The 273,965-nt window shown below is 38.7% G+C and overlaps 7 protein-coding genes and 2 pseudogenes across 10 annotated transcripts in view; 1 reads left to right on the top strand and 8 right to left on the bottom strand.

The window, feature by feature from the left end:
* Window positions 1-12,953: 12,953 nt before the first annotated feature.
* Window positions 12,954-13,796, bottom strand: LOC129763584 (uncharacterized). Its single transcript, XM_055762806.1, has 2 exons — window positions 13,298-13,796; window positions 12,954-13,233 (listed from the first exon to the last, which is right to left on the bottom strand). Exons 1-2 carry the CDS (start codon window positions 13,746-13,748, stop codon window positions 12,962-12,964), a joined length of 723 nt encoding a protein of 240 aa, XP_055618781.1. The 5' UTR covers window positions 13,749-13,796; the 3' UTR covers window positions 12,954-12,961.
* A 26,176-nt stretch (window positions 13,797-39,972) lies between these two features.
* On the bottom strand, window positions 39,973-67,097 carry LOC129782019 (uncharacterized). Its single transcript, XM_055789507.1, has 3 exons — window positions 66,794-67,097; window positions 40,227-40,379; window positions 39,973-40,151 (listed from the first exon to the last, which is right to left on the bottom strand). The coding sequence occupies exons 1-3, from the start codon at window positions 67,095-67,097 to the stop codon at window positions 39,973-39,975; spliced, it is 636 nt and encodes a 211-aa protein (XP_055645482.1).
* LOC129763752 (U4 spliceosomal RNA) lies at window positions 63,350-63,544 on the bottom strand (annotated as a pseudogene).
* A 7,407-nt stretch (window positions 67,098-74,504) lies between the features above and the next one.
* LOC129762080 (uncharacterized) lies at window positions 74,505-78,523 on the bottom strand. The gene is made up of 3 exons (XM_055760066.1): window positions 78,056-78,523; window positions 76,159-76,382; window positions 74,505-76,044 (listed from the first exon to the last, which is right to left on the bottom strand). Exons 1-3 carry the CDS (start codon window positions 78,286-78,288, stop codon window positions 75,629-75,631), a joined length of 873 nt encoding a protein of 290 aa, XP_055616041.1. The 5' UTR covers window positions 78,289-78,523; the 3' UTR covers window positions 74,505-75,628.
* Window positions 78,524-93,863: 15,340 nt separating this feature from the next.
* On the top strand, window positions 93,864-94,974 carry LOC129782005 (DNA damage-binding protein 1-like; annotated as a pseudogene).
* A 2,062-nt stretch (window positions 94,975-97,036) lies between these two features.
* Window positions 97,037-146,309, bottom strand: LOC129781994 (putative nuclease HARBI1). Its single transcript, XM_055789493.1, has 5 exons — window positions 146,197-146,309; window positions 145,694-146,129; window positions 145,490-145,634; window positions 145,313-145,434; window positions 97,037-97,300 (listed from the first exon to the last, which is right to left on the bottom strand). The coding sequence occupies exons 1-5, from the start codon at window positions 146,307-146,309 to the stop codon at window positions 97,037-97,039; spliced, it is 1,080 nt and encodes a 359-aa protein (XP_055645468.1).
* A 14,306-nt stretch (window positions 146,310-160,615) lies between these two features.
* LOC129762785 (uncharacterized) lies at window positions 160,616-174,416 on the bottom strand. 4 transcript variants are annotated; one of them, XM_055761324.1, is made up of 3 exons: window positions 173,972-174,416; window positions 161,554-161,918; window positions 160,616-161,502 (listed from the first exon to the last, which is right to left on the bottom strand). In XM_055761324.1, the coding sequence occupies exons 1-3, from the start codon at window positions 174,261-174,263 to the stop codon at window positions 161,002-161,004; spliced, it is 1,158 nt and encodes a 385-aa protein (XP_055617299.1). In that variant the 5' UTR covers window positions 174,264-174,416; the 3' UTR covers window positions 160,616-161,001. The 4 variants fall into 4 exon arrangements, with proteins under 4 accessions (XP_055617299.1, XP_055617300.1, XP_055617301.1 ...); XM_055761325.1 differs by having other exon boundaries at window positions 160,616-161,487; XM_055761326.1 differs by having other exon boundaries at window positions 160,616-161,472.
* A 37,802-nt stretch (window positions 174,417-212,218) lies between these two features.
* Window positions 212,219-223,403, bottom strand: LOC129762348 (uncharacterized). The gene is made up of 3 exons (XM_055760554.1): window positions 222,265-223,403; window positions 212,614-212,926; window positions 212,219-212,467 (listed from the first exon to the last, which is right to left on the bottom strand). The coding sequence occupies exons 1-2, from the start codon at window positions 222,821-222,823 to the stop codon at window positions 212,655-212,657; spliced, it is 831 nt and encodes a 276-aa protein (XP_055616529.1). The 5' UTR covers window positions 222,824-223,403; the 3' UTR covers window positions 212,219-212,467; window positions 212,614-212,654.
* A 40,909-nt stretch (window positions 223,404-264,312) lies between these two features.
* Window positions 264,313-273,965, bottom strand: part of LOC129762274 (uncharacterized) — a 17,952-nt gene continuing 8,299 nt past the window's right edge. The window contains exon 2 of the mRNA XM_055760388.1: window positions 264,313-266,025. Coding sequence (XP_055616363.1) covers window positions 265,703-266,025 — 323 coding nt within the window. The 3' untranslated portion in view covers window positions 264,313-265,702. The remainder of the gene's footprint in view (window positions 266,026-273,965) is intronic.

Genomic DNA, 273,965 nt, shown 5'->3' with positions numbered 1-273,965 from the left:
TTCAATCATATCCTCTTCTTCAAATAAATACCAATACAGGGATACTTCGATATAACGTACCTTCGTTATATCGTACCCGCGATATAACGTACACCTTTTTTAAAGTGTAAAGGAATATTTTTTTGAATATTTTTTCTGAAAGAACAATAAATTATCTGTATTTTGATACTAGAACATGTTTTGTACCTTTAACCAATCCCGAAACACAACTGATTTTGTGATTCAGAATTCTAAATGAATCAAGTTTTAATCAACCGTACGAACGAAAACATCATGAAAAAGGCTAGCTTCGTCTTCTAGTTAAATTTATTCATCAACTTTACCCAAACAGCAACACAATAAAGTAAAATTAGCTACGTTTCTGAGCTCTTTATTATGCTTCGATATAACGTACAATTCGATACAACGTACAGTTTTGAAAGTGAAATGTACGTTATATCGAAGTCACCCTGTAAATCCTAAAAAGTACACAACAGCAATATTACAGAGAAGTTTAACATTCGGTCTGTGCCATACAAATGCAAACGCAAATTTCTGCATAAATCGAAAACTAATCAAGCAAATAGAGCCTAACTTGGTATGTGAAGGTTTTAGAGGACAAGAAACGTTTCTATGGTGAGTAGACACTCCTCCCCCTCTCTAAGGGGAGGCTGCCATACAAATTAAACACACATTTCTGCGTAACTCGAGAACTAATCAAGCAAACGAAACCAAATTTGGCATGTGGAGGTTTTGGGGTGCAATAAATGTTTCTATGGTAGTTAGACACTCCTCCCCCCTCTCTAACGGGGGCTGCCATACAAATGAAACACAAGTTTCTGCATAACTCGAAAACTAATCAAGCAAATGGAGCCAAATTTGGCATGTGAAGGGGGCAAGAAACGATTCTATGGTTAGTAGACACTCCTCCCCCTCTCTAAGGGGAGGCTGCCATACATATTAAACACAAATTTCTGCATAACCCGAGAACTAATCAAGCAAATGGAACCAACTTCGGTATGTGGTGGTTGTACGAGACAATAAATGTTTCTATGGTGGTTTGACACACCTATCTCCTCTCTACTGCCACACAAATGAAACTCAAACTTCTGTGTAACTCGAGAAATGGAACCAAATTTGGGATGTGATGGTTTTTGAGTACGAGAAATATTTCTATGATGGTATGACACCCTCCCTCATGTGGAATGGAGGGAGGGTTCCATAAAATTAATACACATATTTCAATCAAACATATTCCAACATATTCCATATTCCATATTCCAATGACAATTGAAAATTTTCGGAAAACTCTGAAGAAAATGAGAAAAGTTGCGAAAATTCAATTCCCATATGTTCTACAATGTCTTAGTGACAAGCGTTGTTAGTCCGTTCGATGTTTGCGCTAACGAAATTGATCTGTGTTCGAAAGTGGAAATGGATTTTAATGTGATAAAACTCTTTCCTATAGTTTCTTCTAAATCTATATATATAAAATGGATTTCTGTCTGTCTGTCTGATTCTTATGGACTCGAAAACTACTGAACCGATCAACACGAAAATTGGTATGTAAGGGTTTTTGGGGCCGGGAAAGGTTTTCGTGATAGTTTGAGATCCCTCTCCCCTCACTAAGGGGGGGCTGCCATACAAATTCCTACATTAATCGGAGATTAATCAAGCAAATGAACCCAAAATAGGCATATTGAGGTTTTAGGGTGCAATAAATGATTCTATGATGATTAGATACTCCGCCCCCCTCTCTAAGGGGGGGGCTGCCATACAAACGAAACACAAACTTCTGATAACTCGAGAACTAATCAAGCACAATTTGGGATGTGAGGGTTTTTGGGTATGAGAAATGTTTTTATAATGGTATGAAACCCCTCCCTCCTCAGGAATGGATAGGGGGTCGCATAAAAATATTACACATATTTCAACCAAAAATATTCCAACCAAACATGACAATTGAAAATTTTCGGAAAACTCTGAAGAAAAAAGGGAAAATTCGGAAAACTAAATTCTCATATGTTCTACACTTACATAGTGACAAGTGTTGTTAGTCCATTTGATGTTTGCGCTAGCGAAATTGATCTTTGTTCGAAACTGGAATTGGATTTTAATGTGATGAAACGCACTCCTATATCTTCTTCTATCTATACCAAAAAAAAAGTATCGCCGAATGTGTTGATAAGAGCAGAACTCGAGAAAGGTATTGTCAAATTTAGGGCTGTCTTTATTCTATTATATTTTCTGTATAAAAAATTTATTCCATGTAACGAAGAAACATGTTATTTGCAAGTGGTTGAAAAATCTTGAACGAGAATTGTGTCTGAAAATAATCTGATATTATAATGATGAGTTTTGTTAGAAATACTAGGAATTTCACAGTAAAAGGTAAATTTAACGGGGTCGAATAGAAAATCAATAAATCCCAACGGAGCGCCGATGAGGCAGTGCCCTCCAACATAACGCGCTCTCCGTCACAACGACTCTCGTGGGGTACTACACTTTGCAACAGCCCTCGCATTTGTTCCTCTTCTATGGTCAGGGGTTATTACTACGCTGGTCGGCCCTCCACTTCCGCTGTAGCTCGGACATGATGTGTATGATTACACTGTTCACAGCGTTCCAGGTGCCCTCGTCGCGACACATTTTCTCCACTATGTTCCCGGCATGAAGGGCAGGCAGCCCCTCGCGTCTTGCGGTGAACCTGGGACACACAAATATCACGTGTTCTGATGTTTCCTCCACATCTTCACACTCCGGACAGAGTGGCGACGTTGCGTGCCCGAACCGGTGCAAATATAGCAGCCATGTCCAGACAGGAACTGTGTCAGATGAAAATTCACCTCCCCGTGCTTCCTGTTCAGCCAGGTCGATAGTACCGGTATGAGCCCATACGTCCACCTGCCTTTCTCCTCCGTGTCCCATTCCTGCTGCCACTTCAAGAGTGATTCTACTCTCGCTGTTTTCCGGATACCCCTGATTTCCTTTCGTCTGTAGCACTCTCTGTCTTCCGCCAGAGTGATGCCAATAGGGATCATGCCGGCGATAACGCAGACTGCCTCCAACGAGATCGTCCTATACGCGCTCGCAACTCGCATCGCCATGAGCCGAAACGTACGGTCCAGTTTTCTACGATTCCGGTGGGTTTCGAGAGCCGCAGACCAGGCTGGTGCTCCGTACCGCAGTATGGACGAGGATACAGCAGCCAGGAGACGCCTTTTGCTACTGCAAGGTCCTGCGTTATTCGGCATTATTCTCGCTATCGCGCTAATGGACTTCTCTGCTTTCTCGCAGACGTAGTCGACGTGGTTGTTGAAATTCAGCCGGTCGTCGATCATAACTCCCAAATATTTCAACCTTCGCTTAGAAGTTATCACGTGTTCCCCGACTGTGATTTCCGCTCGCTGCACGGCTTTGCAGTTACTCACTAACAATACTTCCGTTTTATTATGAGCAATCTGCAGTTTCGCTGCTTGCATCCAGTTCCCTACTGAGACGATGGACTCGGTTGCAAGCATCTTCACCTCTTCGAGTGTCTCGCCTGCCACTGTGAGAGCGATATCATCCGCGAAGCCCACGATCTCCATGCCTTTGGGAAGCTTCAGATTCAGTACTCCGTTATACATTACGTTCCAGAGCGTTGGGCCCAGGATAGAGCCTTGTGGTACTCCGGCCGTTATATTCAACGTTGTCTGCCTCGTGCTCGTCTCGTAGACTAGGACGCGGTTCTGGAAGTAGCTTCCTAGAATTCTGCACAGGTACCCAGGAACCTTCATACGATGTAGGGACTCGGCAATGGCTTCCCAGCTAGCGCTGTTGAAAGAATTCCTCACGTCGATCGTTACTATAGCACAATGTCGGTCGCCCCTCCGCTTTTGCTGTGACGCCTTCTCTGCCTTTTCAACCACTGTCCGGATAGCATCAACGGTGGACCTACCTTTCCGGAATCCAAACTGCATCTTTGACAGACCATGGTCACTCTCCGTACATTTCGTCAGTCTGTTGAGGATAATCCTTTCCAAGAGTTTCCCAAGAGTATCCAGCAGGCATATAGGCCTATAGGATGTTGGTACCCCCGGGGGCTTTCCTGATTTTGGCAGCAACACTAACTTTTGGATCTTCCATTTCTTAGGAAAGTGACCATCATCCAGGCATTTCTGTAGCACTATCCTGAAAATGTCCGGGAACGCCTGAATCACCGTTTTCAAGGCCGCGTTGGGGATTCCGTCGGGGCCGGGCGCTTTGTTTACCTGCAGTCTCTTCGCCACTGCTACCAGTTCTTCACTGAAAACTTGAGAACGTTCGGTAGCTATTTCGACGTACGGTGTCAGTGGCCATATCGTAGGATCATGCATCGGAAATAAACCCTCCACAATGACCTTCAGCTTCTCGGGACACGATTCAACGGGCGTCACATGTCCTCTGATCTTCGCCATCACGACTCGATACGCGTTGCTCCATGGGTTGGCATCTTCATCTCGGCACAGCTCCTTGAAACAGTTCGCTTTGCTCAGTGTAATTCCCCGTTTCAAGGCGGCTCTAGCTACTTGGTACACCGTATTACGTTCCTCTCTATCAGCGCTATTTCGTGCTCTCTGAACGCGTCTTCTGGCTTGAAGACAGCTAGCGCGAAGGTTGCGAAGAGAGTCGTTCCACCAGCAAGCTGGGCGTCTTCCATTTTTTGGTACAACTTTCCTCGGCATGGTAGTGTCGCATGCTCTCACCAGTAGATCTGTAAACTTTTCTGCGTTCCAATCTGAAGCTCCGCTAGCTAGACGAAGTGCTTCGACGAAAAGGTCATTGTCGAAAGCATTCGTCTTCCGCTTCCGCTCACCGCTTGTTGTCCTCCGAACTTGCACGTGGTTTCGTTGACCGATTCTGTACCGGATCGCCTGGTGATCACTGTGCGTATACGACTCGCACACTTTCCACTCCGTACTCGCCAACAGCGACGGACTGCAAAAAGTAACGTCGATGCGCCCATCTTTCCAGAAAGTGCTGGTGGTACCTTCGTTCAGTAACGTTACTTCCAGCTTTGCTAGAGCTTCCAGTAGACTGTACCCTCTGATGTTGGTGCATCTACTTCCCCACTCCACCGCCCAGGCGTTGAAGTCGCCTCCAATGACGATCGGTGTTCTACCGATTAGTTCCTCGGTCATTGCGTCTAGCATCTGGTGGAATTGCTCAGTTGTCCATCTCGGGGGTGCGTAGCAACTACACATGAAGATTCCATTAATTTTGGCGATTACGAAACCTTCATGTGAACCTCCAACCACTTCCTGGATAGGATATCTGCCTTTTTTCAGGCATTTCGGTTGCTTCGTGCAGTCTCTCGCAACATGCCCTTTCTCACCGCATCTCCTGCACAGTTCAGACCTGTCGGGGCCTGTGCAGCTTCTTGCCTGATGTCCAAAGCCCATGCACTGGAAGCATCTCTCCATCCGCATGGCCACCCGGGTCACCATCTTCAGCGAGCAAACCGACCAGCCAACTTTTATTTTGGTCGTTTCTACCATCTTATTGGCTGCGACTGTTGAGAGCCGTATCGACGCCGTCTGCGTGCCACCATACGCCTTCCTCATACGGATCGTCATTGGTGTATTGTCCAGCTTACACTGTTCTATTAACTCGCGCCTTAACTCCTCGTCTGTCGTGATTTCGACGAGATTTCTGCATTCGACCACTGATTCCTGGGATAGAGCCCTCACCTTCGCCTCCTCACCGAGCGACTTCGCAACCAGTTCCTTGAAGGCTGAACTTTTGACCGCCGGATCCCTCTTGAGCTCGAAGAGCATCTCTCCTTTCTGGGTGCGCCTGGTTTTCACCACATTCTCTCCCAGTTCTTACAACTCCGGATCGTCTCTCACTTTCCGCAGGAGTGATGCGTAAGTCAATCCTTCCTTCACCTCGACGATCAGAGCATCTCCCTTACTTCGCTCGCGTCTGGGCCTGATTTTTTTTGTCTCCTGCACACCTTTCTTCTTTTCTTCTTTCTTCTTCCGTTTCTCCGTCTGTTTTTCGACAGTTCGCCATCCACTGCCTTCACCTTCCTTTTTGTTTCCCAGGTTGTCATTTTTAACCTTCTTCAGGTCTTCTTCATCCCCTGGGGTATCCCTCTTCATTTTGTCCGATCGTGGGTTTCGTGGCGTCTTAGGCGTCTCCTGTATCTCGACGGACATCTTCTCCCTTGCTTCAGCGAGTGCTTTTTCAACAACCTCTGCTCGCGTGATCATCTCCTTCTGTTCGCGGTCAGCAGCCGTAACGGCGGATTTGATGCTTGTGACTAAATGTTTGATCTTAGTATGGACATTGTTTTTGTCCTTAATGAACTCGTAGAGCTCGTTCACTTTTTTCTTGACCTCCATCAAGCTTGACCTCCCGACCTGCAGCCCTTCTAAAGAAGTGGTGGTGTTGGCTTTATGCGTTAGCACTTGTATCAGGCTAGTCTCTCCTTGTTGTGGATGCTGTTGGTGTCCTATAGGATTCGCTATGGCTGCCTGGTTGCGAATTGGTGATCTCTGGAGCTTACCGCTCCTTGCGAACACGCTCGCCTCTCCCGTTGGTGTGTCTTCATTACCGTCGTTTCGTCTGTTAATTTGTTCGATGGTATTCATGTCTGTTGGGTCCCAACTTCGGGCCGCTATCTCCGCTCGTTGTACATAGTCGCTATCAGTGATCCCATGGTTGTCTATGCAAGCAGTGAGGCCATGCAGGGGTTGACACGGTCCTTCATAGGGACCGTGTTCAGAGCCAGATCAGCGCAAGTCAGGAATGTGACATCTGACGCCTAGTACCTAGTGCCTGAGCCTAGACGAGCATCGAACGTACCCGAAGACTTGCCAAGTTATTACCGGGACGGGGGCAATCGCACTATTAGCCTACACGCCGTTTCAGGAAGGTGTCACCCTTCCTTACTCAGGGAACAGGATAGTACGACTGTCAGCCTTTAGCGTCGTGCTGAAATCGTTTCCGTATCGTGTCCGTTTTCTATGTCGTAACCAGTATGTCGTAATCAGGATCTTACTGGCGTCAATTCTGATGTGCTTGGCACTCCTTTCGTGGCTCCTGTACACGGTATTTCCCCCGTGCAATCTCCAATAGACTTTACCGCGCCCTTACTCGCGTTGTCACCCGATTAGTCGCCTCATACGACAGGGACAGGGACCAAAACCCGAAGTGCTATTCTAGGCCGGCAACTCCACGGCCAATCTGTCTGTCTGTCTGTCTGTCTGTTTGTCTGTCTGATTCTTATGGACTCGGAAACTACTGAACCGATCAACATGAAAATTCGTTTGTTGGGGTTTTTGGGGCCGGGGAAGGTTTTAGTGATAGTTTGAGACCCCACTCCCCTCACTAAGGGCGGGTTGCCATACAAATTTCTTCATTAATCGGGGATTAATCAAGCAAATGAACCAAATTAGGCATATTGAGGTTTTAGGGTGCAATAAATGATTCTATGATGATTAGATACTCCACCCCCCTCTCTAAGGGGGGACTGCCATACAAATGAAACCAAAAATTCTGCATTACTCGAGAATTAATCAAGCAATAAAAAACAAATTAGGCATATTGAGGTTTTAGGGTGCAATAAATGTTTCTATGGGGGTTAGACTCTTCACCCCCTATGTGAGGGGGGCTGCCACACAAATGAAAGATAAATTTCTGCATAATTTGAGTACTAATCAATCAAATGGAGCCAAATTTGTCATGCGAATGTTTTAGGGGACACGAAACGTTTCCATGGTGAATAGACACTCCTCTCTCTTAGGGGGGTGTACTGCCATATAAATGAAGCATACATTGCTGCATAATTCAAGAACTAATCAAGCAAACGGAACCAAATTTGGCATGACTCTGAAGGAAAAAGGGAATTTTGTAAAATTAAATTCCCATATGTTCTACAATTACATAGTGACAAGTGTTGTTAGTCCATTTGATGTTTGCGCTAGCGAAATTGTTCTTGGTTCGAAACTGGAAATGGATTTTAATGTGATGAAACGCACTCCTATATCTTCTTCTATCTATACCAACAGAAAAGTATCGCCGAATGTGTTGATAAGAGCAGAACACGAGGAGGGAATTGTCCGATTTAGGGCTGTCTTTATTCTATCATATTTTCTGTATAAAACATATGATACTATAATGAAGAGTTTTGTTAGAAATACTAGGAATTATATAGTAGGAGAAAAATTCAATGGGGTCGATTAGAATATCAATCAATGAACAGTTCTGCGATTGGACCCATGAACTTGCTAAAAGAAAACGTAAATGTTTGAAGGTATTGATAACAAAAACACAAATTAAGGGCGGGACGAAGTTTGCCGGGTCAGATAGTATATAAATTAAAATGGATCAGCGAATGTGTTGATGAGAGCAAAACTCGAGAAAGGATTTGTCCGATTTAGGGCTGTCTTTATTCTGTCATATTTTCTGTATCAAACCAATGAGGTACATATAGAGGTGGAGCAGTAGGCCATGTATACATGTATTGGTGAACGGAAAACACGGTGTCGTCATTATTTGCATTCAATCGATAGTTCACATAGAAAATACAAATAAATGATAAAAAATACTTGAGATTATTTACCATTTTGTCCTAAATTATTCAAGAAAACAGTGGACTGTTTCGAAAGTTTAATGTTTGTTGAATAATTATTATACTGTAATATAATTACCCTACCTACGAAGTAAAGTGTATTATTGAATAATTATATATTAATATATTGAGTGTTTGTCTCGCACTCGTTCTAATTCTAAAAAACAAACTTCAGTCAAATAAATTCTTAGGGCTTTCCTCAAAAGCTGTAAAAGTCCCACTAATAAAATTAGTTAGTGATTTTAAAGAGTTATTCATTTAGCACGTTATTGTAATTGGCATTATAATTATACTGAGTAGTATATTTTTAAGTTAGAACGTTTCTAAGTCAACCATAGCCCAAAACTAAAAAAGAGGGACAACTCTATAATGGTTGATATTAAGTCTTAGGCGTAGAAGCTATGCTTTATACGTAGCTTCAATGAGCTACCGAACACCCGACCTTACTTGTGAAACTAGAAAATATTAATGATTATTTTTTGGTCAATATTGCTAATGAGGCTTTATAGAAAATCTGTCGCTATTAGAATTGTTCATATGATTTTGGTACCCTTAACCATACATACAAAGCTCACCTTAACGAAAAAGCTCGAGCAATCTCATCAGTCGACCATACAACTCTCTTCTTCTCCCCGAGAATTAATGCAACATTATTGTTCGTGAAAACCTCATTGAAGTGTTTTCTTGCTTCTTTTTTAACGAGCTGATCTGAACATGGCTGTACTTCTTCCTGAATCTTACTGCAATCATTTCGAAGTGCTTCTATATCCTGGTTGCGTTCTTCCAGTTTCTTGTTTCTCTGTTTAATAATGTTGGACAACATTTGGAGATGTCTTTCCTTCTCTCTGATCAACAGCCCATGTTGATTATATTGATTGAAGTCTTTAGCATTAAATAGAAATGGCATTACCTGTACGCGTAGCTGTTGTAGACTTTTGCTTCACGGAAACTTGCGCCAGACGGTTAATTTTCTTCGTAAATTTTTCCCGCAGCGTTTTTATTACAGATTTGTCAAACAGCTCCACGTCCTGGGTATTACCGTCAGGACAGTCGGGATGCTGTAAATCCTCCCATCCAGAATCGTCCGTACAGCCCATTCCGCAGCTCTCCCTTGTCACTGGTAATGGCACGGCTAGTTCGATAGCCTCTAGCAGGACTTTCATGTTCGAGTCAACGTTTTCCTCTGAAATATGAATTTGACCTGCGTTAGTAGGTTTAGATTGCATCATATCTTGAATACATATTACCTTGAGGCTCATCAGAATTCCGGTAACCGCCGTAATGCGGATAGTTGGAATCGCTAAAATCATTATAATTATGTTTATCTTTGTTACTACGAAGATGAGGAATTAAATACGGATTACCGTCTTTGACCAACTTATTTCGTCCATAATTTATGAGTTGTCCCTGAGCGCTAGCATTATGCTCAAACGCTTCAGGTGCAAAATGTTTAGAGCAGGATGTTCCTGGATCTGTTAAAATACCGGTAAATTTTAACCATTTCGCTCGCTTTTCACTATCTTTTGGGTACGCATGGAAACACACTAAAATTACGTCTTTTTCGCTTTTCTCGACGTAATTCCACAAACATTCACAGCACACTTTGGCATTATGCTAATATTTGATTCACTAATGTTAAAAATTGAATATTTTTCCAATTAAAATAGCGATAGAAACTAATTGAGAAAGCGTTTTCACTTGGAAGCAGAAATATTTCAAATGTAAACACGAATAGTGACGTGACAATTTGTAACGAGGAAAAATGAAGATTGAAAAATCGCAGCAATCCAACTCATACACGCCATCATCTGCATAACCCTTATATGGATAACACTGGTATCAAACATTCAATCCATGTAACGGAGAAATATATTATTTGAGGGGCTTAGAATGAAAGGGGTGTAAGTGATTTGATCGATTTCTCTACATCGACTCTCTCTTTTGGTCATAACTTAGCTCCAAACTCATTCCCAGCTGTATTTAAAAATGTGGAAGATGGGTCAAAACCTCATCTATCGGATTCTATAGTAAACTCAAATTGGAACGTTTTTATAGTTGAGTTATTAACTAAAAGAAAAGTTGATGAAGAGAAATCGATCAAGTCACTTACACCCCTTGCATTCTAAGCCCCTCATTTGTAAGAGGTTGAAAAATTTTGAACAAGAATTGGATCTGAAAATAATCTGATTTTATAATGACGAGTTTTGGTAGAAGTACTAGGAATTATATAGTAAAAGGTAATTTTAAAAGGTAGATTAAAAGATCAATCAATGAACAGTTTTGTGATTGGACCCAGGAACTTGCGCTTAGTAAGAAAACGTGAATGTGATAACGAAAAATAAGTTTTGGGCGGGAGGAAGTTTGCCGGGTCAGCTAGTAATCAATGGAACTGTTGACTAACAATGCCGGGGCTTTTTACGAATTTGAGAAGCCGTGGTGGCGGATTTTATAAAAAAAAAGAGAGAGAGAGAGAGAGAGAGAGAGAGAGAGAGAGAGAGAGAGAGAGAGGGAGAGAGAGAGCGAGAGAGAAAGAGAAAAAGTATCCTCGCTCGACGGTATTTATATCTAAAGATGAAGATAAAAAGATCTTTATCTTTTGACGTAAGATTACGTCTTTCGGGAACATATTGTCCAAATTCAAACGCTTATTGCTCAGTCATTCGATGATGGATTGATGAAATTTTTGCTTCAATCGATTTCGGCACTCCATAACAATTTTTCATATTGAAGAAAATAATATATGTCATGAAACTAACTATCGAACAATTGAAAAATCTCAACCCCTACCCTAAAGGAAATACCAACTTCTGATTGGTCGAAATTGAGGACACATGCGGCGGGTCCCTAACAGAGACATCAAAACCAAGCTGCCTAGGGGAAATCGGCATTGCAAATACATAAAAGTAGGGGGAGCTTTTGCTCCCACCGAAATGTGTTCCCTAACAGAGACATCAAAACCAAGCTGCCTGGGGGAAATCGGCATTGCAAATATATGCAAGTCGGGGGCACTTTTGTATTGCAAGTAGGGTGAGTGATACGATTAATTCTAGCAAATAAAATTTAAATTTGGAACTTTAATGTTGGTTGCTTCGTTAAATTTCATATCAATGACCGATCGTGTATTGTGAAAAATTTAGCACAAATGTAAGTGTAGAGCAAGGGGAAGAATTACCCGTAAAGGAAGGAAAGGAGGGATATAGGGACAATCACACACGAGAACTTGATACATGAAACGATTTATTTTAATTTTCATAAATAAAAACCATGGTGTGTTCCCGCTCGAGAACGGGTCGTTTGGTCTAAGCTGTCTTTTTTGTTGTATTCATTCTCACCCAAAGAATGTTTATACAATGAGAAAAATTGGAAAAGTGAAGAAATATTAGAAAATATTAGAAAGTGATTTTCCATATGTTCTACATATAAGATTAGGTGTTGTTAGTCCAATTTAAATTCGCATCAACAGATAGCCTAACGTAATCCTACGTCAACTATGCGGTCATGTCTCGGACACAACCCTCCTGTGACTTTTTCATACAAAATACTTACCAATTCAAAAACTTTGCGGTTAGTTGAGTGAGTAAACTTGATGTCATTTTTTCATAAATAAATAGACACAAAATTCAGTAAATTTCAATTGTAATTGATAGTTATTAATACAAATTACTACAATAATACTTTCTACTATAATATTAGCCATCCTTTTTTGCAAGTAGGTTCACGTAACACTACTTATACAGTATCTTGAAAGTTTCAGAATAAGTGTTTACTAATAGGGGTCGATTTCTATGTCTCGTCGACCCCGAAAACAGTTTTCGTTCATGTCGACTCCTGGGAAACCGACATCGACCCTTGCAAGAGTCAGTGGCTGGATCATAATTATTTTTTATTGAAGCTGGCACATTCGCCAAAGAATGAAAGAAATTCTTGTTTCCAACAGCACTGAGCTGATGCTTTCGGATGAAATGAAACTGTTGCCAAAGCATGACTAAATTATATTGGATCTCTTTCTTACGCAGAGTTTATACATTTTAAAATTTGTTTATTCATTCTTACAACTAAAACATTGCATTCCGACTTCTATTGAGTTTGCTACAGTCCTATCACAATAAATAATTCTATTCTACATCAGTACACTTCAAGAGAGGAAAATGTGAACGAAATTTAAGAATCTCCAATTTGAACATTGAATCTTCTTTTGAAAGGCTTTCACATTGGTTACAGGACTATGAAGGAAGACTAGATTTCAGGCGATTTCATCACAAAACTTTTGCGGTGAAACGGAAGAGAGAGAAGAGAGTTATAAAGTGCCGTTTAAGTCGAGCTAAGATAAGCAGAAGAGAAACCAGACGAAAGCTTTCTCGGGGAGCCATCTGCCGGTGGGTTTCAGTGCGAGTTTTCGGTGTGACTGTATGTCTCCGGTGTTTGTGATCGTCCCCAGCCCGCGCTGTATCCGGTGGGTATACGGCTGAGATCTTCCTGCTCGGGGTATGCATGGACGGGTTTCGCCACAATTTCGTACGTTGCTGATTTCTTTCCTGCATCGTGCATCGATTTGATTCCGACTACCGATGCGATTGTCATCGCCAGCAGGCCCACCATGAGTGCTTTCCCGGCGATTAGTGCTATCGATCCGATGGCAATCGTGGTTAGTGTTCCTGAGGATAAACACGCATGATTTTTTCTTCATCACAAATCTTTCGTCAAAAACTAATTACATACCTTTCATCATCATGGCAGCGGCCATCATCGAGTGGAAATGTCCTTTCTTGTTGTGTTTCTTGCGACTTTCGAAAAGGGCACGTGCGTTCGCAACGGTTTCTTTATCCATCAACTTGAGTCTCAACGAGTGGCTTCTGAGGTAATCGTTCAATCTCATTATCAAGAATTCATCCAGTCTTTTGTTGGGGTCCGTGGGGAATATTCTGGACACTTCCGCGATAATCTCCGAAGTTTTGGTTATATTTTTATCCGCGTCCTTCACCACACTCACACCCGACACTATGTTGTATTCGTTCTGATCTGATATCCGTTCCAGAAACGAAACAATGTCCAGCTTCAAACATGTCACACTGTACCTGTTCTCACACGCTTTTTTCGAATGTTCACTGAACGAACCGGAAACGGTCACCAGGATAGCACACATCACCACACCGTACGCTAGTAAAGCCATTTCACAAATTGCACTGCGTCGATAAGCGAAATAAATAATCGATCGGTATTCCACAGCCCACAAAGTTGTACTGTCAGCGCTCGCCGATAGATTTTCAACTTTTATACAGCAGCTTGCGATATATAGCTGTTCTCCCGAAAAAAAACTAGACTTTGCAGTTCCCGGGACCGTGACCGGGCGCAACGGCTCGGAGGGAAGTGAAAAGACCAATTTCGCTAAGTATGCGTCGATTCCACGGTATTTCTCTCCCTCCCCCGGCCAAGTGGTTACGGCCGCTGTGATGCCTGATTGGATACATGGTCGATTCATTCAGCTGATCGAGCTCTATCCGAACTACTGCCACTGGTCTACGCCTGGCGCCACGAGACCGGCTGGCGCTGAACTGAACTTGGCCTTGGAGGGGTATGGTTGCCGTTAGATGGACGAGGAGTGCCTGATTCGTTGCGCACGTGAACGTATTTAGCGGGGGCTGCGCTTGCAAACAACCTCAGTTCGGTATGCCAGAATGAAGGTTTGGTCCAACTCATGCGAATATGAAGCAATGGTACGCAGAAAATTATTTTTCAAGTAAATCCCAACACACGGTCCACGTCTTCCAGCCGACGAATACCTAGTAGCCCAATCTTTGGTTTCCTCCGTTCTTCTCCGAAATCATTCCAAAACGAGAGAAGAAAGCAAATGCACAAATAATCGGTTTTATCGAACTGCAATTATAAACAGCAGCAGGAAAGCAAGAATAGTGGAACCAAACAATGCACAAATAATGTTCGAACTTCGCGAACGTCGCGTACCGATGGTTTTGGCGGGTCTCTGGCCCCGGTAGCAGCAGAAGTAAATCCGTTGCATTGAAAGGTGTTGAAAGGGCATTTGAAATAAATAAAATTAGCGCCGGTGTGGTGGCAAGATGAAAAGATACGAAAACATTGAATTTGTTTACTGGAGCGTAGAGCTCAAGCAGATTTTACTTTCTTTCAAAATGGTTTCACTTGCGCGTTGGCCTTGGTTGGTGGGGATATTCGACCGTCTTGAAAAAAAATAAAATTTTTCACAATTTTCACAGTTATAGCTATAATGTTGTACAATAAGTTTTGTCGTTCGATAAGAGGCAGTGATATATGGGGCCTGATTCTCGAATACACTTCACGGTGGAAACGAAACAAACGGCACGCCATTGAACTACGTTTTACGAGTTAGTGAAGTGTCGAAGATAATGATGAGTTTTCAGGCAGAATGAGCACTTTTCAAATGAAAAATCATTAATCAAAATTAACTTCTTCGTATCAAACTGGTATTCAATGTGAGTGGAAAACTTTGTTTTCTTCATGTGATATAATAATCTCACACAAAAATTTCATCTGAACATAATTTGATATTATAATGATAAATTTAGTGGGAAACTAATCTCGTTTCTATTTGGTGGTTAGACACTCCACCCCTCTCTCTAAGGGGAAGCTGCCATACAGATGAAACACAAATTTCTACATTACTCGAGAATTAATCAAGGAAATGAAACCAAATCAGGCATATAGAGGTTTTAGGGTGCAAAAAATGTTTCTATGGTGGTTAGATACTCCTCCCCCTTCTTATAGGGGGAAGGACTGCCATACAAATGAAACACACATTTCTGCATTAATCGGGAAATGATCAAACAAACGAAACCAAATTTAGCATGTTGAGGTTTTAGAGTACAATAAACGTTTCTATGGTGGATAGACACTCCTTCCCCCTCTTTAAGGGGGACTGCCATACAAATGAAACTCAAATTTCTGCATGACTCGGCAATCAATCAAACAAACGAAACCAGATTTGGCTGCCATACAAATAAAACACAAACTTCTGCATAACTCGAGAAATAATCAAGTAAATTGAGCCGAATTTGGGATGTGAGGGTTTTTGGGAAATGTTTCTACGATGGTATGCCACCCCTCCCTCCTCTGGAATGGAGAGAGAGTCCCATACAAATAATACACATATTTCAACCAAGGGCTTGACTAGTACAATGCAATTATTTATGAAAAATATAAATCCAAGATGGCGGCCGCTACAACATGGCGGATTACATATTTTCTCAGAACCCCATCAATATGGGTATCAAATGAAAGGGCTTGACTAGTACACCCAAAGTTAATTTTTAGCACATTTTATGGCATCCCGATTTATTACATCAAATGAGCTGGAAGATAACATAAAATATTCTACTCCCCAATACATGTATATCATCTGTATAATATATATGCTAGAGCCAATATGAGGGAGCGAAACAGGAGACATATTTAAATGAAAGCTTTTCGTATAGTTTGCCAAATATACGGCCCAGACAGAGAAAGATATATTCTCTTTCATGTTCTTCTTTATCGGCTCCTTTATAATAGCGCTGGCAGTTATAGGGATAGCGTGGTCGTGTAAAGTAACTTTGCATTCTAGCCGGCCTTGGTTCGATCCCCATTGACGTCGTATGGACTTTTTATTTTGCACAATACCAAATGAAAAGAGAAAAGAAAACAAAAAGAGATGTCTGCTCGCATACATACAAACCATTTTAAAGCTTCAAAATATCTCATTATTTGCGCATTTGACTCTGATGACCAGGAAATGGTATCTTTTCTGCCAAAGATGGCATGTTTTCTGCCAACGCTAATTTGGGTGTTGAACACAGTTATTTCTGGAAAGTGTAAACCCAAAATGGCCGCCACCATCAGATAGCGTCATATGTATATTTTTCACAGCCCCATCAATATCAGTATTAAATGAAAGGGCTTGACTGGTAGAATACAGTAGATCATGAAAAATCCAAATCCAAGATAACCGCAGTTCCCAAATAAACAATTACTTTTTTAATGGTTCCATTCAGCTTACCCTGTTTGTACGTATGTTTGAGTGTTTTGTAGGGTTGTCCCATATTGATAGAATATTGACCCCGTTCCTGTTGAATGATTGATCTGAAATTTGGAACATACATTAAATTCTACTGTCATTATAAAACTGCGTATTCCATGATCTAGAAAAATTCAATTTGACCGCCGCTAAAAAATAGCTGAATGCTTTGATTTGGAGAATGATTTTTTGGACCGTCGGGTAACTTTGGAAAAGCATAATCCAAAAAGGAAATAAACGCTTGTAAATGTAAATGTAAATGTAAATGTAAATGTAAATGTAAATGTAAATGTAAATGTAAATGTAAATGTAAATGTAAATGTAAATGTAAATGTAAATGTAAATGTAAATGTAAATGTAAATGTAAATGTAAATGTAAATGTAAATGTAAATGTAAATGTAAATGTAAATGTAAATGTAAATGTAAATGTAAATGTAAATGTAAATGTAAATGTAAATGTAAATGTAAATGTAAATGTAAATGTAAATGTAAATGTAAATGTAAATGTAAATGTAAATGTAAATGTAAATGTAAATGTAAATGTAAATGTAAATGTAAATGTAAATGTAAATGTAAATGTAAATGTAAATGTAAATGTAAATGTAAATGTAAATGTAAATGTAAATGTAAATGTAAATGTAAATGTAAATGTAAATGTAAATGTAAATGTAAATGTAAATGTAAATGTAAATGTAAATGTAAATGTAAATGTAAATGTAAATGTAAATGTAAATGTAAATGTAAATGTAAATGTAAATGTAAATGTAAATGTAAATGTAAATGTAAATGTAAATGTAAATGTAAATGTAAATGTAAATGTAAATGTAAATGTAAATGTAAATGTAAATGTAAATGTAAATGTAAATGTAAATGTAAATGTAAATGTAAATGTAAATGTAAATGTAAATGTAAATGTAAATGTAAATGTAAATGTAAATGTAAATGTAAATGTAAATGTAAATGTAAATGTAAATGTAAATGTAAATGTAAATGTAAATGTAAATGTAAATGTAAATGTAAATGTAAATGTAAATGTAAATGTAAATGTAAATGTAAATGTAAATGTAAATGTAAATGTAAATGTAAATGTAAATGTAAATGTAAATGTAAATGTAAATGTAAATGTAAATGTAAATGTAAATGTAAATGTAAATGTAAATGTAAATGTAAATGTAAATGTAAATGTAAATGTAAATGTAAATGTAAATGTAAATGTAAATGTAAATGTAAATGTAAATGTAAATGTAAATGTAAATGTAAATGTAAATGTAAATGTAAATGTAAATGTAAATGTAAATGTAAATGTAAATGTAAATGTAAATGTAAATGTAAATGTAAATGTAAATGTAAATGTAAATGTAAATGTAAATGTAAATGTAAATGTAAATGTAAATGTAAATGTAAATGTAAATGTAAATGTAAATGTAAATGTAAATGTAAATGTAAATGTAAATGTAAATGTAAATGTAAATGTAAATGTAAATGTAAATGTAAATGTAAATGTAAATGTAAATGTAAATGTAAATGTAAATGTAAATGTAAATGTAAATGTAAATGTAAATGTAAATGTAAATGTAAATGTAAATGTAAATGTAAATGTAAATGTAAATGTAAATGTAAATGTAAATGTAAATGTAAATGTAAATGTAAATGTAAATGTAAATGTAAATGTAAATGTAAATGTAAATGTAAATGTAAATGTAAATGTAAATGTAAATGTAAATGTAAATGTAAATGTAAATGTAAATGTAAATGTAAATGTAAATGTAAATGTAAATGTAAATGTAAATGTAAATGTAAATGTAAATGTAAATGTAAATGTAAATGTAAATGTAAATGTAAATGTAAATGTAAATGTAAATGTAAATGTAAATGTAAATGTAAATGTAAATGTAAATGTAAATGTAAATGTAAATGTAAATGTAAATGTAAATGTAAATGTAAATGTAAATGTAAATGTAAATGTAAATGTAAATGTAAATGTAAATGTAAATGTAAATGTAAATGTAAATGTAAATGTAAATGTAAATGTAAATGTAAATGTAAATGTAAATGTAAATGTAAATGTAAATGTAAATGTAAATGTAAATGTAAATGTAAATGTAAATGTAAATGTAAATGTAAATGTAAATGTAAATGTAAATGTAAATGTAAATGTAAATGTAAATGTAAATGTAAATGTAAATGTAAATGTAAATGTAAATGTAAATGTAAATGTAAATGTAAATGTAAATGTAAATGTAAATGTAAATGTAAATGTAAATGTAAATGTAAATGTAAATGTAAATGTAAATGTAAATGTAAATGTAAATGTAAATGTAAATGTAAATGTAAATGTAAATGTAAATGTAAATGTAAATGTAAATGTAAATGTAAATGTAAATGTAAATGTAAATGTAAATGTAAATGTAAATGTAAATGTAAATGTAAATGTAAATGTAAATGTAAATGTAAATGTAAATGTAAATGTAAATGTAAATGTAAATGTAAATGTAAATGTAAATGTAAATGTAAATGTAAATGTAAATGTAAATGTAAATGTAAATGTAAATGTAAATGTAAATGTAAATGTAAATGTAAATGTAAATGTAAATGTAAATGTAAATGTAAATGTAAATGTAAATGTAAATGTAAATGTAAATGTAAATGTAAATGTAAATGTAAATGTAAATGTAAATGTAAATGTAAATGTAAATGTAAATGTAAATGTAAATGTAAATGTAAATGTAAATGTAAATGTAAATGTAAATGTAAATGTAAATGTAAATGTAAATGTAAATTTAAATTTGCGCGCCAACCGAGCAAGTCTGGCAAGTCTGATACTTTTTTTTATTCTGCAGCTTCAGAAACACCATGAACCTACGTTTTTTGTATGCTTGGAGTCATATATCTTGCCGCAGGAGTAATCGGAGGGATTCTCGATTGAAATTGGGGTTCTTAGCCAACTTCTGAGCAGATTGAGCAGGATTCCGGCGAAGTCGTTCCCGTACAAACTCTTTTAACTTTGGTTTTCTCACAGTCCTTTTACTTCCTGATCATGGTCTATCCTCGTTACTTCCGGTCTGTACATAGCTATCTTCTTCTTCTTAAATGACACTAACGTTCCTAGAGGAACTTCGCCGTCTCAACGTAGTATTACTTGCGTTATTTTTATTAGTCTTTATTGTCTTTATTATTTATTTATCATTTGACATAAAGGTCTTTATGAAACTTACTTACATAAATTAGTTGTACTTAGTTGAGATTTCTATGCCAAAGAACATCGCCTTGAATGCATTTTGAGTGGCAAGCTCTATAATACGCGTGACCTCATTGCAAGTCGGAGGAATTTTTTCTGACCAAAAATACACACTGTCAGAACGGGAATCGAACCCAAACACCCGGCATGTTAGGTGTGACGCTAGCCACTCGGACACGGGAGCACTAATAGCTATCTATGGTATGGTAAACATATCTTCTGTTGATTCCGAGGTGTTTGAGGCGTCTAAAGATATCTCCTGGTTTAAAACCTTTATAATATTCAGCGATTACAATTTCTTTGTACCCGTTCATTTTCGCAAACAAAATGCACATGGATTCCATTTGACATACAGATTTAACATACAGTATGAAACGAATGCTTATTAAGAGGTTATTGGCACTCCAACGAAATTGTGACCGAACTTTTTCATCACGGTGTAGTGAGTCAAAACGTTGTGACGTCACGCTGAAAAAAGTTTTTGTTGCCTCGAAAAGAGTTTTCTTCGGAAGGAAGTGACTGTCACATAATATGAAAATGTGCAATATTTGTCGACAAAAGTCGGATGCCAAAAGAAATAACGGTTGACTCGTTTTTAATATTTATACTCTCTCCTCGGCAACCTTATAGCGATTATTTCATGATTCTAACCACAACAAAATTAAGCACCGAAATCAAGTCAGCAGCGACACGAACGAAAAACTTGAGAAAAAATTAAATGAAATGTAAATATGTTACCGAAGGTTTGGGAAATGAAAAAAAAACTTAAAATCAGTTTAATAGCAGATCCGGCGAGATAGCACGCGTTTCCGACGAATTGAAAAATCAGTACACAAACGAGTGCACTAACTCCTTACCTCTCACTCAAATTCCGAAACCTGCAGCTCGTTTTGATGTGCGCACGTAAACCTGAGAAATCTGTGTAACTAAGTCAGTAAGTACACAGCATAATGATCGAGGCCAAATCTAAGAGACAACAGCGATAATCGCCAGTCATGGCATGTAGTCCTCGCTCCAGCCCTACAGCTCCCTGTATGACCCAGACTGCTGGTGCAGAATGGTTCGATTAACTGTTTACAATGTGCAATTATTGAATGCTGCTTCGCATCAGCGTCCGCCGTGTTTTGAGCTGGTTATGAATTCATATGCAAACCTACCTATTTCGGTGAATTTGGATGTGTTTTTTTTATTTCATTCCAATCGCTCTTTTTGCTTCCAGCAATTTGTCGGTGGTGTTGGCCAGATGAAGCGTTATTTCAGCGAAATTATGGGGTTTGCGGAAACGAAGATAATCTGCTAGAGGTTAAAGTAATCGAATTAGATTAACCGTGCTTTTTTTTTTTTTTTTTTTTTTTTTTTTTTTTTTTTTATCTTCGCTTATTTTTCGTCGGCCTATTTCCGCCACTTTAGTGCCAATCACCGACATCAGGGAGGCGACTCCACCTGTTCCTACCTATCAGACTCAACAACTCATGAGCCGGGCCAACTTCTTTTACTTCCGCTCCGAAGGAAGACGTAACCAGAGATTTTTCGCCTCAGAAAATCCCAACGACGCCAGCTGGGATTGAACCCAGGCCGATCGGATTGTGAGGCTGTTACGCTAACCATACAACCACTGGCGCCGTCTAACCGTGCTTGTTTCCGATCGTTTTTCTGTTCACTGGGTTAAATTTAAAGAGAAATTGAATATACCGCAGGTTGGTTTTCATTCTTCCTATCGTTTGACGTAGATACAGTGAAGAATGATGAATAGTTTTAGTACATACTTACACATTTCACAAACACGTCGATGAAAAATGTTTATTTTTGTTTAAATTAATAATGCGATTTTGACATTTTTTATGATTTCCTCTGGTAACTATTGAAAAAAAAATCATTTTGCAATCAAAATATCAATATGTCACCTGCGACGAACCCGGAAGGAATGTTTCGTTTTGTTGATCGAATAATTTTTATACACATCTACATTCTGTATGTGTTACGTGTTGCGTTTGCCTTCCATTTTTCGTTATTTCCTGTTCCCACATACTTATGTGTCTAAATCGCGCTAATTCTCATCGTCGACTTATTGAGGGGATTTCAATGGTTAGTTCCAACGGGAAGGTTTCCGGGAAATTATACTATGTAATGTCTTCTGTTCTTCATACTTCTGGAAATACGGCGTCAACAGCAACAGGAAATGCGTCTATACAGGAACCGGAGGGGTACCAAAAATTCGAAATTGAAGAAATTGATTCGGAATGATAATAATTATAAGTGAAGATTTGTCTGCAAGAATGATTTGTGACGAGAAAAAAGATTGAAGTGCTTCATGCTAGACAGATGTTTGTTATACAATTCTAAACATGCATTTGAATATTCTAGTGTGAGAGCACATTTCGAACGTTTTTCAAGGTCTGAACAAAATTTTACGATAAATTATTTCCTTACTTGTTTATTCAACTTTTACAATACAACAAGAACTAAACGGAAACAATATTCAAAATTAGAATAGTTACAAGCTGGTGAAGTGAGGGAGTAAAAAAAAAATGCCATGGCGTACAAAATCGAACAGATTCTTAATCAGTAAAGATGCCGGCATCGTATGAACCTCGGAAAAGCCAAAAACATGTTTTTTGACAAAATAGCGATCGTTTGATAAAAAAATGCTGCTTAAAACGTTACGTATTAAACGGTTACTACTGTCACCGCGATCACCCTTCGAACCTTGGGAATCAGTGCTTTTGATTGAGAGATTGGAGCAACACAACTTTATTCTCTTTCGAGTATAATACAGGGTTTTCCATTTCGGGCTTCCGAAAGTACAGGGTAACTTCGATATAACGTACATTTTACTTTCAAAATTGTAGGTTGTATCGAATTGTACGTTGTATCGAAGCATAATAAAGAACTCTGAAACGCAGCTTATATTACTTCATTGTGTTGCTGTTTGAGTGAGGTCGATGAATAAAATCAATAAGAAGACGAAGCCAACTTTTCTCATGATGTTTCCCTTCGTTCTGTTGATTGAAGTTTGATTCATTTAGAATCCGGAATCACAAAACAGTTGTATTTCGGGGTTGGTTAAAGTTACAATACAATCTCTAGTATCAAAATACAGATAATTTATTGTTCTTTCAGAAAAAGATATTCAAAAAATTATTTTATTTGGACATTGATAATGTGCACGTTATATCGAGGTAAAATGTACGTTATAACGAGTGACGTTATATCGAGGGTACGTTATACCGAGGGTACGTTATATCGAAGTTTCCCTGTATACAGCCCTGCGCTGACAACCGTTTGACATAGCTGTCAACCAAAGCGTCATATCGTTAGTTGAATGTCTGCCATTTTACAATATGGATCGTTTTAGCATCGCACAACGTGTTAATTTTGTTAAATTATACTATAAAAATGATGGAAAACCGGCAAATGTTTTTCGAACATTACGGACGGATTTTGGTCGTCATGGACGGCCTACAGAGCACACAATCGCTAATGTAGTGCGTAATTTCGAAAAAACTGCTGCTTTCTTCAGCGATGAGGTACATTTCGAGCTCGGTGGCTATGTGAACATCCAAAATTTCCGTATATGGGGCTCAAAAAATCCACACGTGATTGTTGAGAGGCCATTGCATCCGCCAAAAGTCACTGTTTGGTGCGCATTATGGTCTGGTGGAGTCATCGGGCCGTATTCCTTTGAAAATGAGGACGGCGAGACGGTAACTGTGAATGGCCGCATGTTAACCGATTTTTTTTTGCCACAAATTGAAGATATGGATACGGATGACATGTGGTTTCAGCAGGACGGCGCCACGTGCCACACAACACGACCGAACATGGCCATATTGCGAACGAATTTGAGGGACGCATAATTTCGCGTTTTGGTGATGCCAATTGGCCGTCCAGATCATGCGATTTGAACCCGCTAGACTTTTTTTTGTGGTGTTATGCGAAAGACCGTGTCTATGCCAACTCTCCGCAAACTCTTGAATATTTGAAAGACAACATTCGTGAAGTTATGACCGAGATACCGCCCCATATGTGCCGAAAAGTCATCGAAAATTACCTGCTCCGGATCAAGGTGTGCGAGGAAGCCCTAGGTGGACATTTGAATGATGTTGTATTTCACACATAATGGCATAAACCAAATTTTAATTTGAAATAAAAGTTTCATCGAAATTCGAATTCTAGGTGTGTTTTATTTCAATTTACTTTCGGAATTTAAAGTTGGAAAACCCTGAATAACGATATTCGGAGTGATGGATAGTTGTTGTATTTTCAACGTTCTGATGTAGACTAAGACCGATTAGCCAATGGGATTTTCGTAGCCACATTGGTTGTGCGTCCGCTAAGCGATCGATCGTGAGTTCAAAACTCAAGACCCTCAATTGACAATCTTTGTGTTGTTATAGAATAACTACGTCCACGCAACAATGGAGCGATGAAGATCGATCCACGGTCGAATGGGGATCGATTCATCCATACAACTGCTCTGCTCTGCAAGAAACATCGGGCTGTTGTGCTATAAATAACACAACACTGATCATATCAACTGTCTTCGCTGTCTGGTGGTCTAACAATGGAAGAATAGAAGGAGTACTCATACACCTAAATGATTACTATGTAACCACAATATAGTAACATTGTGGTGAATGCAATGATACAGAAGGAATACTCTTACGCCAGAAAATGGCTACTGTGTAATGTATAATTTATAGATACGACAAAACATGTAACATGTACACGATTAAAAGCCGGCTCTGTTACAGCTAAACGCTGATGAGCCTAAATAAATAAACAAATGAGATAAAAAAGACCAATTTGCTTATTAATATCGGCTTTATACCGTGAAACGGGAAGATAGTTGAGTGGGTAAAAAAATAGAAACTATTCGTGGGTTAGAAAAATTGTGCTATCTAGACCTATTCGAGCGGTTTGGCCCGTCCAGAAACTACGCGTTGCGTAAACAACCCCTGTTAAACGCAAAACCGCAGGGCAGTGATAATGCCCCTCACTAGAATCGATGTCCTAGTCTCGATTCGATCATCGATGGTCGGTGAAACAGAGGATTTTGATCCGCTAATAGAATAAAGAACAAAGGTGAAATCATGAGCTATAGATGTTAGAAAGCGAAATTATATGGTGAAAGTTGAGAAAAACACAGAAATTATAGAAGCAAAAATAAGAGAAATTATAGAAAAAAGTAAGATCTATTTTTTAGTAAAATGTTCATAACTCTCAATTTTCAATTTAATCAGGATTCATTAATTTTCCGGCAAATCAGTCAAGCAATTTATCTGCGTAGGAATTCTTAAAGGGAAACTACAATTTGTAAGAATTGATAAAATTATAAAATTACTGGATAACTCAAAAATAAAATATACTTACAGCTTTAAGTTGCCACTAAAAAAGGACTGCTCAAGAAGTTTCCGTCATTCCGTTATTCCGAACAACCCCCTTAAGGAAGAAAAGTTTTTCTAACAATCGTTTATGCTGAACATCCGTACCAAATGGATGAGAATGGGTCAAAGAAGGTAGTTTTCTAATTTTTTGTTGAATAACTATCGTGTATTAGAGTAAAACGCAATTTCGATTACGTAGATATGTTCTCTAATGATAAACTTACGAGTGTTGAGGGAATTGTTGAATAATATTAATTTTTCACTGAACTGCGATTAAATGAAAGTTGACCCAATCTCACCCCTTAGAAGGGGTGACAATGTGTCAAAGCTGTGAATATTAATTTATATTGAGAATTATGTTTAGAAATCAAATTCTCAATAATTTGACAACATGTCAGTGTCTTGAATGATTATTTGAGTTACGAAAATAGTGTCAATCCACCTAGAAGTTCGAGGGAAATGTTTATGTTTATAGTACTTTACAAAATCTACTGTAATTCTGAAAATATCGCATTAAGTTCTAATGTTTGCAGGCTAATTTTTATCCTAATGTATTCCCTAAACATCTGTGAATGTTCCATATTGATACGTTCAGCCGTTTTTCTAGCCGATTTTCCAAAGTTTGGAGTAAATTAGAGAAGCATTTAATCAAAAATCACTAAAAATTTCCGACTTCGCACTCTGTTCCTCTAAATTTTTTGTCGAGTCTAAAAAATATAATAACTATTTGTACTACAATTAAGTATTATTAACACATTGCGGACCGCTCACGAGATTTCTCGTGTTTCGCGTTCCGTCTGTTACGGATGGATCACGAAAAAAACCGTGTATTCTACACTTGAAGGTTAAATCCTTGGTTTGCCAAGAATCTAACGAGGATTACCGATGGCTCGCCTTCGTCTCATCCACATCGAAGGAAACTATCTCATTAGTGGAATCCGAACAAATGAAGCGTTCAAGTTTGCCCCAAAAGGTTCGGTCCTTAATGTGTTAATAGGAAGTAGTGAAAATATGTCCCCTATTACCCTTTACGGTCGAAATTAATTTCCCTTCGAAGAGGTCGCCTTATCTTTCCACGCTAATATTTGTTTGTTTATACCGAATACCGTTATCCACTCCCCCCCTTCCTACGAGAAAGGAAGGAGTATCAAACCACCATAGAATCATTTATAGCACACTAAAACCTCGTTTTATTTGAATGACAGCCCCCCTTTATAGGGGGGATGGAGTGTTTAACCACCATGGAAACATTTATTGCACCATAAAACCTCCACATGCCACATTTCGTTTCATTTGTTTGATTAATTCTCGAGTAATGAAGAAATTTGTGTTTCATTTGTATGGTAGCTCCCCCTTAGAGAAGGGGGTGGAGTGTCTAACAACCGTAAAAACATTCATTGCACCCTGAAACCTCCACATGCCAAATTTCGTTTCATTTGCTTGAATAATTCTCGAGTGATGTAGAAGTTTGTGTTTCAATTGTATGGTAGCCCCCCTTAGAAAGGTGGGAGGAGTGTTGAACCACCTTAGAAATTTTCCTTGCCCCCTGAAACCTCCACATGCCAAATTTGGTTCCTGGGAGGCGATCTGGCGTAGTGGTAACATCCATACCTCTCACGCAGAGATCACGAGTTCAATTCTCACTCCCGACATTCTTCCAAAAATGGAAGTAAAAGTGACGAACCAGCCGAAATGTGTTGAAAGTCACTATAATAAAAAAAAAAGTTTTCGAGTTATGCAGAAATTTGTCTTTCATTTGTATGGCAGCCTCCCCTTAGAGAGGGGGGTCTAACCACCATAGACAGGAGGAGTGTCTTTTCACCATAGAAACGTTTCGTGTCCATTAAAACCTTCGCATGTCAAATTTGGCTCCATTTGCTTGATTAGCTTTCGAGTTATGCAGAAATTTGTCTTTTATTTGTATGACAGCCCAACCTTAGAGAGTGGTGTGGAGTGTCACCACCGTAGAAACATTTATCGCACCCTGAAACCTCCATATGCCAAATTTGGTTTCATTTGGTTGATTAATTCTCGAGTAATGCAGAGATTTGCGTGTCATTTGTATGGCAGTCGGCCCATAAGGAGGGTGGAGGAATATCTAACCACCATATAGGGTAACACGGGGTGATTTGGACCACCCCGTTATCTCAAAAAGTACGGCTCAACTGGGATTTTTTATAATGTCATCTTCTTTTATTGTTGAACCGTATGTAACTAACGTAGAAAAAACTTTAGTAAAATTCGACAGGTGAAAGGAAACGGTAACATGAATACAGCAAGCACTTTGATTGTCAAAAAATGTGAGTGTTAAATTATTATTAAATTTCTCAAACAACAGTGAAAAAATCCATGCATTCGGGATGGTCTCAATCCAATTCTTCTGGTATGGAATCTGGCCAAGACACCTGGTTTCGATCCCAGAACACTGTTACTGATTGTAACATCATTCCAAAATACTGTACATAAACATAAGTATGTTTTTTTTCGATGAAACCCACACTGGTCCAAATCACCTCGCATCAAATTTAATTGTCCAAAAATCATCTCTTTTATTTTATGATATATCTGGTAGTTTAAAGCTTAATATAAAGATTAAACATAATTTATTGAGAGAAAACAAGTATAGCTTAGTATACAATGTGATATTTTTTATTGCTTAGGTGGTCCAAATTCCCCCCTTTTCCCCAAATCATTTATTGCACTCTAAAACCTTCACATGCCAAATTTCATTCCATTTGCTTGATTAATTCTCGAGTAATGTAGAAACTTTTGTTTCATTTATATGGCAGCACTAAGCAAATACTCCCCCCCCCCACTTAGAGAGGGGGAAGGGTCTCGAACTATCATAAGAATCTTCCCCCCAAAACCCCTACACGCCAAATTTCAGGTCGATCGTTTCAGTAGTTGATCCCCATGTTAGGGGCGGCTGATCACTGTCTTCGTGCCAGGGGACTCTAAAAAGTACTGTGCACGACGGTCCTCCGGCGAGACAGGGGGTTGGTGCAGGCCCTGCAAGCCATCCGTAAAAATAAAACGCACAGGAAAATTCACAAAGAAATTCGAGCTGGATACAGCTTTCATCGTGATGGGGGAGATGCAAAAACGGGTGATTGGTTGGTGGCCGATCAATGAAAGAATGTGCAGATTGAGAATGAGAGGCCACTTCTTCAATATCAGCATTATCAACGTCCACAGCCCCCATCTAGCTAGCACCGATGACGATAAAGAAGAATTCTACGCGCAGCTAGAGCGTGAATACGATCGCTGCCCAAAACACGACATCAAAATCGTCATTGGTGATTTGAACGCTCAGTTCGGCCAAGAGGAGGAATTCAGCCCGGTAATTGATAGGTTCAGCGGCCATCAGCGAACCAACGAAAACGGCCTAAGACTTATCGACTTCGCTGCCTCCAAGAACATGGCCATACGTAGCACCTTCTTCCAGCACAGCCTCCAATACCGTTACACTTGGAGATCACCACAGCAAACAGAAACACAATTTGACCACGTTTTGATCGACGGTCGGCACTTCTCAGATATCATCGACGTCAGAACCTATCGTGGCGCTAACATCGATTCAGACCACTACCTGGTGATGGTCAAACTGCGTTCTAAACTGTCAGTCGTCAATAACATAAGACACCAGCGCTCACCACGGTATCACCTACGACGACTACAGGAGCCAAACATTGCAGCAACATACTCGCAGCGTCTTGAAGCTGCGTTACCGGGGGTAGACGAGCTGGATGCTGTTCCCCTCGATGAATGCTGGAACACCTTAAAAGCAGCAATTAGCAGCACAGCAGAGACCCTCATCGGGCATGAACAACGAGGACAACGGAGCGAATGGTTTGACGACGAGTGCCGAACGCTCCTGAACGAGAAGGATGCAGCACGCGCAACCATGATGCAACGAGCGACTCGACAAAACGTGGAACGATACAAACTGAAGCGAAGGCAGCAAACACATCTCTTTCGGGAAAAAAGCGCCGCCTGGAAGAGAAAGAGTGTGAGGAGATGGAGCTGCTTTATCGTTCTCGAGAATCGCGGAAGTTTTGACGTAGAACTACGTCTTTCATTAAGGGTGCCAAATCAGAATATTTCATAAAAACGTGACCTGTTGGTCACGTTTTTATGAAATAAAGTTAACGTTAATAACTATTTTTGTCGCGAACGGATTTTGGAGATTTACATACTAAATGAATCGGAAATTCCGTAAGATTTGTTTAATATGCTATACATTAGATTCCTCAGGTTTGTAGATGGTTGAAATTAATGAAAACTTTAAGCGTTTCCATTTTCCCATACATTAGTTCTGTCCATTTGTGTGCTTTCCCGAACAGAGCTGTCAATAACGAGCAACTTATCGACGACCAACGGAGGGGAAATCGTAGGATTGAAAGTCTCCGTGAACAAAGGAAAAGATAGAAGGATGGAGGGGAATACTTGCCTACAATATAAACAGTGGATTTCGCTGAGGCAAACTTTCATTCGGCATCGGACTGTTGAGCAATCCAGTTCACTTTGCTTTCGCTGCGCTTCGATCTAAGATTGGACCCCACCAGTGGTAATCCAACTTGGATATCGTCGTTTGGTTTTTCTGTTCGTTTTTCGCGTTATTCGTATCGTGTGTTTTGTTTTCCGCGTCATAAATTGGGCGCTTCGCGTAGTGTGTGATGAGCAAGAAGAAGAGGAAGGCAGGCTCGAGTCCTGCAAAAAAAAAACGAACGCATTGCCAGGGGCAATAAAATTTCGAGGCAAGCGTCATCTACTGCTGCACGCGATGTTGGTGCAGTGAAAAGCGCTCGCACTGAACCGAGCCTTTGCGAGTGTGACACCGCATCGAACAACAGCGAAGTAGGCGATTTCGGCGCGTCGATCGAAAATGTAAACGCCGTTACCCAAGCAGTAACCAAAATTAAGTTCCCCCCGCTGGTGATGAAGGCGGTCGCTCTTGACAAAGTCATCAGCGAATTCGCATCGATGGGTGTTACAGCAAAGAACAAGCTGTGTGGCATAATTCAATCTTTTTCCAAGCTGTTAACATTGTTTGTTTTCCGTCATCATAAGGGCTTCGTTGGTGCCTTTGAGAATGCATCAATGCATTAAACTGACGTTATGGCGAAGCAGGCGGTAAGGTTGAGCGCCAAAAAATTATTTGGGGCATACCATGCATCTTGAATGTCTTACTGGAATGTTATAAGTTAGTTGGGTTCGCGTGCCAATCGCAAAACTGCCTTCAACTAGGATTGCATTTGCGCTAATATTGATCATAATGAATCATTGCTACTGTTTTCGAGGTTGTTATTAACAAAAAGAGTTTATTTCGCTTGTTTAGTCACCAAGAAAGTAAATGTCGTTCTGGAATTTTGTATGTGATTAGGTTTCGCTTGCCAGTAGCAAAACCTTCTCCACTAAAGTTGATAGCTGCGCTTCCCTCGAGCATGAGAAAGTTATGCAACTTTTTTCGAGGCCAGTAATATTAACATAAGCGTTCTTTTGAGAATAGCGCAAAATGATGAGAAGTGTTTATATTCCTAGTAGTTTCAAGCCACCAATGTATGGCGACTTATATAAAATAACAGTGTAGTTCTACGTCAACAATGCGGTCGTATCTTGGACACAACCTCCTATAATTTTTTCAAGAAACTAAACACCTCGCACAAAGGCTTTGTGCCGCGGGCCGACATGTGCAGAAACAAGGAAGGAGGCATCTTGACGAACGAACGCGAGGTGATCGAAAGGTGGAGGCAGCACTACGATGAACACCTGAACACCTCAAAAACCACAAAGCAGCTGGTAAGGATGGCCTCGTAGCGGAGCTCTTCAAGGGAGGTCGGAGAAAACTTGTAGAGTGTACGCACCGGTTGATAGTCAGGATCTGGGACACAGAACAGGTACCGGAGGAGTGGAAGGACGGGGTAATCTGCCCCAAAAAGGCGACAAGTTGGATTGTGGGAACTATCGTGCCATCACAATCCTGAATGGTGCCTACAAAATTTTGTCTCAGATCCTCTTCCGCCGTCTATCGACAAAAGTAAGTACATTTGTGGGAAGTTATCAGGCCGGATTCATGCCCGGTTGCTCGACGACGGACCAGATTTTTACATTGCGGCAGATCCTCCAAAAGTGCCGCGAGTATCAGGTCCCTACACACCACATCTTCGTCGACTTCAAGGCCGCATATGATACAATCGACCGACGACAGCTATGGAGGATCATGGACGAACACGGCTTTCCCCGAAAGCTGACAAGACTGATTCAGGCAACGATGAACGGTGTGCGGTGCAGTGTGCGGATCTCAGGTGAGCTGTCGGAATCATTTGAGACTCACAGGGGACTTCGACAAGACGATGGACTCTCCTGTCTGCTCTTCAACGTGGCGCTGGAAAGTGTTATGTGGAGAGCGGGCTTCAACATGCGGGGCACGATTTTCAACAAGTCTAGTCAGTTTATCTGCTCCGCCGACGACGTGGACATAATCGGAAGAACACATGCGGCGGTAGCCGACTTGTATACCCGACTGAAACACGAAGTAGGGCTGATTGGGCTTGGGATCAATGCGTCTAAGACTAAATACATGCTAGCTGGAGGGACTGATCGCAACCGAGTTCTTCTTGGTAGTAGTGTTGTGATCGACGGCGACGAGCTCGAGGTGGTGGAGGAATTTGTCTACCTTGTCTCGTTGATAACAACTGACAACAACAATAGCCGTGAAATTCGAAGACGCATTGTAAATGGAAGTCGTGCCTACTATGGGCTCCGCAAATCCTTGAGGTCCAACAAGCTCCGACCCCGTACGAAGTGTACCATGTACAAATCCCTAATTCGACCGGTTGTACTCTATGGGCACGAAGCATAAACGATGCTTGAAGAGGACTCACAAGCGCTCGGAGTTTTCGAACGCCGAGTGCTCAGAACAATATACGGTGGTATACAGGAAAACGGAGTATGGAGAAGGAGAATGAACCACGAACTGGCGCAACTCTACGGCGAACCCAGAATCCAGAAAGTCGCCAAGGCTGGACGAGTGCGATGGGCAGGGCATGTTGCAAGATTGCCGGACAGCAGCCCTGTAAAGATGGTGTTCGCATCTAATCCGGTAGGAACAAGAAGGAGAGGAGCCCAGCGAGCAAGGTGGTTGGACCAGGTGGAGCAGGACTTGGCAAGAATCGGTGCAGCCGGGAGTTGGAGAACTGCAGCCATGGACCGGGTTTATTGGAGAAGAGTAGTGAATCAGATCTAATCTCAATTGGATGTAGAGTCATAGTAAATAAATAAAATGTGATTTTTCAAATATATCCCAAATCAGTATGATACAAATAACCTAACGTAGTTCTACGTCGCTATGTGGTTGTGTCTCGGACACAACCATCCCGTTTATTTTTGTCTAAGCAACAAATTAGCCTCGTACAGTGGACAAGTGGGCAAAATCTTCGAATAAACACCAAAAATGGAAGTAAAAGTGACGAACCAGCCGAAATGTGTTTGAAAGTCACCATAATAGAGAGAAAAATAAATTCTGTCGAGTGTAGGAAATAGTCCTATTTATATCATATTTATCATTATATAAATAGTCATAAAACATGATAGCTAATGACAAAATAAGAAAAGAGAAAATCTCCCAATCGTACCATCCTAATAAGTTCAGTCCCAGCTGGGAAACATCAGTTGATACCACCTTTTTTTCTTTGAAATTTTTTCACAAATGTTTGCCGGAATAAAACATTATTGAAATTTTTTTTTTTATTAATTCGTTTATTTTTACAGGCTCAGTTACTTAAGTTTAAAGGAGCCGAATTCTTAAATATATTTTTAAAACTATATATATAAATATATATATATATATATATATATATATATATATATATATATATATATATATATATATATATATATATATATATATATATATATATATATAAACCATTTTCTTACATCTATGGTTAGTAAGGTGGAAAACCGATTACTTGCGGTGTACTCGAGTTTAGAAGGGTGACATATTTTTAGGAGAAGGATGGGATATAAGGAAATTGTAACAATGTTGATGAGCACTCAATTCTTAAATCTATTCGTATATCTATAGTTTATTTACATTTCAACTTATTCTACTATTTATAGCAAGGGGACGAATTACCCGCAAAGGAAGGAAAGGAGGGTATAAGGATGTAGGGACAATCACACACGAAGATCTATAGCTTTAAGGAAAACATATATATGGGACATGTAATCAAGGTCTAACCGAGCCAACACATCTCTCACCGGCACATTGGGCTGTCTTCCTCGGGCCCGAAGGGAGTTTTCTAAATTCGATCTGGCGACCAGATACACCTCGCACGACCAAACAACGTGCTCGATGTCGTGATAACCTTGGCCACAAACGCAGAGATTGCTGCTGGCAAGATTGAAACGGAAGAGTGGTGCATCTAACGAACAGTGATTGGACATGAGTCGGGAGAAGGTGCGAATAAAGTCCCGACTCAAATCCAGACTTTTGAACCACGGTTTGAGGCTAACCTTTGGGATAATCGAGTGAAACCACCGGCCCAATTCATCTTCATTCCACTTGCGTTGCCAGTTAGCGATGGTATTTTTGCGAACTAAAGAATAAAATTCATTGAAGGCGATTTGACGCTGATATATATCGCCTTCAATTGCACCTACCTTTGCCAATGAGTCAGCCCTCTCATTACCCGGAATTGAGCAATGTGAAGGGACCCAGACAAAGGTAATGACATAACAGCGTCTGGATAAAGCACTCGAAATTTCTCGTATTCTCTCAAGGAAGTACGGCGAGTGCTTTTCCGGCCTCACTGAACGGATAGCTTCGACAGAGCTAAGACTATCCGTTACAATGTAATAGTGTTCAACAGGTCGTGAGGCGACGCTGTCCAGCGCCCAGTATATCGCTGCCAATTCAGCAATATATACCGAGCAAGGATTCTGAAGACTGTGTGAGGTGCTAAAAAATACGTTGAACACTCCAAATCCTGTGGACTCATTCATAGAGGACCCATCAGTAAAGTATATATTATCACAATTGATACGCCCATACTTTGCATTGAAGATTGTAGGAACGAACCCCAATCTAAGATAATCTGGATTTTCATGGATTTTCTCCTTCATGAACAGATCGAAATGTACAGAGGAATTGATGTAGTCAGGAAAACAAACACGGTTGGGAATATACGAAGAAGGAACAACCTGCATAGAGGTGAATTCATGATATGAACTCATGAATCTAGAATGAAAATTTAGCTCGATCAATTGATCAAAATTTCCGATCACCAATGGATTCATAACCTTACACCGGATGAGGAACCGAAGAGATAATAAATTGAAGCGATCTTTTAGTGGGAGTACGCCTGCCAAAACCTCGAGACTCATGGTATGCGTTGAGGGCATACATCCCAACGCAATACGGAGACAAAGATACTGAATTCGCTCGAGTTTAATGAGGTGTGTTTTGGCAGCTGATTGAAAACAGAAACTGCCATACTCCATCACTGAGAGAATAGTTGTTCGATACAACATAATAAGATCTTCGGGATGGGCTCCCCACCAGGTGCCGGTAATTGTACGGAGAAAGTTTATTCTTTGTTGACATTTTTTACTCAGATACCTAATATGGGCCCCCCAAGTACATTTGGAGTCGAACCAGACCCCAAGATACTTGAATGACATAGCATGAGTGATCGGTTTACCCAAAAGTTGAAGCTTTGGTTTTGCTGGTCTATGCTTCCTAGAAAAAACCACCATCTCTGTTTTCTCCGTGGAGAATTCGATCCCTAGCCCAATGGCCCAGGTTGAAAAATTGTTCAAAGTATCTTGTAAGGGTCCTTGCAGGTCGGATTCGTTTGATCCTACGACAGACACCACTCCATCATTTGCAAGTTGTCTTAGGCTGCAATTTTGTGTAAGGCAATTGTCGATGTCGCTTACATAGAAGTTGTACAAAAGGGGGCTTAAACATGAGCCCTGGGGGAGGCCCATGTAAGAGACCCGACTTACTGCCGAATCTCCGTGAGAAAAGTTCAAATGTTTCTCACAAAGCAAGTTATATAACATATTATTCAATAGAGGCGGCAGACCCCGAGAGTGTAATTTGTCCGACAAAACCTCTATTGAAACAGAATCGAAGGCCCCCTTTATGTCCAAGAATACTGAAGCCATTTGTTTTGTTTCGGCGTAAGCCATTTGAATTTCTGAAGAAAGCAACGCAAGACAATCATTCGTCCCCTTGCCCCTGCGGAACCCATATTGTGTATCTGAGAGTAGGCCATTCGTTTCAGCCCATCGATCAAGGCGAAACAAGATCATTTTCTCCAACAATTTACGTATACAAGACAGCATTGCTATTGGGCGGTACGAATTGAAGTCGGACGCGGGTTTTCCGGGTTTTTGAATAGCTATAACTCGTACTTGTCTCCAATCATCTGGAACAATATTATTCTCCAGAAACCGATTGAATAAATTCAACAAGCGATGTTTCGCCACATCAGGGAGGTTTTTCAGCAAGTTGAACTTAATTCTATCCGATCCCGGAGCAGAATTGTTACATGAGAGCAGAGCAAGAGAGAATTCTACCATCGAAAACTCGGAATCAAGATCGCACCTATCTTGTGGTATATCTCGAACAATTTTTTGCACAGGAGCGGAATCAGGACAAACCTTCCGTGCAAAATTAAAAATCCATCGATGTGAATATTCTTCGCTTTCATTCGTTGAAGAGCGATTTCTCATGTTTCGAGCCACTTTCCATAATTTTTTCATTGACGTTTCTCGTGACAAACCTCCCACGAAATTTCGCCAATAAGCACGTTTTTTCCCTTTGATCAAGTTTTTAAATTGATTTTCAAGGTCCAAATACGTCTGAAAATTTTCAGGGATTCCACGTTTCCGAAAAGCTTTAAATGCATTCGATTTTTCTACATAAAGCTTGGAACATATGCTATCCCACCATAGATTGGGAGGCCTTCGACGAATAGTGGAACCTGGGATGGGTTTCGTTTGAGCGCGAACCGCGCTGTCATAGATCAAACGAGAAAGGAAGTTATACTCCTCCAATGGAGGTAAACCATCTCTGGAATTGATGGCTAGAGCAATCGCGTCCGCATATTTTTTCCAGTCAATGTGTCTTGTGAGGTCATATGCCATGTTTATAGATTCAGAAGAATTCGACCCAATGGTGATGGAAATTTTGATTGGCAAGTGATCACTACCGTTGGGGTCCTGGATTACATTCCACTTGCAATCTAACGATAGTGAATTCGAGCAAAGCGAGAGGTCAAGAGCACTTGGGTTAGCAGGAGGTTTAGGCACACGTGTTGTTTCACCAGTGTTCAAAACGGTCATATTGAAGTTGTTACAAAGGTCATATATCAACAATGAACGATTGTCGTCGTACTGTTCCCCCCAGGCAGTTCCGTGAGAGTTGAAGTCTCCCAAGATCAATCGTGGCTCAGGAAGGAGTGAGCACATGTCATCAAGTTGTTTGCGGCTAACCGCAGCTCTCGGAGGCCAATACAAGCTGACAATACAGAGGTCTTTGCCTCTGATGTTTGCATGACAAGCAACAGCTTCGATCCCTCCAATAGGTGGAAGGTCAATTCGAAAAAATGAGTGGCACTTATTGTTCCCCAATAGTACCCCTCCGTATCTGTCATCGCGGTCCAAGCGTATAATATTAAAATCGTTGAAAGAGATATCATCTCGCGAAGAAAGTCAAGTTTCGGACAGAGCAAAAACATCACAATTGAAGTTATGAATTAAAAATTTGAATGTATCCAATTTAGGGATAAGACTACGACAACTCCACTGTAGAACAGTGATATCTCCGACCTCTCTATCTAAATTAGACATCAAGAGAGATAATCATTGCAAGGAGGGGCCATGTTTGCATCAATTGCTGTAAAATTGTCTTTAATACTGGAAGCATTGAGATGACAAGGGTTCTGATGGAGTCGGAAACATTAAAACACTTGAAGATTTGATCCAAAAGGTCAGACAACTTTATAAATCCCGATTGGGAAGTTGAGCTGGACGGAAAAACAGGGACAGTTGGGGTTTTTGATGTCCCCTCGAGTGCTGGGTCGTTCGAAGGTGAACTATTCCCACGGAAGCCAGGAGGAACCTGATTTTGCTTGTCCTCTGCACTCGATTTTTTAGGCAAGCTAACTGGGGGTATCACCGGGGGGACTTGTTCTTGAACTTTGGGAGTGGTCACATTTTTGCGCCGGGGATTCCCTTTGAAAATAAACGGTGTGCCCCCGCTAGCTGTGTCCGCTTCCATTTCATCAACTGGCAACGTGGAAAAGCTATTGTGTGTTGAGATTGGTTGTTGTTGTTGTTGGGCCAGTGGAGAAGCGCCCTTTAAAATTTCCGCAAAATTGCGCTTCGAGCGTTCCTTTAAAGAGCGCTTCTGTTTCTCCCAGCGACTCTTGTAAGTTTCACAAGCTGAGAGCGCGTGTGTGGATCCTCCGCAATATGGACACTTATGCTCAGTCGCACTGCAGGATTTCCCCTCATGTTGCTCTCCGCAAGTGGCACAGCGCTCCTTGTTGGCACAATAATCTGAAGTGTGACCAACTGACTTGCATTTGTTGCAAGTCATGGGCTTTGGCACGAAGAGTCGCACAGGTAGTCTCAATTTGTCCACCATAACGTAGTCAGGGAGGGCGGCACCAGCAAAGGTGACTCGAAACGAGTCTGACGGCGTAAATTTAGTTTGGTCCCCATCATGGGAGAGTTTCCCAAGTTGGCGACAGTCCAAGATCTTTACTTCCATTGAGGGAAGCTTCTTAAACTTGCCTTTTCCTTCTTTTTTTATTTGTTCGCTCGTCAGACCCGTTTCAGTTATCACCCCCTCAATTTCTACGTTATGGGAGGGTATAAATGTTCTATATTCGAGAGTGAAGTGTTGGTCAGCAACAATCTCGTTTGCGTGTTTCCGTTCATTCACGACAACCCGCAATTTGTTCGGTCTAACCCTGCGAATTTCAGATACAGAAGTGTATCTGGCCAGATCTTTCATGATCTGAATCACGTTAAGGCTTTTTCCTTTTGGTTTTGGCCGAAGGAAAACAACCCACGGGCCAGTTCCAGGTGCATCTTCTGGATAAACTCTGACACGTGGAGCGGAAACAACAGAGGGAGAAGACGAGGACGAGGACGAGGACGAGGATTGGGTTGGATCGGAAACATCAGAAGGGGGAAGCGAAATCGATGATGGGAGAGGGGGAGTGGAAGTAACAGTCGGTTCAGAAGGGAGGCTTGCTATTTTCTTAGAGGGGGGCTTGGAAGGATGAGCAGATTCGTCCCCAGAAGAATTATCTTCTTTTTGAGGGACTCGTTTATGTTTTTTCCCAGATCTTAAATGGGATTAATTATCGGAGATCTCCATCTCTGGAGATCCTCCACTATCCTCCATTTTACAAAAATTTCTGTCTTATTTCTAATATATTATTGATTTTAACAATAATCTCGAAAAAAAAAATAACAAAACAAAAATAAATTATGATAATAATATTAAACAATGAACAAATGAGTTGAATAATAATATTGATATTAAATATGTGTACCTTAATATAAAAGTTGTTCCAATACTGCGCTCTACTGCCCTAACCAGGGAGAGACAGAGGCTACGCGCTATGGATCAACACAATAGCGCAAGAATAGCTCACACGGTCACGTGATGATAATTCCCGTTAACGACAGCCACACAATGGCGATCCCGTTATGCCGATGTTCAACAGCCGCCAAGGGCTGCAAGCTGCAAGAGCGCTGCTTCCTTTGTTCCACTTCACAAAAGGTCAATTCGAAAGCGGACAGCAATGACCTTCACTCGTACACTATACCAATCGCATAATAGTAAAAGTGGCAACGCACAATAACGACACTGAACTTTACTCGTCAAGAGTTGGATAGCGAATGATGGTTATTAAAAATGTTATTAAAACATGTGATTCATTTATCATAATTCCATCACATCGAATAACATTCGAAAGAACATTAAAACGTTCTATTTTTTGTCTGAGAGAAAATTATCCTCACTTTACAGCTCCTATTTTTTACATGACTTCAAATCTCATCTAGTGACAAACTAAAGTCACGCCATTTGCCTTTGGGAACATCGTGACTTGAGCCGCCATCGCACGTCTTTCGCCGCGCGGAATAAAGGGGATTGTTCACAGCCATAGCAACGAAAGTTTTCGTCAAAAGTTTCCTTCGTAAAAGAAAGTTTGATGAAAGCTTCTCCACAAATTCGATCGAGGAGGTAAGGTGTCGTGCACAAATTACGTAACGTGAAACGGGAAGGGGAGAGGGGTCGAGGTTGTGTTACTTACTGTATATTAGAGATAGGAAATTGCGTTACGTGGGGGGTCCAAAATCCGGATTTTTGCGTTACGTAATTTGTTCACGACGCCTAAGCATGTTTTGTTTCGAATATGTATTTATGAGGGTCAATCAATGATATAATAATGATACACATCTCGTTTTTAAATTCAATTTATTTTAACGATGCTTATGTACATACTCAACAGATTTTAGAATATAGAAGAAAAATTAAACAAAATAGTAAATTGAATGCAATAAATAAATAAATTATCGGTGCGGGATTTCGTTGCGTGTTTTTGGTTTCACTTCTAAAACGAATGGAACATATCGTTCGCGGTAAGTCTTGATTCAATTTCGACGATCGTCGCGATCGGGCCGACCACATTTTCACTGAAGGGTGGCGTAAGGATTGTACCCGCCGTAGGCCAGTTCCTGGGGCGAAGCCTGCCCGTTGCGATGCCAGTCCTGGTGGACGATTTCGGCGTTCACCGGCTGGGCACTGGTGATGTAGGCGGTGGTCACACGTTCCTGCTTCTTGTTGAACAGATCCTTCAGGACGGTGAAGACTGCGGAAGTGGGGAATAAAATATAATCATGGATGAGAAGAAACATTTCGCTTTCATTTCAGCTGAGATAATTACCGGAGAATTTGATGGCGAGCAGACCAGCGAGCAGCCCCTTGATCGAGATAAGCTTGATGATGGTCAATAGGATGGGCAAGATGATAGACATTTTCAGCTTCAGGGCGAGCAGCAGTGGCAGGAAAACTTTCTTCAGACGGCTGCTGCGAGCTTCTGTTCAAAGCGAGGAGAGAAAAGCAAACGAGACAAGAGAAAATTAGTTTAAGTTTCCCAAAGCGGTGAAGGGAACGAACTCATCGCGACGCAGAGTGTGAATATGAAAGCTTTAATTCGAAGATACATACGAAGGAAGCGATGATGCTTTAGTCAAGTTCAAGGTGATCGTTTTCGATAGGCGCGTCAAGATGCCGCTGTACAAGCGCTGTGTTTGGAAAGCTCTCCGATGCCGAAAATGCGGCTTCGCTTCACTCCCAGCATCAACGCGCCGTTTGGAGAAACGCAAGGGGTAATGAACTTCCCGCGATCGTAAAAACAGGTAGATGCATAATACTGGAGTTGATTCTCGCGATCGCGCCTGAAGCGAGGCGGTCTTGATTTGTTTATAGTCCTACTTCTCGCACTATGTTAATGGGTAACCAAGCGAGCGGTTTATGTGTTGACGAGGGATCTGTGAATGGATCACCACTTTCAATGAACTATAGTCTCGGTGTGTAACTGCTGGTGACGAAATCAGTTTCTGTTTGCATTATAGGATGCAACTCTTCAATGACTGGTTTCAGATTATCTTTTTTTTTCAAAAAATATTTGAAAAATCGAAAGAATTTATCAGTGTGCATTAGGGTGGCAGCGAAAATGGTCATGTCAAATTTCAAAAACCTACAGTGTCGGTAAATTTTGTTTATTGACCCAAAAAATGACCTGTGCAAAGTTTCAGCTTAGTCGGACGATGCAGGGGTGCCTCAAATCGCTCAAAGTTTTTATTTTTTGATCCTCGAAAATCTTCAAAGAAGGGAGGGGATGGGGTGGCTTAACATGAAATTTGGAAAATCCAAAAAAAAATATGCCAAATGACTTAAAAATACATAAAACGTCGAGATCAGATGTCATCTCCAAAAAATTTTTTGGTCGAAAATCGACCTTCTGGGACATAGCGAGAGTGGCCAAAAATCATAACTTTGGCTGCTTGGATGCACCCCTGAATCATGTCCGATTGAGCTGAAATTTTGCATAGATCATTTTCTTGGGCAAATAAACAAATGTACATGGTCGGATATGAAATTCGATGATGATTTTTTGTCCATGAATCCATTGCCACCCTAGGGTACATATTCTTGAATATTATTTGAACTAGATCCGAAAATATGGAAGTTCACGAAAATATGACTCGATTATCCGTCGTGATTATTCATCCTTAATTAAATAATTCCTTATTAAATCTCGTTTGATGCTTACGTATATTCTATCAAAAAAGTACCGGGAATGAATATGAGCATTGAATATTTTATCCAACTCAAAGGTTTAATAAAAACAAGGAACCATTAGTGCTATCTACTGAGAAGAACATTTTGGAACGCTAAACAATGTTTGCGTTTACTAGCGCTACACCAAAACTAGCGTTGGCAGAAAACAATTCATCTTTGGCAGAATGGATGCCATTTCGTGCGCTGGAGAGTGAAATGCGCAAATAATGAGCTGTTTTAAAAGCTTAAAAATTATTTGTATGTATGCGAGCAGCATCTCTTTCTGTTTTCTTTTCTCATTTGAATTGGTATTGTGCCAAAAAAAAAGTCCATACGACATCAATGGGGATCGAACCAAGGCCGGCTGGAATGCAAAGATATTTCACACGACCACGCTATCCATATAGCTGTCAGCGTGGTTATATTGAAGCGTGATAATATTACACCTCATCATAAAATGAAGTTGGAAAGTGTTTTCTAAGAGGATAAAGAAGAAAACGAACGAGAATATATCTTTCTCTGTCTGGGCCGTGTATTTGGCGAACTATACGAAAAGCTTTCATATGCTTTCATTTAAATGTGTCTCCTGTTTCGCTCGCTCATATTTGCTCTAGCATATATATTAAACTAATGATATACATGTATTGGGGAGTAGAACATTTTCTGTTTTTTTCCAGCTCATTCAATGTAATAAATCGGGATGCCATAACTGGTACTAAAAATTAACTTTGAATGTAGGTATTTTAACCAGGCTCTTTGAGAAAATTCTTCCCAAACCATCAAAATGCCGCCTGCAAAGTTACGAGTTGAAAAATTAAATGACACGTTCCGTAAGTCCCTCCAGTATGAAGAAATTCCATTCAAGTTGTATTTCTTTTTATGAGAGAAGCTCTCCTGAAATAGTGAAACCCATGGGATTAGCTTCCACATTGATTTTTGGATTCGCAGCTTTGAAAATGGGATGCTTATGGTTTGGAGAGAATTTTCTCAAAAATTCCTGGTTTAGATAGCACGAATGAACTGTCAGAAGTGCTGCGGAGTACTTCAGAATCATTTACTGCTGTTTTTACATCAAAAAAAAATTTGATAATTGAGTAATTTGGCATCAATTCATTAAATCTGGAAGGTGGTTTAATGAATGCGGGCTTCAGATTTTGGAATGGTTAGCTTGTTTACCAAATCAAAAACCAGTGAGGAACTTATGAGGAGTGATCGGACGATCGGATGAAACACTGAAATTTTTGTTTTTTGAGTGTTTCGCGACTGAACACAACAATAAAGTTGAAATGGTCAGTCTTATAAATAAGGATTTTATTGTATTCTACACTATGTACTTCAATTCAACCGACTTCTTACATATCTCTGGAAACACAGAAAAATGAGTGGTTCTAGAGTTGTGAAACGCAGTGTAGTTGCCCCATGTTCCAAAATCAGCAACTGAGAAAAACGCAATCAAATTTTGCTAGCATGTTTGTCTACAAGAAGCTTTAAGCGTTTCAGTTTACCAATACACAGGGTGTTTTGTAAGCAGTAAACTGTTTTTTTAATGAAATGTGAAAAGATCCCCTCACTTTAATCGATCAATCTTGGTTACGGGCTCAAAAATTCATAGTGGGACAGTTATGCTTAGAATATCAACATAGGACAATTGAACATGATGTTATTTTTTTTTCCAATACTGGGAACAAATAACAAGTTTTTTGGCTAACGAGGTGTACACGTGTTCTGTTAAACTTTTTCGTATTTGTGTGAGAATTAGTTCGCTTTTCTAAACCAGAGATGAGTACATTAGCCCTGCTGAAAGCGTGACATTAAATTCTTGTTCTCGAGCCGATTATTTACAGCTCAAATCGGACTATACTTTTCTGAAGTTTTGAGCTTACCAAAACATTCTTTATTCTTTATTCTTTATTCTTTATTATTATTGATTCATCTGACAGAAATAGTCTTAATGAATAATCTATCACGTTTTAAAATACATGCAGTCTTCTAATACTATTAACAAATTGTGACGTAGACATTCCAAATTCAAACACTGATTCAACGGACGAAAACATGCGGATCATTGCACAAACAGGTTGGTTGTATCCATACAAAGTACGATGAAATCCCGGCTGCATTAGGGATCGGTATCTCAGCATCCTACCCGAGGCTCGAAAGTCCAAAAGCGATAGGAGATACGAGCAGTCGACATCGCCATTGAGTAGTTTAACTACAAACGTCGCTTGTTGAATCTTTCGTCTCCGATCAAGTGTTTCAAGTCCAAGCAAGCGACACCTGTCAGCATATGCTGGTAGGTTCAATGGGTCACGCCACGGTAAATTTCTGAGCGCAAGCCGTACAAACCTCTTTTGCACTCGTTCAATCCTTAGGTTCCACGTGACATCATTAGGAGCCCAAACAGCAGATGCATTCTCCAGGATCGGGCGAACAAGAGAGCAATACAATGCTTTTAGGCAATGCGGGTCCTTGAAATCTTTGGCAATCTTGAATAGAAAACCAAGTTGTCGGTTTGCCCTAGATATGGTCCAGGTATAATGAGAATGGAAGGAAAGTTTAGGATCCAGCACTACGCCAAGATCTACCACTTCATCTACTCTCTCAAGAACATTTCCAACGATGTGATAGTCAAAAATGATTGGGTCCTTGGATCGATGAAAGGTCATTACATGGCATTTACCGATGCTAATAACAAGTTTGTTCTTGCGGCACCAGTGAACAAACTCATCGAGTAGCCTTTGAAGACGTAGACAATCCCCGATGCAACGTACCACGACATAGATCTTCAAATCATCAGCATACATAAGTTTGTTCTTGAAGCCTAACGAAGATGCAGCGTCATTGAAATATAACACGAACAATAAAGGTCCCAAATTGCTTCCTTGTGGGACACCAGATACGCTCACAAACGATGATGATACGCTAGAGCCATGCTTGACACGAAGCTTCCTATCAGTAAGGTACGACGACAACCACGACACCAATCTGTTCGATGCGCCCATCCGTGATAGTTTACACAGTAGCACTTTGTGGTCGATCTTATCAAAGGCTGCCTTTAGGTCTGTGTAGATCACGTCTACCTGTGCCTTTTGTTCTAAAGCTTCGAAACAAGTACTGGTGAAATCCAACAGATTGGTACTTACGGATCTACCGGGAATGAAACCGTGCTGATCGGACGAAATATGGGACTTAGTAGCATGTAGAATTTGATCACTGACGATAATCTCAAAAATTTTCGATGCAGCGGGGAGGCTGGTTATTCCACGATAGTTCTTCACATTACGTCGATCCCCACTTTTGTGTACAGGTAACATATATGATTCTTTCCAGCACATGGGAAACACTCCTCTTTCAAACGAGTGTCTGAAAATGAAGGCAAGCGGCTCTGCAACTGCAATTATGCAGCGACAGAAGACAGATGCAGGGATACCATCCGGTCCAGGAGAAAATGAATTCTTCAATTTCTTGGAGGCGTGGATGATCATTGCAGGTAATATTTCAAACGTATCCAAATCTACTGCATCCGCAACGATGTTAGACGCAGCCAGTTCAGCATCGGAATCGCTAGATGGCTCGGGTTGAAAGACGGAAGCAAAATGTCTCGCGAAGAAGTTGCAAACATTTGGCGATTCTGGGCTGAAAAATCCCGGAATTTTTCAACTGATGGCGCCACTAAACAATGGACAGGATCATCTGTCACTAGTTTATGTAAAGTTTCATGACAATCAGGCTATTTGTTCACAAACTACAGTTGTTTAGGTGTCACTACCTGTGCATTCGTATAGAAAATGGAAAAAGAGGAATACATTCAGATTTTTTTACGCGGTTTTTTACGAGGTTTTTTTACGAGGTACGTATCCCCTGCGTAAAAAAACCTAAGTCTAATTGCGTCGACGTTTTGTGACAATGGAAGATACGTGGATCCATTCCCACACTTCTGAGTCTAATAGACAGTTTGCAGAGTGGCACTGAGGTATACTTCGAAGACTTAGACGTTTGTACTACAGAAGGGGAATGGAAATGTTGGAAATTCGCTATACCAAGTGTATTGCCCTTAAAGGAAACTGTGTTGAGGAACAAATGCAGCTTTGCCCAAAAAACGATTGTTTTCATTGAAAACAAACCTCCACATGCCAAATTTGGTTCCATTTGCTTGAATAGTTCTCGAGTTATGCAATCCCCCCGCTCCCCCTTAGAGAGCGGGGAGGGGTGTCGAACCACATTACAAACATTTCTTGTCCTTAAAACCTCCACATGCCAAATTTCGATCCCTATACCACAAATTATACAACAAAAAGGTGCATGTTTGATCCAAATAGCACAACCCGGAACATCCTAAATAAAGTTTTTAATTTCACGAAAAAATAATGGGTTTCGTTTCCACCAAATCGAATATCTCTGCAATCTATCGGGAAATTACGGAGCTTAAATCGCATACTTCCTCTCTTCTCTCTTATTGACAGTAGCAGAGCTCGACAAAGTCATATTCAACTGAGGATAGAAATTCATGGCCCGCCTTCGTATTCAATTGGAAATGAGTTGTGGCTCCTTCCAGCAGTTTCTTCTTCAACATTACTCAACAGTCATTTGGGAGTTTAATTGCTATCTCACTCTACGACTCGACAATCTCATTTCATTTTTTCCCGTCAAATGAACTTCTTTACATATTGAAGTGACTTCACCCAGAATGAATTCGTTTCTCCCTCTCATATATCACGTATGCATGTATCGATGTTTTTTGTTCAACGTGGTTTGACATATACTACAGTTAAGCTAGATTTGTTTGTGTCGTACCGTCATTCGGGGGCAAATTGATCACCGGGGTGAAATTGAAACGTATCACTGTAAAAAAACATAAATTTTCAGAGGTATTATTTATTTTCAAACTTTTTTAATCTGACATGTTCAATAACCATCTTTTAATCAATGGTTCTCAACGAATCACTTATTAAATTGCATGAAAATTAATATTTTTCTGAATAGCATTTTCGTTTCCATTTTTCATTATGGTAAAGAAACATATTTTCAACACATCAAAGCAATATTTATAGACGCTAAACATATTAATTCACTTCTAGCAGGTACTTGATGAGTTGAATAAGTAATCAAATACCTGTAATTACTATTCAAACAAGTCAGAAAAAAAATATTTTACAAAAAAGCACCACGAATGACCAGAACCGAATCCCATCATGCGACACATCGAACGTCTTGGTTTGTCAAAACTAGCTCATTCGTGAGTATTTCAAGGGTTTTTGGCCACATTAGGATAGTGATCAATTTGCCCCCGGTTTACGGTACATAAAAATTACTCACGCATGAAATAGCGTACTTTATCAAAGCTGAATGCTGATTTCGATGTGTTCGTGAATAATTGATGAAATCGATTAAAATTGAAATTGAAACTGATGAAATCGGTCGATCCGTTAAAATCAACATTCTTGTGCAATATGTAGTCTCCTGAATCGTAGCCAAAACACCTTCATCATGAACTCCCGAAAGGATACAATCTGACCGCAACAACACATTTTCGACACAAACTTTCCCTTTTTGTTCCAAAGTCTCCTCCCATTTGTGGACGAAATACAAACACACACACACATTCGGAGCCGATCGTAAGTATCACCGTTAATATCTTCGTCCACTTGTTGCAACGCAGCGCAGCATTTCGCCGATCATCTTTCATAACCTTTGGAGTCTCGGTTGTTCGATGCGAACAAAGCCTCTGCCACAGCTAGCCATTGTCCGGGTGACAAAATGCCGTTTGCCGGACCGCGCTAATTATAAGAGAGAAAAATGATAAATATTGAGACACGAACGCCTCAATATTGATTGAACGACGAAGTCAACGGTGGCGGCGGTGGTGGCGATGGCGGCGAAATATTTGGAGAAATCGAAAACAACTTTCCTTTTTTCGTAGCGGGGGCAAACCCGCCCTTCGGGACCGCAGAGTCTTCCGCGACCGCGACCGATGGATGGTGACATTTCGACGCCCCTTCGTCCCACACGACGGCTCGAGCGTTTTTCTTTTGTTTCCTCGTTGCGAAATTCAATAAAAGTCGTATCCGCTTTCAAAAAAGACGGGTGGGTAATGTCGGGGACATAACCGGAGTGACGTAGGACTATACAAAGGGGACAGCTTTTGTTAAATATATATTTTAAATGTATTGTTTTATTTTCTTCTCCTACGTGAATACCTACCTATCTACCTGAAAAATGGATTAGTTTACTGTTTACTCTTTATGAATATGTTGATGGTTATGAGAAGAACCTTTGGTGTTGTGTTTTTGTTATCACTCGATATTCCCATCTTGTTCGGTTAAACCTTCCTGTTTAGCTATTGCGTTTGCCACTCGCCACATCTTTCACAGTTCGAAAATTTCTTCCCATCCAGCTTGTGACATGTTGTTCAGTAAATTACATTTAATGCGACGTGCCGGAGAAACACTTTGCCACTCATTGAAACTAATTGTTGCCTTGATGAGCGCCGAACCGAAGCTGCTCTGTTCTTGATGCGGGTTTTCTGATTGTCGTGAGCAGCTTTGCAAGCCAACTCGAGCACTCCGACGGCCGAGACTCTATAATCGCTGTTAGGTATACTGGTGCTCCGGCACCAATCCGTTCGGCCTAGTTACCCTTGCGGAGCAATCAGTGAATGCGATCAACAGGGAACTGGAGACCTGCACGGTTCGAGTGAGACTTTGTCTTTCCCTTAACTTGTCCTCCTTTGTTACGTCCACGATGCCGATGCCGTACAACCACACGGGTTTACGGTTTGAAAGAAAATAAGATATTTTTTTGGGGTCCGCGTGTTTTATACTCGAGCGGTACACACTCACAGGATAGAGACAAATCGGCAGACTCAGCCAAAGGGGCGAGTCCAACGAGACGAACGAATGACCGTTAAAAGGCAGCGATGGCAAAAAAATACATTCATTACGATTTGTTCGCTCGTTGGATTCACATACAGGCTAAAAAGGGTCCTTTTCAGGATCACAAAATTATCTTCAATCTAAAGAGTTTATTGTTTTGTTATCACTCGATATCCCCATCTTGTTCGGCTAAACCTCCCTGTTTAGCGATTTGTTGCCACTCGCCACAGCTTTCACAGTTGGAAAATTTCTTCCCATCCAGCTTTGTGACATGTTGTACAGTAAATTACATTCAATGCGACGTGCCGAAGCGCCACTCAGTATCGCATTGGAGGCGATTTTAACCTGTAATTGAACATTTGCGATGACAGTGGTACAGTGTCGACTTTCAATGTGGGGTCATAATTTGGATCTCTATGTTTACAAAAATGTCCAACTAAATAAGTCGCATTACATGTCCGTCCAATTAGCTAAATGTCGAACTAATTGTAAATTACTGTACTTTCAATCTGGAAACAATTTAAGAATGGGTGAAAATTGAATAATCAGGAAAGTCCCCAACTATCAATAAGCTCAGAACAACTGCCAAATTCACATACTCATCAGATCCTGGCAAACAAATGATGAAAAAATCAATTTGTGTTTTATTATTATTTTGCATAATGTTTTAGAAAGCATTGAACTGTATTTCCTAAACTCTTTTTTGGAAGGTTCCAATTTAGAAAACTTAGTACTCGTGGTTTTGAAAAAAAACCATTTCGAACGCCCTTGATGCCGCCTTGTTCTGGATTTGCCACCAAAACAGATTGTATAAAGAACAAACTTTTTTCTTCTGCTACCAGCTGCCGTTTTGCGATTGCGTTTGGCACTCGCTACTCGCTGCAACTGCCTGTTGTCTTGATGTCCACCGAACCGAATGTGTTCTGTTCCGAATGCGGGTTTTCTTATCGTCGCGAGCAGCTTTGCCAGCTAACTCGATCACTTCGGCGGCCGAAACTATATAACGCCGGCTAGGTGGACTGGTGCACTGGTACTAACGCGCTCGGCCTAGCTACCCTTGCGGGGAACTCCAGATCAACACGGTTCGAGCGGGATTTCCCTTTTCCTTCACTTTTCCTCCTTTACCATGTCCAGACATGGCTGCTTGGGTTGGTTTGTTGATGTGTTGTGATGCGAACCGATGTGGTGTACGGTTTGAATGAGAATGATCGTTACGGCAGCGGAGCGGGGATTTTTAAGCTGACTGGCTGGCTCGAGAATTACGCATGTGTGAGACTGCGACCAATGTTTCGTTCATTTTTTTCTTTTTCCTTTCCAATCGTGCTTCATTATATTTCGCTGCTGCTCTGGTTGCCCGTTTTGGTCGGTACGATTTGAGGAGCACAAAATGGACCAATCAAAAATGGGCACATAGTGCATTTTGACAATGGTTGATAATTCACAATTATTCAATTATTTATCTCAAGAAAAATGAAATGTTATTCGTTATGATAGATGCGTAGATATATTTCCTATCAATTGATGCAAAAACCTTTGCGATCTATTGAGAAATGCTCGAGTTATAAGCGTTCCAAATCTTGCATTTTTTCCTACTTGTTCAGTGCCTAGATTTCCATTTCACCCCCTATATCTTCCGGTTAGACGTAGTCCTACGTCAAAAGCGAGCAAAAAGAGCGCAACGCTCGAAAAGGGACGAACTCGAAGCTCGAGGAGATGTGGATTTTTCGGGTCCGGACAGGTTACCGGTTGCGCAATATTGAGTGGTTACGCAGCCAGGCCTTTGATGGGAAGTGACATTCAATGCTTTGGTTTGGCTTTTTTTTCTCGGGGTGTAATACATTTTACAATCTTTCGGCGGGTTTGAAGAGTATTCTTGGTCAGTTTTTGGACCCGTAAAATCCTATCAGAGGTTAATTCGCATTGATTTTCGATCTGTAATTAGTGCCTTCTGTTTGTAATTAAAAATATACCCGATTGAACAAACACATAAAAAATATATTTTTTTTAGTTGATTTATCTCAATAACGAGCGACTTTCGAGTGATTCATCATTTACATGTTTGCAGGAAAGTTTTATTTCCCCCACTTAGAGTACTAATAATACTTAGGATTCACGGACTTTTTAAAAACACTAAAGCAGTGAATATTCGTGCCCCAAAAAACAACTGCAACAGAAACCGCTCAGAAAATTTGTAATAGGCTAGAAATATTGTGAGGATAAGACGATCTGTGATATCGTGTGCGAGTATACGAGTTATGATTTTGGGCGCTAAATGTCCAAACCAAAATACCTAAAATTTTGGAAATTTCTTCAGATCGTGGTGCATTAGTTTTGAATTCCAATGAATTATATATTTCAAAATATTAACCGGACAAACGTAATGTACCAAGCAAACTTATGCCGTTATACGCCTTGCTAAAGGATCGTATCCTATGTTTCAAACTGACCGGACAATTAGTGGAATACTGGTTTGTGTGCGAGAGACCGTCGCTTACGACGGCGAGTCAGCGGTCGACTCGGATCGGCCAAGATGGCGTAGCTTGAGCCTCCTCGATGCCTCATCCTCGTTAAATGGAGACTTCACCCACATTACATTGATATCAGAATAAATTTCTATGACGTAGAACTACGTCTTTCAGGAAGGGTGCCAAATCAGGAAACAGGTCACATTTTTATGAAATAAAGTTAACGTTAATAACTATTTTCACTGTGAACGAATTCTCATGATTTGCATACCAATCGAATCGGAAGATTTGTTTGATATGCTATACATTACAATTCGCTAATCTCTAAACAGTTTAAATTCATGAAAACTGGAAAAACTTCCTTTTTTCCATCCATTTGTTCTGTCGATTTGTGTGCTAACCCTACCCTATTTCGAAAGGTTATAACTCGAACATTTCTTAACAGATCGGAATGATGTTTGCATCAATTGATAGGGTATATTTCTACGCGTCTATCACAATTAATAAAATATTATTTTTCATGAGATGAACAATTGAATAACTGTAAAATGTCAAGCGTTATCTAAACGCTCTAACTGCTTTGATTGGCCCGATTTACGGTTTCCTCAACACAGACTTCAAAATCGATGTACCTGTGGAAATCCGCTTTGCAAATATACATGCAAGTCGGGGGTATTTTCGTTCCCACCGAGCTGTGTTTCCCCAACACGGACCTCAAAATCAATGTGCCTGGAGGAATTCGCTTTGTCAAAACATGCAAGTCGAGGGTATTTTTTTTCCACTGAGTTGTGTTTCCCTAACACGGACTTCTAAATCAATGTGCCTGAGGGAATCTGCTTTGCAAATACATGCAAGTCGGGGTTTTTTGGTGTTGGGTACTTTTGTAGTCGCTTGTCGTTGTGTAGACCGGAATATGTTTCCCTAAAACGTTATTTCGTCATTTCAGATACTGAATTTTTTTTGACCGTCTTCATCAACTCTATATTAACGACTGGGGTTTAGTTTTACAATTTTTTCTCGTTACAATTTGCAATCAGCGTTTGCTGTGATTATGCTATTTTCAGTGGTTCATAGGTTGCTTTAAATGAACTGAGATATTCTACTCCTGTTATATGTTCACAATGGGGTACAATATTAATCTGATTCCTTAACAGTAACGAAGAACATAATCTATTTCAAAAATTTCGATGCAATCTAAAAAATAGTCGAAGTGGCAAACAAGTGGATTGCATAATGTAATTGCGCAGTTCTACGTCGAAAATATGCGGTCGTGTCCTAGATACAACCCTAAATAACATTCTGGAATTGAAAAACTTTGAAGTTAGTGGTTTTAAGGTGTTATTATTCATTTTATTGCTAAAATGCTTGATTTTTTATATCAACCAAATTGAATTTCTTCAAACACTCTACAATTTATTCTTTGATATTCTTTGGGAATTTTTTGACTCAAGTGTTTACATTTTGAAAAGGGCGTACCGATTTTAGTGAGAGAAATCTTTGATAATTTATATCTTAAAAACTATGAGTGCTACCGAAATATTGATCATTGAAGACATGTGGGTTAATACAAAACGTAGCGATAATGTTTTTCAAAGTAACTCCTAAACATATATTTTTACCGGAATGATGTATTTGGAAAAGTTGTTGAAAATTATAAGCAAATTCATAAAATTTCATGAACATGGCGGTATAACACGAAAAACATATTAAAAGAGCCTATTCTTCTATATATATATAAAAATGGATTTCTGTCTGTCTGTCTGTCTGTCTGTCTGTCTGTCTAATTCTTATGGACTCGGAAACTACTGAACCGATCAACATGAAAATTGGTATGTAGGGGATTTTGGGGCCGGGGAAGGTTTTCGTGATAGTTTGAGACAGGGGGGAGGGGCTGCCATGCAAATTAAACACAAATTTCTCCATAACTCGGGAGTTAATCAAGCAAATGAAACGAAATTTGGCATGTGGAGGTTATAGGGCGCAATAAATGATTATATAAATGATATTCTCTCTAAGGAGGGGCTGCCATACAAATTAAACACAAATTTCTGCATTACTCGAGAATTAATCAAGCAAATGAAACCACAAAAACAAGTGTTGAGCGGGACGAAGTTTGCCGGGTCAGCTAGTTTACTATAAAAAAAGACAACAAATTAGAAATATTTTTTTAAATGTCTCGAGAATGGCTGCATTTAGAAGGAGATTGATAAAGAGCTTTTCTGTTTTAAATCACATCATAATTTGTGGCTAAAAATGATTGTTAATATACAAAAATTCGAAGTTTCGAAAATTCGTAAAAATTTGTAAAACGACAAAGTTTGTTAATAATAATTTTACCATCTGGTACTCATTTTTTTAAATTTTCTACAACTAAACTAAACTTTTACAACTAACTGTTTTATATGAAAAAAAAAAAATTAAGAAATACATGTGTAAATTTAAAAAAAAATTATAAAATTGAAAAAGACAATAAATTAGAAATGTTTTTTCCACATATCTCGAGAAAGGCTGCATTTAGGAAGAAATTGATAAAGAGCAATTTAATTTTAAATCACATCAGGATTCATAGTTTGTGGCTAAAAATGATTGATAACATACAAAAATTCGAAGTTTCGAAAATAAAAATTGTTTGAAAAGTTTGTCAAAAATAGTTTGGATGGCTTGAACTAATTTTTCGAATTTTCTACATGACTTTTATTTTATATGAAATAATTAAAAAAAAATTAATATGTATTTTAGATATTGCAAGTTTTTTTTGCAAATAAAAAAAAAGTACAAATTTTTCTTCTCAGTGTATATTTTTTCACGTTCGTAAATCAATACTCTATAACTCTTTCTAAGACACTATTTCGCTAGGACTCATAGTTTTTGAGATATAAATTATCGAAAGTTTCTCTTATTAAAATCGATACGCTCTTTTCAAAAGTTACACTTGAGTCAAACAATCCCCAAATGCTGTGCAAAACTCATACTTTCGTTCAAATCAAAAACACAAGTTTTTGAAGACTGAATTTTTAGTTCGATTTCATTTGGAATTGCACCTTTTATATTTCTTAATTTCGCCGCAAGATCATTTTAGACAATACCTGGTGAGTCTTCAATTATAATTTTCAAAAATCACAATTTTTACTCATCTGTATTTATTGTAGCCAATTAACTTTCGCCTTAACGTTGAAATACTATATTTTTTCTTGAAATAAGACATGTTTGAAATCAAACTGTATATAATCGAGTACGACCCATGTCCCCTTTAAACATTTTCCACAAACATGTTTTTCACATTTGGAACAAATTCTGTTAGTTGAATTGTCATTGCAACATCCTGTTTGACACGTCTTGTGATGAAAAAAGTTTATCAGGTTGATTACAGCAAACAATTTAAGCAAGATATTTTAATTTGCTTGTACAAATTCCTAGTATTTATACCAGCCAAATTAAGGTTATTTAATATCAAATACCTGGAAAAATCCTATGTGAGACTAAGATTTACACTTTATCAATTATGTCTACACCAAATTTTGTTTTACTGTAATACGAAATGGTCTCAGATAAACGTTGCTTTCAACTGTCACAGTTTTATATTTAGAGCTAATTTTTTATTCTGTTTAGTTCTATAGATGGGGAGAATGCAATTATCTGTTGTTAAAATTTTCGACGAAAAGAACTCCATATCAATGATATAATATCATCCTTCTTTAGCAATTATTGGTGATCACTTTTTGAGCGGATTGCTCCAACTAAAGTTTTTTTTTTTGTTAACAGGTGTGTTGCCAGGGATTTGCTTATGAAGAAGTAGTCTGTGGTTACAGTTCTTCCGCAACCCAAATGTAGTTCCATAAGTTTGAGTACTCAAAAAGTTGTAATGAAGAAACCTTTTTTTTTAATATTACAATTTTGGCTATTTTCAATTTAAAATCATAGATTCATGCCAACTCGTTTTAGGAGTTGACAGCACCATCTCAGATAGCAGTGAAACGTTGTGGGTGTAAAGACATGGTTCATTTAAGCAACTTTGCATACTTGAAATATTCGAAAAACAATTAGACTACTTTTTGGAAAAAGCCAAATTTTTTTCTTGATTTTTTACAAGAAATTATAACTTAAAAACTAGGATACCTACAAAATTCTTGTCAAAGGATGAAATGTAGGAAATTGTTTAAATTTTCACAAAAAATACCAAAAAAGTTTTGGAAAAAAAATCTGCTGACAAAAAAGTTATTCATTTTTCTCAAAAACGTTTTTTTTAAATTCCCAAAAAATACATATATGAATAGCCCTTACAATTTCCAACAAGTCGTCCATAAGACAGCAACATCCCAATTACGAGAACACTTGTAATACTAACCTCGAGCCGACCGCGAGTAATCGGTTACATATTACTAACATAGATAATAAGAAAAACTGTCAAAATATTGAACTCCGGCCCCGTCAGGCTAACGCCATATGAGCCTTGATAAAAATATATCTTTTGGAAAAAAAAGTCGTCCATACATCGAAAGATGGGCACTTTTATAGGGAAAAAGTTTTTCGAAAAACAACTTTTTCATGTTTTACATGTTTAATACAATTTAACCTAATTTTGTTTGAAGTCAATAGTGTATTCGACAAAGTTTTAGATCTTGTTAAAATATAAACTTTTGACGAAAACACCAACTTCCTATCTTTCATAGTTTTCATTTTTGTAAAAAAATAATGTTTTGCTCGTAAAATTTTGTGTGTAAATTCTCACGTTTGACATGTTCTTGACATATTTCTAAATAGAGAAAAGTTAGCAAAGTATTTAAAATGCTATAATTTATACAAAAAATGTTACGAATGGAATTAATGTTCATTTTTTCATTTTTTCAAAGAAAAACATGAAAAATTTGTTGTTCGAAAAATTTTTTCCATGTAAATGTGCCCATCGTCCGATGTATGGAAAGCTTGTTGGAAATTTTAGGGGCTATTTATATATATTTCTTTCAGAATTTCGAAAGCATATGTTTTCGAGAAAAAGGAATTTTAATTTTTGATTTTTTTTTTCAATGAAACTTTTTCCCAAATTTTTTTTGATAATTTTTAATGAAAACCAATATAATTTCCTACACTCCATTCTTTGACTGAAATTTTTTAGGTCTGATATTTTTTTTTGTAGTTTTTTTTTCAAATTTGGGGCTTTTCAACTTTTTTTTAGAAAAATCTTAATTTAAAAACTATCACATCTACAAAAGGATGGTCAGAGAATGAAATGTAAGAAATTACTTAGGTTTTCATTAAAAATTATCAAAGATTTTTTTGGAAAAAAAAATTCATTGAAAAAAAATATTTTGAAAATTAAAATTCATTTTTATTTTTCCAGGAGTCTTCATACAAAAATGACACATATTCCAAAAACTGTAAAAGATAGAAAGTTGACGTCTTCGACAATAGTTCACATTTTTATAAAATCTAAAACTTTGTCGAATACACTATATCACTATATTGACTTTAAACAACATTAGGATTGACTGTATTTTTTGCAAAGAAAATATAAAAAAGTTGTTGCTAGAAAAACTTTTTCCCTGTAAAAGTGCCCATCTTCCGATGTATGGACGACTTGTTGAAAATTGTAAGGGCTATTCATATATATATATATATATATATATATATATATATATATATATATATATATATATATATATATATATATATATATATATATATATTTTGGGAATTAAATAAAATCGTTTTTGAGAAAAATGAGTTTTAATTTTTAAAATAACTTTTTTCTTCAGCAAAATTTTTTTCAAAAAATTTTTTGGTATTTTTTCGTAAAAATTAAAATAATTTCCCACATTTCATCCTTTGACATGAATTTTGTAGGTATCATAGTGTTTTTGTTTTTGTAAAAATTTAAGAAAAAAAAATTTGGCTTTTTCCAAAATGTTGTCTAATTATTTTTCAAAGATCTCAAGTATGCAAAGTTGCTTAAATGGCCTATGTCTGTACTCCCACAACATTTCACTGCGATCTGAGATGGTGCTGCCAACGGCCAGTCGAGTTGGAATGACATTCGTCAGATATCATTTGTCTGTTTTCGAACGTTGGTAAGTGATATACATGATTCGATTATCAGCAATAGAAATATAATCGAGTCCACTTTGTATTTAATTTTCAAAACGCTCATTGAAACACATAAATATCGCAATCGTCTTCAATTGAGGAACTAGAGAGGAACTAGCCAACGGCTAGAAGTCACTTCAATAAAAATTTTCAACATCTAATCGAGGAAATACTGATCTAGTCAAATAATGTCTATCATTGAAACATCTCACTTTGAAACATACGCCACATTACGAAATAATAACAAGAAAAAAAAATGAAAATTACTCTTTATGCTATTTTGATATGCAGCATTAAATGTAACACCAACTCAAATTTTATGGATTGTTTTTCAAACAAGTTTTAAATCATTTCTTCAAATAATTCGGTTGAAAAAATGTACAAAAAAAAGCATAGAAAGTTAAAACATAAGACATATTAATCAAAATTTTGCAGCGTTATATTTCTGAGCCTGCATACCGATTTGAAAAAATGCAGATCATCCAAACATCAACAATAATTCTAGTTGTCCGGGTTGTTGAACTTCGCTTTTTTTCAAAGATACCTCGAGCTTCAAGGACGGAAACAAACCGATCTTCTCAAGTACTAACTTTCTCTTTTGTTCGAGAACCTGTTCTTGGAAGCAATCAAACTGATCTTGGGCCGAACCGCCTAGAAGCAATACCAGCAATGAAATCCAAAAACCCCTCCGAAAGGGCACTGACTTACCCCGCCAAGTTCTGATCGTCATTATCATCCGCCAGAACGAATCCCTCCCCTGAAATAAAATTAAAACCCATCCAACTCGCTTTTTTTTTCGCCGCCAGCGTTCTCCCGAAAAGTGAAAGTTAATCGCTTCTACGTATGGGGGGAAAAAGAACGAGCCAAACACACGGTCTCAGCACTAACGCCGTCTCATCTCGGGGAACATTGCTTGGTGCGGCAGTTTCTTCACCTTGAACCCACTCGGCTCCACGCTCCACGCTCCATACCGCGCGAGGCGGCTGCTGGTTGGCGCGGTGAAAGCGAATCCCAAGCGCGAGTCCCTCTGAAGGTGGTTTCGCTGTCTACCGCATCGCCGCGAGCGACTCGCGTCATGGTGGGATGATTTGGAAGGTTTTGCCTGGTGCGCGCTGAGGTTAGTGAAAGTGTTGTCCAAATATAAAACCCAACTCCGACGGAGTTGAATTACTCATTGCACTCCGGCAATGGAGCCTACCAGCGGCCGACGACCGAACGTCCCAGCCGAGTAGAGTTTCGTCCAGAACCTGGTCGATTCTGCCGAATTGGAACTGTTTGAGGTAAGAAGAATGGCATTTTTCCTAATTGTATTCTCCTGTCGATCATTTCAGAGAAGCTACGTTACGGCCGTTGACACATCTTTGCGCTGAACAATGATTTTCAACAAGAAACATGCAATAACGAGGTGGAATTTGTTCATATTTTGGCAACAGAATTTGTATTTCAATCTTCAGTTTCGTTTACACAGTGAGCTATTGGAATAGTTTTCCTATTTTCTGCACGAGATAACCGAAGTCTCTCGCTTCTGGGAAAACTGAGGAACCTCACTTTTTAGCTACTATTTTATGCGCTAATAAATAACAGAAGAGTACATGCTTCTAAACTCTATGAACCTAATTGGATTTGGGCCGTTGCTAAATTCGTTTTTGTTCCAAGAGATTATTTGAAGCTTCAGAATGATTTGATTGACAAAAGATTGTACGTTCTGTTTCGTTGTAAGATCTTGAACTTATTGAGACATATTTCGTCACTAATGTTCTGGTCCTTATCTAGTTTCAAATGTATAAACAAACCAGAAGTCTTCATAAGGTTCTTCCTACTAACAAATATCCCTTTCTATGAAAGTAGCATGTGAATCACGCTTTAGAGGTGACCCCTCTGGCCACGAGTATCATAATTATATGTTTGCCTTCCCCTGGTGACTGTAAGGTCGTGGCCGGCGTCGTAACTGACTGTTCGAAGATCGAATCACCGAAACTTGCCCAATGAGAATGGAATGCCATTTCCAGGCGTCATTCAGTGGGATTTTTTTGTGATATTTCGCTGGTTCAGGTCAATCACGGAGAACAACTACGAGATGTACAGTCTACCCAAGCACAAACATGAAGTTTTCGCAAGGTCTCGGATATCCAGGTCATTTAATCTGGCTATAGCCTTATCCTGACCTTTTTTATCGTCGTCAACTTTGAGAATTACAACTCAACTTTTATAGACCGTTTTTCATAGGTGATAAGGGGTGAAGAAACGAATTTCGGATATCTGACATCCAGAAGTTTTGGAAAAAAGTGACTGAGTCAGCAGTTGCAAGTCGTTTGGAGTGTGATATTCGAACCAGAGCATCGATTCTCATAAAATTTCAATCAAATTACGACAAAATTTGAACATTGTATCTCTCAAACATAATGACCTTTCAACTGAAGTTGAAAAAAGAAAAATATGAATTCCGATGAAAAAGAAGTCAAAGTAACTATTACGCCAGACAATTAATCCATCAGAAATTTGATCGATACCAATTTAAAATATCAAGCATCGTCTTAGTAAAAAAAAATGAGCAAAATTCAGCCGCAGATTTTGTAAAATTTTGCTGACATTAGGTAAAATTTCGTTAATGCTTCAGTTGAAGATCCCCCTTAGCAAAGGGCCTGGCCGGGTAAGGGAGTGAAAAGTGCCCCCAAACAAACTCACCAGCTGTATGGCAAATATAGTATAGGATATCAAATAAGAAATTTTGGCGGATTTTTTGAACCCATATGTGGTTTAACATAGGCTCTATGGTGAAACACGTACTTTTTCGTTTATTTCACGCCATTCTCAAAAGCTTCGAGATAAAAAATACTGAATGTGCATCTTACTACGGTGTATCAAGAAAAATTACTTTAAAATTTTTTTATCAAAAATTGAAGTACTAATAAAAATATAGAAATTTTGAAATTTGTTTTTATTTAGAGATTCAGTACCACTCTAATTTATATTCAAATGAGTTCCTACGGCTTTTCTAGATATGTGTGATTTTTTTCAGTGTTGCGCGGTACAAAAAATATTTTTTTTTTATTTACAAAGGGTCTGGCTGGGTAAGAGAGTAAAAAGTGCCCCCAAACCAAATCAAAAGCTGTATGGAAAATATTGTATAGGGTACTAAATAAAATATTTCAGCAGTAGTACCATATATTTGGTACACCATAGGATCTATGGTGAGGAATACACCTTTTCGTTTTTTCACGCCATTAGTTATGAGACAGAAATTAAAAAAAAAAAATAAAGTACATCTTACTAAGGTGTATCAATAAATATCTTCAAACAATTTTTTCATCAAAAAATCTAATAAAAAAATACGCGTTACAAAAAAAATATGCGTTTGTATGTGTCTTTTTTGCTTCATGTGGCGTAATTTTTTCCTGAATTTTTTAAAAGCATTGCGAGACACAAAAATAATTTTCTTCATCGTCTGCATTATTATTTTTATTTTCTTTAAATCGACTATTTTATTGCATTCGTGGTTTTCAATTGAGGGGCTTAGAATGCAAGTGGTGTAAGTGACTTGATCGATTTCTCTTCATCGGCTTTTTCTTTAGTTAATAACTCAACGTTCAAATGTGAGTTTCCTATAGAATCCGATGGATGAGGTTCTTACCTGTCTTCCACAATGTCAAATACAGCTGGGAATGAGTTTACGGCTAAGTTATGACCAAAAGAGAGAGTCGATGTAGAGAAATCGATCAAATCACTTACATCCCTTTCATTCTAAGCCCCTCAATTGTAAAATTGGAATAGAAAAATTATAATAATTTGGATTTCTTAAAGTGTTCTGCTCATTATTCCGAATGATCTTTCCACAAGGACTTTATTTTTTTCTCACAGAGCTCTATCGTACTGCTGACTCCTATAAATTTGGTAAACCATCTAAATCCAATGTAAAGATAATATCATATATTTTAAGATACGAGAAAAAAAAATCTTTGCTCAGCACAATGGTCTAAATATATCGACATAATTTAGACATATAAAAAACAAAATTTAAATAAATATAAGGGCAGTACTGGGTCTCTAAACTCAAAATAAATTTAAAATGCCAAAATCTTTTTTTTCTCGCTTTCCTCTTAAAAATTCAAGAAAAAATTACGCTACATGTGGAAAAACAAACACATACGAACGCATTTAAATAAAAATTAGAGCAAAAGTGGGTCTCAAAAAAACTTTTTTTTTTAATTTCGAAATGCCTAAAAATGTATATAATTTTTTTTGTACCGCGGAAAACACTATAAAAATTTTGAAAAAAAATCACATATATCTAAAATAGACTTAGGAAGAAATTTGAATACAAACTAGAGTAGTACTGAATCTCAAAATCAAAAAAATTAAATTTAATTTAAAATTAAAATAAAAATTAATTTAATTTTTTTTTAGTTTTTGATTTCTTGACAAAACAATTGTTTCAAAATATTGATCGATACCCCGTAGTAAGATTTACTTTCAGTATTTTTCACCATAGATCCTATGTTGTACCATATAAGAACTCAAATATATGGTAACACTGTCAAAATTTCATATTTAGTACCTTATACAATATTTTCCATACAACTGGTGATTTGATTTGGAGGCACTTTTTACTTCCTTACCCGGCCAGGCCCTTTTAACAAACGTTCGTATCAAATCGGTTTAAATTTTTTTACCAGAAATTTATTCAAAATATCATTTACAATTGGCAAAACTTTACAATACAACAAAGCTTGATTATTTCATTATCTTTCGCCAGAATAATATTGAATCAGTTCGATAAAAGTAGTAGAGGAACCGCAGGTAAGACGGACAGTTGGGGTAGGTGGTTGATTTGTATAGTTGCATTATGAATTTCAAATTTCTGTTGATGGGAACCCCTTCTACATGCTATTCAAGAATATTTAAACCATCCTATGACAATGAATACTGATCAAAAGTGGAATACGGAAACAAAAACCGAAAATCAAACATTATTCCACGTGTGGATGTAGTTTTTGCGGCTTCGATATTAAGCATTTTGAGTGGTTTAATTGCAAAATTGAATTCGCTGATGGTTATATTTCGGTTTGTGAGTTGCCTTGAAGCGATATTAGGTATGTACGGAAAAGTAGATTCATTCGTAAGTGGTAAATTTAAATTATTGAAATAATTGCACTGGGGGGTTGAATGGAGTCACTTCCATAATCACATACAATGCATGATGTAAAGTGAAGGGAAGAAAATTGAAGTCTATTTTATATTGCTTTCTCTATTTGTTCTGGACACACAAACACTGAGAGAAAGCGAAATTATTCCTCTTGCGAGCGATAAACTTCTACGCTTCGTATATTACTTTCTTTCTTTCTTTCTTTGTTTTTAAGAGGCTTTAAACTTTGCAGTTCATTCGCCTCTAAAAATCGTATATTACTGACCTATCCATATTCCCCCCACTACATGTCCATTATCCCGCATCGATAAAAATGTTCTACTTTTCGGCTTGTTTTAATTTCAGTAAAAAACATGAAAACACACATTTTCATAAAACATTTGGCCAATTATTACGAAAACCAGTATATTGAACTGTAAGAAACTGCTTTTAGGTTTTGGAAAAAATGAGTTTCCAAAGATACAATTGAAGTTTTCCTTAACATGTCCGTCTTATCCCCATCTCCCCTTTTTTCCATGGTTACTACATGAATGAATTCGTCGGTGTGAAATGTGATTTCTCATTTGATGTATTGCAAAAAAATCCGTTTGATTGCGATGGTTAGAAAAAAAAATCAACCGCTTTCCAAATTGCAAACACATTATGGAAAAATTCGATTTTATTCGAGTCGAGTTTGAGCATGTTAACTAACCCAACAACATAAAGCAACTTATCTGTGAATAATTTACGCCATTCATTAAAATACATCGCAGTTTAAGTGAGGTCAAGATGCGTTTTCTTCAAAATATTGTGTTTTTCCCACCTGGCGGCAAATTTATTTCAGGAACAATACGATCGGTTTTTTTATTACTTTTTTCAGCATGTAAACATATATTTTCTATCGGGTAGCGTCTAAATTTTTTTCATTTTCTTGAGCACGCCACTTTAAAGCGACGAAAATTTTTTAAAAAAATCATAGAGCCGTCATTTTGATATTTTGAAAAACCGCCTTGGAGGATACTTACGCACATAGCTACCAGCACCAGAGATGCCAGGATTGAAGACATTAGACATTCGATTTTGTGAAGACATTTTGAAGATATTATGAAATATGTGAAGACATTTTAGTATGATAGCGTATGTGAATTTTCGAGAGATATTATTTCCATAAAATTCTAACTTTTGTTCGAAAACATCGTCAAAAGAAGTAAGGTTTATGTTTCAGTGTCATTCGCTCGCTTTTTATCAGTGTCACTTGTATACTTTAGTTTTTAGTAATCAACGGAGATTTTCGTCTCGGGTTTTTTTAGTTTTCAGCTAGCGATAATCGCACCTCGGATAAACCACATTGGTTACGATATCGTCACTGCGCGAAGCTAGTCTCGCGGTCATTCGCTCGCTTTTTTTCAAACATTTTAAATCAGTACATATAATGAATTCAACAACAAAACTTTGCTTCCCAATCTGGAGAACTTCAAGTGGTCTGAATACATATTGTCTCTAGAAGGCATTAGTTCATTTGCACTCGAGAAGTTGAATGATTGTGACATTGTATTTTTATTTTTTCGGACCTGTAATATGCAATATTTTAACCTAGGCCTTTCAAACGACCACTTCACAAAACGAAGGTTTGTGACGGTTACATACAGTTTCAATAATTAATTTTATGGGTATGGTTTTAACTTCAAAGCTTAAATAAACAAATTGAGTTATCACAGTCCCGTTTTTCATGGATGAATTGGGTCGATATTCACCAAATCAACGGTATATCAAGGCAATTATCAATTATCTTAACTTATAAAATTTAGTTCGCAGCTGCGGAACATATTCTTCGTTTACATTTATTGAAATAAGGTAAGTTAAATGAAATGCGGTATATTACAATGCCAATTAGAATAAACACATCAAACTTTGTTCAAAAGTAAGTTATGAATTTTAGTTTCCTTCGATAAGAATGTGAAGACATTTAAAGACCTTATTTCCATACCATGTGAAGACATTTGGAAAAATAACCTGGCATCCCTGATTTTGAGCTCCGGGTTAGGGAAACGTGTTTCGATGAGAACAAAAATACTCCTGATTTGCATGTATTTGCAAAGCGGATTCCCCCAAGCACATTGATTTTGAAGTCTGTGTTAGGGAAACTTGCAATCGGTTCAATCAAAACGTGGCTGTCAGGGCGTTTTTGACATTTAACAGTTACTCAATTGTTTATCTCATGAAAAATAACATTTTATTCATTGTGATGGACGCATATAAATATTTCCTATCAATTGAAACATCTTCCCTACCTATTAAGAAATGTTAGAGTTATAATCATTCGAAATCTTTAATTTTTTCTGCATGTTCTGTGTTTAGGCTTTCATTTTACCCCCCATATATTCCGGTTAGACGTAGTCCCATTTGAAAGTGTGGCTATTAAACTTGAAAATCCATTTTCATTTTAACTTCACAATAAGCTCAATGCCGTCAACGCAAATTTCAATTGGAGAAATGAATTCAAATGGGACAAACTTTTCACATATGGTCAAAATGGTTTTCCATTTACTACAAGTGTGCTAGAATGTTTGTACCATACACAAAATTACTCACACAAATAATATTTCCGGCAGAATTACGATGTTTTGTTGAGAATTTGTAACGAATTTGTGGATGTGTTGACGTGAACATGTTCAATGTTTTTTTTTTGCAAAATTGAACTTGGTGAAGAAACGAACTAAAAACCATTTGTATAATAATGGTACAGAAAAATATTGCACACCTATAGTGAATTTTTAATCGCTTTGCATATGGATAATCGTTTTTCTTTTGAGTTTTGCTTTAATGCGATTTTGCTTTAATATGTTCTGAAATATTGTATCATTCTTATTTGAGCGGAGACGAACACAACAAAATAAAAAAAAGCTTAAATCTGAATCCATTCTCCTATGCTTATGATTTATACGTATGTTACTTATATTTTTATAAGACCTCACTTTTCTTTTGATATACTAAGCATCTTTTAGAGACGTGACTATGTAACTATGTAAATTTTGACAATATTAAAAATTTAATAAATTATGTCACAAACACGGTTTGTGTCGCGCCTTTGCTTCAGTCATCGCGAATTGAGTACGTTAACTGGGGCCCTATTTGCTTCGTAGTTTAAGATTGATTTCTTGTTATTACATTTAATGCTGTATGTATTAAAATATTTTTCGAAATGATTTTTTTCGGTAATTTGTGAAACATAATCAAATGGGACATCCTCTAAAGTGGATTGAAGTGAAATCGTTTTCAATTCTATGTGCATTTGCGATTTAAATTGAACATTCAGTATCCGAGAGAGATTATGCCACTATTCAGAAGGTTGACCACTTTTTCACGCAGTTACAAGGCCCGAAGATTAGCGATTAGCCGTACAACTCAATCCGATGGTGAGCAAGGCACCGGAGGAATGTCCCGAATTCGCGTAGGACCGCGAAGCAAACCGTGAAGCAAACGAAAAGCACATTCGGCTGCTGAACGATTGAGACAGCAGTGCAATCGTGGTTTGCAGGCTCGAACGCCAATCAACGGGAAAGAAGAAGTGCCGTGAATGTCCACTTAAAACATGCCGCTTTCCTGTATGAATTCAGGGGTGAATAAAGCGGGCTGTTTCTGTATTGTTGGGGCCAAAAAAGTGATATGACAACATTGTAATACGTTAAAATGTCATTAGGAAACACTAGGATTGTGTTGTGCCGGTGGCAAAGCCAAACTTGCATCGGTGACCCAACATGTAGAACCTTTGCGTACTTTGTTCTACTGAAACTTCCACCTGTACATTTCTCGATGAATGTCCAATGGCTTTAGAATGTCGTCATTCGGTGCGAATATTGTAGAACGAAGTAGATTCAATCCGACATTCACGGAATTTCTTCTCAGTAAGACCGTGCTTGGACTTTCAAGGACAAATTCATCATCAAACAGGATCATTACTTTCGCCAGCAAATGAAGAACACAAATTATTTTTCTTCGAGTTGATTTCGTAGGGGTACGATTAACCGTGCTATGACACGGGAGATCATTGAAGAATTTCAAAAACCACTTCACGAAAATGTTTCGGTTCGGTTATTCAAGACGGCATCGCGCTCTGAAGACCGCAAAACAGGAACATCCAATGTTTCATTCAATACGATTGTTACTTTTTCAACGTTTCGATTGATTTTGTCACTTTAACAGGTAATGAACATTCATGCGTGACTTGCACAACTGACACGCACAGTATCTATTACGTTACGTCCAAGCATACGCAACAGAAAGTATTTTCGGATTGAACGATTTTCAATTTGAAAAATATAGTCTTGAACTCTGAACAAACGATTGCACGATGACCAAGCATGGCTTGCACTCTCTATCACTTGAAACAATAGCTAGCCTTCCAACAACAATTTGACACTCGATGAACTGTGTAACACAACATAGACACTTCAACGGATCCCTTTCCCCGCGGTCCATTAGTCAATTTGGATCAAAGAACTGATTCTTCTCAACATCGCGGAAACACTCATTGCATCACTCCGTGCGAGCTGAATCCTTACAACATCTATTCACACCGTCGCTATCGACCAGGACCTGTTTGGCCCCCTCCTCCTCACAATCTCACCTTCCATCTGGCGACCCTCGTCATTTTCACCCTCGGGGATACTGAACTGCACGGTGTGCGTACTCAGATATCGCACGGCACGTTCAGCCAAATCTTCATCGCCGCCGAACGCACCGAACGAACGCCCATCGGCGGCGTCCGATCGCTCAACACTCAGTCCACCGAACAGTGGGAAGCTGGATTCCGCGTCGATCTCGTCGATCAAATGTATCACCCGCTGTTCCTCCTTGGAGTTCGCCGCCGCCGCTGCAGCAATGGCGACGGTAGCCGCGAGCACGATCAAGGCACTACTCTTCAAATACATTGTCACGGGTACTTCTAACTCGGAACCTCGGTTCGATAATATTCTAATTAATTATGTGCACTTTGGTGACTCGTTGTCGGTTTGAGCAACACTGATGGTTAATTTAAGATTACAAAGCTATTTATTGGGGCCCGGTTGGTGAGTCGGATTGTGGCCCGGATTCCTACACTGCCGACTGGTACGGGTTCGGAAGTACCGATACGCATGCGTGTCGGATCTTTTTGGCCAGATTTGGGTGTCCCGCGAAATTCCGGGTGGGGGACAGTACCGTCCGAAACTGTGTGCAGGTCGTGTCGCGCCATGCTATGAAAACTACCAACCAGAGCTGTTTGGTATGCATGGCGAATCTCCAATCGATAGTGAGTTCGACCCTCTTCGCATACTGGCCATTCCAGTTGGAGTAAAACAAAATATTTGTGCTAATACGTGCCCGAAATTAGAATTGAGAGAACGTGGAGGCATAAACCGAACGAATATAGCAGTTTTCGATTTCGGTTGCATTATGTTGTATGCTGTTACGAGGAAGCCAATTCCTCACTCTCTATGTCAATGTTATGTACATGGTGTTGTCGTCGAAGGAATTCGATGATAATTTAAAGGAGTAATAGTACTTAGTAATTAGTAGTAGTAATAAATTAAAAGGAATTATTTTAGTTGATGTTACGAGTGAACCTCAATTTCAATAAAAACGAAAGAGAATTTATATCATTAATAATCAAATTGAGGTGATGTTATACGAGGTCTGTTCAAAAAGTATCGCGAGTTTTGAATTTTCGTGGGCTATGCATATTCGATTTTTGTAATTTTTTTGTAGCGTTATATTGGTAATCCTTTTTCTCGCTTATCTCTCGGCTATTGTATGAAAATCTGAAAATATCAAAATATAAAAATCTGAAAATCTAAAAATCTAAAAATCTAAAAATCTAAAAATCTAAAAATCTAAAAATCTAAAAATCTAAAAATCTAAAAATCTAAAAATCTAAAAATCTAAAAATCTAAAAATCTAAAAATCTAAAAATCTAAAAATCTAAAAATCTAAAAATCTAAAAATCTAAAAATCTAAAAATCTAAAAATCTAAAAATCTAAAAATCTAAAAATCTAAAAATCTAAAAATCTGAAAATCTGAAAATCTGAAAATCTAAAAATTCTAAAATCTAAAAATCTAAAAATATGAAAATCTAAAAATATGAAAATTTGAATATTTAAAAATCTAAAAATCTGAAAATCTTAAAATCTGAAAATTTGAAAATCTGAAATTCTGAAAATCTGAAAATCTAAAAATCCTAAAATCAGAATTTCTATCGAATGTATCATGAGAATCCAAACTTGATTGAAGTCGCCACTTTACTGTCGAAGAAACTTAATGTTGTGCAATATAATACACTAAAACCGTCTGATACTGCAGGACTGTTGAAGGCTAACACACTCCCTATATTCGGGAAAAAAGTTCCTTCAGATTATCAGATTATTCCGGGCGAACATATATTCATTAACAAAATCAGCTCATCAGATATCATATGACGAGAAATTCATCCTTCATCAACCATTCGACACAATTCCCAAAACAATCAAACAAACTGAAAATTCCACCTGCTCCCACCGGAGAAAATATTTAAATTCATATTTAAAACAACAAACGCGATGTTTTGTTTCGCTTCGCGTGCTGTGATACGATCATACGAAGTGGCACAACATTCACAATGGTCGTATACATTCGTGTAAATAATAACTGTCATCAGAGGAATCGGAACAAGCCCCAATCAAAGCGACGAAAAAAAAGGAAATTAAAAACCATGCCCACAAAAGTCGCCATTCATTCGAAATCAAATCAAGTTCGTCTGGTGTGGATACGAGAAGTGAGAAACGGACCATCACAGGGGGACAAATCGTTTTCCAAGCTATGCGGGAGAGAAAATCTTCGGTGCGACTGGACAGTTTTATGGTACTTTATTGCCGTTTCTTCTAATTTCCATAATTTTTCGTACTGATGCCACTTCCGTCCCAGTTTTCCTTAACACAACCCACCCGTTGCCTGCATACGTGGGAAAGGATTTTTGTGAAATATTTTTTTTTTAGTTGGAATTTATACAAAATACAAAAAAAAAATATTTATGCCTCCAGAAGTCTGTACAGTAACCCGTCAGTGCAACTAGCAACTGCGAAACTCAAAGGAACAATGGGTGTGCACATGGTGACCCCTCGCTTAGCGAGAGTGAGCCCATTTATGTTGGCGTGAAAAGTGCGCTCAAAAATCGCGACAAAACAAATACACATCGGACAGTGAGCTGAGGAACGAAAGCCGGATTTTTATTGTTCCCCACTTAAAAATGCAGCGCGTGATGACGCACTTTCGGCGAGTTACCGACATCGTTGCTATCGGCGATGCGTTTTGGCTGTTAAAAAACATAAAAGCAGACATTTTTACGTGTAGCTACACAATTGCATCATTTGAGAAAAGTCATGCTAGGAATGCTGGTGGGTGGCAGAAAACCTGGCGCTTCGCCAATGAAGTGTCGACAATGAATGATAATATTGTTGTGTTATGTGTTGGTCCTACTGTTTAGTGGTGAATCGTGTCGAATAAACATAACATCGGAAATAATGCTCGCATAACTTGTATTTTAATACACGGAAAGGACAAACTTCTAAATCTATTCGAAGAAAGCATGAAGATGACTTTTGACTTTTAACAAACTTATGTAATGTACACAAATAATGATTTGTTACATAACACTTAGTCTTAAAAATCCATTATTGCTATACTTATTATGCATACGTTTCTTATTCGAAGATATTCAAAATAATCATGCAATAAATGTCGTAACGTAATCTTATTTCAACCATGCGGTCATGCCTCGGACACAACCCTTCAACTGTTTGTTCTAAGCATTTTTAAAAGCTGTGATGAAAACTCTTCCTATTCTTCATTTATATTAATGTCATCGAGCTTTCATAGCAACACGAACATAATTTATGAAAAAATTTCATATATCTGGTTGGGAATATATAAATATTCTAGTAATGCACGAAATTAAAGGCTTCATTTTAGCGAAAATGAACCAATTTAAAACAAACGTGTACCATCTTTCTAATGCTGCCTGAAGTAACGTGCTCGGTAAAACCAGGGGGATGACTAAAACGTCAAATCCCTCATATTGCCAGTGTAGCCAATATTGCTGCGGTTCACTGACATTTTGGTTCTGTCAATAACTGTTGTTTACAACTTGGCCCGGTTATATAGTCGAATAGTGGCTAACTTCAAACTCCATGTTAAATGTGAACACCTCCATGTGAAACCGAAATCTGAAAATCGCTCATGCAGTTAGAAATAAAGCAGCGCATTTTTCTTTATTTTTACTATCTCCGTGATTTCAACGATTTCAATCCTCGCAAATGATATGTTGGTAAACAAATGACGCCATATTGATTTTGATTTTGGGTAGCCTATATTCAATTGATGTCTAACCACTGGGTAAAACAGGAACATTTTCTTTAGATTTCTATCTGACGATCCTGCCACCTAGCGTCATATTGTAAAATGTCATCTCAATTCTGCCACTTGTGTAGTGTTTACATTCCGAATCTCACCCGCGATGACAGATGTACTGTGCTGACGTTTGTTGGCGATAACCATTTAGGGAGGCAAATTATTCACTATCAGATTTGCAGGCCCGAAGACTGTTTGAAAATGTCCAAACGTTGAATGAAAATTTCTACTTCATGTTATTTGATTACTTGAAATATGGCGTCCTTTATTTATTTATTTATTTATTTGGCATGTACAGACTACAGTGTTCATAATGATACGAATATGTACTTCTAATCAATTCTAGGAACAGTTGTTTGAATGTAAGACGTGAAATGTTAATGTTGAACACCATCGAAACTGCATTGAATTCACTCTGAAGACTGGCTAGTGCTGTGTAGGGAAGCCGCGGGTAATACGGACAGTGGGGGTAATATGGACAGGTGATTCGAAAAAAATTGTACTTTTCTGTTTTAATTTCAGTAAAAAACATTGAAAAACACTTTTTTGTAAAACATTTGGCCATTTAGGTAGAGAAACAGTATATTAAATTGCAAGAAACTGCATCAAAATTTTGGGTAACACGAGTTTCCAAAGATATAGTTGAAGTTCTTCTTAACATGTCCGTTTTACTTCCATTTCCCCTACATGCAATAATTCGTCCGAAGGATGGTCCACAGGAAAGTGATTCTTCGCAACCGTCGAGGTGGTACATTCAGATTTAGATTATTTAAAATTTCAGGAGAATCAAGACGACCAGTTTAGACGGCGCGAGTGGTTGTGTGGTTGCGTAACAGCCTCACAATCCGATCGGCCTGAGTTCAAGCCCAGCTGGCGTCGTTGGGATTTTCTGAGCCGAAAAATCTCTGGTTACGCCTTCCTTCGGAGGGGAAGTAAAAGAAGTTGGCCCGGCTCATGAGTTGTTGAGTCTGATAGGTAGGAACAGGTGGAGTCGCCTCCCTGATGTCGGTGATTGGCACTGAAGTGGCGGAAATAGGCCGACGAAAAATAAGCGAAGATTAAAAATAGGTGACAAGTGAGTGTATCCGCTACAAACATAGATTTCGCAATCGTTCTTCTGCACTGCAGAGAATCCAGAATCGGCCGAACTAGAGTACAATATAGAGACTTGAGACAATATACGTCCGTAAAGGTTTTTGAATCCCGCGTCATAAATCCCAAGATTCTAGATGCTTTATTTACAACGTACGACACATGTTCTTTGAACGACAGTCTCGAATCCAAGAACACTTCAAGATTTTTGACCTTCATAACTCGTCGAATGGGGACACCAGAGAGTACGTATTCGAACGTTATCGGTTTTTTCTTCCTAGAGAAGGTTATCATGAAGCATTTCAATGGATTCATGATCATACAGTTCGTGGCGCACCTTTCGGCTACAATATCTAGTTGAAGAAACCGACAGTCGGCTAATTCAAATCATCCGCAAATGAAACACGAAGTTCTTCTAGTGCCAAGCAAATATCGTTAAAATAGATTAGGAAGATCATAGGTCCGAGGTGACTTACATGAGGAATACCAGAAGTTTGAGAAGAAACGTTGGAACTGATATCATCGACCCCCCCTCTCTAGGGGGAGCTGCCACACAAATGAAACACATATTTCTGCATAACTCGAGAACTAATAAAGCAAATGGAATCAAACTTAGCATACAGACACAAACTTCTGCATTAATCGAGAATTAGTCAAGCAAACAGAACCAAATTTGGCATGTGGAGGTTTTAGGAGCCAACAAACGTTTCTTAAGTGGTTTGACATTCCTCCCCCTCTAACTCTGGAGGAAAATTCGAAAAATTCAATTCGAATGTGTCCTACAATAACATTGTTGTGGAGCCGATCTGGCGTGGAGGTAACATCCATACTTCTCACGCTCAAGATCACGAGTTCAATTCTCACTCCCGACATTCTTCCAAAATGGAAGGTAAAAGTGACGAACCAGCCAGAAGCGTTGAAAGTCACTATAATACAGAAAAAAAAACAAAAAAAAAATAACATTGTTAGTCCATTTGATGTTTGCGGTAACGAAATTGATCTTCGTTCGGAAGTGGAAATGGATTTTAATGTGATAAAACGCACTCCTATATCGTCTTCTATCTATATAAAAACATTGTAAGGGGTTGTATTTAGGACACGACCGCATATTTTCAACGTAGAACTACGCAATTATATTATGCAATTCACTTGTTTACCACTTCGAATATTATTTTAGAGTGCATCGAATTTTTTGTAATAGATTATATTCTTCGTTACACATACATTTGATGAACGTGTAAGTTTGATACGATCCTAGGCTTACCAAAATATCTGAAGGGAAGAATTCTCAAACGATCATTGTATTTTACATTTCCCTCTGAAATTATTGCACATCTCATGTTTACGTATATCTATATATATATATATATATATATATATATATATATATATATATATATATATATATATATATATATATATATATATATATATATATATATATATATATATATATATATATATATATATATATATATATATATATATATATATATATATTCCAGTTTTCAAGAATTTAAACCGTTTAGAGATTAGCGAATACTAATGTATAGCATATCAAACAAATCTTAGAGAATTTCCGATTCGATTGGTATGCAAATCATGAGAATTCGTTCACAGTGAAAATAGTTATTAACGTTAACTTTATTTCATAAGAATGTGACCTGTTTCCTGATTTGGCACCCTTCCTGAAAGACGTAGTTCAACGTCAAAAAATGGATCGCCGAATGTGTTGGTAAGAGCAAAACTCGAGAAAGGAATTGTCCGATTTAGGTCTGTCTTCATTCTATCATATTTTGTGCATCAAACATTTATTCCATGTAACGGATAAACATGTTATTTGCAAGTGAATGAAAAATCTTGCACGAGAATTGTGTCTGAACATAATTTGATATTATAATGTCGATTTTTGGTGGAAGTACTTAAATTTTATAGTAAAAAATACTTTTAAACAGTAGATTTGAAGATCAATCAATGAATAATTCTGCGATTGGACCTATGAACGTGCGCTTACTAAGAAAACGTGGATGTGATAACGAAAAATAAATATTGGGCTGGACGAAGTTTGCCGGGTCAGCTAGTAATATAAATATATGTTTTTTTTTTTCGAGTGTAGTACAAAATGCGACTACTTTCTAGTCGATTTTCTGATTATTTTCTATGCATACAATAAGTATCTTTGGGAGCTGGGACTGACACTAATATTGTACAAACGTTCTTGATGCGGGCTGAATGGAAAGCGCAGCAAGAAAAAATCGGGACTCAACGTTTTAATGCGATAGACGTCGTGTTCCATTAGGCCAACGCCAAACTTCACATCTCTTTGAAAACACAACACATTATTCTGGAGTCTGGCGGGAAGGTGCAATCTCATCAGATAAACTAAGCGGATATTGCAGATTATCACAAATACACAAAATATTCCAAGGGCAAAAACTTCGACGCTATGGGCAGCATCAAAATTACCTTGAACAGTTTTCGACGAGGAAGCAAACATATTCTGGGAAGGTTTAATTTTTTTGGTGCATGAAAGACGACAGAACATTGTGAAGCTAATTTGTGAATATATAATTGAGTAAATGTATGTCTGATGATGATGAATTTGTTTTCACAAATATCGGCACGAACTTTTCGAACAACTCAATATGAGCCTGATTTCTTCCTGATTTTTATTTTTATTCTTCCCGATTTTTCCGAATTATAGTTGACAACCCTGTTTTTAAGGGATTCATGATTTATTGATAAAAAAATATAATACAACAACAAAAACATGGATAATATTTTTGTTTTCTTTCGGATATAGCAAACGAAACGCAGAAAATTAATCTCACTTTCCTCGAATCAACTCCTCTTGGGGACTTTATTTATACTTCACTTGAAATGAAAGAAAAACAAAACAATATACTGACTATTGACACTTTTCCTCTTATCGGACGAAAAACATCAATACAATGAGTGGTATTCTATACAGTCGAGGATAAAGTGGTGTGTGTGTGTGTGTGTTTTTTTTTTGTTTTGTGTGGGTGCTATTGGCGGCGGATTGTTTCGTTGTTTTGTATCTACTTCGTTTTGTTTCTTCTCACCTTCTTCCTTTTGAGCTAATAATTACATCATAAATTAAATAAATTAATTACACGTTCGTTCTCCTACTCGCATTTGTTCGCAGATCTCTCCTCATGTTTGCAGAATAAATTAAACTTAACCACTAATAAAACACTAGGAGCTTGAGAAGGCAGCAGCAAGACAGCATCAGTTCAAGGGTGTATAGGAAGAAAGGTCAAGGCGTTGAACGTCCCAGATAGGGGGAGAAAGGATAGCGATGGAAACGGGACATAGCTCGACAGAATCTTTTGATCGTGGAGTTTGGTATATATCTCTGCAGCGGTGCGTCTGTGTGTGTGTGTGTGTATGTACAAATAGGTGGCTTACCAATCATTGCAAGCTAATGTGTTGTACGTCTGTTTCTTGTTCAATTAACTTCGGCGGGTTGATGATTCTTTTTCTCTCTCTCTCAGCCGAGTGATAGTCGGATAGTCGAATTGGAGGTAAAGTTTGGAGAGATAGAGAGGTGAGAGTGGCTGATTTGTCGGTGCTGTCAGGTGTGGAAGAAATATTTGTGGGAGCGAAGGCTGATGCGGCGCCTTTCGGTGAATCATTTGCGTCACCATCCACTGTGGCATTTAATTGCTGTAATCAGTGGTTGGTGCACTCGAGTGGGGCCATATTCCGACTAGTTTTTTACACTCGTCAACGATAGGTCTCGCTTTCTGACTCTCGCATGAAATTATTTAGATTTAGGTTTGCTGAGACAGGTGGTTGGGTAAAGGACCCAGGATAAACACCAAAAATAGGCGTGCGAAGACGACAGGTTGAAAGTTTATCTAGAGTAGTGTGGGAAGTTGGAGCTTCTTAGTCTAGTATGGTATCGTTTGGCGGTGTTAGCGGGGTTGTTTACGATTTTGGGGCCTGTGCGTTGTAGGCGAGGTCCTGAGCGGTATCGTAGCTTCGGGCATAAGGATACTGAGCACCTCCCTGGTTCCATCCGCTAGCACCACCACCGGATGCCCATCCGGAGCCACCGGCACCGGAGGCACCTCCAGCCAAGGCAGCGGATCCCAGAGCTCCGGCACCAGCAGCAGCACCTCCAACAGCCTTCGACAGCAGTCCCAGTGTGGATGCACCTTCAACGGCTCCGCCAACGAATTTCTTGACGGCCAAGATAACGGCTAGCACAAGAGCAATCTTGGAGACGAACAGGGCCTTCAGGGCAAGCAGTGCGACTCCACCGAGGAGCAGTGGCATCAGAGCGAACAGTTTGCCTCCGATGGCCAGAACCAATGGGCCAAGGATCTTCTTCAGCTTCTTGCCTGTAATTGGAGTGCGCCGGAAGACAGAAACAAAGGAAAACCCCAAATAGAATCATGCGCATATGCAGAGAGTCGAGTCGGTTAGTAGAACTGGGTTAGTTCGATGATACGGACCTTTCTTCAGCAGTCTACCTTCTTCGATAGAGCGAGCGATGGTTTCGGAGGCTTCCTCCGGCAGCTTGAACTGGATCGAGCGAGCGGCGAACAGACGCTTGGCGGAATCAATGGCCATGTCGAACAGGACATCGCTCTTGTCCTCGGCGTTGGTCTGCAGGGTGCTGATGATTTCATTCTCAGAGACTGATTTGCCCATACGGTCAACAGGAGCCGAAGGATCTCTGAAAAAGATTCGAAGCGATGACGTTTGATTAGATTATATGCTCTCGTTTGTTTCACTTTTCGAAGTAGGACAACAAATCACTCGTTCAACTTTCGATCGTCATAAAGTTCCTTCCTTTATGCAGCCCCCCCCCCCAAAAAAAAAACCACAATCACACAGAACCGGTTCATTGACTGTGGCACGATCGGGTCGAGAAAGTAGGCTTTCATCTATTTAGCACTGTCCAAATTGTGCGCGTTTTTCGAGAGTAATAGCCAATTTCGGAACCCGCGCGATACACGCGAATGTAGTTTTGATTTCGCGGGCGCAAAACCAATGTGTACAATTTCAATCACCGGATACTCGTAACGCAAACACGAGATCGCGGCGCGATATTTTTCAGCGCTAATTCGGAGGCTGAACACCCTGGCTGAGCAAGTGACTTAATGTGGGTCAGCGCAATCAGATTGGCGGCACAGTCTAGAAAGCGATGCTGTTTGTATTTTCGAGAGCATTTGAGATCGACATATTTACATAAACAAACGGAGCGAAACTCGGCGCCAAAATGAACGCGTAATACGAATCACTTTCCGAATGTGGGAAGCAAGCATTTTTGACGGAATCGTTTACATATGCATAGTGCTCGTTTACAAGGGCTTACCAACCGAGATGGAGATGCTATGCTTGCGATTACCGAATCATTCATTGGGTAACCAATTTTGCTATTTTCTGATGAAAATTGTGAGTTCTTTTCTGTGCTGAGTTTGACGGTTCGTGAAAATCCGTTTCGAGGCGTGAACGAAGCCATTTCGATCTATGAAATTGGCCTATTAAAAACGGTTGGCCGCTAATGGACATTTAACGCGTTCTCAAATTGGCGGATGTGAACCGTGGAAATTACTTATGGAAGGAAATATGAATTAGTGGGAGATTTTCTTCTAAGTCATTGAACTTTGACAAAGATCATCGATAGTATCGATCTGTTGAAGGTGATGATCGGTAGATGTTTTCTTGAGACACGATAGGTCGTTTTCAATCTTAATTATGATGGAGACCAGCAGAATAGCAATTCAACCGTGATTTTTTTTACGGTGACTTCAACTACCCCAGACGGCGAACTCGACTAAACCCAAACATAATTAAATCTCTACGAAAACAATCAAAAGGATTTCCATCATCATTTAAGATCTCAGCAAAGAAAAAAAATCCTAAGTTCAACCGTTCAACCTCAGCGGGTTCATCTCTGCGAACCCGTTGAATACCTTTCGCACAATTGCTTCAAATTAGCAGCAGCTACTCCACGGCACACAACAGCTCGAATTAAAACGCAAAACCTTTAGCGCCTCGTTTTTCAGAGATCGGATCGAAACACGCCCCCAGAAAGGGGCGAAAATAACGCCTCCAAGATATTCACCACGCATGCTTAATGAGACGGAACAATGGGGCGTACAACACGAACCGTATCATAAGCACCGACACTTTTTTGTTTGCACTTGCGCAATCTGCTGCAATCCGTCGTAATTGCGAAGGGATCATTTTTTTAACTTCTTCTCGCCACTGAAGGGCTGAGAAAGTCTGACTGTCCTATTGTTGCATAACACCGCGCTTGAAACTGATTTCACTTGCATCGCATTATCGCATTGTTTTCCTCCCCCGGTTATTATTGCCATGTGTAAAAACAAAAAAAATCACCTTGAGAAGGTAACACCAGGCACGATTTCAATGTTGCTGGCACGGGCGGCTCGGTTCAGGGCCGTAATTCCTTTCACTGCGAAACAGGTGCCCATTTCGTCGGATTCCAAACAACTGCCGAAGTACTTGAGGGCCATGTTCAGGGCAGTTCCAGAGGTCGAAGATTCCTCAGCAGGGGCCGGGGCAGCCAGCGCACAGGCCACCAGGACCGCGGATATGATGAACACTTTCATGATTTGAGATTTTTTGTTGTTGTTGTTATTAGTTCACACTTCACTCGGGATACCCGATACTCGAATGTTCTTGCCAGAAGAAAGCACACTTAACGTTGAACTAAACAGAACTTTTCACGCACTCGCTCTTGGGCTGCTGTGTCTGCTGAGTTCGTTATACTTCAACGATCGTTAATGAATTGTACTCCTATCCCAATATTGTAACCCCTTATATAGCACCAACAAAAAATTGCTTCTTTAAACAACGAGATGATGATAAATTGTAATACCAAGATATTATGTTAAATAATTTTTATATCGGCAAACACACGCCCGAACAAAAAAGAGCGAGAGCGAGTCGTTGAACCGCCGTTGGGAAAATGAGAAAGAAAGCACCGAAAAAAGCGACCGAATATCTCTCGCATCTCTCTTGGCCAGAGACGCAAAGGAAAAAGAAATGCCCCAACACCTGCAGCCCCAACCAAGGTAACAACAAAACGTGCGCCGGCGCGAGATGCTGACATCTGAGATGGCTCGTTACACACTCGCACTTGCACTCGCGCACTCTTAACTCTCACTCTCCCTTGCTTCGAATCTCAAAATTTACCACACACAGACGCCTCCATATCTCGAGAGTGTGCTAACGAGATGAAGGAGGCTGTCTTTCCTCAGTCTTCAGCGGTGCCGTTTCGGTAAGGACGACAGCCCGAGGGTCCGGCTTGTCGCGTCGTGTGAAAAAGTGAGAAACGAAGCGGCCCTCTTCCTCCGCCAGCAGCTGATGATTTCAGCAGTCAATAAGCCGATTGTGTAAGAGTGGTGATGTGCATATGACGATCGACCCAACACTCATCGGCTAACGGGTAAGTTAATCCTCGATCCTATCGGCAGGATTGGAAGAATTCAAGCTAACGAAACTAACGGTGTTATTTTCACTGTGTTGAACTAGAATTCACGTTGACGGCATTGATCTTCCGTATTACGAATTGGGGGAGTGAGCATGACAATACAAAAATTGGGTCTAACGATAATTATATTTTAGAATGGTACGTTTTGGTGAGAATATCTGAAAATTTATGGAAAATAGTTTAGATTAGGGTCAGGACAACGTACTTCAAGTAAGGTATACCGGGGCAAGTTAGAACGGAAACCATAATTTTTACTCGGAATGATGGATTGACGCAATATATTTTTTTCAGTCAACAATATCTTTCAACCCACCTCATGACAACCATTACCAGAACCTTAACGCAATCCGCGGCTCGTGAAATCAAAACAAACATTTTGCGTGCTGACTCGATCGACCCGAAAACACTGTTTTTTTCAAAAATTTCGTCAGAATTAAACGTCAAGTAATCAAATAGGGATAATTAAGTGTAGTGGTTTTGAAAACTAAACTAAAGAATCTTCTTCCGTATAGCTCTGAGCATTTCAACTCACCCCGTGTTTTTTTCAACCCTGGGGTAAGTAGAAAAAGCATTGAAAATCGTTTCTTTTTAAACGGTTTTATTTAGCTTGCCCTGTAATATGTTTGTATTAGGCTGTCAAAAAAGTCCTATGGTATTTCCGCGAGGTGTCGTTGTAAGCGCGTAGTTCTAGTTGTATTCATTGTATCGAGTCATACTACAGCTTGTTGGAAAGGTATTTTTGCGCGCTATAATATAGTCCTTGACAGTGTTTCGTTTGGTTAAGTCGTTCGTGAGTTATAGTGTCGCAAATATGGAGCAAAATAAAGAGAAAATCCGACATATTTTACAGTACTACTACGACTAAGGCAAAAATGCATCTCAAGCTGCCAATAAAATTTGTGTGGTTTATGGACCTGATACAGTTTCCATTTCCACCGCACAACGATGGTTTCAACGTTTTCGTTCTGGTGTAGAGGTCGTCGAAGATGCGCCACGCTCCGGAAGGCCTGTCGTCGAAAATTGCGACAAAATCGCTGAATTAGCCGAGAAAGACCGGCATAGTAGCAGCCGTAGCATCGGCCAAGAGCTGGGGATAAGTCATCAAACCGTTATTAACCATTTGAAGAAGCTTGGATTCACAAAGAAGCTCGATGTATGGGTGCCACACACGTTGACGCAAAAAAACATCTTTGACCGTATCGACGCATGTGAATCGCTGCTGAATCGCAACAAAATCGACCCGTTTCTCAAGCGGATGGTGACTGGCGATGAAAAGTGGGTCACTTACGACAACGTGAAGCGCAAACGGTCGTGGTCGAAGCCCGCTGAAGCGGCTCAGACGGTGGCCAAGCCATCATTAACGGCCAGGAAGGTTCTGCTGTGTGTTTGGTGGGATTGTCAAGGAATAATCTATTATGAGCTGCTTCCCTATGGCCAAACGCTCAATTCGGACCTGTACTGCCAACAACTGGACCGCTTGAAGGTAGCATTCATGAAGAAGAGGCCATCTTTGATAAACAGAGGTCACATTGTCTTCCATCAGGACAACGGCAGGCCACACACATCTTTGGTGACACGCCAGCGGCTCCGGGAGCTCGGATGGGAGGTTCTTTTGCATCCGCGGTATAGTCCGGACCTTGCACCAAGTGACTACCACCTGTTTTTGTCCATGGCGAACGAGCTAGGTAGTCAGAAGTTAGCCACAAAAGAGGCCTGTGAAAATTGGCTATCCGAGTTTTTTGCCAATAAGGAAGCGAGCTTCTATAACAGGGGTATTATGAAGTTGGCATCTCGTTGGGAACAAGTCATCGAACAAAACGGCGCATATTTGACTTAAAACAGATGATTGTAACTAATTTTATGAACTAATGAAAATTAAAAAAAAATACCGCCGGACTTTTTTGACAGCCTAATATATTTGTAACATGTTTGTCTTCATCGCTAACCCACATTAATAGAATTTTGGCCCCCTTTCTGTTGACCGATTGATCTTAAATTTGGAACACACCTTTATCTCGGTAGTCTTTATAAAACTGCGCATTTCATGATCTCGAAAATCCAAGATGGCGGCCGCTACAAAATGGCGGATCACATATTTTCTCAAAACCTCATCGATATGGGTTTTCCAAAACCCCATCAATATGGGTATCAAATGAAAGAGCTTGACTAGTAGTACACAGTTATTTATGAAGAATTCAAATCCAAGATGGCTTCCACTTCAAAATGGTGGACTACATATTTTCTCAAAACTCCATTAATATGGGTTTCAAAGGAAAGGGCTTGACTAGTAGAGCACAGTTATTTATGAAAAATTCAAATCCAAAATGGCTGCCACTACAAAATGGCGGACTGCATATTTTCTCAAAACCCCATTAATATGAATATCAAATGAAAGTGCTTGACTAGCAGCACATAGTTATTTATGAAAAATACAAATCCAAGATAGCTTCCACTACAAAATGGCGGACTACATATTTTCTCAAAACCCAATCATTATGAGTATCAAATGAAAGGGCTCGACTAGTAGAACACGGTTATTTATGGAAAATGCAAATCCAAGATGGTTTCCACTACAAAATGGCGGAATACATATTTTCTCAAAACCTCATAATATGGGTATCAAATGAGAGGGCTTGACTAGTAGAACACGGTTATCTATCAAAAATGCAAATCCAAGATGGCTGCCACTACCAAATAGAGGACCACATATTTTCTTGAAACCCCATTGATATGGGTGAAAGAGCTTGAATAGTAGATCACAATAGATCATGAAAAATCCAAATCTAAGATGGCCGCAATCACAATATAGCCAATTACTTTATTAAACGGTTTTATTCAGCTTGAACTGTTTGTATGTATGTTTGTATGTATGTAGGGTTGTCCCACATTAATAGTAATTTGACCAATAGGAACTGACCGAATTTATAAAACACCTTTATCTCTGCTGTCTTTTTAAAACTGCTTATCCCATGATCTTGATAAATCCAATTTGGCCGCCGCTACAAAATAGCTGATTCCATATTATCTAACAAAAATGTTGATTGGGATATGTGTATCGAACGAACTTGAATTTGACTCTGTATTATTTGTATATTTGCAATCCACTCAATATCGGTATCAAATGGAATGATTTACTAATAGAATACAATGCAATGGTTTTATTGTAGAGATATATTCTAAAGAAACAGATAATGTACTGAAAACTAGAAAATAAAATGAGTAAAGAAACTTTTTAAGTTAAACGGTTTCATTGTGATTAAACATAATAATGTACTAAAAGCTAGAAAATAATTAGACAAGTAGCAGTTAACAGTTATCACACCTCTTCTTCATTAGTCTAGGGCAGTGGTAGCCAGGTATAGACATGGTGCGGGCCGCATTAGAGTTTTCATTGATTTTTTTCTCACTACTTTTCATGATGAAATGTAAAGAATGCGAATTGACCTGGTACTTTTTTAACTCTCATTTTATTTCAAATTAGAAAGCATTCAGTTCTATACTTGTAAAATTCATAACTCGAGAACAAAATGAGATAGAAGCCCAAAAAATTATTGAAGGTATAAAAGTTTCCAGAATTAACATTTGTGGCAACATTTTTCGACCATCTCTTCTTCACGTAGGTTCGAAAACGCTAAGGTCAATCGTAATTGGCCTATCATTTGCGGAGATCAAATCTGGTAGGTTTGTTGCTAGTCTCATTTTTATCCGTTCTAGGAGTTATTTGCATCGTTCCAAACATATTTGCTTCAATCTGGGCGTCAAAAAATCACTCACATCGACGTATGCACCAATCAATTTATTCAATTCATTTCGACTTTTGTTTCCGAAGAGGATTGCGCTGAACGCGTTCATGAACAACATAGATAACGTTGTGCAGCCGTACCGACCTCGAATGTCCCTTTTTGGACCTATTGCCCACATCAGCTGTTTCTTTGTACTGTTCTAGTGTACGGGACACGAATCGTTCGTTGATAGAAAACGGTTTGAGCAGCTCGTAGATCTGTTTTGACGTTTACCCGCACTTAAATAACGTGACAATTGTCACACGCTTCTCGTACAGACCGAACTTTATCGTTGCTAGGAATCCAACCAAGTACTGATGGGACCACGAAACTTAGTGAGAGTTAAGGGGAACATCAGACAACACGACTGCAGTGTTACCACTTTTCTTCGCTCCAAATTTCTCTGCTGAGAGCAGTCATGATTTCACTGACAGAATTATAGCTATTCTTGATACGACCCTTGAATACGGTATCACGATTAAATTGGACGTTCTTTCAACCATGAAAAAGTTTCAACTGTATTTTTTGTTTGTTACAATATAGAAAATCATTAAATACAAACATACTCCAACACCGTTTCGATTTCACTTGAACTATTTTTCTTGAGCCATTTTATCTAAATCAACTTGAATGTGTGAGATAGCGGTGCGAAGCGTATTTTCCAAATGACTGTCAGTGATTTTGTTCCTTGGCTTTGATTTCCCTTCTTTCATAACTGAAACAATTGCTAACAAATATTTGTGGATTCAGATGTTCCATCTGAATGTTTTCAGCGGCATATCATCGAAACTGAATAGAGTAAAGAAAATTGTAGAATTCTTTCATATGCTTTGAAGTACCAAAATCACAAAATGAAAATTTCCTAGTTGTCGGCACCTTCAATTTCCGATGTCAGAAAATGGGTAAAATGAAAATATCCCATTTGTTGTTTGGACTTGAGTTTGTTTTCGAGTGAAAAAAGAACAAAGAAAAGAAGAAAAGAAGCTTGGAACTCACGATGATCCAATTGATTGATGATTTGGACGATATCCTTCAAGAAATCCTCGAATCCTACATCCATAGGAAAAAGGCAAGCCCATTCCTCGGTAACTTCGAAATCCTTCTCTCATCTATCACCACTGAATAAAATTGGCAGCTCGATCTTTCAAACTTTCAAATGAATAATTTTCGCTCCTGACTCCAGCCAATTTTCCAGCACAGGATGTGGCAACAAACTTGTCCATTTTTGACGCATGTTTCGACTCATATTTCCGTCTCAGATTGAGCCCCTTAAAACAGCAGCAGCTTCATTACAAATCAAATAAACCATGTTTTATGCACTTCAAAAAGTATACTTCAGACAATTTTTCCTGGAATACATGTCCTTCGTCAGCTATTTTTCTTTTTTTACTAGTGCAGGCTTCCATTTTGCTTCAATTTACACACTCAGCGATAAAAAAGCGATTGCCAATAGACACTGAAATGATGAATGAACTCGACGGCCCTCTAATGGCGAGAGCACAGCAAAATCGAATGAATTTTCTCCCAAACTTTCTCCCTCTCATGAACTCACGCGCCATACATCCCGTTCCCTCTCATAAAACTCTTAAAAATGTTTCCAGCGGTTAAGCCGGGTTTACACATTGTCAGTTACTCGTTTGCAAGTAAACACGAAACGATCCGAAGAATTACGAACGAATCCATACCACGACATTTGACATTTGATTTGCGTGTCAACTCGCAACCGAGCTACTTCAAAATTTTTAGGCTACTAACCCGGTATCCCATACACCCAAATCAAATGGTCAAATTTCATGATATGGGTACGCTTGGAATTCCTCGGATCATTTGAAGTTCACTCGCAACGGATTAACCGACAACGTAAAAACCCGGTTTTACTGCCGTTACTTGCACGAATTTATGCGAGAGTGAGCAGAACAAAGAAAGGTGAAAAAGTGTTTTAAGTACTAACGAGAACAATTGTCAGAAGGTTAAATTAGCACGGAAAAACGAAAAAAAGAAAATGATCAGTTTGGATACGCACGATTAACAAGAATTACTCACAAAGTTATTTTTATTCAATTGTATGGAATAATTTTAAACTATATTCTTAATTTCGCTCCTATGATTATTTTTTTTAAAACAGGCTGCGGGCCGCATGAACATCGCCGGAGGGCCGCAAGTTGGCCACCAATGGTCTAGGGCACTGGGGTGTGATAACTGTTAACTCCTACTTGCCTAATTATTTTCTAGCTTTTATTACATTATTATGTTTAATCACAATAAAACCGTTTAACTTAAAACGTTTTTGTACTCATTCTAATTGAACTTTATTACAGGTGCCCGAGGTGCTCTAAGAAAGAATGATTATAATTTCAAAAAATAAGAAGCTTTCATATTTCGTTCTACAGAATGTTCTACGTAATTTATGAATACATTATGAATATACAGACATGAGACAAGTGAAATTTGTTAATTTTGCAACTAGGGTTCATTCAAATATTACGTAACGCAATTTTTTTTTACTACGAGGGTCGTTCAAAAAATAAGTTTCTGTGCCTCAGAAATCGCGGAAAATAAAGTTATATATATGATTTTCGTAATCTACGTTTTATTTTCAATTTTCCTACATAATCGCCGTAACGTTCGAGGTATTTTTCATAGCGTGGCACGAGTTTTTCTACTCCGAGCGCGAAGTGCGTAGCGTCCAACTTTTTGAAGTACGATGTAACTGCGTCCCGAATTTCTTCAGTGTTATCGAATCGTTGACCGCCGAGCGCCTATATAAAATCAAGAATAAAAATTCTTGATGCTATTGTTTCGTATTAATTTCTACGATAATCTGAGAACCACTATAACGGTTTGGCATGGAATGGCTGAATACATGTATCAAACCATGAATAAACAACTCATTAGACTTTGAAATGAGTGGTTCCGCTCAACGAAATTATGAATTCGATTTTCTAATATATAGCTAATATCAATTTTGCACGAATTGTGGAAACAATGACACTGGAATCACACAACGTTGCAAATGAAACTGAAAGTGGAATGAAACTTGCTATTGCTTTTCTCACTAAAACGACAACTCGCGCAGTTTTGCGCAGTGTCGGACAGTGTTTAATTGGAAGCTTTTGTCTTCAGCTAAATTTTGAATGTAGTCACAACCGCGAAAAACTGCGGCAACACATTTTTTAGGCTGTTTTTTTTTACAAAAATCACAGTTTTTAATATTTCTTTTTGCGTCAGGTCTTCTATGATAAAATTTTACAATATCTAATGAAAGAGATTTATTTTGTATAGTTTTTTGAACTTTTCCTTTGATGCCAAATAATCCAAGCTATCATTGAAGCTGCTGAGCGTTTCAAAGTATTGTACTTTCTTTCAAAAAACTGTCAAAAAAAATTCTAAGGGTTTGAATCTAGGACATGACCGCATATTTTCGACGAAAAACTACGCAATTACATTATGCAATCCCTTTATTTACCACTTCGAATATTATTTTAGAATGCATCGAAATTTTTGTAACAGATTATGTGAACGGAAGAATCGCCAAACGATCATAGTATTTTACATTTCCCTCTGAAATTATTGCACATCTCATGTTTACGGAATTCTCGAACCGCGAAAGTTCATTCACCTCTAGTATCTGAAATGACGATTTTCCCAGGCTTCTCAGTTTAAAAGTACGTTTTAGGAAAACAAATTCCGGTCTGCACAACGACAAGCTAGTATAAAAGTACTCCACACCAAAAATACCCCCGACTTGCAGGTATTTGCAAAGCGGATTCCCCTAGACACATTAATTTTGTAGTCCGTGTTTGGGAAAGCTCAGTGGGAAAAAAATAACCCCGACTTGCATTTTATGACGAAGCAGATTCCCCCAGGGACATTGAGTTTGAAGTCCGTGATAGGGAAACACAGCTCAGTGGGAACAAAAATACCCCCGACTTGCATGTATATTTGCAAAGCGGATTTCCACAGGTACATCGATTTTGAAGTTTGTGTTGGGGAAACCATAAATCGGGCCAATCAAAACTTGGCAGTTAGGGCGTTTAGATAACGCTTGACATTTTACAGTTATTCGTAAGTCGGAAAACAAAATACAACTGGCGACTGTTTACACTGACAATTCGGATGACGTCATCAAAAAAAAAATGTTTACTCGCTAAAGAACTAGCCTTGTCTCTGTAAGCCGTGGGGTTAGCCCACAAATCGGCAGATCAAATGTATGGGAAAAAAAGGAAGTTCTTCCAGTTTTTATGAATTTAAACCGTTTAGAGGTGAGCGATTTGTAATGTATAGCATATCAAATCTTAGAGAATTTCTGATTCGATTGGTATGCAAATCATGAGAATTCGATCACAGTGAAAATAGTTATTAACGTTAACTTTATTTCATAAAAACGTGACCTGTTTTCTGATTAGGCACTCTTCCTGAAAGACGTAGTTCTACGTCAAAACGTCAATATTCCAAGCTTAGAAAAGCCATAAAAATCAGATTTGATGATATTGTGCTCAAATGTGGAATTTAAGCACTTGAATATTATAGCAAGAAAAGAAAACTATTACGGAATAGCTAACGCCAATTTCGTTTTTTGTCTGATGGCCAGCGATTCCCCAATATGGGTTGGCATGGAATGGCATGATAGGGGAACCGCGGGTAATACGAACAGTGGATGTCATATGGACAGGTGGTTGATTTGCATAGTTACATTGTGAATTTCAGATTTCTGTTAATGAGAAAACCTTCTACATGTTATTCTATAATTTTTAAGCCACCCTATGGCAATGAATACTGATCAAATGTGGAAAAGGGAAACAAAAACCGAAAATCATACATGATTCCGCGTGAGGATGTAATTTTAGCTGCTTCGATATTAAGCATTTAGACGGCGCCAGTGGTTGTATGGTTAGCGTAACAGCCTCACAATCCGATCGGCCTGGGTTCAATCCCAGCTGGCGTCGTTGGGATTTTCTGAGGCGAAAAATCTCTGGTTACGTCTTCCTTCGGAACGGAAGTAAAAGAAGTTGGCCCGGCTCATGAGTTGTTGAGTCTGATAGGTACGAACAGGTGGAGTCGCCTCCCTGATGTCGGTGATTGGCACTAAAGTGGCGGAAATAGGCCGACGAAAAATAAGCGAAGATAAAAAAAAAAAAAATATTAAGCATTTCGAGTAGTTTAGTATCAAAATTCAATTCACTGATAGTTATATTTCGGTTTGTGAGTTAACAGAGAAGCGATATTAGATATGTACGGAAAAGTAAATTCATTTTTGAGTGGAAAATTTAAATTATTTAAATAATTGTTCTGGTGGGGTAAAACGAACAGTTGCCAGTGGGAGTGAGATGGACTGTGTAAATTCTGTTTAATCTATTCCTAAGGAATACCCTGCGTCTATAAATAGAAATCAAATCGCCAAATGTGAACTGTTTAGAAGCTGACTGGAACCAAAAGCAAAATAGTTGAGGGTCTGTCCGTTTATACTGCTGAAAAGCACGATATCACTTCTAGGTGGATTATTTCGATCTTTTCATCATTTAACGGATATTCGTGATGAGTTCAGACTTTGGTTGAATAAAATTATTCCTCTCGCGATCGATAAACTATGTGTCCATAATACCCGCATCGAAAAAAATGTTGTACTTTCCGGTCTGTTTTAATTTCAGTAAAAAACATTAGAAAACACATTTTTTTTTTGTAAAATAGTTGGCCAATTAGGTATAAAAACAGTATATTGAATTGCAAGAAACTGTATCAAACTTTTGGGAAATGTGAGTATCTAAAGATATAATTGAAGTTCTTCATAACATGTCCATTTTACCTCCCCTAACATTTATCGCTTACACCGTTGAAGAAATTTCTATTTATTTTCTGTGATTTTTGATTGGAATCGCAATCATTCTTACGTAACAATGATTAAATTGAATTAGAGAGATACTAATTTGGCGTCAAAAAATCTGTAATCTCCGATAACCCCTAACGATATCATTGTCTCATAATTAGATCATGACCGATCGGGGTATCTTCCCTTCATCGGAAACCTCCACCTACAGAAATAACTATAACCTTCCTATGTCGTAATCAGCGGCCCTAAGCAAGTATCAATAGCTCGATCAAATAATGTCCGTTCATGTTGGATAATACACGCTATAACAAGTGGTTAGTTCCCATCCCCTTCCTCCCATCGGTCGATGATTAACGCATTCCAGCTGACACCAATGAGTCGCGGTCGGAGAAAGAATGCCATTCATAACATAATTCGCCTGTATCTCACTCAGCCATCTCGTGGTGCTCTCCGCATTCGCTCTCCCTCTGTTACTCTCGCTCTCTATCACACAACCACACAAATGCACGCACACTTCCTCATCATGAGCGCATTTCTCTCTGAATCACGCGCTCTGGTATGCGCGAGAAAAGTTGCGCAGCCTCCGCCAAGCCGGAACCTTCCGTACTCCTTTCGTTTCGGCGTCTCTCTCTACTCACGACCACGCTGGATGACGCAATTTGCGCCGGATCTAGCACCCATCTGTGAAGCTGTCTAGCCGTGCCCATTGTCCATTGTTCGCCAACTCCCAGCAGAGGGTCCTGTAAAAGGAGTCTTGTCTGCATCACTACTTTATGGCGGAGAAATTATTGACTAGCAGTCTGCCCACACCCACGAAAACGCCATCGAACAACAACAACGGATTGGCACGCATTAGACAAAGATGAGCATGGGTTTCACTTTTCAACATCCCCGTGTGTTGTGCTTTTTTTCCTTTTTCCATATTTACAACTTTTATTTTCTCGGAATTTCTATGTGACAAAGAGGTGCAAAATATGCTTATTTATTCAAAATCCGTAATGTGTCCCACATTGTTTGTCGGGCCGCGGACGGAACTACGGGGCGCGCGCTCTGTCGCAACCGCTGCGTCCGGCACAACAATGGAAACGATGAACCCAACCCGGGGAGAGATTTCGCCTTTTGGTGGTGGGGTCGGTTATTAGCGGTTCGTAAATTGATGCCATTGTGTGACACATTGTTGTACGCTTGGCACGCAATGCGTCGTTTTCCTCGTAGTGATGCTGTGCCGAAAATCGACACGCGAAAACCGCGAGAAGCAACTCTACAAAAAAAAAACTCCAATGTGGGTCAATTGTTTGATTTATTGATGATAGTTGTTTTCTGAAAGATGGAAGCGGTAATTTTGTTTTAATTTAATCCCTCTGCTTTGACTTACGCTTTTGGTTGATATTAATTGATGGTTTCGGTTGCTTCGTCAGTGGATTATTATACAACATTGCTTGATTGGATGGTGTTATAACATCTCTCTAGAGATATAACTATGCTGCAGTTTGAGCGATCCCATGCTTATATCGATGGGATGGCAAGCTGTTTTCAAATTATTCAAAGGGATTCGATAGGTATTCTTGCTCGAACAAATTCAAGTGTTGGGGGTCTCCGTAGCCACATCGGTTGCGCGTTCGCTTAGTAAGCGATCGATCGTGAGTTCAAAACTCAGGGCCTTCATTGACCATCTTTGTGTTGTTACAGAATAGCTACGTCCACGCAACAATCATCAGCGATGGAGATCGATCCACGGTCGAAATAAGATCGATTCATCCATACAACTACTCTGCTCTGTCAGACACATCGGGCTACTGTTCTATAAATAACTCAACAATGATCAAACAACTGTCTCCGCTGTCCGGTGGTCCAACTGGATAATGGAAGAACAGAAAGAATACCCTTACGCCTAAATGGCTACTGTGTGAATGAATGTACCATATGTAATGGTATAGAAGGAATACTGGCGAATGGCAACTGTGTAATGTGCTAATTATAGATATGATAACCATGTGACATGTACACGATTAAAATTCGGCTCTGTTACAGCTAAAATGCTAATGAGCCTTAAATAAATAAATGGGATAAAAAAAAATTCAAGTGTACTGTTCTTGAATTTTTCAAGAACGACTATCTGTCGAATCACCTTTCTCTCTACGTGGCGAACAGTTAATTGTTAGATATTTCACTAGATATTTGCACATCGTGGAAATTGTACAATTTCAAACGCTTATTGGTGAGTCATTTCCTGATGGATTGATGAAATTTTTGCGTCAATCGATTTCGGCACTCTATAAAAAAAATTTATATTGAATAAAATAATATATGTTATGAAATTAACTATCGAACAATTGAAAAATCTTAACCCCTATACTAACGGAAATACTTCACATGCGGCGGTTCCCTAACAGAGACATCAAAACCAAGCTGCCTGGGGGAAATCGATATTGCAAATCGGAGACGAATGAATCGAATGATTTAAAGTCTCCGTAAACAAAGGAAAAAATAAAGAAGAACATTTTAAATATATACTAGTCGGGAGCATTTTTATATTGCAAGTAAGGTGAGTGATACGATTAATTTTAGCAAATAAAATTTAAATTTGGAACTTTAATGTTGGTTGCTTCGTGAAATTTCATTTCAATGACCGATCGTTTATTGTGAAAAATTGAGCACAAGTGCAAGCGTAGCATTGTATATGAAAATGTAACATTTCAAATGTCTTCTCTATATTAAAGTAACATGTTTATACTGATTAGAAAAACTGATAATTGTGTTCGGTATTGATAATTATCTTATATTACATTCGTGAGTTTTTTTTTATTTCATCCATACATAACACAGGAGTGTAGGGTCACAGAGGGCGGTTTTCATCATATCTCATTCCACTTCGGCATCCTCTATCCGATACGCATCATCGAACGACTGTTTACCATCCTTCTGTCATCATCACTCGGTAAACACTGGTGGAGTGAACAAACAATATCCAACAACCAAACAAAACGGCCCTTTTCAGGATCACCAAATCATTATCCAAAAGTTTAACAATGTGATTATCCAAACATGTCCAAAATCAACAAAACGGAATCCTACGTCAACTATGCGGTCGTGTCTCGGACATAACCCTCCTGTGGCTTTTTTTCGATTCTAACTGCATCGTCATACTCCACAATTGACACAATTTACTTTTTTTATGACATTTTAAACCTTTTGCGTAACTAAAAAAAAGTTGAACATACCGATTACGGTGGACACAGTGGCGTAGTGTTGGGAGGCGCAGGGGGGGTTCCACCCATGGTGTCACCCTTAGAAGGGTGACACCCATGACCATGACAAGTGCATTATATTCAAAAAAAAAAACATGATTTTGAATGAAGGTAACCTGCTATTACTTATGGTATTATCTAACAAAACAAGTCACTATGGAAAAGTTCATGTTATAGATTGTTTCTTGGTTTTTTAAGTTCATTATTTCGTCATACTACATCTTTCATTTCTGTACTGGGGTGTAAATTCAATGTCTCGAAACGAGGGGGTTACGTTCGGAGTACAAGGTTTTGAACGATAATATCTCTAACATCCTAACATTATACGAAAGATAAAAGATCCACGAGAGATATTTTTTTCCGTATTGGCCATAAAAACTTGTTTCAATACCTCAAAACTGCTTCGAAAACAAACTATTTATCGTTATAAATAGCGATAGCTTCATGAATTTTATTTCAGTCTCGATTGGTCTGCGCTTGATGCGTGATGCGTCGGCTAACCAACCTCTGTCCGTTTTCTTTTGCTGTCGTGATGAACGGACATGCAAAATCGTTTGCTGGTGAATGCACCCAAGGGGTAAAATATGATTTCGCACACATTTGGGCAGTTTACTAGGTGTTCCCGTGATGATTTTTTATATCACGGAAAAAATATTTCGGATGTACGGAGGATTGAATAATCTTGTCTTGATGATTTGAGTGTCGAACGTTAAAAAGATACCACAAGCGAAAGAATATTCACCCTTATTCTCATTTACGGCCGTATCCGTATATTGATTCGTCGGATACGATACGTCGTCAAAGAAAAAGCTATCCTCATTTACGGCCGTATTTCTGTGTACTGGATTTTATTTTTGTAAACTGTTTTATCGACGGCAGATATTTTTCTTGTTTACACTTCTGTTCTGTTTTGATTTGAGATTCGCAGTCTTCAAGTTTTCAAGTGAATCATAAGGTGTTTTTTAAATTAACGCAAATGCACTCGCGAGTCGCGACTTATTGTGCTATTCACCAAGATCTGGAGGGAAGACACATCAAAACTCACGAAAAAAATTTGAAGGATAGAACTTTCTTAAAGTCGGCTGGAAACAGTATAACGTTGAGATAGAAGCAACGATGTCGATCCCGATGCCAACTCCACTTGGGGAATTATCGGATAAGTATGGATAAGAATCGGTAGTATACCACGATGACGATTGAAGCAGGCAAGTTGGCGTACAAAAGGTATGGAACGGCCAATTGCCCATGTTCACAATAATAACATTATTTTCCCTTAACACTGCCACACTAGATTATGATGTAACATGTCTGAACATCTCTCCCTTGGACGAAAGCTCCAGCCGTTCGGAACTGGTTGCCCTTAATTATTGTGTGTCCTCGGAGACGGTTATATGTTTTACTTCGTCATGAAGAAAAATACAGACCAACACACCAAAAAAGTAACGATTGGAACCCAGCCGACAATTCTGAAAACGTACCGGTATTTACCTGTTCGGATCGCCCAAATGTTATTTACAGCTCTAACCACAAGCTAGTTTTCTCGAATGTCAACCTGAAGGAAATAAATCGTATGTGCTCACTTAATGCCGAAGCGTATCAGGACAGTTTGGCTCTTGCAATCAAAAATTCGGTTATTCTTGGAACAATTGATGAGATTTAAAGTTGCACATTCGAACGGTAACAGGGTGAGTCGCCACGTCATACCGCATATCAGGAAGTTTCTCAAGCATTCGATGTTATAACGGTGCGAATACAACTTCAGGACTCGAGTGGTCTGACTCCTTCGAGACAGAGCGCGTCAACTCAGACGACAAATGTAACTTACTCGAGCAACATGGTACTGCTCAAGCCGAGTTTGGTCAAGAAGTTGAAATTGCACATCAATTCATGCAAACGGAGTATACTATGTCATTGATTTCGGAGAAGTTGGGTAACGACTCGAATGCATCGTCGTCACAGCACTGGTGTATCAAGCGGAACCGGAACACAAAGTAGGAGATTATCATCTATCACTACGCGGATGGAGCCCTCACTCAAGTTAGCGAGAAGGGAATCAAGAGCGCGTGCTATTCTTTCATTAAGTTCAATGGCCGTGTATTGGCTAGCATCAATTCAACCGAAGGATTGTATGAGTGGACTGATGATAAGGATTTGCGACTTGAATGTAACCATTTCAATAACGTGTTGGATTATATTGTAAAACCAAGGGTAAACAAGATTAATGCAATCACTTGGATTCCTCAGAGTAACAGTTTTTTTTTAACAGGCGATTTCATTTTGGTGGGTGATTTGATTCGATCTGTCACGCTAGGTAATTTTGAGGAGATCGCTCGCGACTATCAACCAAATTGGATGACAGCAGTAGAAATATTAGATGACAATGCCTTCCTCGGGAGGATATCAGAACAATCTATTTGTTTGCTAGTAGTAAATAGGGTTTCCGTAGCTCTGTTTATCATACGAACAATTTTTGTATTAATTTGAAGGGCCACAACAACGGACGACGTACGACAGCAAATGCTCAATTCCATCTCGGTAATATGATGAATATATTCCGCTACGGTTCGCTCGTGATGCAAAACATTGGTGAGCGTACGACGCCGACAACGGGCTGTTTGTTATTTTGGTCAGCTATCGGTCTGGTCACACGAATACCACCTGATTATGAATTATGAATTTCTTCGGAAGATACAAGAAAGTTTGACTGACACAATCAAATCTGTTGGTAAGATTGATTATTCGTATTGGCATAGTTATCATACCGAAATGAAAACGGAACGTTGCGGGGGATTTATTGATGGAGACCTTGTAGAAGCTTTTTAGATTTAAGTCTGGAAAAAATGTACGATGCATTTGTATTGCAGATCGACGTGGATGAAACTAAGAAGGAAGTGGCCGAAGGTGATATAATCAATATTGTAGAAGATCTAACAAGAATACATTAGGATGTCCAGTGTTGATCATTATTATTCAATCGATGCTATCAGTTGTTTTCTGACACAAATGCTGGGAAAGCGAGATAATACACATTTTTCTAAAAAAGTTTATTAATAATTCAACTCATTAAGAGAGAGTGATTGACAATAGAACCAGATCGAGCTAAGCTCATGAACTTCAGCATTCCTCGCGAAAAATTATTTCATGTTTGTTGGATAATAAAGAAACACCAATGAATGTACAAAGTTCGTACAACATCTCGTTATTTTGATTCGAATAGTCATGCACGGCGTATTTCTCAAAACTATTTAAGAGTTTTATCAAAACTTCATTACTTTTTGAATAAGAAGCATGGAATATTCAGGTGTAACGCGACATGCGTAGGGGGATGTTAGAGTTGGTGCTGTAATTGGAGTAATGAAAGATGTTATGATATACAATTTGAATGAAATGTAGTGGTATACCTATAAGGTTGGATATTTCCTAACGTTCACATCTTTCCATCGGACACTACCAAGTGTCAAATCACCTTCCGGAGAAATGTCGGCCCTGCGAATGAACGAATAGGTTAGTTGACTTCGAACTCTTCCGAATGCGATCATATTACTTATTCGACTGCTTCTTTCGTTCGGGCTGATCCTGCAGCGGGGTGCGTGCTCCCCAAGCGAACCTATTATGGCTCCACAACCGTGGCTTTCGTCACTGAGCAGACCTAACAGACAGAGGAACAACATTAGAACGACCAGCTGTAGCTCTTGCTGCTGTATGCATTGGAATGGGCGACCATTTGGGCGAATAGGGACCATTACTATCGTGCGGATCCTCCTGGGACCAACGCTTACAATCGAAACTTCCATCGCTTGTGCTGTATCCAGAATCGAAGTGACCTCGTTTGCTCTGGGTACCATCCAACAGCCTTCCGGAGGAATTTTTCGACGAGAGCGCCGACCTCCGTAGTAGTAGTAGTAGACGATTTCTCCTTTTGGCTGCCGCTGTTTCTAGATACTTGAACACGAGACTCGAGCAAAGCTAGGGGTAAAAGTTTCCCATGAGAATAATTGAAACAGTTTTTAGGCAATATATGAGATGCTGACGCTTGCTGGTGGTGAGGTTAAACAACGGCTTTTCCAGAAAATATTTAGCGATTGCAGTCTAAAAAAAATAACAAAGAGAAAAGAACGAACATTCGTTCCTATAATTTACATATAATTTACAATCGTCTTATACTAATAAACTTGATGGGAGAACCTAACGACAAATCAATCGATGCAATTTTGCAAAACATAAATCAGGCAGTGAGAATTTGTATCAAAATTTCGCTTGCCTAAAAAGTATGACAATGATGAAACGAAGCACGTTATTATAAATAGTAATGAAAGAAAAAGAACAACCACAGCATATGAAATATGATCATGAAGAACGGTAATATATAGTACAAAACAACATTAAATTTGAATGTTGCAAGAGATAACCATTTCTGCACTGGTAAATGCATTGTAAGAATCCAGTTCTCTCGTAACATGTAAGAATTGATCTGTAGAATTCGATGCTTCCTAAGAAGTTCTAACGCTCATGGGACCACCTCGTTTCTGTTGGCACAATTTTTGCGTGACGGAGGGTAGTGGCTCCTGCAGTCGGCTTTGCAGAGAAATATGTATCATTAGGATATTTGTCACCAGCCGGTTAGCAGTGTGACTATGAACCAAAAGACTTCGCTGCATGTTTGGACAAATTTATTGTACGAATTGCTGCACAGCTGCATTTGGTTCGCCGTTGTTAATCACAGCGGCAGCGGCAACAATTCGACCGTTCTGATCACAAAGCGCCTTACGTTGATCCTGCAGTTTTTTTTTGCGGAGCAAAGCGTTCTGAATTATGGGTTGGGTACGGAACTGCAGCTCACGTTGGGATGGATAGCGCGGCTGTTTGTTGCTGTTGTTGCATTTGTGGTGGATCAGTTGCATTCTCAACGTTGTTTTTCATTGTTTCTGTTGATTTTCACTGAGAATTTGCATTAGAATTTGTTGCTGAGTAATCATGCTACTGTTTGATTTTGTGCTAGCATGTCAACTAATCGATTGGTGAGGCGTTGTTCGAAATATCTCCATCGAATTCACAAATTGTGTCCAGGCGAAAGGTAGGTCCTGCCGACACCCATTCTGGCTTTTCCTCGTTTGCTGTATCTTGGTGCCGTTGTTCATCTGCACTTATGTAGTTGTTTCGGTTGCTGAACTTGTAATTGCGACGGAACCTTGCTGCGAAATTTGACACAATAGGGTCATCTATTGCTACCGGACGGCGGTTGCAGAGCAGGGATTTTCTCAATGCCAACAGCTGATTAGTCGTATAGCGAATAGGGCGGACACATGAGTTGCATGCCCGATAGTATGATAGCCGGCAATCTGCAATGTAGAATAGCCGGATCTTGTTCCTCTAGCGGAAGTTTATCTGCATTCAACAATTTCGAATTATTCAGAGTACAAATCGTCTGCACATGTTTACAGAGATATTACCTGCTTTATATCTCGTTTATATTAAACTGCACAAATCAAAACTACAAAAATAAACTACAACGTTCAGATAACTCTGTATCATAAATTGAACACGTTCGATACGTAAACACCTCCTGATTGTCAACGATGTCGATAATGTAGTACACCAATAACTTGATCTAGTACGACTGTAAATTGAAAATACGACGAATGGCTCGTACGAAAACAAGGATGGGATTTGCGTACGTATCCTATTCGTTCGAAAACTATGATAAGGGTGATTATTTCGTATATATTTGAACAGACCGCAAGACAATTCCAAGGGAAAACAAAATATTTATTCATCCATTTATTGAGAATTGATTTAGATACAACTTCAAATAAATGATCACTAAGCTAATGGTCGCCTTGCGTAAACCATTACCGCTTCAACCATGTGAGGATCAAACGAAGAAGTTCAGGATTTATTGAGAAAGCAAAACAAAAAAAAGTCTTATCCATAGGGTTTGTAGACAACTCTTTGGGCTTATGAGGACACAATGATTTTGCTAAGAATACGGTGCGTGACATTTTAAGAATTGTTTAATCTGTTTACTCGTTTTACGCAGTTTCAACTGATCGCTGAAAAATGTTTCTGATCAACACAGGTGTGTTGTTAAAAGATTGTCGCAAACTCGATGAAGTGCTCATTATAATGTTGTGTAACCAATTTATGGGCGGATCACAACCACTGGAGTATTGTGCGACTTGAATACTGGATTAAGTGCACGGTCCCTCTTACCAGAAGTTTATGATTTAATACTTCTGTGTTATCTGTACCTCTGATACATTGTACTACATGAATTAGATCTAGCGCAGAATATTTGCAAACCTTAGTACCATCTCTGAGTAACGTTGGGATCAGACTAAATGCACTGGTAATTTTTCTCACTGTTGAAAGGAACAGTCTAGAAATGGTCGTTAAGAAGGTTTTATTAAAATTCATCGATTAAAAATTTGCTACTGAAATGAGAATTTCTCTTTAGATGAGTAAATCAGGTGAAAAACTTTCCGGGCCCGGTCCAACGATGGAAGAGGGAATGTTGGAGTGCATTAGTAATTTCAATCGGGAATTATAAGAACGGTCAATATCGTCTAAAGAAGAAGCTGAAATATTTTGGAATCATTTCAAGCTCGACATATGTTATGAGTACCTGACAGCGAAATGAAAAATTCGATTTAACAAATTGGCAGCTATGAAGTTTCGGAGAGGCAGCTTTTACTAGAGATACCAAGACTTCGTAGACATTTGAATGCCGCTGAAAATAATTCTAATGATGTCATTAATGAGATTGCATTGAATGTGTTATAGTTCATCATGAAGAATCAGTTCGAACTTCAAAGCATCGGTTCCAAATCTTAAAGTGAAGCTGTTTCTAACCGTGTACGTTTTTGTGGCATCTTGTTGAGAGGCTTATTGCTGAGCATTCCATTGAGCTCGCAATAAGAGTGCGAAGGCTTACTTAACGGGAAGCACTTGTACAATAACAGTGTCGGTCTCAGCTTCCAAAGATATTTATTTGAAAAGATTTATTTGAGTCACATTTCGACATCCACAGATAAATCATATTTTATTTATTTTCTTATTTCGAACTGTTTGATTTTCCATTCGAAAATAAAAACTAAGTTTTATAGAGGGGTGACACCCTAGTGTCCCGCCCGGGTGTCACCCGGTCACGCTACGCCACTGGGTGGAAATGCACATATTGAAGTTATTTATTCACTTCGATTCATATATACGATTTTCATCAACATCAACTACGGGCTTGCTGAATGGTGTTTTACTTCTCATGAGAATGCAGGGACATGATTTGATGACTGATTTGCTTCCAAAAAGAAACATTATTTCAATCAATTTCAAGTTTTGCCCATTGAACATTGGACTTTTAAAATATTTTTAAAGATTATTATGCTTTGAGATATTGTAATTGCTATGGATTTCGAATATCTTAACGGGGATGTGTCTTACAGCCATTTCACGCCAAACCGATATAGTGATTCTCAGATTATCGTGAAAACTAATAGTAGGTAGTTTTATAATTTAGTTCATTAGGGTGTCCATTTTCATTTTAGGGTGGTCGGAAATCAAATTTTTCTCGGCGTATTTCGCTTTTAAGTTATGATTTTTCAAATTTAATCAATGCACAATGGTCCAGGAGATGCATCCTCCTTAGAGAAGGGGGGTGGAGTGTCTACCCACCGTGAACACATTTATTGCACCCTAAAACTTCCACATGCCGAATTTGTTTTCATTTTCTTCATTAAGTCTTGGGTAATGCAGAAATTGGTGTTTCGTTTGTATGGCAGAACCTTCATCAAAATCGGAGAAGTGCTGGTCAACCAGGCCATGTTGCATCGATCGAAAAAGGTAGTAATCGGACGGAGCAATGTCTGGAGAATACGGCGGGTGGGATAGGACCTCCCATTTCAGCATTTCCAAGTATGTTTTGACCGGTTTCGCGACAGGCGACCGAGCATTGGCGTGCTGCAAAATAACTTTATCGTGTCTTTGCTCGTATTGTGGCTGTTTTTCCTTCAGTGCATGGCTCAAACGCATCAATTGTCGTCGGTAGAGGTCCCCCGTAATGGTTTCATTCGGTTTTAGCAGCTCATAGTACACCACAACCAGCTGGTCCCACCAAATAAACAGCGTAACCTTCTGGCCGTGAATATTCCGCGCGGTCGTCGATGTTGATGCATGGTCGGGGTATCCATACGTTGCCCGACGTTTAGGATTGTCGTAATGGACCCACTTTTCATCGCCAGTAACGATTAAATGCAAAAAAAAACCCTTTCTTTTATGCCGTTGGAGCAGTTGTTCGCACGTGAAAAAACGGCGTTTGGCGTATCGCAGCTTCAATTCATACGGCACCCAATGTCCTATCTTTCGGATCATTCTCATTGCATTTAAACAATCGGATATGGTTTGCTGAGCTACTCCAAGTGTAGCTGCAAGTTCTTGTTGCATTTGTGACGGATTTTGATCGAGTAAAGTGTCCAATTCTTCATCTTCAAACTTTTTTGGCGGTCCGGAACGTTCTTCGTCTTTCAAGTCAAAATTACCGCTTTTAAACCGTGCAAACCACATCTGACACGTTCGCTCAGTTGGAGCATGGTCACCATAAACTTCCACCAAAATGCGATGGCTTTCCGCAGCCTTTTTTTTCAAGTTGAAGTAATGAAGTAACATTTCCTGCAAAAATACTCTCGTTTATACGAAATTCGACATATTCGGAGTGGCAAAAAACTATGTTGTTTACGCTTCAACTTTTTGACGTATTTATTTATTTATTTGGTAAATCAACAGACACTTTCTGTCCTAATGATATTAATGAAAATTTCTTATCATAACAATGAAATTTCGCCGAACCGCACTTCGTGAAATATGGTAGTCGAAACCCGAAGCTACTTTGTTGAACAGCCGCTGCAGGCCTTGAACGGCTGAGTTGCATCCATAGCTAGTACGACGGAAAGGTACTCGAAGGAAGACGTAGTTTCGTAGAGTTCGAGATTGAATGTTAAAATTGAATGTTAAAATTGAAAATTTCGAGGATCACTGGGCATTCAGTCCTAGCCATCAAGACGTCATACATCAATAAGGCGCGGTTTAGATCTCTCCGTACATGTAGCGTTTCTAGACTTATTAGTTGGCATCGGCTCTCGTAACTTGGAAGCTGATGAGGGTTGTTCCACGGTAGATGCCGTAAAGCGAACCGAATAAATCGTTTCTGCACGGCTTCAATCCTGGTAGAATGGATTCCAAATCGATGAGCAATATTCCAGCGTAGAGCGAACTAAAGCACTGAATAGAGATTTCAAGCAATAGACATCGGTGAAATCTCTCGCAATACGCATAATGAACCCAAGGCTGCGGGAGGCTTTACCTACGACGTAGTTGACATGTGCTTTGAAGTTGAGTTTGGTGTCCAAATAAACACCCAGATCCTTCACACATTCGACTTTGTCTAGTGGAACACCATCTAGATGAATTGGATCTTTTCTTCTTGAGAAAGTGATCGTTGAGCATTTATTCGGATTCAGTGTCATACGATTGTTCACACACCATATCTGGAAAATTTCCAATTGCCGTTGGAGAAATAATGCGTCAACCTCAGACTTCACGTGGCAAAACAGCTTCAAATCGTCTGCGAAGGAAAGCCGAGGGCCCTCCAATACTAGATTTACATCATTGAAGTAGATCAACGTATACTAAAAAAGACGCGCAATGACAGTAGCTTTCCAACGAATGTCTGGAAATTAGAGTTACTGGAATAATAATCAAGTTATGCCATCTGTTGTAAAACCGAAGAAACTTACCAGTACACCTAATATATAGATTACCGTCCGAACTAGTTTTAGGGAAACTTCTTCCAGTTTTACCCAAAACTCATTGAGTGGAGGGAGAAGAAGCGCCCTGATTGATTTAGTTTTTTCCGCGTATGGTGAACCTGACCCACTTTAGTTCTTGTTTGTTCGTTATTTAAGAGGAGACCCCGGTCTGGAAAATTGAAAAAATCGGATTTTTGATTTTTGCATTTTAGGGAACCTTATACCCTCCGAAATGTTGTCTTAAAAATATTTTTTGGTATTTGATTTCGTGGGAAAGTTACAGCCAAAAGTATGAAGTCACCTCAGGGGATATACAGGGTGGCGCAGAAGTCAAGCAACCGATTTGCACAAAAAAATAGTTAAAAAAAATATCTCGTAATACAAATTATTTATTCTCGAATAAACAACGATACAAAGTCGACAACTGAACCGCTTAGGAACCAACACGCTCGATAGTTGCAGCGCGATCGTTATTTTTTTTCCTTCAGAGAGCATTGTGTGACTTATGCGCCATCCTGTAGTATTGCTGTACGAAGTTTTGAACGTGTTTTTCTCGAAAACATATTTTTTTCAACTGGTAGTATCAATATCTCAAGATCTATACGACCTATGCGGTTGAAATTTTTCATCAGCATGTTAAAACTAATTAGCTAAAGCGTTATGTAACCGTTTTTTGGTACTTCATTTTTTCGATTTTTTATAAACTTCTAAACGGCGATTTTTCATGAAAAATAACTCATTTTAAACCAAAATGGCAGTAATTTTGGCAATTTTTCGATTCCCCTTTGTAACGTTTTAGGTATTATCTTGAAGTTTCAAAATATTCATTGGGATTCGCAAAATATTAGACCCGTAGTTTTTAATTTTTTCATAAGGGTGCCCATTCCTATTTTAGGGTGGCCAGAACAATTAATTTCGAAGAGCACAGTCAAACTATATCTATTATATGATAGGGAGTCTAACAATTGAAATCATATCCGCACTCTGAGCAAATAAACTCGATTAGCAGGTTTAGAAGACACAAATCCAAAGGGCAGATAGTTTACTCGAAGATACTGCGCAAAGTTAGCGGAGGAATCTTAGGAGGACAGCAAGAGAAGATTCCACCTTTAAGCCAGAAAAGGAAAAAAAAATAAACAAAAAACAAGGTGATAATCACAAAGAGACCATTATTTTATATGTCCATAAGGAAAAGAATCTTATGAGCGGTCGAGATCCTAGAAGTGACCGAAGAAGATGAGGAAAGACGGGCAAGAACTTCGGGAGATATGGCAATAGAATGCGTTTTTTAAGCAGTCACAAACCAGATGAGAAAATTCTGCCGAAACTGTCAAAAGAAAATGGACGATGGACAATTTGACAAATTTCACTTTTCTTCATGAAACGATGTATTTATGCCTATTCTTCCGGAAAACATAAAAAAATATTGTTTATTCCCTGCTTTTAAAATACAACATCAAGCTCAATTGTCCCATGTTGAAATTCTAGGCATAACAGTCCCACCATCTATTTTTGGTTGATCCATAATAAATTAATCGGTTCAAGTACAAGAATTTTATGTCATGCTTTCAGCAGGGCTAATGCACTCATTTCTGTTTAGGAAGAACGAACTAGTTTTCAAACAAATAAAAAAGTTTAACAGAACACGTGTACACCTTCTTAGCCTAATAACCTAATAGCCTAATAACAATGAGATTTATATTCTGTAATGGTTTTGCAGATCACTCTCTTCTTCATAAAACGACGTTTTTTATGCATAATCTTTCGGAAAAAACACAAAAAAATTGTTTGTTCCCAGTATTTCGATAAACATCAAGTTCAATTGACCCTTGTTGATATTCTAGGCATAATTGTCCAACCATAAATTTTTGAACTTATAATCAAGCTTGATTGATTAATGTGAGGAAAACTTTTCACATTTATTTATTAGACAATAGTTTACTGTTTATGAAAAACCCGGAAACTGAAATGCTTGAAGCTTCTGGTAGACAAATACGCTAGAAAAAGTTTGATTGCATTTTTCTCAGTTGCTGATTTTGGGACATGGGACAACTATGCGTCGAATGGCAGTATATATCGTTGAGTTCCCTCCACCCAAATTAGAATGATAGAATATTTTGGAGGAAATTTTTAAATAAAAAGGACAATTCGGAAAAAAGATGAAAATGCAGTGAAAATCATTAATCAGATCACTTTTACAGATCTGAACGATAACATACAAACTCTCTTAAAATATATTCGTTATTTTTACCAACCAAAATATCTCCACAAATAATTTATATGACAGAACAAAGTTTGCCGGGTCTGCTAGTTTTTTTTATATATAAATTATCGCGATTTAACAAAAATTCCATGTATTCCAGATTAAGCAAAAAAGGATAGAATGTTGACGGATTCGACAAAAGTTCATATTTTAAAAAGATCTAAAATTTTGTCGAATACGCTATATCGCTATCTTGACTTTGAACAAAATTAGTATAAGTAGTAATTTTTCAAAGAAAACATGGACAGCTTGTTGTTAGAAAAACTTTTTTCCTGTAAAAGTACCCATCTTCCGATGTATAGGTGACTTGTTGGAAATTGCAAGGGCTAATCACATTTTTTGTGAGTTTGAAAAAAAATAGTTTTTGAGAGAATTGAGTTTCAATTTTCAAAATATTTTTTTTCAGTGTATCATTTCTTTAAAAAAAAATCGATATTTTTTATGAATATTTAAACATTTCATTGTTTAACCAGAATTGTGTAGACATTATAGTTGTTGAATTATAAATTTTTGTTAAAAATAAGAGAAAATTTTGGCCCTTTTCAAAAAGTAGTCTAATTCTTATGCGAAGGTTTCAAGTATGCATAGTTGCTTAAATGATCAATGTCTTTACACCCACAATGTTGCTGCCAATGACCAGTCGAGTTGGCATGCAATTCGTCTAATGCCCAATTCTCATTGGTATCGCGTATTTCCGAAGGATTTGAATACGATGTAATACTTGCAATGAAAATGTTTTTGGTTCAAAATTCAATTTTAAATGTATTCACGTTTAAACCTTACTGCTAATTGATTCAACTATCAATCGAAATTAGCACATTTCACTTCTATTATCTAACCATAGACGGTGAAGTAACCCGTCGAATTTCATTCCCTCGGGGCTAAAATTCATGGCCGGAACAATGGTAGACCCTAAATATAGTCGCGAATTATGGCTTGTTTGCTCACCGACCGCCAAACCACCGCTTCCGACTGCTGCTGTTGACGCAAGCTTCGTTTTCCAGTGATTAGTGCGCGTTGAGAGCACTAATCCGATCTGATGCGTGCGAAATTGCATAGCCGGTGTTCAATGATTGCCGTGCGAATCGCGGGAAGAATTCGATTGACTCTTCTTGGAACAATCGAAAGGAGGGTAGATGTGATTTTGAATAGTTTTCCCATCAACATGCTTAGACATAATTGTAATCTAAGTCTTATGAGCCGTCACAATGAAGAAAGTAGCTTTGCAAACAAGCCAATCATGTTGGTTAGGTATTGCACATCAATCTTGATCGAGAAGAAAAAAGAAATGAAATATCAAATATTATCAAGCTGTCGGTGATTGATGGGGCACTTGCTGCAAATAGCCTTATTTGTATTGTATTACACTTTAAATCCCATCTCTTTGGCGTTCGTTAGCTTTTTCACTCTGCTGCTATCGGGTAGGTAATTACCTGTCGGCGATGATATGATCAGCAGCAGTCTCGAATCTAACACCATACTTCGTGAGTTATTTCATCATGGATATGTGCACAAGTTGGTATGACGATGAAGAGCGTTTAATTTGTGTTTGTTTTTGTTATGATCGGTGAGTTAATGGCCTTTCTTTCCTAGGTACTGATTTCGGAGTCGGAGAAGATGATATGCATAATCTTTTATCATTAAATGATGAAAATACATATTTTATTGGTTTTAAACACGTTACTTCCGGGTTTCCCCCCGATCATTGACCGTGATGAATTCAAATTCACTGGAAAATATTCCGAATCCCACCGAACTGATAATGGCATGCATGATATTACTGCTCATCTCTGGGAATAAAAAATCGCCATCGTATAATCTCACTTTCATCCGCCAGCAGCCGCCGTTATGTGTCAATGGCATCTGCTCCTAAAAATACCTGTTAGAAGAACGCATAGAAAAGCGCAACAACGCTTTCTCGCTGCCGAAAGTTTGGAACTAAAAATTCCTCCTAATTTGAATCGAAAACATCCCCCGAACCGGTTGCTTTACTCCGGCAGGGCAAACACAAATAACAGTTTGCGCCACGCATCTTCCAACCGATTCCTGTTGTCTGTCGTGGACAATCATTTATGCAAATGAAATTAGGAAGAAAAAAATGCTGCCGATAGTAAGATTTTCTCCGCTCTCTGCCCATTATCATCTGCTTTATCCCAATCGCGTGCATGCTTTCGGGAGGGGCCATGCCGTGGTCAGTGGCCGTTTTGAAGATCTCAATGATCCTATTCCAACAAGAGGGGTCTCGAAAGTGTTGACCTGTGTTGGATCACGTGCGGAGAAGGTCATTGGCTTCACTTTTTATCCAGACTCCACCTCTAGGGAACAAGAATGATGCTTCCGTGACCGGTTCTCGCCAGTGGACACGGCAGCTTATCTCCTCAGCCACTTCCACACTCGCCCTGATCGGTGAGATCAGAATGCAATTAAGAAGATTCTTTTCGTGTTTCTCTTCTCTTTTCTTTTCCTTCTTCTAATACTTGCTGTGTCTACGCCTCTTTAAACTTTCGATTTCGTTCGAAGATAGGTACGACAGGAGTGAAATAAGTTCATGTCCAAAACGGATCAGAGGAATTTTATTATGACGAGCGAGGTAGCAATAACCTTTTAATTTTACGGGCCATGTTCGGTATTTAACGGGAAAACGGCTGGATGCAATCCGTTCAAAACTAGTTAGTTATTGAAGCGATCATTGATTTAAAAAATTACTGACTAATCAATTCATTCGAGATTTTTTTTCATTTGCTCTCTGGAGAAGAAATGATTTCTGTTCGATGTTGAACTATAATTTCAGTTTCCTGATAACTATGATAAGAAGAGGGTTGTATACATTTTTTTACCTTAAATCATTCCTCCCAAACAACTAGAACGTACATTTCGCTCTAATGAAGAAAGAATTTATTTAAGCATTAAGGGCGTTTTATATTATCCAGCACGTAGCGAAAAAGGCACGTACCGACACGGGCAGACATACATGATATATTCATATTAGGCTGTCAAAAAAGTCCTGCGGCATTTTTTTTGAATTTTCATTTGTTCATAAAATTAGTTACAATCATCTGTTTTAAGTCAAATATGCGCCGTTTTGTTCGATGACTTGTTCCCAACGAGATGCCAACTTCATAATACCCCTGTTATAGAAGCTTCCTTATTGGCAAAAAACTCGGATAGCCAATTTTCACAGGCCTCTTTTGTGGCTAACTTCTGACTACCTAGCTCGTTCGCCATGGACAAAAACAGGTGGTAGTCACTTGGTGCAAGGTCCGGACTATACGGCGGATGCAAAAGAACCTCCCATCCGAGCTCCCGGAGCTTCTGGCGCGTCACCAAAGAAGTGTGTGGCCTGGCGTTGTCCTGATGGAAGACAATGCGGCCTCTGTTTATCAAAGATGGCCTCTTCTTCATGAGTGCTACCTTCAAGCGGTCCAGTTGTTGGCAGTACAGGTCCGAATTGAGCGTTTGGCCATAGGGAAGCAGCTCATAATAGATTATTCCTTGACAATCCCACCAAACACACAGCAGAACCTTCCTGGCCGTTAATGAGGGCTTGGCCACCGTCTGAGTCGCTTCAGCGGGCTTCGACCACGACCGCTTGCGCTTCACGTTATCGTAAGTGACCCACTTTTCATCGCCAGTCACCATCCGCTTCTGAAACGGGTCGATTTTGTTGCGATTCAGCAGCGATTCACATGCGTCGATACGGTCAAAGATGTTTTTTTGCGTCAACGTGTGTGGCACCCATACATCGAGCTTCTTTGTGAATCCAAGCTTCTTCAAATGGTTAATAACTGTTTGATGACTTATCCCCAGCTCTTGTCCGATGCTACGGCTGCTACTATGCCGGTCTTTCTCGGCTAATTCAGCGATTTTGTCGCAATTTTCGACGACAGGCCTTCCGGAGCGTGGCGCATCTTCGACGACCTCTACACCAGAACGAAAACGTTGAAACCATCGTTGTGCGGTGGAAATGGAAACTGTATCGGGTCCATAAACTGCACATATTTTATTGGCAGCTTAAGATGCATTTTTGCCTTTGTCATAGTAGTACTGTAAAATATGTCGGATTTTCTCTTTATTTTGCTCCATTTTTGCGACACTATAACTCACGAACGACTTAACCAAACAAAACACTGTCAAGGACTATATTATAGCGCGCAAAAATACCTTTCCAACAAGCTATAGTATAACTCGATACAATGAATACAACTAGAACTACGCGCTTACAACGACACCTCGCGGAAATACCGCAGGACTTTTTTGACAGCCTAATATGAGTAGAAAGCAAATAATCACTCGAAAATGACTTGATTTTCGCGATGTGAAACATTTTCCGTTTTTCATGTTATGCATCCAATATTGGATACGACAATTTTCTACTGATGGGGAAAAATAATATTCAGAAGCTTTCCTGTTAATTGCGATTGATTGAAAAATCACAAAACCAAATGTATTTGGTTGCAGTGTTATATGGATAGAAAACATTTAAATAAACTCTTTCGCATGAATGTATTTTTCAATTCCCAGGGAAACTGGTAGAATATTTTTCAGCAACGATGATAGCAACGAGGGTTCCGCGCGTGTATGTGTTTGTGGCGGCTGCTCCGATGTTTCAAGCGGAACCGTGGCATCACTCTCCTCCTGATGGATTCCCTTCTGGCCTAAGGTGCACAAACAGGCTCTTGGTGACACCGTTCATCAGTGCTTTCAAGATAATCGAAGTTAGCTTCACCACAACAGCGACAACATGCTCCAATCGCTGTTCAAATATAACTGAGTGGGTTTACGAGCGGCGCTCGCTTATATACCGATTGGTGATTTCAATAGCCTGTGTTGATAGCAATTTTAAGGCTATTGAAATAAGTTTTTGGATGGAAAAGTAACAAGTATATAACGCGTAGATATTTTATCATTCGAATAAAGTGTTTATCATACCAGTTCGTTCAGTTGTTTAGGAGCTATTAACGCTCAAAATCTCGGTCTCCGGCGTAACGCTTTCGTTTTCGAAACTTTGATTTTACACCCCGGTATATAAATGAAAGACGTAGTCTTACGTCAAAATAGTCATATGTCAATAAAAGAGCAAGAGCCTAACACTCACTGGCAAATTTCGGGGAGGAAGAATTACTATGAAGCTCGCGTTTGCGTATAATGGAGGTTCTACTGTTTTTAACTATTTCCAAAGTTTTGGAACAGATTCATGAATTGGTGTTAAATGCAAACAAACCCGTTCGATGCCATTTCGACTGACCGTGGGTAATACCCGTTGAGCAATTGTTTCTTCGGGCCAATTTCTACTTTGAATGCCAATCATCACCATCAAGGGGAGGCCAAATCCGCAAAACCTAAAAAGGTGGCTGACACAATTTGCTGCCGTCAGAAACGCAGTATTTGGGTGGGCATAAATACGACACGGGGAGAAACGAAATTTCCCCCCAAAATTGAGCAGCTCCTCCACACCTAGGGTGTAGGTATATGAGTGAGGATATGAGTATGCGCGTGCCGCATTCCTATGACGATTTTTTTTTGTTTCTTTCAGTTCAATATATTTATTATATTTTGGCCATAGCCAAGCAGCGTACCATTCGTTATCGCAGCCCGGCCATCCATTTGGGTGCCCACCCGTGGAAGGGGCCACCTCCGTTAGCCCCGTCGCTAAAGAATTGGTAGAAAGTGTCCAGAGCCTGAATACGCATACGGGCAGCAAGTGTCTGGGTGCGTTTGGCGTGGTCCGGTGTCACCTCTCGTCGTTCACTTTCTTTTTCGCTTCATTTCAATATTCATGTAAACAGAAATCGGCGAAAAAGAAGAAAGTTCGACCTCTGAAAATTATTTAACATTATTTATTTTATCCTGGGAGCGGGACGCCAAGTTTCAACCTGCGAGCGCCGAGGGTTGGTTCATCTATGCGTTCATGAGTAATCGTTTTCGAATGTTAGTTTTCGTCAGATATCGCATATTTAGTTTAATTTCGTTCAACCAATCGAAAATAATTAAGGGTAGATTTCAATACACACCGCTAGATTTGTTTTTTACCGAACAATACGAATTGCCGAATTGGTTATCGAATCACAGTCTTATTGACCCTAATTGCTCTCCGGCGACACGGCAAGCACTTGTCGGTCGTGACATTTACCGCGGTCAAGTTTTTTTTTATATTGCCATGCTCGAGTTTCCTCATCCACTTTTTACTTACAGTTCGACATTTTTCCCACACAAGCTTGCCTGCGTGTGGCTTTTGCGACAGTAGCATTACCCTGGGCAGACAGACCGGTGGCCGCCACCGGCAGCGCGTAAGCGTAAATCCTCGTTCCTCGAGCGACCAAGTGCCGATCGCGATTGTAGTTACAAAATCAATTTTCGAATTAGGTAATGCCAGTGGATTGAGAGGAAGGAGAAATGTGCGGCGAAGAAAAATCCGAGCAGTAAGTGTGAGAAATGTTGGCCGCAATTCGCCGCTGGTCCGGCTGGTACTGCTGACTCAATTCGGAACATGTTGTTTGCGGATGTTTTGCGGTTTCTTGTGCTTGCCCGCTCGTCCCGCGCCCCCAGGATTGTGCCTTTTTCCCATTCACGTCAATGGCGATGGGATGGGATGGATGATGGCGAAACATGAATGAATGCGCGCGCGCGTAGTAATGGAGCAATGCTGTTTGACCGTGTTGGCCGCGACTGTTTTGCCCTGAGGAGGTAGCAATTTGCCGACCATAAATCATGTCGGCTATGATTAGATTTGGTTTTTATTATATCGGCGATGTGATAACGAAATTTCATTATAACTGAGTTGGATTATGAAATTGACCAGGGAAGAGAGGCGTGTACTTGTTTACCTAAGATAGTGTAATAGTGGAAATGATGTTTAATTTTAGAATGATTTTCATCGTATTTCATCTTATAGGACACGATTTTCAGTCGGCTCATATGGCGTGTTATCTATAGTGGTTCTCAGATTTTCGTGAAAAGTGGTAGTTTTGTTCTTTATCGCAAAACATTAGACCCGTTTTTTTTATTCATTCTTGGAAAAATGCTACGCTTGCAAAAATTCCAGGTTTTGGTCTTGTCATTTTCGATTGTATTCGTTTTTTATAATTTTCATGGTCTAGGGACTAAGGGCGCGATTCTTTCTTTCTGTATAGATAGAAAAAGATAGAGGAGTGCGTTTCCTCACATTAAAATCCATTTCCAGTTTCGAACAAAGATCAATTTCGCTAGCGCAAACATCAAATGAACTAACAGCACTTGTCACTATGTAATTGTAGAACATATGGGAATTTAATTTTCCGAATTTTCTCTTTTTCCTTTAGAGTTTTCCAAAAAATTTCAATTGTCATGTTTGGATGGAATATTTTTGGTTGAAATATGTATAATATTTTTATGGGACCCCCTCTCCATTCCAAAGGAGGGAGGGGTGTCATACATTTCTCATACCCTAAAGCCTTCACATCCCAAATGGTGCTTGATTAGTTCTCGAGTTATGCAGAAGTTTGTGTTTCGTTTGTATGGCAGCCCCCCTTAGAGAGGGGGGAGGATTATATTCACCATAGAAACGTTTCGTTCCCCGTAAAACCTTCACATGCCAAATTTGGCTTCATTTGCTTGATTAGTTTTCGAATTATGCAGAAATTTGTGTTTCATTTGTATGGCAGCTCCCCCTAAGAGAAGGGGGAGGACTATATAACCATGGTAAAAACATTTATTGCACCCTAAAACCTCCACATGCCAGATTTGATTTGATTTGCTTGATTAATTCTCGAGTAATGCAGAAATTTGTGTTTCATTTCCATGGCAGCCCCCCCGTAGAGAGAGGGGTGGAGAGTCTATCCACCATAGACACATTTATTGCACCCTTAAACCTCAATATGACAAATTTGGTTTCATTTGCTAGATTAATTCTCGAGTAATGCATAAATTTGTGTTTCATTCGTATGGTAGCCCCCCCTTAGAGAGGGGGGTAAGAAGTCTAACCATCATAGAAACATTTATTGCACCCTAAAACCTCAATATGCCTAATTTGGTCTCATTTGTTTGAGTAATTCTTGAATAATGCAGAAATTTGTGTTTCATTTGTATGGTAGCCACCCCTTAGAGAGGGGGGTGAATAGTCTTACTACCATAGAAACATTTCCTGCACCCTAAAACCTTCACCTGCCAAATTTGGTTCCATTTGCTTGACTATTTCTTGAGTTATGCAGAAATTTTTGTTCCATTTGTATGGTAGCCCCCTCTTAGAGAGGGGGGAGGGGTCTCAAACTATCACGAAAACCTTCCCCGGCCTCAAAAACCCCTACATACCAATTTTCATGTTGATCGGTTCAGTAGTTTCCGAGTCCATCAGAATCAGACAGACAGACAGACAGCCAGACAGAAATCCATTTTTACATATATAGATCAACGAATGAATACTGAGAATGTCATTCATAAATATCAGCAATGCAGACATTGAAATTGAAAATCGTTGAGTAGTACCATATTCGCCTCAGATGAGCAGAGAGCAATTAATACATTTGCAAGTCCGTAGATAAAGGAAGGATAAAGAAAGTGGAAATATGGCAGTGATTCTAAATTAGAAAACCGCTGTGAATACTCCTCGATTGAATGACAACATCGAAGTAATGCGGTTCTAAATAAGAATGATACATCAGCTCCATTGTTGTCTAGCGTATCGTTGGTTTTCCAATTAATGAACGACACCCAGCAGTTGATTTTATTTATTTCATTTTTCAATTTCACGACACAAATCTATTACTTTTTTCTTCACATTTTCCTTTTTTTTCATTACAACATTGCATCATGAAACATCATACCAACTTCCGTTGAAATCGTTTTATCCGTTCTTTTTATCGTTCACATCCGAATAATTTTGTAGATCGTTAAAACATTCAAACACGCTTAAAATACATTAGTTATGTTTTATTTAACACCTAAAATATTCTCCTGAAATAACTTGAATGGCAGAACAACGTTTGCCGGGTCAGCTAGTTTATCATATAATTTTGTATTGAGCATGAACAAAAATGACGCATTTCATAGACCTTTTCCATGAGATTTTCGAATCAAATCAAGTTTAAGAAGAAAATGTATAATGTTATCTGAATAAATACTAGTTATAAAATTTAAATTAAGATGCTTCGAGATATATCAACACCAAGCTTCAATCTCTTGCATCATGTTGGTCAAAATGCCTTGGGTGGAGTAAACCAGTCAGACTGTTAGTTTTGAAGTGTTTCCTTAATTGAAGTTTATTGTAGACTCTATGCGATTACCATTTGCTCCTTTCTTTTGTAACCCTCAAATAAAGCTTGTGGAAATTGACCGTCCTAATTTTTTGACGTAGGATTACGTCTTTCGGGAACATATTGGGGTACAAATTGGAAATCGAAAATCAAGCATATCGTAAAAATTGTCCAATTTCAAACGCTTATTGCTCATTCATTTCATGATGGATTGATGAAATTTTTGCGTCAATCGATTTCGGCACTCCATAACAATTTTTTGCATTGAATAAAATAATATATGTCATGAAACTAACCATCGAACAATTGAAAAATCTCAACCCCTATCCTAACGGAAATACCCACTTCTGATTGGCCACATGCGACACATACCACGGTTCCCTAAAAGAGACTTCAAAACTAAGCTGCCTGGGGGAAATCGACATTGCAAATACATAAAAGTAGGGGGAGCTTTTGCTCCCACCGAAATGTGTTCCCTAAATCGGCATTGCAAATACTTGAAAGTAGGGGCAACTATTGTTCCTACCGAAATGTGTTCCCTAACAGAGACATCTAAACCAAGCTGCTCGGGGGAAATCAGCATTGCAAATATATGCAAGTCAGGGGAATTTTTACACTGCAAGTAAGGTATTGATACGATGAATTCTAGCAAATTAAACTTAAATTTGGAACTTTAATGTTGGTTGCTTCGTGAAATTTCATATCAATGACCGATCTGTATTGTGAAAAATTTAGCACAAGTGTAAGGGTAAAACTGTATAAGGTAGCAGTTGTGTTAAAATGACTTAATATATGAAACGGTTTATTTAAATTTTCATAAATAAAAACCAAGGTATGTTCCCGCTCGAGAACGGGTCGTTCGGTTTAAGTTTTCTGTTTTGTTGTGTTCATTTTCACCCAAGGAAAGTTCGAGGAAAGTTGGAAAAATGAAGAAATATTCGAAAAAGTGATTTCCCATATACTCTACATATACTATTAGGTGTTGTTAGACCAATTAAAATTCGCATTGGGTTGAATAAAGAAAGTAAAAATTATGTAAGAAATTTACCTTTTCCATTTCAAATATGTTTTCTCTATATTAAGGTAACATGTTTTACTGATGAGAAAAATTAATAATTGTGTTCGTTATTGATCTTATATTACATTGGTGAGTTTTTTTTCTTTATTTCATTCATACATGACACAGGAGGCGTCTCGTCTAGGGTTACGGAGGGCGGTTTTCATCATATCTCATTCCACTTCGGCATCTTCTATCTGATACGCACCATCTAACAACTAATTACGATCCTTCTGTCATCATCACTCGATTGTAAACACTGGTGAAGTGAACAAACAATACCCAATAACCAATAACCAAACAAAACGTCCCTTCTCAGGGACGTTTGTTAGGCTATCTGTTGATTTTGGATATGTTAATTCGTAAACATATCCAAAATCAACAGATAGCCTAACGGAATCCTACGTTAGCTATGCGGTCGTGTCTCAAACACAACCCTCCTGTGACTTTTTTTTTTGACTCGTATTAGGAGTTGGCAGCAACGTCTTAGATTGCAGTGAAACGTTGTGGGTGTAAACATTGGTCATTTAACCAATTTTGCATAATAAAATTTAAAAAAAATACACTGCTTTTAGAAAAAAAATTGGACACTTCAACTAAGTGTCCAATTTTTTTTTTTCTAAAACTTCACAAAAATTTCTAGCTTGAAACCATAAGACCTAAAAAATGTTGGTAAAGATGAAAATGCAGGTCGGACTTGATTATCTGGAGTGTTTTAGTTTTGATTTTTCTTTATCAGAAATGTTCGAACAATTTGTTAAAATACTTTATATTTGAACAAAATTGAACGTAGCTAGGTAGAGAAGAGGGCTGAAAAAGGTTTTTTAATATTTTTTTTTAATATTTGAAAATACCTAATATCATAATTTAATGAAACATGAATGTAGCTAAGATGAGCAGAGTCCGTTTAGTATGTTTAAATTCGGTTATCCACAGTGTATCATATATAATATGATCATTCGAATAATCATGGACATAGTAAGAAAAAGGAAAAATTGGGGTAGGAGTGTTGACATTGTTGCAAAGAATACAAAATAAGTGATACACCTTTGAGTTGGATGGTCCTTTGATTTATTGGATTCTCAATAGATGTATAATTAGAATCTTCATATGTTACGATATTACCGCAGAACAAATCCGATAAAACTTGTTTGGAAAATTATTATTTATTTCAGTTTAAAAACAAATTCATAAGTAACGATGTGCATTAGAGTGCCAATGAAAATGGTCATCTCAAATTTACGAGTGGGACTTCCTTAAATATGTTGATTTCTTCGAAAAAAAAACACTGTACAACATTTCAGCTCAAGCGGATTTTTTTTACAATTGTCGCAAATGCGCAATTGTTTAAGTTCTCCGAAAACCGCGAAATCACCCCAGGGGAGTACATGAAATCGGAGTTTTGAAACAAATGTTGATGCCAAATGCCTTCAAATTGCCTGAAACGTCAAGATCTACTGTCGTCTCGATTTTTTTGTCATCTAAATCCCGAAATTCGATTTTTGATAATATCCCTTGGGTAATTTTTTTTACTTTGACGGCTGCGCGACACTAGTAGATGATGTCTGATGAGCTGAAATATTGCATAGAGTATTTTTTTGCGGGAATCATCATTTTGAAGGAAATCCCTTTCGAAAATTCGAAGATAACTTTTTTCCCATACATTCATTGGCACTCTAATGGATTATGCCCACTAATGGATTATGCAACGAAGAAAAAAAAAACATTATTTTTACGTAATTCTCAGCAGCAGGAATTGTCTTCCCATTCGCAATCCGTTTTCCTCAGCCCAAGTAGATACTGTTCCATTTATATCCCAATTTTCGGCCTCTCCATCTTCATCAACCTAATGTAGTTCCAAAACTGATGAGGCATTCGCACCCTCGGCCGTCGGAAACGAATTTTCATCATCGTAGACATATGTGTTTGGATGCAAAACAATGTTGACATCTTCGATCAGGGCCTCAAACTCCACATCCTCATCGTGCACTGTATTGTCCTGGTCAATCAGTTTCTTCAGAATCGAAAGTATGTCTTCTTTTACAACCGAGAAGATCAATCAGCATTTTCCATGACTTGACAATGGAATCAGCCGGTATCTCGTCCCAAGCCCCGGCTACCCAAAACATAGCATCCCTAATGTTGATTCCATTTGAATAATGTTTTGGTCCATGAGCTGTAAGAAGACGATGTTTTTTTCGATTTTCAAAACATTACCCCTCCCCCTAGGGGAGTCGATTAACACCTTTATTGATAAAAATCATATCAAAATTTACACAGCAATCAACGTGTCAACAATAGGAAGGCTGGAGCACATGAAGCATGGAGAACACATCGAGTACTCAATTTTACTAAGAAATACCCTCTGCAGATGCATTTTCATCAAATAATAGTAATAGTAACAGTAATAGTAATCGTAATAGTAATCGTAATAGTAATAGTAATAGTAATAGTAATAGTAATAGTAATAGTAATAGTAATAGTAATAGTAATAGTAATAGTAATAGTAATAGTAATAGTAATAGTAATAGTAATAGTAATAGTAATAGTAATAGTAATAGTAATAGTAATAGTAATAGTAATAGTAATAGTAATAGTAATAGTAATAGTAATAGTAATAGTAATAGTAATAGTAATAGTAATAGTAATAGTAATAGTAATAGTAATAGTAATAGTAATAGTAATAGTAATAGTAATAGTAATAGTAATAGTAATAGTAATAGTAATAGTAATAGTAATAGTAATAGTAATAGTAATAGTAATAGTAATAGTAATAGTAATAGTAATAGTAATAGTAATAGTAATAGTAATAGTAATAGTAATAGTAATAGTAATAGTAATAGTAATAGTAATAGTAATAGTAATAGTAATAGTAATAGTAATAGTAATAGTAATAGTAATAGTAATAGTAATAGTAATAGTAATAGTAATAGTAATAGTAATAGTAATAGTAATAGTAATAGTAATAGTAATAGTAATAGTAATAGTAATAGTAATAGTAATAGTAATAGTAATAGTAATAGTAATAGTAATAGTAATAGTAATAGTAATAGTAATAGTAATATCTTCCCTACTAAAACATTTCCTAAATTCCCGAGATATTTATGAGAGCTCGTAGAGTTCTCTGCATCTCTCTTAATTAAATATTGGACTAACATTTCTTCCCTTTTCCTTAGTAGTTGCAAGGAAGGGCTAGGGCAAATCTCAACTGTTGAAGAGAGCATGCCTTCATCTAAGAGATATTACTAATCATCAGCAACGGATGGAGTCAAGCTTTTAACTTAACAATTCTGAATTCCTACCACTCACGATATTGTGCTAGTAGTTCAATGCTAATGCTAATACTAATTCAAAGATATTTTACAAGGCATTTAAAATGTTATTTTCCCCAGTTATTGGTCCACTACCCTCGTACAATACTGAAAAAAGTCTTCTTGTTGTGTCAGTACGCGGAACATAGATTGATCCTGTAAATACATTGATCTAAAAAATAGCGATGAAAGTTGTGAACTGAAGATAAACGATATGAATAACCGTTAAATTTTGAAGGCAATAAATAGATCCGAAATAATGATTCAAAAGTGGCTTAGGAAAGGTGAAGAATGCGGCGTGAAGAAGAAGTTCACGGGGAATTCCAAAACAAGAAATCGTGACAGAATCCGTATTCTGCAGCTGACCTGATCTGGGAAGTTCAATGCATCGGAAACTATGAAGGAACTTGGGCTTCCGATCACCACTATACGGATTTCGCGAAAACTGCAGAGATCTGGATACATCAAGCACACTAAAATGGTAAAGAAAACAAATCAAACTCAAGCTCATATTCAGGTTGGGTTGGCTTTTGCCAGAAAGTAGGGTAACACGGGGTGATTTGGACCACCCCTTTATCTGGAAAATTACGGCTCAACTTGGATTTTTTATAATGTCATTTTCTTCTATTGTTGAACCGTATGTACCTAAAGTAAAACAAAACTTTGGTAAAACTTCACAAGTAGATGGAAACGGTAGCATGAACACAGCAAGCACTTTGATCGTCAAAAAATGTGAGTTTTCCGATCGTGGTTTTAAGGTTTTTCCCGCTAATTAAACAAACTTTTCGTGTATTGTGCAGTAAAGTGCTGTTCGCCTAAAGAAGAGGAACAATTTGATGTAGCGAAACTGTAAGTTTGATTACAATAAATGAAATTAATTGCATTTTAATTTTTGCATGTTGTGTAGGGTGAACTGGTCCTACAGGTTTGATACTTTTCTTTGGTCTAATTGATTCCAGATGCCGCTGAATTACAAAAAGAGGATGAACAGACAACGTTGGAAGAAGGAGGAGCTTGAAAGAGCAACGTAGGCTATCGAGAACGGATTTTCTTTGACCAAGCATCAACAGTGTTTGAAAATGCTCGACCAACAGTGAAAAGATTCATGCAGAATTCGAGATGGTGTCAAACCAACTTTTCTGGTCTGGAATCTGGGCAAGACATCTGGTATCGATCCCAAAACATTGTTACTGATTGTAACATTGTCCCAAAATACTTTTCATAAACATAAGTCACCAAATCACCCCGCATCAAATTTTAATGTCAAAAAAATCATCTCTTTTATTTCATGATATATTTGGTAGATTGAAGCTTTATATAATGATTAAACATTATTTATTGAGAGAAAACAAGTGTAGCACAGTATACAATGTGACATTTTTTATTTAGACCGTATTGGTTTGGAAATATTAGGTGATTTGCTTAGGTGGTCCAAATTCCCCCCTTTTCCCCTACATGAAATTGTAAAATAAATAAGATAGAGAGGACGAAAAGAAATGCAATTTAGGTTGCCATAAATGTTGTGCGTACTGCTGGCATTATTTGAGAGAAGAACACGAAAACTGAGTCAAAACTTATGGTTTGGGTAGTTTCTATCGTAATAGAAAGACCTCTCTTACTACGATTCCACGTACTTTTCCGAGACCATTCTGGTTTGAAAATTATCTCGGAAAAGTAAGTGGTAAAGTAAGAAAAATGGAAGACTTCATTTTTTAGCAAAGCAATACTCGCACGATGTGTGAACAGCGGTGGAAGCGGTAAGGGACTGTTCGAGAACTAGATAATATTGTGAAAGAAATTTGTAGATTTCTTTTCTGCTGAAACGCTAGGAAATCTCGTCAATTTTATCAGTATTTCCATAAATTAAATTTAAGTGCAATGCTGAATTCAAAGAGAAGTTCGATGTTTGGGTCCCACACCAATTAACACCATGAAATATGATGGATCATATTTCAATCCACGAAGCCTTGATCAAACAGAATGAAATAAACCCATTTGCTTCAATTATATTTTTCAATAAAAGTTCATCTGACACCATCGCCTTAATTAAATAAAATACTTATAAATAGTTAAAAACACATTTAAACGTGACATTAAGCACATTAGAATTCTCGATCCTGTTTCTGAAGCGTGGTGACGGTTCTCCGAATTAAAAAAAAGTTCTACTAATGAAAATGTCCTTATCATCCCCGTTATCGGATCATGATGACCAAACGTTGAACGACGTGGGAGCGGTTGCAGCAGATTTTTTTTCCCTTGTTGGGTGTGAACCACCGCGTCCTTTAGTTTGAGCTATTGTGGTATGCCCCATTTTTTGTACTACGCTTCAAGCTTATCTACTGCTTATTGATGAAGAAGTAGACTGAAAGCTACAGCGAGATAGGTGCCAATCAGGAATAATCTGTTTGATAAAATTTATAGTCCTGATCGGCGACACAGACCCAACTTCCTTGGACTCCAGAATAGCCTTATCAAGGTGTTGAAGTCTGCGTCTTGTTAGTGCTCCGCATTTGCAGAGCAAATGTTCTGAGGTTTCGCTTTCGGCATTACAAAAGCGACAAATATCATCTTGCACTAAACCTATGTTTTTGAGATGGTATTTACTCGGACAGTGTCCTGTTATAAGACCAGTGAATGTGCTGAAGTCTTTCTTATTAAGACTCAGCAATTGTTGAGTAATTTTAATACTCGGCGTGATAATTTTTTTTGACTGGTTGAGTTGTACAGCCATCCAGTTGGCCATTACTCTGTATGGAATGTCATAATTGGTCCTTGGTTCCATCCAATCGCTGTTCATCTCTGAGGTTGGTCCAACGGGTAAGAGATTCAGGATGCTCAAGTGACCAGTTTTGTTCCCGTCTAATATTTTTTTATATCTTTTTAGCTTTAGAGCGCTTCTATTAGCCTCCAGCTGAACATGTTGACCCAAAGGTAACAAGTGAAGGATAGTCTCCAATGCCTTTGAGGGTGTGCTTCGCATTGCTCCTGTTACAGCAACGCATGCCAGTCGTTGGAGTTTGTTTAGCTTTTTTGTAGCTACAGTCTCCTTAGTCTTTGACCACCATACTAATGAGGCATAGGTTATCCTAGGCCGCACAATTGCTGTATAGACCCACATAACCATTTTTGGTTTAAGGCCCCATGTTCTGCCTATCATTTTAGAACATGTCCATAGGGCAATGTTGGCCTTACTGATAATTGCATCTAAGTGTGCGTTCCAGTTTAGTTTAGCGTCTAGGATTACGCCTAGATATTTCACTGAAACGCTGAATTTTATTTCCTCTCCTCCAAGATTTAGAGTCTGCAGATGCAGTTTCTTCTTTTTGGTGAAAGGAACAATTGTTGTTTTTGAGGGATTTATGCTCAGGCCTTCTTTGATACACCATGATTGTGTAAGGTTTAAGGCCATCTGCATCCTGCTCGATATCACATCGTCGAATTTGCCACGTACCATTATGACTAAATCATCAGCAAAACCCACGGTTTCGAAACCATTCGCCTCCAAACTAATCAGAAGGTCGTCAACCACCAGTGACCAAAGTAGAGGTGATAGAAGGAGGGGCCCTTGTGGGCAACCTTTCGTTGCAATCACAGATGTCGACGACCCACCCAGCTCCGAGGTGATTTGTCTATTTGTGAGCATGCCTTTGATCCATTCGACTATGCAGTCATCGAAATGTCTTCTTCTCATAGCCTGTGCCATTGATACATAAGAAGCATTGTCGAAAGCCCCTTCGATATCAAGAAATGCACATAATGCAGTTTCTTTTGACGAAAGAGATTTTTCAATTTTAGTCACAAGTGTGTGTAACGCTGTGACTGTGGATTTGCCTGATTGATAGGCAAACTGGTATTTAGATAAAGGGCATTTGGACATGAATACAGACTTTATGTATTCATATAATACTTTTTCCATAGTTTTTCAGTAGTATTGATGATAAACTAATTGGTCTGAATGATTTTGGGAGTGATTTATCACGTTTCCCAGCTTTTGGAATGAAGACCACTTTAACGAGTCTCCATGAGGAAGGAATGTGCTCTAGTATCAGACTTGCCTTAAAAATCTTGATTAGAGATGGAATCAGCTTAGATTCTCCTTTTTGAATCAGGGCTGGAAAAACTCCATCTGCACCTGCGGATTTGTATGGTTGAAAGGATCTCACCGCGCTTTCTACTCTGGCCTTCGTGAAAACCATTCCACCATTCTGCGCATTTCATGTCGCGGTTGTAGCTAGGACTGGTATCAGAATGAACCGATGTAGATCCCGGGAAGTGAGTTTTCATCAGTAACTCTAATACTTCTGAGGGAGATTTTGTGAACGAACCGTCGTCCTTTTTGAGGGAACCTAGCCCGTTCGAGTGGTCTTTTGCAAGAGTCTTGCTTAGTCTTGCAACGATTGGGGTACTTTCAATGCTTTCGCAGTTATTTGCCCAAGATTTTCATTTAGATCGTCTTAGTTCTCTGTTATTTTCGGTTAGGGCGCTCCTATATTGAGACCAATCCGAATTAATTTTAGCTCTGTTGAACAGCTTCCGCGCTGTTTTACGTAGCCGCTCGAGCCTTTTGTTCCACCATGGAACGTTTCTTGTCGAAGAAACTCTCTTAAGTGGACAATTACTGTTGTAGACTGAAACTATCGTATCATATAATTCTTTTGAAGTTGATTCGAGCTGTTGAATCGACCTTATTCTTGTGTTAAGAGTTTCTGACTCGAGTTCAAGTGAATATCGTTCCCAGTTGGTTTTTCTTGGATCACGATATTCTCTCTGTACTGTCAAGCCACCATCCCATTCGAAGATAATGTGTCTGTGATCAGACAAAGACACCTCTTCCGAAACGTGCCAGTTGTGTATTTTCGAAGAAATTACCGGACTGCACAGTGTTAGGTCCAGGACTTCTTGTCTGATAGCGTTTATAAAATTTGGTTCATTGCCTATATTGGCAATGTCAATGTTGTTTGAAGAGAGAAATTCTAAAAGACAGTCACCTCGACTGTTTATATCAGTACTACCCCACAAAGTGTGATGAGCGTTGGCATCACAGCCGATGATGAAGTCTTTTTTGATTTCTCTGCAATAATTTACGAACGCCGTAACCTCTTGGGGAGGTGCCTCAGGTACGTCACCAGGGAAATAAGCCGACGCAATTATTATGTCGGATCTTCCCTTGGCGGTTGGTATCTCAACTCTGATCGCGATGATGTCCCTTTGAATGAACTCTGTTATAGGAAAGCAATTAATATTTGCTTTTACTAGAACAGCAGTTCTTGGGGAGTCATGCTTGTCGTCGTAGAATAACTTGCATGAACCAATATGAATACCAAGTATTCTTCCTTTGTGGACCCAAGGCTCTTGAATTAAAGCTAAATCCATAGCGTCTTCAATAAACCTCCTAGACGCTGCTTTAGCGTGATGGAGATTTATTTGCAGAACCTTAGTGTTCTGCGTTATTTTCGACCGCTCGTTTTGTTCATTTGGATGTGGATTATTCATAGAAGTCCCACGAGTCTCGCGGTAAAGAAGGTCCACTGCATCAGTGACCGGCTTAATGCAGCAAGGGCAGACGATACTGTGGAGGGTGCCCTGGTGCTCCACAGGCTCCGTTAACGGCAAGGTTTGAAACCCCCCCCCCCTACCATTCATCCCTCGGCACGGGTCGCTTCACACCTTGGTTTAGGGGTTATCCATTACTTCCTTTCCATGATAACCATGGATAACAGCTATTACAACCATCCTTCTTTTCTGGGGCTTTGGACCCACTGCTCTGGTTTCTCAATAATTTCAGGTTATTATTCGGACATGCAATTATTGAGATCCGTCATTCGCAGGCGGAGTTCATACGCAACAGATACGAGGATCGTAAGATTTGGCTGGGAGCACGAAAGTTCACCAGTTAGGTGCGTCAAATTCACCACAAATTAGTTTGGCAACGAAAGTGGCTTGTTGAATACTCCTACGTCGTTCAAGCGTATCCAGATTCAATAATCGACATCTAGCTATATATGGCGGCAGATTCCGTGGATCACGCCAAGGTAGATGCTTGAGCACTCTACGGATGAAGCGTTTCTGGATTCGTTCAATTCTGATGCTCCACATGTGTTGGTAAGGGTTCCATACTACCGATACGGTTTCAATAATTGGTCTTACAAGAGAACAGTAGAGTGACTTCAGGCAATAAGGATCGGTGAAGTCCCTAGATATTCTTGAAATGAACCCAAGCTGACGATTGACTTTAGTGATCAGCGCAGAGCGGTGTGCGTCGTAGGTAAGTTTAGGGTCGAGCACTACACCCAAGTCGTTTACCTGACTTACTCTCTCCAAGATGAAATCATCGATCATGTACTCGAATATAATTGGCTGTCTTTTCCGATAAAAACTCATGATCACACACTTAGTAATGCTGATGGTAAGTTTATTCAGCCGACACCAACATACGAACTGAACAAGCAAGCTCTGCAACCGAAGGCAATTCTCGAGAGTTTTGATAGCCAGATAGATCTTCAAATTGTCTGCGTAGATCGATACACAGCCGGATGCGAGAATAAGTGACACGTCGTTGTAAAATATCGCGAACAGCAGTGGCCCTAGATTGCTGCCTTGTGGAACTCCCGAACAAACAGCAAACGGTTTTTAATTGTGAGACTGGAGCTTAACACGGAGCGTTCCTTCAGAAAGGTATGACCTCAGCCAGTTGATGAATCCTTCAGAAGCACCAAGACGGGATAGTCTACTCAACAGGATGCGGTGGTCAATTCGGTCGATAGCGGCTTTTATGTCGGTATAAACAGCATTAACTTGAGATCGTTCTTCAAGGCGGTTGACACAAAACGATGAGAACTCTAGAAGATTTGTGCTAACCGAGCGTCCTGGCATAAAACCATTGGTGAGATTTAGCTCTTTACTTCGAAGAAGACAACATCGTTCACGATCATCTCAAATAGCTTAGATGCGGCAGATAAACAGGTTATCTCGCGATAGTCGGTCACGTTGCACTTTTTTTTTGAAGACGGGAAACATAAAGGAGTACTTTCACACATCTGGAAAGATTCCTTGATCCAGCAAAGCTTCGTAGATACGGGAGAGTGGTAAAGCCAAGGCTGAAGCACAGCGACAGAAAACTATTGCTGGAATGCCATCTGGGCCAGGAACTGTTGATCGTTTCAATTTTTCAAGCTTCTCTCAACCATCTGTGGAGTAACAGCGAATGACCGCAAGTCTATTAAAGTCTCCGGAACGTTAGCTGCAGCACATTCGGCTTCTGACGGGGTGGCTGCATCAGCTACAAACACTGAAGCAGGGTGTTTTGAGAACAAATCACACGTTTCAGGAACAGAGGACCACTCCCGATCTCCCAAGAACACCTTAGATGGGATATCTGCAGTTTCCCGCTTGGAGTTTACAAATTCCAGCAACTTCTTGGATTCCTGCGCAAGTTTGTCTGGACACGAAGTTCGTATGATTTGTAGAGAGTTGCGTTAAGACTTCGGTATGCATTGCTAGCGATTTGAAAGTTGTGTTTTGTTTCAATAGTCCGTCGATGACGCAATTTGTGTTGGCAGGCATTTTTGTAGCGTGTTAGGACGCGTAGGAGTACTCCATGCTGGAGACATCTGAGGTTTTTTCGTGGAGTATTTGTTCCGAGCCAACTACAGACAATGTCGCAAAAGTGCGTCGCCATGATATTAACGTCCTGACCAAGGTCGCAAACAACAAAAAGTGATTTGACTAGCGTTGACTAGCGAGGATGACTGGTAAACTAGTCCCGTCAGTAGTTATTTTGAATGACTCGACTAATGAACACAAATCTGCCTCTTCATTCGACTGACTTCAATCTGTATTTCTACCCCCCTTAGAACGAAATTTATACCCGCGTACGCAATCTTATTTTTACGTTCATATAAAGAGGAACGAAAACATTATTTCTGATGCTAAAACCGAGGGATTGTATCCGAGACACGACCGCTTAGAACGTAGGACTACGCAATCTTTTTTTCAAATCAAAATTTGTTGGTTTATCATTTCGTATATTATTTGCGAAAACGTCGAAAGTTCATAAATAACTCTTTAGTAAAAATTTCCGGGGACCCTGAAAAGGTTTAATGGCTTGCGTGGTTTTGTAGAATCATTTCAAGAAGCTCATTCTTTTTTGCCTTTGCGAGAACATTACACTAATTGGCCATATGCCGCAATTTGTTCCTCTATCACCTTCGTCGCACATAGCGATTCGGTCGAGTTTCTTGCGGGGCCCAAATTCAACTGTCGGCGCGCTAGAGAAATAAGCGGGCAACGATAATAATGAATTCGGGTTCGATTCAGGACTATTTTTCTGTTGAATCCGAATGAAATCAACCGACTGCTGATTAAAAAACTTATAAAAATGAGTTTTCAGTCAATTATACAGTGTTGGAAATGATAATAAAAATTAAATTTAACCGAACGTACTTGCTTTATGTACTATATTCGATCCCGATGAATGATTACAATTTTATTGGAGAATATGGGATATTCTGTTCAATCGATTGCGAAGATTCTGTGAATATATCATACTGAGAACATGTGTCGCATTTGTGGGAAAATATTCGTCATAAACTCTATCACATTTGGCAACTCCGATTTTTCACGTAATTCGTTTTCATCGTTCTTTGCGCTTGGTAGTTAAAAATTATAAAAAAAGAGGCAAGTTGCAATTTTTTTTCTGAGAATGAGAATAATAATTACGCAACGCGGAGAAGCCCCTGTTAATTCCAAAAAACAATATGTTTATTATGTTTTTTTAGGCACATGTGTTTTTTCATTTTTAAAATGTTCACCGGACGGCGTAATAGTAAATTTTAAAGCGAGGATATTAGTAACGATGAAATAGTGCGAAGCGTTATGTTAGAAGAACTTAATATAGACGACATAAAGATATTGATTTTTCAACAGTACATTTGAATGTTGAATGTTGAATGCTGGAATGTTCTACTATTCAAGCCATTTCGTTTGATAGCCATATTGATGAAATGAAAAAATGTCCCATTTTGTGATGGCGGTCATTTTGGATTTACATTTTTCATAAATAACTGTGTTCTACATATTGATGGAGTTTTGATGAAATATGTAGTCCGCCATTTTGTTGCGGCCGCCATCTTGGATTTTCAAGATAATGGAATACGCAGTTTTATAACGACAGCAGAGATAAATTTCAGATCAATCGGTCAACAGGAAAGAGGTTAAATTTCTGTTTATGTGGGACAGCCCTGCAGATAAACAAACATATTTACAGTAGGTAATGCTAAATAAAACCGTTTAAAAGCATAGTATAAAAACTATATTATTATGTTTTTGATTTTTCGATTATTCTACATAATCCATATTTACATTTAACACTTTGACGTCCGGCGACACCACAGTGGTTACGCACGCATAGTATCTCAGTGGCCGGCGATAGCACTTGAGTATCATTTGCATTCTGTTGGGGTTTGGTTTAAGTAACAATAACATACACAGACTATCATTTTTAATGTTTTGACGTAGGACTACGTCTTTCATTTCTATACCGGGGTGTAAAATCAAAGTTTCGAAAACGAAAGCGTTACGCCGGAGACCGAGATTTTGAGCGTTAATAGCTCCTAAACAGCTGAACGAAACTGTATGATTAACACTTCATTCGAAAGATAAAATGTCTACGCGTTATATACTTGTTACTTTTTTATCCAAAAACTTGTTTCAATAGTCTTAAAATTGCTTTCAAAACAGGCTATTGAAATCACCAATCGGTATATAAGCGAGCGCCACTCGGAAATTCACTCAGTTATAATTGAACAGCGATTGGAGCATGTTGTCGCTGTTGTGGTGAAGCTCTTCGTTTATCATGAAAGCGCGAATGAACGGTGTCACCAAGAGCCTGTTTGTGCACCTTAGACCGAAAGGGAATCCATCAGGAGGAGAGTGATGCCACAAACGGTTCCGCTTGAAACATGGGAGCAGCCAACACACACGCACGGAACTATTTTCGTTTGGATGCCATTCAGCATCGAGAAATTTCCGGAAAGATTCGTTGTTGAAAAATAATCTGCCAGTTCCCCTGAAAACTGAAAAATATATTCATGCGAAAGAGTTCATTTTAATGTTTTCTATCCATGTAACACTGTGACCAAATCTTTTTCAATTAAGTGCTATTAACAGGTGGTTATCGAGTTAGCATTAACCACTGGTGGGCTTCGAGTATCGAGGAAAATCGGGAAAGAACTAATCGTTGCTGAAAAATACTCTGTCAGTTCCCCTGGGAATTGAAAAATACATTGATGAGAAAGAGTTTATTTTAATGTTTTCTATCCATATAACAATGCAACCAAATACATTTGGTTTTGTGATTTTTCAATCGATCGCAATTAACAGGAAAGCTTCTGAAAATTATTCTTTTACGGCGAGGAATCAAGGGATCGAGGGATTCATTACCTAGCATGATCTGACCTGAAAGACATGCAGTTTGTTTGGAACTGTGAGGGAGGGCAGAAAAGCCAGGAGGCAGGAGGCAGGAGAAAAGAAGGTGACCAAGAATGTATCAGCATCGAAAAACGGTTCCCCGGGAAGACATCGAAGCAGCCGCCACACACACACATACACGCATGGATTTTTTTCGTTTGGATGCCATTCAGCATCGAGAAAATTCCGGAAAGATTCAATCGTTGCTGAAAAATAATCTGTCAGTTTCCCTAGGAATTGGAAAATACATTCACGTGAAAAAATTTATTTTAATGTTTCCTATCCATGTAAAACTGCGATCAAATACAGTTGGTTTTGTGATTTTTCAATCAAGTGCAATTAACAGGTGGTTATCAAGTTAGCATTAACCACTGGTGGTGGACTTCGAGAAGAATCCGGAATGATGTCATCGTTACTGCTAAATAATCTGCCGCGAAAATCATATAATTTTCAATTATTGCTCAGTCGCCGAAAGTATCAAACTCAAAGATTTCATTCGCCTCTAGTTTGCCTTCCAAATTTCCATCGTAACCACACCTTCTTTCGATTCAGTCACGGACAAAAAGCATTTTTTTTTTCCTGTTGGGTACATTTTCCACTAAGACCAGTTATTTCATCTATTGTAGCGGGCCCCTATTTGTTGTAAGCCGTATCAGGGTGTCGTATCGCTATTAGTTGGAGTGATTTCCACTTGCTGACTGTAGGCATGATCCCAATAAGGTATTATAGCACGAATGAACATTATTGCCTTATTGGGGGAAGCTATCCAAACATCTGCAGGTTGCATTAAACCTTTATCAAAGAAATTGCGCCTTCTATGAAAAAGTGCTTCGCAATTGCATAATAAATGTTCCGAGCTTTCACTTTCTAGGTTACAGAAACGACAGGTATCATCTTCTAATTTACCTAGTTTCTTTAGGTGGTATTTACTTGGACAATGTCCTGTCACTAGGCCAGTGAAAGTGCATAGGTCTTTTTTTGTTAGGCTGAGAAGTCTTTCAGTTACTTTTTTACTTGGTGATATAAATGATTTAGCCTGTCGAGCTACTGTACTATGTGCCCAGATGCCATCAATCTTTGATTTCTCCCAGTTCTTTAATTCCATTTTGAGGGTACATTCAGGGGCCCCACAAAATGGTTCTGGTCCTAGGAATGGTTTCGATGATCCACATCTAGCTAACAAATCTGCTGTTTCATTACCTTCAACTCCACAGTGCCCTGGAACCCAAAATAGGTTCACTGCACTTTTTTTAGCTACCTCTTGAAGAAGTTGAATACACTCCCAAACTAATTTAGAAGTACAGGTAACTGACTTCAATTCTTTCAATGCAGCTTGACTATAATTGCGCCTTAGAAAAATTGTTGCACATTCAATAATTGCCTGCACTTCTGCCTGAAATACAGTTGGCCACTTGCCCATTGAAATTGATATGTTCACTCCAGGGCCGGTTATTCCAGCCCCGGCTCTTTCGTTTAATCTGGAACCATCAGTGTAGAAAATTATAGATCCTGGGTGAATATCAGGTCCCCCTGACTCCCATTCAGTGCGGCTTGGCTCAGTCACATTGAATAGTCGTTCAAAGTTGTATTGCCTGTTCATCCAGTCCTCCTGAGTTAGTATCGGATTCAGTTTGAATTCCTTTAGAATACTTAAATGACCCCTAAGGTCTCCATCAAAGAACTGTTTTGTTCTTTTCAACCTTAGTGCGTTTTTTTCCGCCTCCAATTGAACGAATAGATATAAGGGAAGTAGACTTAACATTGCATCTAGTGCTTTAGATGGCGTACTACGAATTGCTCCTGTGATGGAAATTGTAGCTAACCTTTGTAATTTTCCTAGCTTTTCCTGAGCATGCTTGGATTTTGTTTTTGGCCACCAAACTAATGACGCATATGTTATTCTAGGTCTCACTATAGCAGTGTAGATCCAGTAGATCATTTTAGGTCTAAGTCCCCATTTGTTACCGAATGTTCTTTTACTAATCCATAATGCATTTGTAGCCTTATGTATTATTTCATCTAAATGCGAGTTCCAATTGAGCTTGCTATCAAGTGTTACTCCTAAATATTTCACTTTTGGAGAAAACACTATTTTAGTTCCCAGCAAATGCAAATCTGGTATTTTCATTTTCCTTCTACGTGTAAAAGGAACAACAGTAGTTTTATAAGGATTTATAGATAAACCCTCATCATTACACCATGCTATAGTTAAGTTTAGAGCATATTGCAATCTGTCTCTGATTACATGCTCATATTTCCCACGAACTACAATTACAATATCATCTGCAAAGCCTATGATTTCAAATCCTATCCTTTCAAGGAATGCCAGTAGGTTATCTACTACCAATGACCATAACAGAGGTGAAAGGACCCCTCCTTGTGGGCATCCTTTCACAGTTCTTATTGTAACTGTGGCCCCTCCCTGATTACACGTTATTTCTCTTTTTTGTAGCATTTGAAATATCCATTCTACAACAGTTTCATCGAAATTACGCTGTATCATAGCATTTCTCATTGAATTGTGGGATGCATTGTCAAAAGCTCCTTCAATATCTAAGAACGCGGCTAGTAGCAACTCTTTGACTTCAAGTGTTTTTTTCAATTTTCGTTACTAGTGTATGAAGTGCTGTTACTGTTGATTTTCCTGGCTGGTATGCAAGTATGGAAGTTTACTGAGTGGTGTCGATTTCAAGTATTGCGATTTGATATAGTCATCAATTAGTTTCTCCATTAATTTCAGCATAAATGACGAAAGACTAATAGGCCTAAACGATTTTGGACTTTTTTTATCTTTTTTATTAGCTTTGGGAATAAAAACAACCCGAATTTGTCGCCAATTCTTTGGTATATAGTTCAATCGTAAGCTAGCTTTGAACATTTCTGTTAAGCAGGGCACTACAGTTCCTCCACTTTTCTGGATCATCACAGGACGGATCTCATCGCTTCCCGGTGATTTAAAAGGATCAAATGAATTTATTGCCCATTCGACTCTTGCATGAGTGAAAATACAACTCGCTAGATCTTGCTTTTCTGCACTGATCATTTTATGCCCAGGTTTACTGGTATTATCATTGAAATCTTCAGACGGTAAAGTGTGATTCTGTTGCAAATCAGTATGTGGGTCTATGCAAGTCGTCCTATCACTCAAGACCGGTAGCGATCCTGGAAAATGAACTTGCATCATTAAACTCAAGGTCTCCGATGCATTAGAAGTGAACTTTCCGTCCTCTTTTTTGAGAGTTCCTAAACCATTAGAATGATCTTTTGCCAAAAGTTTTTGTAATCTTGCAACGACTGGAGTACTTTCAATGTTTTCACAGGTGTGCCTCCAATTTTTACGTTTAGATCTTCTGATCTCTTTATTATAGGCAGTGAGTGCTTTCCTATATTCATCCCATTGCGAAGTACGCTTTGCTCGGTTAAACATTTTTCGAGCGTTTTTTCTTAAATTTTCCAGCCTAGTATTCCACCATGGTACATCTCTGTCTGTTGATCGTACCTTGACTGGGCAGCTCTTATTGTAAGCTTGAATTATTTTTGTTGTAACATAAATAGAGGTTTTTTCGAGTTCCTCACTAGTTTTAATACTTTTTTCTGGGAAGCTACCCCCCACCGATAGATAGGAATAGTAAAGTTCCCAGTTTGATTTTCTGGGATCCCTGAAAGTTTCTCTAATAATGTTATTCACTTTATAGTCAAACATTATGCGTTTGTGATCGGACAGCGATATTTCTTCAGAAACATGCCAATTAAATATGTTTTCAGAGAGAGTATTACTGCAAAATGTCAAATCCAAAACTTCCTGCCTTATGGAGTTCATAAAAGTACAGTTGGTACCTTCATTACAAATATTTATATTATTGGTTGTCAAATATTGTAATAAACACTCACCTCTTGTGTTAATGTCTGTACTGTTCCATATCGTATGATGTGCGTTTGAATCGCACCCGATGATGAATGCTTTATTTTGAGATCTACAAAAAGATACAAATGCTTGGACTCCAGGGGGAGGCACTTCGTCTACGTCTCCTGGACAATATGCAGACGCCACGCAGATTTCAAAAAGCATACTTAAGCGATATTGTGGTGGTGAAACGCATTCATTTTTCGTGAGGACATCGACAAGACAACATCGTTACTGAACGAGTTGAACGAGCTGGACGGCGAGGGATCAAGGGATTCATTATCATTAAGAGAAGAGAAAACGACCGAGAGAATACCAGCATCGAAAATTGGTTCCGCTTGAGACATCGGAGCAACCGTCACATACACACACATACACGCGCGCAACTCTTTACATTTGCTGATTATCGAGAAGAATCCGGAAAGAAGTGACCGTTGCTGAAAAATAATCTGTCAGTTTCCCTGGAAATTGAAAAATACATTCACGTGAAAAAGTTTATTTTAATGTTTCCTATCCATGTAAAACTGCGATCAAATACAGTTGGTTTTGTGATTTTTCAATCAAGTGCAATTAACAGGTGGTTATCGAGTTAGCATTAACCACTGGTGGTGGACTTCGAGAAGAATCCGGAAAGATATCGCTGCTGCAAAATAATCTGCCAGTTCCTCTTGGCATTGAAAATAACATGCAAGCGAAAGAGCTCTCGTTTTCGAAGTGCCTCAAATATTCATTTAGTCATTCATTCAGAATGGATTCAGATTCAACTTCAAACAAATGATCACTGAATCAACGATAGTCCTACGTCACCATTGCGGTTATACCATAGATATAACCCACTTCCTGTTTTTATAAGTAGAGAAGGTGGGGAAAAACGGACATATTAAGAAGAACTTTTATCATATCTTTCGAAACTCGTGTTTTACCAAACTTAAATGCAGTTTCTTGCATTTCAATGTACTGTTTTTCGAAATAATCGGTCGAAGGTTTTTCAATGTTTTTAATAAAATTAAAACAGACCGAAAAGTAGAACATTTATTCGATGATTATCCGCATTGACATATAGTGGGGGGAATACGGACATGTTTGTAATATTTACGAATGTATATCTTCGAAATTTCATGAAATTAGGGGAATAGGGTTGAGAACTTATGAAAACTAACGATAAGATTAGATTTCTATTTCTAGATCTAGATCTAGATTTATTTCTATTTCAATTTCTAATTTCCCGATAATGTCAAGAACGGGCGGCGACAAGCCAAGTAATCCGAGTTAGCGCTGCCCTGCCGTAATCTCGTAAAGTGACGCAAGCGCCAACATTGACATTTTACGTTTTTTGTTATAGATCGATAAAGAATACCAAATCCTTCCAAACAACTGTGAAAATTTACAGAAATGTGAAAAAATGACCCCGTGAAAGCTTGAGAACGGAGTGGCCATTTTCTCTGTGTTGTGACGTAATTTGATAGTGATGCGATGTGATTTTTTTATCTGTTCTGATAGAGTACGATGAACGAGCAGGGACTGCAATATTCACATAACAACTTCTTCCGTAATTAACGTTTAGCATAACAAAAGTCACATGCCTTCTTTCTTGTAAAAAAACACTTTTCCAAGAAGCTTGTCATGCCAAGTATTTTAATCAAAAAACAGTCCATCCCCATGTAATGTTACTTTTATAATAACAATTTTGTTTCAGAATTAGAAATCATGTACTAAGAAGCTCACAAAACCATGTACTTTATATTCATAAAATCAAACTCATCTTAAAGCACAGTTATCCTAGATTGAAGTGTATTGCTGTTCTCACATATAGCTCATAAAGATTAGAACTAAATAGTTCCAACTCATCAATTTAATTGTTGATTTCAAGGATTCCCTAATATGAAGTGTCTTTTTTCTTCAAACATCAAGGGACAAAGCTTCTTGACGATGTTTACTTTCCTCGCCTGTTTAATTTCTCTTTCGGATAAATTGAAGCTGAGTGTTGATTGAAGGATAAATGTCGGATTTGGTGAACAGCTGCACTCTTCTAAATGCTCCAAACGAAACGAAACACATCTTGTAACAAAATTCAAAACATCCTCGCGTAAACTGAATCTGTTTTACTTCGGATAATTTCGGACGGCATTATGTTACTGAACACGGATGGTTTCAATAGCATTTTGAATTCGAAAAAATCGGTGCTGTCCATAATTATTACAATCGGGTTCTCAACTACCTTAACCTGCTCGACTCATGCTACAAAGTTGGGTAAGCATGTGAATTCTTCTCCCTGATGCTTCGCTCAACGGCAGCATGTTGGAGAAAATCAGAGATCGAAATGCTCGTCGATTTGAGACGAAAAACATCCATTTTCACCCACAGGGAAAAATAGCTTCGATTCTCGCGAGAAACGCAAAGCCGATTTTTATTTTTCGATGAGTTATGATTACCGAAAAATGGTTTCGTTTTCAGTGACTCCTTGATGCCGATAATGGTTTTTCACTTCTTCAGTACAGCTGAAAACATGCGGCAATATTGGGTTTCGTCGTGAAATGAACATGAGATGGATTAATATTTGTACAATTCAGACGCTGTCCAAATGCAGATCGTTTGGACGCTGCTCTAACAGACTAATGTTGGTAAAGTTAGCTTTGCTTTTTCGCTCCATATTTTCAGTACCAAATGCGAGACGAAAAAGCATTCTCGGTGAACTTCCGAGATAGAGATTTTCCACATCTCTTTCTCTCTGAAAAAGAATTTTCGGTGAAAAGGAAGAGACGAACATATCAACAATACACGGTTCATCGAAAACTAGATCGATTGACTGAATATTTATCGCTCAGCCGAGCGAGAAGTTCGATCTCTGGAGAAAATAATTGGAAACAGATTCTCACATACTTTGATGGATGAACGCCAATCGGTTGTGGAAACAGCGATTTAAATTTGCTGTTTCCAAAACAATTTGGCGTTGGTGGCATAGCTTAAATAAAACTGCATTTTTTCAAAAATCAAGCCGATGACAATGTTTTTCCATCAACAATACACATTTTGTACAGATCAGATTTTCGTAATGTACGCGTATGCTGATTATACATGCAATTTTACAAAAAGTCTCGTACTGAAAGTTCTTACCTCTGGCGCTTGCGTCACTTTGCGAGATTACGGCAGTGCCGGCGCCAAGCGCATATTTTTTTACGAATCGTGCGGACGTCAAAGTGTTAAGTGCCCATTCTATCAAATACCGTTTAAAAATCCTATTCAATTTGAACGAGAAAAGTGTCACCCACATCTGGGTGACGGGGCCTCCCAGGAAATACACCCGTCACCCAGATCTGAGTGACGGGGCGTTCAAAGTGTTATATCAATGCACGCATTGCACTGAGTATTTAACGAGAGGCATCTTCCGTGCATCGCCATTACACAAGCATCAAACACGCGTCTAACAGATGCACACAGTTGCGGCGATAAACTTTGAGTGAAATATTCGCTAGCGTTCACAGCTCGAGGGAAAACATAAAACACAAAACGAGCAGAATAAGCGACCTTCGTTGTTTCGGGCACAGAAAGATTCTAAGAATTTTCCTCAGAGGAGATGCAATACTTGAAAGCTAGCGACATCTTACTTACATAGCAAATGTTCTCTTTTCGCTATCCCTTTTCGTTGTTTCTATTTTTCTTCTTCTTTTCCTTTATTTACGGAGGCTTTAAATCCAACGATTCATTCTACTCCGACTGTTTCTATTCGAGCGGCTGCATAAGCTGCTTGTTATGGACAGCTCTGTTCGGGAACGCACACAAATGGACAGAACAGATCCATAGAGAAATGGGAATGCTTCCAATTTTCCTCAATTTAAACCATATAGTGATTGGGATTTTAATGTATAGCATATCAAACAAATCTTAGAAATTCCGATTCGATTGGTGTGCAAATGTTTTCTGATTTGGCGCCCTTAATGTAAGACATAGTCCTACGTCAAAAAGAAGTTACCTCATCAATGGACGGTTTATTGTCTACCCATCATGAGCTCCAACCAACGAACTGAGACATTTATCAAGTATGCTATAAAGGTCCTCGCGTTAGTATTAGTAAATAGCGTGCAAAATAGCGCACACACTGCACGCTATTTTATACGTGTAATTTTTTGAGTAAGTTCAGATTTCTACTGTCAACAACTGACCATTTGAAGCTAGCGATTGACCAGAAACGGCCAGAATTGGCCGACAGAAGAAGTGTTGTGTTTCAACGCAAGGCCACACGCGTTTGTAGTGACTCGCCCGAAACTCCGGGAGCTTGGTTGGTAAGTTTTAATGCATCCACAAGTGACAAGAAATTGGAATCAATAGAAGATTGCGAGAAGAGTTATTCGCCAATAAGGACCAAGACTTCAATGAGAGAGACATTATGAAGCTACCTTTAACAACAAATTATTCAACAAAACGGTGCATATTTAGCCCAAATCGGGCAATCCGGAACATCCAAAATAATGTTTCGAATTTCACGTGAAAATAATGAATTCCTTTTATTCACCCTCATATTTTCAGGTCGATCTGGTTTTAATCAACCGTACAACGAATTATGGATGTCGATTGTGTTTTGTTTGAGTACTTGACGCAAAACCGAAAGTTCAGCGGGTAATCACAGTAAATAGGGCATCCAAACACTATATTGGCGGACGGTATGAATTTCACTGTGTGCTACAGAGGATACTGTTGAAACTTGATTAGCACCTGTGAAGGTCAGATGGAACGGAATTTCGTAAAAGGGAAAGTGGTGTATCACTGTTTTTTTTTTCATCTTCCCGAACAACATGGATTCTAGCACTATTGTCATCACCTCTAGACGATTTCCCCTAGTCCTATTTTATGCTCGGTATATAGTCAGCTGATTACGTATTCAGTGTCACGCATCCGCTGCTCGCGCCCCGTTTTCTTCTCCTTTGTGCGCCCCGTTTCGAAAGTGTTCACAAAAAATCGAACGAAGTTTTATTTATTTTACAAACGGATTCAGCACAGCAGAAATAAATTTTTGGAATTCCTGACCACTGAGTCGATTATTTCCTGAGGCAGCTCAATTTGTTCGTTCGTCGCCGGCTGACGAGAGAAAGAAGTAAAAACAAACGATTTTAAGCGCAGGTCACAGTGCGGAAGGTAGCGCGAAAAAGGAACTCGGCGCTTATCTGAGACAGCGAAGGTGATCCATTATAATCTTGCGAACTGATGCATCGGTGAGCAACCGAAACTACGCATCACCGTGCGCCGGCAGATGCAACTGACTAGTGATGTCAGCCGGGAGAAAATAATTGCTGATTTATGTGAGCAAAGAGAAATTTTAATGCCGCGGTTTCGGTTTGGTTTCACTCTTCTCAACATAACGCTCCATCACTTCATTATTGCTGATTGAAAGCTTGGCTTCTATTTCTGGAATTTGAACTACGTGTCCGTTATTATGGTGGATCATGTAATCATGCTGTAAGAGAAGCTATGTTTGTTCGTTGGGCAATGCATCGCAGATGCAGTGTTACCAACATTCGACCGTTGCATAATTATACAAATATGAGTTCCATCACTACCCGTTAATTACCTGAACTGTGAAATAAAATCATCTCCTCCCAACACAGCCTCGAACGAAAGCGAAACCCACTGTTTATTATCGATTTGTGTTTACTCACGCTTCGCTTTCATTATCAGTACCATCAGCATCACGAAGGTTTCTCATTTAGCGAAGGAAACATCGCTCCTACAAAACAAATCACAAACACGTAAGAAGTGCTAACCATTACTCTGAATCGACAAAAATGCCACAACAGGGCACGTGCCTGTCTCGAGCTGCCGCACCGGTGGCTGACATTTGAACGGACCAAACAATGCAACGATGCACGAAAATGCCACACGTAAATGCACGTGTTCGTAGGTTTTATTTTTTCTCATTTTCTCATCTGAACCTTACGCGTCACATCCCGCGCAGTATCGCTAGAGCTGAATCCAAAATGAGTCTGGTTATTGGTTATATTTCTGCTCGGTTTCTGCGTGTTCAAACCTCAAAGCCGGAACCGGCTACAGAAGAGCCGTGAGCACGCATCGCCATATCGCACACACGGAGCAGTATTAAAAAAACGTAAAATCCGAGTCAAAAACTTTCTATTTGACAGCAGCACGCGGCGACAGGATGGTGCAGGGGAACGAGCCCGGGGAAGAAATGCATCCGCCAAACACAGGTCGACATTTGGATGACAAATATTGGACTGACTAGCAGATATATAGTTACGCTCGCGGGAATTTGCATAACCGCCTCGCGATGTTGAGTCACCCACTGTTCGGGTGGAAAATCTGTCGCGGAATTTGAGTCCCGTGTGAAATACTGATGATTCCTAGATGGACAGATGTAAAACAGTAACTGATAATCTCAAATTTTGATATTTTTCTTCTGTAAATAAAGTGTTTATTTCATAAGAGTCATTCTTTTATTTAGAACTAGCTGACCGGCAAACTTCGTCCCGCCCGAAATTTATTTTTCGTTATCACTTTCACATTCACATTCATGGGTCCAATCGCAGAACTGTTCATCGATTGATTTTCTAATCCACTCTTTTAAATTGCCTTTTACAATAAAATTGCCAGTACTTCTACCAAAACTTGTCATTATAATATCAGATTATTTTCAGACACAATTCTCGTTCAAGATTTTTTAACCACTTGTAAATAACATGTTTCTCCATTACAGGGAATAAATGTTTGATACAGAAAATATGATAGAATAAAGACAGCCCTAAATCGAACAATTCCTTTCTCGAGTTTTGCTCTTATCAACACATTCGGTGATCCATTTTTATTTATACAGATAGAAGAAGATATAGGAGTGCGTTTTATCACGTTAAAATTCATTTCCACCTTCCAACAAATGAACTAACAACGCTTATCACTATGTTATTGTAGAACATATGCGAATTAAATTTTCCGATTTTTCCCATTTTCCTTCAGAGTTTTTTTGAAAATTTCCAATTGTCATGTTATATGCCAAATTTGGTTCCATTTGCTTGAATAGTTCTCGAGTTATGAAGAAAGGACCTGGCCGGGTAAGGGAGTAAAAAGTGCCCCCAAACCAAATCACTAGCTGTATGGCAAATATTGTATAGGATATCAAATAAGAAAGATTGGCGGTTTTTTTGAACCACTATGTGGTTTAACATAGGATCACGTCAGCCTCAAAAGCAACGAGATGAAAATTTGAGAAAAATAATGAATGTGCATCTCACTACGGTGTATTCAGAAACATTAATTTAAATTAAATTATTAAAAAAAATATTTAAAATAAATTATCAATTAAATTATAAAAAAAAAATTTCATCAAAAATTTAAGCCAAAAAAAAATATTGATATTTTGAATTTTTTTTTTTGGGATTAAGATATTCAGTACTACTCTAATTCATATTTAAATGTGTTCCTACGGCTTTTCTAGATATGTGTAATTTTTTCAGATTTTTTTCAGTGTTGCGCGGCACAAAATTTTTTTTTTTTATATTTCCAAAGGGTCTGGCTGGGTAAGGGTAAAAGTAAAATCACTGGTTTGGGGGCACTTTTTACTCCCTTACCCGGGCAGATCCTGTGTGTTTCTGTGGCAGTTTCCACCCTAATATAGATATCTGATGACAAACCTCATTGATGACTGCGTGATTTTGGGAGTGCCATCGTTACCTAATATTCTGCCAAAGCATTTCAAATAACCGATGATTAGAAGTCTGCAGGAAATACAAACAAAATATGCTTCATATGTCTTGAAATTAAATGAAAATTGAAAATTCAAAAATGCCGTCGTCGCAAACGAGGTGAAAAACATTGACGGCTCTCAGATATGCTGCTATCGGTCTTTGGGGGGTTTTATGTTCTGTGGACAGATATCTCGATTGCGAATGTACTCTTAAGTATTCTTTTAGGGAAACTTAGGATTTTAAAAAAGAATAGAAGACACGAAGTATTGCTTCCCAGATTGAAACGTCTCGTCGTTAACAGTTCGGCTGAGAAGTTTATAGTAAAACTATTTTTTTGCAAAATTCATACTTATTCAACATAATTGCCTTCGAGGGCAATATAACGATTATAGCGATCTTGCAACTTTTCGATACCATTGTTATAGTACTCTTTCGATAATCCCAGAATAGGCCTCAGTTTCGATAATCACTTCATCATCGGTCTCAAATTCTGCCGGATCTGCCGGATCTGGAGAATACGGTGGATGCGGAAGCAATTCGAAGCCTAATTCATGCAATTTTTCCATCGTTTTCATTGATTTGTGATTTTTTCATTTTTTGACGTAGAACTACGTCTTCTATTAAGGGTGCCAAATCAGAAAACAGGTCACGTTTTTATGAAATAAAGTTAACGTTAATAACTATTTTTGCCACGAACGGGTTTTGGCGATTTACACACCAAACGAATCGGAAATTCCCTAAGATTTGTTTAATATGCTATACATTAGAATCCCTTGGTTTGCAAATGGTTAAAATTCATGAAAACTTTAAGCGTTTCCATTTTCTCATACATTTGTTCTGTCTATTTGTGTACTTCCCGAACAGAGCTGTCAATAACGAGCAACTTATCGACGACCAACGAAGGGGAAATCGTAGGATTTAAAGTCTCCGTAAACAAAGGAAAAGTAGAAGAATTAAGGGGAATACTTGCCTAGAGTATAAACAGTGTATCTTGCTGAGGCAAACTTTCATTCGGCATCGGTCTATTGAGCAATCCAATTCACTTTGCTTTCGCTGCGCTTCGATCTAAGATTGGACCCCCCCAGTGGTAATCCAACTTGGATATCGTCGTTTGGCTTTTCTGTTCGTTTTTCGCGTTATTCGTATCGTGTGTTTTTCTTTCCGCGTCATAAATTGGACGCTGTGTGACGAGCAAAAGGAAGAGGAAAGCAGGCTCGAGCCCTGCAAAAAACGAAAGCATTGCCAGGGGCAATAAAATTTCGAGGCAAGGCTCACCTAATGATGCACGCGATGTTGGTGTAGTGAAAAGCGCAAAGCACTGAACCGAGGCTTCGCGAGTGTGACACCGCATCGAACAACAGAGAAGTAGGCGATTTCGGTGCGTCGGTCGAAAATGTAAGCGCCGTTACCCAGGCAGCAACCAAAATCAAGCTCCCCCCGCTGGTGGTGAAGGCGGTCGCTCTTGACAAACTCATCAACGAATTCGCATCGATGGGTGTTACAGCGGAGAACAAGCTGTGTGGCATAATTCAGTCTTTTTCCAAGCAGTTAACATTGTTTGTTTTCCGTCATCATAAGGGCTTCGTTGGTGCCTTTGAGAATGTATCAATGCATTAAATTGACGTTATGGCGAAGCAGGCGTTAAGGTTGTGCGCCAAAAAATTATTCGGGGAAATCCAAGCATCTTGAATGTCTTACTGGAATGTTATAAATTATTTGGGTTCGCGTGCCAGTCGCAAATCTGCCTTCAACTAGGATTGCATTTGCGCTAATCTTGATCATAATGAAGCAATGCTACTGTTTTCGAGATTGTTGATATTAACAAAAGAGTTTATTTCGCTTGTTTAGTCACCAAGAAAGTAAATGTCGTTCTTGAATTTTGTATGTGATTAGGTTTCGCTTACTAGTAGCAAAACTTCCTCCACTAAGGGTAACAGCTGTGCTTCTCTCGAGCATGAGAAAGTAATGCAACGTTTTTCGAGGCCAGTCATCTTAACAGAACCGTTTCTTTTGAGAATAGCGCAAAATGATGAGAAGTGTTTATATTCCTAGTAGTTTCAAGCCACCAATGTAATGGCTTTGTATGCATGCTATGGCGAACGCTTGTTTGGCGCTTGGTTTACGTTGTACGAACGATGCCTAGAGGTGCGATTTCACTGAGGCAATAATAAATAACATGTAGCATGATATTTGATACTTGCAAGTGTTGTCATTGTTGTTGTTTCCATGCGGTGCCAAAGATATATTGATGTACTTATGAGATGTGGAATAATGGTGCTGGTACAACATGTGTATAACCGACTGTAGCCGAGTCTATGTATATTGCGAAAATGGCTACCGGAATAGCGTTCGAGGTAAATTTACAATACATCGACATGAAATAAATTGCGACATACGATCAGTTTTGCGAGGGCAAGAATGAACCATCAATCAATTATCGTCTACAATGAAAAAACCATTGCAGAAATTATTCTACTAAGAAGTTTTTTCTAAAATTTCACAGCATTATAGAATAATATCCGAAGGTATAAACAAGCGACTTATATAAAATAACATTGTAGTTCTACGTCAACAATGCGGTCGTATCTTGGACACAACCTCCTATAATTTTTTCACAATAACAAATATTGCTCCACTCTCACGCGGTCTGCCATACAAATAAAACACAAATTTGTGCATAATTCGAGAGCTAATAAGAATAATGGAACCGAATTTGGCATTTTAGGAACCAAATTGGGAGTTTTTACTGGGCAAGAAATATTTCTATGATGGTTCGATGCTCCTCCTCCTCTCTAAGGAGGGGCTGCCTAACTCAGGAAATAATCAAGCAAATGGAATCAAATTTAGCATGCGAAGGTTTACGAGGGGAAAAATATTTCTATGGAAATGGAAATATGGAAAGGGGATAAGGAGGAAGATGAGCTGCATAGCTCGAGAACTAATCAAGCAAATATTTATTTATTTTATTTCATCTGACTATATATTGTCATATTGAAAAATTGGCGGGGAAAAGCCAAAATGGCGTAAAAACCCCACATCTTTACATCATACATTGAAAGGAGCACATAAAAACATATCATGGTCAAAATATAAACATTAATATAAACATAATCAATTAGCAATCATCGTTGGAAGCGTCTTCGTCCAGTATTCATTATTGATTCAGTGGTCCATGTTGAATCCGGCAACGGAAAGCTTCGGCAGATTGGTTGAAGTCGAAGAATTCATAAAATACATTGAATCGTGCTGACATAAAGCGAATAGGGTCGTGTAAGCTGTAGTTCGCCAAACGTGGTCCAAGATGAAGGAAGCTTCTTGTGCGAAGGGCTCTCTCAGGTGCATAGATGTTTATCTCCGCAAGAATACCAGGACTATCAATTTCTCCCAAAAGCACTTTGGCTGCAAACAATGCCTGGCTTACCTTCCTTCTATTCTGGAGTGTATCGAGTCCCAGTAATTGGCAGCGAGCCTCGTAGGGTGGGAGATTAATTGGATCATTCCATGGAAGAGTACGTAGAGCATAACGGACGAATTTTCTTTGAATTGATTCGATTCTTTCCACCCACAATGTTTGATAGGGGCACCAAACCACCACGCCGAATTCCAGAACCGATCGAACAAGCGTACAGAATAATGCTTTCAGGCAAGTGGGATCGCGAAATTGATCCGAAATTTTGAAGATGAATCCGAGAAGCTTATTGGCCTTGGATATTATGTCCGAGTAGTGCGGCTTGAAGTTTAAAGCTGAGTCAAGCGTAATTCCGAGATCACGTATTTTTTCTACACGTAGCAAAGGATGATGATCGATCATGTATGTAAACGTTATTGGCTTGAGTTTTCGATGAAGTGTAATGACGTTGCATTTTTGAACATTTAGTGAAAGGAAGTTTCTTAAGCACCACTCATCGAAAGTGTTTAGCAGGTGCTGCAGTCGCAAGCAGTCAGCCGTTTCCCGAACTGTCATAAACATTTTGACGTCATCCGCATAGAACAATCGACTACCTACCTAATGGAACCAAATTTGACATGTGTAAGGTTTTAGGGGACAATAAGTGTTGCTATGATTGTTCAACACTCCTCACCCCCTCTTTGAGGGGAAGGCTGCCATACAAATGAAACACAAAATTCTGCATAAATCGAGAGCTAATCAAGCAAGGGAAGTCAAATGGAGTACTAAATCTCGTCTTCCGTAGCGTACTTTTTAATGTAGAGCCAGTTTGAGGCAACATACACCCCGATTCTGTATTCCGAACGATTCGAAATATTTCGAACGACTTGAAAAATTTCATTCTGTATTCCGTTTGAATTGTATAACATCTTTCGTTCGACGCTACTCGAATGTCAAACCCTTTCTTTATTTCGTTCGAGTGGTGGTTTGCAGTCGAATTTCTCCCGATATTTTTTTACTGCGGATTGCTAAAAAAATGTAAGTAAAGTTTTACATCGGTTGCTTTTAATTGATTTTTTAATCAAATTTCTATTCACAGGGATAAAACCAAAAATATAACAACAACAAAGAAAAAGTTTGAGCGGCTAGTGCAGCTTTTGGAGAAGAACCCCGACATCGCAAAAGGATTTATACGTGGTAACTCCGGACCATTTTGGAACGATTGTGCTGCTGAATTAAACAGTTTGGGACCACCCATCCGTGACGGGTCTGGATGGAAAAATACATATGTATTTCACTTTTAATGTCCGGCAGGTGTGGGCGGATTATAAATCAGCGTTGAAGCGCAAACTCTCTCACAACAAAAGAGAGCAAAGGGCAACTGGAGGAGGACCCAACAGAACGATACATTTGTCTGAGCTAGAGGAGCAAGCGGTTCAGCTAACTGGACTGTTGGAAACCGTAGAAGGAATACCAGGTTGTTCTTCACAAGGAACACCTAAGGGAAAAAACAACGAGGTCAATGCAGATGTAAGTTGCGATTCAATTGACGAGTCCGACGATGCGAATGATACGGCTATTCCTCAATGCTCCCAACCAAAGAGACCTAGGCTATCTGCCCTCAATTTAGTTCAAATACAAATTGAACAACAACAGAAATTTCACTCGGAAATGGAATCGCTGTTGGGTACCTCAAACAGAAACCTCAATGATATGGTACATTACCAACGCCAATTCGCCAAAGCAATCAACTCAATAGATACTGGTCTCAAAGAAATGTTGAAAGAACAAAATCGACATAACCGCGAAATGGAAAAAATCGCTCGAGAGAAGCTGGAGGTTAAAAAATAAATATTAGAAATGCAAATAGAACATTTTTCCGAACATTCAAATATTGCATTATAAAAATAAACACAAGATTTAAACATTAGATCACCAAATCGTATTATTTTATTTATCGCATACAAAAAGTAAAAATAGATGATAGTTGCTAGTATTGAAGAGAATAAAAATTTATTGATATGACTCATCAAAATATGCCCCCTACTGAGAGCATCCGTATTCCAAACATATATTATGAAGTGCACAGCACACATTCACAATTTGAGCACATTTTGTAGGAGTATAATGTAGTTGTCGCGCTCCAAGTAAACATCTAAAACGATTTTTAAGAACACCGACTGTTCGTTCGACTATGCCTCGACCTAAAGCATGCCTCTGGTTGAAATCGCTTTCCAAACTGCCTTCTTCCGGAGCTCTGAATGGCGTTACCAGCCATGATTCCGATGGGTAGCCTGCATCACCTGTGGGAAATAATTTTATCATGCACATCTAGGAAATTTAAACAATTTTGTTTACCCAGTATTTTAGTTTGTGTTCCGCCGTTTCGATGCATCTGCTCGAAATACGTTCGTACAGGGCTTATTCGCCATATATGGGCATCGTGATTAGATCCGTGAAAGCTAGGATCAACGAAACGGATCCTCTGCTGATCGTCACAAACCTATAATGCCAAAAAAAAAATTAAATACAATTTTTTAATTTAATGCATGCTGTACTTACAATGAGAACGTTCAGACTGTAGAACCCCTTTCGATTATAAAATAAATTTCGATTCTGATTAGGGGGGATTATTTTTATATGTGTTCCATCAACACACATGATTATTCCTGGAATTCCAGATTTCTCATAGAAATAAAGCTTGGCACGTCGCTGTTCATTTTCCGACATTTCCAATGATATCCACTTAGAACATAATCTTCGCTCCAGTATGTTCAGCATTTCAGATAACACCTTAGAAAAAGTGGACTGTGCCATCGCAATATGGAAATCTTTTCCCGCTCCAAGCTGGTAGTTTCCCTCAGCGAAAAATCTCAAACACGCCGCCAGCTTTTCCTTAACATGAATGCCACTTTTCTTTGTGTTGGAAAAATCGTGTTCAATTTCCCCCAAAACGTATCGGAATGCCTGTTTATTCAAACGAAAGCTTTTAATGAATCTGCATAGTAGAGGAAAATCGATAATAAAAAATCTAAGAAATTCAGAGACAAAAAAATTTTACTTACGCATCGTCTGAAAGCTCCATTAAATTACCGGATGTGCGCAGATTCCGTCGATTATAACGAAGTATTCCGATTTCTTCATACACTGCCAATACCGACAATAAGGCGGAATCCATTTGGCTAATTTATTTTCTCACTTATTTTCTATTCACACCGAAGAACAATTCAAATAAATTTAAATTTCAGCACCCGGCACAACTGTCTTTTAGGTTTGTTTTGCTTATTTTGCCATTCGACGACATTGAGTTTTGACGTTTGGTATTTGTGAGGAAAACATATATGAAAATCGATACTTTTGTATCGTGCAGTTTTGTATGATTTTGGTGATACAAATAATAAAAGTAAGTATCAAACGAAAGGGTAATCTTCTCCAATGCTAATTATGTCAAAACATATAGGATAGTTGCGTAAGGTGACAATTTTTACGCTGCACAAAATGATGCATTCGTAATGAATATAAATTATCGAAACAAAAAATATGAAAGAAAATTGAGCTGTATTAAAAATGTATTTTACACTATAGTTTGACAAGTTCTCTACGAACTAGTGGAATGAAATTTTGCATAAATAGCGATTTATGATGGTTCCTAATATTAATATAAACTTTTCTTTTCATTTCGATTATATTGTATATGAAATAGATGTAAAGGAATGGCAATGCATATTGCAATCATTTAAAACACATATGGTAACAGTTTTCACTGACCACTTTTGAATTGAAAACAGTCTTTTGCCATAGTAATTTAAATAGTTCACAGCAATCCCACAAACAGAGCAATTGATTGCAGGTGGCAGCATCGGTGAGTCGTCAACGCGAACTGTTCGAATTTCTTTCGAACAGTTTGAAATAATTCGATCGAAATGAGCAATACGTTCGAAATAGGGAAAGCAAAATTATAACTCGTTCGAGATCGCAGTTTCGAACGAAATGCAAATCCGACGGAATGCAGAATAGGGGTGATAGTCCGAAACAAAAAAAAAAAGTTCTATAGCTCTGTTATTGTTGAAATTCGAACATATGCGTAGAAGGATTTTTTTTCATCAAATATGATCGTCTAACACCTCCTGAGAGAATCTGGATAAATTTATTTTTTCATGTGAGAAAGGTGTTTTCTGACTTTAAGTCAAAAATCTAATTCTTCTTTCATATTCAAAAAATGAAAAATACATGCATAAAAACAAATATAAAAAATATTTTCTTTTACTCGATTATATATAGGATTCGATTATATACAGTGAAAATAAATCAGAGACTGTATATAATCGAGTCCGCCCTGTATTTCAATAACCTTAGAAGTGAAAAACTTAAAAGTTAGTGATTTTCAATGCGTAATTGTTAATTTTATCCCACAAATTTATAATAAACTTTTTTTTTTGCTCTTTGACGCCCATCTTATATCTTTCCTAATTTGGAGGCATCGGGAGGGAGTCTCGAAGCGTCGGATTGCGACAGACCTCGGTATTTCTGAATCAGCTCTGAGGAAGAGGCTCATATCAGTAAGTGATTTTTGATATGAATCATCTTTTACTAACATTTCTACTTCTGCTGGAATGTGCCAGCGAGCACCTAGGGCGGTTCAGACAAGTATTTACGAATGAGCAGTCTGAGGATCTGGCGGACCACTGCAAAGCACTGGACAAAATTTTCTATGGTATGACTCTCAAAAAGATTTACGGCGCCTGGCGTTTGATTTTGCGGAAGCCAACAACCTCCAGCACGAATTCAACCAAGTTGTGAAACTGGCAGGAAGAGATTCTAGCTTCATGGGGAATCATCGTCTGTCTCTCCGAACCCCACAACAGCGCAACGAAGCGACAGCGCTCCAATGCAAAGCGTCAGAATCCTCAGAACCAAAATCCAAGATGAGGAATTAAAATAACATTGCTTAAAAATAATTAAAATGAAATTTCAAATGAAAAATGTTTTTATTTTATTGTTTTTTTTTCAACAATGAGTTTTAAATAAATCAAGTCAAGGTAACTATGTATTTATAAACTTGATCCTCATCTCATCCTCACCTCACGATTTAACTCAAGAACGGAGCAACGGATGTCAACAGTCAGTATTAGGATTGATGCGTCTTAGTCTGCATCAGGTGCAAATGTCAGAAAAGATACTATATACTCCCTCCCAAAAATTTCCACGTGGTATGTTTGACCATAACACCCACTCTTCTCCACCCATAGAAAAACATAGAACACCCCCTCCTGTCTACTGCACGTTGCCTACACTCTCTAGTAATGATGTTGCTCCCGCTTCTGATGATAAAGCATTTATTTTTGGTATAAGTTATCTCAGAAGTTCAATTCAATAAGTGCGCACTTTTGAGAAATGCTTGTACTACGTTTCGAAGGTAATATATATAGTTACAATTTGGTAAGCGAACGGAATTTTATTTGCTTTTATTTCAAAAGTTATTGGACGACAACAGTTAGGTGCGCACTTTTGCCCCGCATTACTCTACTGTTAAAAATGAGGAGTGTAATTAATTTAGAATCCGGAATCACAAAACCGGTTCTATTTCGGGATTGAATAAAGGTACAAAACATGTTTTAGCATCAAAATACAGATAGTTTATTGTGAGAATTTGAGAATTTGAGAACTTTGAGAATTTGTACGTTATTACGAGGGTACATTATGACGAGGGTACGTTATACCGAAGTTCCCCTGTATGTATTATCAAAAAGAGGAGACTGGAGGGCATTATCGTTGGTATTTGACTAACGTATTTATAAACATTTAAGAATGTGCATTTTTCTGACGAACGAAGAAACCCAGCATTTTCGGACCGACAAAAAGCAACGAAATTTGTTTCAAAAATAACTAAATTAGTATGAACTATTCGGTTGCCCAAACCTGCAAAACAAAAAAATGGAACATTTTTCAATACAGTTTTACAAATCAGATAGGGTATATGATCTTGGTTGGTCCAATTTAGGGTGTTTTCTCGCAACTAGTAAATGCAAATCGATTTATCTTCACGAAAATCAAGGGTAGGGCAATACGAGTTTGGGTTTGTTAAAAAGTCCCAAGTCTCTAATACTACTAATACTACAAGTACGCCTCTGCTAATACTACCATGAGGCGTTGAAATTATTCAATTTTTTATGTTTTTTAACGATTTTCCTCAAAGAGAAATTATGATCCTGGGTTGTCCAGCTCTGATCATGGTTTGTCCAAAAAATGATCATGGTTTGTCCGGTTTTAGAAAGCGCCATTTTTTAATGAAAAAAAAATCGATTTTTCTAGTAGATGTTGCATTTCTCATTGTTTGAGTTTAATATCACATATTGATCCATTCATAATTTAGGCTTTCTTCAGAATATTGCCTTTTCTTGGGCATTTTAATAGTGTCAACACAGACTCAACACAGAGAAACTTTATTTGTGCTATGCACGAAGGACACAATAAACAAACTGCAGCGCGCCAAGCGGTTGCCATAGAAATCATGTGGACAAAACAACATTAGTGAATCGGACAACTCATGATCAGAATTAAGGTCATCTAAATGCGTGAATTGCGTGGTTTTGCTATGTAAATCTGATACAAATGGTGTGCAAGCATGATGTTTACAATATTTGTAAGTGTTATAACCCAGAAAAGGTCTGAATACGTGCGAAATAATCATCTGGTGATTGATTGAAAGCTAGCTCAAATGAGGGGTTCATTGACACCGATAGAAGGTGGATTTTATAATCCTTTAAGGAGGTATTCTAGTGTAGAGACACGAATTTCGAACGTCTTTTAGAGCTCCGTAAAAATAAAACAAAGAATATTTTTACTGTCCATTATATATTTGTTCATCTATCTTTTAACAATAAAACAAAACTTGGAGGAAAAATATTCATAACTAGAATAGTTAAGAGCTGATGAAGTGAGAGGGTTAAAAAAAGTTGTGCCATGGCGTACACGATTCCAGCCCTTCTGGTTATCTGAAACAAAAAATCGAACAGATTCTGAATCAGTAAAGATGTCGTTATCGCATGAACCCTGGACAAGTCAAAAACAACGTTTTTGACGAAATGGTGGCCGTTTGAAAAACAAAATGCGGTATGAAACGTTTTTTCTTACGTTTCCCGATTTTTTAAAAATAGTATAATTTAAAAAAATACTATTTTTAGAGGTTCGTAGAGAGCTGCCTGCAGATTGTATTCATTTAAATTCGTCGTGAATCGGTTCAGTATAACTTGAGATATCGTGTATGCCAGTTTGAAAAAAATGGTTTCGAGAAAAACGCGCAAGAAGTTCATTGTTATGGCCGTACCAGGTTAGAAATCGCATCACTAAAATGGCTCTAACTCGGTAAGTAATAGGATTTTCGATAAGTCCTTTCTAGAGTATATTCTTGAGTGCCTAAATTACAGAAATAGGAAAGAAATTTTAATTTTTTTTTTAATTTCTAGACTAGAATACTCTTTTAAATTACGAATGTCTTAACACCCACAACGTTTCACTACAATCTGAGATGTTGCTGCCAATGGCCAGTAGAGTTGACGTGAAATAACCCCGTCTTCTTCTTCTTCTTCTTTATTGGATTCAAGAGGCTTTAAACTTCTCAGTTCATTCGCCTCTAAGAGCGCGTCTTTCTATGTTGGCGTTAAGTTTATTTAAACGATGGTATTTGGTGAGTATTTATGTGGCTGATTTTATTAGTGTGTACGCGGTATTTGTTGTTTTTGTAGATTTATCCGAAGCACATTTACACTGTGTTACAAATACCCGAATGTACCATTTATACGAATGGAGGAGGAAAAAATCCGAAAAATCAGAAAATCAGGAATCTCTTGCAAGTTAAAAAGATCAACTCAATACAACATAAGCGACAACAGCAAGAGAGTAACAAAAATACGAATAAAAATGGAAAACTATAATGACGCGAATTATATCAAAGTGAAAGATGAAAGGAATTACAGTTTGTTTAAACTCAATATCATTCAAGATTTTACTAACGTTATGTACATGTGTTTCCTCTATATTTACACAAAAGTAATATAAAAGTATGTGGATTTTTGTATGTGGATCTTTGAACTAGGCACTGACAATGGCAATTAATACTATTCAGTTAAAACAAAAGCGGCGACATTCTTCCGTTACATATACTAATGTTTCGTTTGTGAGGGGGTAATAATGAACAATATCTAGAACATGAAAAAAACTATTATTGTAGCGCATCATGAATTGTAAGCGACAGTAATCTATATCATCAGTGGAATAGTTCAGAAACTTCCAAACATTAAAACTAGTAGCACTGTCACGACATATTTCTATGATCACCCTACGGATCGATACGAAGTTCATCCAGTCAAAGCAAAACTTTCATAAATCCTTCATACTTCAACATGAACTTGCTTCGACCGTCAAACTTGCGCTCAACCTTGAAAATTGAACAGAAAGAAGCTTTAGCTATAACTCCAATGCAGCCGGTCCAAGCTTTCCACGTTATAACGAAAGCCCCAATTTCAAAGTCGCGAGGTAAGATTGTGTTGGCGCGATTGCTTCCAGAAGAGAGATTCTGTTCCGAACTTGCATGCAAAAAGTGTTTACAGCGGTGGGAGAGAAAGGTAGTAAACAAATTTCATTTGCAAAGGTACCGCTGCAAAGAGGTTGCTTGCCCAGCGAATGAAAATAAAAATTTTTGAATTTATTTTGATTTAGCCCCAAGAGCCCCCGCAGATTGCATACTTTTTATCGGCAGACAGTTTGATCGAGTTGGCCAGTTAGTGCAAAAACCGACCCTACTGAATCGGTGTAATGTGCGCATACCCTCCATACTGATTAAGTCGGCCGATCAAAGTGTCGGTCGAAAAATAGTCTGCAGTCTGCGGGAGCCCTAAATCGGTGAACTAGAAGTACAGTGGATGGCCAAATTATTACACTATATTATTTGTTACGTTACTTTTTCACGTGTATTTTTACACGATTTCTGTACTTGTTTTTTTTTTAATTACTCGATTTGGCACTGCCTAATGGGCGCCTCTTTACGAAGAGAAATCCTGCATGTGTGGCTGTGACGAAGCATGCGACGGTAAAGGGGCGATTTTTTACACGATTTGTTCAAAATTAAGCTTGTTTTAGAATGAGAGAATTTTTCGGGTGCGAAAATTGGTTCTTGCGAAATGTTTTTGCTAAAGCCATTCACATTGATTTACGGAATCATGCGAATCTATTGAACTACCGTCCTTACAACGAAAACAAGTTGTACGATATTGGTGAAACAAATTCATATTACAGGAAAACCTGTTTTTGCGCGTTTTTTTTTGTGCGGTATATAAAAAGAAGCATATTTGACGAATTGCTCGTCCATTTCTTCTTCTTCTTTTTGGCTTTAAGAGGGTTTAAACTTTTCAGTTCATTCGCCTCGAACTCATACATTTAGTTTTTACGATGGCTTATATGCTACTAAAAGCACAACACAACCACGCACAACCGAAAAGGCAAACTGTACCATCCAGGGTTGCCAATAACATTTTTGAAAAAACTGGAAGATTGCTCCTAAAAAACTGGAAGAAAACAGGATCCTGTAAAACATTTTTATTTTAAGAAGACCGGCTATGATTTATCTAAATTAATTTTTTACCAATTTCAATGCTTGAGAAATAGAATGCTTCGTGTAGTATTTGTATGTAGTTCATAAAACTGTAACTGTAATGACTGTGAAACAATATTTGAGGGACGGTTTTATTTGGGCAAAACTTGAAGAGTTTCGTATTTATCGCTTCATAAAATCCTTGAAATCGCTGATAGAAGAGCGTAGCAAAACTGCGTATAGTTCGATACCTCAAAAAGGTACGGATCAGCATGAGATACGAGGTAAAATACCAAAAAAAATACCATAAACAACTCAATAGTGTTATTTAAATACTCAAATAACCACAAACAAAGTTGCTCAAGTATTACTTGGTTTTATTCATTGCTAATTTACATCTTATATTAGGCTTGCACAAACCAAATTTCGGTATCAAGATCAAGATGAGGAACCCTTAAATATTTCCTCTAGCTCGAGAAAGTACTTTTGAAAAAATATGCAATGTTTTCTTGAAAAATATGTATGCTGTCTTGCAAAATATACACTATGGTTCACATGCATTTTATGCAAAATATGCATTAGCTATTTAGATGAGTTTGTTTGCATTAATTAAATTAATTATATTTAGAACTAAAATTCCTTTGAGTGACTATGAGAAACTAATATCCATTTGTTGTAAACAGAAGCAAGGTTTTATATTCATATCATTTAAAGTCAATGGAAACTATTAAACGGCACGCCATTGAACTACGTTTTACGAGTTAGTGAAGTGTCGAAGATAATAAAGAGTTTTCAGGCAGAATGAGCACTTTTCAAATAAAAAATCATTAATGAAAATTAACTTCTTCGTATCAAACTGGTATTCAATGTGAGTGGAAAACTTTGTTTTCTTCATGTGATATAATAATCTCGTATAAAAATTTCATCTGAAGATAATTTGATATTATAATGATAAGTTCAGTGGGAAACTAATCTCATATCCAGATGTCGACACCGTACCGTTGTCATCGCAGATACGTTTCATTCCGTTTCCACCGTGAAGTGTATTTGAAGTGTATTCAAGAATCAGGCCCGAAGTGCATCCGCGATGACAACGGTACGGTGTCGACATCTGAATACGAGAATTGTTTTCCACTAAAACTTATCATTATAATATAAAATTATCTCCAAAAACAGTTTTTGTAAGAAATTATTTCACTACATGAAGAAAACAAAGTTTTCCATTCATATTGAACACTAATTTGATACGGAGTTGTTAATTTTCATTTATAATTTATATTTCATTCTACTTGAAAACCAATTACAGCGCGGACTCGATTATATACAGTCTCCGATTTCTTTTCACTGTATATAATCGAATCCTGAATATAATCGAGTCAAAAAAGTTTTTTTCTTATTCGTTTTTTATACATATTTTTTTCGTTTATTGAAAATAAAAGAAGAATTTAATTTTTGATTCATCCCCTTGAAGTCAAAAAATACCTTTCTCACATGAAAAAAATATTTTTTTCCAGAATCTCTCAGAATGTGATAGATGATCATATTTGATGAAAAAAATCGTTCTATGCATATGTTCGAATTTCAACAATGACAGAGTTATAGAATTTTTTTTTTGTTCCGGACTCTGTTACCCCAAACTGGTTCTACACTAAAAAGCACGCTGCGTAAATCAATTCTGTTGCCTTCATTTGAAAGATGAGATAGTTTAGTACAGGATATAGTAGTGAAACATCTAAATTAATTGATTTAAATAACTTTTTGAAAGTGAAAATTCCAAAGCTAGTAATTTTTAATGTGTAATTACAAATTTTATCCCAAAAATACATATTGAACTTGAAAGTTTCTATCAATCAAATTGAAGTTCTCAAGCCACTTTACAATTTGTTCTTTGACACCTAACTTCTATCTCTCTTAATTTCACTGCAATATTGATATAAATAATTCCTGGGGAAAATTCAAGCAAAATCATCAAAATTCACGATTTTTACCCCACCGTACATAAAATAGCCATTTAAATTCCGCCTTAATGTTCAAAGGTTACATTTTTTCTTGAAACAAGTCATATTCGAAATGTAAAAAAAAAAGACGGGTGGGTAATGTCGGGGACATAACCGGAGTGACGTAGGACTATACAAAGGGGACAGCTTTTGCTAAATATATAGTTTAATTATATTGTTTTATTTTCTTCTACCTACCTATCTACCTGAAAAATGAATTACTTTACTGTTTACTTTTTATGAACATGTTGGGGGTTCTGAAAAGAACCTTTGGTGTTGTGTTTTTGCGTTTTTTTTTACAAACTTGATTCTTGATTTTTTTCTAAAGGCTTTGTACTTATTAAATGCTCAACGCCGGGCATCTTTCGGCGTATGCATATATCGTACAATCAAAATGATGGCTGTGATAGGGAATGCATAGGTAGTCATCAACTCATTCACTATCATATATTTCATTATTGAGCACATTACCGTACCTTAAACTGTGGTTTCGGAGACGAATGAATTGTAAGATTTGTAGTATCCGTAAACAAAGTAAATAAAAATAAAAAAGAACTGAGGTTTTGGAGACGATCTGTTGAAAAATAAACGAACTATAAGAACTTAAAATAAGAACAGAGCAGCAGGAAATACATAGCTCATCATGTTGCTCCTTAGTTATTTTCCTATACAATGCAGATGTAACGTCAGTCAGTCAACCAAAGAAAGCAGTTCTTGCTACCGAGAAAATTCGTTTATGCCATCCTGCATACAATGTGTTGTAATTTGAAGCCACTTTTAATTCGGAAACTATACATGGGTTTGTGAAAACTGAATGATCAATTTAAAAAACCCCAACCAGTTCAAGAACAAGCATAAACAAAACAAAACAGTTTATATTATATGTCATATTATGTCACTTTAGAATGCATTGGTATTGTGAAAAACTTTTAATAACTCTTTTTTGAATGGTTTAATGGCCCTGTAAAGCGCAACTTTGAAAAACAAACTTTGTCTTTCTTCTACCTGCTGCCGTTTTGCGATTGCGATTGCCACTCGCTGAAACTAGTTGTTGCCCTGACGAGCGCCGAACCGAAGCTGCTCTGTTCTTGATGCGTGTTTTCTGATTGTCGTGAGCAGCTTTGCAAGCCAACTCGAGCACTCCGACGGTCGAAACTCTATAATCGCTGTTAGGTATACTGGTGCTCCGGCACCAATCCGTTCGGCCTAGTTACCCTTGCGGAGCAATCAATGAATGCGACCAACAGGGAACTGGAAACATGCACGGTTCGAGTGAGACTTTGCCTTTCCCTTAACTTGTCCTCCTTTGTTACGTCAACACGTCCACGTTGCTGCTTGTTTTCTTTTTATGATGTGATGCGATGCGATGCTAAACGTTGCCGTACAACCACACTGGTTTACGGTTTGAAAGAAAATGAGATATTTTTTTTTGGATCCGCGCGCTTTATACTCTAGCGGTACACGCTCACAGGATAGAGACAAATCGGCAGACTCAGCCAAAGGGACGAGTCCAACGAGACGAACGAATGAGCGTTAAAAGGCAGCGATGGCAAAAAAATACATTCATTACGATTTGTTCGCTCGTTGGATTCACATGCAGGCTAAAAAGGGTCCTTTTCAGGATCACAAAATTATCTTCATTCTAAAGAGTTTATTGTTTTGTTATCACTCGATATCCCCATCTTGTTCGGCTAAACCTTCCTGTTTAGCGATTTGTTGCCACTCGCCACAGCTTTCACAGTTGGAAAATTTCTTCCCATCCAGCTTTGTGACATGTTGCACAGTAAATTACATTCAATGCGACGTGCCGAAGCACCACTCAGTGTCGCATTGGAGGCGATTTTAACCTGTAATTGAACATTTGCGATGACAGTGGTACAGTGTCGACTTTCAATGTAGGGTCATAATTTGGATCTCTATGTTTACAAAAATGTCCAACTAATTATGTCGCATTACATGTCCGTCCAATTAGCTAAATGTCGAACTAATTGTAAATTACTGTACTTTCAATCTGGAAACAATTTAAGAATTGGTGTAAATTGAATAATCAGGAAAGTCCCCAACTATCAATAAGCTCAGAACAACTGCCAAATTCACATACTCAGCAGATCCTGGCAAACAAATTATGAAAAAATCAAATTGTTTTTTATTATTATTTTGGATATTATTTTAGAAAACATTGAACTATATTTCGTAAACTCTTTTTTGAAAGGTTTAATGGCCCTGATAAGCGCCTTGTTTTATGGAATGGTTTCAATTTAGAAAACTTTGTACTCGTGGTTTTGAAAAAAAACCATTTCGAACGCCCTCGATGCCGCCTTGTTCTGGATTTGCCACCAAAGCAGATTGTATAAAGAACAAACTTTTTTTTTTTTCAGCTGCCGTTTTGCGATTGCGTTTGCCATTCACCACTCGTTGCAACTGCCTGTTGACTTGATGTCCACCGAACCGAATGTGTTCTGTTCCGAATGCGGGTTTTGTTTTCGGCGCGAGCAGCTTTGGCAGCTAACTCGATCACTTCGGCGGCCGAAACTATATAACGCCGGCTTGGTGGACTGGTGCACTGGTACTAATGCGCTCGGCCTAGCTACCCTTGCGGGGAACTCCAGACCGACACGATTCGAGCGGGTTTTGCCTTTCCCTTAATTTTTCCTCCTTTGCCATGTCCAGATTTGGCTGCTTGGTTTGGTTTGTTGATGTGTTGTGATGCGAACTGATGTGGTGTACGGTTTGAATGAGAATGATCGTTACGGCAGCGGAGCGGGGATTTTTAAGCTGACTGGCTGGCTCGAGAATTACGCATGTGTGAGACTGCGACCAATGTTTCGTTCTTTTTTTTTTCTTTTTCCTTTCCAATCGTGCTTCATTCTATTTCGCTGCTGCTCTGGTTGCCCGTTTTGGTCGGTACGATTTGAGGAGCACAAAATGGACCAATCAAAAATGGGCACATAGTGCATTTGGACAATGCTTGATATTTCACAATTATTCAATTATTTATCTCAAGAAAAATGAAATGTTATTCGTTATGATAGATGCGTAGATATATTTCCTATCAATTGATGCAAAAACCTTTGCGATCTATTGAGAAATGCTCGAGTTATAAACGTTCCAAATCTTGCATTTTTTCCTACTTGTTCAGTGCCTAGATTTCCATTTCACCCCCTATATCTTCCGGTTAGACGTAGTCCTACGTCAAAATTTCAAACTGTATATAATCGAGTCCAAAATTGTATATAATTGAATCACATATAATCGAGTCTGTATATAATCGAGTCCGACCTGTATTATCTTTGACGCTTCACTAATTCGTAGAACTTAGTTCAATGGCGTGTTGTTCATTTCGTTTTCACCGTGAAGTGGAAACGGGAATAAATCCGAATGTCACCATGCAATTTCGACACAATCTTCATTGTCAGCCTAGTGAATGTGACAGTGTAAAAACAACTCTTGACCACTTGTAATTTACAAAACTGCTTCTCCTCAATTTACGACCACCAATTTGACAGCCTGAAAAGGGATCCATTGTTTTGAAAATTGTCAGGATTTTTTTCTGTGATCAAAAAGATCGGAAAAATCGAAAGGAAAAGACCGATATTAGTGATTTTTTGGAGAACAAAGAATCGATCCAAAAAAATCGAAAATCGGAGAGGGAAAGATCTCCGATCTTCTAAACATCGATTCAAGATCGCCCAATACTAGTTCAAGTATATCTTTGCATCCATCTTGATTGTTTTGTTCCAACTTTCCGTTGTGGGCAGAGAAAACTGTCAAAGCAACACGAATTCGTATTTTTTCGCAGCAAAAGCTTGGGAAGTTTTATCTTTTCTCGCTCTTTGGCAATTGAACCCTCGCTCAAGCTTGTTTTTCAACTCTTCACAATGAAGACGAATTCACGCGAATTTTTGTGAACCAATCAGAACGAAGCGCGGGATCATGTGAGTAGTATGAATTTGTTTCACCAATCTCGTACAAGTTGTTTTCGTTGTAAGGTCGATAGTTTGACAGATTTCGCAATTCAATGTGAATGACTTTAGAGAAAACATTTCGCACCTGAAAAATTCGCTCATTTTCAAACAAGCCTAATTGGTTGACGAAAAAAGTTCGCAAAAATTCGCGTAAGTTTCTCTTCATTGAGAAGGGTTGAAAAACAAGCTTTACACGATTTTTCTTGCGCGGGCGCATCGATCACGAAAAAAAAATGAATCTAGTGTAAAAGTATTAATAATTGCCACTATCTGTCTCTAACATAATTCTCGAACTAAGCCAATACCATTCGTACTTTTGTTTAACCCATTAACGACCAAGCTGTAAAAATTATTTTTTTGACGAAAGCCATTGTTGTATTTTCGATTATTATCGCTAAAGGAACTCCAATGTTCAAGAATTATGTTTTTCCCTTCTTCCATTTTCCGGGAAATGACTGTTCGAAAAATCGAACATTGGCCGAAACCCGCATTTTTTTTGCAAGTACAAACATACTGCAAACTAAAAGTCACTTCAATTAGCAAATATACGTTATTCATAAATGCATCAATTTTGGATTCCCGGAAGAACAAGAACGGGAGAATGGAGGTCTCTAAGTATAAATCCAAATTAATCCACCTAAGGTGAGATGTGGCATTTCTTATTTCATGTAATTTTAACTTATTACTGACAGGCTTTTTCTTTCAAACGAAAGCATATGCTGTGTTATTTTTATTGTTAACTGTGGAGAAATGTCAATGCTTAAAAACTAGTCTCTCCAATTATCCATTTCCCGAAAAAATCGAACATTTTCCAAAACCTGCAAAGTACCAGAGTACTGCTAAAAACAATGGCATAGAGGGTTGGGAGGTTATTATTCGGTCCGGCGGAAGAATATTCACCCAAACAATCTCATTAGGATCCTCGTTGCACGTATTGATCATTTACTCCAGCTCCTCCACAAAAGAAATTCTACGGGCCGCCATCACCTAATGTTGTTACGGACAAAAAATCATACAGATTTTCGATAATATTTGCTAAATTAATCGATATTTGCAAACATTCACAACTGAAAATGCAAAAAGAAATGAAAAACCTTCCGTCTTCTAAAGTAAACAAATCAAAATGCGCAGCGGATGTTAGATGTGTTGGTGTTGATTCAGCAGAAAAAAAAATGTTCGTTATGGCCAACGTTCGATTTTTCGAACACTAAATTTCCCCGGCTGTTATTTTCCTGTATGCGGCTCAATCGAATGATTTTCGCTCTATATCACAATGTATGTTCTTTTATCAGAGCAGTACTGTAGAAAAATTCACATATTTTTGTATTTTATTGGGGTTTTTAATGGAAATTGAAAACACCTTCCAAACATACTTGCTTTAAATCGAATTTATTATCCAAAAAAGTTACTCAAAATTGTATGAAATCGATATAAGTGGTAGCTAATAAATTAAGCTATCTTTTGGTGCAAAAACATTACCATAAGGTTCCTGTCCAAAGACATGAAAAATTATCAAAGTTGCTGTTCGATTTTTCGAACGCTTGGCCTAAAATGGGTTAAATAGAAATTACAACGATTCAGACGAAGGAAAAAGATCCGGAAACAAGAATCTTTTTGGGTTTTTAAAATGTGTTCAATTTTCCATAGTTCAATGTAACATGTATACATTAGTAAATGTTATTATTCTTATCATTGTGAGAGTATTGAGTCTCACTTTTTGCCATAGGATAGGCTCGAACTTTTCATTGAACACTATCCATATTCTTTCGCACTAGACTGCTAAATTCCGTATTCGCTTGAAATCCTTCAGCTTACCAAGTCCGGCTCGAAATAACAACTTGGAAAATATCCAAAATCGGAAAGGTCAGGCTCGAATTAGTGTTTGACGCCTGTGTAATTATTATTCAACCATTTTCAATAATGCACCCTAATGTTTCGATTTGTTTTTGGGATTGATTTTATTTTACGCTTTTAATTTTTACAAACATGTTATACATGAATGAAATTACATATTCGGTGACGAATTTTGGTACGATGATTGTTTAGCATTCTTACAACTAGCTTCGATTATGGATAAGACGTACGTTATATTTGAATTTCGCATAATTATAGCAATTTTGTATGTTGATGGTTTTTTTGTGATTATTTCTGTCTAACAGGAAGATTCAAAGTAATAATAAACATGAATTAATTACTAAATGCTAATGCCTTAAATTATTACTCGCAAATGGTATACACTGAAACATACGATAAATTAAACAACGGGATAATAAATCAATATTTTATAAACTCATAAACATTCACCCCAGGCTGGGTACGCTAAGGGCTTTCGGACAACCTGCGTTTTCTTCTGTATTTCATTTGGCTCAAGTTTCGCTGTTTGTAATTGGATTGATTGATGTTAGCGTAAATGTTTTCAGTCGACTGCTCAAAGCTCTCGCGATTGAAGCCCCCATTTCCGTGGCTGTTGTATATATCGTAGCTAGCGTTCCTTTTGTAAGTATTCCACGGTTTCTGCACGCCGCCACTGTAGCCATCCTTCTCGTCGCCACGGTTCCATCCGGTCCACCCGTCCCAGCCGTCCCTCCGGACGAACTGCAGATCATCGGCATTGAGATAGTTATCCTCCGACGCTTCCGGGATGGAATCCAAATAGCTGGGTTGCGTTGTTAGGTCGTAATGGTAGTGATTGGATTCGTACCCCAGCGGGATGTACTTCCCTCCAAAATCCTCCATCTGTTGATGGGTATGTTTAATGGGGTGGTTAGAGTGATGCGCATTCACCGACTTCTGTTGGGATTTGGACTGTGGATTAATCTTCTGAAGTTTCTTGTGAAAACCAATGTCTTTACGGATCGGTATATGAACTACCTCTAGCTTGCTACTTTCGTTCTTCTCGTGGTGGTGCTCCTTGGCGAGCATCAGTTTCAGTGCGATCAGCGCGGACACTAGCAAGGATTTTTTGCTCAAAAACAGCGACAAAGCCGTCGCTAGGGCCAACTTCTTCAGGATGAAGTGCATAATGATCATTTTTAGCGCCAAAATACCTAGCCCATATGGAAGCATCTTCTTCATGTGTCTTTTCCAGCCTCTGTGCTTTTTTCTGTGCTTCTTCCTGCGCTTCCGGCTCTTCTTATCACCCACTTCATCATACAAGCCGTATGCATCAATCCCAGTTTTGCCTCCAGGCGCAATGGTTTCGCTGCTGTTTTTGACCCCGACTCCCTTTTTGCGGCCTGTAATGGAAAGCAAAATAAACAAACAAAAACCGCTGAGTGTCAGAGTGTATGAAAACGATTGATTAAAAAAATAGAAATAAATATCAATCAAATACCGGTCAGGCGAAGCATTAAATTTCTAACAGTAGAAAAAGAATTATGATATACCTATACAATTAAACAAACCCGAGAGCGACGAAAAAACAGTTATTCTACGCTTGGATGTACGATGAATGACACTTTTCTCATTGCACTTTCATAGCGTTTTATGCAAATCAAACCAATGGAAAAACACCCTCAAATCCTCAAATGGTAGATGGTAGATGATAGGCATCATTTGTGTGTTAAAACAAATTCAATTTGATGTAATAGATCCACGATAGGAAAGCGCGAAGAGTTGAACTGTGCACAGCGTTTGTGTTCAAATTTGCATGAAGCAACTCGATTACGATCTCGAAAATGGTAAATAGAGATCATGTCTTTTCCTACCTGTACTCGTTATTGTGTGCAATTGGGCGCGTAATAGACAATATCATTTACATGCCACGAACGGGAAGGATGAAAGGGATGCGTAACACATCATGTTCAATGGGTCCAAAGTGTGTAAGATATGAACACTGGAGGGAAAGTGTAAATACAAAGCTGGTGTTACCCATGAATAGCCCATAAAAAATTGCACAGAGTGGAAATTTAGCTAACAAGGCTGAGATAGATTTCTTTTTCGAAAATCGACTATATTTTGTATACATATGTTGGGGTTGGGGTTGGACTTAGTTTTCGGAATTGGTACTGACTGTTTCGAGTGGTCTTCCAATAATATTCAGTTTATATCGTTTTATATTTCACACAGAAACCAATCACTATTTGACGAAATTCATGCCAACTCGACGTTGTGGGTGTAAAGACATGGGTCATTTAAGCAACTTTTCATACTTGAATTATTTGAAAAATAGTTAGACAACTTTTTGAAAAAAAAACAAAAAACAAAAGTCCCTCCCACACATTCAGTTGAGCCCATAGTAACAACATGCAACCGAGCCTGGCGCGCCAGATTAACGATGATGCGCGCGAGAATTCGCCAGAAAGGAAAACAAGGTATCACCTTGCATAAGTACCAAGCCACCGGGATGAATGCAGACTCAGCAGTCTGTAGTCTTTAAAATGGGTTCGATGCTAAAATATAAGTTAGTTCTAAGTATGATGTTATAGCGATAAGTGATATCGTGAATAAATTTATTTTTTATGCTTTCCCTAACGGAAGCTACATAACTGGCGCAGTCTCATAGTGAAGTGGAAGTAAAGTGCAGTAAAGTGCACGACCGAGCAACGTTTATTGGAAACATCTGGACTATCGGGAAACCACCGGTGAGGGAATATCACTGATTAGCGTAGCCCAGAAGCGAGGAACTACCATCGAACCTAATCATCAACTTAGAAACTCCAGGAGATGATCATCATCATCCTCTTGTAAGTAATTTTTTCTATTTCTTCCTAAGTGAGTGTTAAAGTGTATCGCTAAAAAAAAAAAAAAATACGCAACAAAAATCAGCTGCCCCGCAAGCAAAAGTAAAGCACGGAGGCAAGCGGCACAAAATACAACGTTCAGCAATTTTAAAAGCGAGCGAAACTAACAGCCACAAACCGCGAGGTGCAGTGCAGTGTGAGCGAATATCATAGCAGTGCATTCTTGTGTGTGCAAATTATAAGCAAGATTATCATTGGTAAAATGGATCAACGCGAATTTATGATTTCACCCGACCTTATGCCAGCACCAGAGCTGGACGGGAGAATAATTATTGAACAAGAACCTCAGGAGAACCCACAACAAGTCACAGTTGAAAGTTTGTTGGGTCATATAAAAACATTAACGAGCAATCAAAACGCTTTGATTGACGAACTCCATAGATTGCGATCGAAATCAGAAGATCCCTTCTTACAGTTCCGAACACCAGACCCGATTAAAAATCTGGCCACTTTTGCGGGTAACAAAAAAGAAACACATGCTTGGTTAGAAGATGCGGAGAATACACTCGCACTCTTCCAGTCATACAAAAATGAACCCATTTACAGCCAATTAGTGAGAGCTGTTAAAAATAAAATTATTGGCGATGCCAAAGAAATATTAATAGCGGCTGGCAACCCAAATCAGTGGGAACAAATCAAAGAAATAATCCTAAATTCTTATGGGGACAGAAGAGATCTTACATCTCATATTCAATCCCTTTTCTATGTTAACCAGGGTAAGAAGACTCTAACTGAGTTTTACAACCAAGTTAAGAAAATTGATACGTCAATTAAGGCGACAGCAGCTTTGATGGACGACTACAAATCATCCACTAAAGCTATAAATAGTTTAATAAGTCTTATGGCTTTAACAAGATTCATCGACGGGCTAAATGACGAGCTATCAATGCACGTTAGGAGTTATAGACCGCAATCCCTTGAGGACGCTTACTCCATAACTATGCAATATTCTAATGCAGCATATAGACAAAGACTCAACAAACAAACAATAGATCAAAAGACGACCAAAGCAAACAACTTTAGACCATCCGATAGCACCAACAAAAATTACATTTCGCCAGCCCACGTAAACGTTGAAAACTGTAAATCAGAGCCCTTATCTAAGGTAACCAACATAAAAGGAACACACACAATCGACAAATCAGTATCCTTCGATCCGTTTCGAATTAACAAAAAATTAAAATTTTTCATTTTTAAATTTCATAGCTATTTTGACGGTCTCATCGGTTACGAGTCGTTGAGAGATCTAAATGCCAAAATCGATGTAAGCAAAAATATCTTGAGAATAGGAAAGAAAACTGTTCAAATAAAAAAAAAGATTTCCCGAAAAACAAATAATAAATTTAACTGAAAAAAAAGAACAATTTATCAAAATCAGAACCACCAATGACGGAGATTTCATCATAAGCAGCGAAAGAAATATGGGAAATTTTTCAATTCTACCAGGGATCTACCACAGTAGTAATAATACCGCTTTTGTTGCCGTAAAAAATCATGAGGAATCGCAAATCGAAATAAACATGAATGAATTTGAATCTGATAACGATGAATTTGTCACAGCCGAGAGACCCATAGAAAGCCCTAGAAATAAATTCAGCATCTTAGACGATTCGTTGAATCAACAAGAAAGAAAAGCTTTGGATGACATTATCGGCGAATATTCTGAAATTCTATATTCCGATGACCAGAAATTAACCTTTACACATCAAATCAAACACCGAATTAGAACTGTGGACAATATACCGATTCATTCCAAGTCATACCGTTATCCACAAATATTTGAAACAGAGGTACAAACTCAAATAAGAAAAATGTTGAAGGACGGGATTATTCAAGAATCCATATCGCCCTACACATCACCTGTATGGATAGTGCCTAAGAAACCAGATCCATCAGGTGTGAAAAAGTTTCGACTCGTTATAGATTACAGAAAACTTAACGAGAAAACCATCTCTGATAAATATCCTATACCGGATATAACAGAAATTTTGGATAAATTAGGAAGAGCGACATACTTCTCGACACTAGATCTAGTTTCTGGATTTCACCAGATTCAGCTAGACGCAAAAGACGTCGAAAAAACAGCGTTCTCCGTGAGCTCGGGTAAATACGAATTCACAAGGATGCCTTTTGGACTCAAGAACGCCCCTGCGACCTTTCAGAGGGTTATGGATGCCGTTCTTAGAGATCACATTGGTGTTTGTTGTCTTGTTTATATGGACGACATCATCATTTTTTCGAGTTCGTTTGAAGAGCACGTCAAAGACATATGTAAAATTCTTCGCAAGCTGAAGGAAGCTTGTTTGAAGATACAACTAGATAAATGCTATTTTTTTCAGACGGGAAGTTCAATTCCTTGGACATACCGTGACCAAAGATGGCGTAAAGCCAAACAGCGACAAAATAGAGGTTATTCAAAATTGGCCTAAACCAGAAAACGAGAAGGAACTTAAACAATTTCTCGGAACAATAGGTTACTATCGCCGTTTCATAAAAGACTTTGCCAAAATGGTCAAACCTTTAACGCAACTATTGCGAAATGATACTTGCTTTGAATTTACTCCAGATAAAATTCAATGTTTTGAAAAATGCAAAGCACTTCTGACCATGGATCCAATACTTGCGTACCCAGATTTTACAAAAGAATTCATCCTTACCACAGATGCTAGTGACTTTGCAGTGGGAGCTGTATTATCACAGGGACACATAGGGAAAGATCACCCGATTGCCTACGCTTCAAGAACTTTAAACAAATAACTTGTCTTCATGGGCAAGGAACTTAGGGATCGAATTCTCGCCGCAGAAAACCGAACTGGTAGTGTTTACTCGAAAGCGGTTCCCAGCCCAATTGCAACTTAAGCTTTTGGGCAGAAGCATTACCCAATCATTGACTTTCAAGTACCTTGGTGTCTGGTTTGATTCAAAATGCACTTGGAATACCCACATTACGTATTTGAAGCAAAAATGTCAAAATAGGGTCAACTTCCTCCGCTCGATTTGCGGCACGTGGTGGGGAGCTAATCCGGGAGATCTCATAACACTTTATAAAACAACTATTCTATCCATTCTGGAGTATGGCTCTTTTTGCTTTCTCTCAGCAGCTAAAAGTCACCTTCTAAAACTGGAACGAATTCAATATCATTGTCTGCGTATAGCTCTTGGCTGTATGCACTCAACGCATAACATGAGTCTCGAGGTTCTGGCAGGAGTAACTCCTCTACAGAACCGATTCTGGGAACTTTCTCTCAGAATACTGGTGAAATGCGGAGTCACGAACACACTTTTGATTGAAAACTTTGAAAAAATTCTTCATCTAAATATACAATCTCGGTTTATGAGAATTTACCACCACTATATTTCGTCAGATATTTGTCTTCCATCGTTTACTCCAGACCGTGCTCACTTCACCATCAGCAGTTCCTCAATTGAATACGATCTGTCGATGAAACAAGCAATACTTGGAATCTCAGATCAGCTTCGATCAACTTACATTCCCCGTATTTTTAACCGAAAGTACTCAAAAGTCAATTGCATGAAAAGATACTTCACTGATGGGTCTCGCCTCAATGGATCCACTGGCTTCGGTGTTTTCAATGAAAATTCGAGCGCCTTCCGTAAACTGCAGGAACCTTGTTCCGTTTATGTTGCTGAGCTGGCAGCAATCGACTTCGCATTGGGGATGATCTCCAACAAGCCTGCAGACCATTACTTCATTTTCTCGGATAGTCTCAGTTCGCTTGAGGCTCTCCAGTCGATGAGAACTAGTAGGCACCCATCTTATTTCCTCACAAAAGTGAGGCTGCAGATGAGTGCACTGATCGAAAGATCTTATAAGATAACCTTTGTATGGGTCCCCTCTCATTGCTCAATTCCTGGCAATGAGAAGGCGGACACTCTAGCAAAGGTGGGTGCCCAGGAAGGCGAATTGTTTGATAGACAGATTTCATACGATGAATTTTTCCAATTACTGCGTCAGAGTTCCCTCTTGAGTTGGCAAACCGATTGGGACACTGGAAGTCTTGGGCGGTGGTTATATTCAATTATTCCAAAGGTTTCTTCGAGAGCGTGGTTCAAAGGTTTGGACGTAAGTCGTGACTTCATTCGTGTAATGAGTAGACTTATGTCCAACCACTACTCGCTAGATGTGCACCTCCACAGAATAAATCTTGTTCAAAACAATGTCTGTCGGTGTGGAAACGGTTACGATGACATCGATCACGCAGTTTGGCAATGTACGGATAATTACGCAGCCAGAGAGTACCTTTTGAATGCCCTTGAGGTCCAAGGAAGACAACCCTATGTTCCTGTTAGAGACGTGTTGGGAACTCGCGACATCTGCTATATGCAGTTGATCTATATGTTTGTGAAACGGTCTAGTATAAGAATTTAATGCTTTTGTGTTTTTTTTCTTTTTCGTTATTAGTTTGTTTGTATTGTCCCCTCATCTCACCGTCGCCCACCCTCGACAGCTAGTCGAACACCAGATGCTATCCCTGGTCATTATGCACAATGCTACAGTGCGTGCGGCAACCCTCGGTTGAGACAATGATACCTCATATCCATATCCCTAACCTGACCCGTCCCACAAAAATTGTTGCCCCTCTAACCTCGAGTAAACCGCGAGTAATCGGTCGAAACCTACTAAACATAGATTTAAGATGATATTTTTGTATAAACAAAACTTGAGTTAGCGGCTCCGCAAAGCTTATGCGATTGAGCCTTACAAATAAACGAATTGGAAAAAAAAAAAACTTTAAACAAATCGGAAGAAAATTATTGCACAACGGAAAAAGAATTATTAGCCATTATATGGGCTGTTAAACACTTCAGACCGTACTTGTATGGAAGAAGATTTAAGCTTGTCACAGATCATCAACCATTAATATATTCGATGACAAGTGCAAACCAAAAAATTATTAGATGGAAACTAGTTTTAACTGAATTTGACTTTGAAATAATTTATAAACCTGGCAGAGAAAACGTCGTAGCCGACGCCCTGTCTAGGATAAAACCAGCAGAAATAAACTCCAATGACATACAGGAAAATCAAGACGAACCCGACACCGACGGCATGACAGTACATTCAGCAGACACCAGCGACGATCATTATATTTGGACAACAGAAAGACCAACAAATTCATTCAAAAACCAGATCATATTTAAAATTTCTCCTACAGACATAGAAGCTCATGAACAAATTTTCTCAAAATACCACAGATTTATAATCTCAAAACCAAACTACACAGAGCAAGACATAGTAACTATTTTTAAAGAAAAACTTAATCCAAACGGTATGAATTGCATATATTGCATTTTAATGCTAACACAATTAATTCACGAAACATATCGCAAACATTTTTCTCATAACAAAATCTTCAAGCTCCTTATTTCACAGGTATTACTCCAGGACATAAGGCTACCAGAGGAACAGGACGAAATCGTGCGCAAAACTCACGACTATGCCCATAGAGAGATCAAATAGAATAAAGCTCAAATCCTGTTAGAATTTTTCTTCCCCGAAATTGATAAAACATTGAAAGTTTATATAAATAACTGTCCTACTTGCAAAAAATGTAAATACGACAGAAAACCTCCGAAATTGATTCAAAAAACTAACCCCGCAGAAAATACATTTGAAAGGATTCATATGAGTGGAAGAAAAATGCTAACTATAGTAGACGCTTTTTCCAAATTTGCAAACGTGATCGCTCTTGAAACGAGGACTATCGTAGACTTTAAAAGGGCAATCACAGAGCACATCAGAATTTTCGGCAAACCAAAATCGATAACTTGCGATCAAGAACCAAGCTTGACATCGCTTGCCTTCATTGGATTCATGCAAGATTTGGATATTGAAATTCATTTTGCGAGTTCAAGTAACTCAAACGGAATAGTGGAACGATTCCACTCTACACTCATTGAACTATATAGAACTTTAAATTCGAAATACAAAGACATGGAATTCTTCGACAAAATTAACATTCTTGTGGATATTTATAATAACACAATTCACTCAGCGACCGGCTTTAAGCCAAAGCAAGTAGTCTTTAACCACCACAATGAAACAAGCGCGGAAGAAATTTTTCAAAATTACAGTAAAATTCAGTCTGTCATTAAGGTCCTAATGGAAAAACGCAGAAAGCAGATAGAAAATGAAAACAAGGTAAAAACCTTGCCAAAAACTTTAGAACCAGGAGAAAATGTATACGTAAAAGTTAATCAGAGAATAACAAAGGACAAAGACCCATTCAAGGTTTCAAAAGTCGTGGACGATAACGAATTGACATTTAAAGATACTTACGGAGTAAAAATACATAAAAATAGGATCAAAAAATGATTTTTTTTTCTTTTTCTTTTCGGTCTGTTTCAGGATCATTCCACTGACTTCAGCGACATTTTACCACGACGTATCGACAAATAACGGACTTTTGACCTTAAAATTAGACTCGGTTAAGATAAAATTAGGATACGACCGTATAATACATAAAATTAACCTAGATGAAATAGGACAAAATATAAACTATATCGAAAAATTAGCAAATAACCTTAATGTAACGGATCACTTACAACAAACAATCCAGTTTAAAATTAAAAAGGCTTATGAAAAATTGACATGATTTTACCCAAAACGTGCAAAAAGAGGACTTATTAATGCTTTAGGAAACGTGATAAAATTTATAGCAGGCAACCCCGACCAGGAAGACCTCGACTTAATCAATCAAAATTTAGAGATGCTTGAAACTAATAGCAACAAAATCATAGATAATCAAATAAAACAAGTAAAAATCAACAATGTACTTCAAACTACTATTAATAAAGTCTCAAAAACCATAAGATCAATTAAGGGACATGTACAATCTCAAGACACGATAATTAGAAAAGACTTGGAACTCATAAATCTTATTTTGAGTACTGATATCCTGATAAAAACCTTAGAAGACCTCGAAGAACAGATTGCCTTTTAAAAATCTAATAGCTTGAACAAAAACATTCTCAGTATGGCTGAAAAAGATTATATTTTGAAATTTTTAGAAAGCCAACATATTGTCATTAAATTTGAAGATGAAATTTATAAATTCGTAAGATCAGTTGTATCGCTACAAAATAATCACATAATAATTATAGTCAAACTCCCCATCATTGAACCGAACGAGTACTCATTGATGCAGTTAGAACCTGTCAACGTGAATGGAACCAGAATCGACACGAGCATCCGCTATGTGGCCAAGTATCAGCAGTCATTATACGAGCAGAGTGAGAGGTGTTTCATTTGCGACAATAACTTGCCAGTGAACGACGGTTGCATCTCCAATATCCTGACAAATCAAAAAGCTAAGTGTCCGATGCATAAACAACCAGAACGTCCAATAATCAAGGAAATCAGTGTCGGAACAATTCTCATCGACACAAATAAAGCAGTCTACATTTTAGACTCATGTGGAGAATCACAAATCATTTCCGCTCCAACTATTATTGAAACAGGTAACTGCACAGTTACAGTGCAGAATGTAACCTTCAGAAGCAACTCTAAAACTATAAATAAATCTGAATATCTCACACCCATATTTGGAAAAGAGATAGAAACCATTAAGCAAAAACCAGACATCGAAGAAATACACCAGATGAATATCGAAAATTTGGAGGAAATTCAGAGACTTAAGCTTCACATGATCAGTTCTCAAACGCTCGGAGAACTAGCGATAACCTCTACCATCCTGTCAATAGTAATCATCTTATGCATTCGCAGATACAAATCCCAAACTAGAAGTCAACCCAAACAGGATAAAAAAGAGGACATCGTCACCTCACAGATTACCAACAAGAAGTTCGACATCAGCTCCCAGGAAAACAATCAGAAAGGAACAGTAACCGATATCCTGAAGGACGAGCCAACCTGCCTAACGAAATCCTTCCTTCCGGCACCCAGATTTGTCCTTACCAAGGGATCCAGAAAATCAACCGAGGACGCTTGACTCTTAGGGGGGAGACGTTATGAAAAGTCCCTCCCACACATTCAGTTGAGCCCATAGTAACAACATGCAACCGAGCCTGGCGCGCCAGATTAACGATGATGCGCGCGAGAATTCGCCAGAAAGGAAAACAAGGTATCACCTTGCATAAGTACCAAGCCACCGGGATGAACGCAGACTCAGCATAACTTATATATATATGAATAGCCCTTACAATTTCCAACAAGTCATTCAGTTATCGGAAGATGGGCACATTTACAGGGGAAAAAGTTTTTCGAACAACAAATTTTTTTCCCTTTGAAATAAATACAACTAATCCTAATTGTGTTTAAAGTCAAGATGGCGATATAGTGTATTCGACAATGTTTTAGATCTTATTAAAATATGAACTTTTGTCGAAGACGTCAACTTTCTATCTGTTATAGTTTTTGGAATATAAGTCATTTTTGTATGAAGACTCCTGAAAAAAAAGGTTTTGCTCGTAACATTTTTGTGGGTAAATTCTCACGTTTGACATGTTCTTGATATGTTTCTAAATAGAGAAAAGTTAGCAGAGCATGTAAATTGCGATAATTTATACATAAAAATGTTACGAATTAAACATTACTAGTATTTTTTCAAAGAAAAAAAGGCTTTTTCCATGTCAGTGTGCCCATAGTCTGATTTATGGAAATTTTAAGGGCTATTTATATCTATTTCTTCCAGAATTTTAAAAGCATATATTTTCGAGAAAAATGATTTGTTTCGAACAACAACTTTTTTTATGTTTTTCTTTGATATGCTATTAATGTTCTATTCGTTACATTTTAATGTATACACTAGATGACCCGGCAAACTTCGTCCCGCTCAAAATTTGTTTTTTGTTATCAAAACCTTCAAACATTCACGTTTTCTTACTAAGCGCAAGTTCATGGGTCCAATTGCAGAACTGTTCATTGATTGATCTTCTAATCGACCCCGTTGAATTTACCTTTTACTACAAAATTCCTAGTACTTCTACCAAAACCCCCCTCACCATCAGAGAGAGGGGAGGAGTGTCTATTTACCATATAAATGTTTCGTGCCCCCTAGAACCTTCACAAACCAAATTCGGCACCATTTGCTTGATGAGTTTTCGAGTTATACAGAAATTTGGGTTTCATTTGTATGGGAGCACCCCCTTAGAGAGGGAGGAGAAGTGTCGATTCACATTAGAAACGTTTCGTGCCCCGTAAAACCTCTTAGGATAAGTTGTATTACGCAGAAATCGTTATTTGAGTAACTACTGCTTTAAATTATGTAAAAGTAGTTGTTTTTAAAGAGCAGAATAATTGTTTGCATAGGTGTCATATGTCATCTGAATAATCTGATGTAAAAAATCTCTGTTTGTAAAAACTGAAAAATTATCATCTTTTCGGATACATATTGCTGGCATAATTTACACATTTATTGCGTCAATGGCAAAAGTGTCTCATATTCAAACGGATAACAAAATAAAATTATGTATTTATCATACTTCATATGATTTACTCTTGGAGACTGTTCGAAAGATTCACACGAGGACCAATTATAAAATATAATTTTTATATAAAAACATCACATCAAAACAGATTGTTAAGTTAAAACAAATATATAGTTCACAAAAAAAATGTTTGTTTTCATAATCTTGCATGCATTATTGCTTTTGCAAGGAAAAATAATTCCGACCAGTACTACACCCATACCCTAATTTAATACGACCGCAAAGGGTTAATATTGATGTGGTCTACATGTGATTGATGACACAACAAACAAATAGTAGAACTTGCTGTGAACGACCATGTTGTAATGTAACATGTTGATGGTAAGAAATTCATTGATCAAATACTATCAAGGATTCGACTGTGCAATGGAACAAAGAAGACTCAATTCAACAATTTTGTTTCTGGTCCTATCGGTAACACACTAGGTGAGAGTATCAGGTTAAAACGTAGGCTTACGTTTAAGAAGTTGAGTTTGTAAGCATTGTTGCAAGATAACTTGTGTATCGTTAATCATAACATCAATTATTCTATTCAATCTGAATCCACGCACGTTCCACAATTACAACAATTACAATTGGAAACCACTGAGATACTCCGTTCACCGTTTACCGCATATCACATGAAGATTTCGACATGCATTTAATTGTGTGCTGTTTAGAGAGTAGCGAATTTCAGCCACAATTTCTAATTTTATGTTTCTTAGTTCCAATCACGGAAATTGGGTCCTGCTTCTCACCTTATTAAATACATACACATGAACGTTGTTAGGCGCTTGAAGCGTGAAAACATCTTTGCTGTGGAGCGTATTTTTTTATCTCTTGGCGGTATGCAACGCAATTGTAAAACAAGCCAACGGGCTTACAGAAACTCTCGACTGATCATGTTGGCGCGGATTGATCACTGATGTGAAACGTAGAACAACGCATCAACATTGTTGATACGATTCACTGGGTTTCGGCATGTTTTGTACAACCAGTGAGTGTCTTGATTTAATGCCATCTAAATAATGTTGGACGATTTTTCCCCCCGGGCACAACCACAGTTAGCGTAAGTTTATCGAGCAACATTCACAAACCTTCTATTATCACCGGCACATCCAACGGGGTTATATCCAGTCGAAACTCTGCCGGTCGTTGATTGATTGGGGACCACTCGGATTGATAACTGTCATTATTGGACTTGATCAGCCCATGTTGGATCGCTAGCTTCCGTATCGAGCGGAGATTTGACCGCAAATCCTCGTTACCCTTCGCCTCGGACAGTTTTTTCAAAACGTCCAAATGAGACACCCAGCCGCTGCTGGTTACACTGAAAACTGACACAAGCACAAGTGCAGAATGGGCCACACGGTTCATGACACTTTTCATTCTCGCTAGATTTTACAAGTTTTATAACTGTCAAATACTTCAGCGAAGGACTTCGCTTCACTATGAAGGACACACCACTCGGAAAAAGCTGCGTAACGCGTGCGGACTGCGATCTGATCCGGTTTGAAACCGTGGTCGGACTAAATTGAAAAGCTGTAACGATCGATAAAACCATCGAGGAAAAATCGCTTTCCCATCGGTGCAAGACTCCTTTCCTCTGGGCCGGGCGCCAGTTAATCAATGCATCTCGTATGCTTCCCCCGCAGGCAACAATTAACTAACGCGCATCACGATTAGTGGAGCTGATTGCGCAATATATGGGTTGGTATGGGTACACTGGATATGCATTTCAGTGAGCAGTAGCTTCGCAGGCTAATACTAAAGACGCGATGGAAAATGATTGCGTTCGCATCTTGCAGATAAACGAGTAAGCTGGTACCGTGAACTGGGGCTATTCGGAACATTAATATACAAACAACAAGAACATTAAGGAATGGAATGTGTTCAAAAACGGTTGCTACCTTTCATTAATTTTCTCGATGATAATCCTTTGGTAAAACAAAAGCATCGTTGGTCTGGAATCGTCTCCTTCGGTTACATCTGTTTCAAAAATCGAGAGCAAGTAGACCACGATGACTGCTCGTTTGTAGATATCTTAGGCGATACGGAGCCAAATCATTCGTAAATGTCTATCATCTTCTGGTGCGACAGCTGCTAGACGACCCAAGATTAACTCCAATGGCGGAATATTCTCCTGCTTCAATAGAAGTAGCGATGCCAACTTGACTTCGTCTCGGACGCAGTTAATGTAGTTACGAGACCAGCTCGGTGAAATCGGGCTAAGGATCGAGTACACGGGGTTTCCCCCTAGTGAGGCTGCTCAGATCTCGCGAATGGCTGGAAATCGGTGACTGCATACGAAACATTAGAACGCTCTCGATCTTAGAAAACGTAGTTGTTATTGGCCCACAGTGTGAATGAATGACCTCTCAGTATTCGACGGAAATGGTGGTTGAAGGTTTCGACTCCTTCCTTCTACATGCTTCCGTGGGGATGAGGTCGAGATGGATGAAGTGAAAGTTGAAACCCCTGTCCAGACATTATCAATTGCACATTTCCTTTGAGAATTGTTGAAGACAATGTCGGCGCAGCTATAACAACTCCCGATTTTCGCCGACCATCAGAATAACGCAGTAGAGATTCACGACGAGCAATGAGATATTTAACACGTTGAGTGCCACGGTTTTATAGCGACTTTACGGAATTTTTTGAACGTATTAGGTCCATTGTTTCATATCGTATTGGAAGGTATTTTTGTTCGAAAGGGAATGCTTATAAGCTTATATGCTTATATTAATTACCTTCATTATCATATTTTATATTGTCAGTCCAAGGTGACTGGCGACAATACCTAATGCGTTACATAGGGGTTTTTTGAAAATTCGAAAAATTGTCAAAATGGCGCCCATTTTTGGTAAAAATGAGTTATTTTTTATGAAAAATAGCTGTTTAGAAGCTCATAAAAATCGGAAAAACGAAATATCAAAAAATTATAGGAGGTTGTGTCCAAGATACGACCACATTGTTGACGTAGAACTACGCTGTTATTTTATATTAGTCGCTCGTTTATACCTTCGGATATTATTCTATAATGCTGTGAAATTTTAGAAACAACTACATAGTTGAATAATCTCTGAAATGGTTTTTTCGTTGTACAACCAGTTGACGATAATTGATTGATGATTCATCCTTTCCAATACACTAGCTGATCTTATGTCGCAATTTATTTCATGTCAATGCACTGAAAATTTACCTTGAACGCTATTCCTGTAGCTTTTTTCGCAATTGACATAGACTCGGCTACAGTCGATTATATACATGTTGCACCAGCACCATTATTCCACATCTCATAACTACATCAATATATTTTTGGCACCGCATGGAAAGAACAACAATGACAACACTTGCAAGTATCAAATATCATGCTACATGTTATTTAGTATTGCCTCAGTGGAATCGCACCTCTAGGCATCGTTCGTATAACGTAAACCAAGCGCCAAACAAGCGTTCGCCATAGAATGCATACAAAGCCATACATTGATGGCTTGAAACTACTAGGAATATAAACACGTCTCATCATTTTGCTCTATTCTCAAAAGAAACGCTTCTGTTAATATTACTGGCCTCGAAAAAAAGTTGCATTACTTTCTCATGCTCGAGATAAGCACAGCTGTCACCCTTAGTGGAGGAAGTTTTGCTACTGGCAAGCGAAACCTAATCACATACAAAATTCCAGAACGACATTTACTTTCTTCTTGGTGACTAAACAAGCAAAATAAACTCTTTTTGTTAATATCAACAACCTCGAAAACAGTAGCATTGCTTCATCATGATCAAGATTAATGCAAATGCAACCCTAGTTGAAGGCAGTTTTGCGACTGGCACGCGAACCCGAATAACTTATAACATTCCAGTACGACATTGAAGATACCGGGTATTCCCCAAATAATTTTTTGGCACACAACCTTAACACCTGCTTCGCCATAACGTCAGTTTTATGCATTGATGCAATGTCAATAGCACCAACGAAGCCCTGCTTGGAAAAAAGACTGAATTATGCCACACAGTTTGTACTCTTCTGTAACACCCATCGATGCGAATTCGCTGATGAGTTTGTCAAGAGCGAAAGCCTTCACCACCAGCGGGGGGAGCTTGATTTTGGTTGCTGCCAGGATAACGGCTTTTACTTTTTCTACCGACACGCCGAAGTCGCCTACTTCGCTGCTGTTCGATGCGGTGTCACACTCGCGAAGGTTCGGTTCAGTGCAAGCGCTTTTCACTGCACCAACATCGCGTGCATCATTAAATGATGCTTGCTTCGAAATTTTATTGCTCCTGGCAATGCGTTCGTTTTTTGCAGGGCTCGAGCCTGCCTTCCTCTTCTTCTTGCTCATCACACATTACGCGAAGCGTCTAATTTATGACGCGGAAAGAAAAACACACGATAAGAATAACGCGAAAAATGAACTGAAAACACCACACGACGATATCCAAGTTGGATTACCACTGGTGGGGTCCAACCATAAATCGAAGCGCAGCGAAAGCAAAGTGATCGAGATTGCTCAACAGTCCGATGCCGAATAAAAGTTTGCCTCAACGAGATCCACTGTTTATAATCTAGGCAAGTGTTCCCCTTTATTCTTCTTCTTTTCGACCTTCCAGACAGGGGTCCCCCTTTAATACACGCAAAGGATGTAAGATACAGTACTGACCAAATAAATCATACAAACGATCTGCTTTTTTTGATGTAATACAAATTTTCTTCCAACGTATACTAGTTCTTTATATGGGGTGAATATAACTCTTTGAGTCTATTTCTTTCTCAAAATCAGAGTTTTAATCCATCTTTCTCCAAAATTAAAGCTAGTTTCGGCATCATTAATTTAATTCATTTCGCCTTTATATCCAAATGCCTTGGCCTTAACCCCAGCCATAAGGTTCTGCAGGACCTCAGAATCGACAGCATATTGCTGTCTACGTTTCTTCTACACCACTTTAGGTCGTTTTAGAAGGTGCACCTTCATAATGATCCAGTATTTCTATTGTGCGCAGTTCTGAAGTGTTTGTGCGGTTCTTTGAACCATTTTATGATACCAGACACCGTGGAATTCGCGATTCCCATTTTTTTCCGATAGCACGATGCGATAGATCCCTATTTTCGAAGTAGGGTAAATGATTTTGGTTTGTCCGATTTGGGGTGTTTTTACGCAACTAGTAATTGCAAATCGATTTTTCTTCATGAAAAAAACATATAATCGATACGAGTTTGGGTTTGTTGAAAAGTCTCTAGTTGCTAGTACTACCATGAGGCGTTGAAATTATTCAAATTTTTATGTTTTTGAACGATTTTCCTCAAAGAGGAAATATGATCATGGTTTGACCACCTATGATCATGGTTTGTCCGGCTTTAGAAATCACCATTTTTGAATGAAAACATTCGAATTCTCAAGTAGATGTTGCATTTATCATTGCTTGAGTTTACTGTCATCATATTGATAATTTAGGCTTTCTTCAGAATATTGCATTTTCTTGGGCATTTTAAAAGTGTTCACCTCAAACCACTCAACAAAGAGAAACTTTATTTGTGCTATGCACGAAGGACACCATAAACAAACTGCAGCGCGCCAAGCGGTTGCCATAGAAATCATGTGGACAAAACAACATTAGTGAATCTGACAACTCATGATCATAATTGAGGTCATTGAAATGCGTTAATTACATGGTTTAGCTATGTATTTCTGATACAAATGGTGTGCAAGCATGGTGTTTAGGCAAGCAAGGTCTGGTGATCGAATAAAAGTTAGCTCGAATGAGGGGCGCATTGACACCAATAGATGGTGTATTTTATAATCCTTTAAAACATGATTCTATAGAAAAATACTATAAAACTACTGTAAATCATGAAAAAGACCATTTTATTTATATGTTTTGAAACATTCGAATGCCTGATTTGACAAAGGTGTGCTGAATTAGAGCATTCAAAAAAGTGGACAAACCATGATTATATTTTCGACTGGACAAACCAAAATCATTTACCTTGCTCGTGCAAAACTTTTTCGAACACGCACAGTCCCTTTGTCGCCATTTCGAAAATTTTCGGCACCCGATGAAATTAACTCACAGAGTGTAAACAAAACACATTATACACAACGTTGTGTAGATCTTTCTGGTCAATTTGTTCCCATTGTGTTTGAGGAGCTTCAAAATAGGAATTTTCGTTGGTAACTACTGTTTTGTGCACTGTTTCATCCAAAAAACCCCGCAAATCCTCAAGTCTAGGGACCGTGTAGGCCATTCCAGAGTAGATGAATTCGGTTTGATTTGAAACACGCAGTGGTGTTCTCCGCAGTGCGTTTCTGATTATTGTTGTCATTCCTGTTATACGTGTCAACCTTCAAACTCCAGTCGCAATACCATTATGTTATCACATCCATGCTTAGCTGTCTTTTGTATATATCCTTTAATGCATCTCCAGATATTCTTCATACCCTAGAGTTTAAAGTGACCAGATGGTCAGAGGTCTAACGCGGGACACAAAAAACAAAACGTTATGTATATATGTTATGTGAACATAAATCATAGTTTAGCGAGTCTAAACTGATCTGTGCTAATTCTTTCGAAGTATCGGCACTCGATTGTGATTTTTCGGTGGTTTAGATTTTGCTTACGCCTGAAAATCACTCGCTCAATCAGAGTATTTACGCTGGCTAGCCCGATTCAAATACTACAATTTTCTTCAAATTACCGAATGGAATGCTCGAAAATTCCAATTCATTTTTCTTCAATTTTAGTGTTAACGTATGCATTCAAAAAAAAAAGGACTAATTTCGGATGGCGATGAAAGATAATTTAATGGAACAAATCCTTAAATCTTACGTTTATTAAGCATACAACAAAAATGATTCAAGGCTGTTGATTCGCAGCAGCAGCAGCACTGTCAAGCAATTAATGATTAATGATTTTTTCATACTGCAAGCTCCACCCCACAGCGAAGGATTTGGACATCCTGAGACACTTTGTGTCCGCCAGATATAGCCGATCCGGTGTTTACAACATCATCTCCCTGGCCAAAATGGACATTTTTATGCAGAAGCGTCAGACGAGACCGGCCGTATCTGAGCAGCAGGCAATCACACAGAAGGAGTAGCTTGAGATGCTGGTGAACAACTTCTTTCCGGCGAAGTAGAAAACTTCTTGTTCACTAGTGAAAAACTGCTTTTCGTGCTCATCAATGTCATGGAAAATAGGTAATGAAGATGGTCGAGTTTTGAGCGACATAGCATGCGCTGCCGTAGCTATTTCGCAAATAGTGACGTCAGTCGTTGTGTTTATCTTTGATTGCCCACCGCATCCATGTGAAAATGCTATTTTCAGGAAGTAATTTATCACTTAAAAAAGTACATTTTTGTAGAGCTCTCGCTGAATATGAGGCTAATGTGATAGTGTGGAGTGAATATTTGTGAAATCACGTCGAAAGAGACGAATATAAGTGATATTTTCATGTGGCATTTTCACTCCCCCACGTTCATAGAAACAAACGAAGTTTCATTATTTTACCGTTATGAAGTTGATGTTTCGAAGATTCTCAGTGTCGGTGTGTATGTTGTGAGATAATAATCGCCAGTTAATCAAAATTTCACCGAAAATGTTACTGCTTTGGAGAAATAAGCATACAACTGCTCTCTGAACCTTTTTACCACATGAATAATCGAAATAAGCCACGATATAATTGTCTTCTGTTAAAAAACAACCAGTTGAATGATTTCATGAGAATTTTGGCTCAAATTATCATGCAACCGTGAGTACTTTCAACATTGTTTTGTTTCTTCCATATACATTCCATATTGAATGCAAATAATTACGACACGATATTTTGCTTGCCAATACAGATACACTTCGCCTACTGCTCCATCTTTATATGTACCTCATTGCGTGCTCATAATGAAAGACGAGACGAACTTGATGCTGAATTCAACGGATACTTTACGTTCTCTAGGTAAGCGATGACGTCGAATATATCATCCACATCAAGTTCTCGAAGAAGGTCCTTCTCTGACAGACGTGAAGGGAATGTTCAAGCCGCTCTTCTTTCGACTCATATGGTGAACGGGGAGATATATAGTACGAAGTGCTTTCTGGAAGTTGCGAAGGTGATGTGATCTTTATGCCGAACCTGGGATCAGCCCATCATATCAAAAGATATCGGATCAGCTGGAGATAAACATTGTCGCGAAGACCACCAACCTTCCGAACATTCCCCAGCTGCGACCGATAGAAAACATTTGGGCGAATGGCCAAAATGAGGAGAAACAGTTGACCACCAAAGCCACGAAAAGGTAAAAGAACACGCCGACATACATCTTTTCATCGGTCATGGTTGAGGTTTCGGACAACTTCCGTAAGACCGCCCAGCGCTTCACTTACGATACTTCATCAAACAACCCTGCCTCTTCCTGTCGAGTATACACTAGTTCTTCGGACTTATTTAAACGTTAAGCCCTGACCGAGCTAGGGGACAAAATATTTTCGTCTGACTCACGTTGGTCCCTGCGGATCAATAGGGGGCTTTTATAAAAATCATTTTTCAATTTTGTTGCTGTCGCTTCCAGTTGACACTCTCTAAACAAAAAGCCCACTGTCGGTGCGATGAAACCAGCTCAACGTATCAATCTTTGCATGCATTAGAAGCGCTCTTGAACAGTCTGCCAAATAAATGTTTTTTTTTTTGGTTCATCCATTTAAGAAAATCAACATAATTAAGTTGTAATATTGAAATATATTGATATACGAGACATTTTCGTTTCTTTTGCCAAATACGGGACGTAATCTCACGCGGGACATTTTGTTGAAATGCTTCTTTTGACCAAAAAACTCTTTTCCAGAAGTCTACAGACAATTCAGCATATTTTCTGGCAATCGTTTTTCTTGCTCCGTCTATTGATGAAAAGATGCTTGGCTGCCAAACAGCTTTTCAAACTACTTCCATCGAGCCGATGACGAACAGTACGTCTGCTAACATTGCGATTCACTGTTTTCACAACGTTTCTCGATGAAAAGTTCAGATTTTTTCACCCTCTCGAATAATCCGGACATCATCAAGATTAGTTGTACACCACTAGCGGTCCGGCATAACTTCTTCACGATTACTGGCGTTTCGTCTTTTCGTCGTAGGACTACGTCTTTCATTAGGAATCAGAAAAAAAGTAACGATTTTATGATATAAAGTTAACGTTAATAACTACTATTGCTGCGAACGGATTTTGACGATTTGCATACCAATCAAATCGGAAATTCTCTAAAATTTGTTTGATATACCATACACTACAATCCCACAGTCTGGAAATACACCACCGTTTTACACGATTTCGATTTTACACGGTTTATGAAATAACAAATTTTGAAAATGTATATTTGTAGTTCATATGTAAGCCAGTAAAATAGGATCATAGTTTCGACTACGATTGCGATTTTTGTGTTCCAGAGCTGGCAAGTTATCAATTTACCAGCATTTTTGGGGTCTTGATGTGTAATTTGTGTCAATTTTTCAAGCTCTTAGAATGCCAAGAATATCGACAAACAAATCTACGCAGTTGTTAATTGAATCTTGTATCACTTAGTCTGAAGTCAAATCTGAGATCTTCCCGAATTCGTCAACTGTTGAACCAGAATCGCATCAGGAATGCTCAAGTGATGAGGATGACTTTATACTAATCAGAATAACTGATTCGTCTGGGATAGGTTGTAGGTATAGAAACGGCTTCTGGCTGGGATTAACCTTCTTTCCAAATGAGGACACGATGGAAATTTCACAAACTTATTTTATTTAGTTCACTCTAAATTGTGACCGGTCAGTTCAACGGCTGAGGTTCAAGAGAGCGTTGCAAAGCAATAATCGCTCAGCCTACTTCTAAACTTAACAAAGTTTCCAATGAAGGTTGGAAGGAAGTTGCCATAAAAATTGCTGTACCATTTATTGTTAATTCTAACGCAACATAGACCGGCCACCTGAAATGATTAATTTCACAAATATAATTCAATTTTTCTTAATTTTATAAAACACTAGGATCCTCCATGGATATTCCTAATTCATTCTTCTTGATGGTGAAGGTCATCGTCCATTGATGGCAGCAAACATAGTTTGGTACAAGCTCTTTTGAACTCCCCTGTCGGTGTGCGTAGTGTGACCACGCGTGTTATTCCATCTTGACCCGGATGGAGTTCAACAATTCGGGCTAGAGGCCATCGAGTCGGTGGTTGCTGTTGATCCTGAAGAATCACCATTTGCCCGACCTTGAGATCGACCTTGCTTGATGCTGATGATGGTTGTCTTTGAAGTTCGCTTAGGTACTCGCTTCTCCATTTGTGCCAAAATTGTTGAACTCTGTGTTGGATGAACTGATACCTGTTGAGTCGATTTGAAGGTACGTTGCATACATCTGGATCAGGCAGGGCTACTGGGGATGATCCAATCAAAAAATGCCCTGGTGTGAGGATCTCGTAATCCTCGGGATTTTCTGAGAGTGGGATGAGCGGTCGGGAGTTCATACACCCCTCTATTTGTGCTAAAATAGTCACTAGGTCTTCGTACAGCAACGTTGTATTCCCTAATTGACGAACTAAATGCCTTTTGGCCACCTTAACGGCGGCCTCCCAGAGGCCCCCAAAATTGGGAGCGCGAGGTGGTATTAGATGCCAACTGATGCCGTCCGTAGCGAGATTGGTACTTATCTGTTCGGTTGTAGTGCGGTTTGAGAACATCTGGTACAAAGCGTTCAACTCATTTTTTGCCCCAGCAGAATTTGTAGCGTTATCTGAGTACATGTGTTCAGGTTTTCCTCGCCTGGCTATGAAACGTCGAAGCGCAGAGATGAACGATGCCGTAGATAAATCTCCCACAAGCTCAATGTGCACGGCCTTTGTAGCGAAACACACAAACAAAGCTATGTATGCTTTTGTTGGAGCAGCTTTGCGGTATGGGTGCTTCACAAACACTGGTCCGCAATAGTCGATTCCAGTCGTAGAAAAAGCTCGCCCAGGGGCAATACGTGCTGGAGGTAATTGTCCAATGGGTTGCTTTATTGGTCGGCGGTCAACACGTGCACAGCGATAACAATTCCGTATCACGTTTCTTACTGCTCTTCTCCCATTTGTTGGCCAAAACTCCTTTCGTACTTCAGCCAAAGTTAAGCTGATACTCCCATGAAGTAATTTCAGGTGGTGTGATTTTAACAGTAGTAGTGTGAAGTGATGAAATCCGGGTAACAGGATTTGATGCTTTACCGCGTACGGTTCCTTCGAAAGATTGAGCCGGCCACCGACTCTCACTATCCCAATGGAATCCACGAATGGGTTGAACAATTTCAATGAAGAACTTTTCGAAACCGCTTGTCCTTTGCGAAGTTGACGAAGTTCTGACGTGTAGCATTCGGCTTGTGCTAGTTTCACTAAAGTGAATTTGGCGTTTTCCAATTCTTCCACAGAAAGTGTTGTTGATGTTACCTTTGGCGATTTTCGTGCTTTCTGAACGAAACGCAAACAGTATGCAATCGTTCTCAATAAGCGATTATACGATGAAAAACGTTTCAATAACGGGTTTTGTGGTGTATTGATTTGCACAGCAAGCCTAGTTGTTTTACGCTCGACTTCATTATCAGGTAAATTTTCTGCATCCAGTTTCTGCGTCGGCCAATATTCCTGACTTCGATGCAAAATATTCCACCCTCGACTTCGATGCAAGCAGCTCAACTCTCACGTCTCCATTCTCTGTCAACGATCGTACATAAGCACATGTTCCGTAAGCTGTTTCTGAGGCATCCGCGAAACAATGCAGCTGAAGCTCCCCATCGCCAAATGCATGCCGGTTCATTCTGAATTTGATTAGGTTATGTAGCTCATCTGTAAAGTTCCTCCATTCCAGTTGGAGGTTCGTAGGTACTTCATCGTCCCAGTCCAATGATAAGGTCCACAAATGTTGGAGTAGTACCTTCGCTCGAATTACGATGGGAGAGATTAGCCCGAGAGGGTCATACAATTTCGCAATGCATGATAGAATACTTCGTTTTGTAATAAAGTCGTTGATTTGAATTGGTTGGATATCGAATCGGAACATATCAGTTGCCGGTTCCCAGACAATACCTAATGTCTTGATAGTGTCATCAGTGTCAAACGTTTGATCAGCTTGACTCGCACGATTTTCGAATGGAATACTCTCCAGTACAGCTTTCTCATTTGATCCCCATTTTCTTAGCCGGAATCCTCCTGATTTCAACAGTTTGTCCATGTCTTCTCGTAATTGGATTGCCTTTTCTATGGTAGATTCTCCACGGATGAAATCATCCATATAAAAATCGTGTTTCAAACAATTTGCAGCATGGGGGAATGATTTCCCTTCATCTTCAGCCAGTTGATGAAGCGTTCTCGTTGCTAGAAACGAAGATGGCCCCAAACCATACGTCACTGTGGTCAGCTCGTACTTCATTATTGGATGGGAACTGTCGAATCGCCACAATACCCGTTGTAATGCACGGTCATCAGGATGAATTGTAATCTGGCGGTACATTTTCTCAATGTCCGCCAGAAGTGCCACCCTGTATTTCCGAAAACGCAGGATGATTGCCAACAGGTCATCCTGAATTACAGGTCCAATTAACAGCGAATCGTTTAAAGAAAATCCGGTACTGCTTTTCGCTGATGCGTCGAATACGCCTCTCACCTTCGTAGTTGTACTCGACTCGTTTATAACAGGATGGTGTGGGAGGTAAAAAACCACAGGTGCTGCCCGTTGCTCTTCCGCTGCTTTGTGCATATGGTTTAATGAAATGAACTCAGCCATGAATTGGTGGTATTTGGTTTTCAGTTCGTTGTTCCGTTCCAGCTTACGCTCGAGATATCCTAACCGACGGACAGCAGTGGAGTATGATTCGCCGATCATCGAATTAAAGTTTTCCTTCTTAGGATATTTAACGATGTAACGCCCACTTGGGTCCCGTGATACAGTTTCCTGGTAAAAATCCTCGCATTGCTTTTCGGTAGATGAAATGATTCTATGATTTATTTCCTCAATTTTCCAAAGTTCGATCAATGGATTCCAGCGTAGATAAACAACACGTTAAAGTATTTGGTTGAGGATTTGTTGGGACTTTTCCTGATAGCAACCATCCAAATTCACTCTCCACCAACATCGCATTTGAGTGATTCAACTGAAGTCGGCCACCCTTCAGAATTGTGTAAAAGTGCTCCACACCAATAATTAAATCAACCTTCCGAGAGATTTTGTATTCGGGATCTGCAAGAGTGACTCCTGTGGGTATTTTCCAAATTGAGATTGCGTAACACCATACAATCCAAAAAAATTGCAGATTCTGGATTTGATTGTAGTCGAGGTCGAACCAATAACACGCACTTGAGATTCACCAATACCAGAAATATTGTGAGTAACACGAGATCGGGTTAAACGTAATTGTTGAAATAATCGTTCACTCATCAGATTACACTGAGAGCCCGAGTCCAGTAGAGCCCGGGTGAGATGTTCACATCCATTAGCATCTAGTATCACTAGGATAACCGTCGACAACAGAACACTTTCGCTGCGAGACTTGACCAAAGAGTTCAGGGATACCGGCTGAGCGCAGCTAGGCGCTGTTACGTTATTCACATGTCGTGATCCATTTCGTTCTGGGCTTGAGGCAGCTTGCGAGCCTTCAGTATTAGGATTGGATGAACTATTTGCCTCAAATCCTGGATGCAAAGATGTGTGGTGTTTTTTCTGGCAAATCCGACAGCTGTATTTGGAAGTACATTTACGATCGAAGTGGTTTCCTCTGAAACAGTTGCTGCAGATTCTTTTACTGTTGACTAAGTTTAACTTATCCTTCAGATGCATTTTGTCGAACATAGGGCACTTAACTAGAAAGTGCTTATCACTGCATGCCAAACAATCAGTTTGATAGCTATCGGTAATTGTGTACGTGTTGATACGTGGAATATGAGGTGATGATGCTGGCTTTTGTTGCTTGGGGATGATTGACCTTGAGTGTAATGAACTTGGATTTTGTTCTGCATTGATGGATAATGAGTCCAACGTGCGAACTTTCATTGTTAGGAACTTCACTAAGTTTTCATACGTAGGTTCATTTTCTCCAGAAACATGCTCCTCCCAATCTTTGAGGGTTCCGTCATCCAATTGAGAAGATAACAGTTGGACCAAAATACTACTCCATTGCTCGGTTGGTTCACCAAGCTGAGTAAGGATCTTCACGTTGCGCTCGAAATCTTCCAGTAAGGATCTTAGGTTGGAAACTGTCTTCGCGGTAAGTTTGGTAGATGATGTCAATGCTTGAAGGTGCTTTTTCTTCAACAAATATTTGTTGGCATACCGTTTATTCAGGGCTTCCCACGCAATGGCATAGTTGTCGGAGGTTATTGTCAGGGATCCAATTAACTTTAATGCGTCACCTCTTAGAGCCGATCGGAGATACTGAAATTTCTGGATACACGGGATATCAGCAGATGAATGGATTAGCGATGAGAACGAATCATGAAACGTTAACCAACTATTCAGATCACCATCAAAATTCGGTAGCGTAATGGTGGGTAGTTTGATATGAGTTGCCTGGGCAACAGCAGGTGCAACTTGCATAACCGCAGCGGCATTGGGAACTGGGAGAGGAATTTTTGAAGTTAAACCACCTTTCACTCGGTAATATTCTTCTTCTATCTCTGCTCTCAATTTTGTGTTTTCGACTATAAACTCGGCTGTGTCATCGTAAGTCTCGTATTTGGTTTGCACCTCTTCGAAGGCTTCCATCAATTTATCCAATCTCTCAAGTCGTATTTTCACTTCGTTTATCTGCTGTTCAGTGTAATTGCGCAAAAACTCTTTGATCCGGTATATAGAATCCACTAAATTATTACGTTGTAGTTCCTTTTTCTTCATCTTTTTTTCGGCCATCTTGTAATTTTTAATCAACTGGAAACTCGAACCTTATTTCAGCGAACAGCACATAATTTCAGCGATGGCAGCAATCGTGAAGACTCGATCTGTGGAATTCCAAAGAACACCAAGGAAGCACCTTTCAAAGGAAAATAATTGGATTGGACAGGTACTCACATGTACTTGACCAATTAAAGGCCTTGTATTATAAACAAATCAAATTCCAAATCTCCTCTGGGTTGGGTTGGTACAGGTTAGGGAACAGTCCGAATTCCTATGTCGATTCTAGCACCCGGATCCTGGTCACGGCACCATATGATTCGTCTGGGATAGGTTGTAGGTGTAGAAACGGCTTCTGGCTGGGATTAACCTTCTTTCCAAATGAGGACACGATGGAAATTTCACAAACTTATTTTATTTAGTTCACTCTAAATTGTGACCGGTCAGTTCAACGGCTGAGGTTCAAGAGAGCGTTGCAAAGCAATAATCGCTCAGCCTACTTCTAAACTTAACAAAGTTTCCAATGAAGGTTGGAAGGAAGTTGCCATAAAAATTGCTGTACCATTTATTTTTAATTCTAACGCAACAATAACAATACTGATAGTTCCTTAAAGTGGCGATAGCGAATAAACTTATTGCAATTTAGCTGCTTAAAGAATTATTTGTTTATTTGTATCCAGAATCTATAATGAATTCCATAACTAGATTTTTATAATTGTTTTACTTAAATAGATGATTGAATTGAGTATATATTGAGGGCTCATTTCGTTTTACACGGTTTTACATAACAAAATCGGAGATTTCATTCCATACGGTTTTATCGGGAACCTATCTCCAGTGTGAATCGAGGGATAGGTGTAGTTTGATTTGATGAAAATTGGAAGCATTCCTATTTATTCATGCATTTGTTCTGCCCATTTGTGTGCTACCCTAACTGTGTTGTCAATAACGAGCAACTTAGAGTAGTGCGGGGCAATGGTGCGCACCTAACTGATGTCGTCCAATAACTCTTGATATAAAAGCAAATAAAATTCACTTTGCTTACCAAATTGTATCTATATATATTACCTTCGAAACGTAGTACAAGAATTTCTCGAGAATTTAGAAGAGAGAAAAACCTATTTTAATACAAAATGCCAAATGCGTACTTTTGCCTCATAGTGGGGGCAAAAGTGCGCACTTATTGAATTGTACTTCTGAGGTAACCTGTAACAAAAATAAATACTTTATCATTACCAGCGGAAGAAGCGGAAGAAGCACCAGAGTGTGTAGGCACCATCCAGTGGGTAGGTGGGGGTGCTATATGATGTTTTATGGGTGGAGATGAGTGGAAGTTATGTTCGAACATACCACGTACAAATTTTTGGGAGCAAGATACTGACAATATAAGATATCTGAAAATGTCCAACATTTGAGACAGATTTCCTTTTTTTAACAAACAAGCTGACCAGGCGAACTTCGTCCCACCCACAATTGATATACAGTAGAACCCCGATTATCCGCGGAATAGTCTGGCTAGGTCACCGCGGATTACGAATACTGAATACTGAATATTGATACTGAATTATACGATCGAATTCACTACTAAAGGTTGTTTTAATGCTCAGAGTGGCTTACGAAGTTGATTCGACCATCCAAACCGAAATACCGTTGATAGTTTGTAACGCAATCTCGCGGAGTGATAGTAAGAACTTTAAACGCGTTTTTCTCGAAATGTTGAAAACACGGACTAGGCCCCTTGCTTCGTGGACGATCACATATGTTAGTGACCGGCAAATTCGGCGTGGAATTGCTCTAAACAAAACGCTGCAAGTCGTAAAAGATTAAATATGTTCTGAATAGTCCCAGTTGACGGTATAGTATCACGTGAGAAATTAAAATGTGGAGGTAAATAAACAGAACTATTAGATTGAAATGTTGAGATCCGCCTACCCTACTATTGAAGGAGCATTGAGGCGATTCATAGAAGTAAAAAAGCAAAACAAAAGTTGCCTATATCGAATTCGCCAATTTTTCGTATTTACGACTAAGCGGTGGTATAATGTGATGATAATCGCGAATCGTTTATAAAATCGTACGCGTAAAAATCGATTGTCATTTCATGTGCTCTCTTAGGTGTTCTTTTGATTGCTACCAATACTAATAATTGAACCAGATTTGGCATTGATACGAAAGTGCTAGATAATTTGCGCATCAACTTTGAAAGCTGTGCCTGCAGTTTTTTGACGTAGGACTACGTCTAACCGGAAGATATAGGGGTGAAATGGAAATCTAGGCACTGAACAAGTAGGAAAAAATGCAAGATTTGGAACGCTTATAACTCGAGCATTTCTCAATAGATCGCAAAGGTTTTTGCATCAATAGATAGGAAATATATCTACGCATCTATCATAATGAATAACATTTCATTTTTCTTGGGATAAATAATTGAATAATTGTGAAATATCAAGCATTGTCCAAATGCACTATGTGCCCATTTTTGATTGGTCCATTCTGTGCTCCTCAAATCGTACCGACCAAAACGGGCAACCAGAGCAGCAGCGAAATAGAATGAAGCACGATTGGAAAGGAAAAAGAAAAAAATGAACGAAACATTGGTCGCAGTCTCACACATGCGTAATTCTCGAGCCAGCCAGTCAGCTTAAAAATCCCCGCTCCGCTGCCGTAACGATCATTCTTTGTGTGGCACCGACTGGACAACATCGTTGCTGGACGGGCTGGACGGCGAGGGATCGAGTGCCTTTCTCAAGGCAAGAGGGCGGAGGTGGTAGCGCTGGAGTAGAATAGAGTAGAGTTTTCAAAGGGCCTTTCTCAAGGCTAGAGACGAATGAACTGCAAAAGTTTAAAGTCTCTATAATACAATACCTTCCTTCCTTCCTTCCGTAACGATCATTCTTTGTGTGGACACCGACTGGAAAACATCGTTGCTGTACGAGCTGGACGGCGAGGGATCGAGTGCCTTTCTCAAGGCAAGAGGGCGGAGGTGGTAGCGCTGAAGTAGATTAGAGTAGAGTTTTCAAAGGGCCTTTCTCAAGGCTAGAGACGAATGAACTGCAAAAGTTTAAAGTCTCTATAATACAAGACCTTCCTTCCTTCCGTAACGATCATGCTCATCGAAACCGTACACCACATCATTTCGCATCACATCACATTAACAAACCAACACAAGCAGCCATGTCTGGATATGACAAAGGAGGAAAAGTGAAGGGAAAGGCAAAATCCCGCTCGAACCGTGTTAGCCTGCGATTCCCCGTAGGTGAATTCGCCAATTACTCCGCAAGGGTAGCTAGGCCGAGCGCGTTAGTTCCAGTACACCAGTCCACCTAGCGTTATAAAGTTTCGGCCGCCGAAGTGATCGAGTTGGCTGGCAAAGTTGCTCGCGACGATAAGAAAACCCGCATTCAGAACAGAACACATTCGGTTCGGTGGACATCACGACAACAGGCAGTTGCAGCGAGTGGCGAGTGGCAAACGCAATCGCAAAACGGCAGCAGGTAGCAGAAGAAAAAAGTTTGTTCTTTATACAATCTGCTTTGGTGGCAAATCCAGAACAAGGCGGCATCGAGTGCGTTCGAAATGGTTTTTTTTCAAAACCACGAGTACTAAGTTTTCTAAAATTCCATAAAACACGGCGCTTATCAGGGCCATTAAACCTTTCAAAAAAGAGTTTACGAAATATAGTTCAGTGCTTTCTATAATAATATCCAAAATAATAATAAAACACAAATTGATTTTTTCATAATTTGTTTGCCAGGATCTGATGAGTATGTGGATTTGGCAGTTGTTGTTAGCTTGTTGATAGTTGGGGACTTTCCTGATTATTCAATTTTCACCAATTCTTAAATTGTTTCCAGAATGAAAATACAGTAATTTACAATTAGTTCGACATTTAGCTAATTGGACGGTCATGTAATGCGACATATTTAGTTGGACATTTTTGTAAACATAGATCCAAATCATGACCCCACATTGAAAGTCGACACTGTACCACTGTCATCGCAAATGTTCAATTGCAGGTTAAAATCGTCTCCATTGCGACACTGAGTGGTGTTTCGGCACGTTGCATTAAATATAATTTACTGTACAACATGTCACAAGCTGGATGGGAAGAAATTTTCATACTGTGAAAGCTGTGGCGAGTGGCAAACACAATCGCTAAACAGGAAGGTTTAGCCGAACAAGATGGGGATATCGAGTGATAACAAAACAATAAACTCTTTAGATTAAAGATAATTTTGTGATCCTGAAAAGGACCCTTTTTAGCCTGCATGTGAATCCAACGAGCGAACAAATCGTAATGAATGTATTTTTTTGCCATCGCTGCCTTTTAACGCTCTTTCGTTCGTCTCGTTGGACTCGCCCCTTTGGCTGAGTCTGCCGATTTGTCTCTATCCTATGAGCGTGTACCGCTAGAGTACAAAAGGCGCGGATCCGCTGAAACAAGGTGCTACTGACATTCAACCGATTCGGTCGTGTTTTTAGCGCCCTTGTAAAAGAGTACGGAAAAATAGGAGTTTTCTCGCACAACTAATCAAATGCTTAGAGCAGCCTTTCTGAAGGCTTGATTAGTCCTAAATACAAATTGATTTTCAGCATCGCAACCCGAGGATAGCAGAAGAGGATATCAACAAACGTTCACTGAGGTGGCGGTGCTCACCGGTTCGCCGGAAAAAGCGCGCGCTTTTTCGGCGTCACTGACGCCACGCCCCCTTTTTTCTTTCGGGCAGTGTTGCCAGTTTTTTTCTGTAGTGCTAATAGTGAATCTTAATTATTAAATAAAATCTAAAAAGAAAAAAAAAACACGCATACAAACAGTGAAGTGACTGAAGCAATTATTAGATTAAGTGTAATTTGAAATTTTCTGCACCTGTTGGTGGCTTTTCAAAGTGCTTTATCGGAACAAAGTGTGATTTTCTGGGAAAATACCCCTTAGTGAATATCCCCCATAAGGAATTTTAGTGGTTTTATATCCGTACCTGCTGACTATAACCTAGGTATAGTCAAGCAGAAGCATGGCTTCAAGTAGCTCCGGGCCTCCGGGAGGCCGGGCTACAAATTTGTACGAGGGTAAACCTACCCAACGTACTGCTCCAAGGTGGGCCGACCCACTGAACGGCAACCTTCAGATCCTGTTACTTCGTGCCACAGGAGAGAACGCGATCCCGACTAACCCGTTCGTCGTGAGTAAGACGATCGCCAACGATGTAGGGAAGAAACACTACACAGCGCGACCACAACGGGACGACAAAAAGAGGACGCAGTATATCCTTACGGCCAAGGACGAGGATATAATTGGTAAGCTCCTTTTAATCAACAAATTGATCGATGAAACCCCTATCGAAGTAATTTACCACCCTACTCTAAATCAACGTAAATGCGTTGTTACTTGCCGTGATGTAATTGACATCAAAGAATCCGAACTGGTGACAGAGCTTTCCGATCAAGGTGTGATCGATGTCAAGCGAATCACCAGGAAGGAGAATAACATTGTTATTCCAACCGCTACTCTCATTTTGACAATTCGTGGAACTGTTGTTCCCGATTTTATTAACTTCGGATTTATTCGGGCTGGGACTAGAAATTTCTATCCCAACCCAATGCAATGTTTCAAATGCTATAAATTTGGACATACGAGCAAGCGATGCAAACGCGAGAACCCGCTTTGCCGAAATTGTGGACAGGAACATCCAGAACAAAAGGATGGAATTAAAACCTGCAATGCTTCAGCATTTTGCTTGAATTGCCAAGGGGACCATTCCTCTTCGAATAGGAAATGCCCCGTATGGCAAACTGAGAACAACATCACAAAATTAAGAATCGACTATGGTATCTCCTACAAAGAGGCGAAAGAAAAATACAACGGTCAAAATAATGGACCAACTTTTGCAAGTGTTCTGCAAGACAGACTCTCCAACTTGCAAAAACCAACACCCAGCTGCAACTGCAAATGCAACTGCGCCTCGGCCGCTTCGGCCTCTTCTAGCCGCGAAAGCACTCCCCCAATTGACACTACAATCGATACTTCTATGACAGAGTCGACAACCGACAGCTCAACAACGGAATCCGAATCCGAATCAGTCATTTCAATGGACACTTCTGATGTTCCAAACAAAAATAAAAATAAACGGAAAATGGCGAAAGGATCATCTTCTGATTCAGATCAAAAATCCGAAGATGAAATCCAAAATAACAAGGACAAGAAAAGAACAAAAAACGAACAAAGAACTACACCACCAACAAATAACAACACAACACCAACAAAAAACAACAACAACAACAAACATCAAACAAAAAACAACAATAACAACAACAGCAACGCACATTCAACAAAAAACAACACAAACACAACAAACACTCCAAAGACTTCTACACCAAACAAAAACAACACCAATACCTCAAAGAAAGCTTCTCTTTCCAAGGGTAAAGGACCATCGAACTAATTCTCTTTGAATAGTTCAAACATACACACAATTAAGACTTAGGAATTAGAGTTAAAAACACCAACACATTCACTCCAACACAGAAATTCGGGATACAATGGAACATCAGAAGTATCCGACGAAATATTCTAGAACTGAAAATGCTTATTTCAAACTCTAATCCCACAGTCATAGCCCTTCAAGAAACTATGACTCCAAACAACTTCGATAAACACTTCATCTCAAAATATATCACATATTTCAAAGAGGGTCCCAACCCCTCAAAAAACGGAGTTGCAATCGCAATCAAAGATGGCACTCCACATGATCTTCTTCCCATTACCACTGATCTTCAGGCAGTGGTAGTGCGCATTAAACACCCCTTTCCAATCACCGTCGTTAGCATCTACATCACTAATGATTCCGATCCGAACACTCTACGCGGCCAACTGGACCATCTGTTCACCCAACTTCCCGCCCCAATCATGCTTATGGGTGATTTCAACGCCCACTCATACGCCTGGGGAGGTGCATACCTCGATCGAAAAGGATCCATCATTGAGGATTTCATATCCGACCATTCTCTTCTCCTTCTTAACAACGGCCAACACACCAGAATCCATTATTCTGGTACTACTTCAGCCATCGATCTCACTATAGTATCAGACAAACTATCTTCAAAACTTTCTTGGAACATCCACGATGATACTTGCGGAAGCGATCATTTTCCAATCTTCACTTCCTTCGGCCAAACTTCTCCAGAGTTTTCAACAAGGCCAAGATGGAAATTTGAATACGCTGACTGGGCTGGCTATCAGTTTGACATTGAAAACCGCCTCTCCGCTAAACGAGATTGGACAGCCGAGGAATTCTCCAAAGTTGTCCTAGAAGTTGCAATGGTGCACATCCCCAGAACCAGTGGCATCCCTGGCAAGAAATGTGTCCCATGGTGGTCACCTGAGCTGAAGGCAGCGATCAAAGGTCGACGTAAGGCCCTACGCAAATTAAGAAAGGCCCATCCGGACAGCCCACTGAGACCCACTCTGCTTGCAGAGTTCCAAAGGGCTCGCAAAGAAGCTAAGACTGCTATCAACACAGCCAAGCACAACAGTTGGGTTAAATTCGTCAGCGAAATTAATCCCAACGCGTCAACAAAGGATTTATGGAGTAAGATTGGCAGGCTTCATGGAAAGAAAAGAAGCAAAGAATATAATCTTCTAATTAACGGTCAATACACCAATGACCGGAAAATCATCGCCGAGGCGTTTGGAGATTTCTTTGCTTCCGCCTCCTCCAATCAAAACTACGACCAAACCTTTCTAACCCACAAAACGGAATGCGAAAGAATTCCCATCGATTTTCATACCGATGTGGAATTTGACTTCAACAAAAACCTCTCCCTCAAAGAGCTCGATTGGGTACTGAACAAAGTCAAACAAGGATCCACAGGACCTGATGACATTAGCTACCCTATGCTTAAGAATCTACCCCATCTCGGGAAAAAAGCACTTCTGAAGCTCCTCAACAAAGTCTGGGACAGTGGAACCCTCCCCAGTTGCTGGAAAGAGGGTTTAATGATCTGTATCCCGAAACCAGACATGAACAACCATCTTCTTGACAATTTCCGCCCCATCACTCTCCTAAGTTGTGTTGGGAAAGTCTTGGAAAAAATGGTCAATCGACGCTTAACGACTTTTCTAGAGTCAAATAAGCTGATTGATCCCAGACAATTCGCCTTCCGTGCGGGAAAAGGTACAGAAGATTGCCTTGTAGCAATCGAAAAAATCCTAGACGACGCAACTGAAAAATTACACCACATTGATATTGTTTCCCTGGATTTATCCAAGGCCTTCGATCGGGCATGGAGGTACCCAGTGCTGAAAAGCCTTTTCGACTGGGGGATTCGTGGGAGATTAGGTCTCTTCGTTAAAAGTTTTCTAGAAAACCGGTCTTTCAAAACCGTTATCAACAACCACCAATCTTCTCTAAAAATCCCAGAAAACGGCTTCCCACAAGGCTCAGCACTTTCACCAACCCTCTTCAAAATTGCCATGCAATCTCTATTCGAGATTATCCCGGACCATATAAAGGTCATAGTCTATGCAGATGACATCACTCTTATCTCTACGAGCTGCTTCGGCTTAATTCAGAGAAAGAGGCTTCAAAAAACCTTAGACTCCATCCAAAACTGGGCTCTAAAAACAGGTTTTAAAATTTCCCCGGAGAAATCCAAACACATACATATCGGAAAAGCTCTCAGAAGGAGAACCTATCTTCAGCTCAACAAAATCCCGATCCCTACAATGAGGACATTGAAAATACTAGGGGTTACTTTCGACAAGAAACTCAACTTCCTATCACATTCCCAAAAGACCAAAATAGCCACCAGAAAGAAATTGAACATCATCAAGTCTATCGCAGGCAACCTAGCCTCTGGTCATAGAAAGACGTTGCTAAATGTTGTAAATGTTTGGTTGGTCCCACAAATCCTTTACGGAATAGGCACCTTCAGCCGTGGAGGGGACAGGGTGTTAAACACCATTCAACCAATTTACAATAAAGCAATTAGGCTCGCAATTGGCGCTTTTCCCACCAGTCCCACTCTTGCTGTAATGGCAGAAAGTGGGCAACTTCCCTTCACCCACCTGGTAACAAAAGCCATCACCAATAAAGCCATCCGTCACTTGTCACTCCCCGAAAGCGACCACAATGTCCCATTAATACATAGAGCTAAAACATGGTTCAAAAATCTCACGAACAAAGATCTTCCCGATATATGTGAACGTTCATCTGCGACGGGAAGAAATTGGAACGTCAAACCGCCGAACATTAACCTTGAACTTCTCAAGACAGTTCGAGCGGGAGACCCTTCTCCAAAAGTCAAAGCCTGCTTCAATAACCTCGTTGCATCCAATTTTCAAATCAACCACCAGGTATACACAGATGGTTCAGTCAGTGCCGATGGAGTTGGATGTGGAGTCTTTGAGAGTAGATACACTGGTAGCTTTTCTCTTCCACCGCAATGCTCCATCTTCAGTGCGGAAGCTTTCGCCCTTTTAATAGCTACCCAAGAATGCACCCATGAGTTTCTTCCTACCACAATATTCTCAGACTCAGCTAGCTGTCTCCACGATCTTCTGAGTGGAAACAGCAAACATCCATGGATTAAGCAAACAGAAGAGGCTGCTTCAAATAAAAACATCTCCTTCTGCTGGGTTCCTGGTCACTCAGGAATCCGTGGAAACACAGCCGCCGACATACTGGCCGGCAAGGGCAGCAAAATAGATCCCCCAGACATGCCCTGTCCTCCATCTGACATTGTCCGCTGGGTAAAACAGCAAGTCCGTGAAAGCTGGGACATAGGCTGGATAAACAGCCGTCCCACTCATCTTCATAAAATTAAAAATTCCACTCTCCCTTGGGATGACCGCCTCAATAGTAGGGAAAGGCAAGTCCTTACCCGTCTTCGAATTGGGCACACTAACTTCACCCACTCACACTTGTTCTGCAGAGCCGAAAAACCCCAATGTGCTTGCAACGAAGCTCCGGTTTCCGTTAGCCATCTTTTACTTGAATGTCAACATACCAAAGATGCTCGAGTCCGACACAACATAGGTCAGAGTCTCCGAGATATCCTCAGTAGAGACGAGACCCAAGAAACCAATTTAATTGCGTTTCTGAAAGAAACCGACTTCTTTGGTAAAATCTAAACCGAAATACTAAATACCTTGGAAAGTGCTTATTAAAGTTCGCCACTTCACAGTCATGTATGCGTGTTTATGTGTGTATACACATGTATGTACGGGTCGGAAGGAAGGTATTCATACATGTATATACACGCATTCAATAATATTAAATAACAAATAATATAATATATACTTTCATACCCACATCTATCTTCTATCCATTACATTATACTTTAATCAACTTCCTATTCCTACAGCCACACTCACCAAGGAGAATAAATTCATTAAATAAACCTCTCCATTTTTCAGCTATACTATATACCATCAAATTCAAAACCACTATATTTTATTATCTATTCAAACTGTATTTCATTTCATTTCACCCCACCCCACACCTACTCCTCCCCTCTTTCCTTCCCATACCACTCCCACCACCTCCCAATCCACTAATCCCACCCAAATCCTTTCCACTCCTTTCCTTCCTATCCTCCTGAGAAGGACCTTTTTGTTTTTTGGCTTTGGAACACGCCCTTCGCTGGGTCACTTGTGCTTCGTTACTGCTTTGGTCCTCGGATCAGTAAATTTTTACTTTTCTTTACAGCATATATTAAATATCTTATGAAGCATAGGATCCCTTCCTACCTTCTTCTTTAACCGAGAGTCGAGCGGACAGGTCTGATGAGTGATTTTGTTGGTTTCCCTTTCGCCAGTCCCCTCTGGACTGGTTTTATTGTGGCTCTTCACTGGGCTGGAGGCGAATGAACTGCAAAGTTTAAAGCCTCTTAAAAACAAAGAAACATGAAACATCCGCTGAAAAATATATCATTCTCTTTCAAACCGTAAATCAGTGTGGTTGTATGGCATCGTTTCACATCACATCGCATCAACGGATTGGTGCCGGAACACCAGTATACCTAATAGCGGTTATAGAATTTCGGCCGCCGGAGTGCTCGAGTTTGCTTGCAAAGCTGCTCACAACAATAAGAAAACTCGCCTACAGAACAGAGCACATTCGGTTCGGAGGCAACAACTAGTTTCAGCAAGTGGCAAACGCAATCGCAAAACGGAAGCAGGTAGAAGAAGGAAAAAGTTTGTTTATACAGACTGCTTTGGTGGCAAAACCAGCCACCGTAAAACACGGCGCTTTTCAGGGCCATTATACCTTTCAAAGAAGAGTTATTGAAAGTTTTTCACAATACCAATGCATTCTAAAGTGACATAATATGACATATAATATAAACTGATTTATTTTGTTTATGCTTGTTCTTGAACTTATTGGTGGTTGGGGTCTTTTAAATTTATCATTCAGTTTACACAAACCCATGCATGGTTCCCGAATTGAAAGTGGCTTCAAATTACAACACATTGTATGCAGGATGGCATTCACGAATTTTCTCGGTAGCAAGAACTGCTTTCTTTGGTTGATAACTGATGTTGAAAATTGACTGACGTTACATCTGCATTGTATAGAAACATAACTAAGGAGCAACATGATGAGCTATGTATTTCCTGCTGCTCTGTTCTTATTTTAAAGGACTTTAATCCGAAGGTCATCCGTCCCTGTATTTACTGTTGGTTTTTCAGAACGCTTATAGCTCGCTTATTTCTCGACGGATCGTAGAGTTCGTCTCCAAAACCTCGGTTCTTTTTCATGTTTTATTTACTTTGTTTGCGGAAACTACAAATCTTACAATTCATTCGTCTCCGAAACACGGAAACAGTTTAAGGTACGGTAATGTGCTCAATAGTGAAATATATGATAGTGAATGAGCTGATGACCACCTATGCAGCCATCATTTTGATTGTACGATATGTGCATACGCCGAAAGATGTCCGGCGTTGAACATTTAATAAGTACAAAGTCTTCGGAAAAAAATCAAGAATCAACTATAAGACAGTGAGAAAAAATTGAGAAAGTTTGTAAAAAAAACGCAAAAACACAACACCAAAAATTCTTTTCAGAACCCCCAACATGTTCATAAAAAGTAAACAGTAAACTAATCCATTTTTCAGGTAGATAGGTAGGTATTCACGTAGGTGAAGAAAATAAAACAATATATTTAAAATATATATTTAGCAAAAGCTGTCCCTTTTGTACAGTCCTACGTCACTCCGGTTATGTCCCCGACATTACCCACCCGTCTTTTTTATTTCGACGTTTAACTGACTCTGACTATGTTTACATTTCCATTGTGGTCAACCCCAGCGCTTTCACGAAAATGAAAAGAACAAAGCTCTTGAAGAGAAATTTTAATTAGTGTAAACGAAAAAAACACTACGTGTTTTCCAGCAGATCATAAATTCAGTGCCTTGTTCCAAGCGCCTCGGAATCTGGCTGTTACACCGTAGAGATGATCACTGTTTTTTTATGTTTGCTCGTTTTCTACGCATTTTGTTTGTAGGTTTAATTGGAGCTTGCAATGGCCCGGCGTAAACGAGAAGATTTCCATTTATCTCTGCATAAATTATCGCAGTATTTCTTACGTAGTTGTTTCTTCAGCTAAACATGATTTTACTTCCTTTGAAAATTGAGAACAACCAACCAAGGTTGGTGAATTATGCCCTACAGTCAGCCACAATCTCTAATCAGTCAGCATGATCGTCAGTGGGGGGGTCATTAACATAATGCGCGAAAATCGGAAACAACAGTTCGTCCCAATTGGTCGTATCCCGTTGAGAAACGAAGCCGTAGTTTTGCGTCACTGGCCAAAGCGGGTTAGCAGTATAATGTAACCAAAACAGCTGCATAATGTGTACCAGTTCATCGCAGTTTATCTTTCTGCTGCTTTTGACCATACCCAGGCGAATGGTCAAGTTCAACACAATTTGGTTGAAGATTTAAAGCGGCTAATTGCTGTTGCAAAACAAGGTCGAACGTTGCGCCCTAGCCTGTGTTTACAATTTCACCCTATTCGTTTCCGTGGGAACTGTTCCGCCAATTCGATTCACGGTGATCAACGTGAAATTAATTTAAATAGACAGGCACACTTAGCAAAAGTTTACGATATCAATAACTGACAACAATGAATACGCAAAATTTATTGGAGTCGCAGACGCAGACAATAATGATAGAATGATCGAAATGCATAAAGTGGAAGTTCCATAAATTGCGAAGAAAGCAAGTCAGTATATAATTATTGTTTGGGAGGAAAACCACCGCCGGATAAATGCAGCACATACCCAATTCCGAATGATATAGAGCGCGTGCAGCATGCAATGTTTACTCGCTGATAGGCACAGCAATTGTTCTTCGTTCGGCTCAACATAGGCAATAACGATTCAGTTATTGTTGTGCATTATCGATGAATGATTTTTGTTTTCATGGAAAATTGTGCTCAGTACAATTTACTACTTTTTTTTATTACTATGTTTGATCACAAAATAAACAAAAAAATTAAGGCAACGTAAGTGCGCTACACATACAACGTCCCGTCACCGTGAAGTCAACGCGAAGGAATGAAATGTCAAATATTCTCCCATGGAAATCGTATGGTAGCATTCACATACACAATCACCGGCAACTTTGACGTCGGAAAAATAAGTCCAAGAGAATAGTTGACTAGACGGTGACTGTGACGCTGTATGTGTAGCGCACTTTACTCAAAATATTTTCATTGCTTGCTTCTAGGACAGCTATTCGAATACAGTTTCAATATTTACAAATAGGGTAACATTGGGTGATTTGGACCACCCCTTCATCTCAAAAATTACGGCTCAACTTGGATTTTTATAATGTGATTTTCTTCTATTGTTGAACCGTATGTCTTCTTCTTCTTATATGGCACTAAAGTTCCTAGAGGAACTCCGCCGTCTCAACGTAGTATTACTTGCGTCATTTTCATTAGTACTTAGTTGAGATTTCTATGCCAAATAACACGCCTTGAATGCATTCTGAGTGGCAAGCTCTAGAATACGCGTGACCACAGTGCAAGTCAGAGGAAATTTCTTTGAAGAAAAATTTCCCCGACCAGAACGGGAATCGAACCCGAACCCCCGGCATGTTAGGTTTGACGCTAACCACTCGGCCACGGGAGCACTGAACCGTATGTACTTAAAGTAAAAAAAAACTTTGGTAAAACTTCACAAGTAGAGGGAAACGGTAGCATAAACACAGCAAGCACTTTGATCGTCAAAAAATGTGAGTTTTCCGATAGTGGTTTTGAGGTTTTTCCCGCTAATTAAACAAACTTTTCGTGTACTGTGCAGTAAAGTTCAGTTCGCCTACAGAAGAGGAACAATTTGATGTAGCGAAACTGTAAGTTTGATAACAATAAATGAAGTTAATTGTATTTTAATTTTTTGCGTGTTGTGTGGGGTGACATGGACACGTTTTTGTGGGGTGAATTGGTCCTACAGGTTTGAGACTTTTCTTTGGTCTAATTGATTCCAGATGCCGCTGAATTACAAAAAGAAGATAGACAGACAACGTTGGAAGAGGGAGGAGCTTGAGAGAGCAACGCAGGCCACCGAGAACGGATTTTCTTTGACCAAGCATCAAAAGTGTTTGAAAATGCTCTACCAACAGTGAAAATATTAATGCAGAATTCGAGATGGTGTCAATCCAACTTTTCTGGTCTGGAATCTGGCCAAGACACCCGGTATCGATCCCAAAACATTGTTACTGATTGTAACATTATCCCAAAATACTTTACATAAACATAAGTATGTTTTTTTCGATGAAACACACACTGGACCAAATCACCCCGTATCAAATTTTAATGTCCAAAATTTTGATCTCTTTTATTTTATGATATATTTGGTAGATTGAAGCTTCATATAATGATTAAACATTATTTATTGAGAGAAAACAAGTGTAGCTCAGTATACAATGTGACATTTTTTATTTAGACCGTATTGGTTTGGACATATTAGGCGATTTGCTTAGGTGGTCCAAATTCCCCCCTTTTTCCCCTACTCTTGAACACAGATTAGCTGTTTTACTGTTCATAGCGTGAGCGCTTTCTTACAGCGAATTCGTTTTTGTTCAGTTTCAACCTAACTGCTGTCAAAACATTTTTTGACGTAGGACTACGTCTTTCATTTCTATACCGGGGTGTAAAATCAAAGTTTCGAAAACGAAAGCGTTACGCCGGAGACCGAGATTTTGAGCGTTAATAGCTCCTAAACAGCTGAACGAAATGGTATGATTAACACTTCATTCTAAAGATAAAATGTCTACGCGTTATATACTTGTTACTTTTTGATCCAAAAACTTGTTTCAATAGTCTTAAAATTGCTTTCAAAACAGGCTATTGAAATCACCAATCGGTATATAAGCGAGCGCCACTCGGAAATTCACTCAGTTATAATTGAACAGTGATTGGAGCATGTTGTCGCTGTTGTGGTGAAGCTCTTCGTTTATCATCGCACCTTAGGCCGAAAGGGAATCCATCCGGAGGAGAGTGATGCCACAAACGGTTCCGCACACACATACACGCGCGGAACTATTTTCGTTTGGATGCCATTCAGCATCGAGAAATTTCAGGAAAGATGCAATCGTTGTTGAAAAATAATCTGCCAGTTCCCCTGAGAACTGAAAAATACATTCATGCGAAAGAGTTCATTTTAATGTTTTCTATCCATGTAACACTGCGACCAAATATTTTTCAATTAAGTGCTTATTGGTGGTTATTGAGCTAGCATTAACCACTGGTGGGCTTCGAGTATCGAGGAAAATCAGGAAAGAACTAATCGTTGCTGAAAAATACTCTGTCAGTTCCCCTGGGAATTTAAAATTACATTGATGAGAAAGAGTTTATTCTAATGTTTTCTATCCATATAACAATGCAACCAAATACATTTGGTTTTGTGATTTTTCAATTGATCGCAATTAACAGGAAAGCTTCTGAAAATTATTCTTTTTCGGCGAGGAATCAAGGGATCGAGGGATTCATTATCTAGCCTGACCTGACCTGAAAGACATGCAGTTTGTTTGGAACTGTGAGGGAGGGCAGAAAAGCCAGGAGGCAGGAGGCAGGAGAAGAAAAGATGGTGACCAAGTATCAGCACCGAAAAACGGTTCCGATTGAGACATCGGAGCAGCCACCACACACACATACACGCGCGGAACTATTTTTGTTTGGTTGCCATCCAGCATCGAGAAGATTCCGGAAAGATATTATCGTTGCTGAAAAATAATCTGCCAGATCCCTTGGGAATTGAAAATTACATTCAAGCGAAAGAGTTTATTTTAACGTTTTCTATCCATATAATACTGCGACCAAATACAATTGATTTTGTGGTTTTTCAATCATGTGCAATTAACAGGTGGTTATCGAGTTAACATTAACCACTGGTGGTGGACTTCGAGAAGAATCCGGAAAGATATCGCTGCTGCAAAATAATCTCACAGTTCCTCTTGGCATTGAAAATAACATGCAAGCGAAAGAGCTCTCGTTTTCGAAGTGCCTCAAATATTCATTTGGTCATTCATTCAGAATGGATTCAGATTCAACTTCAAACAAATGATCACTGAATCAACGATAGTCCTACGTCACCATTGCAGTTATACCATAGATATAATCCACTTCCCGTTTTATTCACTCAGTTTCAACCTAGTTTCGCACTAGGTTCAACCCGAAAGCTGTTGGGTTCGCACTGGGGTTCATCGATACAACTATACTGAATTGTCGTGTTCCGAGTATTGTTTTGGAAAATCTAAAAATAAAGACTACAAAAATGGAAAACCTGCTGCTTTTGCTTTTTTCTATTATTGGAGTCGTAATCCAATTTAGATTCTGATTTTGAAGAGTTAATTACGACGGCATTAAGCTTCGTGTGCTTTTCTGAGACGAACCAGCCCAGGAGGCTGAATGTCTCAAAAATAAAGAATAAAAATAAATCGTATGCTTTCGTTGGGAGGCGAAAATAAATATGGATTTTCAGGTGGAATGAACATGCTTTTAAAATAAAAACTATGAATGAAAATTTACTTTTATGTATCGAATATGTATTCAATGTTATGAAATAAGAGGTTTTTTTTCGAAATTGCAAGAACATATTGAACGAAAACTGTATGATTTTATATAGGGTTGAGGAAAAATAAATGTCGTATTTCTGATCGAAATTTGACGCTTTATTTAACATACTTAAAATTATCCAATTTGTTTCAAATATGCGCCGTTTTGCTCGCAAACTTGTTGCCATTTAGAAGGCAACTTCATTATCCCCCCCTTATAAAACCCCCCCTTCTTATTTGCAAAAGACTCAGACAGCCAGTTTTCGCGAGCCTCTTTTGAGACCAACTTAGTATCACCAAGAGCGTTTTGCATGGACCGGAAGAGATGATAATCACTTGGAGCCAGCTCTCGTAGCTTCTGGCGGGTCATCAAAGATGTGTGGGGTCGAGCGTTGTCCTGGTGGAAAACAACACCATTCCTATTGATCATTTCTGGTCGCTTCTGGTCAATCGCATGCTTAAAACGGTCAAGCTGCTCACAGTAGAGAACCGAGTTGAGGGTCTGGTCATAGTTGAGCAGCTCATAGTGGATGATTCCCTTCCAATCTCACCAAACACACAACAAAACCTTCCTGGCCGTTAATCCGGGCTTGGCAATGGTTTGGGCCGGCTCACCGCGCTTCGACCACGACTTGTTTCGCTTTAAGTTGTCGTACGTGATCAACTTTTCATCACCAGTCACCATCTTCTTCAAAAATGTTCGTTCCGTTTCAGCAGTGCGTCGCAGGCGTTGATTCGGTCTAAAAGATTTTTTTGCGTCAACTCGTGTGGCATCCATACATCCAGCTATTTTTAGGAATCCAATCTTCTGCAAATGGTTCCAAACGGTTTTATGGTCTATACCCAGTTCCTGGACAATCGAGCGAGTGCTCACATGCCGGTCTACTTGGATGATTTCAACGATTTTATCGGTTTCCACGACGATTGGCCTACCAGTACGGGGTGTATCTTCGACAGCCACTATACCAGAACGAAAAAGATCAAACCAACGCTGTGCTGTGCGAATCGTTGCAGTATCGGGTCCATAAACTACACTAATTTTTTTCGGCCGCCTTCGTTGCAGTTTTACCTCGCAGGTAGTAAAAACGTAAAATATGGCGAATTTCTTGGTGGACTTCATCTTTGACGCACTATAACTTGAGACTGAAAAGGACAATCACAACACTGTCAAAACGACACTTGTAGCACAGATCATCTTTAAATAGCCGTATAGTATGACCCGATGCGATAAGTACAAAACAAGATATGTTTAAGTGCTGCCATATATTGACAATATACGACATTTCTTTTTCCCCAACCCAATATTATAATGGTAATTATTTGTGGAACGAACAGGAAATCCATCGATAAATGGTGAAATGAGTGTCAGGACTACATGTGTCAGGTAATCAAACAAAATGAACTAGAAATTTTCATTGAAACTTTTAGAATTTTACCCTCCAATTGGTCCTTTTGATGTAATAGAGCAGGGGTTTTCAAATGGTGCTCCGCGGGAAATTTGTGATCTGCAAAGTTATAGCAAATGCTCCTCCTTGAAAACCCACCAAAAGTCACAACAGGGTTGTGTCCGAGACACGACCGCATAGTTGACGTAGGAATCCGTTAGGCTATCTGTTGATTTTGGATATGTTTAAAGAATTACATCGTTAAAATCTTTGATAATGATTTAGTGGCCCTGAAATGTGACGTTTTGTTTGGTTGTTGTCTTCCAGTGTTTACCATCCTTCTGTCATCATCACTCAGTTAACATTTGTTGGATGGTGTGTATCAGATAAATAATACCGAAGTGGAACGAGATATGATGTGATCCTCTGTGATCCTAGACGAGATACCTCCTGTGTTATGTATGTATGAAATAAAGAAAAAAAAACTCACCAATGTAATATAAGATAATTACCAATACCGATCACAATTATCAATTTTTCTCATCAGTAAAAACATGTTACTTTAATATAGAGAATATTTAGAATATCAGAATATCAGAAGTCTTTCGAAAATTATCTCGAAGCTGAACTTATTCATTATTATCGAAGCTTCATTATGAGCTTCTACTAATCAAACAGTCGATTAACGTCCCACACTTATAGCTCGCAACAAACTAAAGGAACTGCTAGAATTAGTCAATATGATAGCCTTCGTGATCCATCAGACAACGTCAAGTTTCATGTCTTTTTGACAACACGACCATTTTTCTCGGAGTCTGGCTGGAATGTGAACACCAGCTAAACTAACCAGATATTACACCATCAGATTATCACAGGTTAACTGCCGTTCTGCGCATAGTTGTCTCAGGTTTCTTTTTGACAATTTTCACTTTTCTTCATAAAACGATGTTTTTATGCGTAATCTATCGGAAAAACACCAACAAACTTATTGTTTGCTCCCATCTTTTCAAAAAATAACATCAAGTTCAATTGTCCCATGTTGATATTCTAGGCATAACTGTCCCTCTATGTATTATTTGTAAATTCATAAGAAATGCATCGGTTCAAGTACAAGAAATTTATGTCCCGCTTTCATCAAGACTAATGTACTCATTTCTGGTTTGGAAGAACGAACTAACAAATAAAAAAAGTTTAACATTACACGTGTACACCTTGTAAGCGAATCCCTAAAAACAATGAGATTTATATTCTGCAAAGGTGTTGCAGAAATAACTATTTAGTAGAATGGTTTGATCGCCCTGAAATGGTTTTTTTATTGTAGAATCAGTTGACGATAATTGATTGATGGTTCATTCATACCCTCGCAGAACAATACAATAGCGGATCGTGTGTCGCAATTTGTTTCATGTCAATGCAATAAAAATTTACCTCGAATGCTATTCCGGTTGTCTATTTAGCAATTGACATAGACTAAACTACAGTCAATTATATAATCAACACGAATGAACAGTCATAAGTTCAACGAAGTACTTCAGAATTATTTACTGCTGGTTTTGTATCAAAAACACTTTGATAATTGGGTAATTTGGCATCAATTAATAAAATCCGGAAGGTTATGGCATGGTTTAATGAATAGGGGCTTCAGATTCTGGACTGGTCGGCTTGTTTACCAAATCAAAACCATGTCAGGGACTTATGAGGAGTGATCGTATGAATAGTAGAAGCAGTATGAGTGATTTGAAGAGCTTAAACGAGCAGTATCATCTGCGTAGAACGAAATACACACTACAACATGTCGCAGCTTGGTTGAAACCACCCCGAATGGGTTGTTTGAACTGATTGAGAACTAAAGGTGTCCTACGAATTAGAAACTTATTGTAATTCATGTGAAATTAACGTCAATGTTGTAAAAGAGTGAGATTTTTTCCATTTGGCTCTATAGTTATGAAACACTGGAATTTTAGTTTTTTGAATGTTTCGTGTCAGGACAAAACAATAAAGCTCAAATGACCAGTCTTATAAATGAAGATAGTTATTATATCCTACACTATATACTTCAATTCAACAAACTGCTTACATATCCAAAATTCCAGAACGACATTTACTTTCTTTGTGACTAAATAAACGAAATAAACTTTTTCTGTTAAACTCAACAACCTCGAAAAGAGTAGTATTGCTTCATTATGATCAAGATTAGCGCAAATGCAATCCTAGTTGAAGGTAGTTTTACGACTGGCACGCGAACCCAAATAACTTATATCATTCCAGCACAACATTTATTTGGTATTCCCCAAATATTTGTTGGCGCACAACCTTTACGCCTGCTTCGCCATAGCGTCAGTTCAATGCATTGATGCAATGTCAAAAGCACCAACGAAGCCTTTATGATGACGGAAAACAAACAATGTTAACTACTTGGAAATAGACTGAATATATGCCTCAGCAAAGATTCACTAATCACTAATACCCTAGCGCAAATATTTCCCTCCCGTTATCTCCCCTCGTTGTGTATATTTATCATTAGCTGACCCGGTAAACTTCGTCCCACCCAAAATTAATTTTTCGTTATCACATCCACGTTTTCTTACTAAGTGCACATTCATGGGTTCAATCGCAGAAATGTTCAATTATTGATTTTCTAATCTACCTTTTAAAATTACCTTTTACTATAAAATTGCTAGTACTTCTACCAAAACTCGTCGTTATAATATCAGATTATTTTCAGACACAATTCTCTTTCAAGATTTTTCAACCACTTGCAAATAACATGTTTCTCCGTTATATGGAATAAATGTTTGATATAGAAAATTTTATAGAATAAAGACAGCCCTAAATCAGACAATTCCTTTCTCGAGTTTTGCTTTTATCAACACATTCGGCGATCCATTTTTATTTATATAAATATAAGACGATATAGCAGTGCGTTTCATCACATTAAAATCCATTTCCAGTTTCAAACAAAGATCAATTTCGCTAGCACAAACATCAAATGGACTAACAGCACTTGTCACTATGTAATTGTATAACACATGTGAATTGAATTTTTCGAATTTTCCCATTTTCCTTAAGAGTTTTCCGAAAATTTTCAATTGTCATGTTTGGTTGGAATATGTTTGATTCAAATATGTGCATCATTTTTATGGGACCCCCTCTACTTTCCAGAAGAGGGAGGGGTGTAATACCATCATAGAAACATTTTTCGTACCCAAAAACCCTCACATCCCAAATTTAGCTCCATTTACTTGATTAGTTTTCGAGTTATACAGAAATTTGTGTTTCATTTGTATGGCAGCCCCCCTTAGAAAGGGGGAGGAGTGCCTAATCACCATAGAAACATTTATTGCACCCTAAAACCTCCACATGCCTTATTTGGTTTCGTTTGCTTGATGAATTCCCGAGTAATGCAGAAATTTGTGTTCCGCAGCTCAATCCGAAACGAAGACATGCGCAAAACGAGGAAGGACAAGCGATGTGCGTTGCTTCGTATCTAGAACGGTACTGAAAATTTGTCTTCTTTCCTTCCTTTACTAAATTAAAGAGACTTGAACTTCTTCAATTCATTCGTCTCTAGCCTTCAAAAAGGCCATTGGAAAACTCTACCCTTTACTCATATTACTCCTCCACCTCATTGCGAGCCAGCTCGTCCAGCAACGGTGTTGTCTAGTTGGTGTCCTCACGAAGATCGGATGAATGGATGAAAGTTTGCCTCAGCGAGATCTACTGTTTATTCTTCTTCTTACCTTATATGGCACTAACGTTCCTAGAGGAACTCCGCCGTCTCAACGTAGTATTACTTGCGTCATTTTCATTAGTACTTAGTTGAGATTTCTATGCCAAATAACACGCCTTGAATGCATTCTGAGTGGCAAGCTCTAGAATACGCGTGACCACAGTACAAGTCAGAGGAAATTTCTTTGAAGAAAAATTTCCCCGACCAGAACGGGAATCGAACCCGAACCCCCGCATGTTAGGTTTGACGCTAACCACTCGGCCACTGGAGCACACATCTACTGTTTATACTCTAGGCAAATATTCCCCTTCGTTTTTCTTCTATTCCTTTGTTCACGGAGACTTTAAATCTTACGATTTCCCCTTTGTTGCTCGATATTTACGGCAGAAAAGCTCACAAATCAACAGAACAAATGTATGAGAAAATGGAGTTTTCATAAATTTGAACCAATTATACACCAGGGGATTATAATGTATAGCATATCAAACAAATCTTAGGGAATTTACGATTCGTTTGGTATATAAATCATCAAAATCCGTTCGCGGCAAAAATAGTTATTAACGTTAACATTATTTGATAAAAAAGTGACCTGTGTTACGGTTCGCTAGCGAAACCGAAACAAAAAAAAAACAAAGTCAAGAATTTTTTAAATGGAATGAGAATTGAATCTGTAAGTTTAAATAAAAACATACAAATACTTACCCTTCTATTATCCATACCTACCTGTAAGATGTAGCTTGCTGTCAAAAAAAAAAAACATCTGTAAAACTAACAACTAACAGCTGTACTAAAACTCGACAACTGGTCTGCGAGTTTCCGGCCTAGAGAATGGGAAAAAAAGAAGAAAAGGAAAGCTAGAGAGAGGAGAAGAACTGTGAGAAGAGAGATGAAAGGAAAAGGAGCCTCGGTAAAAAAAAAGTCGTAAAGGAAAGTAGAAGCGGATCGACTCCTTCTTAGCTACCGGACCGTCATAGATAACGCAGGGTATATTAAAACGGAATAGATACTTTGGAAGTAGTTTGTCTTTCAAGAGTTCCGTGCGAGAGTAAATAAGGATGGTAAACGACGCGTTCCTGGGAACCGCAACGGTCGTGCGACGTTCAACCCTCCTCACCTTGGTCCGACGGAGAACGCACAGCTCTAGGAAGTGCCAGTGGACAACGAGCCCCATTGTCATCGTTGCTCCACACGTCAAAGGGTGAGTCTACCGGACGTTTTTGAGGGGAAAGTACGGTGAGGACTAGATGAGCTTGACCCCCGCTCACCGTCTCTGGAACCGATGAGGTTGACTTCCGTTGGCGGGCATCGTGCGTGAGTAGCCACCAAAGAAAAACTTATCTCTCTTACCTTCCTCGATCCAAGAATTCCATCGATTCCTGCTCGGCCGCCTCGAATACTAACACCTGAAAAGAATTAAAAAAATATATAAAACATACTTACCTTACTTACCTTTCTCTTCTCATACCTGTTGAATCCATGGTGCAATTGTGTCCTCTACTAACTACCGCTTAAGCCGTGAGTCCGCTTCGTGTTTCTGGTGAAGTGCCGACCCTGAGGTAATAGTAACCTCTGAGCTAGTCGATACTTACACCTGTTTTCTGATTCGGCACCCTTAATGAAAGACGTAGTTCTACGTCAAAAGAATGTCATAAGCACAGAAAAATCCTGCCAATTACGGCGTTTTCCCTGATTTTTCATAACCTCGCAATAACCTCGCAAAGAGTAGTCTTCTGTATAGGTCTATTGGAGAGATATTCATTGCCTGACATCCATCTTCAAGAATATTTTTTGCGAGATCATTGGTAATATCTGGATCCGCAATTTTGTGTTATTGATTAATTGTTCAGTTCAGTTTATGCTAATTAATTCCACGCGAGGGATGTGAAACAAATTTTCAGCAACCTTTCATTACTGTAAACGAATTTGCCCCGTTTCTGAAAGTCGGAATCTCCCATAAGGAACATGATTTTGCGTGTTTATGCTTTTCTCCACCGCCACGAGAGAGTTGCTGGCGATAATTGTGGCTTCGAAGAACGAGCTCTCAAACGCGTACATAAACACCTGGACATGGATTGTAATTAAGACACGCACCGAGCTCCCTTTGAGAGACCTAGTTTCGTATAATTTCTGGCTACACAATGTTGAATGATGGGTTCGGATAATTTGTTGACACGCTAATTGGGAGATGAAAGAATCAGTGTAGTTGACTATCGGATTAGTAGATTCGTTTTCTGCAGAGACTGTTGAATGATTTATTTACATATATTATTTTCACTAAACTAAAACTAACAATAAATAACTTATACTATCTAGTTCCTAGGGAATCAATTGTATGTTCCATCTCAGGTGTCACCATAATTAGATTTCGGAGTTTAAATCTGATCGTTGCAACTACTTTCCGTTTAGGTGATCTCTTACTCAATCAAGATCTTCTCAATTTCATGCTCGCTGGTTGCCATTTTCCCTTCGAAACGTATTCTTCCACTGTCATATCTCCGATTGATCGCCGTGTTACGCATGCCGCAATGCCGAACCTGAGGTAAATATTATAACTTATCAGTTCAGCTTTCGCACAGTGATCTGCCGGAAATAGAGCGAAGCAAAGCGCAAAAATAGCCTCGTTCATTCGAATTTTCACTTTCGTTCAATTTCGAGATAAGCATCCTGCGTTCTTACCTACCTCACACAGTGTCTGTCTGCATCGTTAGATTGGTCAGTTGTTTAGTGGTGCTTCTGGAGGCTCACCACGGAGGCAAATAGGGCGAAGAAAAATCCGGCCAGACCGGCGGCCTTCACCAGCAGCACCAGACCACCGATCATCGCCGGAACCATCATCATGAACTTGAGCTTGTAAGCCAACAGCAGTGGCAGAAGGAACTTCTTGTACTTGAGTTTCTTCTTTTTCTTCTTGAAACGGGCCTCGGGGTCGTTGTAGTCATCATCGTCGTCGTTTTCGTCGTCCTCATCGTCATCTTCGAATGAAGCAGATACATCTGGGGAAGAAATACAACCGGGGAAGTAAATGAGTTGAAGTATTTTCATTCGATTAGAACGCAGTGTGAGTGATTTGCTACAGGATCAGAATCTGTTGCTGTAACTGAATATGAATCGTTCGCTAGAGCCAAAGAAAAAAAATAAATCTTTCTGTGCCGAAACCGTTATTGACAGTTTTGGTTCGTATGCTCATGTATCAAGAAGTGCGAACCGAAGCAGAGCTGTCTCATTCTCTTTTGTGTCATGGTTTGTAGCATGTAACAACATATTAATGTCATGGCGGAAATGACTTTTGTAAGATCATATTTGAATAAACGTCATTGAGAGCTCGATCGGACCGTCATCGGGTGTAGACGCGTTTGTTTTTCGTTCCGCGTTTGGTTGTTTGTTTCGTCATCCGACCTGTTCAATCGTGTTTAGTCAAACCGCTTTACGACACAATTTGTAAACGTGATGTGTTGATTGGTCAGAAATTCGCAAGTGTTCCGTTGAAATCGACAGATATAAAAGTGAAGTGTGGGAGTACCCAAAGTTATTTTTTCTTGCCTTCTCATAACGAAGTGCCTTTCCCTTACAAGTGATGTTTAGAGGGAGAAATATGTGCGCGTCTACTCTCGGCTCATTTTCATTTCCATGTTAGGGTTTTTTCGATGTGTGACTCAAATTGAGTTGCAAAAATATGATGGCAGTGTTGAAGGGACCGTTACCACAGAAATCTATAAAAAAATATAAATAATTTATAGATATTTCATTTAATATTTTCATTCTACGACCGAACTACGGCCCATCAAACGAGTGTGGTGCCAACGCCAAAAAATGGGTGGGTTTTATCTATGATATAACCGGAAGGTTGACGTGGGACTATTTTAGCGTAATAATCATTTGTTTGTTTTGATTAAATTTTTTATTGAATGAAACAATTCCCGAATTCAATTGAAATCAATATATTTGCTTTGTGGGTAAAAAGATTGTATAATTCCATATAAGGTCAATTCATGCATTGTGATAGATTATGTTCTTCGTTACAAGTAAATTTAATGACAGTCTTTTACGTTTGGTATGATACCTAGGACAAAACAAGTGAACGGGAGAATTATCAAACGATTATTTTATTTAACGTTTCCTTCTGAAAGATGCGAGTGCAGAAGTACCCCCGGAAGACCGTTTTAAGGAAACATATTCTAGTTTGCACAAAGGCAAGCGAGTACAAAAGTACTCGCAGTTTGCATTTATTTGCTGAGCCGATTTCACATTTCAGTCGGAGCAAAAATACCCCCGAGTTCCATGTATTTGCAATGCCGATTTCCCCACGCTCCATGGATTTGAGGTCTGTGGTAGGGAAACACATTTCAGTCGGAACAAAAACACCTCCGATTTCCATGTATTTCCAATGCCGATCTCTCCAACGCTGCTTGGTTTTGAAGTCTGCGTTAGGGAACACATTTCGGTGAGAACAAAAGTCCCCATACTTTCATGTATTTACAATGCCGATTTTCCCTAGGCTGCTTGGTTTTGGTGGCTGTGTTAGGGAAACCGTAGATCGGGCCAATCAAAATGAGGCAGCTAGGGCGTTTAGATAACGCTTAACATTTCAAAGTTATTCAATTGTTTATCTAATAAAAAATAACATTTTAATTATTGCGATAGAAGCGTAGAAATATTCCCTATCAATTGATGCAAACATCTTTCCGATCCAGTAAGAAATGTTCGAGTTATAAGCATTCGGAATCTTTCATTTTTTCCTGCATGTTCTGTGTTTATGTTTTCATTTTACCCCCCATATACTCCGGTAGTCCCACGTCAAAAAGTTTTGCGTTATGTTCGCTCGCGTTTCGAATAGACATGTGCCATCCGCTCATGAGCTGTTCATTCGAATTGCTTCACCATAATGAGCGGATTCGGATCGGCTCGCAATCTAAAAAACTCAGCTCATCAGCTCATTACGGAGCTGTTTAGCTGCTGAGCTGTTGAGCTGAAGAGCTGCATAGCTGTGGAGCGCAAAAGCTGCAGAGAGTGTTTGAATTGTGAGACGCGAAAGAATTTTTCGTCTCCCGCGCTTCATGATATGACGTCAGCTTGTTTTCGTGTGTTCCTCTTTAGCTTCAGCAGAGATGCCAGATAGGAAGAAGGTTTTTGTTTTGAAGATATTCAATCGTTCGTTAGTGTTTTTTTCTTATATCTTATAACGCTAAACAAAATAATGAACATTTTTATATGCTTGTAAATGAAATTACTTTATTATATTGTTATTTAAATATGAATGTGGAAACGCATAAATTTATTTCCGCGTGCTGAATCAAAACAATTCAGAAAACCACCCGGCATAAATGCTGATGATTGATAATGGTCCTCTTTTTTTTTACAATTCATTTATTTGCAAGGCTCAATCGCATAAGCTTTGCGGAGCCGCTAATTCAAGGTTTGTTTATACAAAGTTTCAATTAATTGCTATGTTTAGTAGGATTCGACCGAATACTCGCGGTTTACTCGAGGTTAGAAGGGCAACATTTTTGTGGGACGGGTCAGGTTAGGGATATGGATATGAGGTATCGTTGTCTCAACCGAGAGTTGCCGCACGCACTGTAGCATTGTGCATAATGACCAGGGATAGCATCTCTATCCAGGCGAATAATATTAAAATCGTGGAAGTTGAGTTCTGTGTCAGAAGAAAGCCATGTTTCTGAAAGAGCGAATATATCACAACCAAAATTTTGAAGTAAAAGTTTGAACGGGTCTAGTTTAGGCACTAGACTACGGCAGTTCCATTGTAGCACATTGATCATATCTTCTACTACGCTAGATGAATTAACCATCGAAAGATATTATTGATGCAAGAAGGGGCCATGAAACAGTCAATTGCTTAAGATAAGACTTTAAAGATGGAAGCAAGGCAGAAATAAGGCTTCTGAGGGGGTCTTGAATTTTGAACGTGTTTAGTATGAAGTCCACAATGTCCGAAAATGCTATCAATCCTCGATTAGACGCAAATTTTCTACGAGAAGATCGAGGAGCAGCGTTTTTATTTCTCTCTTCTCTGGGTAATGACGTAAATCCTTGCTGCAACCAGGAACTGGCTGAGAAGGAGCCTTCGGATTCGTTTTTTTGCTACTATTACCCTTGGAATTAGACAATCTCCCGAGGGTCATTTTAGCTTTCTTACGGTGCACCATTGGTGAAGAGAGCTTTCTTTTTGATGATTCATCCTACATTGAAGATTCTGGTGCAGCCGAAGTATGACCCTCATCAGAATCAGAATCCGATTCTTGAGATGACAAAACCGAAAATTGGTTTTCATTTTGAGCGGCTGATGCGGTCTTTAGCATTTCGGCATAAGTCAGCTTGGAGCGTCCAGCGATAGAACGCTTCACTTTATCGGAGTGCTGTTTGTACCTTGGGTACTCTTGTAGAGGGTGAGGATTCTCGCCACAGTGAATACATTTTTCCACTGTTTGTGTGCAACAATCCTCACTATGTTTATCGCCACATTTGCCGCAACGAAATTTGTTGCCGCAGTGGCTAACCGAGTGTCCCAACTTTTTACATTTGGTACAATTATAAACCCGCGGTACAAACAGGCGCACTGGGAAAAAAACATTTTCTACTTTCACATAGTTTGGGGGAACAGAACCTGCGAAAATAACTCGAAAAGAGTGTGCGGGCTTATAAACTTTTTCATTTTCTTCCAAAGATGCTGAATGCAGATTTCTAACATCCAGGATCTTTACAAGATCTCCAATCATCGAGTTTTTGAAGGAACCCGACGCTTTTTTTAGTTCATCGACACTCAGACTCGCGTCGGTTACTACACCTTCTATCTCCACTTCTCGAGAAGGGATGTAGATGTGATACTCCCTATTAAAAACTTCGTGGTCAACAATCTTGCTGGTCACATCAAAAGTCGGTGCTTCTAGACGCAGTTTGTCCGGTCTCTCTTTATGTATCGAGACCCCCTTATAATTACGCAGCAAATCTCTTGAAATATCAAGAGTTCTCAAAGCTTTTTCCTTGGGCCGAAAGAAAACAACCCATGGTGCCTTCAAGGACTGTTGATAATAACGCGTCCGCGCAACATTGGCATCAGCAGATGTCATAACGGTTGCGCAGACGGTAAAAAAAAACTCGCACGCACACACACACTCACCCGCACACACTCGCGCAAAAACTCAACTTAAAACTAACTTAGAATAAAAACTAACTTAAACTAAAAATTAGATCAAATAAAAAATCTTCTTGAAAAAAAACAATAATTTCGTAAAAAAAATTATTAAATAAAAACTCAAAAAAAAATGGGGAGGTTATATCTATGATATAACGCAAGGTTGACGTGGTACTACCTTAGCTTAGCAATCATTAGTTTGTATTGATTAAAATTTTGATTGAATGAAACAATTTCCGAATTCAATTGAATTCAATATATTTGCTTTGTGAGTAAAAGATTGTATAATGCCATGTAAGGTCAATTCATGCAATAGATTATGTTCTTCGTTACAAGTAAATTTAATGACGGTCCTTTTACGTTTGGTATGATGATATCTTGGTTTTGATGTCTATGTTAAGCAAACACATTTTAGTCAGAACAAAATGACCCCGATTTGCATGTATTTGCAACGCCGATTTCCCCACACACCTCGGTTTAGAAGTTTTTATTAGGCAAACACATTTCAGTCGGAACAAAAATACCCCTGACCTGCATAAATATGCAATGCCAATTTCCTCAGACACCTTGATTCTGAAGTCTGTGTTAGGGAAACACATTTCAGTCGGAACAAAAATACCCCCGACTTTCATGTATTTACAATGCTGATTTCTCTAACGCTGCTTGGTTTTGAAGTCTGTGTTAGGGAACACATTTCGGTGCGAACAAATATCCCCATACTTTCATGTGTTTGCAATGTCGATTTTCCTAAGGCTGCTATGTTATGATGGCTGTGTTGGGGAAACCGTAAATCGGACCAATCAAAACGAGGTAGTTAGGGCGTTTAAATAACGCTCAACATTTTATAGTTATTCGATTGTTTATCTAATAAAAAATAACATTTTATTAATTGCGATAGAAGCGTTGAAATATTCCGTATCAATTGATGCAAACATCTTTCCGATCCAGTAAGAAATGTTCGAGTTATAAGCATTCGAAATCTTGCATTTTTTCCTGCATGTTCTATGTTTAGGTTTTCATTTTACCCCCCATATACTCCGGTTAGACGTAGTCCCACGTCAAAAAAAAATTTTAGTCTGATGAGTTCGAACAACTTGAACAACCCTATTCAGGGAGCTATACAACGCCGCACGCTATGGTATAAGCACAATAGCGAGACGGCAAAAACTATTCTATTGTACTTTTCTGTTTGATGTTTGGTGAAGATAGAAATGTGACCAATTCACAGAACACCGGTCCAGCGTCGCTGGAGAGGTGCTGCTTTCTCGCTGTTCCGGATGCTTTGGCACTTAACTTGTCACCAATGGTCAAAAGAAAAAAAACAACCAAAAATCACTTTGACGGAGGGGGAAAAAAACTTTCCAGCTTCGATATTGTAGCGGAGGACGGACAATGTGTGTCCATCTCTTGCAAATAATCGACGAGGAATGATTTCCAAAACCGATAATGGTCCTCTTGTTACCTTTGTCATCGCGAACTTCTGAAGGCATCTTATTGGCTATTGCTGGTTTTTCTGTTGTTTAAGTTCAGCATATCTTAAGCATTTTCAGCATTTAGTATTTGTTGTATATTATATTATTAGAGTTCATATCAGTTTTAGTTTGTGTATTTAATACTTTTAAGTTTTTGCAATTTGTAACCGCCTTCGGCCCGGCCAATCTGATAGAGAGTAGTATACCTTGCTAAAAACTAATTTCGTATCCAGATGTCGACACCATACACGGATACATTTCATTTCGTTTTCACCGTGAAGTGTATACGGGAATATGGTCCGATATTTCCGTACCAAGTAATAGATCTCTATTGTATCCTTAGTGACAGGTTCGATAATACACCTGTACTAGTGAAAGTCGGAGAATGTTTTTCTGTGACAAGAGATCCTCTTGGCCAATGACTTTCTAATTATATGTTTATTGTTTGTGCAATTTATTTGAATGTATCGAAATCGAATCTGAACACTTTCGATCACAGGACCAGAATGGCTCCGTTGAACGCTGGGGAGTCTTTAATATCGCGAAACACCTCCCCTTGGATATTTTTTTTGTAATTTTTTTTTATTAAACTTTTTCAATTTAACAAAGTGTGACAGGTAGTAGGGCCGTGACCAAGATGGAGATATGAATTTTGGAAACTTTATGAAATTTCAATACTTTGCGAAGTTGTATCCATTTCAGAAAAGCAATATTAAAAATAGAATCAACATGTGATTCAACATGATTTCTTTTTCTGTATTATAGTGACCTTCAACACTTTTGGTTGGTTCGTCACTTTTACGTTCCATTTCAGAAGAATGTCGGGAGTGAGAATTGAACTCGTGATCTTTAGCGTGAGAGATATGGATGTTACCAGTACGCCTCCAACATGAAGCTATATGAAACATGAAAAACCATATGCTACGTTTTATCCTAGGACCAATAGTTCTCGAGATAGAACCAATCTAAAATAATTAAAACTCTGTTCGTGAAATATTAGAAAATTCAATCTGCTACTGGATGCTACGACGACTACGATGACTACGACTGAGGTTCCGACATTTTACCAATATTATTTTCATATTAGGAATTGATCATATCTCGAAAACGGTGGTTCTGAGGATAATATGTTATATATAGTGTATCATGTTGAATTGCATCTATATTCTACTAGCTGACCCGGCCAACTTCGTCCCCCCTTTCAGAGGAGGAAGGTAATTCGCAACATTCGCAAGCCAAATTTGGCTCCATTAGCTTTATCAGTTCTCGAGTTATGCAATAATTTGTATTTCATTTGTATGGCAGCTCCCCTTAAGAATCTAACAACCATAGAAACATTCTCCGTGAAACTTCCACATGCCAGATTTGGTTCAATTTGCTTAATTAGTTCTCTAGTTATTGGGCATCCCCTTTAGAAAGGGGGAAGAGTGTCAAACCACTATAAAAACATTTATAAATCCCTGAAACCTATATATGCCAAATTTGATTCCAATTGCATGAGTAGTTCACAAGTTACGTATAAATTTGTGGTTTATCTGTATGGTAGCCCCCGTTTAGAGAGCGGGGAGGAGTGCCGAAGCACCATAGACATATTTATTGCCCTCTAAAATCTCCATATGTCAAATTTGGTTCATTTTGATTGATTAGTTCTCGAGTATGCAGTATGTTAAACTTTGTTAAATTAAAAGGATTTTCCAATTGAAATATACACAAAAAAAAATGCGAAGGGACGGTGTTTATAAAAAAATGTAATATCAAATTCAATTTTTGAGTCAGATTTGTACAGTGTATTTGAAATGCTATTTTTGTTAGATAGTTCATTTATTTTCCAACAACTTTGTCAAACATCATATTTTCAGACATCTGAATTTTCAGTTACGATTTTTTGAAAGAAGGATCAATGACTTTGAATACGCCCTTTTAAAATTTAAATTTAAATTGGCCATATGACAGTGAAAATTTTAATTTTGAGTAGCTTCCATCATAAGTACCAAGGTTAAAAACTCGTAGAGGGTCAGGTAAAAATTTGATGCTGTTTTTGTTGATTTGGCGTGGAATTGCTCTATATGGATAATTTGCACACCAATTTTACCCTTACAATATAACACAATATTTGATATGACCGCAGAGTGTAACCAAATTTCATATGTGTATTATTTCCTTGAAAAATTTTTGCGTCTAATAAACGCGTTGTGAAAATTTGCAATGTGAATTTTATTCTGCCTTCTATCACTTTCAAACTTCTATTATTTTTATATACACTCAGTTGCATAACTATAAAACCACTCAATTTTATAAACCTTCAGAGATGCAAAAGAGCCAGCTTAATGTTATAGACTATTATTTTCCACTCTATATCAACCGAACTTTTCTGTATCGCAGGTTCTAACGTCTTGATATCATATTTTGTTAATTTCATAGGGAATTTGAGGCATAATACCGTCAGATTTATACAGGAAGAATTACAATTCTAACAGCATTTTGAGCTGGATTGCCGGCTTATGTTCACGATTACGGACTGAAAGTATGAACAATTTCTCCAACACATTTATTTGTATTCATATCCAATTTATTTTACATCCAACATGCAACCGTAAGTGGGAAAGAAAATAGTACCGTAAACCGGGAGCAAATTGATCACTTATTTCAGAAAAATGTGAATATTTCCGATTTTTTTTATAGATTTATACCCAATTATTTTTAAAATCAGTACTGGCGCTAAGACCACAAAGCCTTATGGCAAGTTTCTTCAAAAAATTCTTAAGCGTTTATTTGGACAATTTTTAGTATAAACTTTTAAAATGTAGCTTCTGGGTGAAATTGTTCAATCTATATTTTTCAGGATCTTCTAGTGCACAAAAATGTAAAAAAAAATCAATTATTTTCTTCACCTACGGTCATTTTAATGATAATTCAAGGGTTTGAGGTCACAAAAATCCGATTGAACCCACCTAAAGGTGTGGTCATGCCTTTCCATAACTCGATTTAAACACTAATCTGCAGGTCCTCCGGAGATCATTCGGGTTATCCTAATGTGGCTAAAAACCCTCAAAATGGTCACCAATGAGCTAGTTTTGACAAACCAAGACGTTCGATATGTCGCATGATGGGATTCGGTTCTGGTCATTCGTGATGCTTTTTTGTAAAATAGTTTTTTTTCACTTGTTTGAATAGTAATAACAAGCATTCTACTACTTATTCAACTCATCAAGTATCGCCTAGAAGTGAATTAATATGCTTAGCGTCTATAAATATTGTTTTGAAGTGTTGAAATTTGTTTTTTACCATAGTTAAAAATGGAAGCGAAAATACTATTCAGTAAAATGTTAATTCCCATGCAATTTAATAAGGGATTCGTTGAGAGCCATTCACAAAAAGAACCTTCAGATGATTATTGAACATGTGAGATTAAAAAAGTTTCAAACTTATTTAGGTTTGTTTTCAGTAATACGTTTGATCAATTTCACCTCGGTGATCAATTTGCCCCCGGATGACGGTACGTCAATTTTTGCTGTTGCTGTTCCAGAATGTCGTATTTAGAAGCAGTAAATCCTTACGAAAACAAAAGTATATATTTTACGACACGTCTGATATATTTTGCTAGACTAAACACGGGGATACGTATAGGATTAACATTCACTTGTTTTCATTGACACATTGAAATAATTAGAGATAAAAACAATAAGCCTATTTATATAACCAAACTCACCTCCATCCAGAACATACTTCCTGAAGTACTCTTCAACATCACTCGACTGTGATGCTCGTGCTAGTAACTCCGTGAGTCCGTCCAACCTTCCATAGTTCGGATCGAAAAGGTTCGTATCCTGACGCATCTGTATAGCTGTTTGGTTCTGCATTATCGGACCCATCTTTGACCGTAGTATACTCGGCCCCACGCTGCTCTTGATCTCATTGCACGCTGTCATTGACCGATTGTTAATTCGACTTCGTCCCGGTGGGGTAATTTTCTGCGACTTCCAGCGCTTGTTCCCAGAGATTTCACCCGCGCTATCCGTTTGTAGTGAAGAATTGATTCGTTCCATCTGCGATCGGTAAAGTTCACTCACGTTGGCACTGGCAGTGACACTGTCGCGCGTTCGATGCACCTGCGTCTCTGGTACAGATTCGACGAGGTTCAGAGTAGCATTGCGGTCATATTTCTTCCACTTCGCCGATGGAATCGTGTGACAATGCACCGCGATGGTAAACAACATGCAGCAGCCAATATACACCACTGCTGCCGAGCACCTTGTGGACCAGTTCATGATCGGATCAGTTCCAAGGCAAAAGCACTTTACTTTCTAACGGTTATTTTGTGTTAATTTCTGAGTTGATCTTCAAATGTTTCCTAGTTCTCCCGGATACCTGTTAGCCACTCCGCGAAGTCCACCGCAATACGCACGCGTCTTAACCTTTAAACGGTTTATACCTTTCCGGGAAACTTCATCGCTCCCGCTCCCGGACTGAACCCGACCGCGTGACTACCGAAACGTGAATGGGCCAAAACGCCAAACTCGGGCGAAAAGATCTGCACACTTTACTGCCCCGGTCCCCGGTGTGTATTCAAATGCGGCTGCTGTGGGTCTCTTGGCGAACTATAATGACAGTATGGCTTTCGTTTCCCATCCATCCATCCACTCTTATTACCTTCCGTTTTGATCCGAGGTTCGCGGGTTCAGCGGAGTGGAGATTTTCGGCGCAGTCTCCACTCTGGCTGGGTTCCGACCCAGCGCTAACGGAAAACGCCGCTTTGCGCAAACAATAACAAGTACGAGAGCGTCTAATCAAAATCCGATATGATGACTGCGAGCATGATGATGGTGATTTTTGATGATCGATGCTGACGACGATCGCTGTTTGGCGCGTTTTTTTCCAACTGTTTGTGGCAAGGTGGCCAGATTAGATCTATTGAATAAACATCGCCAGACCTTCCTAGATCGACCATCCCAAAAGTAGTGTATTTTCACAGATAGATCTGTCGAAACAATATTTTGCAAATCGGTTTTGGCACTGGCATTCCCTCATAATATATTTATCTTACACTGTGTTTTTTTAGACGATAGAAACAAGTTAATTTGACTTTTTGTTCTATATCAGCACAAAATACAGGGTTATACAAACCACGATTCGGAAAATACAGCCCTGCATACTGACAAACTTGGATATCATTGAAATACTGATTTGTTTAGGTTCAGACTTTCCCTTTTATGAATGTAGATCATCTAATAACCAAACAAAGAGTGTCATAATTATTAATGCTATTTTGACGTAGGACTGCGTCTAACAGGAAGATATTGGGGGTAAAGAAGAAATCTGTACACTGAACATGTATGAAATAATGAAAGCTTTCGAAGGCATATACTGCCGTTCTACGCATAGTTGTCCCATGTTCCAAAATCAGCAACTGAGAAAAACACAATCAAGGTTTTCTGACATATTTGTCTACCAGTAGCATCAAACAATTCAGTTTAGAAATGGGCCACCGGATTTTTTATAAGCACCAAACTATTGTTTAATGAAATGAGACAAGATCGAGCTTCATTACGGGCTTAAAATTCATGGTGGGACAGTCATGCCTAACATATCAACATGGAAAAATTGAACTTCATATTGTTTTTTGAAATACTTGGAACAAGCAATAACTTTTTTGTGTTTTTCCGAAGGGTTATGCACAAAAACATCGAAATTTGCGAAAAAGTATCATGTGGGAACTATGCGTAAAACGGTAGTCCAATAGCATTAAAACAGTAAACACAATTGGTGCCTTGCAAGTAGCATCGGTATGTAGTAAGGTACACCGGGACAAGTTGAAACGATTTTTTCGAAGTTCAACTTGAAAGTTATCTTAAAAAAAACTGAATCACTAAATTGGAATCCGTTTGCGGCATATACAAGGTATAACCGATGACTAACGATAAAAAAAATAGGGATTCACACTGGATGTTTCGAAAAATATCAATTTTCAAAATGTTTAGTTTTCATATAGGGACTGATTCTGATGCGCGAATGAGAAGTGACAGCTCGGAAAAATTGCCAATTTCGGCAATTTCGAATGCAATCCAGTTAAACTGTGAATTTTGGAATAATTTATATTTATTATTAACATGTAGTCAGTTCAAGTATTTGGTATGCTATTACAAATGACAAGAATATACATCTTCTGCAGCCGTTATAACGCAGTACAACATTAAATTGAAAGTTTACAATAGTTGACCCTAACTGATACGAGAAACTCAATTCAGCATACCATTTCCTTTCTCCAAAAACACAAATCAGACTTTCAAAAATTACGAAAAGCTACTTAAGTAGTTGAAAACCGTATATGTTTAATCAACTTCTTCCATGTGTGAGGCATCCTCGGTGTCATCCACTAGTGGAGGAGCATCTTCATCAGTAGTTGCGGATAGAGTATCATCTGTGCTCATAGCTTCGTCCTTATCCATTAAAAGGCCCAGTTTGACCATAAGGTAGATGCGAGATGCGTGCTCACCGGGCTCATCCAGTGAGAATCCAAAAGATAACAGCGCAGTTTCGGACAGTGGAATTACAAGATCCTTGACAGGTCTATCATTTTTATCGGCTCATTGTCTGTGAACAAAATTTAGCTTTTAAATTTATTTGAATGCGATAATAAAAAATTGGGTGTGTTATATCTATGATATAACCGCAAGGTTGACGTGGGACTACCTTATCGTAGCAATCATTCGTTTGTATTGTTTAAATTTTTGATTGAATGAAACAATTCCCGAATTCAATTGAATTCAATATATTTGCTTTGTGAGTGAAAATATTATATACTAGCTAACCCGGCAAACTTCGTCCCGCCCATTTACTTGATTAATTCTCGAGTAATGCAGAAATTTGTGTTTTATTTGTATGGCAGCCACCCCTAAGAGAGGGGGGAGGGGTATCTAACCACCATAGAAACAATATTGCACCCTAAAGTTTCCATATGCCTAATTTGGTTTAATTTGCTTGATTAATTCTCGGGTAATGCAAAAATTTGTGTTTCATTTGTACGGCAGCCCCCTCTAAGAGAGGGGGAAGGAGTATCTTAACACCATAGAAACATTTATTGCATCCTAAAACCTCCACATGCCAAATTTGGTTTCATTTGCTTGATTAATTCTCGAGTAATGCAGAAATTTGTGTTTCATTTGTATGGCAGCCCCCCCTTTGAGTGGGGGAAGGACTGTCTAACCATCATAGAAACATTTATTGCACCCTAAAACTTTCACATGCCAACTTTGGTTTCGTTTGCTTGGTTAATTTCCGAGTAATGCAGAAATTTGTGTTTCATTTGTATGGCAACCCCCCCTTAGAGAGGGGGGAGGGGTCTCAAAATATCACGAAAACCTTCCCGGCCCCAAAAACCCCTACATACCAATTTTCATGTCGATCGGTTCAGTAGTTTCCGAGTCTATAAGAATCAGACAGACAGACAGACATCACTCCATTTTATATATATAGATAGATTTCCATATAAGGTAAATTCATGCATTGTGATAGATTATGTTCTTCGTTACAAGTAAATTTAATGACAGTCATGTTACGTTTGGTATGATGCAAAGGACAAAATATGTGAACGGAAGAATTATCAAACGATTATTTTATTCTACGTTTCCTTCTGAAGTCTGCATCTCTCAAGTGTACGTATTTCTCAAACCGCGAATTTGCTTGATTTGATGAACTTCAGGCACTCAGTTTCGATTTTGACATGTACGTCGAACGTATATTGTCTAATCAATAGGCGTCATCGCAGCAATTGGTAATCAACATCTTGCCTAATCGTCAAATGGTATGCGTAGGAATTCGGTGAGCAGTACTTCCGTACTTCTTTGAAAACGAAAATGGAGCAACGGTAACCGTGAATGGGGAGCGTTATCGGACAATGATTTTTTATTGCCATTTGTTCGTGAAAATGAATTGGACAATTACTGGTTCCAACAGGACGGCGCTACATGCCATACAGCGGCTGCCACGACCAAATTATTGCGCGAAATGTTCCCCGGAAGATTAATATCGAAAAACGGCGATTATGACTGGCCACCGAGATCACCTGATTTGACGTCTCCTGACTTTTTTTTATGGGGATATTTAAAATCCAAGGTATACACTGGTAAACCAAGGACCCTGGCTGCGCTGAAAGACAATATCCGACAAGAAATTGCTGCCATATCGGCCGAAACATTGGGCAAAGTGATGGAAAATGCCGAAAAAAGGGCACATTTTGCGGTCAAGGCCAGAGGCGGTCATTTACGAGATATCATAATCAAAAAGTAGTTAGAACAAATCTCCTTGGACCAAAATAAATGAATTTAAAAAAAAAAAATTCAAAATTCCACTTCTTTACTTTGCTATTGCAAAAACAAATCCTTCCACTTTAAATGGCCCACCCTGTACTTTGAATATCAAAAGCAACAAATTGATATTTCTCACATTCGAAACGATATTCGTTCTGGCATTGATTTTGAGCCAAAATTCAAAAATAAAATAAAATTAGTCAGGCTGGATCATTTAGAGAACAGAGCTCAATGAAACGATCTTTGCAAGAAATCGCGCAGGATTTTGTTTGGCGAGACGGTAACAACGGCATCGCGAACGATCCCTAAACACCGTATTGCAATTGAATAATAATTGCTCCTAGACTCGATGGTCAAATGGATTACAATACATCATAATCTTCTTGTTGCCTGCGTTGATTTGGAAGGACTTAAGCATCAGTACAATCCGACCTACATAAAATCCAGCCGCACACAGCTACCTCTGGTTAAAAGTAAACAACAGCTGATATTCATTTGGCTAAAATGAAATTCTGTTCTGGCATTCTGAATAATCAAGATGAAAATGACATTGGGTGCAAAAATAAACATCAAAACATATTGATGAACAAAAGTTCATTTGCTCATATTCAATGGTTGCTTGGATCTGTCATTTTGATTTTCGTTTGGAGTATATAGGTTTTCGATGCAACCTAGCCCGAAAATATAAGCTGTTGAGCTGAACGAAGATGATTTTTTTCAACACTGGTCAGAAATGATCAATAGGAATGGTGTTGTTTTCCACCAGGACAACGTTCGTCCTCACACATCTTTGATGAACCGCCAGAAGCTACGGGAGCTCGGATGGGATGTCCTATTGCACCCACCGTATAGTCCGGACCTGGTTCCAAGTGATTATCATCTCTTCCGGTCCATGCAAAACGCTCTTGGTGATACTAAAAAAAAGAGGCTTGCGAAAACTGGCTGTCTGAGTTTTTTTTGCAAATAAGGAGGGGGGTTTTATAAGGGGGGGATAATGAAATTGCCTTCTAAATGGCAACAAGTTTGCGAACAAAACGGCGCATATTTGACTTAAATTGGATAATTTTAAGTATGTTAAATAAAGCGTCAAATTTCGATCAGAAATACGACATTTCTTTTTCTCCAACCCAATATATAGATGTTTGTTTTTCAGATAAGTAATAGTGGTATCAGCTTACATATATAGTTTTTCTACTTTTCGTTACAGGCTCGCGATATGTGATCTAATTTTTCTGTGTATTTTTTTTCTGGCTTTAATTTGATATATCGATTATCTGAATCGGTCCAGTAGTTATGAAGTTATGGCAGTTCTGGAAGAAAAGGGAAAATTGATTTTTCCGATCACCCTAAAATGGCGCTTGATACCGCATATATTTGAAATTTTTCAGTTTTATCAGATTCTTCTTCTTCTTCTTCTTCAATGGCACTAACGTTCCTAGAGGAACTTCGCCGTCTCAACGTAGTATTACTTGCGTCATTTTTTTTTTATTAGTACTTAGTTGAGATTTCTATGCCAAATAACACGCCTTGAATGCATTCTGAGTGGCAACCTCTAGAATACGCGTGATCACAGTGCAAGTCGGAGGAAATTTCTTTGACGAAAAATTCCCCCGACCAGAACGGGAATCGAACCCGAACACCCGGCATGTTAGCTATGACGCTAACCACTCGGCCACGGGAGCACATGTTCGAGCCGGACCGAATGAACTGGGTGAAAACTCACGGAAAGATATTTTTGCTCTCTCTAGAATCTGATCTTTATTAGATTCTAGAGAGAGCAAAAATATCTTTCCGTGAGTTTTCACCCAGTTCATTCGGTCCGGCTCGAACATTTCACACGCTGTGGCTATCATTCAATCATTGCTTAATCAATCGTTGAAAACTTTAATCGCTCGCTCATTACGGAGAAACCTATAAACCTCGTCTGGCTCCCACATATGCGCAACGCTGTGGAGATGATTTGTCGAACTCCCCAGGTGCGTTCAACAGTTTCCTGTCTATGCTATTAATTTTAAAGCAGCCTTTTTACGGCATTTCGGTCAGCTCGCGCGTGTTTGACTCCCGTTAGACTATCAGCTAATGAAGTAATTATCGGGAAGACAAACACACAAAATAATCGGATTGTTGTGTGCAGCATCCATCGTCGGTTGGCTCTCGGAAAACAGCTGACGATTTGCTTGGGAGTAAAACGATACAGCGCAGTTTCGGGGGTTAGTAAACATAGACCTCTCAAGTGTATATCTTTGCGGGTAACCTTCGATGTTTCTCATCGTTAATTGTTGGAATAAACGGCGAGGCGAAACAAAGCGAAAGTCGAACTATCCGCCAGTGCATTGGAGGGAGATTCATTACAACAAAAATAATACTTGAATCGATATTATTTTCTCTGCAAGGCTCGATAGGGTATGTTTCGTTACCTTTAGTAAAATCCATCCAGCCAGCTGTAAGACTGGAAGGCGATAAACGCCGATGAAGAAAGTATGACGCACTTCACCGAATTTCACCGCGACTGTGGCAAATTGCCGCAACGCCTCACAGCCGAAAAACCATTAATCTGTCCTCCTTCTGCTCTTCGGTACTTATCAATTTCGAACCTTTCGTCACATATTAATAATTGTGCTATTGAAAACAGATTCCTCCGAGCTTTGGCTGTTAGTTCCGGCGCTTTGTGCAAGACGGAAGAAAGTAAAAGTTTGGAGGCAGCTGCAAAATACTTATTGTTACGCGTAAAGGCATGAATTATCGTAATGATCGTACTCTAGCTCTAGCTTGAACCTGGCTTGTGGTTTAGCTTGAATGAAAACAGACAACTGAATGATGCATAGACTAACTGCAGTGATTTTTGGCTTCAATGTTTTTTTTGGGTATCCTTCACACCCCGTGATTTTCTCGTTGCAGTCAAACAGACACGGCTTGCAGGAATACGTGCAAATCAATTAATTATACTCTCCTGAATTGAGTTTGCTGGATGCCCCATTCAAAGTGAAACTATTTTTAGCACATCACATTGTTAGTGATGGGGATTGGAAACGCAACGATTAGATGGTTATAATATAAGGGAACAGACAAAAGGAATGGGAGTGTCTAGTATCATATTTTTTGTAATAATCAAAACTATTCGTCATTCTTCGCCGATTGCCCGAAGTAACCAGACGAAGGAAAGTCGCGTCCAAGTTCCGTTATCGGTTACCGCGTGATTGTTGTTTTTTTGCCGCTGAAGAGTTCATTTCGCTATCTGGATAGTGAGTGAAGTGCCCTGCCTGCAAGTGGATAAAGGCTTTCATCCTCGGAAAGCCAAGCATTGGTTTTTGTTTTGTCGCTGCTTCGCCGACATTGGAGATTTCGCCGAGTCATCGTACCAACAGTGACAGTGCGGGTAAGCTTTCACCGACGACTGTGTGTAGTGGTGTCGTAGGCACATTCCCACCACCAACGAGCTTTCAGCACGCTCCCGTTCATCTGCACTGGAGTGCGTTCATAGAATATAAGTGAAAATTTAAAATGGCAGAGAGTGGGGGACCTTCGGATATGGAGGTCTCTGACTCTAGTTCCCTCCTAACGGATAAAAAAAAGTCACTCAAACGTGTTCCAAATACGGCAGATACTTCTTCTGGGGACGAGTCAGCTAACCCTACCAAGCCTCCCTCCAAAAAACTAGCAAATCTCCCATCTGCCCTTAACGATCCCACTCTACCTTCAACCTCGTCTTCTCCCTCTGTTCTTCCCGCTCCTTCTCAACCTTCGCCTTCCCACTCTCAATCCCCGTCCTCGCCTTCCCCCCCTGTTATTCCCACTCCCCGTGTAAAGCTCTATCCAGAAGATGCGCCCGGAACTGGTCCCTGGGTTGTTTTCTTCAGGCCTAAGCCAAATGGAAAGGCGTTGAGAGTCATGCAGATCGCGAAAGATCTGGCAAGGTCTACCTCCGTTTCGGAAATTTCGAAGGTTAGACCAAACAAATTGCGAGTTGTCGTGAATGATCGAAAAGACGCAAACAAGATTGTTGTCGATCAGCATTTTACAATTGAGTATCGGGTCTACATACCCTCTCACATAGTCGAAATTGAGGGTGTGATAACCGAAACGGGCTTGACGTGCGAATACATTACGAGTGAAGGTACCGGCCGTTTTAAAAAACTGCCCTCGACGACTGTTAAGATCTTGGGTTGCCGCCAGCTCGGAACAGTCTCCCATGAAGGAGAAGAAAAGAAATTTACGCCGTCCAACTCGTTTCGAGTCACCTTCGCTGGTTCAGCTCTCCCTGACTACGTGATGGTAGATAAATTGAGGTTAGCCGTGCGACTTTTTATTCCAAAGCCAATGACTTGTCTAAAGTGCAAGTCAGTTGGTCACACGGCTGCTTATTGTGCCAATAAAGAACGATGTGCCACTTGCGGAGAACAACATGAGGGGAAATCCTGCAGTGCGACTGAGCATAAGTGTCCATATTGCGGGGGATCCCCACACGTGCTCTCAGCTTGTGAAACATACAAGGCTCGCTGGGAGAAACAGAAGCGCTCTTTGAGGGAACGCTCTAAACGCACTTTCGCAGAAATTTTGAAGGGCGCTTCTCCACTGGCTCAAGAACAACAACCAATCAATACACAAAATGTCTTCGCTACGTTGCCAGTTGACGAAATGGAAGCGGATACAGCTAACGGGGGCACGCCGTTTATTTCTCAAGGGAATCCCCGGCGCAAAAATGTGACCACTCCCAAAGTTCAAGGACAAGTCCCTCCGGTGATACCACCTGTTAGCTTGCCCAAAAAATCGAGTGCAGCGGATAAGCAAAATCAGGTCCCTCCTGGCCTCCGTGGTAATAGTTCACCATCGAACGACCCAGCACTAGAGGGGACATCAAAAACCCCAACTGTCCCTGTTTTTCCGTCAAGTTCAACTTCCCAATCGGGATTTATAAAGTTGTCTGACCTAGTGGATCAAATCTTCACGTGTTTTAATGTTTCCGACTCCATCAGAACCATTGTCACCGCAATGCTTCCAGTACTAAAGACAATTTTGCAGCAATTGATGCAAACATGGCCCCTCCTTGCAATGATTATCTCTCTTGATGTCTAATTTAAATAGAGAGGTCAGAGATATCACTGTTTTACAGTGGAATTGTCGTAGTCTTATACCTAAATTGGATACATTCAAATTTCTAATTCATAAACTCTATTGTGATGTTTTTGCTCTATCCGAAACCTGGCTCTCTTCTCAAAATGATCTCTCTTTCCACGATTTTAATATAATACGCTTGGACCGCGATGACAGATACGGAGGGGTACTATTGGGGATCAATAAGTGTCACTCATTTTTTAGAATTGACCTTCCACCTATTGGAGGGATCGAAGCTGTTGCTTGTCATGCAAACATCAGAGGCAAAGACCTCTGTATAGTCAGCTTGTATTGGCCTCCGAGAGCTGCGGTTAGCCGCAAGCAACTTGTTGACATGTGCTCACTCCTTCCTGAGCCACGATTGATCTTGGGAGACTTCAACTCTCACGGAACTGCCTGGGGGGAACAGTACGACGATAATCGTTCATCGTTGATATATGACCTTTGTAACAGCTTCAATATGACCGTTTTGAACACTGGGGAAACAACACGTGTACCTAAACCTCCTGCTAACCCAAGTGCTCTTGACCTCTCGCTTTGCTCGAATTCACTATCGTTAGATTGCAAGTGGAATGTAATCCAGGATCCCAACGGTAGTGATCACTTGCCAATCAAAATTTCTATCACCAATGGGTTGAATTCTTCTGAATCAATAAACATGGCATACGACCTCACAAGACACATTGACTGGAAAAAATATGCGGACGCGATTGCTCTAGCCATCAATTCCAGAGATGGTTTGCCTCCATTGGAGGAGTATAACTTCATTTCTCGTTTGATATATGACAGCGCGGTTCGCGCTCAAACGAAACCCATCCCAGGTTCCACTATTCGTCGAAGGCCTCCCAATCCATGGTGGGATGGCCAGTGTTCCAAGCTTTATGGAGATAAATCGAATGCATTTAAAGCTTTTCGGAAACGTGGAACCCCTGAAAATTTTCAGACGTATTTGGACCTTGAAAATCAATTTAAAAACTTGATCAAAGGGAAAAAACGTGCTTATTGGCGAAATTTCGTGGGAGGTTTATCACGAGAAACGTCAATGAAAAAATTATGGAAAGTGGCTCGAAACATGAGAAATCGCTCTTCATCCAATGAAAGCGAAGAATATTCACATCGATGGATTTTTAATTTTGCACGAAAGGTTTGTCCCGATTCCGCTCCAGTGCAAAGAATTATTCGAGATATACCACAAGATAGGTGCGATCTTGATTCCGAGTTTTCGATGGTAGAATTCTCTCTTGCTCTCCTTTCATGTAACAATTCTGCTCCGGGATCGGATAGAATTAAGTTCAACTTGCTGAAAAATCTCCCTGATGTGGCGAAACATCGCTTGTTGAACTTATTCAATCGGTTTCTGGAGCATAATATTGTTCCAGATGATTGGAGACAAGTACGAGTTATAGCTATTCAAAAACCCGGAAAACCCGCGTCCGACTTCAATTCGTACCGCCCAATAGCAATGCTGTGTTGTATACGGAAAATGTTGGAGAAAATGATCTTGTTTCGCCTTGATCGATGGGTTGAAACGAATGGCCTACTCTCAGATACACAATATAGGTTCCGCAGGGGCAAGGGGACGAATGATTGTCTTGCGTTGCTTTCTTCAGAAATTCAAATGGCTTACGCCGAAAAAAAACAAATGGCTTCAGTATTCTTGGACATAAAGGGGGCCTTTGATTCTGTTTCAATAGAGGTTTTGTCAGACAAATTACAATCTCGGGGTCTGCCGCCTCTATTGAATAATATGTTATATAACTTGCTTTGTGAGAAACATTTGAACTTTTCTCACGGAGATTCGGCAGTAAGTCGGGTCTCTTACATGGGACTCCCCCAGGGCTCATGTTTAAGCCCCCTTTTGTACAACTTCTACGTAAGCGACATTGACAATTGCCTTACACAAAATTGCAGCCTAAGACAACTTGCAGATGATGGAGTGGTGTCTGTCGTAGGATCAAACGAATCCGACCTGCAAGAATCCTTACAAGATACTTTGAACAATTTTTCAACCTGGGCCATTGGGCTAGGGATCGAATTCTCCACGGAGAAAACAGAGATGGTGGTTTTTTCTAGGAAGCATAAACCAGCAAAACCAAAGCTTCAACTTTTGGGTAAACCGATCACTCATGCTATGTCATTCAAGTATCTTGGGGTCTGGTTCGACTCTAAATGTACTTGGGGGGCCCATATTAGGTATCTGAGTAAAAAATGTCAACAAAGAATAAACTTTCTCCGTACAACTACCGGCACCTGGTGGGGAGCCCATCCCGAAGATCTTATAATGTTGTATCGAACAACTATTCTCTCAGTGATGGAGTATGGCAGTTTCTGTTTTCAATCAGCTGCCAAAACACACCTCATTAAACTCGAGCGAATTCAGTATCTTTGTCTCCGTATCGCGTTGGGATGTATGCCCCCAACGCACACCATGAGTCTCGAGGTTTTGGCAGGCCTACTCCCACTAAAAGATCGCTTCAATTTATTATCTCTTCGGTTCCTCATCCGGTGTAAGGTTATGAACCCATTGGTGATCGGAAATTTTGAGCAGCTGATCGAGCTAAATTTTCATTCTGGATTCATGAGCTCATATCATGAATTCGTCTCCATGCAGGTTGATCCTTCTTCGTATATTCCCAACCGTGTTTGTTTTCCTGACTACATCAATTCCTCTGTGCATTTTGATCTGTCTATGAAGCAGGATATCCATGGAACATCAGATTATCTTCGATCGAGGATCGTTCCAACGATCTTCGATGCAAAGTATGGGGATATCAATTGTGATAATATGTACTTTACTGATGGGTCCTCTATGAATGAGTCCACAGGATTTGGAGTGTTCAACGAATTTTTTAGCACCTCACACAGTCTTCAGAATCCTTGCTCAGTGTATATTGCTGAATTGGCAGCGATACACTGGGCGCTGGACAGCGTCGCCTCACGACCTGTTGAACACTATTACATTGTAACGGATAGTCTTAGCTCTGTCGAAGCTATCCGTTCAGTGAGGCCGGAAAAGCACTCGCCGTACTTCCTTGAGAGAATACGAGAAATTTAGAGTGCTTTATCCAGACGCTGTTATGTCATTACCTTTGTCTGGGTCCCTTCACATTGCTCAATTCCGGGTAACGAGAGGGCTGACTCATTGGCAAAGGTAGGTGCAATTGAAGGCGATATTTATCAGCGTCAAATCGCCTTCAATGAATTTTATTCTTTAGTCCGCAAAAATACCATAGTTAACTGGCAACGCAAATGGAACGAAGATGAATTGGGCCGGTGGCTCCACTCGATTATCCCTAAGGTTAGCCTCAAACCATGGTTCAAAAGTCTGGACTTGAGTCGGGACTTTATTCGCACATTCTCCCGACTCATGTCCAATCACTGTTCGTTAGATGCGCTACTCTTTCGTATTAATCTTGCCGACAACAATCTTTGTGTTTGTGGCCAAGGTTACCACGACATCGAGCACGTTGTTTGGTCGTGCGAGCTGTATCTTGTCGCCAGATCGAATTTAGTAGTCACCCTTCGGGCCCGAGGAAGGCAGCCCAATGTGCCGGTGAGAGACGTGTTGGCTCGGTTAGACCTTGATTACATGTCCCAAATATATGTATTCCTTAAAGCTATCGATCTTCGTGTGTGATTGTCCTTATACCCTTAGTTTTTCCTTTTCCTTTTCCTTTGTGAGAGATCGGATCCCTTCTTAAGAATAATATGAAATGTAAATACATATTAGATATAAGATAGGTTTAAGAATTGAGTGTGATGAGTGTGATTGAGAGTGTGATTGAGAGTGTGAGTGTGATCATTGTCAACATATCCTCATATCCCCTCCTTTTCCTGAAGAAAATATGTCACCCTTCTAAACTCGAGTTGACCGCGAGTAATCGGTTTCCTATACTATTAACATTAGAATTAGGGAAAAAGGTATATATACTAGTAACAATACAGTAAGGAGTTCGGCTCCTTTAAACCTATGTAACTGAGCCTGTAAAAATAAACGATTTAAATAAAAAAATAAATAAAAACTATTCGAAAAAAAACTTATATACATCGTGACAAAACAGTTCGGTGACAATTTTGATGGATTGTCAATTGGCGATCTAACGCAAAACGTAAACGATCGGAGAGACATCTGGATTTTGTTTTAGAACTAAGAAAATAACGATAATGTGAGAAAAAGCTCAAAAATCAATCACATATATTTTACTTCCGGGTTTTCCAAGGTAGTTCTCACATGCATGAACCATGCATTTTCAACATTTGATGGATATTTATAAAGTTTTCACAACTGAAATAGGTCTGAAAATAACATGTTGTATACGAAATTGCGCAGAATTAATTTTCTTCCAAACTCATTGCAATCAAATATTGTAATTATAACATTGTAATTTAAAGAAAGAACTACAAGCCTTCTGTAAACTCACATTGCAAAATTTGAAACCATCATCATTTTCACCGCAGCACCGCCTAGCTGTAGATTTGTACGTTAGATCCCCATTAACCTCATAACCCTTTCGCTACGAGCGTCGTCTATCGACGACATCAGGGTGATACTGCACATCGATCACACCAGTGCGATATGCACACTTTTCAGCGCAGTGCTCCGTCCAGCGGTATCACTCCGACGGAGCACACTGCCGTAGCGAAAGGGTTAATATGAGACGGATTTCGCGCCAACTCGACTAGATGTTGGCATAACCCTCTCAGAACCTTATGAAACATTCTGGGCGTGGAGACCTTACCTAATTAAGCAACTTGGCATACTTAGTTTTCCGAAAATTTATCTAGACTAACATATGGATAGGGCTGAATATTTTTGACCACATTTTATTTTTTTTTACTCGAAAATGGTAAGTCCTAAAAAAAGTGACATATGGAAGAGTTTTAGGAAAATAATTGAATTTTCAGAAAAAAAATCTGAAAAAATATTTTACGAAACCCTACACTGAAGAAAATCGATTTCAAAAACTAAAAGTCGATTTTCTCAAAAAAGGTCATCTCAGATTTTGATGAAATGGTAGATAAATTGTAGATAAATATGTGCCCTACAACTCTTCCATGCATCGTAACTTGTGCATATTTATGGTAAAAAAGTTCTTCTAACAAAAACCTTTTCAATATTGAAACTAAAGGAAACTAAAGGTCCTATTATAGAAATCGAGGCGAAAAGAATTTTGCTCGTTAGCTCTGTTTTACTATTATAGAAATCGAGCAATTCGATAGCACCGAGCGAGTGATAGCTATCGATGCAAGTGTCAGAACTTTTCGAGTTGTTTGGTTCGCTTGTTGCATATCTTCAGAGAATTATTTTGTTTTGGTTTGCGTCCCTGATAGTTTCCTTTGGGAACCATTTCACAAACCCTTAGATATATGCAATTTTCAACATATGTTCGTTTGTTTTGATCAGTATTTGTTTTACGGTGCTGCCAGAATAGTCTTTACAAGGTAAGTGTACAATCCAGCATTATTTATATTAATCATGTTACAATTTACAATGCAGAACTTACTTCCAGCGTATATTTTAGTGGCTGAAAATGAATGGACAGACAAATCACCAGCAGTTTGAACGACTCGTTGAACCAACAAAAGCGAATGTAAACATTGCGCGAGGTTTTGGATTTTGTAGAGGCAGTTCAAATAGAATCCCGGTTAAGGAAAATTGGGAGAAATTCAGTGAGGAGTTTAATGCACTGAGACTATCAATGCGTCTTGGTTCAGAATGGCAGAAAGTAAGTGTTTCTTCTATGATACATGTAACTTCATAAGTAAATTTTATCATTCTTTGAATTACTATCAACCGAATTTCCTACCTAAAATTGCTTATTCCTGCTAGCGTACATTATAACGTGTTACTTTTGTCAGTACTTTTCTTTTTTATTGCTATACTATACCAAACTTTCTTTGCCTTATTTCTATACCATATGCTAAAGCTGAAATGTTTTGCAAAAACAATGATGATTTTTTATAAATTACAGATTTGGATTGACATGATCTGAAGGGTAAAAGAAACACTAGCACACAACAAGCGAGAATTTAGGGCCACAGGTGGTGGCCCAATACAATAAAGCTATTGACGCCGCTACAACAAGAAATCGACGCTAAAAGAAAATTACATGCAAAAAAAACTGTTTTGCTAAAAAAGTGGAATTCATGCGTGACTCCTTACGGAATTCCATAGATTGCAGTTGTGAGAATACATGAAAAAGTTCATTTTCTAATAATTGTATTTTTTGTAAAGCAAATTGTTCCATGATGTCGTTTTAAGTACACATCCATTTATGCATTACGCCTATTAAGCTTCATTCGTTGAGGGAATATCAGTTTTCGCCAAAACATAACCATATTAACACTTTTGGAAATATAGATATTTATAATTTTCATAGCAGATGTCTCAAAAAAAGATTTGGCATCCTTTCTATAGTGCTTTGTGAAACATTTCCAACTCGTTTCAAAATATTTCAACACCACCACTGACATTCGAGCAGAGTAACGAATCGAGCTGTTTTCCTCGATTTCTATAATTTCAGATTTTACTCGGTGTGATAGTGATAGTGATTGTATCGAATTCTCGATTCGATTTCTCTAATAGGGCCCTAAGTTTATTTCTTTTTTCAGTGCAGAAAGCCAACCCTAAAATAAAAAATAATAATAATAATAATACAATTGTTGAATGAGTGTTATAGAGATCTTCATTTCAAATCAAATGTAATAATACTTATGACATTTTTCGACATCAAATTAATTTTTATTCATCTGATCTTATAGTTACCATGTACATGTTAACTTATATTCTAAGAAATACAATTCTTATATCCTTACTATTTTTTTCTTTTTAATAATATTTTGAAGATTTTGGGATCATCTACTGAATTTGAAAACCTTTTGACTGCGATTTTATTTTCATCTACATGAATGAAGCAATGACATTTTTGTGTTTTCGCATGATTTAATAGTTTCTCAAGCTCACTCGCCTTTTTTATATGCTGTTCTTTGGATCCGCAATATAAATTCAATTTCGTGGTACATTTGTCATTTTTTTTAACTGCCCAATCATAAAACTCTAGTGCTGTTTGGATTGTGTTTCCGTAATCTTGGGCAATACTTGCTCCCTGTGCCGTATTTTTGAATATGAATGAATAATTCTCTGAGAAATCACACATTACTATTAGTTCTCTTTGCGTCAAAGATTCTTTTTTATTTCACAAAAAAAAATATTTCGGTTTCTTCTTTTCCGCTTTCCTCTAATAGAAGATTTGTTTCTTCATAATTTGATGTTTTGGAAACACAATCCTTACAAGCACGAAGATGGCAATCTGTCGTCCGTTCTGGAACACTACATAGCATTTTTTCCATGACTTCTGTATGCGAAATCGTTCTCAAGCTGTTATCCACTCTACATTTTCATGAATGGTACATACACAAACATTGTAGGTTTCTGTGTTATCATGCAATATACAGTGCGTGAACAGTGTGAACCCAACATTTATGTTGTAAGTTTCTTGAACAATCATGAACGCCTCTTTGAGAGACATCATCAAAACGCTCTTCTGGACATGCTGTCTCTTACCATTTCGAAGCTCAGATGCAAAATCGTTAGTTCCTGTTGATATCATCTCTGTCATAGAACTCGCTAACTTTGAGTTTATCTATTTCATCAATTCCGTGTCAACTTTGGGGACTAGAACTGCAAAGAATGCCCGGATCTTGCACTATTTTTTTAATTTGCTTAACCGTGTTCTACAAAGTTATTTAAAATAATTGGGGCTACAATATTGTCGAACTATATTCATCTCTATCTTTAAAAATAAGAAAGTTAGATTTTTATTGCATCGACAATTTTGGTTACCCTATTTTTGATAACATAAAAATGAGCGCACTACCATATGTAATAACTTTGTCGAAGACAGTTTTGGTCTGAAGAATAAATATCTCCCGCAAAGGTGTTTTTTAACTAAGTTGCCACTTTTAGAACCTATCAATACCAACATTTTACGATGCAGAATTTGTCAATATCTTAATCCTGTTCAATGTTATTAATGGATTTTCATCCAAAAAGCTCATAATTTCAATTTAAATTTACTCAAATACAAAAAAAAAACATATCTTCGAAAATCACATATTATATTGAGTGAAATGTGTTCTTTCTTATTCCGTCAACAAACATTTTTTATGTTTGCCCCAGAAAGAATGGCAAGCAATTGAAGAGAGCTTTTTTTAGGAAGAAATATCAATAACTTGGAGTGAATTTGAGATATTGTTCCGCAGTTCCGCATCGCAAAACGTTTGTATTAGTAAGCTCTAAAAGTCTTTCGAAGCCAATTTGCATACAGAATCTGAAATATAAAAGTTAGATAAAAAATGAGTGGGTTATATCTATGATATAACCGCAAGGTTGACGTGGGACTACCTTAGCTCAGTAATCCTTTGTTTGTATTGATTAAATTTTTGATGGAATGAAACAATTCCCGAATTCAATTGAATTCAATATATTTGCTTTGTGTGTAAAAATATTGTATAATGCCATGTAAGGTCAATTCATGCATTGTGATAGATAATGTTTTTCGTTACAAGTAAATTTAATGAGGGATTGGGATTTTTTGTCAAAGAAATTTCCTTCGACTTGCACTGTGGTCACGCGTATTCTAGAGCTTGCCCCTCGGAATACATTCAAGATGTGTTATTTGGCTGAAGAAATCTCAACTAAGTATTACTAAATGACGCTAGTTAATGCATACGTTGAGACGGCAAAAGTTCCACAGGGAACGTGAACGCCATTCAAGAAGAAGAAGGACTTCTACTTTTTATACTATAAAGGATTTAAATTTGAAAGTTCATTCGTCTCTAGTGTCTGCCGATTTTCCCAAGTTCCTAAGATTAGGAGACCGTGTTAATGAAACATATTCTAGTTTGCACAAAGGCAAACGAGTAGGAAAGTACTCGAAGTTTGCATTTATTTGCAGAGCCGATTTTCCCAGACATCTTGGTTTTGAAGTCTGTGTTAGGCAAACACAGTTCAGTCGGAACAAAAATACCCCCGACTTTCATGTATTTGCAATGCCGATTTCCCCAAGGCTGCTTAGTTTTGATGGCTGTGTTGGGGAAACCGTAGATCGGGCCAATCAAAATGAGGCAGTTAGGGCGTTTAGATAACGCTTAACATTTTACAGTTATTCAATTGTTTATCTATTGAAAAATAACATTTTATTAATTGCGATAGAAGCGTAGAAATATTCCCTATCAATTGATGCAAATATCTTTCCGATCCAGTAAGAAATGTTCGAGTTATAAGCATTCGGAATCTTTCATTTTTTCCCGCCTGTTCTGTGTTTAGGTTTTCATTTTACCCCCCATATACTCCGGTTAGACGTAGTCCCACGTCAAAAAAAATGGGTGGGTGGGTTAAATCTATGATATAACAGCAAGGTTGACGTGGGACTACCGTTATCTTAGTAAACATTTGTATTGTATTGATTAAATTATCGATTAAATGAAACAGTTTTCGAATTCAATTTAATTCAACTTATTTGCTTTGTAAGTAAAAATTTTGAACAGTTCCATGTAAGATCAGTTCATGCATTGTAATATATTATATTTTTTGTTACAATTAAATTTGATGACCGTTTGTTTGATATGATGTTTAGGACTATCAAAATATGTGAACGGAGGAATTGTCAAACGATCATTGTATTTTACATTTCCCTCTGAAATGATTGCATCTCTCATGTTTATGTAGTTCCCGAACCGCGAAAGTTCATTTACCCCTAGTATCTGAAATGATGATTTTCCAGGCTACTCAGTTCAGAATTACGTTTCAGGAAAACATATTCCATTCTGCACAAAGACAAGAGAGTACAAAAGTATTCGCAACTTGCATACGTTTGCAAAGCGAATTTCCCCAGGCACATTGATTTTGAAATCCGTGTTAGTAAATACCCCGACTTGCAGGTATTTGCAAAGCGGATTCCCACAGACACACTCGTTTTGAAGTCCGTGTTGGGGCAACCGTAAATCGGACCATTCAAAACTTAGCAGGTGGGCGATAACGCTTGACATTTTACATTGTTTATCTCATGAAAAATAATATTTTATTAATTGTGATAGACGCGTAGAAATATTTCCTATCAATTGATGCAAACATCTTTCCAACCTATTAAGAAATGTTCGAGTTATAAGCATTCGGTATAACTCGTGTGTTCTTGTGTGTTCTTGTGAGACCATCGCGACAAAGTTGCGTCGAATAGCAGACCACGGCCCTTACTCAAACATTCACTGACATTTTTTTGAAGAAAATACATTATGATATTAATAAAAAAAACTGAAATCGATGAAAAAAAATTAGTGGGTTATATCTATGATATAACCGCAAGGTTCACGTGGAACTACCTTAGCTTAGCAATCATTCGTTTGTATTGATTAAATTCTTGATTGAATGAAACAGTTTCCAAATTCAATTGAGTTCAATATATTTGCTCTGTGAGTGAAAAAAATTAACAAATGCCGTGTAAAGTCAATTCATTTATTGTGATTGATTGTTCTTCGTTACAAGTAAATTTAATGACGGACCTTTTACGTTTGGTATGATGACTAGAACAAAATATATGTACGGAAGAATTATCAAACGTTTGATGAACCAGCCTAAGGCTGAAAATCTTTCCAATAAAGACAAAAAAAAATTATCAAACGATTATTTTATTTTACATTTCCCTCTGAAGTTTACATCCCAAAAGTGTACATACTTCTCGAATCTCGAATTTGCTTGAAACTGGGAAGTTCATTCGCTTCTAGTGGCTGCACGATTTTCCCAGGTTCCTAAGTTTAGAAGATCATGTTAGGACAGACATATTCCACTCTACACAAAGGCAAGCGATGACAAAAGTACTCGCAGTTTGCATTTATTTGCAGAGCCGATTTCCCCAGAAACCTCGGTTTTGAAGTCTGTGTTAGGGAAACACATTTCAATCGGAACAAAAATACCCCCGACTTGCATGAATTTGAAATACCGATTTCTCCAGGCACCTTGGTTTAGAAATCTCTATTAGGGAACACATTTCGGTGGGAACAAAAGCTCCCCCTACTTTCGTGTGTTCTTTTTCTTCTTTTTGGCTTTAAGAGGGTTTAAACTTTTCAGTTCACTCGCCTCTAGGCTCTTTCGTGTGTTTGCAATGCTGATTTCGCTGCTTGGTTTTAAAGTCTGTGTTAGGGAACATTTTTCGATGAGAACAAAAGTCCCCCTACTTTCATGTATTTGCAATGCCGATTTCCCCAAGGCTGCTTGGTTTTGATGGCTGTGTTAGGGAAACCGTAAATCGGGCCAATCAAAACGATGCAGTTAGGGCGTTTAGATAACGCCTAATATTTTACAGTTATTCAATTGTGTATCTAATGAAAAACAACATTTTGTTAGTTGCGATAGATGCGTAGAAATATTCCCTATCAAGTGATGCAAACATCTCTCCTATCCAGTACGAAATGTTCGAGCTATAAGCATTCGAAATCTTTCATTTTTTCCTGCATGTTCTGTGTTTAGGTTTTCATTTTACCCTCCATATATTCCGGTTAGACGTAGTCCCACGTCAACAATAAATTTTTTATATGTGATTTAAAAAATTCTCATTTTTTATTTAACACCCGTTATCATGTGTAACAACTTTGTCGAATACAGTTTTTGTCTAGAGAATAACTGTCGAGCATTTAGAGTCATTTCCACTTAAATGCATCTCCTGGACCATTGTGCAATGGTTCATTGAACTCTCCCGCGATTTCGTTTGACTACCATGAATTAAGAAGTATCGATAAAATTCTCAGCTGGTCGTTTCTGTCAGAAGTCGGTAAATTGAACTTCTCTTTCAATTGTGACATTGTTGAATTCTGATGATTACTCAGAAATAAAATATTGCTATTTCTTTTCCGCCACTTTACATTTTCCGCCGGTCACGTAATTTTCAAACAACTGCAGAGCCATTTTATCCATCCTGCAGGAATCTATACAATCCATTTCTTATCATCATATCTTCAGTGACTCTTAATAGATACCTAAATCTACAACAACTATTCCATACATGACCGACCGATCAAGAGATTTTTGGCAGATGGCTATTGTTTGAGAGCTGTTGTTGCTCTCTGAATTGATACATATTCTATTTGACAACAAAAGTAAGCTGAAAACTGTACATTAGCACCCAAGGGCTACCATAAATCCATATCTACCTGTTATTGATGTTTTCTATAGCTGTACACTCAAGAAAAAAAAAAATTCCTAGAAAAAATTTTGAAAAAGTTTCTGTTAGAAAAACTTTTTTGCCTTAAATATGCACAAGTTGTAGGGCACATATTTATCTACAATTTATCTAACATTTCATCAAAATCTGAGATGACCATTTTGAGAAAATCGACTTTTAGTTTTTGAAATCGATTTTTTTTCAGTGTAGGGTTTCAAAATTTCTATTGCGGAATTTTTGTTCTGAAAATTGAATTATTTTCCTAAAACTCTTCCATAGATCACTTTTTTGTAGTACTTACCATTTTCAAGTAAAAAAAAAATATAAAAAAAATGGTCAAAACTATTTAGCCCTTTCCATATGTTAGTCTAGATATATTTGCTAAAAACTAAGTATGCCAAGTTGCTTAATTAGGTAAGATCTTCACGCCCAGAATGTTTCATAAGGTTCTGAGAGGGTCATGCCAATCTCATAGACGAGTTGGCGCGAAATTCGTAGATATGAATCATCATTATCATATAGTACAAAATGTTAATGTTGTATCCATGTGCATTTTGTTTGCGAATACGAACGGGCACAGAGAAATTGATATCGCTGAACATTCTAAAGGTATCAAACCTGGAGACATCTTTGGACGCCTCAAACACCTCGGAATCAAAAGATTTGTTTACCGTACCAAAGATTTTAAAGGGTATTTACAGACCGGAAGTAAAAAAAAGGCCGACCATGTACATTTTGTTTATTGGCCCCAAAAAAACCTGTGCAAAATTTCAGCTCAATCAGCATTTTCAAAATGCACCCAATAATCTTTCACGAATAATTCAATTTTGTTATCAAGGTTCGTGCTCTTTTTTCTCTCCAATTACAATTCTGGCCGATATGTGGTTTCAACAAAACGGCGCTTCTTGCCACTCAGGCATATATGTGATTTTTGTTCTTGAATAATCGATATGCATTTTAGATCGAAACCATGAACTATCTTATGAACGTATTTAGTCAGGTTCAAGATTAGCGCCCGACTTATAGGCTACGAATTGCTGGCGTGGTTTCTTTTTTTCGCGTTTCGCGAAAGCGCGTTGCGCTCAGAGAAAGCCTTTCTTCCAAACGCTAAGAGCTAAAGCTTCAAAGCTCTATCTTCTCTTTCGTTCCAGTGGATAAAAGCTGAGAAGCTGTGGAGAAAGTACCCCTATTCTGCAACACGCCGGGGAGTATCATTTGCGACAATGTTGTTATCAACATATTATAGATTATCCCGTGTATACGAGTGTGTGTTCGTTGAAACTATTCATAGTATTAGGAAATAATTACATAAATTCTGCATTGGAAATAACGATATTATTTCCAAACATGCGTAATGGCGGGTTTACATTGGGGAGATCTATAGCTATAGATGGATTTATTCACGTGAAAATAGGTGTAAACGGGTGAGAATATATATGATACACTTATTCGAGGTATATATAACTTGAATAAATTCAGCATATGTAAACGCTTGTGAATTTCTCACTGGTGAGAAATCACTAAAGTTGGATGCAGTTCTACTTCAGGTGAATAAATGCACCGAAAATATGAATATATTCATTATAGAAGTTCACGCTAGTGTAAACGGTTGATGCGATTTCTATAAATCTCATCATATTTCTTCACATGAATATATCACTAGTCTAAACCCACCCTAAGAACGTGTAAAAGTATATTTGAATGTGAACTTCAAAATGAACTGAGAACTTCAAAATGATATTATGTTTTGTATTTGAGTAAATTAAAATTGAAATCATACATTTTTGGGAGAAAACTCATCATTAACTATGAGTGGGATTAAGATATTCACATGTTTTGCATTGCAAAATGTTGGTATTGATAAGCTCTGAAAGTCGTACGAAGACAATTTTGATGCAGAATTTGAAGTATAAAAGTTAGAGCAAAAAAAACCATCGTTATATTAAAAGGTAGAAAAAAGCTTTGTTCGACAAATTGATTTAAAAAAACTGGGGCTACAACATCATCGAACTATGTTTTTTTCTATCTATAGAGGTAAGAAAGTTAGATTTTTTATCTCACCTAAAATTTTAGTCACCCTATTTTTGACTACATTAAAATACGGGCTCCATCAGCTGTAATAACTTTATCGAAGACAGTTTTTGGCTGATAGGAGTAACGCAGTGATTTTTTGTCGTGTCACAATTTTAATTATGGAGCAGAGAGCCGCCATCAAATTTTGTGCCTCCAGAGAAAACAGTGACAAAAGTGGCCTGGAACGTTTGTTGGCACGGATACGGCGCGTGCGTCCCGACCATTATCGATCTGGAGAATGGTTTTTGCTTCATGACAATGCGCCAGCGCACACCGCGATTTTGGTAGCGCAGTTTCTAGCCAAACGAAAGGTGACTGTCGTCACCCATTCCCCCTATTCTCCGGACTTCGTCCCGGCAGATTTTTTCTTCTTCTTATTATTATTATTAGTCAATTCATCAACAGGCTGTAAAGGCCCTAATGATGTAGCTTAAATCTAAACACGAATAATGCATTACAAAAAAAGTCATCACATATAACAATAACCACATGGAAATCTGTTCCTCAAAAAAAAAAAACTAAATCTCCGACGAAGAAGCGTTCGGGATACATAAAAGTCAAACAGCCTGGCTATACTGTTAAAAAGACTCTGCAAACCGTTGAATCCACCAAACATTCTATAACTCGTGCGTTGTACGGGCAATCGTAGCATCGCATTATTCGGGAGAGCTGGAGGTCGAACGTTGATGTTGATGTTTTCCAAGAGGACGGGACAGTCGATGCGTCCTTGTAAAACATCAGCTATCAGCAAAGCTCTGGCTGTGTCTCTACGAACCGACAGAGATTCCAAGTCGATCAGCTGACAACGACTCTCGTAACTCGGTAGTCGAAAGGGGTCTGTCCACGGCAAACTACGAAGTGCGTATCTCACGAATCGTCGTTGAACTGATTCAATTCTTTCGACGCCGTTGTTATAATGAGGAGTCCAAACTGCTGAACCGTATTCTAATACAGAACGAGTTAGAGAGCAGTAGAGATATTTAAGGCAATAGATGTCGGTGAAGTGGCAATCCAGAAGATGAACCCCAGAGCTCTAGACGCTTTATTGACCATGAACGAGATGTGCGGTTTAAATGAGAGTTGCGTGTCCAAAATAACTCCCAGGTCCTTGACTTCGCTGACTCGCTCAATTACCGTGTCAAACAAGACATATTTGTACGATATGTTCTGTCTCGTGCGCGCGAACGAGATAACAGAACATTTAGCGGGGTTTACATCCATTCGGTTGAGTACACACCAATCGGCAAAAGCATCCAGCTGTCGTTGAAGGAAGTGACAGTCTTCAATTGAGCAGAACCGAAGGTACATTTTCAAATCATCTGCATATAATAGTCGTGGTCCTTCGATTACCAGATTTACGTCATTGAAGTAGATCAGAAAAATTAACGGACCCAGATGGCTGCCTTGTGGTATCCCGGACGTAGCATCAAAAAGAGAGGATTGGCAATCACCAATAACGACGGCTAGACGACGGCCAGTTAGGTATGAATGAAATCATTGCAGAAGGTTTCCGTTAATCCCAAGCCTGTCCAGTTTAGCGATAGCTATACGGTGGTTCAATTTATCGAAGGCTGCTGTCAAATCAGTCATCATCAGTGTAGATGGCATCCGTTTGAGCGTGCTTTATCATACTGTCAGTAATGTAAGAAGTGAGGCACAGCAAATTTGTGGTAGTGGAGCGACCTGTCGTGAATCCGTGTTGTTCAGTGCTAATGTACTGCTTGCTGAGAGTATCTAGCGGCTCCATAATAACAAGCTCAAACAGTTTTGCCAAAGCACAAAGCGAAGTGATACCACGATAATTGTTAACATCCCGTCTACTTCCTTTTTTTATGGACTGGGAACATATGGGATAGCTTTCAAAAGGTTGAAAAGACACCGGTGGCCACTGAAAGTTTGAATATGTGGAGCAGCGAGGTCTTGTTTCCTAAGCTGAAGAACGCTATGAAAGGGGACCGTTTTGAAGATGTTCCAGATATTCATCGAAATGTGATGCGTATTATGAACTCCATCCCGGCTACGAACGTTCAAAAATTGTGTGGAAAGTGTGGAAAGAGAAGGCTTATATGTAGAAAACTAATCTATATATATAAAAATGAATTTCTGTCTGTCTGTCTGTCTGTCTGTCTCGAGTAATGCAAAAATTTGTGTTTTATTTGTATGGCTGTTTGTCTGTCTGATTCTTATGGAGTCCATAAGAATGTGGACAGACAGACAGACATACAAATAAAACACAAATTTTTGCATTACTCGAGAATTAATCAAGCAAATGAAACCAAATTTGGCATGTGGAGGTGTTAGGGTTCAATAAATGTTTTCACGGTGTTTGAATACTCCTCCCTCTTCTCTAAGTGGGAGCTGCCATACAAACGAAATACAAATTTCTGCATTACTCGAGAATTAATCAAGCAAATGAAACCAATTTGTTCATATTAAGGTTTTAGGGTGCAATAAATGATTCTATGATAGTTAGACTCTCCACCCCCTCTCTAAGGGGAGGCTGCCATACAATGGAAACACAAATTTCTGAATTACTCGAGAAATAATCAAGCAAACGAAACCAAATTTGGCAATGGATGCAATAAATATTTCTATAGTTGTTAGACACTCCTCCCGCTCTCTAAGGGTGGGCTGTCATACAAATGAAACACAAATTTCTGCATAACTCTAAAACTAACCAAGCACAATTTGGGATGTGAGGGTTTTTGGGTATGAGGAATGTTTCTATAATGGTATGACACCCCTCCCTCCTCTGGAATGGAGAGGGAGTCCCATAAAAATATTAAACATATTTCAACCAAAAATTTTCCAACCTAACATGACAATTGAAAATTTTCGGAAAACTATGAAGGAAAAAGAGAAAATTCGGAAAATTAAATTCCCATATGTTCTACAATTACATAGTGACAAGTGCTGTTAGTCCATTTGATGTTTGCGCTAACGAAATTGATCTTCGTTCGAAACTGGAAATGGATTTCAATGAGATGAAATGCACTCCTATATCTTCTTCTATCTATACCAATAGAAGATTATCGTCGAATGTGTTGATAAGAGCAGAACTCGAGGAAGGAATTGTCCGATTTAGGGTTGATTTTATTTTATCATATTTTCTGTGTAAAACATTTATTCCATGTAACGGAGAAACATGTTATTTGCAAGTGGTTGAAAAATCTTGAACGAGAATTGTGTCTGAAAATAATCTGATATTATAATGATGAGTTTCGTTAGAAATACTAGGAATTTCATAGGGAAAGGTAAATTCATCGAGGTCGATTAGAAGATCAATCAATCAATAGCTCTGCGATAGGACCCATGAACTTGCTCATAGTAAGGAAACGTGAATGTTTGAAGGTATTGATAACAAAAAACAAATTTTGGGCGGGACGATGTTTGTCGGGTCAGTTAGTATCTAATATTTAGAGTATCTCGTTTTTATTTGTTTTAAAAAAATTGTCCCGGAACTTGCACTGTGTATATCAATAACTTTGAGTAGAATTGAGATATTGAAAAGTTCTGCATCGCAAAATATTTGTATCAGTATTAGTGAGTTCTAGTGAGTTTTAAAGGTCTCTCGAAGACAATTTGCATGTAGAATTTGAAATATAAAAGATAGAGCAATCGTTTTTTCATGGTGACACTAACGCAACTTAGACAAAAGTGCTATATCGGATATACCAAGAGATAGAAAACAAAGTGCTTAAAAAAATTGGGGACAAAACATTGTCGAACTATATATACCTTCATCTATAGAGATAAGAAAGTTATATTTTTTATTTCATAGAAAATTTTGGTCACACTTTTTGGCAACATAAAAATGAGCGCTCTACTGCCCATGTTTGCATAGGAGACGTAAGCACCAACACCATAAGTGTTGGCTAAACGCAATTTTGTTGTTTTTTTTTGTCTACAAGCGTAATCATGCAAATTTCCAATGAAATTAACTGTCCAGTTGAAGGACATCATCGGCAAAGAGAGGGCCTAGGAGATGTTGCGGATTGAAACATATTTTTTCCATTTGGAAAACGCATACGTCTATTTATGCGGGCAATTAACCGTTTCAATGAACATTTGTTCGCATAGCTAGACGTAATCACCAGGTTGCTCTATCTGTAGCGTTAGTGTTTAGTATTTAGTTATATTTAGTTAGTATTACATTTCCGATAATAGTCAACACGTCTCCGTCGGTAGTTTCAGTTGTTATCGGATAAAATCAAAAAGGTTTGGGAGAAATGTCTGGAAAAGGTGCTCTGAATTTGTAGCGAGTCTAGATTAGTACTTTTTTCCTAAATACGCTGGGATATGATTAGAATAGCAGGTTCGTGTTTTTCAATTAATTGAATCCGCAATGTTGGTAATTTTAGCAACACGATTTACCGATATCTTACTATAAATAAAATCGCTAAAAAATAAAGCGCGGTCGTCGTGAACAGTCGTAAACGGTCGTAAATGTTCGTATTCTTGACGTAAACACAAACATAGTGAGAGAGTGAGCAGCTGCGATGCGTTTTTTGTGTGAGAGAGTGTGTGCGTCTGCGTGTGTACATGTGTTCATTTGTGCGTGCATGTGCGTGTATGTGTTTGTGTGTGCGTTTTTTTAGAGCAGCGAGTAGAGAGAGTGGAAAGGAGAGAGTAGAAAGGAGAGAGGAGAGAGTAGAGACAGTAGAGAGTAGAGAGAGTAGGGAGGAGAGAGTAGAGAGTAGAGAGAGTAGGGAGGAGAGAGTAGAGAGTAGATAGTAGAGAGTAGAGAGTAGAGAGTAGAGAGTAGAGAGTAAAGAGTAGAGAGTAGAGAGTAGAGAGTAAAGAGTAGAGAGTAGAGAGTAGAGAGTAGAGAGTAGAGAGTAGAGAGTAGAGAATAGAGAGTAGAGAGTAGAGAGTAGAGAGTAGAGAGTAGAGAGTAGAGAGTAGAGAGTAGAGAGTAGAGAGTAGAGAGTAGAGAGTAGAGAGTAGAGAGTAGAGAGTAGAGAGTAGAGAGTAGAGAGTAGAGAGTAGAGAGTAGAGAGAAGAGAGTAGAGAGTAGAGAGTAGAGAGTAGAGAGAGTAGAAAGTAGAGAGTAGAGAGAGTAGAGAGAGTACAGAGTAGAGAGTAGAGAGAGTAGAAAGTAGAGAGTAGAGAGAGTAGAGAGAGTACAGAGTAGAGAGTAGAGAATAGATATAGTAGAGATAGTAGAGAATAGAGAGAGTAGAGAGTAGAGAGTAGAGAGAGTAGAGAGTAGAGATAGTAGAAAGTAGAGAGTGGAGAGAGTAGAGAGTAGAGATAGTGAAGAGTAGAGAGAGTAGAGAGTAGAGACGGTACAGAGTAGAGAGTAGAGATAGTAGAAAGTAGAGAGTGGAGAGAGTAGAGAGTAGAGATAGTGAAGAGTAGAGAGAGTAGAGAGTAGAGACGGTACAGAGTAGAGAGTAGAGATAGTAGAGAGTAGGGAGAGTAGAGAGAGTAGAGAGAGTAGAGAGTAAGGAGAATAGAGAGAGTTGAGAGAGTAGAAAGTAGATAGAGTAGACAGTAGATAGAGTAGATAGAGTAGATAGAGTAGAGAGAGTAGAGAGTAGAGAGTAGATAATAGAGAGAGTAGAAAGTAAAGAGATTAGAGAAAGTAGAAAGTAGAAAGAGTAGAGAGTAGAGAGTAGTGAGAGTGGAGAGAAAGTGGAAAGTTTAAAATGAAGAGCAGAGAGTAGAGAGAAGAGAGAACAAAGTATAGAGTAGATAGTAGGAAATGAAGAGTAGAGAGTTGAATTTCAAAGTCAAAATTGGAAGAGCAACAATTGATCGCAGAGAAAGAGTAGATGTTCGAGACATAGAGATATTTGGACTAAAAAAGAAACATTGAATAAAAGAAAGAAAATAAGTTGCGAGAGTCTGTTTGAGTGCAACAGCAAAGCTATTCCAATGACTTTGCGGTAAACTTATTAAAACATAGAATTGGGCCGCTAGTCACGATCAAAAATAAAGCATAAATAGTGTGGAATGACTTACACCAACGGTATGAGTAAATGCTGAGAATGTGAAATAATCCGATATCGAATCCGAGGAGTTATAATACTAAGAACCAATATCATTTTAATTTTGCTACTGATCTGATTGTTTCATTATCTACTTGAAGATTCAAATGCAGACATTTAGATAGTTATAACATTAAAAAACACAATTGCTTCCCTTTGTTCATCGCAGTGCAGTGTACGGAAAATAGTAATTATATGAGCAGTGTTTCAATGGTTTCTTATATTCATCTATTAGGAAACACTAGGTAATTAGACATCGTAACAGGCATGTTTGGAGTCTACAAAGAATGAGATTCAAATGTAGATTTAGCTTATAGCACATAATACTTATAATTGTTGATTTTAGAACGATGTATGCAAGCTATTTGAAACTACGTCTGTTATGCGGGCAAACAGTGATTTTTCGGAAACGTTTTTTCAAAATTGCTCAAATGTTTTCGATCCAAAAAATGTTTGTTCGCATGTTGAGCAAACGTGTTACATTGCGTAGTATGCAAAACGGCGAAAAAGTCGATTTTGTTCACGTGTCGCTAACGTCTCCTATATAAACATGGGCAGTCTATTATATGAAATAACTTTGTCGAAGACAGTTTTTATCTAGAGAATAACTGTCGAGCTCTTTATGCCATTTTCCATTTGAATGCACTCCCTGGGCCATTGTGCAGTGGGCTGTGAGAATCCGATAGTTTTAAAAATATAGATTCCATAGGGACAACACGGAACGGATAGAAGACTAATTTTGACACGTCAATTTGTAGAGCGTTTGGATTGTCGCAATGTGTTGCTTCGATTAAGACTGTGTGTAACGTGCGTAAATACCGCAGGCTACATATTATCTAAAAGTTACCTAGGAGAATTTCCGGTTAAAAATCTTACATAGAGTATATCGCAGTTGGATAGAACGAAACTGGTCCGCGGATCATCACGCTGCGATTATCCATATAGAATGTAGAGGTCACGACGTTACTGTGTAAAAATATTTAGTTATGAAATAATTATTGTTCTACAACAGTTTTGATATTCTTTTGTATAATTCTAACAATTTTAAAATATTATTAATCCAACAAGAATTTTGTTCATAAATCAATCAACAACTTATACAAACATAAATTTATTAATCAATTATGTATCACTCCAGGAAGGTCATAAACTTTGGTGTCAATAAACTTTTTTTCTCACGCATTACGCTCCTTCCTTTCCTATCCGCTTATCTCTGCATATAAGTAATGTACCCTCGAAAGCACAGGAAAGCTCAGCCCAGACCACTCTCCAGCACTGCGGCCTGAAAGCCGTTGAGGCATTGTTCGGAGGGTGCCCCCGAAAGTTCACAGCCATTGCGCGTTTCCGAGCACCTCCGAGCTCAGGCTTTGAATAATGCGTTGGATGAATGTGAACAAAAACAGTACACACATATCGTTAAATCATCGCACGAAGATACACCTTTGATTGCCCCTTTCTAGTCCAATGCTCTCTCCTCTTGGTGAGACAATTCTAGACTTTCACCTTTTTTCCCGCAACAAACGGCAAACAATCGTACGTTACGGAGCCATTTGTGGAAACAGCGAAGGGTCACAGAGCACGTGTCCATGTTTTTTTTCGAGCTTGTTTGCTGGCTACTCATGAATTCATGCGAGGCCATTTCCCTTTCGTTAATGTTTTTCATGTTAGTGTTTCCTTGTTCGTCTGAAGAAAATTCGAACGGAAACACAAAAGGGAGTGTTCAGCACTGTTTGTGAGTTTATATTGACCCTTGGACTATGAGCCGCATGGGCAACAAGAGAATACGATACAATATTTGCATACTGTAGTAAGGATTCGTTGGCGGGCATTATTTAGACGTTAATAGAAATGTGAGAAGCAGCATGTAAGAATGTGAACATGTGTAAACTGTATCTGGTACCGAATATACTCAAGGTCTCTTATAGTGGAATCAACGCATGGGAGGAATAATTGCTTTCTCTTGCACGCATTTACATCTCTTTTTTTTTCCTTTATTGATTTAATTAGGCTCAAGTGGATAAAGAGCCACATCAAGCAATACATTTTAAAACTATTTGAATATATTATAACTACATAATTATTAACTTAAGTCTAATTAGCTAAAACTACAGTGCAACTACAGTGCAATATAAAAAAAAAATTATTCCTTCGTTGCCTCGTCGGTATTATCCTTGTCTGGAACAGTGCCTGTGGTGGGTCGTAACAACTACATCGCCAGTTTATGTAGCAACGGTATCCTTTGGTAGTGAGTGCCTCCTTGTTATGTTAATAGCTCCTGTAATGATCTTATCTCAACGGTCATTTACATTTCGGGAGAGTTTCATAAATATCGTCAATTAAAGATTTTTTTATTAATCCGTTTATTTTTACAGGCTATATTTTTACTACAATATATTAACATGTTTCCTTAATTCTATGGTTAATAAAATAGGGAGCCGATAAATCGCGGTCGACTCGAGTTTAGAAGGGTGACACATTCTCCTCAGGAAAAGGATGGAATATAAGAAGTTATAAAAATGTTCACACTCACACTCACACTCATCACACTCAAATTATAAAACTATTCTTATATCTATTATGTATCTATAATTTAACTTATTCTAATGTTAGTAAGAAGGGAACCGATAGCTTGCGAAGAACGAAAAGGATGGGATAAGGATGTAAGAACATCACACTCGAAGATCGATAGCTTTAAGGAAAACATATATTTGGAACAATCAAGGTCGAACCGAGCCAACACACCTCTCACCGGTACATTGGGCTGCCTTCCTCGGACCCGAAGGGGTTTTCTAAATTCGATCTGGCCACAAGATACAACTCGCACGACCAAACAACGTGTTCGATGTTGCGGTAACCCTGGCCACAAACGCAGATATTGCTGCCAGAAAGATTGATACGAAAGAGTAGCGCGTCTAACGAACAGTGATTGGACATAAGTCGGGAGAAGGTGCTAATAAAGTCCCGACTCAAGTCCAGACTTTTGAACTATGGTTAATGAAATTCATTGAATACGATTCGGCGCTGATAAATCTCGCCTTCAATCGCACCCATCTTTGATAATGAGTCAGCCCTCTCATTACTCGGAATTGAGCAATGTGAAGGGACCCAGACAAAGGTGATGACATAACAGCGTGTGGATAAAGCACTCAAAATTTCTCGTATTCTCTCAAGGAAGTACGGTGAGTGCTTTTCCGGCCTCACTGAACGGATAGCTTCGACAGAGCTAAGACTATCCGTTACAATGTAATAGTGTACAACAGGTCGTGAGGCGACGTTGTTCGGCGCCTAGTGAATCGCTGCCAATTCAGCAATATACACTGAGCAAGGATACTGAAGACTGTGGGAGGTGCTGAAAAATTCGTTGGACATTCCAAATCCTGTGGACTCGTTCATAGAGGACCCATCAGTAAAATACATACGAGGGCGGTCCGATAATTACTCAGCCTCATCGCCCGATGGTGTCAGTATCGCAAGAGAGATTATTTATCGTGTAGTATATTCTCGTAAACGGCTACTGTCAAAATTTCAGCCTAATCGGACTCGTAGTTTTGTTTTGACCGTGTGTGGAAGCGGGTGTGTCCGCGGATTTTAGAAAAATGGAAAAAAAATGGAAATTCCGCCGTCGTCACGACCAAATTGATCGAATTGTACTACGAACTGCTGCCCCATCCACCGTATTCTCAAGATTTGGCACCGTGCGCCTTTTTTTGTCTCCAAACTTGAAAAAGTCACTCGCCGGGCAGAAATTTGAGTAGAATGAGGAGGTCATCGCCGCCACGGAGGTCCACATTGCAGACCTCGAGAAAATGTATTTTTCAGATGGATTAAAGAAGTTCGAGCACCTCTGGGTCAAGTATATCGAGCTAAATGCTAAATGTATCACTTTTCCAAAATGTTTGTTTTTTCGACGTAGAACTACGTCTTTCATTAAGGGTGCCAAATCAGAAAACAGGTCACGTTCTTATGAAATAAAGTTAACGTTAATAACCATTTTTGCCACGAACGGATTTCGACGATTTACATACCAAACAAATCGAAAATTCCATAAAATTTGTTTGATATGCTATACATTACGATCCACTGGTGTAAATGGTTAAAATTCATGCAAATAATAAGCGTTTCCATTGTCCAATGTTCCCCATCGTTCTGTCCATTTGTGTGCTTTCCCGAACAGAACTGTCAATAACGGGCAACTCATCGACGAGCAACGAAGGGAAAATCGTAGGATTCAAAGTTCCCGTGAACAAACGAAAAGAAGAAAAAGAATGAAGGGGAATACTTGCCTAGTGTATAAACAGTGGATCTCGGTGACTTAGAGGCGAATGAACTGCAAAGTTTGAGGCCTCTTAAAACAAAGAATTGAATTGAATTGAGGCAAACTTTCAGTCTCATTCTGTTTTCAAGGTAATGAACATCGCTTGTTCTTGCTTGTTTTGCGTCATCACAAGTCTTCGTTTCGGATTGAGCTGAGGACGCGACCAAATCACTCACGCGCTGATGTGTGGGGAATCATCAGACTAGGCTATCGTCGGCCCATCAAGAAAATAAATGTTCTGGAATTTTGGTTTTGTAAACTCTTAGCAAAGGACGAGAGCCAAGCTAATCTAGACCGGCAATATTAACAGGAAGGGCTTCTGTTGAGAAAAGCGCAAAACGAAGATAGGTGTGTGTATATTTAGTTGCTTCAAGCCATCGATATATGGATATTTGTGTGCGTACGTACGTGCTTCATAACCCGTACGTAAAAATAGTGCATCTTCGCCCCGTTTGTATCTGCTCCCGTGTGCATTGGCCCTGTCACGAAAAATTATTTGGGGAATACCAAACATCATGAATGTCGTACTGGAATGTTAAAAGTTATTTTGGTTCGCGTGCCAGTCGCAAAGCTGCCTCCAATTAGGATTGCATATGCGCTAATCTTGCTCATAATGAAGCAATGCTACTCTTTTCGAGGTTGTTGAGATTAACAAAAAGAGTTTATTTCGTTTATTTAGTCACCAAGAAAGTAAATTTCGTTCTGCAATGTTGTATGTGATTTGGTTTCGCTTGCCAGTTGCAAAACTTTCTCCACTAAGGATGACAGCTGCGCTTATCTTGAGCATGAGAAAGAAAGTAATGCAACTTTTTTAGAGATCAGTAATATTAACAGAAGCGTTTCTTTTGAGAATAATGCAAAATGAGTGTTTATAGTCTTAGGAGCTTCAAGCCACAAATGTAAGGCTCTGTATGCATGCTATGGCGAACGCTTGTTTGGAGCTTGGTTTACGTTGTAAGAACGATGCCTAAAGTTGTGACTCCACTGAGACAATATTATATAACATGTAGCATGATGACATGACATTCTAAAAAAACAGTTATTTCTAAAATTTCACAGTATTATAAAATAGTATCCGAAGTTATAAACATGCGATTTATATAAAATTACAGCGTAGTTCTACGTCAACAATGCGGTCGTATCTTGGACACAACCTCCTATAATTTTTTTCGTAGGCTAAGTACTTATCGGACTGCCCTCGTATTATTACAATTGATACGCCCATACTTTGCATTGAAGATCGTCGGAACGAATTCCGATCGATGATAATCTGGAATTCCATGGATATCCTGCTTCATGGACAGATCAAAAAACAACCTGCATGGAAATGAATTCATGATATGAACTCATGAATCCAGAGTGAAAATTTAGCTCGATCAGCTGCTCAAAATTTCCGATCACCAATGGGTTCAGATAACAAATTTACAAATTGGAGCGATTATTAAGTGGGAGTACGCCTGTCAAAACCTTGAGGGCATACATCCCAACGCAATGCGGATTCAAAAATACTGAATTCGCTCGAGTTTAATGAGGTGTGTTTTGGTAGCTGATTGAAAACAGAAACTGCAATACTCCATCACTGAGAGAAAAGTTGTTCGATACAACATTATAAGATCTTCGGGATGGGCTCCCCACCAGGTGCCGGTAATTGTACGAGGGTCACTATTTATATTTCGGGAATAGGAACAAAAACAAATAGTTAAGCTGCGAATATATTCTTATTGTTTTTCAAAGTACTCGCCACGATGATCGATACACCTTTGCATGCGCTTAAACCAATTTTCAAAGCATTTATTCCAATCGACACGAGCCTTTTTTTTGAGCGATTGTGAAATTATGTGGGATCCAACGTGAACATAATTTTCGCAGAACTAAGTGTTCATGTTAAATCGCATATATGCTGGTGGAACTAATGCTTAGGGATGCCTCAATCCCACAATAGGTTACATGACGATCTTGCTTAATCATTTCGTGCACAGCATCGATGTTTTCTGGTACTACAGTCGATTTTGGACGACCTTCACGAAACTCGTCGGACAGCGAACTACGACCACGATTGAATTCACTATACCAGCGATACACAGTGGTTTTTGATGGAGCTTCATCGCCAAAAGTCAAATTAAGTTGATTGACGCACTCTTGTTGTGATAATCCACGTCGAAAGTCGCAAAAAATCATCGCACGAAAATGTTCACGATTCAGTTCCATTTTCTTGCCGAGACCAAACTTTCAACTAAATATAAAACAGGAAGTGGGTTATATCTATGGTATAACCGCAATGGTGACGTAGGACTATCGTTGATTTAGTGATCATTTGTTTGAAGTTGAATCTGAATCCATTCTGAATGAAAGAATAAATGAATAGTTGGGGGACTTCGAAAACGAGAGCGTTACGTTGGAGGTACAAGGTTTTATGCATCCAATATTGGATCTGAAAATATCCTACTGATGGGGAAGAATAATCTTCAGAAGCTTTCCTGCTAATTGCACTTGATTGAAAAATAACAGAACCAAATGTATTTGGTCGCAGAAAAACAAAAAAAAAACATTAAAATAAACTCTTCCGCTTGAATGTAATTTTCAATCCCAAGGGGAACTGGCAGATTGTTTTGCAGTAACGATGACATCTTTCTGGATTCTTCTCGAAGTCCACCACCAGTGGTTAATGTTAACTTGATAACCACCTGTTAATTGCACTTGATTGAAAAATCACAAAACCAAATGTATTTAGTCGCAGTGTTATATGGTTAGAAAACATTTAAATAAACTCTTTCGCATGAATGTATTTTGCAATTCCCATGGGAACTGGCAGATTATTTTTCAGCAACGATAATATTCTTCCGGAATCTTCTCGATGCTGGATGGCATTTAAACGAAGAAAGTTCCGTACGTATATATGTGTGTGTATGTGTGTGTGGCCAGGTAATGAATCTCTTGATCCCTCACCATCCAGCTCGTCCAGCTCGTCCAGCTCGTTCAACTCGTTCAGTAACGATGTTGTCTTGTCGATGTCCTCACGAAAAATGAATGCGTTTCACCACCAGAATGTCGCTTAAGTATGCTTTTTGTCCTTGATTGAATCGAGAGGTGTGGTTTACGATGGCAATTTGGAAGGCAAACTAGAGGGGAATGAACTCTCTGAGTTTGAAACTTTCGGCGACTGAGCAATAATCAATTGAAAATTATATAATTTCCGCGATGCGAAACATTTTCCGTTGAGCGCGCATACAATATTGGATACGAAAATTTTCTACTGATGGGGAAGAATAATTTCAGAAGCTTTCCTGTTAATTGCCATTGATTGAAAAATCACAAAACCAAATGTATTTGGTTGCAGTGTCATATGGATAGAAAACATTAGAATAAACTCTTTCGCATCAATGTATTTTTCAATTCCCAGGGGAACTGGCAGATTATTTTTCAGCAACGATTAGATTTTTCCCGATTTTCCTCGATACTTGAAGCCCACCAGAGGTTAATGTCACTCGATAACCACCTGTTAATGGCACTTAATTGAAAAATATTTGGTCGCAGTGTTACATGGATAAAAAACATTAAAATTAACTCTTTCGCATGAATGTATTTTTCAGTACCCAGGGGAACTGGCAGATTATTTTGCTGAATGGCATCCAAACGAAGAGTTCCGCGCGTGTATGTGTGTGTGGCGGCTGCTCCGATCTCTTCCCGGGGAACCATTTGCGGCGTCACTCTCCTCCTGATGGATTCCCTTCTGGCCTAAGGTGCACAAACAGGCTCTTGGTGACACCGTTCATTCGCGCTTTCATGATAAACGAAGAGCTTCACCACAACAGCGACAACATGCTCCAATCGCTGTTCAATTAGAACTGAGTGGATTTCCGAGTGGCGCTCGCTTATATACCGATTGGTGTATTCAATAGCCTGTTTTGAAATCAATTTTAAGACTATTGAAACAAGTTTTTGGATCAAAAAGTAACATGTATATAACGCGTAGACATTTTATCTTTCGAATGAAGTGTTCATCATACCATTTCGTTCAGTTGTTTAGGAGCTATTAATGCTCAAAATCTCGGTCTCCGGCGTAACGCTTTCGTTTTCGAAACTTTGATTTTACACCCCGGTATAGAAATGAAAGACGTAGTCCTACGTCAAAATAAACAAATAGCGTCCGTATGACAAAATGTTCTGAGTACGTATATCGTCAAAAATGTCAAACTTTACGATGGAACCGTCAGATGGACTCACATGACATCAGTGTTGCCAATTCCCGAAATATAAATAGTGACCCTCGTATTAGTCTACCAGAAGCTTTAAGCGTTTCGGTTTAGCAATACACTGGGTTTTTCGATAAGCAGAGAACTATTTTTTAATGGAATGTGAAAAGATCCCCTAATTTGAATCAATCAATCTTGGTTATAGGCTTAAAAAATCATGGTGGGACAGTTATGCCCAGAATATCAACATGGGACGATTGAACTTGCTGGTTGTTTTTTGAAACAACATTTTTTTTGTGTTTTTTTTCCGGAAGATTATGCATAAAAACATTGTTCTATGAAGAAAGGAGTGATCTGCAATACATTGCAGAACATAAATTTCGTTATTGTTAGGCATTCGCTAACGAGGTGTACACGCGTTCTGTTAATTTTTTTTTATTTGTTCGAGAATTAGTTCGTTCTTCCCAAGCAGAAATTAGTACATTAGCCATGCTGAAAGCGTGACATAAAATTCTTGTACTTGAATCGATTTATTTGATACTAGCTGACCTGGTAAACTTCACCCCGCCCAAAATTCATTTTTCGTTATCACATCCACGTTTTCTTACTAAGCGCTGTTCATGGGTCCATTTCAGAATTGTTCATAGATTGAAAAAAATTACCTTTAAATTTACCTTTTACTATAAAATTCCTAGTACTTCTACCAAAACTCGTCATTATAATATAAGATTATTTTCAGACACAATTCTCGTGCAAGATTTTCCACTTGCAAATAACATGTTTCTCCGTTACATGGAATTTGATACAAAAAATATGGTAGAATAAAGACAGCCCTAAATCGGACAATTCCTCTCTCGAGTTTTGCTTTTATCAACATGTTCGGCGATCAATTTTTATTTATATAGGTAGAAGACGACATAGGAGTGCGTTTTATTACATTAAATTCCATTTCCATTTTCGAACGAAGATCATTTTCGTTAGCGCAAACATCAAACGGACTAAAAACGCTTGTCAATATGTAATTGTAGAACATATGCGAATTGAATTTTCTGAAGCTTCCCATTTTCCTTCATAGTTTTCCGAAAATTTTAAATTGTCATGTTTGGTTGAACTATGTTTATTACTTTCGAGGGACCACCTCTCCATTCCAGAGGAGGGAGGTGTGTCATACCATCGTAGAAAAATTTCTCGTATATAAAATTCGATTCTCGAGTAATGCGGATTAGTTCTTGAGTTATGCAGCAATTTGTGTTTCATTCTTATTACACTTAGAGAGGAGGGAGGAGTGTCTTATATCCACAGAAACGTTTCTTGCTTCATAAAACCCTCATATGCTGAATTTGGCTCTATTTGCTTGATTAGTTCTTGAGTTATGCAGAAATTTATGCTTCATTTGTATAACAGCACCGATGTATCTACAAAAAAAAATTTGGCAGTTTTGAATAGAATAACAACATGGGACAATTGAGCTTGCTGTTGTTTTTTTAAAGCCGGGAAAAATTATAACTTTTTTTTGTGTTTTTTCGAAAGGCTAAGCATACAAACATCGTTTTATGAAGAAAAGTGAAAATTGTCAAAAAGTAACATGGGACAACTATGCGCAGAACGGCAATAGGGCTTCTTGAAATCTATGTGACTAAGCCTGAAAAGTTGTTGTTCTTGTATTAAATTATAGAGGAAAGTTCATTCGCCTCTATCGTGAAAAAGTGATCGAATTTATTGATAAAACATGTCTCTGCGTACCTTTTTATTGTTACTGAGGTGTATTGTTGTGAGCAAAAAACGAATGAACGTTATAAAGTTTCAGTGTATTTATATCCAAAAATTATAGGAGGTTGTGTCCAAGATACGACCGCATTGTTGATGTAGAACTACGCTGTTATTTTATATAAACTTCGGATACTATTTTATAATACTGTGAAATTTTAGAAATAACTGTTTTTTTAGAATGTCATGCCATCATGCTACATGCAATTTAATATTGCCTTAGTGGAGTCGCACCTTTAGGCATTGTTCTTACAACGTAAACCAAGCGCCAAACAAGCGTTCGCCATAGCATGCATACAGAGCCTTACATTGTTGGCTTGAAGCTACTAAGACTATAAACACTGCTCATCATTTTGCATCATTCTCAAAAGAAACGCTTCTGTTAATATTACTGATCTCGAAAAAAGTTGTATTATTTTCTTTCTCATGCTCAAGATAAGCGCAGCTGTCATCCTTAGTGGAGAATACAACATACAACACACATACAACATTGCAGAACGAAATTTACTTTCTTGGTGACTAAATAAACGGAATAAATTCTTTCTGTTAATCTCAACAACCTCGAAAAGAGTAGCATTACTTCATTATGAGCAAGATTAGCGCATATGCAATCCTAATTGGAGGCAGCTTTGCGACTGGCACGCAAACCCAAATAACTTTTAACATTCCAGCACAACATTCAAGATGTTTGGTATTCCCCAAATAATTTTTCGTAACAGGGCCAATGCACACGGGAGCAGATACAAACGGGGCGAAGATGCACTATTTTTACGTACGGGTTATGAAGCACGTACGTACGCACACAAATATCCATATATCGATGGCTTGAAGCAACTAAATATACACACACTTATCTCCGTTTTGCGATTTTCTCAACAGACGATAGCCTAGCTTGATGATTCAGTGATTGCAATGCCAGAGACATCAGCGCGTGAGCGCGAAACGAAAACATGTGATGACGCAAAACAAGCAAGAACTAGCGATTGCCTTGAAAACAGAATGAGACTGAAAGTTTGCCTCAATTCAATTCAATTCTTTGTTTTTAAGAGGCTTTAAACTTCGCAGATCATTCGCCTCTAAGTTTGCTCTAAGTTTGCAAGTTTGTTCACGGAAACTTTGAATCTTACGATTTCCCCTTCGTTGCTCGTCGATGAGTTGCCCGTTATTGACAGCTCTGTTCGGGAAAGCACACAAATGGACAGATCAATGGGGAACATGGGGAAATGGAAACGCTTATTATTTTCATGAATTTTAATTATTTACACACCAGTGAATCGTAATGTATAGCATATCAAACAAATCTTATGGAATTTTCGATTCATTTGGTATGTAAATCGCCGAGATCCGTTCGTGGCAAAAATGGTTATTAACGTTAACTTTATTTCATAAAAACGTGGCCTGTTCTCTGATTTGGCACCCTTAATGAAAGACGTAGTTCTACGTCAAAAAACTTCGGCAAATATCTTACGGCTAAACGAATGCTTCACACCGTAGCACTGATGCTACCTAACACTAGATGTAAAGATGCGCTCATCAACTCAATCAATCGCTAACCTCAATCTGCCACCGCGCACGAACTGCGAATTAAACGTTTTCAATATGGTTTCATTTTAATCTTTCCCGCATCCATAATTTAATCTCTCTTCTGCGGCTGGCAAAAAAAACACGGTTCAATTCGTGTTTCGCAAAGTGGCCATTTATGGCCATCCCGCGGCTATTGGCTTTCGGATGGTTAGAAAAGCAGTCAAAATTGGATTGGGATTATTTTCGAATTACCCCCACCTCTCAAGAGGAAGGCTACTTTTATTAAAAGTTTATTTCACACGTTTCATTCCGTTAGTCTGTTTATTAATAATGTCAAATATTAAAACTAAAATCCTACACATTATCAACAAAACAAATATATATCCGATTCCCTAAGTTTGCGCAACTTTTACAAGGTTCGAATTATACCTAGTCTCCAACAATGGTTACGTTCGTTAATTTAACATATCTAACAAACATAGTCGAGTGGGCAACAGTTTTGGCAGAGTTTTTTTAGAGTACACAGTGAATACAGTTTACATGGTTACTATACAGTATGAGAACTAAGATTAAGATAACAGTTTGACTAAGACACAAGTTAACGACAGACGCAAGGAGTCCTATGAGAACAGATTACACGAGTCGAAAGTGATAGTTTTTTTTCGACACATTAACACACAATTTATAGCTGAAGACAGTTCTTCAACGGTAATAGTCGTGTCTTCCAACACACTTTTGTTGGTTTTGATGTATTGAAAATGGAGGAAAGAAACAAAAACAGAAACAAGTGTATCACAGAGCAGTGGCATCGTAAGGGTTTGTTTGCCTTCTGGGAAAAACAGATAAAACAGAACAGAAGACAAACGGAAAATAACATCGTAAAGAAAAAGGTTATACGAAGTGAGCATTGCGTTGGAAAGTGAAAATAGGTTAATTAATTGAGTTCCAGATAACGAGAATGTTGATGAGAGTGGGGAAAATGTAAGACATTATGTTCGAACGGTTTGAAAATAATTGAAAATGTTTGAATAAAGACGAAAATCAGTGATAGTCAGATAGTTTACAGCTGTTAAAGATAGAATGACAGATGAGTGAAAGTCCTCGAAAAAATAATTGGTTTCCCAAGATACAGAATCGAGCAACGTGGATGACATTATAGTGATTAGTTGAGAGAAAGTATGAACTGGGGCAATGAGAAAAGTGATTGTATGTAGATTAGCTTCTCAGAGTGTAGAAAATAGCAACCACACGAATGTGGAAATGTGAAAGGTTTGAAGAATGGTTGAAAGTTGATTAGAAAATGTGGAAATTGTAAGACTAGTAGAAAGTTGAAAGAACCCATTAGAGTAATAATGGAAAGAGTCTATTGTATTGATTCATACGAAATACTGTGAGAAATGCGTTTAGGATGACTTCTGCTACTTTTCCGTTGTGTTCTAATAATTTAAATAAATAAATAAATACTATGTTTCAATCATCTTCAGGTTTGCCTTGTGTTCAGATTTCTTCCCACAGTCAAAACTCGCGAAGGATGAGAGTATTTCGACCGACTTTCGGTTTTCCTAGTTCCTATTTTAACAAATAACTTATCTAGGGAACCTCGGGTCGGCACGGAGGGTGTCGGTGTCTTCATGCGTTGTTGTTGCCTTTCACGCCTGGTTTTTGGCGTACGAATTGTAGGCCATGTTCTGCGCCATGTTTGCTGCAGCCAGATCAGCCGATCGCCTGTCCCAGCCACCACCGTGTCCGGAGCCACCGCTGGACCAGCCGCCACCACCTCCTCCGGACTGTTTGCTGGCGACTAGCTTCTTCAGCCCGATGATACCGGCCAGGAGGAGAGCGATCTTCGACACGATCAGTGCTTTGCCGGCGAGAATATAGAGTCCGGCGATCGCAACCGGCACCATGGCAGCCATCTTCATCATGAAGCCCATAATCATCATGCTCATCATTTTCTTCATTTTACCGCGACCTGTGGGGAGAGAGAGGATAGAAAATGAAATTAGGACAAATGTATATTGATTGATAGGTTTGTTACTATGAACTAGTGATTTGAGGTTGCGTTGTTCGGGAATACACTTTCGGTTTCTTTTTTTTTTTGCTCAAATACCACAGCTGTATACCGTTTTTAGCAAATAACATGAGTCTGGGTTATTGCCTTCGAAAAATTATCCCTTTGTACTTTGTACTTTCATCATAATTCTAGCATATACCTCTGATGTCCCCTCTCGTGAGACATCTAGATTGTTATTGATTGCGGGCAATTAAGTAAATTTATCGCACACTTTGACGTAGGACTACGGCTTCGATTTCAAAACAATTCATGACTCGGATAAAGAAATAATCTTCTAGTGGGAAAGCAGATTCAATTTTTTTGATATACTATGTGTTTGATATACTATGTCTATGACTATGTCTTTGATTTCTATATAGGGGGGGTCAATCTACGAAAAATGTAACGATTTTTAAGAGTTAAACGCTTACTACTCAAAATGGTTTTGGCGACATATCTTGTGTTATATATTATTAGACAGGAAATTTATCGCGATATTTTTGTGCTTGAAACATGAACAGTGAATATAGTAAAAAAAGTTAACAATTTTTGGGAATGTTTTCTTTCGAATGCACTATCCACTCGCTTCTTCCCCGACGCAACGAGCAATATTTTTGCCCAAATTCGGGCGTTAGCTCATAATGTGAGTTAAATGAATTATTCTCCATATACCGATAATAGGCATTAATTTGTCCTATGTCAATCCATAGGCAAACTGTCCTATGTCAAGATCCCGTCCGTGCCCCTAGGCTCTGACCCATCAACTTTTTTGTTGTTGTTTGTGTCCATGAATACATGTCATGGCCAGGACTTGAATAGTTATGGAGCTTCCTATGTTTGCTGAGTTCCAGCTATTATTCAATGTCGTTATTGATACCGCTGAACGAAAGAGCGAAAAAACGGTTCAAAAGATCTGATTCATTTATCTGATTCATCCTTGTTCGTTCTCACATGTTTTTCGTGACGGACAAGGTAAGCCAATACTCATTAAGCATTATTCAGGTAAGCACTTATCAGAATCAAAGGAGAGGAGATAACTTGGAAGATGGTGACACTTAAAGGTGGTTTAAAAGATTTTAAAAGTACTTTTTGATAAGGAACATCATTTTTTCTTATTTTTTTACAAAAATACTACTAAATTTTGGTCAATGAATGAAATGTAGGAAATTGTTGAAATTTTAATAAAGAAATACAACAACAAAAGAGAACAAAATATTGGAAAAAAACTCCAAAAAAATTGCCAAAAGTAACAGTTTTCTTCTTCCAATGTATGGGAGTTGTATGAACCATTCATATAATTTTAGTTTTGAATCAAAAAAAAATATTTTTAATGTAATTTTTTTGAAAATTTGTTTGTTATTTTTTATAAAAAAATTGGACAATTTCACAAATTTCATTGTCTGACCAAAATTCTGTAGTTCTTATGATTTTTTAGTTTAATTTTTTTTTAATTTCAAGCTTTTGTAACTTTTCTTGGTAAAAAATATCACAAAAACTTTAAGACCTACAAAATTTTAGTCAGAAAATGAAATATAGACAAAAATTGATTCTTTCATTAAAAATACAAAAAAAGGTATATATATTTTAAAAATTAAAACTCATTCTTCTGTTTTTTTCTAATTCTGAACGAAAATTATATGAATAATCAATACAACTACCAACAAGTCTCCCAACATTTGGAAGAAGGGCACTGTTACAGGGAAACGTTTTTTAACAAGCAAGCGGTCGTTTTTTTGAAAGTTAAAATATTAGGCTGTCAAAAAAGTCCTGCGGTATTTCCGCGAGGTGTCGTTGTAAGCGCGTAGTTCTAGTTGTATTCATTGTATCGAGTCATACTATAGCTTGTTGGAAAGGTATTTTTGCTATAATATAGTCCTTGACAGTGTTTTGTTTGGTTAAGTCGTTCGTGAGTTATAGTGTCGCAAATATGGAGCAAAATAAAGAGAAAATCCGACATATTTTACAGTACTACTATGACAAAGGCAAAAATGCATCTCAAGCTGCCAATAAAATTTGTGCAGTTTATGGACCCGATACAGTTTCCATTTCCACCGCACAACGATGGTTTCAACGTTTTCGTTCTGGTGTAGAGGTCGTCGAAGATGCGCCACGCTCCGGAAGGCCTGTCGTCGAAAATTGCGACAAAATCGCTGAATTAGCCGAGAAAGACCGGCATAGTAGCAGCCGTAGCATCGGCCAAGAGCTGGGGATAAGTCATCAAACCGTTATTAACCATTTGAAGAAGCTTGGATTCACAAAGAAGCTCGATGTATGGGTGCCACACATGTTGACGCAAAAAAACATCTTTGACCGTATCAACGCATGTGAATCGCTGCTGAATCGCAACAAAATCGACCCGTTTCTGAAGCGGATGGTGACTGGCGATGAAAAGTGGGTCACTTACGACAACGTGAAGCGCAAACGGTCGTGGTCGAAGCCCGCTGAAGCGGCTCAGACGGTGGCCAAGCCCTCATTAACGGCCAGGAAGGTTCTGCTGTGTGTTTGGTGGGATTGTCAAGGAATAATCTATTATGAGCTGCTTCCCTATGGCCAAACGCTCAATTCGGACCTGTACTGCCAACAACTGGACCGCTTGAAGGTAGCACTCATGAAGAAGAGGCCATCTTTGATAAACAGAGGCCGTATTGTCTTCCATCAGGACAACGCCAGGCCACACACTTCTTTGGTGACGCTCCAGAAGCTCCGGGAGCTCGGATGGGGATTCTTTTGCATCCGCCGTATAGTCCGGACCTTGCACCAAGTGACTACCACCTGTTTTTGTCCATGGCGAACGAGCTAGGAAGTCAGAAGTTAGCCACAAAAGAGGCCTGTGAAAATTGGCTATCCGAGTTTTTTGCCAATAAGGAAGCGAGCTTCTATAACAGGGGTATTATGAAGTTGGCATCTCGTTGGAAACAAGTCGTCGAACAAAACGGCGCATATTTGACTTAAAACAGATGATTGTAACTAATTTTATGAACAAATGAAAATTCAAAAAAATACCGCAGGACTTTTTTGACAGCCTAATATGAAGAAGAAAAAACTCAAAGTGCATCTTGCTATGGTTTACCTAAACATATCGTCAAATAAAATTTACATCGAGCATTTAAATTTTTGTAGTATTTCAAAATTTTGAACTTTGAGTCCCAGCACTGCCCTTTTCTTTTATTTAGCTCGTATATTCATGATTTTGAACATTTGTTCAGAGTATTGAGCATTTCTTCATATGCGAGATAACTGGAGTTGCTGACATGCTGATATTACACCTATTATACTTTGCTGTAGATATCCTTATTAGGGTTCGGCAAAGTCAAATTCAACTGAGGATAGTCAAGGGACTATGAAAAAATTCACCTTCGTATTCAATTGCAGATGAGTTTTGGTTTCTTCCAGCAATTTCTCCCTCAACATTACCCAACAGTCATCCAGGCGTTTAGTTGCCGTTTTACTCTACGACTCGACTATCTCAAAGCATTTTCCCCGTAAAATGGACTTCATTGCATATTGAAGTGACTCCTTCCAAAATGAATTCATTTCTCTCTCTCATGTAGCACGTATGCATGTATCGATGTTCGAGTTGAACGTGGTTTGACATATACTACATGTGAGTTAGATTTTTTTTGTATCATACACGAAAATTACTCACTCATATGAAACAGGGTGCAGTGTGTGTTCAGAAGCACTGACAAATTTGTGAGTTTTGTTGATATAAACCCGTTTTTCTGTATCCTTTTTTCAAATTGATTTCGGACACAAAGTGAAAGAAAATTTTGTTTAGAATTCCCCACAAACTGCATACCTGATAACCGTCTAAGTTCGTTGGTTTGAATTCACGGTAGGTAAACAATAAACCGTCCATTAATGGTGTAATTTTTAGCATCAAAAATCAAGTTTTAGTTTCATTTTTTCAATACACGCCAAATTTTCCAATACACGCCAAATTAACTTTAGAATACTTCGAGAGCACTTCATCAAACTTGCTGAACCTCCTTGCACACATACTTTGAGTATTTTCAGTGACAAACGTTTGACTTCCCTGCTGTGTTCAAAACTACTCCTGGAATGTTCATCGAGATTTCATTAGCCAGGGAAATTCCACTGATTATTAACTCTTTACGGTTCTCAAGAGAGCCCCCATATTCATTAGAATTGTTCATACTCATTCAGGTTGGTTGGGAGCAGTGTTGCCACACGTACATATTTATCTGGAAAGGTACAATTTTTTTCCTTATTTTGGTACAGATTCTGTACGGTACAGGGTACAGATTTTCGTCAAAAAATACTGATTGGTACAGTACCGCCGCAGTATCGCTTGGTGCTGCTGATCATGAAAGTATTTACAATACAATAATTGATCAGTTTCATAAGGATGAAATTCGTTGTGTTAGAGTAATTTCCAGGGTTCTGCGATGGGAATATAAATGATCTGGAGAATGAATCCAGTATCCCAAAAGTAAAATTACTCCGTAAGGAAATTTCAGTTTCAGAAAACGAGCATGTATAGGATTGGTGGGTAAACATTTGATGTCTACAATGATGCCTTGTTTGTAACGTTCAGAACAAAAATAAGCTTCAAAATCGGTTCACACAACATTCTACCTTCGATGATGCGAATTAGGGATGCTAGGTATCTATTTCAAATATCCTTACACGGCATATGGAATTGTCTGCTCTTTTCTTCACTCATGGATAGCACATGTTCTTGTTTTCAAGTTTTCAAGAAAGCTATCTCAAAAAAAAAAAGGATGTGTCACGTCAGCGTGCAAAACAAAATAAACGATTTCGTTCATAAACTAATCCCATGAAGATGGAGATAGATATGAAGATAGTTTCATTTGTTTTTCCAATAATTTTCAATAGTCTGTTATTATTCGTGACCGGAATAGGTAAATCGCCACAGTGAAGAACTTCAACAGAAACAACCGTTCAGAAAAATTTTAGTAGGTTAGAAATATTGTGGCGCGGGAAAAACATCATGTGTATAAATGCCTCACATTTTTATTATAAACTTATTCTCTCGTTTTCGTTTTTCGAAATTTATTCTGAAGTCATTGTAATGGGGACAAAGTCCCCATTTAGCGAGAATATGGAATTGAGGCGGCCCAAGCCAACGAGATGACGCGATACGAGTCCACCGCCGACCCACCGTCGGAAGCGGCGGTGTCTCGCACGCTAACCTGGGTTCTACTGATTGCCTGGCTAGTTTGAAACATAGGATACGATCCTTTAACAATGGATCAGCATACAGTAGTTTGCCTATCAGTTTTTCCGGCTATTTTTTTCTCACAAAATTGAGCTCGAAAAAAAAACCAACTAAAAAGTCATAACTTTTGCTATGCTTTATTTCAGAAAGCGTGTGAATTTTGCTCATCAAAAATGTCGAACAAAGAGGCGAATGAACTGAAAAGTTTAAACCCTCTTAAAGCCAAAAAGAAGAAGAAGAAGAAATGTCGAACAAATAGGTGCTTCTTCGGAAATCAATTAACATAAAGTTACGTTAACGATTTAAGTTTATCGCTACTGGTGGTGATATGGAAGTGCGAATTGAGGATATAGTGAAATATGTACGGAACAACAACATATTATTGATAAAATTTGGGAAAATAAATTAAGGAATTTAAACAAAACCACATAGGATAGTATTCTTTTCGTTATGAATTGTCTGTGTTGTCCTTTAACCCTCCTATACTCGCGCGTACAGTCTGACAGACCGAGAATCAATGAGATGGCTAAATTAAATGACTATTAAAACTGAATGAAGTTAAGAAAAAATATACTAAAATATATACAAAATATATAAATATATATATTTTTTTAAATGAATACCAATAACGCCTAAAAATACACAATAGTAATATTAAGACGCGTCCACATTATGCCGAATGATGCCGATCGGCCTGTACCAGGCGGCATATTCGGTTCGTTATGTAATGTGGACGCCACATTGGGTGCACGAAGCCGAATCCTCATCGGATGTACGAAGCCGTCACGAACACACAAAGCACAATGTCGTCAACGCTAATTTACTTCGGTTTGTTTTGGTTCGACTTTCTCGAACCGGACCCACTTGTTTCGGGTTGGGTTCGGTCGGCTTTCGGCACGTTGGCAAGCCCGGGCGGTACGTCCACATTTAGTCGGTTTTACCAAGGCCAAGGCCGCTCGGCGTAATGTGGACGCGTCTTTACAGAGACACGCACAGTCTGTGAGTATACAAGTTACAATTCTGCGCGCGAGTACAGGGGGGTTGAAGAATGTCAATACTTTTTTGTTTTTCCAGGTCTGGATATCTCGGGGTCTTTTTGGAGATTGGAAGCAACGGTGTCATCAATGTTTTAATGACGGAGATATATTTTTGGACGCTGTCAACGATGCTGGGGTTTAAGTCAGCCGTGTCCGAATGCAGTAGAAAAACGTTGTTAAATCGTATTCTCCATTGTGAATATATAGAAAAAAATGTATGAAATCGTGTAAAACACATATTTCTACATTAAATATGAGTATTCTTAGGAAGAAATATATATCCATAACAAAAAATTAAAAAAACATGCATATCAAGGCAATTTTTGACGCTATTTGCTAATACGAATACTCTTAAAGCATACCTCATTACTGTCTAAGTACGTTGCGCTAAATGGTGTTTCTGAAGTTCTGGGGGATGCGAGTGCGAGTAAAGCAGGGATGTCAGGTTTGAAGACATGTCTTCATTTTAAAGACATTTGACTAACTGAGAAAACATTTGATCTTTTGGAGACATTTTGAAGACATTGTGAAATATGTGAAGACATTTCAGTATGACAGCGTACGTGGATTTTTGAGAGATGCCTTTTCTATGAAATCCTAACTATTGACCGAAAATATCGTCAAGAGAAGAAAGACTTTTGTCTCAGTGTCACTTATTTACTTTTGTTTTTGGTGACCAGCGGTCAATTTTGTCTCAGGGTCATTCACTTGCTTTTTCCAACTTTTCCAAGCAGAAACGTCACAACCATATAGAATGAATTCAACAACGAAGCGACGTTTACTTCGAATTCTAGACAACTTCAAGCGGTCTGGATACATATTGTCCCTAGGAGACTTTAGTTCAATTGCTTTCGAAAATTCAAATGATAGTGACATTGTATTTTTATCATTTTGGGCCTATACTATATAATAGATTAACCTAAATCTTTCAAACGATCACTTCACAATTCTAAAGTTTTCTGCTTACATACCGTTTCATTATTCAGTTTTATGTATATGGTTTGAGTTACAAACAAAACTTCAAAGTTGAAATGAACAAATTGAGTTATCACAGCTCCGTTTTTGTGGACGAACTGGGACTATATTTAATTAATCAACGGTTTATCAAGCCAATTATCATTTATAAACTCATAAAATATAGTTCGCAGATGCGCAATATATTCTCTGTTCACATTTACTGAAAAAAAATTCAAAACCTCAAAGTAAGTTTAATGAAAATGAAACTATCAAACTTTGTTCAAAAATATGTTATGCATTTTAATTTTCTTCCGATATGATTGTGAAGACATTTGAAGATATTTTTTCGTACCATGTGACATTTGGAAAAATCATTTGGCATCCCTGGAGTAAAGGTCCATTTATAACTTGGTAATAGCTATCTTGACAGTCAACAGCTACTGACCCGGTAAACTCGTTTGAAAATCGGTTGATTCGCCTAGTCCGTTCACACTAGAATCTACTGCACGGGTTTGCTTGAGATGCCAGTTATTTTTTCAAGCAGTTTGCAGTTTGACAGATAATTGATCTGGCATCCCTGATGTGAACGCCAAATGCTGTTTTTGACGTTTTCGTGGGATGCGAGTGTGAGTGAAATAAAAAAAAAATTTTTTTGAAGTAGC

The sequence above is a fragment of the Toxorhynchites rutilus genome, chromosome 1 (assembly GCF_029784135.1).
Source record: "Toxorhynchites rutilus septentrionalis strain SRP chromosome 1, ASM2978413v1, whole genome shotgun sequence".
Taxonomy (NCBI): Eukaryota; Metazoa; Arthropoda; class Insecta; order Diptera; family Culicidae; genus Toxorhynchites; species Toxorhynchites rutilus.
This window is presented reverse-complemented; position numbering and strand designations above follow the sequence as displayed.

Excerpts from the sequence above, each read along its gene's own strand:
- LOC129762785 (XM_055761323.1), bottom strand. The coding sequence starts at position 174,263 with ATGAAAAGTGTCATGAACCGTGTGGCCCATTCTGCACTTGTGCTTGTG. Across the intron at positions 161,919-173,971 it reads TGTGCCGGTGATAATAGAAG|GCCGCAAAAAGGGAGTCGGG; the intron begins GTTTGTGAATGT and ends TTTCCATTACAG.
- LOC129781994 (XM_055789493.1), bottom strand. The coding sequence starts at position 146,309 with ATGGATTCCGCCTTATTGTCGGTATTGGCAGTGTATGAAGAAATCGGA. Across the intron at positions 145,635-145,693 it reads ACAGTCTGAACGTTCTCATT|GTTTGTGACGATCAGCAGAG; the intron begins GTAAGTACAGCA and ends TTGGCATTATAG. Across the intron at positions 97,301-145,312 it reads GAGGCATAGTCGAACGAACA|CTGTTGGCATTGAGAAAATC; the intron begins GTCGGTGTTCTT and ends ACGACTAATCAG.
- LOC129762348 (XM_055760554.1), bottom strand. The coding sequence starts at position 222,823 with ATGAACTGGTCCACAAGGTGCTCGGCAGCAGTGGTGTATATTGGCTGC. Across the intron at positions 212,927-222,264 it reads GAAGTATGTTCTGGATGGAG|ATGTATCTGCTTCATTCGAA; the intron begins GTGAGTTTGGTT and ends TTTCTTCCCCAG.
- LOC129763584 (XM_055762806.1), bottom strand. The coding sequence starts at position 13,748 with ATGGCTTTACTAGCGTACGGTGTGGTGATGTGTGCTATCCTGGTGACC. Across the intron at positions 13,234-13,297 it reads CGCTGCCATGATGATGAAAG|GAACACTAACCACGATTGCC; the intron begins GTATGTAATTAG and ends GTTTATCCTCAG.
- LOC129782019 (XM_055789507.1), bottom strand. The coding sequence starts at position 67,097 with ATGTATTTGAAGAGTAGTGCCTTGATCGTGCTCGCGGCTACCGTCGCC. Across the intron at positions 40,380-66,793 it reads CGAGGGTCGCCAGATGGAAG|AAGCTCGCAGCAGCCGTCTG; the intron begins GTGAGATTGTGA and ends CGCTTTGAACAG. Across the intron at positions 40,152-40,226 it reads GCTCGCCATCAAATTCTCCG|TCTTCACCGTCCTGAAGGAT; the intron begins GTAATTATCTCA and ends CCACTTCCGCAG.
- LOC129762080 (XM_055760066.1), bottom strand. The coding sequence starts at position 78,288 with ATGAAAGTGTTCATCATATCCGCGGTCCTGGTGGCCTGTGCGCTGGCT. Across the intron at positions 76,383-78,055 it reads CCTGGTGTTACCTTCTCAAG|AGATCCTTCGGCTCCTGTTG; the intron begins GTGATTTTTTTT and ends AATCTTTTTCAG. Across the intron at positions 76,045-76,158 it reads AGGTAGACTGCTGAAGAAAG|GCAAGAAGCTGAAGAAGATC; the intron begins GTCCGTATCATC and ends CTCCAATTACAG.